At 47.2% G+C, this 288,358-nt stretch overlaps 1 protein-coding gene across 1 annotated transcript; it reads right to left on the bottom strand.

Annotated features, from left to right (window-relative positions):
• Nucleotides 1-76,924: 76,924 nt before the first annotated feature.
• On the bottom strand, nucleotides 76,925-273,606 carry LOC138292317 (thiol S-methyltransferase TMT1A-like). Its single transcript, XM_069230862.1, has 3 exons — nucleotides 273,469-273,606; nucleotides 179,202-179,878; nucleotides 76,925-77,762 (listed from the first exon to the last, which is right to left on the bottom strand). The coding sequence occupies exons 2-3, from the start codon at nucleotides 179,697-179,699 to the stop codon at nucleotides 77,526-77,528; spliced, it is 735 nt and encodes a 244-aa protein (XP_069086963.1). The 5' UTR covers nucleotides 179,700-179,878; nucleotides 273,469-273,606; the 3' UTR covers nucleotides 76,925-77,525.
• Between the last annotated feature and the right edge of the window lie 14,752 nt (nucleotides 273,607-288,358).

The following is a 288,358-nucleotide window of genomic DNA, read 5'->3' as shown; positions in this document are numbered from 1 at the left end:
TACTGATACACTTCAATCTCGTTCCTTTCAGGACTCACCGAAAAAACTGGCTGGCTGTACTGAAGAACAGGAAGTAGGCATTGGCTGCTAGACAGTGCTGCAGAGGTTACAATAGTTTGCCAGGATCTTCAAGAGCATCTGGAGGTGACAGCAACTGAGGACTTCTTACAAGTTGAGACTGCGGACATGTGTGTCTCCACACCCAACAGGGTGTATAAAGTAACTATACAGTTGGAGGGAGACATTGAATGCACAGTAGATGCTATCTTTTGGGACTGTGTCGTCACCATTTATGACATTTTACTGGCCGAAAAAGACTGGCCACCAGAATTTGTCTGTGATCTCCCATATGGGGAAGAGGTTATTAAAAAAACAAAACCTTCTTGCCCCTTGTTCCCAGAAAGCACGTAAAAATACACGCCATTGATTGAGCAGTGGGTTATATTGCAACCACGTAGGGTGGGATAAAGATCCCCCTATTATGTAATACCAATTAAATCCCAACCTCATCCACAACCGCCATACCCAATAAAACATGAAGCTAAAGTACCCGTGAGGGAAATCCTCAATTAGAATACCAAGGCGTAACTGAATCCTGTGTTCCACCAATGAACAGTCCATTGTTTCCTGTTGCTAAACCCGACCATTCATATAGAATAGTCTTAGACCGTCATACACTCACATTTGCTATACAAAATGCACACAGCACTTATGAACAATATAGTGCGCAAAAAATATAAAACGACCTCGGATATCTCCAACGCGTTCTTCTGCCAAAACATAGTGCCTGAAAGTAGGGACTTAACAAGTTTCAGTGCTTTAGGCTCTCAGATAAAATCCTGCTGACTCCCACAAGGATACAAGAACAGTCCAGGACTGTTCTCAGCTCATGTTACATCTATTTTACACGACATTGACCCTGAGGCGTTGCAATACATGGATGATATCTACCTTACAGATGTTGACCTGATGCAACATATAAGACGGGTAGCCCGCATTGTTGTAGGATTTGCCGAATTTGGTAACAAATTTAATAAAAAAAATAAAAAAATAGCCTTCCTTAGCGTCCTGTTCTTTGGATATGAACTGTCAGATGAAGGCAAGAACTTTGTGCCCCAATTTTTTGAAAAATGTACACAATTACAACCTCCAAACACAACACAAAAACTCAGTCTTTATTGGGCTTTTAAAATTTTGGCAGAACATACATTCCAGACTATGCACAACGCATTAAACCATTATATGACTTAAAACGTCCAAACTTTACCAGTAAATACTGGACGGTGGAACACACAAACATTCTTAGAGCATCACAAAAAGATATGCTTAAAGCAAAACACCTACATACAAGGGACAACAACAAACATCTGGTCATCAGAATAATTGCTGGTGCCATTGGTTTCACCTATGTAACATTCAGTGAGGGTGAGACCGCCCCAGTTACATACAAATCACATCTTTACAGCTGAACAACGCTTTGTTCCCACTGAGAAAATTCTCACTACTGTTCAGATGTCTGTCATTAAAGAGAGACCTCAGGCCCAGGGGAAACGTATCATTGTCGTATCCCCCATCCCAACCCTTGAGGCTATTACCAAAGCTAGCGTTCCTAAAGCTAAAGCTTTATATTCATGTTGGATCCAATAGGCAACCTCTCTGATGGCCACTGATGTAAACTAAGACCTTCATTACTACTTTGGCGGTCTATTCCAAAGACTGATGTGGTGATGGCCGCTAAAAGACCGTCGGGGTGGCGGTAATCCGGCTACTGTATTATGAGTTACTAAAACAAAACTCCCAGAAAGCAGCCACATATTTAACACCGCCAGATCCAACGATGGCGGGAGAGAGGTGGTCCCACCACCCTTACCACCACGGCAACAACAAACCGCCCTCCAAATAACGACCCACGAATCACAGCAGCGGTCCATCAACCGCAGTAATCCATTGGGGGTGCGTACCTCTGCGGACGATTTTGCCACTCCACAACAACAGAAACCAGCATAGGCCAGATTGAAAAACCCACATCTGATACACATACACACACCGTACACACCCACCAACAGCACTATAAAACACCCCCCACACAACCCACAATTCCTTGAAAAATCACAAATTCTGCTACACTTTGCCAGCCAACATATCCCTAGAACTGCTTATACAAACCACTTATACACTCTTCATGCATCACACGCCACACATCATACTTGTACACCAAACACACACAACACCACTGCACTCAGTTACTACTTCACAGCATCCCACATAGTCACACACCCTGCACTCCCACCAAACAGCCCACCCTCTGCAGAACATACCGACTACACCCACTACACAATCGGCATGTCCCGTCAAAAGCACCCCCTTTTCACTAATGAGGAGCTACAGGTCATGACATAGATATGATGATAGATGGCATCGCCAGGGTAGAGCCACAGCTGTTCGGTGCACAGATCCAGCAGATATCCATTGCTAGGTAGATGGAGATATGGCAGAGAATCGTAGACAAGGTGAACTCTGTGGGAACCTATCCATGCACAAGGGACGACATAAGGAAGAGGTGGGATGACCTATGGGGTCACATTGCCATCATGAAGACCAGCAGTGGACCCCCACGACCTCCCCCACTGTTGACAACATGGGAGGAGATGGTCTTGGCTATCCTGCATCCTGAGGGCCTCACTGGAATAACTGGAGGCCTGGACACTGATAAGTCACACATACCTCTCTACCACCATGTACACCTGCATGGCATGTCTCCCCATCACCCTATCTCCCTTCAGCCCACTCCATCACAAACTCATACCCACCCCCATAACCACCCTTATCAATTTTCCCTTGCATGCCCATCCCACTAAAATTACGCCTCTCCAACGTCATCATTCACACACATAAGTAATGTATGGTTAGCATGAAGTACTACCAATCCCACAATGCATCACTATACACAAACCAAATGTTGAAACACAACACCCATCCCATAGAGAAACCCATCAATGATGAACATGTATAGACCTAGAAGAACACCTGAGGTGGCAATAGCAAATCAGGATATGGCATTGACATTTACTGCAAAATACATATTTACAACATCACCTTTGTAAGAAAAACATTCATATGAAAATGCATTCAGCAATACAGTAAAAAATCTTCGGCAACTGCCAATGCCATACCTGGGGAGCAAGCACCCTTCACTAATTCCCTACCTTAGCCATATTAAAATCTGAGGATAACATGAACAACTATCATTCATGTCCACAGATACCCCAGCTAATGTCAGCCAGCAGCAGGTGCCACGTCTACCCAGTCCTCCACCAGAAGAAGGCCCCAGTGATAACAGCTATTCTGATGGATACAACTACCTGTGGATTCCTCACCTAATGAATACTCCCATGGCACCAGCATTCGACGGAAATCTTCTTCCTAGCCTCTGCACGTCAACGAGGACGTCACATTAGCCCACGCAACGCCGTCTGACGTCATACAGGCAATAAGAGGTCCTCGCCGACGTGCCGACGTCAGTTCCCTTTTTTCCGTGCATTCGAAACGGTTATCTTCGAGGGAGCTACTGTTACTTGCATAGTTACAGTGTATTTTCTGCTGCGTGGATTTTCTCTGCGGTAATAATGTCTCAGAGGAAGTCGGGTTTCAAGCCCTGTCGAGAGTGTGGCGGCAAGATGTCCGTTACTGATCCTCACTCCGACTGTCTATGGTGTTTAAGCTCCGACCACGACGTCGCAACATGTGATTCATGTCAGCACATAAATCCGAAGGCCCTGAAAGAACTTGAGGCTAAACTATTCATGGCGAAGTCGAAGAGAAAGGAGAAGAAACATCATAAGAAGTCTTCTTCGCCAAGGTCTCATCGGCGTCATCAAGACTCCCGGCGCCGTAGGGATTCACGGCGTCATTCCAGCAAGGAGTCTCGTTCGAGGTCGCCTTCGGCTCGGCGTCGGAAGACTTGGGAGGTCAGTCCCACGGTCACGCCACATCCATCGACGCCGTTGCCCTCTCCGACGTCACCGACTTCACCTGGACAGGCGTCTGTGGTTGAGGTGATGCAGCCTATTGTGATGTCTCCGGCGTCGCGGACGTTGAGGCTGGCGTCGGGGTCGCCTTCGATCCAGGCACCCCAGTATCCAGCTTTTCCCGCCCCTGGAGCCGATAATACCGCATTTCTGTATGCGATGTATACCATCTTTCAACAGATGGCTCCAGGAGGTGCTCCGGCTGGTCCTTCGGGGCCCTTGGCCTTTTCATTGGGTGATCCTGCGCCTCTACGGCCGGCACCCTTTATGCCCTTTCTCCCTTTAGGGAATGTGGGCTCAGCGCCGGTGTCGGCGCCGGTGGCCGCTCCGGTGGATCCAGAGGTTTTGGCCCCGGAGGTTTCCATCCCGTCGACGTCAGGATTTCATCCTGTGACTCCGGCGGGTCCATCGGAGACTCCAAGATTTCTTCGTCCGGCTCCTTCCTCGGCGCAGAAGCTGCCTGTGGCGCCGGACGCGGCGTTGGATGGTTCTGGAGATCGGCGCCGATCTTCGACTTCGGCGGAGGCCATGTCGACTCCGCGTATCGAGGAAAGACTGCATTTGAGGAGGCGTGCTCTCCGTCTTTTGGAAGAGCAGGAATACCAGCGAGTCTTGGAGGAAGGAGAGGTTGAGGACTCTGGTGATGGACTGCATGGTCTGGATACAGCCAGTGGGCTGGACACTTCCCCTGAGTGGGACCTTTCATCTCCAGGGGAATATACGGAGGAGGCTGCTACCTTTCACGCTGTGGTGAGGAAGGCGGCTAACTTTCTGGACCTGCCTTTGCCGGTGGCAGAGGCGAAGCAGAATTTACTGACTGAGGTACTGCATCCGGCCTCTGCTGCAGCGGAGCCTCTCTTGCCATTTAATGAGGCTTTGCTTGATCCGGTGTTAGAGGTGTGGAAGAAGCCAGCATCTTCCTCGGCTGTTCATAGGGCTGTGGCCAGGAGATATCGAGCTGCACCATCTGACCCTGGCTTTCTGTCTAGACACCCTACGCCGGAGAGCTTGGTGGTGCAAGCCTCCTGTTCCTCTAAGTCAGCGCCTGGATCTTTCCCGAAGGTACCAGGAGATAGAGACTCTAAAAAGCTGGATGCACAATCCAAGAAGATATTTTCCTCTTGTAGTTTGGCATTGAAGGCCACCAACGCGACTTGCATTCTGGGGAGATACATCCATGCTCTCATGGACGATATTTCATCTTCATTTACGGAGCTTCCCCAGGGACTCTTGAATGTTGTCTCGGATGCCCAGGCTGCCGCAACCCAGATTATCCAGTCTGGGCTGGACACGACCGACTCGGTGGCTAGGGCAATGGGCACGGCTGTGGTGGCAAGGAGGCAGGCCTGGCTCCGTAACTCAGGGTTTTCTGCGGACGTGCAGTTGACCCTGTTGGACCTCCCGTTTGATGGGGACAAACTATTTGGAGCCAAAGCAGATTCGGCCTTGGAGAGATTTAAAGAAAGCAGGGCCACAGCCAAATCATTAGGACTGAAAGCCCCTTCTTCTTCTGCCTCCTCCAGATTTTTCAGGAGGTTTCGTGGATTTGGGCGTGGCTCTTCCTCCTCTTCCTTTCGGGGGATATTCCAGCAACCCACCTCTTCCCTCCCCTATAGATCATTTAGAGGGAGGGGTAGGGCCCGCACCAGAGGAGCCTCTCAGCAGCACTCTTCCTCGTCCTCTGGAGGGGTGCAGCAGGGAAAGCAGCCTTAGGCTTCCACCATTTCCCACTCACTCCTCTCCTGTAGGGGGGAGGTTACGGCATTTTCTCCACAAGTGGGAGACTATTACATCGGACACTTGGGTTATCAGTATTGTGGGAAAAGGCTACACCCTTCCCTTTCGGGAGTTTCCGCCCCCCATCCCGCCCCGCCCATCTTATTGTTCAGAAGAACACCTCCTGTTGTTAGAACAGGAGGTTCAAGTCCTCCTTTCAAAGGGCGCGGTGGAGTTGGTCCCAGAGCAGGAAAGGGGTCGAGGTTGTTACTCAAGGTACTTCCTGATTCCCAAGAAGGATGGTCGGATGAGACCAATCCTGGATCTGAGGATCTTGAATTGGTTCCTCAAACATGAAAAGTTGAAGATGCTGACCCTAGCTCAGGTGCTTTTGGCGTTGAACAAAGAAGATTGGATGGTGTCTGTCGACTTGCAGGATGCTTATTTTCATATCCCGATACTCAAGTCGCACAGGAAGTATCTCCGGTTTGTGGTAGGGTCGCGGCACTATCAGTTTGCGGTCCTCCCGTTTGGTCTTACTTCAGCACCTCAAGTCTTCACGAAAGTGATGTCAGTGGTTGCGGCAGAGCTCAGAAGGAAGGGGATAGCAGTATTCCCTTACTTGGACGACTGGTTGATCAAAGCCAAGTCTCCGGAGCTTGTGTCGCATCATCTGCAGTCAACAATCCAGTTGTTGTTCGACCTGGGCTTTTCGGTGAACGTGCCCAAATCTCACCTGGAGCCCTCTCAGCGCCTCCTGTTCATAGGGGCAGTACTGGATACAACATTGAATCGAGCCTTTCCTCCGCCTCAGCGGATTCAAGATATTCAGGAGTTGGTTCCAATGTTTCGAAATGGAGCGGTAGTTCCAGTCCTCAAGGTCCTTCGTCTGCTCGGTCTGTTTGCCTCCTGCATACTGTTGGTCACGCATGCTCGCTGGCATATGAGGGCTCTTCAGTGGTGCCTCCGAAGGCAGTGGTCTCAACACAAAGGAGATCTAGAAGGTGCTGTCAGGATCTCCAGAGATGCTGCTGTGGACTTGAAGTGGTGGATTGCGGGCAACAATCTTTCACAAGGAAAGCCGTTCGCACAGTCACCACCAGTGACCACGGTCATAACGGATGCTTCCACTCTAGGGTGGGGAGCTCATCTGGGGGATCTGGAGATCAAAGGGCTTTGGTCTCCAGAGGAACAGATTTTTCATATCAATCTGTTGGAGTTGCGGGCTGTACGTCTGGCTCGCAAGGCCTTCCTCCCTTCCCTTCGTGGTCAGTCGGTACAGGTCCTGACAGACAATACTACTGCGATGTGGTACATAAACAAACAGGGAGGAGTAGGGTCGTATCTTCTCTGCAGAGAAGCTCTTCGACTATGGTCCTGGGCAAAGGACCATCAGATTTGCTTGGTAGCAAATCATCTGGCCGGGGTCTTGAATGTACGTGCGGACAGTCTCAGTCGCCATTTCTCGGCCGACCACGAGTGGCGTCTCCATCCAGATCAAGTCCGTTTAATCTTCCAGAACTGTTTGCCACTCAGGAGAACCCGCACTGTCCGTTATACTGCAGCCTCCAGTATCCGATGCAGGGAGCGTTGGGGGACGCGTTTCAGATAACCTGGTGCGACCAGTTGCTTTACGCGTTTCCCCCCATACCCTTGATTCCTCGAGTATTGAGGAAGATTCGCCAAGACCGGGCCCAAGTCATCTTAATAGCTCCGGATTGGCCAAGGAGGGTGTGGTACTCCGACCTTCTCCAACTCTCGCTGTGCCCTCCGCTCCGTCTCCCTCTCAGGGCAAACCTCCTCTCGCAGTCGCAGGGGCAGGTTTTACACCCCAACCTCCTGAGTCTGCACCTACATGCCTGGAGATTGAACGGGGCAACCTGAGTTCCTTCTCTCTCCCGCCTGATGTAGTGGATGTTATATTAGCGGCCAGGCGACACTCCACTAAATCTATCTACGCTAATAGGTGGTCTAAATTTGTTATGTGGTGTGGAGAGAGACAGATTGATCCCTTACATGCTCATCTGTCAGATGTTTTGTCTTTTGCTCTGTCTCTAGCGCAGAAAGGTTGTGCAGTGTCTACCATTAAAGGCTACTTGTCTGCCTTGTCAGCCTTCATTTGTCTACCAGACCAACCTTCGCTGTTTAAGTCTCCTATTGTTCTTAGATTCTTAAAGGGTCTTCGAAATAAATATCCTCCAAAACCATTAGTTATGCCACAATGGGATTTGTCCTTGGTACTGACTTTCCTTATGGGGTCCCCTTTTGAGCCTATGCATTCCTGCCCCTTAAGATATTTAGTTATTAAAACAGTTTTCCTGGTGGCCATAACGTCTGCAAGAAGAGTGAGTGAGTTGCAGGCTTTATCAGTAAAACCCCCTTATACAACTTTTTACGGGGATAAGGTGGTGTTGAGGACCAAGGCTGCTTTCCTCCCGAAGGTTGTTTCACCCTTCCATTTGGCCCAGACGATTACTTTGTCCACGTTCTATCCTCCGCCTCATCCTTCAAAGGAGGAAGAGAGACTACATCGCTTGGATCCAAAGAGGGCGTTAAGCTTCTTCATTGATAGAACAAAGTATTTCAGGCTGGAGGATCAGCTGTTCATCGGATACGTGGGCAAGAGGAGAGGAAAGGCAGTCCACAAGAGAACACTCTCCAGGTGGGTTGTTCTTTGCATTAAAATCTGTTACTCTTTAGCAAAGAAGGATCCTCCTGATGGTATTAGAGCTCATTCCACCAGAGCTAAGTCGGCCACTTCGGCCTTGGCCAGAGGTGTTCCTGTGGTCGACATCTGCAAGGCCGCAACTTGGTCGTCCCTTCACACTTTTGCGAAGCATTACTTTTTGGACTCTGAGGTCAGAAGGGACGGCCATTTTGCACGGTCAGTGCTGCAGGATTTCTTGGTTTGACCATTTAGGCACCCACCACCGGGCGTGGTACTGCTTTGGGACTCTATTCATTAGGTGAGGAATCCACAGGTAGTTGTATCCATCAGAAGAACGAGTTACTTACCTTCGGTAACGACTTTTCTGGTGGATACATTAGCTACCTGTGGATTCTTCACGGTCCCACCCGCCTCCCCGTTGCCTTTGTGGTCTTACCAAGTAATCCTTGAGTGTGCTCCTATTGGTCTTCAAGACTGCAATAGATTTTGTATATATGGATATTTGTGTATATATATATATATATATATCTATATATCTTTGTGTATATACATAATTAGTATATATTTGTAAAAATAAAAATAAAAAATAAATGGGGTTATATTAAATCTATAGCCATTTTATTGCAATATTGTGTGATTTACAATGTTATGGGATGTTGCCTTGCTCTTTCATTGCATTGGGTTATTGTTCTCATGCACGTAAAAAATTTTGGTACTGACGTCGGCACGTCGGCGAGGACCTCTTATTGCCTGTATGACGTCAGACGGCGTCGCGTGGGCTAATGTGACGTCCTCGTCGACGTGCAGAGGCTAGGAAGAAGATTTCCGTCGAATGCTGGCGCCATGGGAGTATTCATTAGGTGAGGAATCCACAGGTAGCTAATGTATCCACCAGAAAAGTCGTTACCGAAGGTAAGTAACTCGTTCTTCTGGATGTCTGGATCTGGAAGATCTCCCTGGCCCATCTAGTACCACTGGTCAGTCAGACACCACAAGCACACCCAGCCCACCCCAGAGCACCCCACATTGCACTCCACTACAACATCAGCCACCCAACGTCTCCAAACCTCTGTCCCCAGGACACATCAATCTACAGTGTGCCCACCTGTACATGGACCAGAGTCAACACCTCCCAGGCAAGACGAAGAAGGTCCTGGTGTAAGTGGGAGTGGGCACACAGCTCAGGATACACAGGCACAGTATCTGTGCACCAAGGGGTGGACAGGGATCCGACTGCCCAGGGCGCACTGTCACAAGTCCTGGGAGGATACCAGAAATCCCAGGACAGGATGGTCCAGGTACTCATCACCTTGCAGGAGAACCAGAGGCTGTAGAGGGAACACCACCAGGAGGTTATGCAGCAGATGCAGGAGTTCTCAACACTCCAGCGGGCCCCTTCCATTAGCCGGAGTACTGACCAGCCATCTATATCTGCTGCAGCTAGTGGACTGGAGCCCCTGCCTCAGGACTCACAGACCACCAGCACCCTTCCCTCTGTAGCAGAGGAACCACCCTGCAAACATTCCCTGCAAGCCAGACATCCTACAGAGACTGTAGCCAAGACCAAAACCACTGCCAGGAAGTGAGCCTCTCCTACATGTCTCCCTTGTGTGCCCCTGAGACACCTTTTTCACTTTGGACTGTCATTGCTCCTTTTTCCTATGGCCCCATGTATACCGGACCTGTACTACAAACTAACTGGCCCACTACACTGAAGATTTCGTCCACCATCACCCCACTCTATAGCACTATCCCTTCCTTTTTGTAATTTAAATAAGCCAACTTAAACACAACAGAAGGATTTGTGCATTTGTTACATGTATATGCAATGTCTTGGCCTTTTTTCCCTGTGGAAATGTTATGTAAAGTGCGAATCCATCCAATGGATACAGTCAGCTTGGGGTACACATTATCAGTGTAAGTGCTTGCCACAAGTCACCATCCACCAAACTGTGTGAAAGCAGCCTGTAGGCATTCCATGAGTACACAGTAGTGACCACACCAACATCTGAAAAAAGGGAAAGCTTTAGTGACAGTCACATTAGAAGTAAAGGGAGGTAGAGCAACATGAGCCACTGTAACATAACAGCCTACATTCATCTGGTCACATAAACTTAATATTTTGCACTGCAACTAACCCCAAACACTAATAATGACAAGACACAACTTTTGTAAATGACTTAGACTAGATACCACGGTTTTAGCGATGTCATTTTCTCAGTAAGCCAATCCCACCTCTACAACACCTAGTCCAGGCCAAACTGTCAGGGACAATGAAACCACAGAGTGGTTGGGTAAGCACATTGAAACTCACATTACATTCCCAGCAACAAATGCTAAGTACTGAATGAAATGAGGATACAGTTTGACGTGGGCATGTATCTGAAAATGCAAAACAGCTGTTACATAGCATAGGCAGGATAAGCTTTTTTTTCAATAATCATAACACTGGCAACACTAACCACTGATGGAACAGTGTTAGGTTTCAGTATGTACACATTAGAGCTTGGTAAAGCATAGATGCCACACAGCTCTTCATTTAAATGGCGGTATTAACAGAACTACAGTCTTACCTGACTGTCATTGGAAGTACTGGTGTATCAGAGTTGCCCTGTTGTCCACATCATCCTCCTCCCCATCTTCATCACTCTCCTCAGTTTCCTCTGCTGGCACAGGTGCATTGTTTCCCCCCTCCTCCTGCACTAATGGCACATGCCTTCTGAGGGCCAAATTTTGAAGCATGCAGCAGGCCACGACTATCTGGCAGACCTTTACAGGGGAGTAGAGTAGGGATCCACCAGAAATATGTAGGCACCTGAACCTGGCTTTCAGTATGCCAAATGTTCTTTCTATCACTCTTCTGGTCTGTCCATGTGCCTCATTGTAGCGATTCTATGCCTGTGTTTCTCAGATTCCTCACTGGTATCAACAGCCAGGATAGGTTTGGGTAGCCAGAGTCACATGGAAATAGTGAAAATCTCACATTACATGTGTAAAATACTACAGAGGACAACTTCAGATAAAATACTGTGACATACATTAAATGAAAACACCACACTCACCAATGAGCCTGACTCTCTCTCCCTGTAGCTGTGCCATCATCTGTGGGACACTGCTGTTCCTCATTATGTAGGCATCATGTACAGATCCTGGAAACTTGGCAGTAACGTGAGAAATATCCTGATCAGCAAGGCACTCCATCTCCAAATTTATGGAATGGTAATTCTTCCTATTTCTGAACACCTGCTCATTTATCCTGGGAGGAACCCAGGCTATAAGGGTCACATCAATGACCCCAATCACATGTGGAATATGTCCCATTGTATAGTAAGCAGCCTTAACAGTGGGCACATCATCACTTTAGGGGTGTGTGACGTAGCTGCACATGTGTCTCAGCTAGGCATTCAGAACTCTTTAGCACTTTAGTAAACATTGCCCGAGACATACCTGCAGCCAGGCCCACTGTCACCTGAAATGATCCACTGGCCAGGAAGTGGAGCACTGACAGCACCTGTACTGTAGGAGGTATTGCAGTAAGCCTATGAAGAGCAGGAATAAGATGTTGCTCCAGTTGTGCACACAGTTCAGTGATTGTCGTACGGTTCAGACAATAAGTGAGAATTGTATGGTGTCCTCCATGTAGCCAAGTCAACTAGGGTTCTTTACACGGGTGCATTCCTCCTCCTCTGCAGTGGTTAGTATCTAAACAGACCAAACATCACAAATGTGAGAAAGCATGAAGGATTGATACACACAAAATTACAGTGAATCGAGCTTTCTAATACATTTCAGACAACCAATGTTTGAAATCTGCTCCGGTTGCCTCAACATGCGAACAGATTCTGATACTATACAATATCATTATATGCTCATACTGCTTCACAGTTGTAGTCTAAGTGGCAAGACGTTATTTGTATCATTACATTTTCAATGTTTGATAACTACTCTTATTCAAGCAGTAAACTGGTATGAGCACTAATTTGTAAGGCAGATATCTGCCACCAAACGTACAGAGTAGACGTGTAGGAATTGCCTTGGTGTGTACCATAAGTACCTATGACGCACATATCATTGAATACAATGATAACAATCGTCAGAAAATGGCATCTGCCTGTCCTGCATGCAGAGGACAGATGGAAGTGACCTCATTCTGCTGGCGTTAATCATCATGGCTGAGGGCGGTCAGAACCGCAGTGCAACTGCTCATTGGTCAACATTGATTTCTATGGAGAACAGGGGTCAATGATGATCACCGACGGCGGAGACAGTAATTACCGGCGCAGATGTGAGTACCATTTTCAGAAGCACACTTCACTTGACTCCTGACTCTCACCCTATCAAGACCTCCACTGCGTGAGCTGCTGTATCCTGTGTCTGGAAGCCACAATGGCCTGTGATACAGGGGATAGGGCCCCAACCTTCATATCCGAAGAACTTGAGAAGCGTGTGGCTGGGATCGTACCCTTGTATGGACAGGATATGGGGCTCCAGATCAACAGGTGAGCAACATTTTGGTATTTTAGATGCAACATAGCTGTATGTTGATGACAGTGTGGGCATGCAGTGTGTCCTTTAGGTAGTATTGTCTGCTGCATTCAAAATGTGAACAGAGGTATGAGTGATGTATGATGATTGTGAGCTCTATGCAGTATGTAGTCCATTACTGTAACTGACTGAAGTGTGTAGTTAATGGTGTTCTTCTCTCTGTGTCTCCTATGCAGGTCAGCACTCATCAGAAGAAAGGGTTATGGCGTGCCATTGCCAAGGACGGGTGGACCCTTGGGGTCCATAGCCGGCAGAGCACCCACTACAGAAAGAGGTGGGAGGACCTGTGATGCTGGGCCCGGAACACCGCAGAGGCCCGGCTGGGGATGTCCTCCCAATGAGGGAGGGCTGCCCATCGGACCCTGTCCCCCCTAATGACCCGCATACTGGCAGTGGCCAACCCAGAGTTAGATGGGCGTTTGAGGACAGTACAGCAGCCACAAGGGGGTGAGTACTCACAGTGTACTTTTGTTTCCTTATGACTGGCATGGCCTTTGGATACCAAGGTAATCAGTGTATGCCTCAGCATGCCATTGTTGGTAATGTTGTATAGTTCTGCATTGCTATGGTGAGTGGTATGGACAATAGGTATTAGGTATTTGCTGGGATTTCTGCATAAGTCAGGGCCTACATCCTGACTCACCAGTGTAGGAGTGATACTCTGATGTCCACTGTCTAAGTGGTATGTCCTGGCAATTGCAAGTTGTGCACACACTGTAACAGAGTAAGTGAAGTTGTACCTTTGTCAACAGGCAGACATGGATTAGTGAGTCTTAATAGGCGTGCAGATGGTAGTGTCTTTAGATTTCATTTTCAGCTGTTGTTCCCAAGCAATGGTGCGGTATTGTGGTTGTCGCTGCATAGTGTATATTACCAGTGATACATTGTGATGTGTATACCATATGTGCTGTTCTTGATGTCATTGACCCTGTGCTCCCTTTCTTTCTACCACACCCTCCCTCCTTTTCTTCTTCTGCCCGACGTGTGCATTAGCATCATCTGGCGAAAGAGCGGGGCACCAGCGAGTGGGGGAGCTGCAGTCCACAGGACCCAGGAGGCAGTGTCGACTGACGTTGAGGGGACCAGTGGGTTGGAGAAATAGGGGAGCACCACAGGGGAGACAGGAGCTGCTACAACTGACTCAGATTCCTCCTCCGATGGGAGCTCTCTGGTGGTGGCAGACCCCTCTGGGAGCACACCAGCAACATCATCATCTCCCACCCCCATTCCAGCACTGCTCTCCCAGTAGGTCCCCACCCAGTTACCCGTGCCCGCTCACCCAGGAGGGTCCCTGCGTAGGGGAGTCAATTAGGCTGTCAGGAGTCAAGCTGGTCCTATTTTGTTGCCCTGTGAGTTGAAATGGACAATAGGACTGCCCAATGGGCCTTTGTTTATTGTTTTTTGTTTTATTTTCCGGCGCTGTTCCCACCAAAATACAGTGGTTGAATCACAGGTATTTGTCCTGCCCTTCTTTTCTTATGGCTTATGTAATTGTTGTATATTACAGCGGAATGTTCTCCATGTGTGTGATAATGTGTGTAAGGTGTATGTGCGTGTGGATGTGTCACTCTCCCCTCCCTCCCTTGTGTGCTAGGCAGATGTACTCACAGTTGTCGTCTTCGTTGACGTTGCTGCTCCTGGACTTCCATCACTTGGTTCAGCATCAGTAAAACTTCCAGGTCGGGATCCATGGCGGAAGCGGACTCCCCTGTGTCCCTGGAGGTGAATGTCTCCTTTTCTAGTGCTCATTTACACCAGGCTTTTTGCGGCGGTTCCACCCTGGAAATCCTGGTGGTCTGCTACGTCGTAATATGGTGGGCGGTGAATGGTCTTCTGCCGGCCTTAAGATGGCCACTGCCGTAGTTGGAGGCCGGACCTCACTGGCATTAGCTGTATGTGGGAGGGATCACCGGCGTGGTCATCGTATGGCGGTCTTTACCACCAGCCTGCCGGCGGTACTACTGCCACTGCCGGTGTGGTGGTCAGCTGACCGCCAAATTCGTAATGAGGGCCTATGCCTTTGACTCAAAATTACAAACCCAAGAGTTTTTGCAATATGAACTGGAATGTCCAGTTCCAGCAGAAACATTGCCTATTGAACCATATAAGACAATTTTTTTACACCTTTGGTTCAGACCAACCCGCTATAGGCACTAAACATCAATATTCCACCGCTTGCGTAGTCGTGAGCGGATACATGAAAGATGGCAATTTCTGATGGATACAACTACCTGTGGATTCCTCACCTGATGAATACTCCCATGGCGCCAGCATTCGACGGAAATCTTCTTACTAGTCTCTGCACGTCGACGAGGACGTCACTCTAGCCCACGCGACGCCGTCTGACGTCATACAGGCAATAAGAGGTCCTCGCCGACGTGCCGATGACAGTTCCCTTTTTTCCGTGCATTTGAAACGGTTATCTTCGAAGGAGCTACTGTTACCTTCGTGGTTACAGTGTATTGTCTGCTGCGTAGTCTTCTCTGCGGTAATAATGTCTCAGAGGAAGTCGGGTTTCAAGCCCTGTCGAGAGTGTGGGGGCAAGATGTCAGTTACAGATCCTCACTCCGACTGTCTATGGTGTTTGAGCTCCGACCACGACGTCTCGACTTGCGATCCATGTCAACACATGAATCCGAAGGCCCTCAAAGAGCGTGAGGCCAAGTTATTCATGGCAAAGTCAAAGAAGAAGGAGAAACATCATAAGAAGTCTTCTTCGCCAAGGTCTCACCGGCGTCATCGAGACTCCCGGCGCCGTAGAGACTCACGACGTCATTCCAGCAAGGAGTCTCGTTCGAGGTCACCTTCGGCTCGGCGTCGGAGGACTTGGGAGGTCAGCCCCACGGTCACGCCGCATCCATCGACGCCGTTGCCCTCTCCGGCGTCACCGACTTCGCCTGGTCAGGCGTCGGTGATTGAGGTGGTGCAGCCTCTTGTGTTTTCTCCGGCGTCGCAGACGTCGAGGCCGGCGTCAGGGTCGCCCTCGATCCAGGCACCCCAGTATCCGGCTTTTCCCACTCCTGGAGCCGATAGTACCGCGTTTCTTAATGCGATGTATACCATCTTTCAGCAGATGGCTCCAGGAGCTGCTCCGGCTGGTCCTTCGGGGCCATTGGCCTTTTCGTTGGGTGATCCTGCGCCTCTTCGGCCGGCACCCTTCATGCCCCTTCTCCCTTTTGGGAATGTGGGCTCGGCGCCGGTGCCGGCGTCGGTGGCCGCTCCGGTGGCTTCGGATGTTTCGGCCCCGGAGGTTGCCCTTCCGTCGAAGTCAGGATTTTGCCCTGTGACTCCGGTTGGTCCATCGGCTCCAAGACCTCGTCCTACGGCTCCTGCCTCGGCGCCGAAGCTGCCTGTGGCGCCGGACGCGGCGTCAGATGCTTCTGGAGATCGGCGCCGTTCTTCGACGTCGGCGGAGGCCATGTCGACTCCGCGTATCGAGGAGAGACTTCATTCGAGGAGGCGTGCTCTCCGTCTTTTAGAAGAGCAGGAGTACCAGCGAGTCTTAGAGGAGGGAGAGATTGAGGACTCTGGAGACGGACTACATGGTCTGGATACAGCCAGTGGGCTGGACACTTCCCCTGAGTGGGACCTTTCATCTCCAGGGGAATATACGGAGGAGGCTGCTTCCTTTCATGCTGTGGTGAGGAAGGCAGCGAGCTTTTTGGACCTGCCTTTGCCGGTGGCAGAGGCGAAGCAGAATTTGCTGACAGAGGTATTGCATCCGGCCTCTGCTGCAGCTGAGCCTCTCTTGCCATTTAATGAGGCTTTGCTGGATCCGGTGTTGGAGGTGTGGAAGAAGCCGGTGTCTTCCTCGGCCGTTCATAGGGCTGTGGCCAGGAGGTATCGAGCTGCACCATCTGACCCTGGCTTTCTCTCTAGACACCCTACGCCGGAGAGCTTGGTGGTGCAAGCCTCCTGTTCCTCAAAGTCAGCGCCTGGTTCCTTCCCGACGGTGCCTGGAGACAGAGACTCCAAGAAACTGGATGCGCAGTCCAAGAAAATATTTTCGTCATGCAGTTTGGCGTTGAAGGCCACCAACGCAACGTGCATTCTGGGGAGGTACATCCATGCTCTGATGGATGATATTTCGTCTTCATTTACGGAGCTCCCCCAGGGTCTCTTGGATGTGGTCTCGGACGCCCAGGCTGCCGCGACCCAGATTATCCAGTCTGGGCTGGACACGACCGACTCGGTGGCCAGGGCGATGGGCACGGCTGTGGTGGCAAGAAGACAGGCCTGGCTCCGAAACTCGGGGTTTTCTGCGGATGTGCAGTCGACCCTGCTGGACCTCCCGTTTGATGGGGACAGACTGTTTGGAGCCAAGGCAGATTCGGCCTTGGAACGATTTAAGGAGAGCAGAGCCACAGCCAAATCGTTAGGACTGCAAGCTCCTTCTTCCTCTGCCTCTTCTAGATTTTTCAGGAGGTTTCGGGGATTTGGGCGTGGCTCTTCTTCCTCTTCCTTTCGGGGGAGGTTCCAGCAACCCGCCTCTTCCCTCCCCTATAGGTCATTTAGAGGGAGGGGGAGGGGTGGGGCCCGTACCAGAGGAGCCTCTCAACAGCACTCTGCCTCTTCCTCGTCCTCTGGAGGGGTGCAGCAGGGGAAGCAGCCTTAGGCTTCCACCGTTTCCCACTCACTCCTCTCCTGTAGGGGGAAGATTACAGCATTTTCTCCACAAGTGGAAGTCTATCACAACGGACACTTGGGTTCTCGGCATTGTGGGGAAAGGCTACGCCCTTCCCTTTCGGGAGTTCCCGCCCCTCATCCCGCCCCGCCCATCTTATTGTTCAGAAGAACACCTCCTGTTGCTAGAACAGGAGGTTCAAGTCCTCCTTTCAAAGGGCGCGGTAGAGTTGGTCCCAGAGCAGGAAAAGGGTCAAGGTTGTTACTCAAGATACTTCCTGATTCCCAAAAAGGATGGTCAGTTGAGACCAATCCTGGATCTGAGGATCTTGAATTGGTTCCTCAAACAGGAAAAGTTCAAGATGCTGAGCCTAGCACAGGTGCTTTTGGCGTTGAACAAGGAAGATTGGATGGTGTCTGTCGACTTGCAGGATGCTTACTTTCATATCCCGATACTTAAGTCGCACAGGAAGTATCTCCGGTTTGTGGTAGGGTCGCAGCACTATCAGTTTGCGGTCCTCCCGTTTGGTCTTACTTCAGCACCTCGAGTCTTCACAAAGGTGATGTCAGTGGTTGCGGCGGAGCTCAGAAGGAAGGGGATAGCAGTATTCCCTTACTTGGACGACTGGTTGATCAAAGCCAAGTCCCCGGAGCTTGTGTCACATCATCTGCAGTCAACAACCCAGTTGTTGTTCGACCTGGGCTTTTCGGTGAACGTGCCCAAATCTCACCTGGAGCCCTCTCAGCGCCTCCTGTTCATAGGGGCAGTACTGGATACAACATTGAGTCGAGCCTTTCCTCCGCCTCAGCGGATTCAAGATATTCAGGAATTGGTTCCAATGTTTCGAAATGGAGCGGTAGTTCCAGTCCTCAAGGTCCTTCGTCTGCTCGGTCTGTTCGCCTCCTGCATTCTGTTGGTCACGCATGCTCGCTGGCACATGAGGGCTCTTCAGTGGTGCCTCCGAAGGCAGTGGTCTCAACACAAGGGAGATTTAGAAGGTACTGTCAAGATCTCCAGAGATGCTGCTGTGGAATTGAAGTGGTGGATTGCGGGCAACAATCTTTCACAGGGGAAGCCGTTCGCGCAGTCGCCACCAGTGGCCACGGTCATAACGGATGCTTCCACCCTAGGATGGGGAGCTCATCTGGGGGATCTGGAGATCAAAGGGCTTTGGTCTCCAGAGGAACAGGTGTTTCATATCAATCTGTTGGAGTTACGGGCTGTACGTCTGGCTCTCAAGGCCTTCCTCCCATCCCTTCGTGGTCAGTCGGTACAGGTCCTGACGGACAATACTACCACGATGTGGTACATAAACAAACAGGGAGGATTAGGGTCGTACCTTCTCTGCAGAGAAGCTCTTCGGCTATGGTCCTGGGCAAAGGACCATCAGATTTGCTTGGTGGCAAATCATCTGGCCGGGGTCTTGAATGTACGTGCGGACAGTCTCAGTCGCCAATTCTCGGCAGACCACGAGTGGCGTCTCCATCCAGATCAAGTCTGTTTAATCTTCCAGATGTGGGGGTTTCCTCGGATAGATCTGTTTGCCACTCGGGAGAACGCGCATTGCCCGTTATTCTGCAGACTCCAGTATCCGATGCAGGGAGCGTTGGGGGACGCGTTTCAGATAACCTGGTGCGACCAGTTGCTTTACGCGTTTCCCCCCATACCCTTGATTCCTCGAGTGTTGAGGAAAATTCGCCAAGACCGGGCCCAAGTCATCTTAATAGCTCCGGATTGGCCAAGGAGGGTATGGTACTCCGACCTTCTCCAACTCTCACTGTGCCCTCCGCTCCGTCTCCCTCTCAGGGCAGACCTCCTCTCGCAGTCGCAGGGGCAGGTTTTACACCCCAACCTCCAGAGTCTGCACCTACATGCTTGGAGATTGAACGGGGCAACCTGAGTTCCTTCTCTCTCCCGCCTGATGTAGTGGATGTTATCTTAGCGGCCAGGCGACACTCCACTAAATCTATCTACGCTAATAGGTGGTCTAAATTTGTTATGTGGTGTGGAGAGAGACAGATTGATCCCTTACATGCTCATCTGTCACATGTTTTGTCTTTTGCACTGTCTCTAGCGCAGAAAGGTTGTGCAGTGGCTACCATTAAGGGTTATTTGTCGGCCTTGTCAGCCTTCATTTGTCTTCCAGACCAACCATCGTTATTTAAATCCCCTATTGTTATTAGATTCTTGAAAGGTCTTCTAAATAAATATCCTCCAAAGCCATTCGTTATGCCGCAATGGGATTTGTCCTTGGTCCTGACTTTCCTTATGGGGTCCCCTTTTGAACCTATGCATTCTTGCCCCTTAAGGTATTTGGTTTTAAAAACAGTCTTCCTGATAGCTATAACATCAGCAAGGAGAGTAAGTGAGTTGCAGGCCTTATCAGTAAAGCCCCCTTATACAACTTTTTATGGGGATAAGGTGGTGTTGAGGACCAAGGCTGCTTTCCTCCCGAAGGTTGTTTCACCCTTCCATTTGGCTCAGGCAATTACTTTGTCCATGTTCTATCCTCCGCCTCATCCTTCCAAAGAGGAAGAAAGACTGCACCGTCTGGACCCAAAGAGAGCGTTGAGCTTCTTTATTGATAGAACAAAGGATTTCAGGCTGGAGGATCAGCTGTTTATTGGATACGTGGGCAAGAGGAGAGGAAAGGCAGTCCACAAGAGAACACTATCCAGGTGGGTTGTTCTTTGCATTAAAATCTGTTACTCTTTGGCAAAGAAGGATCCTCCTGAGGGCATTAGAGCTCATTCCACCAGAGCTAAGTCGGCCACTTCGGCCTTGGCCAGGGGTGTTCCTGTGGTCGACATCTGCAAGGCCGCAACTTGGTCGTCCCTTCACACTGTTTGGACTCTGAGGTCAGAAGGGACGGTCATTTTGCACGGTCAGTGCTGCAGGATTTCTTGGTTTGACCATTTAGGCACCCACCGCCGGGCGTGGTACTGCTTTGGGACTCTATTCATCAGGTGAGGAATCCACAGGTAGTTGTATCCATCAGAAGAACGAGTTACTTACCTTCGGTAACGACTTTTCTGGTGGATACATTAGCTACCTGTGGATTCCTCACGGTCCCACCCGCCTCCCCGTTGCCTTTTTGGTCTCTCCAAGCAATCCTTGAGTGTGCTCCTTTTGGTCTTCAAAGTTGCAATACATTTTGCATATATGATATTTGTATATATGTGTATATTTATATATAAATCTATATATATTGTGTATATACATGATTCGTATGTATAAATATATTTATTTGTAAAAAAAAAAAAAAAAAAAGAAGGTTATATTAAATCTACAGCTATTTTATTGCAATGTTGTGTGATTTACAATATTAAGAGATGTTGCTTTGCTCTTTCATTACATTGGGTTATTATTATTCTCATGCACGTAAAAAATGTTGGTACTGTCATCGGCACGTCGGCGAGGACCTCTTATTGCCTGTATGACGTCAGACGGCGTCGCGTGGGCTAGAGTGACGTCCTCGTCGACGTGCAGAGACTAGTAAGAAGATTTCCGTCGAATGCTGGCGCCATGGGAGTATTTATCAGGTGAGGAATCCACAGGTAGCTAATGTATCCACCAGAAAAGTCGTTACCGAAGGTAAGTAACTCGTTCTTCCATCCACTACATACTTACACACAGACCCTAGGGGACTGCACTTCACAACTTGTAGAGCTCAAGGCTCTGGTGATGGCACTGGGACATACGGATCCTGGGAAGATGACGCTAACTGTCTGTGATTCGTACTATTGTGTCCAGTCCTTCAATGAGAATCTGCATTATTGGTGCCAGAATGGGTTCAGAAATTCAAAAGGAAACACCATTAAACACAGACTTCTGTTGGGGAACGTAGCGGATCTGAAAGAAACATCCATGTTGTACATACACTAGGACATCAGCATGTTGGAATACACATTGCAGGCAATACCTTGGCTGATGAAGCAGTCAAATCAGCAGTAGCTACGGCTTCTGTTACTGCAGTAACTCATTCTAGAACGAAATTGGATAATGAAACACTGGTAGCTGTGAAAGCTTTGGCTGATGGCACACCCTTACCAACAGCATATCCTGCTAAATATTCCTACTGAATATCCTGCCCCAATACAGCCCTAGCAGTTATACCAGGGGTGGGAAATCGTGTGATTCCTAATAAAGACCTAAGACCAGAATGGATCAAAGCAGCGCATGAGGGAGTTGCTTCTCCCCATGGCGGTGTGGCGGCTATGATTTCACTGTTACAAGCACGTTATTGGTGGTCAGGTCTCTACAAACAGAACAAGCAGTATGTCCTTTGTTGTGACATTTACTAGCAAATAAAAGGATCTGACGTCAAAAGCCCACCGCAGACACCCCTTCTTATTTCCAACAAACCATTACAATGTGTGTACTTGGACCCTTGTGGTCCCCTGACACCTGAGAGTGTATACAGATACATCTTAGTCGCTGTTGACTCATGCTCTAGATTTCTATGGGTTTGGCCACAATGCTCAGCTCACGCTCGAGCTGTTATTAAAGATTTGCAAGTCGTAATCAGCACATATGCTGTTGTGGCTTTCCACTCAGACAAGGGTCCTGCTTTAGCCTCAGGGTCTTTCAGGGACTCCAGGGCTTCATTGGGGGTGCAACTGCATTCCTCTTCTCCATTTCATCCCGAGGGAAATAGTGTTGTGGTGCAATAAAACCAAGATGTAAAAAAATCCTTAACAGCCATAGTATCAGGCTTGGGCCATAGTTGGCTTACACACCTGTATGGAGTCCAGAGAGCACTCAATAATCTACCCAGAAGGTCCCTGGGGACGCACTTCATATGAATGTCTGTTTGGGACACAAATGTATGTTCCAGACCTTGATGGTTCTGGCGTGGAGACGGCAGAAACACCCTTTGACATAAATGAATGTGTCACTGTCTTGCAGGACTCACAACAGTTCTGTGATTACAACGCATCTGCCAGTGCTGCCTCCTTGGGAATAAGGGATGTACCAGTAACATCTACTGGCTGGATTCAAAAAGTTGGGGAACTAGTGGGTGAAAAAATTGCTGTGAAAAAGGAGTTTGGTCCTTCTTATCTTGCACCGGTTTCAGGCCTAGGAATGCACGGTACCAGAACTGTCATTTCACCATGGCTGCCTGGTTCTAAAGAAAATTGCTTTGTCTCCATCAACAATGTCAAACTACACCATAGGGCCGAGCCTGCACAGCAGACCTAGGGGACTCCTGGGTAGTACGCGAATCCCTCTCACTACAGACCAGGATGTTCCTCTGCAGGTTTTAAGCAGCAACGCTGATACCTCTCTAAACATTGGGGAGGGTGGAAATTTACCTTTCGTTGGTTCCACTAACTTCTACAACAAATAAAACCAATAATATTGATCATTTTTATTCAGATTCTACACAGATGGATGGCATGGTCTACTATGAACCTCTGAGGGAATCTTCTGCAAGTTCTCCTCTTCCAAACACGGCTCCAGTTTTTGCATGAACTGCTTCTGGATATTTTGCCGACATCCATGACACTTTCACTGACTCATCTGCCTCTACTGCAACAGAATTGTCAAGAGCACGTAAGCTGATAATTTAGCTCAAAATTAACTATTTAATTCTTCCATGGAACTATGTATGGGTCTTACTAACTGCACTCGTCTTTGTCCTTTGGATTGGGTTTGTCATTATTTTCTTCTTACTTATACATGGTTATGACCTTCCTGAACGCTCTACAGTTGAACCGGTGGATGAGGTCTTAAAACCACATTTTTCTTCACACAAAGTCCGCAGAGACTTGTTCCTAGTGAACATTTTTGCCATACCAATTCCTGATGGGATTGTTTAGGATAAAATCTTATTTATTATATATGGGGTGACGGAGGTCATTCAAATTTCATATGTATTTAAATTTTCTATGAATGATGTAATTACAGCAGGAGTGGTTTCTGATGATTGGGATGTCAAAACAGTTGATATTATGATGTCTGATTTGCAGTATTATACCATATTTGAAAATAAGGATGCGTATAAATGCAAAGAAAATTATGAAGATGTGTTCTAATTAATATGGACATCATTTAATTCACAGAGCAAGTATCCCAAAGACTATTTTTAATTACACTCAGTGGGAACACTGTCTGGCTCCTCCTGTCGGGAGTTCCAAAATGTATACTGAAAAATGTGCATATTTTTCTGGCCACAATGTTAAAAATGCTGAGTCATATTATTTTAAATTGCCAGTGATGGAAAGCCAACATATTTCTGATGGATACAACTACCTGTGGATTCCTCACCTTATGAATTCTCCCAATGAGCCAGCATTCAATGGAAATTGTCTTCCTAGCTCCCCACGTCGACGAGGACATCACAATTGCACGGCTCCGCACGCTACTCCGTCTGACATCATCGTGGCAATAAGAAGTCCTTGCCGGCGAGCTGACGTCAGTTCCCTTTTTTCTGTGCCTTCGACGATACTGTTTTTTTCCTGCCTCTCGAACAGTTACTGTTTCGAGGAGTTGTTGTTGAGCGTTACAATGTCTCCACCGAAAAAATTGGGATTTAACCCTTGATATGAGTGGGGGGGTCGTATGTCGGTGACAGATCCTCAAGAGAATTGCTTGCAGTGCCTGAGCTCAGAGGGATGCATGTCCTGCCAGCAGATAAACCGAAAGGCCTTGAAGGAGAGAGAGAGGCTAAGCTCTTCTTGGCGAAAGCTAAGAAGAAGACAAGGGGTCATCGAAGATCAAAGGCGAGGGATACTTCTTTGCATAAGTCCTCAAGGTCACATAAGAAGCGACACCAGCATGAATCTCTACGCCATTCTTCCAGGGATCGGTCTCGGGCTCCTCAGAGACGGCCCCATGCGGTGTAGGAGATCAGTCCTACGCTGACTCCTCAGAGTCCACAGGATTCTCCAGTGCCAACGTTGATAGAGATCTCCGAGTCCGCGGTGAACCCTACAGCTCAGATTTCTTCTGTGTCCACTCAGGGTCGGGTCTCTAGGCATCGGAGTCGGTTCAGACGCCTCAGGAGGAGCAGAGGTTTCCTGCCTTCCTGACTCCAGGAGCAGATCTATCAGCGTTCCTCAATGCTATGTTTAGCATTTTTAACAGAGCAATGGCCCCTGCTGGTGCGCCTGCTGGTCAAATGGGTCCATTAGCATTTACGCCGGGTTTTCCGGCGCCATACCAGCAGGCTCTGTTTGTACTCTTGTATCCAGGGTGAAGGTGCTGGTTCAGTGCCGATGACTTTGCCACCCCGGATGATGCTGCAGACGGCGCCGATGGAGTTGATGCCTGCGCCGGATGGATCTCATTCGACCCACAGTGTCTCTCCATCCTCTTCCCCGCCAGAGTGTCCATCTCCTTTGAAACTGCCGTCATTGACGTCGGTTAATTCTCTGTCGACACCGCATTTGGAGTCTAGACTGAGGTCGAGGAAAAGGGCTTATAGGCTCTTGCAGAAGCAGGAGTATCAGCAACAGTTGTTGGAAGAAGGAGAAATTCCGGAGTCTGTGGGTGAATTTCAAGGCTAAGACTCTACAAGTGGCTTGGATAGATCCCCTGAGTGGGATTTCTCATCCCCTGGAGAGCTCACAGCGGAGGCAGCTTCTTACCACAGTGAAATAAGAAAAAAGGCTGCTGGACCTTCCTTTGCCGGCATCAGAGACTAAGACAAACATTTTAACGGAGGTGTTACATCCATCGGCTACGTCTTCTGAGCCTCTCCTCCCTTTTAATGATGCCCTTACTGAGACCATTCTAGACATTTGGAGGAAGCCTGTCACACCTCCAGTGGTATCCAGGACTGTGGCTAGGAGGTACAGAATTGCTCTAGGAGATCCGCAGTTTCTTTCACAGCATCCAACGCCTGAGAGCTTGGTGGTGCAAGCCTCTTGTTCTGCGAGGTCTGCTCCTGGTTCCTTCCCTGTGTCTCATTCAGATGGGGAGTCTAAGCATATGGAGTAAACAGCTAAAAAGGTCTTCTCGTGCAGAATGGCCTTGAAGTCTCTCAATGCTACGTGTGTGCTGGGGATGTATATCCATGCCCTGATGGACTCGGCGAGAGCTGTTGTGCCAAGATTGCCTCAGTATGTGCAGGAACAGTTTGATGGACTCCTGTTGGACAGACAAGCAGCAGCCAAGCAGGTTATTGAATCTGGGTTGGACACAGCAGATTTGGTTGCCAGTGTAATGGGCACTTCAGTGGCAACCAGGATGCATGCCTGGCTCAGGGCTTCTGGTTCCTCCATGGATGTTCAGACCATTCTTATGGACCTTCCTTTTGATGGAGAGAAGTTGTTTGAGTCCAAAGCAGACTCTGCTTTAGAACGATTTAAAGACAGAGCTACTGCAAGGTCTTTGGGACTCAAAACTTCATTGTTTACACCCCCAGGTCTTTTCGAATGTTCAGGGGTTTTGGCCAGGAGTCCTCTTTCCGTGGAACTACACAATCCAGCGTTCAGCAGCCTGCCAACCAACTGTACAGATCTTACAGAGGTCAGGGAGGGTTAGGATGTGAGGAGCCACTCAGCAGCCTTCTGCTTCATCTGGGGGAGCCCATCAAGGAAAGCAGCCCTAGTTTTCTCTCCATTTTGCATCATGTTTCTCCCGTAGGGGGAAGGTTATCTCGTATTCTCCACAAGTGGGAGTTAATCACATCAGACTCTTGGGTGCTGAATATTGTGGGGAAAGGTTTTGCCCTTCCTTTTTGGGAGTTTCCCACTCCCATCCCTCCCGTCATTTGTTTTGCAGAGAAGATCATCTCCTGTTGCATCAACAGGAGGTGCAGGTCCTTTTGTTAAAAGGTGCAGTGGAGTTGGTTCCGGAGCAAGAGAAGGGTCAGGGATGTTATTCAAGGTATTTCCTGATTCCGAAGAAGGATGGTCAATTGAGGCCTGTCCTGGATCTTGAGGATTTTGAATTGGTTCCCCAAACAAGAGAAGTTCAAAATGCTGACACTAGCACAGGTGCTTCTTGCATTTAACAAGGAAGACTTGATGGTGTCTGTCGACTTTCAGGATGCTTATTTTCATATCCCCATTCTGAAGTCGCACAGGAAGTATCTCAGATTTGTGGTAGGGTCGCAACACTACCAGTTTGCGATCCTTCCTTTATGTCTTACTTCCGCACCTCAAGTCTTCATGAAGGTGATGGCAGTGGTTGCAGCGGACCTCAGAAGGAAGAGGGTATCTGTATTCCCTTACCTGGATGATTTGCTGATCAAACTCAGGTCCCCAGAGCTTGTGCTGCATCACTTGCAAGTGACAACCCAGTTGTTGTTCAACCTGGGCTTTACAATAAATGTGCCCAAATCTCACCTGGAGCCCACTCAACGCCGCCTGCTCATTTATTTTTTTCGAAAATCTGTTTATTATTATTTTTCAACCATGCTGTAACATTTTGACTTTCACATCAACACTAGTATAACAAATCTGTGCAATTACCAGTCGTACATATAATGAGCTCCGCCGGAACTTACATAGAGCAGGATTTATTGAAACATGAATGGAAAAGAAAATGTCCATGCATTGAAAGTTTTAGACTCATGGATAACCTGGAGGACGATAGATGCCCCAGTACCTCTCTAATCCGCACACAAAGATCAATGCATTCGTACAGAATTATGCTTGCAGATATTGATCCTAAGTCAAACAACAGATAACAATAAGACCAGTTTCAAACGTTGGAGTACTATTTCTTCAGGTAATAGACTTTGAATTGAGCGTCTCTTCGTGTGTGCGGAAACCCCCCTGCCGCACCCATTCGTACCAATATAGGATGGGAACACATCCAATGCAGACACCTGCTGCTTGTATAGGACCCAGCCGCACCCCTAAAACAGAGACTGAGCCAGCAACCCGTGCTCAGGCACACTCCGCCTCGCGCTCCCCGTCTGGATTGGGTGCACCCCCACCTCAGCTGCTAGACTAATTCCTCCACACCTGAGTCTGATCCTGAGCCCTGTAAGAACGCCATCATCGTCTCCCAGCTGTCTGATAACGGATACCTGCGCAACCCCAGTGCATCCTCCCGTCTTAATGCCACTCCCTCCGCACTTGCCCAAATCTCGAATGAGTACTTCCAGGCCCGCTCAGTTGGCGGATCCGCCGACTTCCACCTACGGGTGATCAGCCGCTTAGCTGTTATCAAGCCTAGATCCAGAAATCTCGCAGCAGCTCTGTTGCGTGCCCCTAGGGAAGAGACCCAGCACACAGACCTCCCACTCTAGGGTTGTGTGCGTGCGCAACGCATCAGTGAACCAACTAATCAGGTGCCGTCCCTGCCCCATCACTTGTATGTACTGTACCAGCAGATGTGTTCGGGGAGCAATTGACAGGTCACGCCACTTAGATGCTAAAGACCTGAACAGTGAATTATATAGTAGAAACTGTCTTGCAGGTAGGCGTGTCTCCTGAACCAGTTCGGGGAACAAGATCAGTTTACCATCATTATACAGGTACAGCGTATACAGGCGCAGCGTATACAGCTCTGCCGCATGCCACGCACGTAGTTCGGGACCTGACATAACTTTGGGGCCTCGAGGAGTACCCAACAGTGCCAAAGATGGGGCAAACGGGACAGTCCCCCCAGTAGAAACTGTCTTGCAGGTAGGCCTGTCTCCTGAACCAGTTCGGGGAACGAGATCAGTTTACCATCATTATACAGGTCGCCCAGCGTATACAGCTCTGCCGCATGCCACTCACGTAGTTCGGGTCGTGACGTAACTTTGGGGCCTTGAGGAGTACCCAACAGTGCCAAAGCTGGGGCAAACGGGACAGTCCCCCCGGTTAGGCGCAGGGACCTTCGGTAACAGCTGTAGGCCACCCTAAGGAAGATGTGCCCCGGCGAAGCTGCTTGTGTGAGCAGGTGAAATAAATGTGACACCTGCGTGAGGGACCAGGGGCCCTCAGTGGTCGCTGTGTCTGTAAGGTGAAGGCCTGCTAGCCATTTGGACACCCACTGGAGCTGAGAGGCCAAGTAGTAGTGCTCCAGATTAGGGGGCGACAGGCCACCCTTCTCCAACGGCATATACAATTTTCTCAGCGCAACTCTGCAGCGTCCCCCATTCCAAATAAATTCCCTCAGCGTGGGCTCCAGGCTCCTGAAGAAACTGGCCAGGATATAGTGCAGGAGGTTGGAAAAGTAATATAATAGGCGTGGTAAGACTATCATTTTTAGGAGTGCTATCCTGCCCGCCACCGACAGCGGCAGCGTCTGCCAGAAAGCCATCTGGGATTTGATGGAAGACACCGCTCTCTTAAGGTTCCCATCAATTAGGTCTCCCTCATGGTGGTATTACGGATGCCTAAGTATCTGAATGTTTGCGTTTGCCAAGGAACACTATTGCAAGAGAGACAAGGCTCTCGGTTCGAAAGTGCGGGGTCAAAAGGGAAGAGGCATGATTTAGACCAATTAACCTTGAGGCCAGACAGCAAGACAAACTGCTGCAGCAAGGGCCCAACCTCTGGGGGGGATTCGCGTGACATCCCTAAAATACAGCAAAAGGTCATTGGCATACAGCGATGCCACATGCAGGCCATCTCCTAGGGCAGTTCCCCAACCGGAGCCCCTGTCGTGCAGAACGGCCACCAACGGCTCCATGGCGAGGGAAAACAGCAGCGGGGAAAGGGGACAACCCGGCCTTGTACCTCTGCACACATTTACTGACTCTGATATAATGCCCCCCAGCTTGACCCGGACCTGAGGATTAGCGTATAGAAGCTTATCCATACAAATAAAAAGGGGCCCAATGCCGAACCGCTGTAAGACCCCAAAAAGGTAAGGCCACTCTAAGGAATCAAAATCCTTCTCCAGGTCGAGGACAAGACATCCTGCCAGTGGCCAGTCCCGCCTCACGTAGTGCATGACACGGAACAACCGCCTAATGTTGTGTGATGTATCTCTCGCAGGTACAAACCCGTTTTGATCCGGGTACACCAGGCCCGCCGTCATAGGCGCTAATAGCGTTGTTAGGGTTTTAGCCAGTATTTTATAATCTGTGTTGAGTGTTGCCAACGGTCGGTACGAGCCCAACTCTGCTGGATCTTTGCTGGGCTTGGGAAGGGACACAAGCATCGCCTCGTTCTGGGATGTCAACAAAAATCCCCTCTGCACTGCCTCCTCATAGACACGGAGTAGCCTGGGTTCAAGGATTGAAGCAAATGCCTTGTAGAAGTCGGCCGGCAGACCATCTGGGCCTGGTGTCTTGCCAGCCGACAGCTCACGGATACTGGCCTGAATCTCGGTGAGGTCGAGAGACTCCTCCAGCGCGTTCCTCTGGTCAGTCGTCAGACAAGTAAGCTCCACCCCAGAGAGAAACTCAGCGCAGGACCGTTCGGAGGAAGTCGCAGCTGAGACGTACAACTTCCTATAATGCTGCGTAAATGCAGAGTGTATTTCCACAGGTGTATGAAGCAAGCGACCAGACTCTGAGCGAATCTCAATAATTGGGCCTTGATCGCGATCGCTTCTGATCAGCCAGGCCGAAGGTCTGCCCGATTTATCTGCTGAGGTGTGCGTTCGTGCCGAGTGAGCAGCATAATTCAAGCGACACAGCCGCTAGAGTAGGGATAAGCGCTCGGCGCGAGCCTTGGACTATAAAGCCACTTCTGTGGGGCTTCGAACAGCCTCCCATTCAGGGTGCAGCAAGCCTCGCTCTATATGGGCAAGGTCATGCTCAATAGAGCAGCGCAGATTCCAGTGGGTCACCATACAGTGGCCTCTGATGAAGACCTTAAAGGCGTCCCATTCTAACAGGCCCGAGGAGGCAGTGCCGTCATTATGTTAAATAAATTCGGGGATCGACGAATCTAACAATGCTTTAAAGGCTGCTTCCTCCAGGAGTTCAGGTCTGAGTTTCCAAGTAGGGACAGCTGGAGAGGAAATATCCCAGCCCAAGCGCACAGTCTGTGGGTTGTGGTCGGAGTGCGTGCGTCCTAAATAGTCCGCGTCCACAATCGCAGAGGTCAAGTTTTGTGTGCAGGGAGTGCGGGGCAGAGTAGTACGAGTAGACTCTGTCTATGACATTCCGCTGCTGCCATATATCTATCAGGTGTCAGTTTTGGGTCCAGGTGGCCAGCCCACGCGCAGCTGCCACAGTAGGCGATGTAGGCAATGGGGGGAAGGAATGATCTAAGTCAATATCTAGCACACTGTTGAAATCCCCTCCCAGCAACCAAGGGTATTCACTGCAACCCAACAATTGATGAGACAACGTGTGCAGGAAGGAGGTCTGATCCACATTTGGGGCGTATATAGAGCCTAGCACTATGGCCCGGCCCGCAAGCCGCCCACATACCAGGCCGAATCTTCCCTGCGTATCTATGATTTGGTCTTCTGCTACTAAGGGGACACCCGGCTTGATCCAGACCAGGGCTCCCCCAGCATAGGTAGAGTGGCCTGTTGCATATAATTGCTCGAAGGAAATGGCTCCCTGTTGCAGTTACCCCCAACTTTTTGCCTGATACTGATGCTGACTTGACTGAGAAGTGTGCTGGGACCCTGCTGGTCAGGCCCCAGCACCAGTGTTCTTTCACCTAAAATGTACCATTGTTTCCACAATTGGCACACCCCTGGCACACAGATAAGTCCCTTGTAAAAGGTACCAGTGGTACCAAGGGCCCTGTGACCAGGGTAGTTCCCTAAGGGCTGCAGCATATGTTGTGCCACCCTAAGGGACCCCTCACCTAACACATGCACACTGCCATTGCAGATTGTGTGTGTTGGTGGGGAGAAAAAGGCAAAGTCGACATGGCATCCCCCTCAGGATGCCTTGCACATAAAAAACTGCCTGTGGCATAGGTAAGTCATCCCTCTAGCAGGCCTTACAGCTCTAAGGCAGGGTGCACTATACCACAGGTGAGGGCATAGCTGCATGAGCAATATGCCTCTACAGTGTCTAAGTCTATTCTTAGACGTTGTAAGTACAGTTGTGGCCATTTTAAGTTGATGGTCTGGGATTTTGTCACGAACGAACTCCACAGCTCCATAATGGCTGCACTGAATACTGGGACGTTTGGTATCTAACTTCTTAGAATAATAAACCAACACTGATGCCAGTGTTGGATTTATTAAAACATGCACACAGAGGGCATCTTAGAGATGCCCTTTGTATTTTACCCAATTGTGCAGTGCAGGACTGACTGGTCTGTACCAGTCTGCTGCTGAGAGACGAGTTTCTGACCCCATGTGGTGAGGTCCTTTGTGCTTTCTGAGGACAGAAACAAAAGCCTGCTATGGGTGGAGGTGCTTCACACCTCCCCCCTGCAGGAACTCTAACACCTAGCAGTGATCCTCAAAGGCTCAGGCTTCGTGTTACAATGCCCCAGGGCACTCCAGCTAGTGGAGATGCCCGCCCCCTGGACACAGCCCCCACTTTTGGCGGCAAGTCCATGGGAGCTAATGAGAAAAACAAGGAGGAGTCACCCACCAGTCAGGACAGCCCCTAAGGTGTCCTGAGCTGAGGTGACCCCTACCTTTAGAAATCCTCCATCTTGGTTTTGGAGGATTCCCCCAATAGGATTAGTGATGTGCCCCCCTCCCCACAGGGAGGAGGCACAAAGAGGGTGTAGCCACCCTCAGGGACAGTAGCCATTGGCTACTGCCCTCCCAGACCTAAACACACCCCCAAATTCAGTATTTAGGGGCTCCCAGAACCTAGGAAACTGGATTCCTGCAACCTAAAGAAGAAGAAGGACTGCTGACCTGAAGCCCTGCAGTGAAGACGGAGACGACAACTGATTTGACCCCATCCCCACCGGCCTGTCTCCCTACTTTGACGAAAACTGCAACAGCGACGCATCCAACAGGGACCAGCGACCTCTGAAGCCTCAGAGGACTGCCCTGCATCTAAAGGACCAAGAAGCTCCCAAGAACAGCGGCCCTGTTCAACAAACTGCAACTTTCTGCAACAAAGAAGCAACTTTAAAGACCCCACGTTTCCCGCCGGAAGTGTGAGACTTTCCACTCTGCACCCAACGCCCCCGGCTCGACCTGCAGAAAACAAACGCCTCAGGGAGGACTCCCCGGCGACTGCGAGCCTGTGAGTAGCCAGAGTTGACCCCCCTGAGCTCCCACAGCGACGCCTGCAGAGGAAATCCAGAGGCTCCCCCTGACCGCGACTGTCTGTAACAAGGGACCCGACGCCTGGAACCAACACTGCTCCTGCAGCCCCCAGGACCTGAAGGAACTGAACTCCAGTGCAGGAGTGACCCACAGGCGACCCTCTGCCTAGCCCAGGTGGTGGCTACCCCGAGGAGCCTCCCCCCCTCCGTGCCTTCCTGCATCGTTGAAGACACCCCCGGGTCTCCCCATTGCTTTCTACACAAAACCCGACACCTGTTTGCACTCTGCACCCGGCCGCCCCTGTGCCGCTGAGGGTGTACTTTCTCTGCCTGCTTGTGCCCCCACGTCCTACAAAACCCCCCTGGTCTGCCCTCCAAGGACGCGGGTATTACCTGCTGGCAGACTAGAACCGGGGCACCCCTGTTCTCCATTGAAGCCTATGTGTTTTGGGCACCTCTTTGACCTCTGCACCTGACCGGCCCTGAGCTGCTGGTGTGGTAACTTTGGGGTTGCCTTGAACCCCCAACGGTGGGCTACCTTGGACCCAACTTTGAACCCTGTAAGTGTTTTCCTTACCTGTGAACTTAAGATTTACTTACCTCCCCCAGGAATTGTTAATTTTTGCAGTGTCCACTTTTAAAATAAGTTATTGCCATTTTTGTCAAAACTGTACATGCTATTGTGATTATTCAAAGTTCCTAGAACACCTGAGAGAAATACCTTTCATTTGAAGTATTACTTGTAAATAATGAACCTGTGGTTCTTAAAATAAACTAAGAAAGGGTATTTTTTTATATAAAAACCTATTGGCCTGGAGTAAGTCTTCGAGTGTGTGTTCCTCATTTATTGCCTCTGTGTGTACAACAAATGCTTAACACTACCCTCTGATAAGCCTACACGACCACACTACCACAAAATAGAGCATTAGAATTATCTCTTTTTGCCACAATCGTACCTCTAAGGGGAACCCTTGGACTCTGTGCACACTATTTCTTACTTTGAAATAGTACATACAGAGCCAACTTCCTACAATTGCCCTCTACAGCGCTGCTGCAAGCGAGGAAGCTCCGAGAGCGCCAAATGGGTCTCCTGCAGAAAGGCAATGTGGACCGAGCGCCTTTTAAGATATGAATATATGGAGTACCTGCGATTAGGCGTGTGTATGCCGCGCACATTCCAAGTAATCGCAATATATGGGTTCATGGCGGCATCTGATCAGCATGCCTATGCATTGCTCGTCCTGCCCTTAAGTGTAAGACTGCGCATACAATGGCGGATTCCCAGCACCCAGTCAGACATCCTGTGTATAGCCTCCAATATAACAAAACCAATACCATCAGAGCAGATGAACAACCGGTTCCCGCCCAAACACAACAACTCTTACAGTCAACAAAATAATCACACATATTAATTCTCCGATAGTAGGAGAGTGGGGTAGGCCACGTCACAAAAAAATGAGCGCGCACTAAGCCAGTCACCCTGGCTAGAGTTGATAACAGAGTGGGAGGGCCGGCGGCGAGTTGCGCTCTTAAACAGTGATCTGAAACAATTTCGATACCAGCAAAAGCTGCACAGTCTACCCGCTTAGTATCCCGTGCTTTAGCAGTCGCGCCATCAGTCAGTATATATTGAATAGCATGTCACCTCCATAGACCAGGCGCACTGCTCATGCCAAGCGAAGAGTTGCATAATTTCTGATGGGTACAACTACCTGTGGATTCCTCACCTATTGAATACTCCCCTTGCGCCAGCATCCAACGGAAATCTTCTTCCTAGCTTCTGCACGTCGACGAGGACGTCGCAATTGCCCACGCGACGCCGTCTGACGTCATACAGGCAATAAGAGGTCTCGCCAATGTGCCGACGTCAGTTCCCTTTTTTTCCGTGCCATTCGAACAACGGTTATTCTTCGAGGGAGCTACTGTTACTACTCGATGTAGTTACAGTTATTTTTGCTGTTTTCTCTTTTAGAGAGGTTAAAATGTCACAAAGAAAATCTGGATTCAAGCCCTGCAATGAGTGCGGTGGCAAAATGTCGGTTACGGACCCACATTCTGACTGTTTGTGGTGTCTTAGTTCCGACCACGACGTTGACAAATGTGACTCTTGTCAACAAATGAATCCAAAGGCCTTAAAGGAGTGTGAGGCAAAGGTCTTTTTGGCAAAATCGAAGGAAAAAAAAAGAGAAAAGACATCATCGCAAGTCATCTTCACCGAAGTCGCATCGGCGTCATCGGGACTCCCGGCGCCGTCAAGAATCTCGACTCCGGTCGAGTAGGGAGAGATCGCGATCGAGGTCACCTTCGACTCGACGCCGGAAGACATGGGAAGTGAGTCCCACCATCTCTCCCCAACCGCAGACGCCGTTGGCATCTCCGACATCCCCGACTTCGCCGACGTCGCCTGTGAATCCTCCTTCTGTGTTCGAGGTTCCTCGGCATCAAGAGTTTTCTCCAGCTTTGCAGACGTCGGGACCGGCGTCGATGTCGCCTCCAACCCAGGCTCCTCAGTACCCGGCTTTCCCGGCCCCTGGAGCCGACAGTTCCGCATTCTTGAATGCGATGTTCTCCATCTTTCAGCAGATGGCTCCAGGTGGTGGACTGGCTGGTCCTTCGGGCCCTTTGGCCTTCAATATGGGTGCTCCGGCTCCGTTACGACCGGCACCTTTTATGCCCTTCCTTCCCATGGGAAATGTGGGCTCGGCGCCCATCTCCTCATTCGGCGCAGAAGAAATCCATGGTGCTGTTGGATCCGGTGTCTGATGGATCCGAGGAGCGGCGTCAGGCTTCGACGTCTGCTGAAGCCATGTTGACGCCGAGGATAGAGGAAAGATTACATTTGAGGAGGCTTGCTCTTCGCCTCCTTGAGGAGCAAGAATATCGGAGACAGGCATTAGAGGAAGGAGAGATTGAGGAATCTCAAGAAGATCTCCATGGGTTATACACGGCTAGTGGCCTGGACACCTCTCCAGAATGGGACTTGTCATCACCTGGAGAGTATACGGAGGAGGCTGCAACATTTCATTCAGTCATCCGGAAAGCAGCTGACTTTTTACACCTCCCTTTGCCGGTGTCTGAGCCCAAGCCGAACATTTTAACGGAGGTGTTGCATCCTGCCTCAACTACTGCAGAGCCACTTCTGCCTTTTAATGAGGCTCTGTTCAAACCGATCATGGAAATTTGGAAGAAGCCGGTGTCATCTTCGGCGGTGAACAGATCTGTGGCTCGAAGATATCGATTGGCTCCTGCTGACCCAGGCTTCCTCTCCAGGCACCCAACTCCTGAAAGCCTAGTGGTTCAGGCTTCATGTTCAGCCCGGTCTGCCCCAGGATCATTTCCAGCTGTGCCCTCGGATAGAGACTCTAAGAAAATGGACATTTCATCAAAAAAGGCTTTTTCGTCATGTAGCATGGCTTTAAAATCCACTAATGCTACCTGTATTTTAGGAAGATACATTTACGCCCTGATGGACGAAATAAAATCGTCTCATACTGAGGTGCCCCAAGAGGTTATGAGCCTAGTTTCTGATGCTCAAGCAGCGGCAACCCAAGTTATTCAATCTGGGCTACATACGACTGACTCTGTAGCCAGGGCTATGGGTACTGCTGTTGCAACAAGGAGGCAAGCCTGGGTTCGTAGCTCTGGTTTCTTATCCGATGTACAGTCAACCCTCTTGGACCTTCCTTTCGATGGCGATAAACTTTTCTGCTCCAAGGCCTCCTCCAGACTTTTTAGGAGGTTTCGGGGATTTGGTCGTGGTTCCTCTTCCTCCTTTCGAGGGAGATTCCAGCAACAACCCGCCTCTGCTCTCTCCTATAGATCTTACAGAGGGAGGGGTAGGGTCCGGACCAGAGGAGCCGCCCAGCAGCACTCTGCCTCTTCCTCTGGAGGGGTGCAGCATGGGAAGCAGCCTTAGCCTTCCACCAATTCCTTCTCACACCACTCCTGTAGGGGGGAGGTTATTGAACTTTCTCCACAAGTGGGAGGTTATAACATCAGACTCCTGGGTCACCAGCATTGTGGGGAAAGGCTATGCCCTTCCCTTTCGGGAGTTTCCTCCCCCCATCCCGCCCCGCCCATCCTACTGTTCAGAAGAGCATCTCCTGTTACTAGAACAGGAGGTTCAAGTCCTCCTTTCAAAAGGTGCAGTGGAGTTGGTTCCAGAGCAGGAGAGGGGTCAGGGTTGTTATTCAAGATACTTCCTGATCCCCAAGAAGGACGGTTGTTTGAGGCCAATCCTGGACCTAAGGATCTTGAATTGGTTCCTCAAACAGGAGAAGTTCAAGATGTTGACCCTAGCTCAGGTGCTTTTGGCGCTGAACGATGGAGACTGGATGGTGTCTGTCGACTTACAGGATGCTTACTTTCATATCCCGATACTCAAGTCGCATAGGAAGTATCTCCGGTTTGTAGTGGGGTCGCTGCACTATCAGTTTGCGGTCCTTCCATTTGGTCTTACTTCAGCAACCCGAGTCTTCACAAAGGTGTTGTCGGTGGTTGCGGCAGAGCTCAGGAGGAAGGGGATAGCAGTATTCCCTTACCTGGACGACTGGTTGATCAAAGCCAAGTCTCCGGAGCTCGTGTTGCATCACCTTCTGTCGACAACCCAGTTGTTGTTCGACCTGGGTTTTTCAGTGAATGTGCCCAAATCTCACCTAGAGCCCTCTCAGCGCCTCCTGTTCATAGGGGCAGTACTGGATACAACATTGAGTCGCGCCTTTCCTCCGCCTCAGCGGATTCAGGACATTCAGGGGTTGGTTCCAATGTTTCAAAGTGGAGCGGTCATTCCGGTCCTCAAGGTCCTACGCCTGCTCGGTCTGTTTGCTTTTTGCATTCTGCTGGTCACTCACGCTCGCTGGCACATGAGGGCTCTTCAGTGGTGCCTCCGAAAGCAGTGGTCTCAGCACAAAGGAGATCTCGAGGGTTTGGTGAAGATCTCCAGAGATGCTGCCACGGATTTAAAATGGTGGATTGCGGACGGCAATCTTTCCCGAGGAAGGCCGTTCTCGCAAGCTCCACCTGTGGCCACAGTAATAACGGATGCTTCCACTCTAAGGTGGGGAGCTCATCTGGGGGACCTGGAGATCAAAGGTCTTTGGTCTCCAGTAGAACAGATGTTTCATATAAATCTGTTGGAGTTGCGGGCTGTACGTCTTACACTCAAGGCCTTCCTCCCATTCCTTCGCGTCAGTCGGTTCAATACTACCGCGATGTGGTATATAAACAAACAGGGAGGTGTAGGGTAGCATCTTCCCGGCAGAGAAGATCTACGGCTTTGGTCCTGGGCAAAGGACCATCAGATTTGCTTGGTAGCAAATCATCTGGCCGGAGTCTTGAACGTGCGTGCGGACACTCTCAGTCGTCATTTCTCGACCGATCACGAGTGGCGTCTCCATCCGGATCAAGGGCCAGATGTAGGAAACTGTTTGCGACTCGCAAACGGCAAAATTTGCCGTTTGCGAGTCGCAAAACGCAGTTTCCTATGCAGAAATGCATTTTGCGAGTCGGAACCGACTCGCAAAATGCATTTCCGACTCGCAAATAGGAAGGGGTGTTCACTTCCTATTTGCGACTCGCAGTGGGATGCAATACCATTTGCGACCGCGTACGCGGTCGCAAATGGCATCGCAGTTACCATCCACTTCAAGTGGGACCCCTTCCAGTTTGTGACTGGACCCCAAAATATTTCCCTTGGACCACTCCCTGCCCTGAAAAAATACCGAAACTAAAGGTTTCGTTTTTTTTTTAAGTGCAGCTCGTTTTCCTGTAAGGAAAACGGGCTACACTTACAAAAAAAAAACACTGCTTTATTTAAAAGCAGTCACGAACATGGAGGTCTGCTGACGACAGCAGGCCTCCATGTTTGCGAGTGCCTATACTCGCTATGGGGCTGCAATTTGCGACCCACCTCATGAATATTCATGAGGTGGGTCATTGCGACCCCATAGCGAGTCGCAGTCGGTGTCTGAGACACCGTACTGCATACCAAATTGCGATGGATGGACTCGCAAATTGCAACTCGCAATTTGGTTTGTTGCTACATCTGGCCCTACGTCCGTCTAATCTTCCAGATGTGGGGGTTTCCTCGGATAGATCTGTTTGCCACTCAGGAGAACTCGCACTGCCCGTTATTCTGCAGCCTCCAGTATCCGGTACAAGGAGCGTTGGGGGACGCGTTTCAGATGACCTGGTGCGACCAGTTGCTTTATGCGTTTCCCACCATACCCTTGATTCCTCGAGTTTTGAGGAAAATTCGCCAAGACTGGGCCCAAGTCATCTTAATAGCTCCGGATTGGCCAAGGAGGGTATGGTATTCAGAACTTCTCCAACTCTCTCTGTGCCCTCCGCTCCGTCTCCCTCTCAGGGCAGACCTCCTCTCACAGTCGCAGGGGCAGGTTCTACACCCCCCCCTGCACCTTCATGCCTGGAGATTGAACGGGGCAACCTGAGTTCCTTTTCTCTCCCACCTGACGTAGTGGATGTTATTTTATCGGCAGGCGACACTCCACTAAATCTATCTACGCTAATAGGTGGGCTAAATTTGTGAATTGGTGTGGAGAGAAGCAAATTGATCCCTTACGTGCCCACTTATCAGATATCTTGTCTTTTGCATTGTCCCTGGCACAGAGGGGTTGTGCAGTGGCTACAGTCAAGGGATATTTATCTGCCCTGTCAGCCTTTCCATGTCTTCCGGACCAGCCTTCTCTATTTAAATCCCCTATAGTACTAAGATTTTTAAAAGGTCTCGTTAACAAATTTCCTCCCACTCCTTTCATTATGCCTCAGTGGGATCTAAACCTAGTCTTGACTTTTCTTATGGGTTCTCCGTTTTAAGGTTAATGGTTCTAAAGACTGTTTTCCTTGTTGCAATTACTTCCGCAAGGAGAGTGAGTGAGCTGCAGGCTCTATCTGTTAAACCCCCTTACACTTCTTTTTATGGGGATAAGGTGGTCTTGAGGACCAAGGCTGCTTTCCTACTGAAGGTTGTTTCACCCTTTCATATGGCCCAAACAATTACTCTTTCCTCATTTTATCCTCCGCCTCATCCTTCGAAAGAAGAAGAAAGACTACACCGCTTAGACCCGAGGAGAGCGTTGAGCTTCTATGTGAACAGAACAAAGGATTTCAGGTTGGAGGGTCAACTCTTCATCGGGTACGTGGGAAAGAGGAGAGGAAGGGCAGTCCACAAGAGAACACTCTCCAGGTGGGTCATTCTTTGCATTATACTGTGTTACTCTCTAGCAAAGAAGGAACCCCCTGATGGTATAAGAGCTCATTGCACCAGAGCTAAGTCGGCCTCTTCGGCCTTGGCTAGGGGTGTTCCTGTGGTCGACATCTGCAAGGCCGCAACTTGGTCATCCCTCCATACTTTTGCGAAGCATTACTGCTTGGATTCTGAGGTTAGGAGGGATGGCCATTTTGCACGGTCAGTGCTGCAGGATTTCTTGGTTTGACCATTCAGGCACCCTCCACCGAGTGCAGTACTGCTTTGGGACTCTATTCAATAGGTGAGAAATCCACAGGTAGTTGTATCCATCAGAAGAACGAGTTACTTACCTTCGGTAACGACTTTTCTGGTGGACACATTAGCTACCTGTGCACTGCCAGTGTGTAGTCCGGAAACAGCATTATTTGCGCATCATCCACTCAAGGCGGCGGGAGGATCTTACAGACTTGAGAATGATATCTCGGTCTGCATAGTGGAGCAAGCAAATTATAAAGGGACGAGGGCCGCTTCCTGGAGGCCTTGGTCGCGTAGGGATTTGATGATCCGCTCCTCCGAGAAGAATGGGGTCAGTGTACCTTCCGGCAGTAACCCCCGACGCCAGTTCTCGGAATAGGCCACCGCATCACGGCCCTCCGCACCTTCCGGTAATACAACCACCCGTAGGTTATTTCGTCTGGTGTGGCCTTCCGCGTCTTCAACACGGTGCTCCAATTCTCCTATGCTTGTCAGTGTGTCCCCCATTTTGGTCTCTAGGCGAGACGTCGCCGGAGTTAGCTCGTCCACTCGCGCCTCTATCATACCTGTCTTGCAGCCAAGTTGCGGTGGTCAGCAGGTAGCAGGACAAGGTCACTAGCCACATTGTCTATTTTGGTTTCCAGGGACGTGCTGCGGCCAGTACAGCATCCAGCTTCTGGCTGTCCTGCGCCGCAGCGTCTTGTGACCTCCCAGCTCCAGTGCCAGAGCGAAGGCGGCTCGCCCCCGCCATATCCAGAATCTGTGTGGACTCCAACTGGCACCACTCCACTAACCAGACACCACGCAACCAGCGCCGCTGCTCGAGGGCCCACCGGCGCACCCAACCAGATCAGGAGGACCAAGCCAGGAAAGCAGCTTAACAAATGTGGCAGTCGTGTGTCAGCCCTCGGCCCCTCTCATTCAGCCAAATCAATGGCCCAGTCTCACAACACCGTAGTCCGGTGGGGACTAGCTCCTCGCCACCAGCACCTAAACCAGCAACAAGTCTGCCCTCAGGTCACTCTGGGCGCCATCTGAGCCAATGCTCCATCAGCTCAATGAAGGCCAGGCCCGTCTGCTTGCGCCCCCAGGACGGCGCCGCGCAGCAGCACGAGCAGCCCAACCAACGATGGCCCTGCAAGCTGTCTCCTCTCGCCCACTTCCGGGCTGCAGGCCTCCAATATCAGGCCCTCAGGTGTCTCAGGTCGATTCACTGGCCTGAGGCAGCTGGAGCCGGTGCCCAAGATCACGGCGATTCGGGGCGCCACTGGCCCCAAAGCCACTGGATGCCGCCGGATGAACCGGGCAGGACGCGGAGCTCTCTCAGCTCGCGTCCACCACCATTGCCGGCTTGGCCACGCCCCCTCAGTGCCTCCTGTTCATAGGGGCAGTACTGGTCACAACATTAAATCGGGCCTACCCTCCTCCTCAGAGGATTCAGGACTTTCAGGAGTTGATTCCAATGTTTCAGAATGGAGCGGCTGTTCCAGTCCTCAAGGTCCTATGTCTGCTCGGTCTGTTCGCTTCTTGCATTCTGTTGGCCACTCATGCACGTTGGCACATGAGGAATCTCCAGTGGTGCCTCCGCAAGCAGTGGTTTCAACACAAAGGGGATCTCGAGGAGTCGATAACGATCTCCAGAGACGCTGCAGTGGATCTACGGTGGTGGGCTGTGGACTGCAACCTTTCCCAAGGAAGGCCGTTTTGTCTACCACCTCCGGTGGCCACGGTTATAACGGATGCTTCCACTCTAGGGTGGGGAGCTCATCTGGGGGACCTGGAGATCAAAGGTCATTGGTTTCCAGTGGAACAGATGTTTCACATCGATCTGTTAGAATTACGGGTAATACGTCTGACTCTCAAGGCCATCCTTCTGTTCCTTCGCAGTCAGTCAGTTGAAGTTGTGATGGACAACACTACCGCGATGTGGTACATCAACAAGCAGGGAGGAGTAGGGTCGTACTTTCTCTGCAGAGAAGCTCTGTGGCTCTGGTCCTAGGCACAGGACCATCGGATTTGGATAGTAGCAAACCATCTGGCCGGAGTTTACAAAGTATGTGCGGACAGACTCAGGCGGCATTTCTCGGCCGATCACTAGTGGCGTCTCCATCCAGACCTGGTTCTTCACATCTTCCGGATGTGGGGATTTCCACAGATAGACCTGTTTGCCACTCAGGAGAATGCACACTGCCCGTTATTCTGCAGCCTTCAGCATTCGGTGCAGGGGACATTGGAGGACACGTTTCAGATGTCTTGGTGTGACCAGTTGCTTTACGCATTTCCCCCACACCTTTGAGTCCTCGAGTTCTGAGGAAGATTCACCAAGATCGGGCTCAAGTCATTTTATTAGCCCCAGATTGGCCAAGAAGGGTGTGGTACACAGACCTTCTCCAACTCTCACTGTGCCTGCCGCTCCGTCTTCCTTACAGGGTATACCACCTCTCACAGTCGCATGGGCAGGTTCTACACCCCCACCTCTAGAGCCTGAACCTACATGCTTGGAGATAGAACGGGGCAATCTGAGTTCCTTTTCTCTTCCTCCAGAAGTGGTGGATCTTATGTTATTGGCCAGGCGACACTCCACCAAGTCTCTCTATGCCAATAGATTTGTTACAGGGTGTGGAGAGAGGCAAATTGATCCTTTAAAGCCCATTTGTCTGATGTTTTGCTTTTTGCCCTTTTCTTAGCGCAGAAAGGTTGTGCAGTTGCGACTGTGAAGGGCTATTTGTCAGCAGTGTTTGCCTTTCTTTGCCGTCCTGATCAGCCTTCCTTGTTTAAGTCCCCTATAGTTATTAGGTTCCTTAGAGGCTTGACTAACAAGTTTCCTCCCACTCCGTTGGTCAAGCCTCAGTGGGATTTGAATTTGGTTCTTACTTTTTTGATGGGTTCACCGTTTGAGCCTATGCATTCTTGCCTGTTGAGGCTTTTAGTTTTAAAAACAGTTTTCCTAACGGCTATCACGTCAGCTAGACGTGTGAGTGAGCTTCAGGCTCTTACTGTGAAACCTCCTTTTACAACCTTTCATGCTGACAAGGTGGAGCTGAGAACCAGGGCATTGTTCCTTCCTAAAGTGGTCACTCCCTTTCATATGGATCAGTCTATAACACTCTCGTCCTTTTACCCTCCTCCCCATACATTGAAGGAGGAGGAAAGACTTAGGGGGTCATTCCAACCCTGGCGGTTGGTGTTAAAGCGGCGGCCAACCCGCCAACAGGCTGGCGGTCCAAAAAATGGAATTCCGACCCTGGCGGGAACTGCCAACAGAGACCGCCACTTTAACACTCTGACCGCCACGGCGGTAGAAACAAACAGCGCGGCGGTCACCGCCAACAGACAGGCAGGAGACAATGTACCGCCCACACTATCACAACCCACCAATCCGCCACCTTTTCCGATAAAAGCACGGCGGAAACAGACTTTTCGAACGGAAAACGCTCACCTCTACACACTCCACGAGGAATCTGGACAGCATGGAACCGGAACTACACATCCTTCCAGCCATTGTCTTCCTGCTCCTCTACCAGGAGCACGAACGCCGGCGCAGACGACAACGGTGAGTACTGCACCTACGACACAGGGGAGGGGGGAGGCAAAAAATTACGGGGACACACATACGCCACACACCCACCCCCACCCTCACCCACCACAACACACACATCAATGCAGAGCAACAACTCAGATTGACACCCCCCAAACCCCCCGGAAGAATGCAAAGACAAAATAAAATGATCATTAAAATTTAAGTATATTATAGCATATTTGAAGTTAAGTGAAATATGAAATATATAAATAAAATATATTACATCATGAACAATATATACATAGGTCAAAAGTCCGGCCCACACACGAGACCCGATTCCATTGGAGAGAACACTGCAGGGGCATCAGATAGTATAACTACAGGCACCTCAGGGGGAAGTGAAGGGGGGGCACCTCAGCCAGTTGAGTCCACGACGCCAGATCCACGAGGGGCCTCCATGCCCATTGATGTATCCTGGGGAGTGCAAAGCCACAGTCTCTCAAGTCTCTACAGTGGGTGGATTGCCCACTGTTCCATCCTGGGGAGTGCAAAGCCACAGTCTCACAAGTCTCTACAGTGGGAGGATTGCCCACTGTACCATCCTGGGGAGTGCAAAGCCACAGTCTCTCAAGTCTCTACAGTGGGTGGGTTGCCCACTGTAACATCCTGGGGAGTGCAAAGCCACAGTCTCTCAAGTCTCTACAGTGGGTGGGTTGCCCACTGTACCATCCTGGGGACTGCAAAGCCACAGTCCATCAAGTGGATTACAGACTCCACTGGTTCTAGAGGAGGCATGGTGCGCAGAGTGCTTCGTGAAGCCCTGCCCGACACAGATCCGGCCCTGCCAATGGGCCAGCGGTGCTTGAGATGAAGGGCCCAGCGGAGCGGTGCTTGACAGGAAGGGCCCAGCGAGCGGTGCTTGACAGGAAGGGCCCAGCGGAGCAGTTCAGAGACGGCGGTGCCCAGCGGAGCGGTGCTTGAGAGGAAGGGCCCAGCGAGCGGTGCTTGACAGGAAGGGCCCAGCGGATCAGTTCAGAGACGGCGGTGCCCAGCGGAGCGGTGCTTGAGAGGAAGGGCCCAGCGGAGCGGTGCTTGAGAGGAAGGGCCCAGCGGAGCGGTGCTTGAGAGGAAGGGCCCAGCGGAGCGGTGCTTGACAGGAAGGGCCCAGCGGAGAGGTGCTTGACAGGAAGGGCCCAGCGGAGCGGTGCTTGAGAGGAAGGGCCCAGCGGAGCGGTGCTTGACAGGAAGGGCCCAGCGGAGCAGTTCAGAGACGGCGGTAACCATCGGAGTGGTGCTTGACAGGAAGGGCCCGGCGGAGCGGTGCTTGAGAGGAAGGGCCCAGCGGAGCGGTGCTTGACAGGAAGGGCCCAGCGGAGCGGTGCTTGACAGGAAGGGCCCAGCGGAGCAGTTCAGAAACGGCGGTGCCCAGCGGAGCGGTGCTTGAGAGGAAGGGCCCACCGGAGCGGTGCTTGACAGGAAGGGCCCAGCGGAGCAGTGCTTGACAGGAAGGGCCCAGCGGAGCAGTTCAGAGACGGCGGTGCCCAGTGGAGCGGTGCTTGAGAGGAAGGGCCCAGCGGAGCGGTGCTTGACAGGAAGGGCCCAGCGGAGTGGTGCTTGACAGGAAGGGCCCAGCGGAGCAGTTCAGAGACGGCGGTGCCCAGCGGAGCGGTGCTTGAGAGGAAGGGCCCAGCGGAGCGGTGCTTGACAGGAAGGGCCCAGCGGAGCGGTGCTTGACAGGAAGGGCCCAGCGGAGCAGTTCAGAGATGGCAGTGCCCAACGGAGCGGTGCTTGAGAGGAAGGGCCCAGCGGAGCGGTGCTTGAGAGGAAGGGCCCAGCGGAGCGGTGCTTGACAGGAAGGGCCCAGCGGAGCAGTGCTTGACAGGAAGGGCCCAGCGGAGCGGTGCTTGACAGGAAGGGCCCAGCAGAGCAGTGCTTGTCTTGAAGGGCCCTGTTCAGCGATGCTTGTCACGACGGGGCCCTGTTCAGCGGTGCTTGTCACGGCGGGCCCTGTTCAGCGGTGCTTGTCTTGAAGGGCCCTGTTCAGCGGTGCTTGTCACGGCGGGGCCCTGTTCAGCGGTGCTTGTCACGGCGGGGCCCTGTTCAGCGGTGCTTGTCACGGCGGGGCCCTGTTCAGCGGTGCTTGTCACGGCGGGGCCCTGTTCAGCGGTGCTTGACATGTGTTCCCAGGGAACACGATCGGGCCAATATTTACCGCTCAGTCGCCATCCAACCTTTCGCTTGCGGGGCCCTCCTGTGCTGGAGTCCTGGGCCCGTGGGTGTCCTCCTTCACACCCGAAATGGGGCTGGTGGGGCCCTCCTGGGCAGCTCGCCTGCTGCCGGACTTATCCGCCCTGCTGCCCTTGCCCTCCTTTGCCGATTCTCTGGGGCCCTTGCCTCCCTTTGTGGATGTGCCAGGTGACGGTGCCAGGGTAGTGCCTTTGGGGGCTGCCGTCTCTGGCCTCTCGCGCCGGCCCTTCCCTTTTTTAGTTTTCTTCCCAGGGGGTGGGCTGGCTGTCCCCTTGCTGCTGGCCGATGTTGCTGCCCTAGAAGCTGGTGGACTCCAATAGCCCTGGACTATGGTCCTTGTAGGTACAGGGCTTGTGGTGGCTGAGGTGCTGTTTGGACTCTTACGAGATGGAGGGGGTGGGTCAGGTGATGCAAAGAGGTTAATTTTGGAGAGGAAAAACTTTTTAGGAGCAGTGGGAAGGGTAGGTGCAGTGGGTATGGGAGTGGAGGAAGAGGATGTGGTTGTAGGAGAGTCAAGTGTGCTGTCTTTGGGTGCAGGTGCTTGTGACGGAGGCTGTCGTGAGGTGGATGGCTGTTGGGTGGGTGGCTGCCTGCGTTTGTATGGTTTGAAAGAGGGGGTGACAGACACAGTGGGAGAGGACACAGGGGACGTGTAAATGGCAGTGGGGGTGGTGTCTGCATGTGTGCGGAGTGTTCTGGTGGGTGTGCTGGTGATGGACGTACTGGCTGATGGTGGTGTGCATGCAGGTGTGAGTGGAGACGTCACATGGAGGGAGGAGGGAGACGAGGAGGAGGGGGACACAGAGGAGGCAGTGGCTGTTGGCATGTCTGCATGTGGATGTTGCATGTGTGAATGCTTGTGTGATCTGTGGTGCTTATGTCTGGATGAGCTGCCCTTGGGTGTTGATGTGTGTGCAGGCTGGTCTGTAGGTGTGGCTGGGATAGGCAGAGGAACAGGGGAGTGGGACTGGGATGAGGAAATTGGAGGGGGGAGGCAGGAGACAGGGACAATGACTGCCGTCAGTGCTGAGGCCAGAGCGTTGAACGATCGCTGATGGGCAGCCTGACCCGAATGAATGCCCTCCAGGTATGCATTGCTCCGGTGCACCTCCCTTTCTACACCCTGGATGGCATTCAAAAGGGTAGACTGCCCAACAATGAGCGTCTGGAGGAGGTCAATGATCTCCTCACTGAGGGCAGCAGGGGTAACTGGGGCAGGGCCTGAGGTGCCTGGGGCGAAGGAGATGCCCGCCTTCCTGGCCGAGCGGGCACGGGGCTAACGCTGAGGGGCTGCTGGGAGGGCGGAGCTGGTGCGCTGGGTGGCGGCTGTACCTGTTGTAGCGGTGGGCACGGATGTTGCCGCCACCACAAGGGAGCGCCCTTCCGAGGACGTGTCTGTGTCGCTGGCGTTTCCACGGGTCCCCGTTGTGGAGCTCCACTCGCCCTCCGTCTCACTGGTGAACTCGGAGTCGGTTGCATGGCCCTCCGGGGCCATGTGAGATGCAGCTCCCTCGTGCTCCGATGCCACTTCTCCTCTGCCTGATGATGCTAATGCACACATGAACAGGAAGACCAAAAAAAGGGGGGGGAAATAATGACATGTTGAGTGCATGCATTGGCGACACCGTTGGCGGAGAGGACAGACACAGAGGCCCCCTGCACTACGCCGCGCACTCGGTGTACACTACTCAATTATTGTGACTTGGCCTACAAGCCTATGGACGACAAATGCACACATAGGTGACCCAGGGCCATGGATAGCTGTACTTAGCACCCTACAGAGGTAGGGGGCGGGGGCACAGGGCCATGCCTTACGGAGGGGCCTAGCCTACAGAAATCGCCCTGGCCTAGAGATACCCACAGCCCTCCTCCCCCATCCAGACACCTCCACTGTGCGCTAATATAGCAGAATTTGCTGGTATTCACCCCCTTGTGTCTGCTGTGATGTCCTCACGTGCCCATCCAAATCGGGGTAGGCCACCGCCAGGATCCGGGACATCAGGGGGGTCAATTGCCGTGTGGCACCCCTCCTAGGTTGGGAGGCCATCCCCAGCAGAGCCTCCGCGGTCTTTCTGCTCCCGCGGCGGATGTCCTCCCACCTCTTTCGGCAGTGGGTGCCCCGTCTGTTGTGGACCCCCAGGGTCCGGACGTCCTTGGCGATGGCACGCCAAATGTCGATCTTCTGATGGGCGCTGACCTATGTGACATATACAGGGTGGGAAAATAAATATCATCACTTTTCTGCATGGTCGATGTGATTGTCCCCCCCTCCCCAACCTTGCCATATGGCACATGCTCTCATCTGTCGTGCGATGCATGCCTCATTCGCTCCCCTCCCCACCATCTTTCATCCACCCCACTCAACCCAGGCATTGGCCACAAAGCATGGTCTCAGTGTACTTACCTGTTGGTCTGGAGGACCGTAGAGTAGCGCATACTGGGGGAGGACCCCATCCACGAGTTTGTCCAATTCTTCAGAAGTGAAGGCAGGGGCCCTTTCCCCAGTCGCATCAGCCATTGTCTCTTCCAGTCCGAGGTCACAGCAGCACTTGCCGTATAGGTCCTCTCCTGTGGATGATCAGGTATCGAGTGATTAAGCAGATAGGAAATGGCGGTCACGCCCGCGGCGGTGCGTACCGCGGCGGTGCGTACCGCGACCGCCGGCGCACATAGTCATTGGCTCCTGAAACCCATAGGGTTCAATGTTAACCAATGCGGCTTTGCGCCGCGGTCTTCGACCGCCTACCGCCATGGTGTGCCACGCCAGCGCATTGACCTCACATCCCATTGTCACACTTCACAGGTCAGGCAGCCGCCATTTCAAGGGCCCACATGGCTTAAATTCTACTGCGTCACACAGGCCTAGGCCTTGCATTGCCACTCATAGAAGCCATTCAATGCATAGAGAATCGTGTACTGTGCAAGCTGTGTGAACGTACCTGTGGGTTGCTTGACTCTGTGCTCCATGTTGTCCTTCCTAGGCACCGTTCGCTGGGACTTGCGAGGAGATGGAGGAATCCTCCCGTGTACAGACCGCTGGTGGACCTGTCGACAATGGAAGAAAGACATGTCATACTGACATACAGACTTGACCGTGCCACTATACAGGAACTGTGTGCCCAGCTGGAGCCAGACCTGATGTCACCCATCCGCCAACCCACAGGGATCCCCCCTCTAGTGCAGGTTCTGTCAGTGCTCCATTTTTTGGCAAGTGGGTCATTTCAATCTACAGTGGCCATTTCATCAGGGATGTCCCAGCCTATGTTTTCAAAGGTGTTGTCCAGAGTGTTGTCTGCCATGATGAAATACATGTGGAGCTACATTGTTTTCCCTGAGGTGGGCGATTTGGCTACAGTGTAGGGTGATTTCTATGCCCTTGGACATATTCCCAACATCATTGGTGCCATTGATGGGACCCATGTGGCTTTGGTTCCCCCCAGAGAAAGTGAACAGGTGTACAGGAACCGAAAAAATTATCATTCGATGAATGTCCAGGTGGTCTGTTTGGCTGACCAGTACATCTCCCATGTAAATGCCAAGTTCCCTGGGTCAGTGCATGACGCCTACATCATGCGAAATAGCAGCATCCCTTATGTGATGGAACAGCTACAGAGACACCGTGTGTGGCTAATAGGTGACTCTGGTTACCCCAACCTGTCCTGGCTACTGACCCCAGTAAGGAATCCCAGGACCAGGGCAGAGGAACGGTACAATGAGGCCCATGGGTGTACTAGGAGGGTGATCGAGCGGACCTTCGGCCTCCTGAAGGCCAGGTTTAGGTGCCTGCATATGACAGGTGGATCCCTAATGTACTCACCAAAGAAGGTGAGGTAAGGTTTGTGATAAATAAGGATCAGTTTCAACTCAAGGTCCTACCTTTGAACTGAAATTGGCATCTCAAAGTTTCTCAGGTAGGGTAATTGTTGGAGTGCATATCAGGAGACAAAAGGTCTTTCAGTTTATTAGCAAGTCATTTAGATATGAGCAGAGTCTCAAGAGGACGTTCTAATGCATTTGTATCAAACTATAGCTGTTCTTTTCACCTGGGTCGACATGACACCAACATCACAAGAATGTATCCTTTGGATAGGATAACATCTGTCTATCTGAAGTCTGGCTGTTGGTTAAAAATGCTTCTCCCAACCTCATACCAGATATTGTTTCTGCAGTTGATGACTTTGTGCATCCTCACAGTTCTTCACGCCATGCTACACATGAGTCCACTGCAACAGTGAGAGGCGGCCCAGTGTAGTTAGTTATCTGTCAGCAGGGGGAACAAGCCAACTTTGCACAAGTCAGCAAATCAGTCACTTCTCTAGTGGTACTGGTCGAACCATCTGATGCAGGGTGATCCTTTTCATCTAGATATACCAACACAGATGATAGCCATGGATGTTCCCTTCAACATGAGGTGCACACATGGGTCATCTCCTTGTTCAAGGGACATGGTCAAAAAAACTGAAATCCTATTGCATTTCCTACTTTAACTAAGAGCTGTCAGTCAAGCTCTGAAATTGTTCCTTCATCTTTCAAGACTATGTACCTGCTTGTTTAGACAGACAGGTCAAGAACAGTGTATTGAATAAGCAAAGGGTGGGGTTCACACCTGGCTATTGTGTTGGGAAGCTCAACCGATTTAGAGATGGCTGATAACAAAAGGCTTGCACAGCATGGTGTTTCATTTGGCAGTGATGCAGTACACAGAGGTAGACTCACTCTGTTGATCATGCTAAGAAAACCACAAGTGGGTTTTCATTGACAAAGTGATGCAACATGTTCTCAACGGAAGGGGCTTTCCACAAATAGATTTGTTTGCAGACACATGAGATGCTCAGACATCACCTTGGTACTACCAGCCATGTTCGAGGGGTAATGCCTTACTGATGGACTGGTCAGGAAAGTTTCTGTATGCTTTTCACCCCATTCAGTTAATACTGAATGTGCTGAAATACATGTACAGCTGCAAGGCTAGGGTTGCCCAGATCACTGTAGAACAGCTCTGTAAAGTGGTAGTTCCTGGATCTCCTCATCTATCCGAGAAACCAAACTGGACGCTGCTGGGCAAACGTATAGAAGTTTGTAGGGCCATATTCTGCACCACAACATTCTGTTGTTGAATTTGGTGCTATTACTGTAAGAATTCAGAAGCCAGAAAGCTGAACCCTTCACAAAACTGTATGGACCCTTTAAAAGAGACGGTGTTTCTCCACCAGACCATCATGTACTTTCAAGTACAAGTTCTGCATTTGGTTTATCCAAAACAATTATGATTAGTCCAGATGTCAGGAAGAAGTAGTGATTCCTTCTTTATCTTCACCAGCAAGGTCTGGCTTACAGTTTTGATCACTTAACATACACTTTGTGGCAGTAGCAGCTATAGGAAATCTCTTTCACAAACATCTTTCTTTAGAGTGTCAGTGCTGAGACTTCTTGAAAAAATATTAGGACAGTGTTTCATTCCTATAGATCCCCATCTCCACTTTAGCAGCCAAGCATTGTCCTTTTCAAGTTAATGGGTCCACCTTTTGAGTCAAAATACATTGCCTTGTTACAGCAATTAACTTGGAAAACTCATGTTTGGTACCTATTACCACTGTTTTCAGAGTAATAGGGATTGAAGCATTGTGGCCACTGGAACTTTATTTAAAAAAATATTTCTTTATTAGTTGTAGCAATAGACATAACCTTTACAATATCTTGGCATTGTCATAAAAGTAAGAATTACATTAGTAAGCATTCTATTGATTGCTTGTGTTTCTCTAGTAGTAGTCATGAATAGTGCTGCCAACCGTGCAAGTATGTAAACTTAGACAGCTGTATTACAGTACTATCCAATTGCCTCACAGTGTTTGTTCCGTCCACTTAACCAATAAATGTAAAAAATAAAACTATAGCAGTAACTTGCACCATACTGTTTTCTGTTCGTGGGACGGGAGCATGTATGTAAGGAGGGAAGGTTGGGGAGACTGATCCTGATGTGGTGTGCCTGCCATATTATGAAGGGGTCGTCCCCTGGTGCCCTTATCGTGCAGATATACCAAGCCCAAGTCTGGGGCCCTCTGGAGGAGATTGTAGGATTGGTGTCGAGGGGTTGCACACCTCAATGAGGTCACAAACTGTTGGTGACATGTCAAAGGCATGTCAAGTATATGCCTATTGTTCCGGGGGTGGTGTACTGGTGATCATGGTGGTCTGATGTCTGACTTAGTGTCACACTTTTTGAAGTATGTCTGACAGTCTATAGACGTGGTCAGTTTATGGCCCCCTGAACTCACATTTCGCAGCATTTGCTGTTCTGCCAATCTACTGGTGCAAAGGTCTGATAACCTCTGCCTGATAGGAGAAGGGCAGCCAATGGCTATTCAGTGTTTCACAAAAATCAATGCTAAGAGTATAAATCTGTTGATGGGTCTGCAAACTACCATGTGAGTGGGTATTCCCAGAAAGCAATGAGTGCCCCCGCCCCACAACTGCACCTGTAACCTCCGATATAAATTCTGTAACTGCTTCCCAGTATGGGGTCAAGTTTGGACATTCCTAGATCATGTGGATAAATTCCGCAGTGTTGATGTGGCAGCGGGGCAAGTATCTGGCATGCCTAGGTACATGCGAGTTAGTCAATGTGGGTTGAGGTATGTGTGGTGCAGGTAATTAAATTGAGTGTATTTTAGCCTGGCATTAGTGGAGATAAGTTTTGTCACTTCCAGCCACTGTAGCTTTTGTTTATCCGTTAATGTTGTGAGTGTAGTGCCCCAGTAATTCCTGAGTTACAGCAGGGGAGGATGGGGCTCCCTGTCTGTGTGCATCAAAGTATACAAGTGTGTTACTGCCCAGCGGTCACCTCCGCATGTCAGTATGACTTGCAGTAATGGGAAGGTCTCAGTTTCATCATGCGTTTTATGCTATGTCTTATGTAAAAGGGTAGTGAGAGTGGTGTATACTAAGAAAGAGCCCTGTGGTATCCTGTAGTCGGCTGCCAGGCCTCAAATGTGCTGAGAATAAACAGATCGCCCCAGACGGAGGTCTGCTACCGTCATGCCTGTGTGTCAAGACGTGTTTTTGTTGTGTAGCAGGCAGGCATCGCCCAGTGTGGCTTCTCTGGTGTGTATGAGGCCACCATATGCACCCTGGCCACATATTTAGTCCAACAAGTTTTGGCTACCTTTGTGAGAGTATTTGCCCAGTTTTCCCGTAACTCCCCCCTTAGGTCCATTAACCACTGAAACACTCGCAGGGGTGTTAGACCTTCTGGTCCGCATCCCAACTCAGCCATGTGGTGGCCTGCAAGCCATTTCATGGGCCACTGCAGCTGAGCAGCCCTGTCATATGTTTTATTCAGGGCTCCTAGCCCTCCCCGCTCAAGTAGCTCATAGTTTGTTGAGTGCTTCCTTTCGTCTGCCCTTATCCCATATCAGTGCTGTAAGAAGTGTGTGCATGTCCTCGTGGAATTTGGTTGGTAATAACATCGGTAGGGGGGAGAAGAAGTATAACAAGCAGGGTAGGACGAGAATCTTGGCGATAGCTATCCTACCCATTGGTGAGAGTGGTAGGGAGGACCAGAACGGAAGGGACTTCCGTGCCTCTTTAAGGGTCTTACCTATGTTAGCATCAATCTGATCCCTAGTGGCGTGATATTCTAGAACCCCCAAGTATTTAATCGTTGCATAGGCACATGGTAGCGGGGTCTGTGGGAGAGCTCCCTCTGTTGGGAGTCTGATAAAGATGTTAGAGTACCTGTTCAAATAGCTGTAGGAGGTCCGTGAGGTTGTGTATCAACAACAGATTGTTTCTTGGATACACCAATGTGTTGTCTGCATAAAGCGAGACAATTTGCCATCTACTGCCCACCCTGATGCCCCACTCCGAGGTTTGTGCTTGTAGTGCACAGGCTGGCGAGTGCTGTGTTCGAATGTGAAATACGTCAGAAATTATCCTGCCTGTTTTCATTCGTGCCAATGGGAAATTATATAATAATATATATAGTAACACAGTCCATTTAAGGAATTTCTGTCCTATGCTCATCTTTTCTAGTACCGCTGTTAAGTAGACCCACCCAAGGGTGTCAAATGCCTTTTCAATATCTAATGAGACAAACCATGGGTTGATCCCCGAAGTTTGTGCCCAGTCTATCATCATGAAGAAGTGTCTTAAGTTCAGTAAGGTATTTCTTCATGGAATAAACCCGTTTTGGTGTGGCGCACAGTATGCTGGGCGATGGAGATCAGTCTATTAGCCAGCACCTTCCCTAGGATCTTGTGATCCGTATTAAGTAGGGAAAGGGGAGGCGATATGATCCCAGCAGTAGTGCATCCTGGTAAGGCTTGAGAAGAACAACAAGCTCGGCCTCCCTTAACGAGGCCGGGAGTATGCCTGTGTAAGCGCCGAATTAAACACGGTCAGTAAATGTGGAGCCAGTGTAGATCGAAACGCAGTATAGAATTCTACCCACCATCCATCCATCCCTGGCGTCTTGCCTCTCGCTATTGTTTTATTTTGTCATCAATCTCTGTGACGGACAGAGGGGCCTGGAAGGCTTCTCGGTGAGTTTCCTGAAGGTGGGGCAGCTGTATAGCACCTATGAATGCTTCTATAGTTGCTTCTTGTGTCGGGGTGAGGCTGAATAGAGCCCAGCGTAGTAAGCTCGGAAGGTAGCATTAATGGATTCCTGTGTGTTTAGTATAAGGCCTATTTTGTCTCAGACACACATAATTGGAGCCCGAGGTATTTCGGAGCAGAGCAGCTAAGCCAACAATTTGTAGTCTATTCTACTCAATTTCTCCAAGAGCTCCTTATGGTCCAGATGAGCACGCTCCAGTGAGGCGGCTACCGCCTGCTTTCCTGGAAGTCTCTGTTCATAGACTCTGATATCTGCTTCTAAGGTGTGTATTTCCCATCGTACTGCTATTTTGGAAACATAGACCGCTTTGATTTGCGTATTCCCATAAAACCACCTTGAAGGCATCCCATTCTATAATTGGGTCTGTGGCTGTGCCCTCGTTGTCAGTTAAATAAGTGGTGATGTGCATTATTTGAAGCCCCAAAAGGGTTAGTCTTTAAAGGCCTCTGTAGGGAGGCACCAGGTGGTTATGCAAGGTCGTCCACTCCCCTAAGTCAACTGCAATAGCAGTGGGCAGTGATCCGATGCAGTGCGATCCAGGTGTTCAGCGTGTGTGACCGACATAAGTGCCTCTGAACTACATTAAATAAAGTCTATCCTTGTTTGTAAGTCGTGTAGACCTGAATAATGTGTATTCCCTAAGAATGGGGTGTAAACTACGCCATCCATCTGTGAGCGTATCTCAGTGTGTGAGTTGCTGTGTGAGGGTGGTTTTCTGTGCTCGCTGCACTGGGGGGGCTAGATTGGTCCAAGGTTAAGTTGGGTACACAGTGATAATCCCCTCCCCGGAAATGAGGTTCCCCGGCGTTGAGGAGCAGGGCCGGGTTGAGGGAGCGTTTGGAAGTTTGCCTGATTAGTGTTGGGGGTGTACAGAGATATGAAGGCAATAGGGCTTGCATCTAAGATCCCCTCCAGTATTGCGTACCTCCCTTCAGGTTCCAGCCTTGTGTCTGCCACCTCTAATGGGGTCCCCCGGGCCACCCAGATAAGCGCGCCCCATGCATATCTGGAATAGGCAGTACCCACTAGCGTGCCCATCCATCGCCTGCGCATTCCTTCTAGATATGGTGCGTCTCCTCTAGAAGTGCCACCTGTTTGTGCCGCCAGCTTAGGTACTAGTACACCTGGTATCGTTGCACATAACTAACATGTCATCAGCGAATATTGTGCCCCTGTGCTAGTGGTTGATGAAGCCATGTAATTCGGCAGTGTTTGGTGTTGCACTTTTCGTGTCTCCCTTCCCCTGCTCTGTTCCCCTTCTTCCCGTTGTATCAGCAGTGCCCGCGCCATTACATGAATAATAAACATGAAATCATCATCTAATAGTGGGGTTAAGTGAATAGCAGTCTTCCAACATCCCATTCTTGGCCAGTTCACCAACGGGCATCCAGCCAACAGCACTAAAATGCTACCAAAGAGAAGAAAAAAAACCTGCACCCCATAAGTTTGAATCAATCAATAGCGATATCACCGCCCTTCGGGCAACACAGGTCGTAACTAAGTCTTGATTTAACATTGGTTGTAACAAGAAAAAAGGACCTACTTTCACATCACTTCTTCTGCTGTTTGGGGGGTGACGTCTTCATGGACGATGCCCATGTCTATTCGCAAGGTGTCGATCTTTGGTCCTAGTGTAGTCTTGACATCCGTTATCGCTGTCAAGATCTCGTTGAACCTCCTAAACTGGCCCCGTGGTCCCTCTGTTGCACATTGGTGGTCATTCATTTGCGCGTCTGGCAACGTCCCAGGTGCCGCCGATGCATTACAGTCTTGCTTCGTGTGAACCATGGCTTCCAGTTAGCTTCCCCGAGGTGATGGTTTTGGGGCAAATATTTGAGTGGCCCACTGGCTCTCTGAACCAAGGTTGGTGCAGGTTTGGACACATTTATGTGCACTTGTGGTGAGCCCCACTGGATGTGCAATGAGGATGTGCTTGGCTCCAGCACCATCCTGCCAGGCCTTATTGCAATCCATGCAGCAGCATCCCTTTTTCCTTGCTCGCAGGATCTGAAGTGCTAGGTCTCCCTTATTTGCAGGCAGTATTGTGGTGCATGTTCATTCAACTTCCCCTCCTCGAACTGTGTTCTGTGAAGCCAGTTACTGGGCCTCAGATCACTTTTACCTTCATTAGGCCTGTTACTCTTCCTGTGTCGGGGGGCAGGGGCCAAACCCCGGCAACAGGATGCAGTGCAACATCCCCAGAGGGCATCTCACTGTACCCTGGTGTGTCCCCCACTAGTGAGGTGAGCGTGGGGGGAAAAGCAGGTGAGCCCCCCTCCGTGGTTTGCAGCTTCATTGCTCATTTTTGTAGCCAATTTAGGGAGGAAGGGGGAAGTTGGCCTCCGTGTCACACGTTGCACCCAGCCCTCCCACCCCACGGAGCTCCGTGCAGATAGACTCTGCCCTGAGAGAAGGCACGCCCTGGGGGAAAGCATGATGTCAGTGGCCTCATCGGGCTGCTGCTGTTTCTCTGTTACACAGTTTTTGTAGGGGGGAGGGAGCGCCAGCTGCAGACCTACTTTTTACCACATCTCCAGCGGTGTCGGATGACCGCGTTGGATCACTGTGGTCAGGGGTGCTGGGTTTTCCGCTTTGCAGTATCAGGGGCCGCACTTCAACGCAGAGCTGGTGTTCTGCAAGGCGTTGCCTTTTGCACTGATGGACGGGCCGCTGATGTTAACAAGGTCGTGGCCCGGTTTTGCTTCCTAATTGCCCCCTGCTCCCAACCACCTCCTGCATAGGTCGAGTCCCCAGGGCTTCTGGATAGGAGTGCGATCCTCCATTGTTAATCTTGAAGGCAGAGGAAGGCCGTCTGTATCAAGTCAGGATAGTGTAGCAGAGGTCCACGAAGTAAAACTCACTTGGTCGCCATCTTGGCCACGCCCCCTGGTCCCAGGAACTTTACAATGTTTTTCATAGGAACAGGGGCGGGATAAGAACACATCTGGTTTCTTCTTAAGGTAATCTCAGATTTTCCTGTTAATCAGACATTTTCCTTGCCCACTTTCTTTCTAAACCCTTCTATTTCAGAAAGAGCTCTTCACATGTCAGATGTGAGCAGAGTTTTCAAAATCTGCCTTGACAAGACGAAAGTTAAAAGACAGTCTGACCATCTGTTTGTAAGGACCTGGCTTTTGTACAAGAAAGCAGTCCATTTTAAGATGAAAGGTATCTTGTATTTTATTATGTTACAAGTTGGCAAGGAACTAACTTCCAATTAGACCTAAGGCACATTTACCCAGAGGAAATAGTATGAGTTGTGTGGCTCGTATTATCCACACAGGCTACCAGCAGTAATGAAGTGGTAAGCGTTTTTTATATAATGCTGAAAAAATGACTAAGGGACTGATTATGAGTGCCCTAGAGGAGGAGCTGGAGTTTATCACACCTCATAAAATGTAATGCCCTTTGGTTTGGAATATATCAGGTGTGATGAATTACAACTATTTGAGTAAATGAGGGATAACATACAGATGTGGAGCTTACCGTTTTGAAATTTGCATCCACCATTAAATTCCAGCAGGTTTACCTGCCCAATTGTATCAGAGAATAAGAACTTTATTCCACCTTGTAATTACCAGATGTGATAAATTCTGCGCAACTTGGAATTCCAACCCTGTGCAAACAGGTTTACACAGAGGTTGGAGTTTTCTGACATACTTTTAACCATGCCTTAAATGTGTGTTATTTCGAACTTGGTGATTGCAGGACATATACTAAAAAATGTCAGCTGACCCCTCCGGCTTTTTAGAGCGTATCTATGTGTACACACTGCAGACAACCTCCAACGATGCCAGTGGGTCGGCTCCTGCAAGCTACACTCCATTTGGTACTCAAATTCATTCCATTGTACATACAACTCTTGGTCGACATTTGACCTCTTTGTGGTAAATGACATATATTGAAATAGACCATATCACCTTTAGATGCTTGCATTACAAAAGAGGCTTCTGGAGTCATTATTGTTGCATCCTACTCTGCATTGGTCCATCTTCGAGGGGGGAATCTGGTCTCTTTGGCACCTGGGAAGAGTGTATGGCTATGAAAACTTATCCCTACCCTGCATTTAACCCCCATTGCCTGGTGGTACTACATAATCCGAAATGAAACCAGAATTTGGTCCATAAATGTAAGAGTCACAGTAGAAGCAAAAGATATACTATCTTACTGGAACACCGTTACTGATGTCCACTTTACAATTTAAGAATTTGCAAATGAGTATGAAATTAGTGTGATTCCTAAATTCCTTCTGCTATCGTGGATGCTGCCAGGTAGGGCCTGGTGACTATTTCTTAAGGGTCATCCTGTCAACTCAAACCTTCGGGTGAATGGTGTTTGAAAAAGCCATACTTTGCTTTCTAAAACCATCTCACCTCATAGACATTGGTGCTATGTGTAGGTTGTATCTATTTGTAGAAAGGGCATATTTTGTACTTACTTTGAACCATAGATGAAGCACACAATGTACTGTTTTCTGTTTAGAAAGTAGTTGTGATGTCATGGAAACATTTAGGTAACCTTTTCTCCCAAATTAATATGTGTGAAAGAGCACTTGCTCAAATAGGGCCAACATTTACTTGCAGAAAAAATGTTGGGTTCTAAAAACAACGTTATGAAATTGTAGGGCATAATTATTCAGATTAATTGTATAACTGCCCCCTTACTAATCCTAGGCGCAGTGATATGCATTTTAGCTTGTGTTTAGTATGGAGACAATATTCCAACTGGTTTCACAGAAACTATCAGTAAATGACCTATAAACACCATACCTCAACAGGGGCTGATCACACTCAACCCTTCATTCATGGCACAGATACATATCTGGATATATTACTCTAGACATCTAGAGACGTTACTGGAGACATCACTTTATACTAAGTGATGTAGGTGTATTTGTTATAGTTCATAATGTATTATGCAGGGGAGGAGAGGAGTACTTTGGGTTAAAGTCCATTTGGTAGAAAGGAGTAGAAGGTCTAACGTTTTTTTCAAGGACATTGTCTTCTGCATTTGGATGACTTGTTTGCTATTTTCATTCTCATGCAATTTTACTTGAATGTACCCCACTTTGGTAAAAGTCTTTACTCCCCCAGAAAAGTGCATTCCCCTGAAAGCTGCTAACTGTGTGGATCATTTTGTATTCCATGATTTTGAACACACTCAGTTACAGTTTTTTTCTCTCTCTCTCTCTCTAGATGTAAACCAACTCAAACAGGCGCATAACGTCCCAATGGACATTGCAGCAGGTCAGGATGGGGGAAGCAACTCCCCTTCTATCAGTACAACTTTCTTCCGTTTGGCAATGACCAATACCGTGCTATACCAAGAAGAAACATTTGCAGTAACGTTTCTCTCAAGTGCAACTGTTATTTATTCCTCTATGGTGACAGATAACTAAACACGTTTCGGAGAACCCTGTCTCCTTGATCACCGGTAAAACTCTAACTTGTGTTTAAATACCCATAGTGCTTGTAAAAAAACAACACCAGCGGATACACACCATCTAATAGGGCAGGCGTGTACATTCCTCATAAGTGCACGCTGTGAATCTAAGAGCGCAAGCTCCATAGAAACAGGAGCTTGGCCTTAAAATATCGCTTAATAAACCATGGCAAAAAGACACTAAGCAGCAGAGAAGTGGTTTGTACGAGCTGATGCATGTGGAGCAGTCGATTCAGAACAAGGTGTGAGGGGACTGGAGAGTCAAAGTGTGAAAAAGAGACAACTTTGGAATGATCTAGGGAGAAAATCTAAAAGGGAACAGTGTTAATGGCGGGAAGCTACAATCCTCCAAAAATATGTAGACTGTGCCATAGTCCCCAGGGGATTAAGGATTTTTTATTTTACTCTTTATTTTGCATGCAACAAGGCAACTGTCATATACAGTCAGTTGCCTTGTTGCATGTAAAAAAATGATTCCTGTGATCAGTTCGCCGAGTGCAGTGGGCTTTGGGTTTTGGATGATTATATATACACACAGATGTAGAGTGAAGTCTTTATTTTATAGATGGCAAGAAGGACTAAGATAGTGTAGCATGTCTAACCGCATTCCTTTCTCTTCTAAGCACCCAAAGGGCTTTGTGAAGGGTTGAGTACAGGGAGGTTCCTTTTGTTGTACATGGTCACATAAAAGTACTGGAAGAGCATTTTGGTGTTGTGCTTGGGTCGTGAACAGTGTGCGTGCTTAAGCAAATAAGTGTATGTGTTGTATGCATGGAGCAGAATGTAAAGGATAGGTTTGTAGGCAACATATAAAAATCTTTATGACTTTATAGCCATTCATTTGAGCATTGAATGTGCGATCTGAGAAGTCTTAATTCCTATTCTGAAGTCCTAGTAGCTGCAGATGGCCCAATTATTTTTCTGAGTATGTCCAAAGGCATGCACCTCTGGACAGGGAAGTGGTTTTGGTGAGAGACTACTCAGGGGTGACTTAAGACCAACCCGTGCAGGCACAGTTGAGGGACAGGAAGTAGAGTATATGGATTCTGCCTAAAGAACATTAGCCCAACCCCATGAAGGACTGTTAAGACACAAGTAAAATGATGTATAGTCGACTCAAGAAATGACAAAGGGCCAACTCTTGGAGGTGCTTGTTAAACCTCCAGCAGTATCCTCTGTGGAGTTCACCCCAAAGTGAGAAAAGCCCAACCCCTATAGTTACCCGTAGCACTCCCTTCAGATGCTCTTACCAAGGAGAGTGACTGATGGTTTTGCCCTTGGGTTGCCTAAAAGCAGAGCAGAATCTTTATTGGTGGATTTGAAAGAAATTGAGAAATATAGATAGGAGACACTGAGGCTTAGATAAGGGTGGGAAGATAGCAAATGGGGAGCGGTTCTGGGCCCAAGGCTCTTTGCGGGAAGATGCTGTCTGTAGACACCTGTTTTTTTGTTTTGTTTTTTTTGCTCCTACATGGCAGCCTGGGCTAGATGCCTTTGGAAAAAGATGGAAAGGTAGCCAATGAGCCAGGTTATAAATGAGTTTCAAGGATGCAAAGATTGTGATGGTGCTTGCTAGAATACTGCCATATCACCCTTAAAATTGTTGGTGCCATTGATCTACAATGCATTGTTGAATATTTTATATTCAGTCTAGCTTTACGGACAATGAAGTTTCATGATGCCATCTAGCCTAAAAATAAAGCTATTATTTAGAGTCCTATTCAGAGTGGGTGGGGCCGAGCCAGCCAACACGGCGGACGTGCGGCGATTTAGCTTCTGCTTCCCCCTGCTAATTCCTGTACCATTCTGCTGCCAGGAGCCTTAACATTAGGCTTTGAGAAGAGGGGGATGATGAGAAAGAGCCCGGTTGGGCTCCAGAAGATGGTACTTTGGTGGCTGTGCTGACGGGCCGACATCTCGGGCTGATGTGGTGCCCGCAACCTCCAGCAGGTATGGGGAAGGAGCTGGTCGATCCTCAGTGCAACCAGTCATTGCATTGTGAGGTCAAGAGTTCCTGAGGATGGTGCTAGTCGGCGCTGAAGAGCGGCCTATCCAGGTGTAGGGCACGGCACCTTGGGCCACTGCTGTGCATAGGTCAAGCAGGAGACAATGGCTGCTTGGCTGCTCCCGGAAGGCCTCCGTTAGCCGAGTGGCGAGAGAGTGAGGGTATGGGCCCCTGAAACACAAGTTTGTGCGATCAGGCTAGCATTGTTTAGCTGGCTGAGCCCCCAGAGCAGGGCACAGAGCAGAAGAGAGGAGAGGAGTGCCCTGGCCCTTCTCGGGTGTGTGGCAGACTAAGCCTTACTCCCCCCAGGGGTCTCATAGATCATGGTCCCGGCAAGGGGGGGGTGACCTGGAGGAGACTGGAAGCAGCCGTGTTTACAGTGAAGTGATCCTAGGAAAGGAGCTCCTCCAGCAGATGGTGACTGGAGATCATGAGGGCGGGGGTGCAGCACTGTGACTGGACACCAGTGGGGGGCATCCTGCCGGAAAGTGACACTGTGGACTACTTAGGCTGCTTGTGCTGCCCGTCCTGTGAATTAGGGAAGGTGCAAGTGGGCTAGACCACACCAAACTGGGGCGGCCAGGCGTGGACTGGTCCGGAGCAGGTGAAGGAGCATGGTGTGTCTGGGCACCATCATGGAGGTTGCAGCAGGTGTAGAGGGCCTTGTAAAAGGGGGAAGCACAAGAATAAGTTCCCTTCAGCCCAAGCGAACATCGACAAATAAAGGAATCCCCAGGCAGGAATGAGTGGGCAGGGCACCCCGTATTGCCAGTGACTATTGATATAGCTATGACCCTCGAAGAAATCGGGGCCAGATGAGCTGCAGTGGAGAAGAAGATAGGGCAATTGGTGACAGATGTGACAAGGTTGTGCCAGGGCCCCAAAAAAGAGTTTCGGAACTGGAGAGGCATGTCTCCTTCCTGAAGGATGACCTGTCTGCCCTTATGATGACTGTAACCCAGCTCCGTGTGCCTACTAAGACCCTAGAACAATGAACGGAGGACACTGAAAACAGATCCAGACATAACATGTGGTTTCTTGGCCTTTCAGAGTTCAACAACTCCTTTGTATCTGGTAAATTCCTTGAAGACTGGATTGTTTCCTCAATGCCCACCAGCTTGTTGTCATATGGGCTTTGGATAGTGAGCGCCCACAGGGTGCCAATGCCTCTTTCTGGAGCGAGCCTGCACCCTTTGATCGCCCAAATATTACATTTCTGTGACAGGGATACAATGCTGAGGGAGATGTTCAAGAAAAGTGAACTGACATCAATCCTCACGAATACTGTTATTCGTAGACTACACAAGGCAAGTTGCAAATCAGTTGAAGCTGTGAACCTTCCCTGGATGATCCTCTTTCTAGCCAAACCTAAAGTCCTCCATGGGTCCAAAACCTTCTTTTGTCGATACCCCAGAGGCAGCCTGGAAATGGGCAGCAAAAAAGCAGGGAGCAGTAACGATGTGAGCCCCAGGAGAAACCCACTGGGGTCTCCTATATTGGCCCTCGAGGAGCAAAGGCGCTCTGCCATGGCAGATGTAGGACTCACTCCCTCATGATGCGGGTTCAGACCCAGTGGCTCCCAAGACTTGTCTGGATCGCATACTGGCTACCCTAGGGCATACAATGGAGAAACTGGGACTCTTTTGCCAGCTGGGGTGACCATTGAAGAAGCTAACAGGGTTGAGACACCTGGAGATGGGAAATCACCATGATGCTGTGGGAAGAGACCTGGCAGAGACAATGAGGGGAGATTGGACGATAAACAGGCTCGCTCCCACCGACTGGTAAATAGGCAGGTTGTCCTAGTGTAATTCATATCCTAGCACAGGAGGGGGTACGGGGATCTGCACTGTTGTGTGTTTGTCCATTTCAGGGAGGAGGTTAAACTAACATAACGCAGGTTGTGCGGTTAGTTTTAGTTAGGAGGGAGGGGAATAGGTGAGCGACAGGCCATTCCAATGTTGGGGGAAGTGGTAGTTTTGCACCTTCTAATAGGAAAAGTGGGGAGAAGGGTGAAGTTGGGGATGCTGTATTCAGTTTGTAGGCTAATAATTTACACATTTGCCAGTGTCAACCCTCATATATGTCCAAACAGGCTGAATTGAGATCCTGTAGCTTCCCAGGACAGGCACATACTCTACAACGCCTGACGTGAGAGTTTCTTCCAGCCCGAGAGTCTTCTGGAATGTCAATGGTATGGCCATCAGAATCAAGAGGGAGGTAGTGGCCCAGTACCTACGCATACCGGCACCCATCCTGGTCCTCCTGCAAGAAACACACTTGCTGGGTTTGCACTGTAGATGCCTCCAGCGGGTCCCTATGTCTCCCTGGTTCACGCAGGAGTTAGTACCAGCTCCAGGGGGGTGTTGAACCTGGATAAAAAATGAAACTCTGCTGTTTCAAGTAACCAAGAAAGGGGAAGACCTACAGGGTTGTAATGTGGGGCACCAGGGAACATTTATGCTCCCTTAAGGCTACAAGAAAGACTCCTTGAGGAATTAGACACTGGAATCCACTGCCTGAAGACACACAATAGGGGGCGACTTTAATGATGCTTTGGGCATAAGAGCAGTAGATCTACTCCTCCATTTGACATGCCACCTTCTCATGGCTGGGCTATGCCTTTGTCCTCATTGATGAGGCCCTCGCTATAAGCAAGGCAGAATATTTGGCCCAGGGTATCTCTGACGATTTCCGTCCTCAAAACTGTTCTGGGCTGCCCTCGAGGGAATATTTCAGGTCATCACCCAGTCTGGACTCCGCGCCTTGGAACTGCAAAATCCAGAGGTCGTAAAGGGCCTAAGGGAGGCATCCAAATCTTATTTTGTTGACAATTTTGGTTCAGTGGCCTCACCAATCACCCTCTCGGAGACCTAAAAGGCAGTTCCCAGAAACAGAGCACAGAACTTGGTGGCCCAAGGTAGGAGGTGCAGGAAACCAAGTGAGAGCCCTAGAACGTGTAATACTGGACAGGGAGACCTGCTAGCTGTCCACTGGAGATCTTGATGAACTGAGAATCCTCTGGGTTCAGAGAGGAATATTAGTAATGACAAACCAGGGCGCCAACAAATGCTTCCTGGTGTAACAGCATAGATTATACGATATTGGGGATAAATCAGGCCGCTTACTGACCTAGCTGAGTAGGAGAGAGTAGGCTATGAGATGGGGGAGAACTTCAGCGAGAGGGCGGACAGCTGATTGATGCAGACTGTAGGATTCCAGAGGAGTTTGCTAGATACTACCGGGAATTGTACTGTGGTAGACAAACAACAACCGCACACAACATAATTGAATTTCTTAACGAAATACCTGTATTGGTCCTTCCTGTTGATGACAGGAAAGCACTAGAAGAGGAATTCACCCTAGCGGAGCTTGCTGAAGTCCTGGTGGCATGCCCAGTGGAAAATCTCCAGGTCCCAACTGCTTTGAACTTGACGTTTACAAGCATCTTTACTTGATTTTGTCCCCACATATTTAGCATGTTTTAAGGGGCTTATGGGAAAGAGGCACTACTCCCGGCCTGTGGCATGCCACTACATTAGTTATACCAACACCCAACAAACCAAGATATACCAATAGCCCCCACAGGCCAATTTCCCTCCTCAGAATAAAAGTTAAGCTCCTGCCAAAAATGCAGACGGATCACCTAGTGAGTGTAACTGACACCTTGATCCACAAACAAACCAAACAGACGTCGTGCCTCAAAGGGTGACGAGACAGATTTTGAGGAGGATGAACAACTGTCTTGACATGATGGGCCTTACACCACCACCATGAGTGATATTATCCTTAAATACTGAAAAAGTGTTTGATCCCATAAACTGGACACACCTACATCAGATGTTGCAAGCATTTGGATCACATTTTTGCCAATAAGTGGCTCTGCTTAACCAACAGCAGCGGTTAGGGTTAACTGAGTGGGGTCAGAAAGGTTCCCTTTGTAATGCGGCACACAGCATTGAACCACTGGTGTGCTGGATATGAGTGCAAGCAGACATAATTGGATTTCTGAAGGTGATGGCGCAACCAGAAAAAAAAATTGTTATATGCAAATGATATCCTTCTTTACCTCTCCAAACTTGAGGTAGCCATCCCAATGGGCCTGTCGGTTTTCCAGTCCTTCAAAAAACACTCGGGATACAGGATAAACTGGGAGAAATAGACAATGTTCGCACTAGATAAGTGGAAGTTTCTGGGAGACTCACTAGGGTCTATGGGTGGAGCGGGACAGATTACGCTACCTGGGGATCTAGGTAAGCCTAGAGAAGCCGAGGTTCCTAAATACCAACTTTGATAAGGTCCTACAGAAGTATCAAGGAGACATGGAGCATTTAAGCCAGTTGCCACTGTCCCTGATGGCGAGTGTGGCAGTCTTCAAGATGATCACACTCCCCAAACTGCTCTAATGCTACTATCCAGTGCCTTCTCTGGGACGGGTGAACACCCCGGATAGCGTTGTAGACCCTGCAGTGGTCGACCTCCAACGGGGGTATTACATTGCCAGATGCCCAGGCATATACCTGGGCCACGCAACAGATGAATGTCAATAAATGGGCTTTGCCATATTCTGACCCAGCACTGAGACTGGAAAAGGTGGGAATAAAGGATCTTACATATGTGCACTTCCTACACAGCAAGGAGTAGGAGACACCACCTAGACAACTTTGGATACATGGGACAAGACTAACCGGCACCTAGAATGCTTGGTAGGGTGACCAAGTCGACACCTCTTTGGAAAGGGCACATGTTGAGGGAAAGTGACTGGGCTTCGCTGCTGGGATGACATTGGTACATCCACTGTAGGAGACGTAGCAAATGCAGGAGGGGTGAAATTGTTCAAAACCCTCCAGTCTTAATTTGACCTAAGCACCACTCAGGAATTTGGGTTCCTACAAATAGGCCATGTGTTACAAGCAGAAAACAGAGTTAAAAATGGTCCTCTACTGTAGCCCGCTAGAAAGTAGGCTACGGAATGAGGAGATCGTTCATAAAGTAGCTTCACTCACATTCCTCATCAAAATTAAAAACAATCCTGATACGCTCACGAAAGCCAGAAAAGCCTGAGAGAGAGAGAGACTTGGGCCCCATAGATGATGGAGACAGGGAGGGGGCCTTGATGCACCCTAGGGAGGTAGCCATCAAATCAAAATTGAGATTGAAATACTTAAAAATCCTTCATAAAGTCTACTATCTGAGAAGCAGACTGTATTGGATTGGCTGAGCTCAAGATCCTTACTGTTTGAGTTGTAGGATGAGCGAGGGTACTTCCCTACGTACACTCTGGAAGTTCACCAGTATCATTGGGTACTGGGAGGACATCATGGAGGAACTTGAGGCCTCTGTAGACAACCCAGCACTGCCTCAATTTATTGTGCCAGGAATATCATTCAATGTAGATATTCCACAAATTCACCGTCTGTACTTTCATCTGGGCTTCATGTTGGCAAAAAGAGATACTGCCATGTTTTGGTGCTGAACTAAATTGCCAAACAAGCGTCAATGTATTTTGGGCATAGATACCTTTACGGAGACAGAGGGAGAGGCTTATGTTAGTAGAGGGTGGTAAAGTGTGAGGCAAATGGAGAGAACATCATAGTTTACAATAAAGGAGGTGAGGTGTGGTGTGTCTCCCTCAATCCTCTACAAGGTTGATGTTGAAAGGGCATGGTTATTGGCTACTGCAGGAGCCTGGGTACCGAGATGGCGAAGACAACCGGGTGGGTTGGTCTGGGTAGTCTATTTCCTGGTGATTGAAAGATATTGATCGTTATATTTATTTAATTAACTGTGAAGACAGTGAGTTGTATATAATCTGATTGCAGAAATGGTTTGCTTTGTTTTGCAAAACTAAAATAAAAACAATTGAAAAAAAAGGAGTCAATCAGTCAGTTGATTTAGTTGACTATTTTGTTAGATTGTTAACTCTGTCTTTTCAGGGAAACCCTTTTATTGTGCTCCTTGATAGTTAATTCAAAATTTTCCCTGGCATTTGGGACTACTTTGAAAAGGTTTCAATAGCCACAGAAATTACAATAGAGGGGGTAATGAGCACCCTTCTGGGAAAAGTTGTCTCAAATCAGCCAATCAGAGTGCAGTTGAATGAACTTCTGCACTTAAGCTGTTTGGAACTGAATGGCTTTGAATGGATAGTAACATTTCCTACTATGAAACTCAAGAATGTTCTGAGAAATTTCTCTTTGCTGTATAGCAATAACAGCTAATAAGATCGATTGCACTTACTCAGTTTCTCAGACGAATTGGAGCATGTATTTCGGGTAAAGCCAATATTCCTAATTTCTCTTTTCTGAAACATTTATCAGCCAGGATCTGTGTTCTTCTGTGAGACGTTTCTCTCAAGCTGGAAAGTACTTTGAGTAGAGCACATTACCTTGCCCCTTTGGGTGGAAGATAGTGGGGATTTTTCTTTTTTTAGAGGATTTGCTAATTTCTTCACAGGGAAGGTCTAACCATTTTGCACAATATTAACATTCTTTGAGATAATGTGTGCTCCTTCTCTCCACTGGAACAGTGTATAGTGGCGGAAAGTAGTGCCTTTTTATAGCGGGGCGTTCTTGCAGACACAGATGGTTGACAATTTCCTAAGCCATTGGACAGTCTTCTTTGCCAATAAAAGTGGCATTGGTGCTATTGCTGATGCTACTGTTACCAGTAAGGAGTTTTGATCCTCTGTTGTTGATAATTGTCCATTGATTTATAACATGACTCTAGACTTCTTTCCCACCAAACCCAGTACCTTTATGATCTCAGCCTTCATTATGTTCTTGCCATCACTCATGAGCAGTTAAGAGTGTAGCAGCAGTAAAAAAATTAGGTTTCCTGTCTTTTGTCCTACATCTAGATTGGTTGGATCCAACCAAGAAGATGGTGGATGAAAAGCCTTGCCACTTCCACTCCAGCCTAAAACACATTCAGAAAATTATTCTTAGGTTTTGTTATGTGTGTGGCCTATCACAGAAAACAGTTACCTAATTCTAGATATGTCTATGTTTTTATGAGAGGAAATGAAATACTATTGGTTTTGTTGAGCTCACAGATTGGAAGGCATGTATATTAAATCTCTCCAACTCTACTATATTCAACTGAGATAAACATGAATGACAATTGATAGTTAATCCTAACAAATAAGTTGGTGCCATTAGATCACAAGTTTAATTCTGCCAAATGCCCTTTTAAACTTTTAAAAGACATAACACTTTAACACGTGGTTTAATAACCAAAATAACATTTATTTTATTTACGTAATTAAAATTCAGAATTGATCTTCATGTCCAAATAAAACATGCTATAATAACTGTTACTAGGAGCCAAATCAGTTTTACTTGGTCCGTCGGTTTTACCAGTTTAGTGCAGCAGCCTTTAAAAGTGTGTACTCTCTTTGACATGATTCACAAATCTGCTGCTTGTAAATTAGGCTTGTATAATGTAGGTCCATACGCATGCCTGATTTTCAGTTTTTCACATATAATGCATCTACAAACTAAGGGTCCTCATCACAAACTTCATTTTGCAGTATTTTAGTAGTAGTGTTGTACTATTACTAAAGTACTACAAAATGCTATCAACTTACAAGTGTAAATCGCCACCACATCCTCTCCTATGTTTTCTATAGGAAGATCCTCCCACATCGAAGTTTACTATTGAGTAGTAATTGTTGGAGGGACTGGAGGAGAGGTTGATAAATGGGGCATACTTACTAAAAAAAAAACAGGTGGGGTTTAAGGGATGTGTAAGGAAGAATTAAAGGAGAATTGAAGTTAAGGAGGTACTATGGGAAGGACATACACTCACCAAGAAAAAGTAAGCCATTTATATTCACAAACTGCTCTTAAGTTACTAGCGCCAAAAGAATCCAAACAATAGTACGTATTCTCCAGCTCAGAGCAAGAGTAGACAAGCACCACACATGGCCACCGCTTTTACTGCAATACATTCCCATAGAAAATACTAGAGGGAGGGAATTAAAATAAAACCTAATATCAAATAATGTTAAACGTTATTATTGAAAATAGTTTAAACTATCAAAAGAATGTGGTTTGTTAGAAAAAAGCATGGTTTTAACTTATTTTACTAGCCTTTTTTTAATTTAAAAATATATAATTAATTATGTTTATTTGGTTTTATCCTGCTAATAATGAATACATAGTAATATATATTATAAAATCAAATATAGAATAACATTAATTCAATTATTAATAACATGAAAGTACATTAATTTTTACATTTAAAAGAGGTTATCAAAATATGCTCAATGTTTTATTTTTTAGATAATTTGTAAACATTGAATGTATGTATAGTTTTAACTATTTTAAATAATTTGTAGTTATTTCTTATGAGGTTCCATTATAATCCATGGGAGGGCGTTGTTGTATCAGTGGTTAGCCATGTGTGGACTTACTACTGCTCCTTTTTGACAGAAGTAACTATATACTAGTAAGTTTGTCTCCACCCTGTTTCAGGAGTGGTCATATAACTCTACAATTGGGAGCAATTATACACTCAGATTTTGTGAATAGCCCAAAGTAATAGTTACTCAAAATTTACTAGCATTAAACCTACACATGTAGATTTAACGTTTTGGATAGCCCCCAATGACTGTATAATACAAATAGTCACAGTGAATCCTATAGGAAGTTGCAGAAGGAATGACACTGGTGCTTAAAAAAAATTAAACACCACTTGGGGTGAAGTAAGGAGCGTGTCGGTTGAGTTAGCCCATCAGAAACAAGCATTTGCAATGCAATAGGTCTCACATTTGCTTGAGTTAGAGCTATTGGCGTTGTAAATTCATAAATGGACTTTTCCTGCCACATAAATTGGTCACCTCTGCCTCACAATTTTTTTTTTCCTGCCACATAATTCCAGTTACCCTGCATATAACTAAAGCACTTCCATTTACCTTCTTCCTCTATGTGCAGCAAAAAATGAAAATGTTGCTATTCAGCATTCTAATTTAAATCTGCCATGCTAATTTCAACAGAATACCACTTTCACCACCCCACCATCAGAGGGACCGAGAGTGAATTCAGGGAAATGGATGGTGAATGAAGGTTGGGTACAATTGAAATGACTGAGTGACAAGAGGAGGAGAAAGGACTGGGGATGTATGGTGAGTAAAAGAGTGAAAGATCCAGTGGGAGTGGGGAGATATAATGAAGTAGGGAGAGGAAGAGAGTGAGAAAGTGAAGGAAGGTGCGATGAAGGGTGCTTCAGACAGTGAAGTGAAAATGAAACAAATGGAATGGCGGAGAATGGTAGGAGAGACGAAATGGCAAAGGAAAGAAGAATAGGGAGCTGTTGTAAGGCTTGAGAATTGAGTGGATAAGGAAGGGGCGAGTCAAAAGAAGAAAGCATTGTGAGATAGATAATGATAGATTCTGCAATTCAAAAAGATCCTCATCTTTTAGAGAAAGAAATGCATTGGCAAAGATGGCAGCTGTGTAAGGTTGTGACAAACAAGAGGCTTAAACACTTGTGTGTGTTTGGAGTGGGAACAACACCCAGGAATGTCTTAGGCTGTGCCAGCACTTGAATGCCCCTACGTCCTGCCAAAAAGAGGATTAGTGTAATTTGGTGCTCTTGTAAAGCAATTTAGTGCCCATCGCCCAAGTTCGCTCTATATAACAAAAACTGCAAATATAAACAATTTTTTAAAAATACGATGATCAGGAGGACGGGGCATAAGATGAGGAGACATCCTCATGGTGATCATAAAGAAGATCGAAATGTCAGCATCTTCTGCCTTCAGTAGTCCACTTTCACCCTGAGCCCTTGTTTATCGGCATCACTAAGGTGTCACCGTTAAAAGTGGGCGTGTACGCTGCTGTCCAAGACGATTCGCGCACTTCAATGGAAGGCCATGCTAGGTGTGTAGAAACGCCGTAAATTCAGCAGTACGCACACCACGATCTTTATAGATGAATGGGTTCAGACACAGGTTTTGTAAATGTTCTCTTCAGATGCCCCAGGGGACAGACAGTAAACTCGACTCAGTAGCGTTCTAGGGTATATAAATGAAAAGATATGAGCAAAGCATGAACGCTTCTGCAGTCTACACTGTAACTGGCCATGTGGACTACCGGGTTGGAAAGACAAACAGTACGAAGATTAGCATTCTAAGCACACCAGAAACACAACCCTCTTTCAAGAAATGCCCAAAACAGAATGAAAGCTAGCAGAGTTCTAAATACCACCAAATTCCAAAGAAAATAATGGCACGCACATAGCCACAACGGTGAGGAGAGAAGACAATGACCTGAAGCGAGACGTCCCTGATGCGCGTGCCATGCTAACTGAGTACAAGCATTTTCAATGCAACGGGTCTCGCATTTGCTTGAGTTAGAGCTATTACCGTTGTAAAGAAAAAACAAGCATTTGGCATGCAATAGTCTCGTGTTTGCTCGAGTTAGAGCTCATAGCATTGTAAATTACTGACTGGACTTTTATTGCCACACAGACTGAAAATAACAAAAGGAAGAGAGCAAGAGCGCTGGCCCTGGAAAAGCCCCCCTCTGATGCTGGTTTACGTTTACAGAGGAAGCTGGTGGGGAGGAGGGACTGAACACACACCCACAGTGCAAGGCAAACAGGCCAATACTGAAAGAAAAAGTCCCCTTCAGAAGAGATAAATAGGACATAGCGTAATTACACAGTACTTTGTGCTGCTCTCAAAGTGAAAAAAGGCAGGACAAAGAGGCAGAACTGACCACTAGCAAGCAAGGATTTTTGAAGGACACTGCAGCTAACAAATCAAAACGCTGGAACTCACTCTATTGTATACTTTAGTATACAGCAGGCCGAACGCTAACGCTCGACCTAAAAACACATTTATTTCCCCACAAATATTTGAGCTATCTACTCACCCATCGACAATCTCAGCTTCATTATCAAAACTACATTCCAACATCCCTTTCTAATTATCAGGCAATAAACAAACCTTGTACTTCTAATTTTTTTTCTCTGTTCCATTTCCCTTTCATTTTGCCTGCCCTTCTCCCCACTGTAATAGGCTCAATGGCTAATTTTAGATGTGTCTTTATCTGCTCCAGTGCAGATGGTGAACTGCACTGGAGCTGGAACACATCTCAGAATGGGGTGCTGGCCTGTGACATGCAATCACTAAAATAACAAGACTGCTAAAAATAAACTTGGTGTTGATGCCAGAGTGTTTAGCAAATTTGAAAAGTTCCTTCTGCAGCAGAGTATGGGCAAAGGCTTCATGTCCATTTTTGTGTTAAAACGATGTAAGGAAATGGCTCCCTGTTGCAGTTACCCCCCATGTTTTGCCTTATACTGATGCTGACTTGGCTGCGAAGTGTGCTGGGACCCTGCTAACCAGGCCCCAGCATCAGTGTTCTTTCACCTAAAATGTACCATTGTTTCCACAATAGGCACACCCTGGCACACAGATAAGTCCCTTGTAAAAGGTACCAGTGGTACTTAGGGCCCTGTGACCAGGGAAGGTCCCTAAGGGCTGCAGCATATGTTGTGCCACCCTAAGGGACCCCTCACCTAACACATGCACACTGCCATTGCAGATTGTGTGTGTTGGTGGAGAGAAAAAGGCAAAGTCGACATGGACAAAATGCTGCCTGTGGCAAAGGTAAGTCACCCCTCTAGCAGGCCTTACAGCCCTAAGGCAGGGTGCATTATACCACAGAGGAGGGCATAGCTGCATGAGCAATATGCCCCTACAGTGTCTAAGTCTATTCTTAGACATGGTAAGTACAGTTGTGACCATATTAAGTATATGGTCTGGGAGTTTGTCAAAAATGAACTCCACAGCTCCATAATGGCTACACTGAATACTGGGAATTTTGGTATCAAACTTCTCAGAATAATAAACCCACACTGATGCCAGTGTTGGATTTATTAAAAAATGCACACAGAGGGCATCTTAGAGATGCCCCCTGTATTTTACCTAATTTTTCAGTGCAGGACTGAATGGTCTGTGCCAGCCTGCTGCTGAGAGACGAGTTTCTAACCCCATGTGGTGAGGGCCTTTGTGCCCTCTGAGGCCAGAAACACAGTCTGCTCTGGGTGGAGGTGCTTCACACCTCCCCTCTGCAGAAACTGTAACACCTAGCAGTGAGCCTCAAAGGCTCAGGCTTTGTGTTACAATGCCCTAGGGCACTCCAGCTAGCGGAGATGCCTGCCCCCTGGACACAGCCCCCACTTTTGGCGGCAAGTCCAGGGGAGCTAATGAGAAAAACAAGGAGGAGTCACCCACCAGTCAGGACAGCCCCTAAGGTGTCCTGAGCTGAGGTGACCCCTGCCTTTTGAAATCCTCCATCTTGATTTTGGAGGATTCCCCCAATAGGAATAGGGATGTGCCCCCCTCCCCTCAGGGAGGAGGCACAAAGACGGTGTAGCCACCCTCAAGGACAGTAGTCATTGGCTACTGCCCTCCCAGACCTAAACACACCCCTAAATTCAGTATTTAGGAGCACCCCGGATCCCAGGAAATCAGATTCCTGCAACCTAAAGAAGAAGAATGACTGCTGACCTGAAGCCCTGCAGTGAAGACGGAGACGACAACTGATTTGGCCCCAGCCCCACCGGCCTGTCTCCCTACTTCGAAGCAACCTGCAACAGCGACGCATCCAACAGGGTCCAGCGACCTCTGAAGCCTCAGAGGACTACCCTGCATCTAAAGGACCAAGAAGCTCCCGAGAACAGCGGCCCTGTTCAAGAAACTGCAACTTTCTGCAACAAAGAAGCAACTTTTAAAGACCACAGTTTTCCCGCCGGAAGCATGATACTTTCCACTCTGCACCCGACACCCCCGTCTTGACCTGCGGAAAACCAACACTACAGGGAGGACTACACTGTGAGCCCTTGAGTATCCGGAGTTGACCCCCCCCTGAGGCCCCACAGCGACGCCTGCAGAGGAAACCCAGTGGCTCCCCCTGACCGCGACTGCCTGCTTCAAGGAATCCGACGCCTGGAAACCACACTGCACCTGCAGCCTCCAGGACCTGAAGGAACCGAACTCCAGTGCAAGAGCTACCCCCAGGTGACCCTCTGCCTAGCCCAGGCGGTGGCTACCCAGAGGAGCCCCCATGCCGGCCTGCATTGTTGAAGAGACCCCCCATTGATTCCTATTAGCAACCCAACACCTGTTTGCGCTCTGCACCCGGCCGTCCCTGTGCCGCTGAGGGTGTACTTTCTGTGCCTGCTTGTGTCCCACCCTGTGCCCTACAAAACCCCCCTGCTCTGCGCTCCGAAGACACGTGTACTTACCTGCTGGCAGACAGGAACCGGGGCACCCCTATTTCCATTGAAGCCTATGTGTTTTGGGCACCACTTTGACTTCTGCACCTGACTGGCCCTGAGCTGCTGGTGTGGTAACTTTGGGGTTGCCTGGAACCCCCAACGGTGGGCTACCTTGGACCCAACTTTGAATCCTGTAAGTGTTTTACTTACCTGTGAACTTAACATTTACTTACCTCCCCCAGGAACTGTTGATTTTTGCACTGTGCCCACTTTTAAAATAGCTTATTGCCATTTTTGTCAAAACTGTACACGCTTTTGTGATTATTCAAAGTTCCTAGAATACCTGGGTGAAATACCTTTCATTTAAAGTACTGTTTGTAAATCTTGAACCTGTGGTTCTTAAAATAAACTAAGAAAATATATTTTTCTATATAAAAACCTATTGGCCTGGAATCAATCTTTGAGTGTGTGTTCCTCATTTATTGCCTGTGCGTGTACAACAAATGCTTAATACTACCCTCTGATAAGCCTACTGCTCGACCACACTACCACAAAATAGAGCATTAGAATTATCTCTTTTTGCCACTATCTTACCTCTAAGGGGAACACTGGGACTCTGTGCACACTATTTCTTACTTTGAAATAGTATATACAGAGCCAACTTCCTGCAAACGAGGTCTAGTTGTGCATTTTGGGCTCCAAAACACTGTCCAATGCATTGGATCGCTTTACATGAGCACAGCATTACATTACATGAGGTCAGATTGATTTTACTTTAACCACAGGAGATTAAATGATTCACCAAGGGCCAACACCAGGATTCCATTCTGGTTTCCCAGATCCAAAGTTGGCAGCTCTGGCCATTAGGCCGCATCTATATTTCTCAATTTATATGTAAAAGTTGTACACAATTTGGATGACTGTATATGCTCATGTATAATGAACACAATCTCTGTTGAAGTGGCTTTGAGAAGTCAAAACAAATAGCAGCAAATACTACTTGTAGGTTCGCCCAGAACCTTGCTTGGAAATACTTGCAAGGGTTTATTGTAAAAATGGACTTAAGAGTGCTGTTCAGCACCTTTGTATCTGTGGTGCTGGAACAATTTTCAGAGTAGGTGTGCGGACATCAATGTAAGATCACTGAAGAAATGGGGCTGGTGAAAAATCCTGTCTTCACACAAAATGTAACAAATGTATTCAGCAGGAGAGTGTTAAGGGTGTAGTGTTTACCTGATTGTGCACTTTGGAGCACACATTTTCAAGTATATTACTAACACATCATGCAGTAGAGCCCTGTTGTTTACAGGTGCCACTAAATTCGCAGAGCAACACAGTTTTACACACAATACTATATAACACACAAATGATGTGTGGAAATTGGGTTTCAGTGAAAATGTTATCAATTGCGTTATCACCAAGTAAAAGTGTCTTTTTGTTTTGATCCTATCAACATTTCTGTTTCCCACTTCATCACCCTTTATAATAACAAAAAAGTGCTTCATGATTGTTTTCCTAACTGTTGATCTGTTCTGAAACGTGTACAATTCATCTACCTTTTGTTGTGTTACAAAAATGACATCCTAAAACCTTTCCACGCTCACTCCCTATAAGATTTCACATAGTTCACTTTTAAAGCTTCTCTCACTTCTCAGTCATAGAAAGAAAAGTAAACACTAATCCCCCTTGTTAAAAGAATAAGCAGCAATATGACATAGCCTGACATTTGACCTCTGTCTTTGTCTTTAGAGCTCAACAAACAAGACAACGCAAATACAGAATGTAAAGGCACCTTTATTTATTGCTTTTTCATTACCCACTAGAAATCACCTGGCCACCCACCAGCGAACTGCGACCCACAGTTTGAAAAACTCTGAATGAGGAGTTATGTACCTTTGGAAATCAGACAATGCTTACAAAGTGAGATTACTCAACTACATTTTAAAGCTGCTTCCTCGTCCAAAAGCCATTTTTGATTGAAAACGCAGCCCAAATAGTAGGGGTATGTACATATTTTTCAAATATATATATATATATGAACAATATGAAGTCATACTACCGCACCCTTATCTGTCTAAAACGTTTCTTGAGGTGGTAAATAGTGTTAGCATTATTCACAAAGTGCCATAGTGTATTTGGAAATACCCAGCAAATAGTTCTACACAATATAGTGAATTGTAGTTCTTGTCAGGCAGATCTTCAGATAATCATTAGATATATCAAGATAATTTCGCACACTTTTGCAACAGTAATGACAAAAGAAATAGGAAGTTCAATTCATTTGAAAAAAAAACGATGATTCTTTTAAAAACGCAGATGAATATGATTGTTACGAAGAGGACTGCAAACGGCCATAAGAACCCTTCTAGTTCTTAGGTTACTTAACAGCGTAACCGATAATATGGGATCGAATAATGCTATATTTGAAAGGACCTTGTATGTGCCGAAGTTTCAGTTCCGTAAATGGTGCATTCTCTATATCCTTCCAGGTTTCTCTCGTCAACTGGCAGCCATCTCCTATATGTACCCAGGTAGGTTGTAAGATCTGCTGAATAAAGTGAAGCCAGCTATGTTGATCATCCGCAACATGTTCCAAGAAGAAGTAAGCTCCTCCCTAAAAAATAAAATTTACAGAATGTAAATTTGTGAGTGAACATACAAAAAGGTATGTTAGATGGTAATTTAGTCACATGTATTTTACCAAATCAAATGATTAATACGCCGATGCCTAATTTTATTTACTTATTTTTTTATTTCATTTTCTCAGTCCGTGTCTTTTGCAAGTACCTATGACATTACAGCTTTCAGCAGAGTTTGCTGTTGCATATGGGTGGCTGACAGCTGGAATATGGAACGAGAAGCTTATTTCAGTCAGGTAAGAACAAAGTCGCACCGAAGAGTGCCGTTAATGGTCATACACGTGCTTCTATCTATAGTCAAGATTCAAAAGTGCATATGGAAAAATAAAGAGAATATAAAATTTGAGTTTAATAATTTTGAAAACTGTAAATCTGAATAACATGCACTTGTAGTTATGTGAATAAGACACTTGCAAAGACAATGTTGCCTACAGTGTTTCAGCTTCATAGAGATATGGACTAAGCAGAAAGTCACAGATTGTCCCATTACGATTTGTGCAGGGAAGAATTTCCCTATGCTCGATTCTGAGTTGTAATACGCGCAGATACGCACTTTCTCAAACCAATTGCTTGCCACACATATTTTACTCCTGTTGAAAGCAGGAGGATAAGGTGAGCTTAAGCGAGTCCAGAATGGTATTTTTTGTGGGGGTTAGGGGTTGCAGATTGACCTAGCTCCCTCCCCCCAGATCTTCAGGCTGGTGGTAGGGTCCAAGGGTGAAGGGCAGCCCTGGTTGTTTGGGTGTGCATGTGCTGGGTTATTCAGGTAGCTTTAGAGCCATGCAGACAGTTGCCAAGTGCCATTTTAGTTAATGATGCACCCTAGCTAACAGGAACCGTTTTTGAGGTTTTCCCAGAATTGTTTTGCCATGTTTGGTGGCTTGGTGTAAGAACTTTTGGTGGTTAACATGGTGACAGACATTAATGAATAAGTCCGCCAGTGTTGCTGACCATTTGGGGGCTGGAGGGTGAGTAATACATTTAAATTTATTAAAATGAAATAAAAAAAAATAGTACCCTCTCCGCTGCACGCAACTCCTCTCTTCTACATCGTCGCAGCACGCAGGCACAGGTTCCCAGCCTGCTCTGCCACCAATCCTAACGCTGCTCAAAGCAGGCAGAATGGGGAGCCTCTGTAGGGGCTCTAGGGAGAGACCCTGTGCACATGTGTGTTTGGCCAGCCCGAGACAGCTGGCCAAACATACATGCGCAGTGAGGGGAGTGCACAGCACTCCTCCTCATTGCACGTCACCCCGTGCCCCCCCTTTTCAAAGAAAAGGATAATAAACAGTTTATTATCCTTTTCTTTGAAAGGTTTTGTAGCTGCTGGCAGGGTGGGGGGGGGGGGCGATGCTCCTCCATCCTTATGGAGGAGCTACCCCTGCTGCTGACCCTTCGTGAAGCGCGAAGGGCTGACCTTTTAGCGGCTGTGGCCCTGGTTGGTGTATAGCCTGTGGCGCAGCCAGGAGATCTGCCATTATGGCCTGCTGCTCCCCTCACAAGAAAGTAAGGAGGGGAGCATTAGGCTTGAGGAGGAGTGTGCCGGGCAGCACGGCAGGCTGGCTGTCCTGGGCCGACATGCCGAGGTGCGCAGGTGGGTGTTAAAAGGTGCCCCCAGCACTTTTGATGCCTTGAGGGTTGTTGAAAAAGGAGAGTCTGTAAGTGCGGCCCCTGCACATGGTGCAGTGATCTGTGCAGCGGCTGGTGGCGGTTTGCAGCGTAGGGGCAGGGGGCGTGCTCAGGACCAGGTGACGCATCCTCAGCCAACCATCTTACCTGATTCTGGGGTGGTCTGGGAGCTGGAAGAGCATGCTTCTTTTCCGGCTCGCACACCAAGCATTGGGTGCATCGGGCCGGCCATCGTGCAGCTGGAGAGTGCAGTGACACCTCTCTACCACACAAGGAAGGGCCTCCACCAGACCAAATGGGTGGGGCTTATGAAGCTCCGGGCCTTCCATTGGATCTATCCAGCCAGCACAGGCAGGCCCTGTCGCAAGCAACCAGCAGGAATCAAAGCATTGCAGGGATGGTGTTGGTAAATGGGGGAGCCCTAAACTTTAGCAGCCAGGATAAATGGAGAACTGCTGGGCCATGTTTGTAGGCAGGCAGCAGTTGGGGGTCCCCAGTTGGAAGAGGGGGCTTTGTAGGGAGTGACCTCTCGGGCAGGGTGGCTGCTCATACGGGCCAAGGAGCCAGATTGACCCAGAGGTTTGCTGTTTCTGGTGGTGGGCAAGGGAGGGGGGCTGTAAAGAGGTGTAGTTGGTGCCTAGGGTGCGTTCTGTGGCTTGGGTGGATGGGGAGATTTTTTCAAGATGGGGGATCTTGGAGGTGGGTTTGGCGCCATGACCACCCTCCTTTAGTTTCTCGGGCCAGCCATGTCAGGGTCAGTTAGCGGTCAGTCAGGTACTTCAGCATGGGCGTCGGCAGAGGTGACAACTGGTCAGCCGGGAGGGTCTAGTGCGGTCTAGCGACCTCAGCCTAAAGTTAGAGCTCCCGTCTGGTCCGCCGTTGTCCCAGAGCCGGCTGTACAATCAGCAGAGGGGCAAGTTTGAGGTTCTGTGTCCACTTTGCAGGATTTCAGCCATTCTCTGGATCTTTATGATGTGCAGTTTGGTGATGGCGGAGTGGGCGATGGAGGAGTGCCAGGCATGAGTGTAGACTGTGGAGGGGTGTGTAGGTGATAATAAATGGGAATTGGATTATGGTGAGGATGAGGAGGAAGGAGGAGAGATTGTGGAAGATGAGGTACGGGAGAGTGCATAGTGAGCAGCACCTCGGGAAGTGTTGCGGGGGTGAGGGGAAGTTAACCGCAGGAGGAGTGTTGGCGATTTGCAGCCTGTTATGGCTCTGGCAGCAGCGAAGACAGTGTCCAGCCAGAAAGAACAGAGGATGAACGGCTTTAGTGTGGGCCCCGATTTTGAGGCCAGATAAGACAGGTTTCGCGGGGGACACTATTGCAGAGGTTTGGAAGTTGGAGTGCAGGTGGTGGGGGTTAACAAGAAAGTGTGGGGGGAAGCAAGTTTGCATTTGTTAAGAGAAAAGAATGTGCAGGATCAAGGCACAGGTATGGACTTGGGATTGGAAGGGGAAGGAGGGGCTGAGTGTCAAATCGCAGGGTGCAGTGACACATGTTGAAGATGGGGTAGACAAGGGCAAAGGGGACAAGAAAGAAGGTATGTAAGGTGTAACAAGCTACCTTACATGAAGATTATGAAGCCCTTAGGAGCATAAATTATGTTAGCAGCTAAGGAATGCAAATAGAAGGGAGAGTATGTTGAAAACTTTAAGCTCCTGCTTCTGATGGATACAACTACCTGTGGATTCCTCACCTAATGAATTCTCCCCATGCGTAGCATTCGACGGAAACTCCGCCTGACGTCATTGTGGCAATAAGAGGCCCTCGCCGCCGTCCTGATGTCAGTTCCCTTTTTTCCGTGCCTTCGATAAAAGTTACTTTTCTGGCTACCTGTATCGTTTGCTCTTCGGAAGGGATACTTTGTGTTTTTTGTCGACATGTCGGCCCTGAAGAAGTCCGGTTTCAAGCCCTGCAGAGAATGCGGAGGTCGGATGTCGGTGACTGACCCCCACAACGACTGTCTTTGGTGCCTGAGTTCAGACCACGACGTTCAGGAATGTGGATCATGCAAAAAAATGAACCGGAAGGCCTTGAAGGAACGTGAGGCTAAGTTGTTCTTAGCCAAGGCTAAGAAGGAGAGAAAACGGCACCACAGATCATCGTTGAGGAAGTCAAGTCACAAGAAGTGGCGTCATCGTGATTCCAGGCGTCGAGCCAGAAGCTGGTCGGAGTCGAGGTCTCCGTCAACTCGACGCCGTAAGTCCTGGGAGGTCAGCCCGACGTTGTCTCCTCAACCAGTGACTCCAAAGACGTCCCTGGCGCCGTCGGTCTTTGAGGTTGTGGAGCCTCAAAGTCAACAAGCTTCTCCAGCGCATCCAGGCGAGCAGGAGTCGAGTCCAGCGCCGGCTCCGGCTCCTCAGGACTATCCTGCGTTCCCAGCGGCATTTCTAAATGCCATGTTTGCTATTTTCCAGAACATGGCTCCGGGAGGTGGTGCGCCGGCTGGCCGCACTGGTCCCCTGGCATTCAACTTAGGCGTTCCGGCTCCGTACAGGCCGACGCCGTTTATACCGTTCTGTCTGGCAGGAGACACTAGCCAGGCGCCGGAGCCAGCGGCGCAGCTGTCGACGTCGAGGGAGAGACCTTCGACGTTGTTGTCTGTTGAGACGGAGCCTCGAAGCCGGATGGCGTCGATGGGTGCAGGGCGTTTATCCACGGCGCCGATGGATCCATCTACGGCGTCGGGAGGATCCGGAGATCCTGTAATGACGCCTTCTCGGCACCATTCGCAGACGTCGTTGCACTCCATGTCAACGCCGGGGTTGGAGGCCAAATTGCGGTCCAGAAGGAAGGCCCTCAGGTTGCTGGAGGAGAGGGATTACCAGCAGCCGATCCTTGAGGAAGGGGAGATTGCTGATCCCCAGAGTGAGTTTCAAGGGTTAGATACAGCAAGTGGGCCAGATACTTCCCCGGAATGGGATCTGGCCTCCCCAGGGGAGTATACAGAGGAAGTAGCCACCTTTCATTCCGTCATCAGGAAGGCTGCGGATTTCTGGGAACTTCCCCTGCCTACGGTGCAGGTTAAAACCAACCTCCTGACAGAAGTACTTCTTACTGCCGCGGCCATTGCAGATCCTCTGTTGCCATTCAATGAGGCTGTCATGGAGCCAATAGAAGAGGTGTGGAAGAAACCTGTCACTTAGTCGGCTGTGAGCAGGTCGGTGGCCAGAGGGTATAGGTCTGCACCTGGAAACCCCGAATTTCTATCTAAGCATCCGTCTCCAGAGAGTCTGGTCGTACATGCATCCTGTTTCTCCCAGTCTGCTTCTGGCTCCTTTCCGGGAGTACCATCTGACCGGGATTCCAAGCGTATGGAACAGTCGGCCAAGAAAGTTTTCTCCTCGTGTAGCATGGCACTGAAATCTGCTAATGCTACCTGCATCCTTGGCAGGTATATACACGCAATAATGGATGCAGCGAAGACAGCGTTACCAGACATGCTCCAAGACATGCATGGCCTACTTTCGGATGCCCAGGCAGTGGCTACGCAAGTCATTCAGTCAGGGCTGGATACCGCAGACTCTGTTGCTAGAGCCATGGGGACCTCTGTTGCCACCAGGCACCATGCTTGGTTGCGCACATCTGGATTTTCATCAGACGTTCAGGCCACGCTCTTGGAGTTGCCTTTTGGTGGGGCTAAATTGTTTGGATCTAAAGCGGACTCTGCGCTAGAGCGCTTTAAGGAGTGTATGGCCACTGGTAAGTCCTTGGGCCTGCAGGCTGTTTCGACCCCATTTAGATCTTTTAGGCGGCTGCAAGTTTTTGGACGAGGGGCTTCCTTTAGTAGGAGATCGCAGCAGGCAGGACAGCAGTCTTCGAGCCTCCCTTATCAATCATTTAGGGGACGGGGTAGGGTCCGCACTAGAGGGGCCACCCAGCAACAGCACCCTTCCCCTTCCTCAGGAGGGATGCAGCAAGGAAAGCAGCCGTAGTCGTCCCGCCATTGCGTCCCATGCCTCTCCGGTAGGGGGAAGGCTATCTCTTTTTCTTCCCATGTGGGAGTCCATAACATCCGATTCCTGGGTCATCAGTGTGGTGAGAAAAGGCTATGCCCTTCCGTTTTGAGAGATTCCTCCTCCCTTCCCTCCCAGTCCTTCCTTTTATTCAGAAGATCATCTCCTGTTGCTAGAACAGGAGGTTCTGTCCCTATTGTCGAAAGGTGCGGTGGAGTTGGTTCCCGAGCAGGAGAGGGGTCAGGGATGTTGTTTGAGGTACTTTCTGATCCCCAAAAAGGATGGTCGTCTGAGGCCTATCTTGGACCTGAGGATTTTGAATTGGTTCCTCAAGCAGGAGAAATTAAAAATGCTGACTCAAGCACAGGTACTTATGGCGCTGAACAAGAAGGATTGGATGGTGTCGGTCGACTTGCAGGATGCTTATTTCCATATTCCCATTCTCAAGTCACACAGGAAGTATCTCCGGTTTGTGGTGAGGTCGCAACACTACCAGTTTGAGGTCCTTCCTTTTGGTCTTACTTCCGCACCTCGGGTCTTCACGAAGGTGATGGCGGTTGTTGCAGCAGACCTTAGAAGGAAAGGGATAGCAGTATTCCCTTACCTGGATGATTGGTTGATCAAAGCCAAGTCTCCGGGGCTTGTGTTGCATCATCTGCAGCTGGCAACCCAGTTATTGTTCAGTCTGGGCTTTTCAATAAATGTGCCCAAGTCTCACCTAGAGCCCTATCAACGCCTCCTGTTCATAGGGGCAGTACTGGACACTACGTTGAATCAGGCCTTTCCTCCGCCACAGCGGATCCGGGGCCGCCACAGCGGATCCAGAACATTCAGGCGTTGATTCCAATGTTTCAAGAAGGAGCAGTTGTTCCAGTCCTCAAGGTCCTCGTTTGCTTGGTTTGTTCGCTTCTTGCATTCTGTTGGTCACTCATGGACGCTGGCAGATGAGGGCTCTTCAAGTGGTGCTTCCGCAGGCAGTGGTTTCAACACAAAGGGGATCTCGAGGAGTCGATAAAGATCTCCAGAGACACTGCAGCGGATCTCCAATGGTGGCGGGCGGCAACCTGTCTCAAGGAAAGCCGTTTTGACTGCCCCCTTCGGTGACCACAGTGATAACGGATGCCTCCACTGTGGGGTGGGGAGCTCATCTGGGGGACCTGGAGATCAAGGGTCGTTGGTCTCCAGTAGAGCATATGTTTCATATCAATCTGCTGGAACTGCAGGCGATTCGTTTGGCCCTCAAGGCCTTCCTCCCTTCCCTTCGCGGTCAGTCGGTTCAAGTCCTAACAGACAACACGACCGCAATGTGGTACATCAACAAGCAGGGAGGAGTGGGGTCGTACCTTCTCTGCAGAGAGGCTCTGCAGCTCTAGTCCTGGGCTTAGGACCATCGGTTTTGCGTAATAGCAAACCATCTGGCCGGGGTTCAAAACGTGCGTGCGGACAGTCTCAGTCTGCTCTTCTCAGACGATCACGAGTGGTGTCTTCATCCGCATCTGGTTCTTTACCTCTTTCGGATGTGGGGTTTTCCCCGGATAGACCTATTTGCCACTCGGGAGAACGCGCAATTCCTGTCGTTTTGCAGCCTTCAGTATCCGGTGCAAGGAGCGTTGGGGGCCGCGTTTCAGATGTCCTGGTGCGGCCAGTTGCTTTACGCGTTTCCCCCCATACCCTTGATTCCTCGGGTTCTGAGGAAGATTCACCAAGACCGGGCCCAAGTCATTCTAATAGCTCCGGATTGGCCATGAAGGGTGTGGTACGCAGACCTACTCCAACTCTCACTGTGCCCTCCGCTCCGTCTCCCTCTCAGGGCAGACCTCCTCTCGCAGTCACAGGGGCATGTTCTACACCCCCACCTTCAGAGCCTGCACCTTCATGCCTGGAGATTGAACAGGGCAATCTGAGTTATTTTATCGACCAGGCGACACTCCACCAAATCTGTCTACGCGAGCAGGTGGGCTAAATTTGTTCATTGGTGTGGAGAGCAACAAATTAATCCCTTAAGTGCCCATCTGTCAGATATATTGCTGTTTGCTTTGTCGTTAACGCATCGAGGTTGTGCTGTGGCCACTGTCAAAGGCTATCTTTCGGCCTTCTTATTTCTTCCTGATCAACCATCTTGTTCAAATCCCCTTAAACCCGTAAGGTTTTTGAAGGGACTTACCAATAGGTTTCCTCCCACTCTGTTTATCATGCCCCAATGGGATTTAAATCTGGTGTTAACTTTTTTGATGGGCTCTCATTTGAGCCACTTAATTCTTGCCCTTTAAGGTTTTTGGTTTTAAAAACTGTGTTTCTAACAGCCATCAAGTCGACTATACGTGTGGGTGAGCTTCAGGCGCTTTCTGTTCATCCACCTTTTACAACCTTTCATAAACAAAAGGGGGTTTTGAGGACCAGGGCAGCTTTCCTCCCCAACGTAGTGTCTCCGTTTCATTTGGGACAATCCATCACTCTCTCGACATTCTACCCTCCTCTGCATCCATCTAAGGAGGGGGAAAGACTCCATCGTCTGGACCCCAGGAGGGCTCTCAGTTTTTACATAGACAGGACGAGAGAGTTCCGCTTGGATGACCAACTCTTTATTGGATACGTGGGGAAGAGGAAGGGGAAGGCCGTCCACAAACGAACGCCATCCAGGTGGGTCATTCTTTGTATTAAGATATGTTATTCATTGGCGAAGAAGGATCCTCCTGAGGGGATCAGAGCCCATTCCACCAGGGCCAAGTCGACCACATCGGCCCTGGTCAGAGGTGTTCCAGTGGCGGACATTTGTAAGGCCGCAACTTGGTCTTCCCTCCACACCTTTGTAAAGCATTATAGCCTGGATTTGGAGGTGAGGAGGGATGGCCATTTTGCGCGGTCTGTGCTGCAGGAGTTCTTGGTATGACCAGACGGACTCCCTCCTCCGAGGTGGTACTGCTTTGGGACTCTATTTATTAGGTGAGGAATCCACAGGTAGTTGTATCCATCAGAAGATCAAGTTACTTACCTTCAGTAACGCTTTTTCTGGTGGATACACTAGCTACCTGTGTATTCCTCACGGTCCCTCCTGCCTCCCCGTTGTCTGTCTGGTCATGCCGTGATCTCTTTGGGTGTGCATTTGTATATTTTATTTATGTATATAAATATATATATATATAGTTGTATTTCTGTTTATTTTGTAAGTTCTGAATTTTGATCATAATGGTGTAGAACGTTTAGGAAGGTGCATTGGTATTGTTTCTATTATTGGCGATTGCTTTTTCCATAAAGGTTTATTGGATACAGTTATGAAGTGTTTGGATTATCAACGTTTATCTATTTGTTTCAAAGGCATGTAAAAAATGGCGGAAACTGACATCAGCATGCCGGCGAGGGCCTCTTATTGCCACGATGACGTCAGGTGGAGCCGCGTGGAGTCAGGCAATTGTGACGTCCTCGCCGCCGTGCAGAGCTGGAGAGAAGTTTCCGTCGAATGCTACGCATGGGGAGAATTCATTAGGTGAAGAATCCACAGGTAGCTAGTGTATCCACCAGAAAAAGCGTTACCGAAGGTAAGTAACTTGCTCATTGGGTGATAAGGGCGAAGGAGGACTTCAAGTAAGAGGAGTATGAGCTGTCACACAGGCCAAAGGTGTCTGTTAATATTGAGAACTAGAATGCGGCATTTCTCATATATACGAGCATGCATTGTGAGAAATATCCAGAGAGGTGTTTAGCTTTGTTTAATACCTCAATGTAGTGCTTAAGGCGCAGGTTACTTTCGGAGGACAGGCTTGGGTATGAGATGACGAAGAGTTTCAGGTGCAGCTGGGGGCAGCTTGACAATGAGCTGTTCCTCCAAACGATGGGAGTTCCATCTGATTTATAACCTCTCATTGCTGGAGGGCTTGTCGGTCAAAGATTTAATTCCTGAGGTGTGCAGCAGGGTACATTGTGCATTTGTCGACACAGCTGTTCAGTTGGTGAATGCCGTGGCACGTTAATTGCGAAATGTGATGTAAAATCGGCTATTTGGCTAATGCTGGTTCACCCTGTAGACTACAAGTTGTTAGGCATTCAATTTGGAGGGCGATTTTTTTTATGGACAAGTCTTTGCTTATGGGCTGTTCAGTTTTATGTTCCTTGTTCGAGGCTTTCAGTTTGGTTTTGCAAAAAGAGTTTACACATTGTAAGTGTAGGAAGTTGGCTCTGTATGTGCTATTTCAAAGTAAGGAATAGCATGCACAGAGTCCAAGGGTTCCCCTTAGAGGTAAAATAGTGGTAAAAAGAGATAATACTAATGCTCTATTTTGTGGTAGTGTGGTCGAGCAGTAGGCTTATCCAAGGAGTAGTGTTAAGCATTTGTTGTACATACACATAGACAATAAATGAGGTACACACACTCAGAGACAAATCCAGCCAATAGGTTTTTATATAGAAAAATATCTTTTCTTAGTTTATTTTAAGAACCACAGGTTCAAATTCTACATGTAATATCTCATTCGAAAGGTATTGCAGGTAAGTACTTTAGGAACTTCAAATCATCAAAATTGCATGTATACTTTTCAAGTTATTCACAAATAGCTGTTTTAAAAGTGGACACAGTGCAATTTTCACAGTTCCTAGGGGAGGTAAGTATTTGTTAGGTTAACCAGGTAAGTAAGACACTTACAGGGCTTAGTTCTTGGTCCAAGGTAGCCCACCGTTGGGGGTTCAGAGCAACCCCAAAGTCACCACACCAGCAGCTCAGGGCCGGTCAGGTGCAGAGTTCAAAGTGGTGCCCAAAACACATAGGCTAGAATGGAGAGAAGGGGGTGCCCCGGTTCCGGTCTGCTTGCAGGTAAGTACCCGCGTCTTCGGAGGGCAGACCAGGGGGGTTTTGTAGGGCACCGGGGGGGACACAAGCCCACACAGAAATTTCACCCTCAGCGGCGCGGGGGCGGCCGGGTGCAGTGTAGAAACAAGCGTCGGGTTCGCAGTGTTAGTCTATGAGAGATCTCGGGATCTCTTCAGCGCTGCAGGCAGGCAAGGGGGGGGTTCCTCGGGGAAACCTCCACTTGATCAAGGGAGAGGGACTCCTGGGGGTCACTCCTCCAGTGAAAGTCCGGTCCTTCAGGTCCTGGGGGCTGCGGGTGCAGGGTCTCTCCCAGGTGTCGGGACTTTGGATTCAAAGAGTCGCGGTCAGGGGAAGCCTCGGGATTCCCTCTGCAGGCGGCGCTGTGGGGGCTCAGGGGGGACAGGTTTTTGTACTCACAGTCTTAGAGTAGTCCTGGGGTCCCTCCTGAGGTGTTGGATCGCCACCAGCCGAGTCGGGGTCGCCGGGTGCAGTGTTGCAAGTCTCACGCTTCTTGCGGGGAGCTTGCAGGGATCTTTAAAGCTGCTGGAAACAAAGTTGCAGCTTTTCTTGGAGCAGGTCCGCTGTCCTCTGGAGTTTCTTGTCTTTTCGAAGCAGGGGCAGTCCTCAGAGGATGTCGAGGTCGCTGGTCCCTTTGGAAGGCGTCGCTGGAGCAGGATCTTTGGAAGGCAGGAGACAGGCCGGTGAGTTTCTGGAGCCAAGGCAGTTGTCGTCTTCTGGTCTTCCGCTGCAGGGGTTTTCAGCTAGGCAGTCCTTCTTCTTGTAGTTGCAGGAATCTAATTTTCTAGGGTTCAGGGTAGCCCTTAAATACTAAATTTAAGGGCGTGTTTAGGTCTGGGGGGTTAGTAGCCAATGGCTACTAGCCCTGAGGGTGGGTACACCCTCTTTGTGCCTCCTCCCAAGGGGAGGGGGTCACAATCCTAACCCTATTGGGGGAATCCTCCATCTGCAAGATGGAGGATTTCTAAAAGTTAGAGTCACTTCAGCTCAGGACACCTTAGGGGCTGTCCTGACTGGTCAGTGACTCCTCCTTGTTTTTCTCATTATCTTCTCCGGCCTTGCCGCCAAACGTGGGGCCTGGCCGGAGGGGGCGGGCAACTCCACTAGCTGGAGTGTCCTGCTGGGTTGGCACAAAGGAGGTGAGCCTTTGAGGCTCACCGCCAGGTGTGACAATTCCTGCCTGGGGGAGGTGTTAGCATCTCCACCCAGTGCAGGCTTTGTTACTGGCCTCAGAGTGACAAAGGCACTCTCCCCATGGGGCCAGCAACATGTCTCAGTTTGTGGCAGGCTGCTAAAACTAGTCAGCCTACACAGATAGTCGGTTAAGTTTCAGGGGGCACCTCTAAGGTGCCCTCTGTGGTGTATTTTACAATAAAATGTACACTGGCATCAGTGTGCATTTATTGTGCTGAGAAGTTTGATACCAAACTTCCCAGTTTTCAGTGTAGCCATTATGGTGCTGTGGAGTTCGTGTTTGACAAACTCCCAGACCATATACTCTTATGGCTACCCTGCACTTACAATGTCTAAGGTTTTGTTTAGACACTGTAGGGGTACCATGCTCATGCACTGGTACCCTCACCTATGGTATAGTGCACCCTGCCTTAGGGCTGTAAGGCCTGCTAGAGGGGTGTCTTACCTATACTGCATAGGCAGTGAGAGGCTGGCATGGCACCCTGAGGGGAGTGCCATGTCGACTTACTCGTTTTGTCCTCACTAGCACACACAAGCTGGCAAGCAGTGTGTCTGTGCTGAGTGAGAGGTCTCCAGGGTGGCATAAGACATGCTGCAGCCCTTAGAGACCTTCCTTGGCATCAGGGCCCTTGGTACTAGAAGTACCAGTTACAAGGGACTTATCTGGATGCCAGGGTCTGCCAATTGTGGATACAAACGTACAGGTTAGGGAAAGAACACTGGTGCTGGGGCCTGGTTAGCAGGCCTCAGCACACTTTCAATTGTAAACATAGCATCAGCAAAGGCAAAAGGTCAGGGGGCAACCATGCCAAGGAGGCATTTCCTTACACAACCCCCCCCCCCAAACGAAAGAGGATGAGACTAACCTTTCCCAAGAGAGTCTTCATTTTCTAAGTGGAAGAACCTGGAAAGGCCATCTGCATTGGCATGGGCAGTCCCAGGTCTGTGTTCCACTATAAAGTCCATTCCCTGTAGGGAGATGGACCACCTCAACAGTTTAGGATTTTCACCTTTCATTTGCATCAGCCATTTGAGAGGTCTGTGGTCAGTTTGAACTAGGAAGTGAGTCCCAAAGAGGTATGGTCTCAGCTTCTTCAGGGACCAAACCACAGCAAAGGCCTCCCTCTCAATGGCACTCCAACGCTGCTCCCTGGGGAGTAACCTCCTGCTAATGAAAGCAACAGGCTGGTCAAGGCCATCATCATTTGTTTGGGACAAAACTGCCCCTATCCCATGTTCAGAGGCATCAGTCTGCACAATGAACTGCTTAGAATAATCTGGAGCTTTGAGAACTGGTGCTGAGCACATTGCTTGTTTCAGGGTGTCAAAGGCCTGTTGGCATTCCACAGTCCAGTTCACTTTCTTGGGCATTTTCTTGGAGGTGAGTTCAGTGAGGGCTGTCACAATGGATCCATATCCCTTCACAAACCTCCTGTAATACCCAGTCAAGCCAAGGAATGCCCTGACTTGAGTCTGGGTTTTTGGAGCTACCCAGTCCAGAATAGTCTGGATCTTGGGTTGGAGTGGCTGAACTTGGCCTCCACCTACAAGGTGTCCCAAGTAAACCACAGTTCCCTGCCCTATCTGGCATTTGGATGCCTTGATAGAGAGGCCTGCAGATTGCAGAGCCTTCAAAACCTTCTTCAGGTGGACCAGGTGATCCTGCCAGGTGGAGCTAAAGACAGCAATATCATCAAGATAAGCTGTGCTAAAGGACTCCAAGCCAGCAAGGACTTGATTCACCAACCTTTGGAAGGTGGCAGGGGCATTCTTTAAACCAAAGGGCATAACAGTAAACTGATAATGCCCATCAGGTGTGGAGAATGCTGTTTTCTCTTTTGCTCCAGGTGCCATTTTTATTTGCCAGTACCCTGCTGTCAAGTCAAAGGTACTGAGGAATTTGGCAGCACCTAATTTATCTATGAGCTCATCAGCTCTTGGAATTGGATGAGCATCTGTCTTGGTGACAGAATTGAGCCCTCTGTAGTCCACACAAAACCTCATCTCTTTCTTTCCATCTTTGGTGTGAGGTTTGGGGACTAAGACCACTGGGCTAGCCCAGGGGCTGTCAGAGCGCTCAATTACTCCCAATTCCAGCATCTTGTGGACTTCCACCTTGATGCTTTCCTTAACATGGTCAGACTGTCTAAAGATTTTGTTCTTGACAGGCATGCTGTCTCCTGTGTCCACATCATGGGTACACAGGTGTGTCTGACCAGGGGTTAAGGAGAAGAGTTCAGGAAACTGTTGTAGGACTCTCCTACAATCAGCTTGCTGTTGGCCAGAGAGGGTGTCTGAGTAGATCACTCCATCTACTGTGCCATCTTTTGGGTCTGATGACAGAAGATCAGGGAGAGGTTCACTCTCTGCCTCCTGATCCTCATCTGTTACCATCAACAGATTCACATCAGCCCTGTCGTGGAAGAGCTTAAGGCGGTTCACATGGATCACCCTCTTGGGGCTCCTGCTTGTGCCCAGGTCCACCAGGTAGGTGACCTGACTCTTCCTTTCTAGTACTGGGTAAGGGCCACTCCATTTGTCCTGGAGTGCCCTGGGAGCCACAGGCTCCAGAACCCAGACTTTCTGCCCTGGTTGGAACTCAACCAGTGCAGCCTTTTGGTCATACCAAAACTTCTGGAGCTGTTGGCTGGCCTCAAGGTTTTTGGTTGCCTTTTCCATGTACTCTGCCATTCTAGAGCGAAGGCCAAGTACATAGTCCACTATGTCCTGTTTAGGCTCATGGAGAGGTCTCTCCCAGCCTTCTTTAACAAGGGCAAGTGGTCCCCTTACAGGATGACCAAACAGAAGTTCAAAGGGTGAGAATCCTACTCCCTTCTGTGGCACCTCTCTGTAAGCGAAAAGCAGACATGGCAAGAGGACATCCCATCTCCTTTTGAGCTTTTCTGGGAGCCCCATGATCATGCCTTTTAATGTCTTGTTGAATCTCTCAACCAAGCCATTAGTTTGTGGATGGTATGGTGTAGTGAATTTATAAGTCACTCCACACTCATTCCACATGTGCTTTAGGTATGCTGACATGAAGTTGGTACCTCTGTCAGACACCACCTCCTTAGGGAAACCCACTCTGGTAAAGATACCAATGAGGGCCTTGGCTACTGCAGGGGCAGTAGTCGACCTAAGGGGAATAGCTTCAGGATACCTGGTAGCATGATCCACTACTACCAGGATATACATATTTCCTGAGGCTGTGGGAGGTTCTAGTGGACCAACTATGTCCACACCCACTCTTTCAAAGGGAACCCCCACCACTGGAAGTGGAATGAGGGGGGCCTTTGGATGCCCACCTGTCTTACCACTGGCTTGACAGGTGGGGCAGGAGAGGCAAAACTCCTTAACCATGTTGGACATATTGGGCCAGTAGAAGTGGTTGACTAACCTCTCCCACGTCTTGGTTTGTCCCAAATGTCCAGCAAGGGGAATGTCATGGGCCAATGTTAGGATGAACTTCCTGAACAGCTGAGGCACTACCACTCTCCTAGTGGCACCAGGTTTGGGGTCTCTGGCCTCAGTGTACAGGAGTCCATCTTCCCAATAGACCCTATGTGTTCCATTTTTCTTGCCTTTGGACTCTTCAGCAGCTTGCTGCCTAAGGCCTTCAAGAGAGGGACAGGTTTCTTGTCCCTTACACAGCTCCTCCCTTGAGGGTCCCCCTGGGCCTAAGAGCTCAACCTGATAAGGTTCAAGCTCCAAAGGCTCAGTTCCCTCAGAGGGCAGAACTTCTTCCTGAGAAGAGAGGTTCCCTTTCTTTTGCTGTGTTGCAGTTGGTTTCCCAACTGACTTTCCTGTTCTCTTGGTAGGCTGGGCCATTCTTCCAGACTCCAGCTCTACTTGTTCACCCTGTGCCTTGCACTGTGCTCTTGTTTTCACACACACCAGTTCAGGGATACCCAGCATTGCTGCGTGGGTTTTTAGTTCTACCTCAGCCCATGCTGAGGACTCCAGGTCATTTCCAAGCAGACAGTCCACTGGGATATTTGAGGAGACCACCACCTGTTTCAGGCCATTGACCCTTCCCCATTCTAAAGTAACCATTGCCATGGGATGTACTTTTCTCTGATTGTCAGCGTTGGTGACTGTGTACGTTTTTCCAGTCAGGTATTGGCCAGGGGAAACCAGTTTCTCTGTCACCATGGTGACACTGGCACCTGTATCCCTCAGGCCCTCTATTCTAGTCCCATTAATTAAGAGTTGCTGTCTGTATTTTTGCATGTTAGGCGGCCAGACAGCTAGTGTGGCTAAATCCACCCCACCCTCAGAAACTAGAGTAGCTTCAGTGTGGACCCTGATTTGCTCTGGGCACACTGTTGATCCCACTTGGAGACTAGCCATACCAGTGTTACCTGGATGGGAGTTTGGAGTGGAACCTTTCTTGGGACAGGCCTTGTCTCCAGTTTGGTGTCCATGCTGTTTACAGCTATGACACCAGGCCTTTTTGGGATCAAAGTTTTTACCCTTGTACCCATTGTTTTGTGAAGAGGCTCTGGGCCCACCCTCCTGTGCAGGTTTTTGGGGGCCTGTAGAAGACTCTTTACTATTTTTAGTTTTGGTTGTCTCATCACCCTTCCCCTGGGGAGTCTTTGTGACCCCTTTCTTTTGGTCAGCCCCTGTTGAAGTCTTGGACACCCTTGTCTTGACCCAATGGTCCGCCTTCTTTCCCAATTCTTGGGGAGAAATTGGTCCTAGGTCTACCAGATGCTGATGCAGTTTATCATTGAAACAATTACTTAACAGGTGTTCTTTCACAAATAAATTGTACAGCCCATCATAATTACTTACACCACTGCCTTGAATCCAACCATCTAGTGTTTTCACTGAGTAGTCAACAAAGTCAACCCAGGTCTGGCTCGAGGATTTTTGAGCCCCCCTGAACCTAATCCTGTACTCCTCAGTGGAGAATCCAAAGCCCTCAATCAGGGTACCCTTCATGAGGTCATAAGATTCTGCATCTTTTCCAGAGAGTGTGAGGAGTCTATCCCTACACTTTCCAGTGAACATTTCCCAAAGGAGAGCACCCCAGTGAGATCTGTTCACTTTTCTGGTTACACAAGCCCTCTCAAAAGCTGTGAACCACTTGGTGATGTCATCACCATCTTCAAATTTTGTCACAATCCCTTTGGGGATTTTTAACATGTCAGGAGAATCTCTGACCCTATTTATATTGCTGCCACCATTGATGGGTCCTAGGCCCATCTCTTGTCTTTCCCTTTCTATGGCTAGGAGCTGTCTCTCTAAAGCCAATCTTTTGGCCATCCTGGCTAACAGGAGGTCATCTTCACTGAGAGCATCCTCAGTGATTTCAGAAATGTGGGACCCTCCTGTGAGGGACTCACTATTTCTGACTAACACAGTTGGAGACAGGACTTGAGGGGTCCTGTTCTCCCTATTTAGGACTGGAGGAGGGACATTGGCCTCCAAGTCACTAATTTCTTCCTCTGTGATGTCATCATCAGAGGGGTTGGCTTTTTCAAACTCTGCCAACAGCTCCTGGAGCTGAATTTTGGTAGGTCTGGAGCCAATGGTTATTTTCTTTATATTACAGAGAGACCTTAGCTCCCTCATCTTAAGATGGAGGTAAGGTGTGGTGTCGAGTTCCACCACCTGCATCTCTGTATCAGACATTATTCTGCTAAGAGTTGGAATACTTTTTTAAGAATCTAAAACTGTTTCTAGAATCTAATTCAAACTTTTAACAAACTTTTAAACTCTAAAAAGACAATGCTAAACAGGGACTTAACACACAAGGCCCTAGCAGGACTTTTAAGAATTTAGAAAACTTTCAAATTGCAAAAATGGATTTCTAATGACAATTTTGGAATTTGTCGTGTGATCAGGTATTGGCTGAGTAGTCCAGCAAATGCAAAGTCTTGTACCCCACCGCTGATCCACCAATGTAGGAAGTTGGCTCTGTATGTGCTATTTCAAAGTAAGGAATAGCATGCACAGAGTCCAAGGGTTCCCCTTAGAGGTAAAATAGTGGTAAAAAGAGATAATACTAATGCTCTATTTTGTGGTAGTGTGGTCGAGCAGTAGGCTTATCCAAGGAGTAGTGTTAAGCATTTGTTGTACATACACATAGACAATAAATGAGGTACACACACTCAGAGACAAATCCAGCCAATAGGTTTTTATATAGAAAAATATCTTTTCTTAGTTTATTTTAAGAACCACAGGTTCAAATTCTACATGTAATATCTCATTCGAAAGGTATTGCAGGTAAGTACTTTAGGAACTTCAAATCATCAAAATTGCATGTATACTTTTCAAGTTATTCACAAATAGCTGTTTTAAAAGTGGACACTTAGTGCAATTTTCACAGTTCCTAGGGGAGGTAAGTATTTGTTAGGTTAACCAGGTAAGTAAGACACTTACAGGGCTTAGTTCTTGGTCCAAGGTAGCCCACCGTTGGGGGTTCAGAGCAACCCCAAAGTCACCACACCAGCAGCTCAGGGCCGGTCAGGTGCAGAGTTCAAAGTGGTGCCCAAAACACATAGGCTAGAATGGAGAGAAGGGGGTGCCCCGGTTCCGGTCTGCTTGCAGGTAAGTACCCGCGTCTTCGGAGGGCAGACCAGGGGGGTTTTGTAGGGCACCGGGGGGGACACAAGCCCACACAGAAATTTCACCCTCAGCGGCGCGGGGGCGGCCGGGTGCAGTGTAGAAACAAGCGTCGGGTTCGCAGTGTTAGTCTATGAGAGATCTCGGGATCTCTTCAGCGCTGCAGGCAGGCAAGGGGGGGGTTCCTCGGGGAAACCTCCACTTGATCAAGGGAGAGGGACTCCTGGGGGTCACTCCTCCAGTGAAAGTCCGGTCCTTCAGGTCCTGGGGGCTGCGGGTGCAGGGTCTCTCCCAGGTGTCGGGACTTTGGATTCAAAGAGTCGCGGTCAGGGGAAGCCTCGGGATTCCCTCTGCAGGCGGCGCTGTGGGGGCTCAGGGGGGACAGGTTTTTGTACTCACAGTCTTAGAGTAGTCCTGGGGTCCCTCCTGAGGTGTTGGATCGCCACCAGCCGAGTCGGGGTCGCCGGGTGCAGTGTTGCAAGTCTCACGCTTCTTGCGGGGAGCTTGCAGGGATCTTTAAAGCTGCTGGAAACAAAGTTGCAGCTTTTCTTGGAGCAGGTCCGCTGTCCTCGGGAGTTTCTTGTCTTTTCGAAGCAGGGGCAGTCCTCAGAGGATGTCGAGGTCGCTGGTCCCTTTGGAAGGTGTCGCTGGAGCAGGATCTTTGGAAGGCAGGAGACAGGCCGGTGAGTTTCTGGAGCCAAGGCAGTTGTCGTCTTCTGGTCTTCCGCTGCAGGGGTTTTCAGCTAGGCAGTCCTTCTTCTTGTAGTTGCAGGAATCTAATTTTCTAGGGTTCAGGGTAGCCCTTAAATACTAAATTTAAGGGTGTGTTTAGGTCTGGGGGGATAGTAGCCAATGGCTACTAGCCCTGAGGGTGGGTACACCCTCTTTGTGCCTCCTCCCAAGGGGAGGGGGTCACAATCCTAACCCTATTGGGGGAATCCTCCATCTGCAAGATGGAGGATTTCTAAAAGTTAGAGTCACTTCAGCTCAGGACACCTTAGGGGCTGTCCTGACTGGTCAGTGACTCCTCCTTGTTTTTCTCATTATCTTCTCCGGCCTTGCCGCCAAAAGTGGGGCCTGGCCGGAGGGGGCGGGCAACTCCACTAGCTGGAGTGTCCTGCTGGGTTGGCACAAAGGAGGTGAGCCTTTGAGGCTCACCGCCAGGTGTGACAATTCCTGCCTGGGGGAGGTGTTAGCATCTCCACCCAGTGCAGGCTTTGTTACTGGCCTCAGAGTGACAAAGGCACTCTCCCCATGGGGCCAGCAACATGTCTCAGTTTGTGGCAGGCTGCTAAAACTAGTCAGCCTACACAGATAGTCGGTTAAGTTTCAGGGGGCACCTCTAAGGTGCCCTCTGTGGTGTATTTTACAATAAAATGTACACTGGCATCAGTGTGCATTTATTGTGCTGAGAAGTTTGATACCAAACTTCCCAGTTTTCAGTGTAGCCATTATGGTGCTGTGGAGTTCGTGTTTGACAAACTCCCAGACCATATACTCTTATGGCTACCCTGCACTTACAATGTCTAAGGTTTTGTTTAGACACTGTAGGGGTACCATGCTCATGCACTGGTACCCTCACCTATGGTATAGTGCACCCTGCCTTAGGGCTGTAAGGCCTGCTAGAGGGGTGTCTTACCTATACTGCATAGGCAGTGAGAGGCTGGCATGGCACCCTGAGGGGAGTGCCATGTCGACTTACTCGTTTTGTCCTCACTAGCACACACAAGCTGGCAAGCAGTGTGTCTGTGCTGAGTGAGAGGTCTCCAGGGTGGCATAAGACATGCTGCAGCCCTTAGAGACCTTCCTTGGCATCAGGGCCCTTGGTACTAGAAGTACCAGTTACAAGGGACTTATCTGGATGCCAGGGTCTGCCAATTGTGGATACAAACGTACAGGTTAGGGAAAGAACACTGGTGCTGGGGCCTGGTTAGCAGGCCTCAGCACACTTTCAATTGTAAACATAGCATCAGCAAAGGCAAAAAGTCAGGGGGCAACCATGCCAAGGAGGCATTTCCTTACACAACCCCCCCCCCCAAACGAAAGAGGATGAGACTAACCTTTCCCAAGAGAGTCTTCATTTTCTAAGTGGAAGAACCTGGAAAGGCCATCTGCATTGGCATGGGCAGTCCCAGGTCTGTGTTCCACTATAAAGTCCATTCCCTGTAGGGAGATGGACCACCTCAACAGTTTAGGATTTTCACCTTTCATTTGCATCAGCCATTTGAGAGGTCTGTGGTCAGTTTGAACTAGGAAGTGAGTCCCAAAGAGGTATGGTCTCAGCTTCTTCAGGGACCAAACCACAGCAAAGGCCTCCCTCTCAATGGCACTCCAACGCTGCTCCCTGGGGAGTAACCTCCTGCTAATGAAAGCAACAGGCTGGTCAAGGCCATCATCATTTGTTTGGGACAAAACTGCCCCTATCCCATGTTCAGAGGCATCAGTCTGCACAATGAACTGCTTAGAATAATCTGGAGCTTTGAGAACTGGTGCTGAGCACATTGCTTGTTTCAGGGTGTCAAAGGCCTGTTGGCATTCCACAGTCCAGTTCACTTTCTTGGGCATTTTCTTGGAGGTGAGTTCAGTGAGGGCTGTCACAATGGATCCATATCCCTTCACAAACCTCCTGTAATACCCAGTCAAGCCAAGGAATGCCCTGACTTGAGTCTGGGTTTTTGGAGCTACCCAGTCCAGAATAGTCTGGATCTTGGGTTGGAGTGGCTGAACTTGGCCTCCACCTACAAGGTGTCCCAAGTAAACCACAGTTCCCTGCCCTATCTGGCATTTGGATGCCTTGATAGAGAGGCCTGCAGATTGCAGAGCCTTCAAAACCTTCTTCAGGTGGACCAGGTGATCCTGCCAGGTGGAGCTAAAGACAGCAATATCATCAAGATAAGCTGTGCTAAAGGACTCCAAGCCAGCAAGGACTTGATTCACCAACCTTTGGAAGGTGGCAGGGGCATTCTTTAAACCAAAGGGCATAACAGTAAACTGATAATGCCCATCAGGTGTGGAGAATGCTGTTTTCTCTTTTGCTCCAGGTGCCATTTTTATTTGCCAGTACCCTGCTGTCAAGTCAAAGGTACTGAGGAATTTGGCAGCACCTAATTTATCTATGAGCTCATCAGCTCTTGGAATTGGATGAGCATCTGTCTTGGTGACAGAATTGAGCCCTCTGTAGTCCACACAAAACCTCATCTCTTTCTTTCCATCTTTGGTGTGAGGTTTGGGGACTAAGACCACTGGGCTAGCCCAGGGGCTGTCAGAGCGCTCAATTACTCCCAATTCCAGCATCTTGTGGACTTCCACCTTGATGCTTTCCTTAACATGGTCAGACTGTCTAAAGATTTTGTTCTTGACAGGCATGCTGTCTCCTGTGTCCACATCATGGGTACACAGGTGTGTCTGACCAGGGGTTAAGGAGAAGAGTTCAGGAAACTGTTGTAGGACTCTCCTACAATCAGCTTGCTGTTGGCCAGAGAGGGTGTCTGAGTAGATCACTCCATCTACTGTGCCATCTTTTGGGTCTGATGACAGAAGATCAGGGAGAGGTTCACTCTCTGCCTCCTGATCCTCATCTGTTACCATCAACAGATTCACATCAGCCCTGTCGTGGAAGAGCTTAAGGCGGTTCACATGGATCACCCTCTTGGGGCTCCTGCTTGTGCCCAGGTCCACCAGGTAGGTGACCTGACTCTTCCTTTCTAGTACTGGGTAAGGGCCACTCCATTTGTCCTGGAGTGCCCTGGGAGCCACAGGCTCCAGAACCCAGACTTTCTGCCCTGGTTGGAACTCAACCAGTGCAGCCTTTTGGTCATACCAAAACTTCTGGAGCTGTTGGCTGGCCTCAAGGTTTTTGGTTGCCTTTTCCATGTACTCTGCCATTCTAGAGCGAAGGCCAAGTACATAGTCCACTATGTCCTGTTTAGGCTCATGGAGAGGTCTCTCCCAGCCTTCTTTAACAAGGGCAAGTGGTCCCCTTACAGGATGACCAAACAGAAGTTCAAAGGGTGAGAATCCTACTCCCTTCTGTGGCACCTCTCTGTAAGCGAAAAGCAGACATGGCAAGAGGACATCCCATCTCCTTTTGAGCTTTTCTGGGAGCCCCATGATCATGCCTTTTAATGTCTTGTTGAATCTCTCAACCAAGCCATTAGTTTGTGGATGGTATGGTGTAGTGAATTTATAAGTCACTCCACACTCATTCCACATGTGCTTTAGGTATGCTGACATGAAGTTGGCACCTCTGTCAGACACCACCTCCTTAGGGAAACCCACTCTGGTAAAGATACCAATGAGGGCCTTGGCTACTGCAGGGGCAGTAGTCGACCTAAGGGGAATAGCTTCAGGATACCTGGTAGCATGATCCACTACTACCAGGATATACATATTTCCTGAGGCTGTGGGAGGTTCTAGTGGACCAACTATGTCCACACCCACTCTTTCAAAGGGAACCCCCACCACTGGAAGTGGAATGAGGGGGGCCTTTGGATGCCCACCTGTCTTACCACTGGCTTGACAGGTGGGGCAGGAGAGGCAAAACTCCTTAACCATGTTGGACATATTGGGCCAGTAGAAGTGGTTGACTAACCTCTCCCACGTCTTGGTTTGTCCCAAATGTTCAGCAAGGGGAATGTCATGGGCCAATGTTAGGATGAACTTCCTGAACAGCTGAGGCACTACCACTCTCCTAGTGGCACCAGGTTTGGGGTCTCTGGCCTCAGTGTACAGGAGTCCATCTTCCCAATAGACCCTATGTGTTCCATTTTTCTTGCCTTTGGACTCTTCAGCAGCTTGCTGCCTAAGGCCTTCAAGAGAGGGACAGGTTTCTTGTCCCTTACACAGCTCCTCCCTTGAGGGTCCCCCTGGGCCTAAGAGCTCAACCTGATAAGGTTCAAGCTCCAAAGGCTCAGTTCCCTCAGAGGGCAGAACTTCTTCCTGAGAAGAGAGGTTCCCTTTCTTTTGCTGTGTTGCAGTTGGTTTCCCAACTGACTTTCCTGTTCTCTTGGTAGGCTGGGCCATTCTTCCAGACTCCAGATCTACTTGTTCACCCTGTGCCTTGCACTGTGCTCTTGTTTTCACACACACCAGTTCAGGGATACCCAGCATTGCTGCGTGGGTTTTTAGTTCTACCTCAGCCCATGCTGAGGACTCCAGGTCATTTCCAAGCAGACAGTCCACTGGGATATTTGAGGAGACCACCACCTGTTTCAGGCCATTGACCCTTCCCCATTCTAAAGTAACCATTGCCATGGGATGTACTTTTCTCTGATTGTCAGCGTTGGTGACTGTGTACGTTTTTCCAGTCAGGTATTGGCCAGGGGAAACCAGTTTCTCTGTCACCATGGTGACACTGGCACCTGTATCCCTCAGGCCCTCTATTCTAGTCCCATTAATTAAGAGTTGCTGTCTGTATTTTTGCATGTTAGGCGGCCAGACAGCTAGTGTGGCTAAATCCACCCCACCCTCAGAAACTAGAGTAGCTTCAGTGTGGACCCTGATTTGCTCTGGGCACACTGTTGATCCCACTTGGAGACTAGCCATACCAGTGTTACCTGGATGGGAGTTTGGAGTGGAACCTTTCTTGGGACAGGCCTTGTCTCCAGTTTGGTGTCCATGCTGTTTACAGCTATGACACCAGGCCTTTTTGGGATCAAAGTTTTTACCCTTGTACCCATTGTTTTGTGAAGAGGCTCTGGGCCCACCCTCCTGTGCAGGTTTTTGGGGGCCTGTAGAAGACTCTTTACTATTTTTAGTTTTGGTTGTCTCATCACCCTTCCCCTGGGGAGTCTTTGTGACCCCTTTCTTTTGGTCACCCCCTGTTGAAGTCTTGGACACCCTTGTCTTGACCCAATGGTCCGCCTTCTTTCCCAATTCTTGGGGAGAAATTGGTCCTAGGTCTACCAGATGCTGATGCAGTTTATCATTGAAACAATTACTTAACAGGTGTTCTTTCACAAATAAATTGTACAGCCCATCATAATTACTTACACCACTGCCTTGAATCCAACCATCTAGTGTTTTCACTGAGTAGTCAACAAAGTCAACCCAGGTCTGGCTCGAGGATTTTTGAGCCCCCCTGAACCTAATCCTGTACTCCTCAGTGGAGAATCCAAAGCCCTCAATCAGGGTACCCTTCATGAGGTCATAAGATTCTGCATCTTTTCCAGAGAGTGTGAGGAGTCTATCCCTACACTTTCCAGTGAACATTTCCCAAAGGAGAGCACCCCAGTGAGATCTGTTCACTTTTCTGGTTACACAAGCCCTCTCAAAAGCTGTGAACCACTTGGTGATGTCATCACCATCTTCAAATTTTGTCACAATCCCTTTGGGGATTTTTAACATGTCAGGAGAATCTCTGACCCTATTTATATTGCTGCCACCATTGATGGGTCCTAGGCCCATCTCTTGTCTTTCCCTTTCTATGGCTAGGAGCTGTCTCTCTAAAGCCAATCTTTTGGCCATCCTGGCTAACAGGAGGTCATCTTCACTGAGAGCATCCTCAGTGATTTCAGAAATGTGGGACCCTCCTGTGAGGGACTCACTATTTCTGACTAACACAGTTGGAGACAGGACTTGAGGGGTCCTGTTCTCCCTATTTAGGACTGGAGGAGGGACATTGGCCTCCAAGTCACTAATTTCTTCCTCTGTGATGTCATCATCAGAGGGGTTGGCTTTTTCAAACTCTGCCAACAGCTCCTGGAGCTGAATTTTGGTAGGTCTGGAGCCAATGGTTATTTTCTTTATATTACAGAGAGACCTTAGCTCCCTCATCTTAAGATGGAGGTAAGGTGTGGTGTCGAGTTCCACCACCTGCATCTCTGTATCAGACATTATTCTGCTAAGAGTTGGAATACTTTTTTAAGAATCTAAAACTGTTTCTAGAATCTAATTCAAACTTTTAACAAACTTTTAAACTCTAAAAAGACAATGCTAAACAGGGACTTAACACACAAGGCCCTAGCAGGACTTTTAAGAATTTAGAAAACTTTCAAATTGCAAAAATGGATTTCTAATGACAATTTTGGAATTTGTCGTGTGATCAGGTATTGGCTGAGTAGTCCAGCAAATGCAAAGTCTTGTACCCCACCGCTGATCCACCAATGTAGGAAGTTGGCTCTGTATGTGCTATTTCAAAGTAAGGAATAGCATGCACAGAGTCCAAGGGTTCCCCTTAGAGGTAAAATAGTGGTAAAAAGAGATAATACTAATGCTCTATTTTGTGGTAGTGTGGTCGAGCAGTAGGCTTATCCAAGGAGTAGTGTTAAGCATTTGTTGTACATACACATAGACAATAAATGAGGTACACACACTCAGAGACAAATCCAGCCAATAGGTTTTTATATAGAAAAATATCTTTTCTTAGTTTATTTTAAGAACCACAGGTTCAAATTCTACATGTAATATCTCATTCGAAAGGTATTGCAGGTAAGTACTTTAGGAACTTCAAATCATCAAAATTGCATGTATACTTTTCAAGTTATTCACAAATAGCTGTTTTAAAAGTGGACACTTAGTGCAATTTTCACAGTTCCTAGGGGAGGTAAGTATTTGTTAGGTTAACCAGGTAAGTAAGACACTTACAGGGCTTAGTTCTTGGTCCAAGGTAGCCCACCGTTGGGGGTTCAGAGCAACCCCAAAGTCACCACACCAGCAGCTCAGGGCCGGTCAGGTGCAGAGTTCAAAGTGGTGCCCAAAACACATAGGCTAGAATGGAGAGAAGGGGGTGCCCCGGTTCCGGTCTGCTTGCAGGTAAGTACCCGCGTCTTCGGAGGGCAGACCAGGGGGGTTTTGTAGGGCACCGGGGGGGACACAAGCCCACACAGAAATTTCACCCTCAGCGGCGCGGGGGCGGCCGGGTGCAGTGTAGAAACAAGCGTCGGGTTCGCAGTGTTAGTCTATGAGAGATCTCGGGATCTCTTCAGCGCTGCAGGCAGGCAAGGGGGGGGTTCCTCGGGGAAACCTCCACTTGATCAAGGGAGAGGGACTCCTGGGGGTCACTCCTCCAGTGAAAGTCCGGTCCTTCAGGTCCTGGGGGCTGCGGGTGCAGGGTCTCTCCCAGGTGTCGGGACTTTGGATTCAAAGAGTCGCGGTCAGGGGAAGCCTCGGGATTCCCTCTGCAGGCGGCGCTGTGGGGGCTCAGGGGGGACAGGTTTTTGTACTCACAGTCTTAGAGTAGTCCTGGGGTCCCTCCTGAGGTGTTGGATCGCCACCAGCCGAGTCGGGGTCGCCGGGTGCAGTGTTGCAAGTCTCACGCTTCTTGCGGGGAGCTTGCAGGGATCTTTAAAGCTGCTGGAAACAAAGTTGCAGCTTTTCTTGGAGCAGGTCCGCTGTCCTCGGGAGTTTCTTGTCTTTTCGAAGCAGGGGCAGTCCTCAGAGGATGTCGAGGTCGCTGGTCCCTTTGGAAGGTGTCGCTGGAGCAGGATCTTTGGAAGGCAGGAGACAGGCCGGTGAGTTTCTGGAGCCAAGGCAGTTGTCGTCTTCTGGTCTTCCGCTGCAGGGGTTTTCAGCTAGGCAGTCCTTCTTCTTGTAGTTGCAGGAATCTAATTTTCTAGGGTTCAGGGTAGCCCTTAAATACTAAATTTAAGGGTGTGTTTAGGTCTGGGGGGATAGTAGCCAATGGCTACTAGCCCTGAGGGTGGGTACACCCTCTTTGTGCCTCCTCCCAAGGGGAGGGGGTCACAATCCTAACCCTATTGGGGGAATCCTCCATCTGCAAGATGGAGGATTTCTAAAAGTTAGAGTCACTTCAGCTCAGGACACCTTAGGGGCTGTCCTGACTGGTCAGTGACTCCTCCTTGTTTTTCTCATTATCTTCTCCGGCCTTGCCGCCAAAAGTGGGGCCTGGCCGGAGGGGGCGGGCAACTCCACTAGCTGGAGTGTCCTGCTGGGTTGGCACAAAGGAGGTGAGCCTTTGAGGCTCACCGCCAGGTGTGACAATTCCTGCCTGGGGGAGGTGTTAGCATCTCCACCCAGTGCAGGCTTTGTTACTGGCCTCAGAGTGACAAAGGCACTCTCCCCATGGGGCCAGCAACATGTCTCAGTTTGTGGCAGGCTGCTAAAACTAGTCAGCCTACACAGATAGTCGGTTAAGTTTCAGGGGGCACCTCTAAGGTGCCCTCTGTGGTGTATTTTACAATAAAATGTACACTGGCATCAGTGTGCATTTATTGTGCTGAGAAGTTTGATACCAAACTTCCCAGTTTTCAGTGTAGCCATTATGGTGCTGTGGAGTTCGTGTTTGACAAACTCCCAGACCATATACTCTTATGGCTACCCTGCACTTACAATGTCTAAGGTTTTGTTTAGACACTGTAGGGGTACCATGCTCATGCACTGGTACCCTCACCTATGGTATAGTGCACCCTGCCTTAGGGCTGTAAGGCCTGCTAGAGGGGTGTCTTACCTATACTGCATAGGCAGTGAGAGGCTGGCATGGCACCCTGAGGGGAGTGCCATGTCGACTTACTCGTTTTGTCCTCACTAGCACACACAAGCTGGCAAGCAGTGTGTCTGTGCTGAGTGAGAGGTCTCCAGGGTGGCATAAGACATGCTGCAGCCCTTAGAGACCTTCCTTGGCATCAGGGCCCTTGGTACTAGAAGTACCAGTTACAAGGGACTTATCTGGATGCCAGGGTCTGCCAATTGTGGATACAAACGTACAGGTTAGGGAAAGAACACTGGTGCTGGGGCCTGGTTAGCAGGCCTCAGCACACTTTCAATTGTAAACATAGCATCAGCAAAGGCAAAAAGTCAGGGGGCAACCATGCCAAGGAGGCATTTCCTTACACAACCCCCCCCCCCAAACGAAAGAGGATGAGACTAACCTTTCCCAAGAGAGTCTTCATTTTCTAAGTGGAAGAACCTGGAAAGGCCATCTGCATTGGCATGGGCAGTCCCAGGTCTGTGTTCCACTATAAAGTCCATTCCCTGTAGGGAGATGGACCACCTCAACAGTTTAGGATTTTCACCTTTCATTTGCATCAGCCATTTGAGAGGTCTGTGGTCAGTTTGAACTAGGAAGTGAGTCCCAAAGAGGTATGGTCTCAGCTTCTTCAGGGACCAAACCACAGCAAAGGCCTCCCTCTCAATGGCACTCCAACGCTGCTCCCTGGGGAGTAACCTCCTGCTAATGAAAGCAACAGGCTGGTCAAGGCCATCATCATTTGTTTGGGACAAAACTGCCCCTATCCCATGTTCAGAGGCATCAGTCTGCACAATGAACTGCTTAGAATAATCTGGAGCTTTGAGAACTGGTGCTGAGCACATTGCTTGTTTCAGGGTGTCAAAGGCCTGTTGGCATTCCACAGTCCAGTTCACTTTCTTGGGCATTTTCTTGGAGGTGAGTTCAGTGAGGGCTGTCACAATGGATCCATATCCCTTCACAAACCTCCTGTAATACCCAGTCAAGCCAAGGAATGCCCTGACTTGAGTCTGGGTTTTTGGAGCTACCCAGTCCAGAATAGTCTGGATCTTGGGTTGGAGTGGCTGAACTTGGCCTCCACCTACAAGGTGTCCCAAGTAAACCACAGTTCCCTGCCCTATCTGGCATTTGGATGCCTTGATAGAGAGGCCTGCAGATTGCAGAGCCTTCAAAACCTTCTTCAGGTGGACCAGGTGATCCTGCCAGGTGGAGCTAAAGACAGCAATATCATCAAGATAAGCTGTGCTAAAGGACTCCAAGCCAGCAAGGACTTGATTCACCAACCTTTGGAAGGTGGCAGGGGCATTCTTTAAACCAAAGGGCATAACAGTAAACTGATAATGCCCATCAGGTGTGGAGAATGCTGTTTTCTCTTTTGCTCCAGGTGCCATTTTTATTTGCCAGTACCCTGCTGTCAAGTCAAAGGTACTGAGGAATTTGGCAGCACCTAATTTATCTATGAGCTCATCAGCTCTTGGAATTGGATGAGCATCTGTCTTGGTGACAGAATTGAGCCCTCTGTAGTCCACACAAAACCTCATCTCTTTCTTTCCATCTTTGGTGTGAGGTTTGGGGACTAAGACCACTGGGCTAGCCCAGGGGCTGTCAGAGCGCTCAATTACTCCCAATTCCAGCATCTTGTGGACTTCCACCTTGATGCTTTCCTTAACATGGTCAGACTGTCTAAAGATTTTGTTCTTGACAGGCATGCTGTCTCCTGTGTCCACATCATGGGTACACAGGTGTGTCTGACCAGGGGTTAAGGAGAAGAGTTCAGGAAACTGTTGTAGGACTCTCCTACAATCAGCTTGCTGTTGGCCAGAGAGGGTGTCTGAGTAGATCACTCCATCTACTGTGCCATCTTTTGGGTCTGATGACAGAAGATCAGGGAGAGGTTCACTCTCTGCCTCCTGATCCTCATCTGTTACCATCAACAGATTCACATCAGCCCTGTCGTGGAAGAGCTTAAGGCGGTTCACATGGATCACCCTCTTGGGGCTCCTGCTTGTGCCCAGGTCCACCAGGTAGGTGACCTGACTCTTCCTTTCTAGTACTGGGTAAGGGCCACTCCATTTGTCCTGGAGTGCCCTGGGAGCCACAGGCTCCAGAACCCAGACTTTCTGCCCTGGTTGGAACTCAACCAGTGCAGCCTTTTGGTCATACCAAAACTTCTGGAGCTGTTGGCTGGCCTCAAGGTTTTTGGTTGCCTTTTCCATGTACTCTGCCATTCTAGAGCGAAGGCCAAGTACATAGTCCACTATGTCCTGTTTAGGCTCATGGAGAGGTCTCTCCCAGCCTTCTTTAACAAGGGCAAGTGGTCCCCTTACAGGATGACCAAACAGAAGTTCAAAGGGTGAGAATCCTACTCCCTTCTGTGGCACCTCTCTGTAAGCGAAAAGCAGACATGGCAAGAGGACATCCCATCTCCTTTTGAGCTTTTCTGGGAGCCCCATGATCATGCCTTTTAATGTCTTGTTGAATCTCTCAACCAAGCCATTAGTTTGTGGATGGTATGGTGTAGTGAATTTATAAGTCACTCCACACTCATTCCACATGTGCTTTAGGTATGCTGACATGAAGTTGGCACCTCTGTCAGACACCACCTCCTTAGGGAAACCCACTCTGGTAAAGATACCAATGAGGGCCTTGGCTACTGCAGGGGCAGTAGTCGACCTAAGGGGAATAGCTTCAGGATACCTGGTAGCATGATCCACTACTACCAGGATATACATATTTCCTGAGGCTGTGGGAGGTTCTAGTGGACCAACTATGTCCACACCCACTCTTTCAAAGGGAACCCCCACCACTGGAAGTGGAATGAGGGGGGCCTTTGGATGCCCACCTGTCTTACCACTGGCTTGACAGGTGGGGCAGGAGAGGCAAAACTCCTTAACCATGTTGGACATATTGGGCCAGTAGAAGTGGTTGACTAACCTCTCCCACGTCTTGGTTTGTCCCAAATGTTCAGCAAGGGGAATGTCATGGGCCAATGTTAGGATGAACTTCCTGAACAGCTGAGGCACTACCACTCTCCTAGTGGCACCAGGTTTGGGGTCTCTGGCCTCAGTGTACAGGAGTCCATCTTCCCAATAGACCCTATGTGTTCCATTTTTCTTGCCTTTGGACTCTTCAGCAGCTTGCTGCCTAAGGCCTTCAAGAGAGGGACAGGTTTCTTGTCCCTTACACAGCTCCTCCCTTGAGGGTCCCCCTGGGCCTAAGAGCTCAACCTGATAAGGTTCAAGCTCCAAAGGCTCAGTTCCCTCAGAGGGCAGAACTTCTTCCTGAGAAGAGAGGTTCCCTTTCTTTTGCTGTGTTGCAGTTGGTTTCCCAACTGACTTTCCTGTTCTCTTGGTAGGCTGGGCCATTCTTCCAGACTCCAGATCTACTTGTTCACCCTGTGCCTTGCACTGTGCTCTTGTTTTCACACACACCAGTTCAGGGATACCCAGCATTGCTGCGTGGGTTTTTAGTTCTACCTCAGCCCATGCTGAGGACTCCAGGTCATTTCCAAGCAGACAGTCCACTGGGATATTTGAGGAGACCACCACCTGTTTCAGGCCATTGACCCTTCCCCATTCTAAAGTAACCATTGCCATGGGATGTACTTTTCTCTGATTGTCAGCGTTGGTGACTGTGTACGTTTTTCCAGTCAGGTATTGGCCAGGGGAAACCAGTTTCTCTGTCACCATGGTGACACTGGCACCTGTATCCCTCAGGCCCTCTATTCTAGTCCCATTAATTAAGAGTTGCTGTCTGTATTTTTGCATGTTAGGCGGCCAGACAGCTAGTGTGGCTAAATCCACCCCACCCTCAGAAACTAGAGTAGCTTCAGTGTGGACCCTGATTTGCTCTGGGCACACTGTTGATCCCACTTGGAGACTAGCCATACCAGTGTTACCTGGATGGGAGTTTGGAGTGGAACCTTTCTTGGGACAGGCCTTGTCTCCAGTTTGGTGTCCATGCTGTTTACAGCTATGACACCAGGCCTTTTTGGGATCAAAGTTTTTACCCTTGTACCCATTGTTTTGTGAAGAGGCTCTGGGCCCACCCTCCTGTGCAGGTTTTTGGGGGCCTGTAGAAGACTCTTTACTATTTTTAGTTTTGGTTGTCTCATCACCCTTCCCCTGGGGAGTCTTTGTGACCCCTTTCTTTTGGTCACCCCCTGTTGAAGTCTTGGACACCCTTGTCTTGACCCAATGGTCCGCCTTCTTTCCCAATTCTTGGGGAGAAATTGGTCCTAGGTCTACCAGATGCTGATGCAGTTTATCATTGAAACAATTACTTAACAGGTGTTCTTTCACAAATAAATTGTACAGCCCATCATAATTACTTACACCACTGCCTTGAATCCAACCATCTAGTGTTTTCACTGAGTAGTCAACAAAGTCAACCCAGGTCTGGCTCGAGGATTTTTGAGCCCCCCTGAACCTAATCCTGTACTCCTCAGTGGAGAATCCAAAGCCCTCAATCAGGGTACCCTTCATGAGGTCATAAGATTCTGCATCTTTTCCAGAGAGTGTGAGGAGTCTATCCCTACACTTTCCAGTGAACATTTCCCAAAGGAGAGCACCCCAGTGAGATCTGTTCACTTTTCTGGTTACACAAGCCCTCTCAAAAGCTGTGAACCACTTGGTGATGTCATCACCATCTTCAAATTTTGTCACAATCCCTTTGGGGATTTTTAACATGTCAGGAGAATCTCTGACCCTATTTATATTGCTGCCACCATTGATGGGTCCTAGGCCCATCTCTTGTCTTTCCCTTTCTATGGCTAGGAGCTGTCTCTCTAAAGCCAATCTTTTGGCCATCCTGGCTAACAGGAGGTCATCTTCACTGAGAGCATCCTCAGTGATTTCAGAAATGTGGGACCCTCCTGTGAGGGACTCACTATTTCTGACTAACACAGTTGGAGACAGGACTTGAGGGGTCCTGTTCTCCCTATTTAGGACTGGAGGAGGGACATTGGCCTCCAAGTCACTAATTTCTTCCTCTGTGATGTCATCATCAGAGGGGTTGGCTTTTTCAAACTCTGCCAACAGCTCCTGGAGCTGAATTTTGGTAGGTCTGGAGCCAATGGTTATTTTCTTTATATTACAGAGAGACCTTAGCTCCCTCATCTTAAGATGGAGGTAAGGTGTGGTGTCGAGTTCCACCACCTGCATCTCTGTATCAGACATTATTCTGCTAAGAGTTGGAATACTTTTTTAAGAATCTAAAACTGTTTCTAGAATCTAATTCAAACTTTTAACAAACTTTTAAACTCTAAAAAGACAATGCTAAACAGGGACTTAACACACAAGGCCCTAGCAGGACTTTTAAGAATTTAGAAAACTTTCAAATTGCAAAAATGGATTTCTAATGACAATTTTGGAATTTGTCGTGTGATCAGGTATTGGCTGAGTAGTCCAGCAAATGCAAAGTCTTGTACCCCACCGCTGATCCACCAATGTAGGAAGTTGGCTCTGTATGTGCTATTTCAAAGTAAGGAATAGCATGCACAGAGTCCAAGGGTTCCCCTTAGAGGTAAAATAGTGGTAAAAAGAGATAATACTAATGCTCTATTTTGTGGTAGTGTGGTCGAGCAGTAGGCTTATCCAAGGAGTAGTGTTAAGCATTTGTTGTACATACACATAGACAATAAATGAGGTACACACACTCAGAGACAAATCCAGCCAATAGGTTTTTATATAGAAAAATATCTTTTCTTAGTTTATTTTAAGAACCACAGGTTCAAATTCTACATGTAATATCTCATTCGAAAGGTATTGCAGGTAAGTACTTTAGGAACTTCAAATCATCAAAATTGCATGTATACTTTTCAAGTTATTCACAAATAGCTGTTTTAAAAGTGGACACTTAGTGCAATTTTCACAGTTCCTAGGGGAGGTAAGTATTTGTTAGGTTAACCAGGTAAGTAAGACACTTACAGGGCTTAGTTCTTGGTCCAAGGTAGCCCACCGTTGGGGGTTCAGAGCAACCCCAAAGTCACCACACCAGCAGCTCAGGGCCGGTCAGGTGCAGAGTTCAAAGTGGTGCCCAAAACACATAGGCTAGAATGGAGAGAAGGGGGTGCCCCGGTTCCGGTCTGCTTGCAGGTAAGTACCCGCGTCTTCGGAGGGCAGACCAGGGGGGTTTTGTAGGGCACCGGGGGGGACACAAGCCCACACAGAAATTTCACCCTCAGCGGTGCGGGGGCGGCCGGGTGCAGTGTAGAAACAAGCGTCGGGTTCGCAGTGTTAGTCTATGAGAGATCTCGGGATCTCTTCAGCGCTGCAGGCAGGCAAGGGGGGGGTTCCTCGGGGAAACCTCCACTTGATCAAGGGAGAGGGACTCCTGGGGGTCACTCCTCCAGTGAAAGTCCGGTCCTTCAGGTCCTGGGGGCTGCGGGTGCAGGGTCTCTCCCAGGTGTCGGGACTTTGGATTCAAAGAGTCGCGGTCAGGGGAAGCCTCGGGATTCCCTCTGCAGGCGGCGCTGTGGGGGCTCAGGGGGGACAGGTTTTTGTACTCACAGTCTTAGAGTAGTCCTGGGGTCCCTCCTGAGGTGTTGGATCGCCACCAGCCGAGTCGGGGTCGCCGGGTGCAGTGTTGCAAGTCTCACGCTTCTTGCGGGGAGCTTGCAGGGATCTTTAAAGCTGCTGGAAACAAAGTTGCAGCTTTTCTTGGAGCAGGTCCGCTGTCCTCGGGAGTTTCTTGTCTTTTCGAAGCAGGGGCAGTCCTCAGAGGATGTCGAGGTCGCTGGTCCCTTTGGAAGGCGTCGCTGGAGCAGGATCTTTGGAAGGCAGGAGACAGGCCGGTGAGTTTCTGGAGCCAAGGCAGTTGTCGTCTTCTGGTCTTCCGCTGCAGGGGTTTTCAGCTAGGCAGTCCTTCTTCTTGTAGTTGCAGGAATCTAATTTTCTAGGGTTCAGGGTAGCCCTTAAATACTAAATTTAAGGGCGTGTTTAGGTCTGGGGGGTTAGTAGCCAATGGCTACTAGCCCTGAGGGTGGGTACACCCTCTTTGTGCCTCCTCCCAAGGGGAGGGGGTCACAATCCTAACCCTATTGGGGGAATCCTCCATCTGCAAGATGGAGGATTTCTAAAAGTTAGAGTCACTTCAGCTCAGGACACCTTAGGGGCTGTCCTGACTGGTCAGTGACTCCTCCTTGTTTTTCTCATTATCTTCTCCGGCCTTGCCGACAAAAGTGGGGCCTGGCCGGAGGGGGCGGGCAACTCCACTAGCTGGAGTGTCCTGCTGGGTTGGCACAAAGGAGGTGAGCCTTTGAGGCTCACCGCCAGGTGTGACAATTCCTGCCTGGGGGAGGTGTTAGCATCTCCACCCAGTGCAGGCTTTGTTACTGGCCTCAGAGTGACAAAGGCACTCTCCCCATGGGGCCAGCAACATGTCTCAGTTTGTGGCAGGCTGCTAAAACTAGTCAGCCTACACAGATAGTCGGTTAAGTTTCAGGGGGCACCTCTAAGGTGCCCTCTGTGGTGTATTTTACAATAAAATGTACACTGGCATCAGTGTGCATTTATTGTGCTGAGAAGTTTGATACCAAACTTCCCAGTTTTCAGTGTAGCCATTATGGTGCTGTGGAGTTCGTGTTTGACAAACTCCCAGACCATATACTCTTATGGCTACCCTGCACTTACAATGTCTAAGGTTTTGTTTAGACACTGTAGGGGTACCATGCTCATGCACTGGTACCCTCACCTATGGTATAGTGCACCCTGCCTTAGGGCTGTAAGGCCTGCTAGAGGGGTGTCTTACCTATACTGCATAGGCAGTGAGAGGCTGGCATGGCACCCTGAGGGGAGTGCCATGTCGACTTACTCGTTTTGTCCTCACTAGCACACACAAGCTGGCAAGCAGTGTGTCTGTGCTGAGTGAGAGGTCTCCAGGGTGGCATAAGACATGCTGCAGCCCTTAGAGACCTTCCTTGGCATCAGGGCCCTTGGTACTAGAAGTACCAGTTACAAGGGACTTATCTGGATGCCAGGGTCTGCCAATTGTGGATACAAACGTACAGGTTAGGGAAAGAACACTGGTGCTGGGGCCTGGTTAGCAGGCCTCAGCACACTTTCAATTGTAAACATAGCATCAGCAAAGGCAAAAAGTCAGGGGGCAACCATGCCAAGGAGGCATTTCCTTACAGTAAGGAAATGCCTTCTTGGCATGGTTACCCCCTGACTTTTTGCCTTTGCTGATGCCAAGTTATGATTTGAAAGTGTGCTGAGGCCGCCTAATCAGGCCCCAGCACCAGTGTTCTTTCCCTAAAACTGTACCTTTGTCTCCACAATTGGCACACCCTGGCATCCAGGCAAGTCCCTTGTAACTGGTACCCTGGGTACCACAGGCCCTGATGCCAGGGAAGGTCTCTAAGGGCTGCATCATGTCTTATGCCACCCTGGGGAGCCCCCACTCAGCACGTGCACACTGCTTGGCAGCTTGTGTGTGCTGGTGGGGAGAAAATGACTAAGTCGACATGGCACTCCCCTCAGAGTGCCATGCCAACCTCACACTGCCTATGGCATAGGTAAGTCACCCCTCTAGCAGGCATTACAGCCCTAAGGCAGGGTGCACTATACCACAGGTGAGGGCATAGGTGTATGAGCACTATGCCCCTACAGTGTCTAAGCAAAACCTTAGACATTGTAAGTGCAGGGTAGCCATAAGAGTATATGGTCTGGGAGTCTGTCATACACGAACTCCACAGCCCCATAATGGCTACACTGAAAACTGGGAAGTTTGGTATCAAACTTCTCAGCACAATAAATGCACACTGATGCCAGTGTCCATTTTATTGTGAAATACACCCAGAAGGCATCTTAGAGATGCCCCCTGAAGACATACCTGACTTCCAGTGTGGGCTCACAAGTTTTTGCCAGCCTGCCACACACCAGACATGTTGCTGGCCACATAGGGAGAGTGCCTTTGTCACTCTGTGGCCAGGAACAAAGCCTGTACTGGGTGGAGGTGCTTCTCACCTCCCCCTGCAGGAACTGTAACACCTGGCGGTGAGCCTCAAAGGCTCACCCCCTTTGTTACAGCGCCACAGGACATCCCAGCTAGTGGAGATGCCCGCCCCTCCGGCCACTGCCCCCACTTTTGGCGGCAAGGCTGGAGGAGATAATGAGAAAAACAAGGAGGAGTCACTGGCCAGTCAGTTCAACTCCTAAGGTGTCCTGAGCTGAGGTGACTCTGACTTTTAGAAATAGGATTAGGGATGTGCCCCCTTCCCCACAGGGAGGAGGCACAAAGAGGGTGTAGCCATCCTCAGGGCTAGCAGCCATTGGCTAATAATCCCCCAGACCTCAACACACCCCTAAATTGAGTATCTAGGGGCCCCCAGAACCTAGGAAGATAGATTCCTGCAACCTGAAGACGAAGGACAGCTGACCTGAAGCCCTGTAGAGAAGACGGAGACACCAACTGCTTTGGTCCCAGCTCTACCGGCCTGTCTCCCCACTTCGAGAAAAACTGCAACAGTGACGCGTCCCCCCAGGGTCCAGCGACCTTTGAAGCCTCAGAGGACTACCCTGCATCTAAAAGGACCAAGAAACTCCCGAGGACAGTGGCCCTGTTCCACAAAGACTGCAACTTTGCAACAAAGAAGCAACTTTTAAAGACCACACGTTTCCCGGCGGAAGTGTGAGACTTTCCACTCTGCACCCGACGCCCCCGGCTCGACATGCGAAAAACTAACACTACAGGGAGGACTCACCGGCGACTGCGACCCCGTGAGTAGCCAGAGTTGAACCCCCTGAGCCCCCACAGCAACGCCTGCAGAGGGAATCCAGAGGCTCCCCCTGACCACGACTGCCTGCTTCAAGGAACCTGACGCCTGGTAAAGGCACTACACCCATAGCCCCCAGGACCTGAAGGAACCAAACTCCTGTGCAGGAGCGACCCCCAGGTGACCATCTTCCTAGCCCAGGTGGTGGCTACCCCGAGGAGCCCCCCCCCTTGCCTGCCTGCATCGCTGAAGAGACCCCTGGGTCTCCCATTGAAACCTATTGCGAACCCGACGCTTGTTTGCACTCTGCACCCGGCCGCCCCTGTGCCGCTGAGGGTGTACTTTCTGTGCCTGCTTGTGTCCCCCCCGGTGCCCTACAAAACACCCCTGGTCTGCCCTCCGAAGTGGCGGTGCTTACCTGCTGGCAGACTGGAACCGGGGCACCCCTATTTCCATTGAAGCCTATGGGAGTCATTCCGACCCCGGCGGTCAAGGACCGCCGGGGCCGGGTTGGCGGGAGCACCGCCAACAGGCTGGCGGTGCCCCGCAGGGCATTCTGACCGCGGCGGTTTGGCCGCGGTCAGAACAGGAAAACCGGCGGTGTCCCGCCGGTTTTCCGATGCCCTGAGGAATCCCCCATGGCGGCGTAGCTTGCTGCGCCGCCATGGGGGATTCCGACCCCCTCACCGCCATCCTGTTCCTGGCGGTTCCGACCGCCAGGAACAGGATGGCGGTGAGGGGTGTCGTGGGGCCCCCGTAAGCGGGCCCCACATAGAATTTCAGTGTCTGCATTGCAGACACTGAAATTCGCGACGGGTGCAACCTCGTGGGAAGGGGTTTCCCGCTGGGCTGGCGGGCGGCCTTCTGGCGGTCGCCCTCCAGCCCAGCGGGAAACACAGAATGCCCGTCGCGGTCTTTTGACCGCCGCCCGCCGGGGTCTGAATGACCCCCTATGTGTTTCGGGCACCTCTTTGACCTCTGCAACTGCCTGGCCCTGAGCTGCTGGGGTGCTAACTTTGGGGTTGCCTTGAACCCCCAGCGGTGGGCTACCTTGGACCCAACTTTGAACCACCCTGTAAGTGCTTTACTTACCTGTGAACCTAACAAATACTTACCTCCCCCAGGAACTGTTGATTTTTGCACTGTCTACTTTTAAAATAGCTTATTGCAATTTTTGCCAAAACAGTACATGCTATTGTGATGACTCAAAGTTCCTAAGATACCTGAGTGAAATACCTTTCATTTAAAGTATTGTTTGTAAATCTTGAACCTGTGGTTCTTAAAAGTAACTAAGAAAATATATTTTTCTATATAAAAACCTATTGGCCTGGAATTGTCTTTGAGTGTGTGTTCCTCATTTATTGCCTGTGTGTGTGTACAACAAATGCTTAACAGTACCCTCTGATAAGCCTACTGCTCACCCACACTACCACAAAATAGAGCATTAGAATTATCTCTTTATGCCACTATCTTACCTCTAAGGGGAACCCTTGGACTCTGTGCATGCTATTTCTTACTTTGAAATAGTACATACAGAGCCAACTTCCTACACACATGTAACAGGGAAAGACATTATGGCACACTATTTAGATGATTTTGTCTTGGTTGGTGCACCAAATTCACAGGAATGTCAGGAGAGTTTGCTCTTGCCAGAAAATACAGTGGGGCCAGTAAAGGTGATTACCTTTTTGGGGGTGGAGTTGGACTCCATCAGGATGGAAATCAGATTACCAGAGGAGAAGAAGCAGTGCTGCTTAGAGCTTCTGAACATGATTTTGGATAAGGACAAGGTGCAGGTGAAGGACATACAGGTTCTGCTGGGCCATTTGAATTTTGCCTTTAGGGTGGTTCTGGCAGGCAGGACTTTTGGTTTGCTGGTAGTCATGGTTTTGGCCTTTTTTTGGCAGAGTTGATCGTGTGGAGAGGCATAGAAGCAGGGTAGGGGGAACTCTGCACCTCAGAGAGAATGACTCAGTCCAATTGAAGGGTTTTCTTTTGGTAAAAAATTTGAAAAATGACTTGTTGGAGATAAAAGCCTCATGTTCTGGCACCACTATGGTTTTGAATGAATTTATGCCTAGAAGATTTTGGCGAGGGGCTACAAAACCGGTGGCTACTGACAGAGTACCAAGGAAGGGGAATACAGAGTTACAGGAGTTCTGCAAGACAGAGGGTTTTCTTTTCATGGAACACTGTGACATAAAGTATTAAATGGTGGAGGTCTTTCAGGGGGATGACGTACACCTGTCTATCGTGGGATGGAACTGTATCTAATGCAGGTTCGGAATGTTCTGGCTGAATTGCTACATTTGTCAGTAGGGATGCAAGATCTGATTTCTGGGCGGAGAGGGGAGGACAGAAAAACTTGATGGTTTTACTGGTGGCGAGTGTAGATAAGTATAAAAGTTATTACAACAAAACGTTGTTCAGGTTGAGACCTTGTTGAGATTTTGGGTGGGAGGGGGGTAGTTGCAGGAATGGATTTTGCTTGGTTCGGTTTGTTTAGGGGATGGGGAGGTAGGTTTTGGATAGTTACAAGATGTAGAATGAGGACAGATTGATTTTAGTATGCAAAACGTTAGATTCAGAAAGCTTATATCAAAACTTGGCTCAGTTTAATTAAAGCGGCCTTTTACACACTATCAATTAGTCAGTCGTTCTTGTAAGCGCCATCCCTCCTGATGGGGGTTTTGGTGGGGATGGACAGAATATTCTAACCCCCGGGATCTTCGGGCTGGTGGTAGGGTCCATGGGTGAGGGGCAGTCCTAATTGGATTTGGGGGATGGGCAGGGGGGGCATATGGCCTGGGTTATTAAAGTAGTTTAGGTCCATGCAGACAGTCGCCGGGTGCCATTTTAATTTGTGGCGATCCCTGTCTGACAGGCGTTTTTTGAGGTTTTTACCATCCTACCTCTTGTTTTTTAGTTTAATGAGGCAGGCGCGCAAGGACAAGTGTTTTTATTGTTGGTTGTCGCTATTGATAAGCATGCGCCTTGGCGGGTGTAACTAAGTTTAAAAGTTATTCCAGCAAACCGTTGGTCCGGTTGAGACCCAGTTGAGATTTCAGGTGGTAGCAGAGGAGGGCAGTTGGAGGAATGGAACAAGATGACAACAGTGGTGTACGCACAAGGTTGGGATTTGATTTTGGTTGGTTTGGTTTGTGAAGGGTTGCTTAGGAGAGGGGGCAGGTAGGTTTCAGATAGTTACAAGATGTATAGTAGGACAAATTGATTTTAGTATGTAAGGCGTTAGAGCCGAGGTTTGTTACGAGCTTTGTTCACCTGTTTCACTAAAGCGGCCTTTTGCACCCTAACAAGTATTCAGTCGCTCATGGATAGGCCGTCATGCTCAATAGTCATATGTGATTGTGTAATTCTTGGTCATGCATGTGTATTGGCCATTCAAGGTCCATAAATTCATGATGGTTCTGAACTGAACCGGAAGCTCCATGCCCCCCACCCACCCACTGAATTACCAGCCATCTTGCAATGAAACCATTACATTTATATTCATATTTTTCTGGACATATAGTGGTCCTAGTAGTAGCTGTGTTAAGCCATGTTTTCGCATTAGGCAGTTTAAAATCTGTAATGACCAGAGCAAGTCCCTTAATCACATATTGTAAATTCTGAATCTTTGTCAGTTCAGTTTCCTTTCTTTACGCTCCCCTTCTTAGAATTGCCTGTCCTGTATGACTCTGGTTTTGTATGTACAGATGAGAAACTTCTCTTTTGCGCTATCTTCACCCCTTTATCAAATATTTTCATTCACAAGTTGGTTTGAGCACAGCACATGGTTGTGCAGCTAGGCATACACTTTTTTGAGTACATCAGATGCATACTACACATGTAAAAGTTGCATGTTTCTCTACTTGTAATTCCATTTTCTGTTGTGGACTGGGCCCAACATAGGTGGTAATTTCGGCACATTAAAACACCTGTCACAGATGCGAAACGTCTGTGTAAGCTCGCCATATAGAGTGTTGACCATTGAATGTGACAACAGACATTTAAAATCTATCTAAGAATTACCCAGGTTTATCATAGTCACAAAACAAACCAGTGAGATTTTGCCAATCACACTACTACTCCAGATCTGAAAGAACTTTACTGCAGTGGCGGCTGGTGACATTTAAAAGTGGTGGAGAGTAAAACTTGGGTATGCCTTATATATTGCAAGTGAGGTTAATGGACAAACATTGGGTTCCGGAGGTCCTCCTGTGGCTCTGTCTCTCGCATCCCGCCCGACACCCAAACACTTACAAGGAGGGACATGCTACTGGATGCCAGTAAGGAGTGTGGGTTATGCACAGATGTGTCCCAGCGTTGTATGCTTACTCCTACCTCTTAGTGGCTGACTCATCAGTGCATCTGTGCCCCAGTCTTCGTCATGGGGAAGAACATTGTATGGGGGATGCCATCAGCACCTCTTATTTCCTCAGGTTTTCTTCTTCCTAGAATTCCTAAGCAGTGGTTCTGGGTAGTCGTTAGCCGAGCTCATGGAATTCCGCGGAGTGGCCCAAAAAGTCTCAGATTCCACAGACAGATGGAGCTCCTTGACGCACCTGTTTGCACTACATTTTTGGCGTTTAGTAGCATGATGTGCATTCTCCCAATGGAAACCGTGCGAACAGCACCATGCTGTTCACATGGGTGCTGCCATTTTGTTTCCTGGTCTGTGCATGGTGCTGGGGCCTGTTTTTCAATCCACTCAATCTTTTTAATCCTCCCCCTATCGGACTTATTCACCCCCCATTTTTCTTTATTGTATCACTATGGGTTTTTGTGTTTGTGTATTTTATGTTTGTCTTTTTTGTGACTTCTTTGTACTTTTTTTGTTTTTTCCCTCTACTTCTTTAGTTTTTCCTTCCTTTACTTATTTCTTTGGTAGAGCAGGGTGAGAGGGGGAGCAGTAGCACCAGTTTGGCTGCTAGGCACACACCTTGCAGTCGTCAGGGGTGCCTCCCCACGCTATTTTATTCAGAAGTAACAGCACTAGTTTTTTATGTGCAGCGCCACCTCCCCTCCACGCAGGTGGCAGTCATGGGAGCAGCTGGCCCCTGCATGAGCATCCACTGCTGTTGGGAAGGGTGCACAGGTGTGTGTGTGTGGGAGCTTGGTGAGTAATTATAGATTTTTTGTGTTCTAGAATGCAATTTTTATCAAATACGATGCCGCTCACACTGAGAAGTAAGTTAAGTTTAAGTTACGAATATTATGTGATCCAGTTATTAGCCAGGTGCTTGGTGCTACCTAATTGTTACCATTGGCTTGCTTGGGTTGATTTTGTAAGAATCCTCACAAACTCCTCTGTCCTGGCACTAAGATAGTGATAGCAATGAGTTAGTGTTCTCTGTGCCTTTTGTTATATAACTCGTACAGGCTCAAGCAGTCTCCCAGTGATGTGCAGTATGCAGCTATGAGAATGAAAGATCTGTTGCTGTGCATTGGTCCCAAATGTAGTTTAGGAAATATGGAATAGGGCTTCCGACGATTAGGATGGTCAGCTCAATAGGTACTAGTTCTACAGGTGATCTGATTTATAAAAGTACAATGTTACTGCGTTTGCTTGTCAAAATATTTTTGGGGAGACTAACTGTACCACTAATCTATTTTTTGTATCTTCATTTCTTACATCAGCACTTAAGGGTAAGAAGAGGGATAGTTCTGTGGAGAGTCTGGGAGGCCACCACCAGCGTAGCAGCTGATTTGTTTGCTGATCTGAGTATGTCTTGTTATTATGGTTATTTCCCTAACTTTTACCTCTACCTATTATTAGAATAATTTTAATTGTGTCTTGCTATTTTTTTGTAGTCTCCTTTTTTCATCTCATCTATCATGTTTGTTAAATTCTTGTTATGCCTGCATTATCCTTTTTGTTAGTTTCACGTTTTTGTAGCTGCCTTCCTCCTGTCTGTACTAGTCTGTAGTTTTCTTCTGCTGTGTTAGTAAGCTTATCCTCTCCCATGTATACCTTGTGGTATTGTAAGACTAAGAGAACAGAATTTTGGTACTCTCCAATCTACTGTGAAGATTGCAGGCCCAAGTAAGCTAGCATTATTCGCCATGCACGTTTGTTGAGAAGGTTTTATTTTTTTTTCTGATGCGCAAACAGTTAAAATGAAACAGAGGCCTATGGTTGTGGTACACCACCACCACCATGCTGTGCTATAAATTATTCATTTATACAGTATACCAGCAGTTGCCATGACCGTGCAGCTTTCCCGTAAGTATGAGGTTCCACTGAATTTGCCGACCAACACCATATGTCCTTCATTGAAAAATAAACCACCGATTCATTGTGCTTCAATCATCATAGCTCTGCTCTTCCATTACAAAAGGGTTTTGGTTTGCTTGACAAGCTGGCTTATCTAACATTGTCAACCAACAAAATGCCCAAAGTAATATTTTTGATAGAAGATACTGCTAACAGTGCTGTAGTGTTGTATTGCGGTTGTATTTTGTGGCAAAAAAAATAAGGAGGTGACGTATCTTTAATCTAAAAATGTGTAATGTTTATTCTGGCCGCACAGACCACCAGTGCTGGGGCCAGCACCAGTTCTGCAGGCGCGGAAGCTGTTAGAGGGGGAGAGACCGTGGCTGTAAGGACGGGTGATGGTAAGTCACATTGCTCGCTTATTGACAATTACTGTTTTACTCACTGCAAGGGCGTCGTGATTCATGAACCCCCCGCTTTAGCAGCTACAGCAGTGGTTAAGTTCTTATGGCCTCTTCTTCTGTCTGCAACTTAGCAGATAAAAACTCATATTGAACATTAAAAATGATGGGTTGATGGAAAAGAAGGATGGAAGGTTGAGTGAAATGATATATGAGCAAAAGGATGTGTAGGTGGATGAAAGTATCCATGGGTGGGTAAATGTGGATGGATGGGTGAAAGGACAGTTGAAAGGGTGGATACTGAATAGATGGATTGGAAGTTTTGGTGAAAGACTGGATGAGAAAAAAGTAAAGCTTAAATGGTGGGCATCAAAAGGATGACTAGAACAATGAATAGATAATTGCTTAGATGAAGATGATTATTTTTTGCCATTTCCATCTGCATTTATCCATACTTGTTTTATTCATGTTGATGAAAGCATACGCTGTAACTGGTATTTTTCCAATGGAAAATATATGCATAAAGTATATAATTAAGACACATTGAGGCTTGATTGCAAACTTACCACATTTTAGCAATATAATTCTCACCCTTGCAGAGAACATGTATGACTACTACCACATTGCAGCAAGTCAATTGTGGCATTGTGGCTCTCCAAGTGTTCATATAGTCCATCAAAAAATGCCCAAGGGTAAATTTTTCACTAGTGGCAGGAAAGATGTTAAACATTATTTTTGAATATAAAAGGCTTCTAAGCATGAGAACCATCAGGTCTCAGTGTGTCAAGGACATATCCAGTGCCATAAAAGGTCAGACTTAACTTTAGTCACCAAAGGACAGTGGAATACAGAGATAATAATTAAGACTGGTGAAGGCCTGATGGCTCTTTTGCAGAGAAGCTTTTTCCATTCACATCATTTCTTCCACAAGTTAAGACGTTTTTCACTTTTTTTTTTTTTTTAAAGAGATATTTGGAGAGTCAGAGGAGCAGAGATACAATGTCACTATATGTTTGCTGGAGTTAATTTAATGTTAAATACTCGATGTAACATGAAAGAAAAATACCTTTGACCTGCTACAAACACATATTTGCAGCAGGTGGGCTATCCAGCAAAGCTGTTTTACTTGCATTGTAACCATTTACCTGGCAGTTACATACGAGTCATTACAGCAATTTGTTTTTTAAAATGAAGCCTATAACAGGCTTTTGACTCCACTGACACATTGATGTATGTGTGTTCAAAGAAAAGAGCTTAAGGAATGGATAGCTTGAAGAATGTTGTTTAAAGATCAAAATGTCATCCTCCCACTGGCACAACCCTCCCAAAAATCTTCACCTCTCCAACAAACTGCCACTGTTGCATGCTGATGAACACCCTTAAAAGTATCTTCAGCACTGAGATATGTAGGTAGCTGTTGCCTAACCCTCACAAAAGAGATCCAGTGTGCAATAATACACATGTTATCAGTTAGTTGACAACTAGTCCACAAGTCTATTGTCAGGTGGATAGTGTGACCAGCACGTTGCTGCAAAGCTTGTCCATCCATTTGAAGCACATCATGATGGAGTGCTGGAACAACAACTCTGGCAAAATAGGTCCTACTTGGAAAATTCCATTTTGAGTAGATGGCTGCCACAAATTCAAAAAATCCCAGGTCCAGTGCGAACATTTTAGCCAGCTTCTCATTGTACAAATGTGCCATTAGGTGGTTGCGGTCGTAAAGCCCCTCCAGCCTAAACACCCCTGTAATAGTTAACTGGGTTTTCTTCTTTTCTGGGGTCACTGACGGAGCCGACTTCCAAGAATTAGGAGGTGGTAGACGCAGTGTGCATCTTGGGGCAGTCACTGTGTGCCGTAGTGTCTCCATCTGACTCTTGTGCCTTTTTGAGGTCACTGAGGTGGATAATACTGGTGCAATGCCGGGCACAGGGCTGTTTTGTGTTAAGATTTCACCCTCTTCTTCCTCATCACCACCCACTGTGATTGGAGGTGATGATTCTCTGCACCTTCACCACCACTTTGTAGTTTCCTGTGTATCTTCATCTGTCATGTCTCCTGGGCTGAATATTCTGGTTCATGTCCAAATTCCTGAATCTTTTCTCGCCCTTAGTTTATGTAAAGTTGTCAGAGAACAGAAAGGCAAATCTGGAGCACGTCAATCTGGTGTCTGTTATAGGAAGCTGGCTCTTTATAGGATATATCAAAATTAGGTATATAGTGCAGAGTTAAGGGGTTCCCTTACCGGTGGACAGGGCTGGCTATGCAATCCCAAAGTGCTCTAGGAGGTAGTATGGGCAAGCAGCCTTAGGTTTAACAGAGAGGAATGTGTGACACTTGCAAATACACACAGTCAATAAGGAGACACACGACTTAGGGAGATCCACACCAATTTATAAAAATAACAAGTATCTTTTTATATATTTTAGTACTGTAATCAGTTTGTTCAGGTAAGTGCGTTTTGTAGGAAGAAATCTTTACAGTTTTGAAAAGTCGACAGTGCAATTTCTGAAAGTTGCAATACAATTCTATGGAGGACATCAAAGATGGCAAATCAGGTACAGTACGGTGACCTACAAGGCCAATCTCCTGGACTTTATGTAAGTACTGGACAAGGGTTAGGACCACACCAATTGGTCACACTGGGAGACACGGGTGGCTGGGTGCAGAGGTGTAGTATGGGGTCAGGTGCCCGGTGTTACTCTATGGGGATCGATCCAGACGAAAAGATGCTGCAGGTGAGGACTGGGATGTCCAGTCGGGGGGAACCACTGAGTGGGTTCCAATCTTGGGATGTCTGAGGATGTGGCCATACCTTCAGAATGCTTCTCCACGAGTCAGGGGCGATGGGTGCAAAGGTGTCCTGAGGTGTCGGGTTTTCTCCACTGGGGCACTCGTTGAAGGGGCTGCGTGCAGAGGCTGCAAGCTTCTTCCGAGGGTCTTCAGTGGTCAAGTCTGGGATGGACTTTGTCTCTGGAGGGCTGGGGAACCACGCTGGCACTGTTGGCCTATTTCTACTCGACCACTGCGGCACGGGTGCAGTGGTGCTTCCAGGCATCAGGTTTTTGGTGGTCTGGAGTCCTCACAGGTTGTCTTGGGGTGCCTGCAGATGCAGGGAAGCAGCTCCGCTGTTCCACTGGAGTTCGTGTGTCTTTTTTTTTTTTTTTTTAGAAGGCAGGCAGAACTCCCCGGCTTGGGCCACAGTACAAGATGACTTGGGTGCAATTCGGCAAGAGCAGCAGACAGGCCAGCAGGGCTAGGTCCAGGTCGGGTGCTTCTTCCTTTGCTTTTGCGGCTGTTCATTGACATCCTTTCTAGGGCATTTCGGATAGCGTGGGGTAGTAGCCAATGGGCTACTTACCCCTGGGGTCACTACTTGCTCTATATGATCCCTTCCTGTGGGAAGTGGGCATAGCCTTGTCCCTGAATCTGCCAACACCAAGATGGCAGATTTTTAAAGGTTGTGCCTACTTCAGGCAGAGCACCATAGGGGTGGGACTGACCTGAGGGATAGAAACACCTCCATGAATACTAGAATTCCCACCTGTCTAGGTGCCAAATGGTCCATGGGGGGTTGGCATCTCCCTTATGATGGAAGACAGATCTGCATTCCAAGGGGAGCGGGCCTCTTTAAAGCCCCTGCCTTGAAATGCCGATGTGCAGGCCATCCTGTTAGGTGAGGAGTATAGCACCTCTCCTAGAGCAGGCTTTATGGTCAGCCATCTGAGACCAAAGGCCCTCACTCTAGGGGGTCATGCTGTTGTCTGGTGGTGGCAGACTGGCTCAAACTAATCAGTCCGCACATGGATAGTTGGTACAGTGTCAGCGGGTACCTCGAAAGTGACCTCTGAGTGCATGTATTAATAAGCCTGTCACTGGTATCAGTGAGGACTTAATAATACGAGATGTTTGATACCAAACATCCCTAGTTTCAATTAAGCCATCATGTAGCTTAAGAACGCGTAATGACCAGTGTCCAGCACATACTTAAAGTGGCTTCCCTGTTCTCTCACTATGTCTAAGAATGTACTAAGAGATAGCAGGGACATATCTACTCGTGTAGATATACCCTCACATGCAATATAATGCACCATGCCTTTGGGCTGGAAGGCCTACTGTAGGGATGACTTAAATATGATGCACACACGCATTGTTAGGGGACATGGTACACAGGCTGTGTTCTATGTCGTGTTTTCACTTTTAGCTGCACCAAGACACACAGCTTGCAATGGCAGTCTGGATGTGTTAGGTGAAGGATCCCTGAGGGTGGCACAGTACATGCCACACCTCATGGGGACTCTTTGGTACCCATGCCCTAGGTTCCAGGGGTACCATTTACTAGGGAATTACAGAGGGGCCAAAGATCTTGCCAATAGGGGAAAAATTGAGCACTTTCTGATGGATACAACTACCTGGGGATTCCTCACATCATGAATTTTCCTCCATGCGCCAGTATTCAACGGAAATTTTCTTCTAGCTCTGCACATCGATGGGGACGTCACAATTTCCCGACTCCCACGTGACGCCGTCTGACGTCATCCAGGCAATAAGAGGTCCTCTCCGGTGTGCTGACGTCAGTTCCCTTTTTTCCGTGCCTTTGAGTGACGGTTATTTCTTCGAGGCTCCAGGGAGCAACTGTATCTCTGTGTAGCGATACTTAGTTAATAATGTCTCAGACACGAAAATCTGGGTTTAAACCTTGCACGTAGTGTGGTGGCCGTATGTTGGTTACGGATCCACATAACGATTGCTTGTGGTGTCTCAGTTCCGATCATGATGTCGAGGAGTTCGGTTCATGTCAGCGGATGAACCCCAAAGCACTCAAAGAGCGGGAAGCTAAGTTATTCTTGGTGAAGTCGAAGAAGAAGGAGAAACATCATCATCGAAGATCTTCTTCTAAGTCTTTGAAGTCTCATAAGAGGCGTCGTCATGACTGCCGGCGCGGGCATGGTTCACAACGTCAGTCGAGTAAGGACCGGTCCTGCTCAAAGTCTCCGTCGGCTCGGCGCCGTACGGGTTGGGAAGTTAGCCCGACTTTGACACCTTAGCTCTCGATACCTCCAGCTTCTCAGGTGCCATCTGTTTATGAGGTCGGACCTCATCAGAGTCCTGAGGTCTCACTGGCGCATTCGGAGGTACCGGACCCGACGCCTGCTCCACCTCAAGCACCGGCGCCGCAGGAGTACCCGGCGTTCCCGGCGCCAGGTACGGATCCAGCTGCATTTTTAAATGCAATGTTTAATATCTTTGCCCACGTGGCCCCGGGCGGTGGATCTGCTGGACCTTCGGGTCCTATGGCATTTGACTTGGGTGTTCTGGCTCCGTGTAGACTGATGCCCTTCATGCCTTTCTGGCCTTTCTGGTTCGGTGCCAGTACCGGTGTTGTCGCCTAGAAGGCCTGTGACGCCTTCTGCTGCCCCCTCGCTGATGTTTTCGCCTAAGCTTCAGTTGACGCCGGAGAGGGTGGTCCATCAACCCACGGCACCGATGGATCCGGCGTCGGATGGATCCGATGATCGACGCCAACCAAGGTCTTCGGTGTCGATAAACGCTTTGTCAACTCCAAGAATTGAGGCCAGACTGCGCTCCAGGAGAAAAGCTCTCCGTCTGCTTGAAGAGCAGGATTATAGGTGTAGGAAGTTGGCCCTGTATATACTATTTCAAAGTGAGAGTAGGGCACCAGAAGGACACAAGCAGGCACAGAAAGTACACCCTCAGCGGCACAGGGGCGGCCGGGTGCAGAGTGCAAACAGGCATCGGGTTTTCAATAAGAATCAATGGGGAGACCCGGGGGTCTCTTCAACGATGCAGGCAGGCACAGGGGGGGCTCCTCGGGGTAGTCACCACCTGGGCTAGGCAGAGGGTCGCCTGGGGGTCACTCCTGCACTGGAGTTCGATTCCTTCAGGTCCTGGGGGCTGCGGGTGCAGTGTGTTTCCCAGGCGTTGGGTTCCTTGAAGCAGGCAGTCGCAGTCAGGGGCAGCCTATGGATTTCCTCTGCAGACATCGCTGTGGGGGCTCAGGGGGGTCAACTTTGGCTACTCACAGGCTCGCAGTCGCCGGGGAGTCCTCCCTGTAGTGTTAGTTTTCCGCAGGTCGAGCCGGGGGCGTCGGGTGCAGAGTGGAAAGTCTCACGCTTCCGGCGGGAAACGTGTGGTCTTTTAAAGTTGCTTCTTTGTTTCCAAAAGTTGCAGTTTCTTGAACAGGGCTGCTGTTCTCGGGAGCTTCTTGGTCATTTAGATGCAGGGTAGTCATCTGAGGCTTCAGAGGTCGCTGGACTCTGTTGGGTGCGTCGCTGTTGCAGTTTTCTTCGAAGTAGGGAGACAGGCCGGTGGGGCTGGGGCCAAATCAGTTGTCGTCTCTGTCTTCACTGCAGGGCTTCAGGTCAGCAGTCCTTCTTCTTCTTTAGGTTGCTGGAATCTATCTTCTTTGGTTCTGGGAGCCCCTAAATACTCAATTTAGGGGTGGTTTTAGGACTGGGAGGGCAGTAGCCAATGGCTACTGGCCCTGAGGGTGGCTACACCCTCTTTGTGCCTCCTCCCTGTGGGGAGGAGGGGCACATCCCTAATCCTATTGGGGGAATCCTCCATCTGCAAGATAGAGGATTTCTAAAAGTAAGAGTCACCTCAGCTCAGGACACCTTAGGGGCTGTCCTGACTGGGGAGTGACTCCTCCTTGTTTTCCTCATTATCTCCTCCATCCTTGCGGGCATCTCCACTAGCTGGGATGCCCTGTGGCGCTGTAACAAAGGGGGTGAGCCTTTGAGGCTCACCGCCAGGTGTTACAGTTCCTGCAGGGGGAGGTGAGAAGCACCTCCACCCAGTACAGGCTTTGTTCCTGGCCACTGAGTGACAAAGGCACTCTCCCCCTGTGACCAGCAACATGTCTGGTGTGTGGCAGGCTGGCAAAAACTAGTCAGCCCACACTGGAAGTCGGGTATGTTTTCAGGGGGCATCTCTAAAATGCCCCCTGGGTGTATTTTTACAATAAAGTGCACACTGGCATCAGTGTGCATTTTTTGTACTGCGAAGTTTGATACCAAACTTCCCAGTTTTCAGTGTAGCCATTATGGTGCTGTGGAGTTCGTGTTTGACAGACTCCCAGACCATATCCTCTTATGGCTACCCTGCACTTACAATATCTAAGATTTTGCTTAGATACTGTAGGGGCATAGTGCTCATGCACTTATGCCCTCACCTGTGGTATACTGCACCCTGCCCAAGGGCTGTAAGGCCTGCTAGAGGGGTGGGTTACCTATGCCACAGGCAGTGTGAGGTTGGCATGGCACTCTGAGGGGAGTGCCATGTCGACTTAGGGGGTCATTCTGACCCCGGCGGTCATGGACCGCCGGGGCCAGGGTTGGCGGGAGCACCGCCAACAGGCTGGCGGTGCCCCGCAGGGCATTCTGACCGCGGCGGTTTGGCCGCGGTCATAAGTGGAAAACCGGCGGTCTCCCGCCGGTTTTCCGCTGCCCAAAAGAATCCTCCATGGCGGCGCAGCTCGCTGCGCCGCCATGGGGATTCTGACACCCCATACCGCGCCAGGAACAGGATGGCGGTATGGGGTGTCGTGGGGCCCCTGGGGGCCCCTGCAGTGCCCATGCCAATGGCATGGGCACTGCAGGGGCCCCCGTAAGAGGGCCCCACTTTGAATTTCACTGTCTGCATTGCAGACAGTGAAATTTGCGACGGGTGCAACTGCACCCGTCGCACCTTCCCACTCCGCCGGCTCCATTCAGAGCCGGCGTCCTCGTGGGAAGGTTGTTTTCCACTGGGCTGGCGGGCGGCCTTTTGGCGGTCGCCCGCCAGCCCAGTGGAAAACCCAGAATCACCGCAGCGGTCTGACGACCGCGGTGCGGTGTTCTGGCGGGGGTACTTTGGCGGGCGGCCTCCGCCGCCCGCCAAGGTAAGAATCACCCCCTTAGTCTTTTTCTCCCCACCAGCATACACAAGCTGGCAAGCAATATGTATGTGCTGAGTGAGGGGTCCCCAGGGTGGCATAAGACATGCTGCAGCCCTTAAAGACCTTCCCTGGCATCAGGGCCCTTGGTACCAGGGGTACCAGTTACAAGGGGCTGACCTGGATGCCAGGGTTGTGCCAATTGTGGAGATAAAGGTAGTTTAGGGAAAGAACACTGGTGCTGGGGCCTGGTTAGTAGGGTCCCAGCACACTTTCAAATCATAACTTGACATCAGCAAAGGCAAAAAGTCAGGGGGTAACCATGCCAAGGAGGCATTTCCTTACAATAGGAGACAGCTTCTGGAAGAGGGTGAGATCGGAGAGCCCCTGGGGGACTTGGAGGGCTTGGAATCCGCTAGTGGTCTGGACACTTCCCCAGAATGGGACTTGGCTTCTCCGGGGGAGTACACAGAAGAGGCGGCATCATTTCACTCAGTGGTGAGGAAAGCGGTGGACTTCCCGCTGCTGAAGTTAAGACTAACTTCCTTACTGAGGTATTGCACCCTGCTTCAGCTGTTGCGGAACCGCTTCTCCCCTTTAATAAGGCGCTCATGGATCCAATCTTGGAGGTGTGGAAAAAGCCTGTGTCTTCTGCAGCAGTGAATAGATCTGTAGCAAGAAGGGACCGAGTGGCTCCTGGGGACCCAGGACTTCTTTCAAAACACCCGACTCCGGATAGTTTGGTGGTGCAAGCCTCATGTTCTTCACGTACAGCTCCTGGGTCCTTTCCTGGGGCCCCTCAGACTGGGAATCCAAGAAAATGGAACAGTCCGCGAAGAAAACTTTCTCTTTTTCTCTTCATGTAGTATGGCCCTAAAGTCGACAAATGCAACCTGTGTCTTGGGCAGATACATCTATACCCTAATGGAGGAGGCCAAGACTGCTCAGACTGGATTGTCACAGGAGGTTCTGAGCCTTTTGGCTGATGCACAGGTGGCAGCAACTCAAGTCATCCAGTCAGGGCTAGACACATCTGATTCAGTGGCCAGGGCAATGGGCACATCCATAGTGACCAGAAGAGAGGCCTGGTTAAGGTCGTTGGGAATCTCTTCCGATGTATAATCTACCCTTCTAGACTTACCTTTTGATGGGGACAAACTTATTGGAACAAAAGCTGACACTGCCTTAGAACGGTTCAAGGAGAGTAGGGCAACCACAAGATCCTTGGGCTTGCAGTCTACTCCTTTCAGATAATTTAGGAGGTTCAGGGGGTTTGGACGTGGCTCTTCTTTTCGGGGAGATTCCAGTCAGCAGGACAGCAACCTAATGCTGCTCACCCCTATAGATCATATAGGGGGTGGGGTAGGGTTTGTATGAGAGGGTCCACCCAGCAGCACACTGCCTCTTCCTCCGGGGGGGTGGTGCAGCAGGGAAAGCAGCCTTAGTCCTCCATCAATCCCTTTACATGCATCTCCTGTAGGGGGGAGGTTATTGTGTTTTCTCCATATGGGGGGAGCCAATAATATCGTACTACTGGGTCATCGATGTTGTGGGGAAAGGCTATGCCCTTCTCTTATGGGAGTTTCCTCCTCCCATCCCTCCCCGCCCATCCTTCTGTACAGAAGACCATCTCCTGTTGCTACAACAGGAGGTTCTAGTCCTTTTGTCAAAAGGTGCAGTGGAGTTGGTCCCAGAGCAGGAGAGGGGTCAGGGTTGTTATTCCATATATTTCCTGATCCCCAAGAAGGATGGTCGTTTGAGACCAATCCTGAACCTAAGGATTTTGAATTGGTTCCTCAAACAGGAGAAATTCAAAATGCTGACCCTGGCGCAGGTACTTTTGGCGTTGAACGAAGGAGATTGGATGGTGTCGGTCGACTTGCAGGATGCTTACTTTCATATCCGTATACTCACGTCGCACAGGAAGTATCTCCGGTTTATGGTGGGTTTGCAACACTATCAGTTTGGAGTCTTTCCATTTGGTCTTACTGCAGCACCTAGAGTCTTCACAAAGGTGATGGCAGTGGTTGCAGCAGAGCTCAGGAGGAGGGGGATAGCGGTATTCGCTTACCTGGACGATTGGTTGCTCAAAGCCAAGTCTCCAGAGATTGTGCTGCACCATCTGCAGATCACAACCCAGTTGTTGTTCGATCTGGGCTTTTCTGTGAACGTGCCCAAATCTCACCCAGAGCCCCTTCAACACCTCCTGTTCATAGAGGCAGTACTGGACACAACATTGAGTCGAGCCTTTCCTCCGCCTCAGCGGATTCAGGACATTCAGCCGTTGATTCCAATGTTTCAGAATGGAGCGGTTGTTCCAGTCCTCAAGGTCCTTCGTCTGCTCGGTCTGTTCGCTTCTTGCATTCTGTTGGTCACTCATGCACGCCCGCACATGAGGGCTCTTCAGTGGTGCCTCCGCAGGCAGTGGTTTCAACACAGAGGGGATCTCGAGGAATCGATAAAGATCACCAGGGACGCTGCAGCGGTTCTACGATGGTGGGCAGCGAGCGGCAACCTTTCCCAAGGCCGGCCGTTTTTGCTACCTCCTCCAGTGGCCACGGTTATAACGGAGGCCTCCACTCTAGGGTGGGGAGCTCATCTGGGGGACCTGGAGATCAAAGGTCATTGGTCTCTAGTGGAACAGATGTTTCACATCAGTCTGTTGGAATTGCGGGTGATACGTCTGGCACTCAAGGCCTTCCTTCCTTCCCTTCGCGGTTGGTCTGTCCAGGTCCTGACGAACAACACTACAGCGATGTGGTATATAAACAAACAGGGAGGAGTGGGGTCGTACCTTCTCTGCAGAGAAGCTCTGCGGCTCTGGTCCTGGACACAGGACCATCGGATTTGCTTAGTGGCAAACCATTTGGCCGGGGTTTTGAACGTGCGTGCGGACAGTCTCATTCGGCTCATCTCGACCGATCAGGAGTGGCGTCTTCATCCAGTCCTGGTCCTTTGCATCTTCCGGGTATGGGGGTATCCACAGATAGACCTGTTTGCCACTCGAGAGAACGAGCACTGTCCGTCGTTCTGCAGCCTCCAGTATCCGGTGAAAGGAGTGCTGGGAGATGCGTTTCAGACGTCCTGGTCCCGCCAGTTGCTTTACGTATTTCTCCCCATACCCTTGATCCCTCGGGTACTGAGGAAGATTCACCAAGACCGGGCCCAAGTTATCTTGATAGCTCCGGATTGGCCAAGAAGGGTATGGTACTCAGATCTCCTCCAACTCTCTCTGTGCCCTCCGGTCTGTCTCCCTTACAGGGCAGACCTCCTCTCGCAGTCGCAGGGGCAGGTTCTACACCCCCACCACCTCCAGAGCCTGCACCTTCATGCCTGGAGATTGAACGGGGCAATCTCTCCCTCCAGAAGTGGTGGACGTTATTTTATCGGCCAGGTGACACTCCACCAAATCTATCTATGCTAGCAGGTGGGCTAAATTTGTGACTTGGTGTGGAGAGAAGCAAATTGATCCCTTACGTGCCCACTTATTGGACATTTTGTCATTTGCGCTATCCTTGGCACAGAGGGGTTGTGCAGTCGCGACTGTTAAGGGATATTTGTCGGCGCTGTCAGCCTTTCTGTGTCTACCTGACCAACCTTCCTTGTTTAAGTCCCCATTAGTTTTGAGATTCATTAAGGGTCTAACTAACAGATTCCCTCCCACTCCATTTATTATGCCTGAGTGGGACTTAAACTTAGTACTGAAATTTCTGGTGGGTTCACCGTTCGAACCAATGCATTCATGTCCCTTAAGGTTATTAGTTTTAAAAACAGTTTTTCTAGTTGCAGTTACATCTGCTAGGAGGGTGAGTGAGCACCAGGCACTTAGCGTGAAGCCCACGTACTCTTCCTTTTATGAGGGCAAGGTGGTGTTGAGGAACAAGGCGGTTTTCTCACCGAAGGTTGTTACACCCTTTCATGTAGGACAGTCCATTACACTTTCCTCCTTCTATCTTCCGCCTCATCGGTCAAAGGAGGAGAGACTACACTGACTAGATCCGAGGAGAGAAGTGAGTTTCTTCGTCGACAGGACGAGAAAGTTCAGACTGGAAGATCAACTCTTCGTCGGTTATGTGAGGAAGAGGAAAAGCAAGGCGGTCCACAAGAGAACAATATCCAGGTGGGTTATTCTTTGCATTAAATTGTGTTATTCTCTGGTGAAGAAGGAACCTCCTGTTGGGATAAAAGCCCATTCCACCAGGGGTTAGTCAGCTTCTTCAGCCTTGGCTAGAGGTGTTCCTGTGGTTGACATCTGTAAGGCCACAACTTGGGCATCCCTCCACACTTTTGCTAAGCATTATTGTTTGGATTCTGAAGTCAGGAGGGATGGCCATTTTGCAGGGTCCGTGCTGCAGGATTTCTTGGTTTGACCATTCAGGCACCCACCTCCGAGTGTGGTACTGCTTTGGGACTCTATTCATGATGTGAGGAATCCACAGGTAGTTGTATCCATCAGAAGAACAAGTTACTTACCTTCGTTAATGCCTTTTGTGGTGGATACACTGGCTACCTGTGGATTCCTCACGGTCCCACCTGCCTCCCCGTTGCCTGGATGGTCTTAGCAACTTTTCCTTGGGTGTGTATCTGTATATTATTGATATGTATATACTGTTGCCATTTATATATATGATATATGTATGTATATATATATATATGTGTGTGTATATATATATATATATATAACTAAATATATATATGGTATTATGGAGTTCTTTTCAATTATGTATTGTTGGTATTCACCGGTTTGCCTCAAAGTCATGTAAAAGAATTGTGAAAACTGACGTCAGCACGCTGACGAGGACCTCTTATTGCCTGGATGACGTCAGACGGCATCACGTGGGAGTCGGGCAATTGTGACGTCCTCGTCGACGTGCAGAGCTTGAAGGAAATTTACGTCGGATGCTGGCGCATGGGGAAAAATTCATGATGTGAGGAATCCACAGGTAGCTAGTGTATCCACCAGAAAAGGCGTTACCGAAGGTAAGTAACTTGTTCTTTAGGGAAAGAGATCTGGTACTAGGGACCAGGTTAGCAGGAAACCAGTTCACTTTCAGTCGAAACTTCATCATGTATCAGGCAAAATTTGGGGTGACCATATCAAAAAGAGGCACTTTCCTACATCTGTTTTGTTCTTGCCCCCGAGACAGCAGTATATAGCTATGATCAGCATGGGATGAACCTCAAGCTTCTTATACACGGAGCACATACATGTTAAGCTGTTGTCTGAAATGCGTTGTACTTAATTGTTACTCTGTGGAATCAGTACACCCCAACCTTCTTGCCATTTTTTGCAGATGCTTGGCCAGATATTATAGTTCCTTATCAGGAGCACTAAGGCCCCCTTCTGTGGTCGGATGTTCTATCTTACGCAGCAATGTTTTATGTCTTATACCCTTGGCCACTGGTTTCTCTAAAGCTCATAGGCAAGCACAAGGAAATGGCTGCAAAGTGATACAGTAGTTGTGGTAATACTACCATTTTTGTGAGTGCTGTTCTACCAATCGCCAACTTTAGCAGGCATTTCCACATGAATAATGATGCACATGTACTGGACAAATAGAAAGACAGCTTGCCTACCATAAGATCGGTATCTGCATGTGAGCTGAATTGTGGATGCCTAAATAATGAAGCAAAGTGCGCTCCTAATTCAAGGGTAGCTAAGTAGGTTTCTTTTACAAGGGGAAAAGGCAGGACTTTGCTTTGTTGACTATCGAGCCTGACAACTTGTCATTTTAATCCAGCTCTTGTAACACCAGCACTTGCCCTGCAATATTTAGATATAGCAAAATAGCTTCTATGCACACAGATATTTTTATGTGTATCTAGTTTGTCTTACCATCGCTGGATGATATTAGCATAGAGGGGGCAGAACAATTATTCATGTAGTGGGATAGTGCTGAAGTGCTATGGCAATATGATGTTGAATATTTCTGTGTTCTGATTTGCTAATGAATGATATATTTGCTTGCACAACAATGATTCTGCCGTTCTGTTAATTTCATGTGCCAAAATAATGTATAAAACCCTTGATTTGGGGGGTGAGCCAGAGACTCTCCTCTTATACTAGAGATGCTGTTGCATTTCCGCTGATTTTACTGCCTATTTGGGACTTGGACTGACTTTTTACTTTGCATTTCTCTGTATTGCCCTGTTTACTGAGAGCCTTAAAGGGCGAAAGCACTGGCTATGTATCGCCTTATTTCTGAATTTTGTTATAAACTCCTTTATTCTGCTGATTTGGAGCTCAGCTATAGAGCGGGCCCTTTACTTAATTTACCTTTTCATATTTTGTATGTGTGGAGAGGTGCCTAACCTCTGAGACAAATTGGCTTATAAAATTGTGGTTTAAAACTGTTTTTGATTCATCAAAACTGTGGCTGTAAATTTTGTGGTGTCAAAACCACGAACCCACAACATTTTAGTAGCAGATGATAGTTGTGAGTTAAGAGCATCTCCATTCTTCTTTTAAATTTATCTTTGTGCCTAGTCTTAATATTAGTGGAGCTTCCATGTGGATTGTGTAGAGAACCTGACTTGCAGTGCTATTCCTGAATGATTTGGATTGTAAGTATGAGTATGAGAGAATGATTTCTAGTTATTCAGAGTGCTTCTGGAGTGTCTCTGTGGTGTTGAAATATGTGCTGCATAATGGATGTTTATGCTGTATGTGAGTCTTTTGGTTATGTGAAGTTGATTCTGGGTTCAGTTGATTACTACGATATTGATGTAGTATTCTGATTTGTGTTGAGAGGGTTTAGGTTATTAGTGATTCATCTGCTTGCCAGATCTGTTGAAATCCAAGATTTTGTTGCTTAACTTATCTGCAGAAAGGTAGTTTGTTTTGCAGGGCACCGCATGCCACAGATGGAGTTTCTAAATTAGCAAGCTTTCATTTCTAGGAGTTTGTGTGAATAACCTAGATTAGTGTCCTTTTGTTCCTTGGAACACAGAGTAAATGCATTAGTCGAAGGTAGACTGCTACCGGGCGTGAGTTTGCTTGGTGTGAATTAAGGTTGACAAGTACCATTAAGGTGCTAGTCTTGTTTTCTGTTGTTTGCAAAAGGTGTTTTATTGTAACCTGCTGATTTTCTTTTGTTTAGGTTGAGCAGACCATTTATTTAGGTTTATTTACTCTGTCTATTGAGAAAGGCTGTGCAGTTGTTTTCTGATCACAAAATTGCACTGTTACTGGTTGGTTCATGTCAAAGCTGCACTATGATTGGCTGACATTTATCATAGCCACTCTGGGATTGGTTGTTGTTTGCTACTTTATTTTGTATGTTTTCAGATTATATTAAGAGAAAACAATGGATGCTGTGCTGAAAAACTCTAAAACTCCTAGCGTACCTTCTACGGAGGGGCAGACATTACTTGTATAGGGTACGCCTGCATGTAAGATGATGACAGACATTGATTATTATACGTATATGGCTTTCTGAATGGCACAAATGTAACTCTTCTGACAAATACTTGCAGTTTGATTTGGAGGGTTCCTCTAAAATTAGAAACCTGGATTTCTAAAGGCAAAGTATGAATGACAGAAAGCCATTAGCTAGACATACAGAATTTGAGGAATTAAACAACTAGGATTCATTGGCTACAGAGAAGGAGAGAAAGAAAATTCAAAAGGTGAAATGTTCATTTAGACGATGGCTGGGAAGCATTAGGATGGATAAGAGATATGCTGGAGGGAAAATATAATGGAGGGAATGAGGGTTTCCCTGCAATAGTCGAGGAGAAGACAGACAAAACTAAAACAGATGAGGGAGAAATACTGAACCAAGAAGAAGACTCCGATGAGGAGGATAACTTTTTAAATGATTTTTTCAATTCAAAACATCTTCCATATACTTATGGAATTCAGAAATGGGGCGCGGGTTCTATAGTACCTGGTACAGTTGCAGTATGGATGTACAGTTACAGGGATTGACTGCACTTAAATTTGTGAGCGCATCAACGATTGCCCTTCCTGATAATACATTGCCAGTTTTACCAAGTACTAGTAGTGATACGACAGTTGTCTCTCCCATTTCAAATTACATACCTACTGCTGTTATTGAAGCTTCTCCCACAGAAAGGGAGACCTCATCCATATATTGAGGGAAATCAGGGAGTTCTATAGTACCTGATACAGGTACAGCAGGAGATAGTTTGGGAGTACAATTACAGGGATCGATGGCACAATTGTGAGTGCATCAGCAGATGTGGATGGGATGAGATACCTAACCAAAGAAGCGTCAAGATGTGCTAATGAGGCACGATATTCGTTGGGAATTGGCTGATGAATACTAGGCTGACATCAATAAAATTATAAAATGTGAAGAGAAATTACAAACTGGATTTGCCTAGTGATGAAATAAAAGAATTGCAGGGAAAGTTGGAAGAAAGGCTTTACTAACAAAAAGAAGGCTTCAGAGCCAGGGAAGAAAGTAAAGGACCGTGCAAATGATTCCAAGTTGTAGCCAGTTTCAGAATTAGAGGTTAAACGTGAAAGGAACTATGTGCATGTACAGTGGACGAGAGGTAATCTTTATGCTTTTATGACTAATTTTCCAAAACTGCTAAAGGAAATGAGGAAGTGGTAGAAAGAAGTTTATAGATTGACAATAATTTCACAAATGCTTTGGACTGATTTGAATGCACTGTTTGAGATTGCTGTTCCAAGTGATTTGTGGTCTAAGTGTAAGGTTGCTGTTGCTTGGCCCACTGAAGAACCAGCTAGGGTTGCACCTAATAATGCTCCTTCTGAAGTGGTTGCCGACAAACACAGAGAGCGATAAAGCATTTACAAAAGAAGGTGCCAGAGAAGGAAATTAATTAATCAAAGATTTGGATATCCACACCAGCTGAAAGAGTCAGTAGATATGACTTATGAGAGGCTCATGTAGATGTTCAAGAAACACAGTGGATTTGTTAAGGGATTTGCATCATGAGCTCAGTTCACATATTCAATAGAGTGTGATGTGATGGCAAACTAAGGGAATAGATAAAATCATAAATTATGCTAAAAACAGCAGTGATTGGTTTGATGTGTGGCAGAAAAAGATCATGCAGAAGCTGATGGCTGCCCAGATACAAACGTTTCAGAGAAATGGCAGGAACCAGTTGATGAGTTCTGATTTGGGTTTTGTACTGTGATGATGCTAGAATGAATGTGATATCTACAATGCAAGGTGTGAAGATGGGGAATGAAATGGAACAGATGCAAGGGCGAGGAAGAGGGGTTGTGAAGAATTCTGGAATTAATGCAAATATCTATATGCTGAAGAAAAGCACTGCTTATAATTTTTGTGGAAAAATAGGGCACTGGAAAAAAGAATGTAGACAAAATCCAGACCAAAACCAGACCGATTTTGTTCCCCAGATGCAGCAGAATGTGAATCTGGTGTAGACAGTCATTAGCCTCAGCCAAATCAGCCCCTGTGCAGAATATGCAAAATCAAAGGCAGTTTTGTATGAATGTGCATTTATCCCCAGAGTTGCAGCAAAATTTGAAAAAATAAATGGCATATAATTCAGGATACCAACAGAGTCCATTGATTCTGATCAAAGATTTTCCGTAGTTTTCTCCAGAAAATAATTCGTAGTGACTGTACCTGGGAGTGATTGCATACTTGGCGTAGTTTTGGAGGTAGTCCAAAGATGCCCATATTTTGACAGCAAACTCGGACGCCACCCCAATTCTTTCTTGATTGATACCCGCTCTACCGTTTGTTCTGTTGAGGTTCCAAATTTACCCCACTCTACAGTTTGCTCTTAGGAGGTTCCACACCTACCCCTCCACGAAGGGAAGTCCAAGATGTACGTCTCATTAGTAATACGATTATTAACCAGGTTACAGCAGATGTCGTTGTTCAAATAGGGTCAACAGAGAATAATCTTCAGTTCATATTGTGTGAATTAAGTCCTGTCAGTTTGTTGGGGAGGTACTTGCTTTGCAAAATTAACTGTGTGATGGTGTTGCAGCTGAAACTGAAGATTAAGATTCTGTATTTAAAATTAAATCTTATGATCAAGAGTTCATCTGTTCCTAAGTCCTAACTAAAGATGATTTGCGTCTGTACAAATTCTGTCAAAGAAGGGTTACGGGATTTCACTGGGAAGGAGTTAGAATTGATTAAAAGTGCAAAACCTGTCAGCATAAATGTTAAGCCAAATGCAGTCTTCTCTAGAATTTAAATAGTTAGAACTTTAAAAAAAAAAAAGCAGAAGCAATGAAATCCGTCATTGAAAAAATGATTGAAAAGGGAATACTTCTGAAATGCATGGTTGTCCTAACAATTCTCCAGTGATGGGAATTATTAAAATAAAAGTGTGATAATGGCACACTACCTGTAAAAAAACATTATTGCAGGCTGTACAGTTTTACTGAATGCAGCAGTCGTTTTTTTCCAGATTCCAACAAATGCAAAATGATACATGTTCACTGACCTATTCCAAGTGTTTTGCATGAAAACACCCAGTTGCATTCCAAATCTAAAATAAGGTTCTGGTTTGGTGTCAAAATCCACAGGGCTATACTGAAAGTCCTTTAATTTTTATTTAGTTTGGGGTGAAGGGGCAGGGGTGGGTGGCCATTGTTTGGAGTCTTGCGAAAGTGGCAACACATGCTTTGGTTGGGATGGTTGGAGAGGAGTCCAAGGTCAGGTATTGGGGAATGGCTAAAGACCTTAAGTGTGTGTGATCCGACCAGAGAATGGGATGAACTGTCAGATATGAACAGAGGCATATGAGGATGTGCCTGCTGGTATAGACGAGGGCCAAACCACCAGCCCCAGAATTCTATTCTGCACAGGGGCAGAGTCTCTTATCTTTTCACCACCTGGCACTTAAAAGAAGCCCCGAAACCCGTGACGTGGGATGTACCTGGGCTCGCCCAGAGGAGGCTGAGCTGGGCCCACCCTGTTAGTCTGCACTTCATCCATTTATATTTTTTGTTTCTCCTTACACCCCTGGTAAAAAAGTGTCAGCTATTGTGTAGGAAGTTAGCTCTGTATGTACTATTTCAAAGTAAGAAATAGCATGCACAGAGTCCAAGGGTTCCCCTTCAAGGTAAGATAGTGGCAAAAAGAGATAATTCTAATGCTCTATTTTGTGGTAGTAAGGTCTAGCAGTAGGGTTATCAGAGGGTAGTTTGTTGTACACACACAGGCAATAAATGAGGAAGACACACTCAAAGACAATTCCAGGCCAATAGGTTTTTATATAGAAAAATATATTTTCTTAGTTTATTTTAAGAACCACAGGTTCAAGATTTACAAACAATACTTTAAATGAAAGGTATTTCACTCAGGTATCTTAGGAACTTTGAATTATCACAATAGCATGTACAGTTTTGGCAGAAATGCCAATAAGCTATTTTAAAAGTGGACACACTGCAAAAATCAACAGTTCCTTGGGGAGTTAAGTAAATGTTAAGTTCACAGGTAAGTAAAACACTTACAGGGTTCAAAGTTGGGTCCAAGGTAGCCCACCTCTGGGGGTTCAAGGCAACCCCAAAGTTATCACACCAGCAGCTCGGGTTTTCAATAGGAATCAATGGGGAGACCCGGGGGTCTCTTCAATGATGCAGACAGGCACAGGGGGGGGGTTCCTCAGGGTAACCACCACCTGGTCTAGGTAGAGGGTCACCTGGGGGTTGCTCCTGCACTGGAGTTCGGTTCCTTCCGGTCCTGGGGGCTGCGGGTGCAGTGTGTTTTCCAGGCGTCTGGTTCCTTGAAGCAGGCAGTTGCGGTCACGGGGAGCCTCTGGATTTCCTCTGCAGGCGTCGCTGTGGGGGCTCAGGGGGGTGAACTCTGGCTACTCACGGGCTCGCAGTCGCCGGGGAGTCCTCCCTGTAGTGTTAGTTTTCCGCAGGTCGAGCCGGGGGCGTCGGGTGCAGAGTGGAAAGTCTCACGCTTCCGGCGGGAAACGTGTGGTCTTTAAAAGTTGCTTCTTTGTTGCAAAGTGTTGCAGTTTCTTGAACAGGGCCGCTGTTCCCGGGAGCTTCTTGGTCCTTTAGATGCAGGGTAGTTCTTTGAGGCTTCAGAGGTCGCTGGACCCTGTTGGATGCGTCGCTTTTGCAGTTTTTCTTCAAGTGGGGAGACAGGCCGGTATGGCTGGGGCCAAAGCAGTTCTTGTCTCCGTCTTCTCTGCAGGGCTTCAGGTCAGCAGTCCTTCTTCGTCTTCGGGTTGCAGGAATCTATCTTCCTCGGTCCTGGGAGCCCCTAAATACTCAATTTAGGGGTGTGTTTAGGTCTGGGAAGGCATTAGCCAATGGCTACTAGCCCTGAGGGTGGCTACACCCTCTTTGTGCCTCCTCCATGTGAGGAGGGGGCCACATCCCTAATCCTATTGGGGGAATCCTCCATCTGCAAGATGGAGGATTCCTAAAAGTCTGAGTCACCTCAGCTCAGGACACCTTAGGGGCTGTCCTGACTGGGGAGTGACTTCTCCTTTTTTTTTTTCTCATTATCTCCTCCAGCCTTGCCTCCAAAAGTGGGGGCAGTGGCCGGAGGGGCGGGCATCTCCACTAGCTGGGATGCCCTATGGCGCTGTAACAAAGGGGGTGAGCCTTTGAGGCTCACCGCCAGGTGTTACAGTTCCTGCAGGGGGAGGTGAGAAGCACCTCCACCCAGTACAGGCTTTGTTCCTGGCCACAGAGTGACAAAGGCACTCTCCCCATGTGGCCAGCAACATGTCTGGTGTGTGGCAGGCTGGCAAAAACTAGTCAGCCCACACTGGAGGTCGGGTATGTTTTCAGGGGGCATCTCTAAGATGCCCTCTGGGTGTATTTTTACAATAAAGTGCACACTGGCATCAGTGTGCATTTATTGTGCTGAGAAGTTTGATACCAAACTTCACAGTTTTCAGTGTAGCCATTATGGTGCTGTGGAGTTCGTGTTTGACAGACTCCCTGACCATATACTCTTATGGCTACCCTGCACTTACAATGTCTAAGGTTTCGCTTATACACTGTAGGGGCATAGTGCTCATGAACCTGTGCCCTCACCTATGGTATAGTGCACCCTGCCTTAAGGCTGTAAGGCCTGCAAGAAGGGTCACTTATCTATGCCATAGGCAGTGTGAGGTTGGCATGGAACCCTGAGGGGAGTGCCATGTCGACTTAGTCATTTTCTCCCCACCAGCACACACAAGCTGCCAAGCAGTGTGCACGTGCTGAGTGGGGGCTCCCCAGGGTGGCATAAGACATGATGCAGCCCTTAGAGACCTTCCCTGGCATCAGGGCCCTTGGTACCAGGGGTACCAGTTACAAGGGACTTACCTGGATGCCAGGGTGTGCCAATTGTGGAAACAAAGGTACAGTTTTAGGGAAAGAACACTGGTGTTGGGGCCTGGTTAGCAGGCCTCAGCACACTTTCAAATCATAACTTGGCATCAGCTAAGGCAAAAAGTCAGGGGGTAACCATGCCAAGGAGGCATTTCATTACAGCAAGTTCTTAGATTTGTTTATGATGGTGTACATCTTCTGCGAAGGTCTATTGGTATTGTTTCTGTTATTGACGTTTGCATTTTCTATAAAGATTTTTTGGTTATGATCTTGAAGAGTTTGGATTATTGATGTTTATCTATTCGTCTCAAAGGCACATAAAAAATGGCATAAACTGACGTCGGCATGCCGGTGAGGGCCTCTTATTGCCACGATGACCGCGTGGAGTTGGGCAATTGTGACGTCCTCGCCGACGTGCAGAGCTAGAGAGAAGTTTCCGTCGAATGCTACGCATGGGGAGAATTCATTAGGTGAGGAATCCACAGGTAGCCAGTGTATCCACCAGAAAAAGCTTTGTTACCGAAGGTAAGTAACTTGCTCTTATCGACCATACTTCTCCTGAAGGGCCAAGATTACGCCTTTTTCTCTACGAGTCGGAGTTAGTTACATCAGACTCATGGGTTGTAAATATTGTGAGAAAAGGATATGCTCTCCCTTTTCAGGAGTTTCCTCCTCCCATCCCTCCCTGCCCCTCGTTCTGTTCAGAAGACCATCTCCTGTTGTTATAGCAGGAGGTTTAGACCCTATTGTCAAAAGGTGCGGTGGAGTTGATTCCAGAGCAGGAAAGGGGTCGTCAGGGTTGTTATTCAAGATACTTCCTGATCCCCAAGAAGGACGTTCGTTTGATATCAATCCTAGACCTGAGGATTTTGAATTGGTTCCTTAAACAGGAGAATTTCAAGATGCTGACTCTAGCGCAGGCACTTCTGTCGTTGAACAAAGAGGATTGGATGGTGTCTGTCGACTTGCAGGATGCGTACTTTCATATTCCTATACTCAAGTCGCACAGGAAGTATCTGTGGTTTGTGGTGGGGTCGCAACACTGCCAGTTTGCGGTCCTTACGTTTGGTCTTACTGCCCGTCATTCTGCAGCCTCCAGTATCCGGTGCAGGGAGCTTTCGGGGACGCGTTTCAGATCTCTTGGTGCAACCAGTTGCTTTACGCATTTCCCCCCATACCCTTGATTCCTCTGGTTCTGAGGAAGATTCGCCAAGATTGCGCTCAGGTTATTTTATTAGCCCTGGAATGGCCAAGAAGGGTGTGACACACGGACCTTCTCCAGCTATCACTGTGCCCTCCGCTCTGTCTCCTTCTCAGGGCAGACCTCCTCTCGCAGACGCAGGGGCAGGTTCTACATCCCCCCTCCAGAGCTTGCACCTCCATGCCTGGAGATTGAACGCAGCAACCTGAGTTCTTTCTCTTTCCCACCATATGTAGTGGATGTTATTTTATCGCCCAGGCTACACTCCACTAAGTCCGTTTATGCCGACAGGTGGGCAAAATTTGTGGCTTGGTGTGGAGAAAAGCAAATTGATCCTTTGAAGGCCCACCTTTCTGATATTTTATTAATTGCTTTGGACTTAGCAAAGAAGGGTTGTGCAGTGGCTACGGTTAAGGGTTATTTAGCTGCTCTGTCAGCCTTTCTTTGCCTCTCGGATCAGCTCTCATTGTTTAAATCACCTATTGTGGTTAGGTTTCTTAAGGGTTTACTTAATAAGTTTCCTCCCACTCTTTTTCATGTGCCTCAGTGGGACCTAAATCTTGTTTTAAACTTTTTAATGGGGTCACCATTTGAGCCCATGCACTCTTGCCCGTTAAGGTTTATAGTGCTTAAAACTGTTTTTCTTGTTGCCATAACCTCGGCTAGGCAGGCTAGTGAGATTCTAGCTCTTTCTGTTTAACCCCCCCTTTACCTTATTTTTCCCAGGTAAGGTGGTGTTGAAACCAGGGCGGCTTTCCTGCCAAAAGTTGTCACTTCTTTTCATATAGGGCAAGCTATTACCCTTATATCTTTCTACCCTCCTCCTCACCCCTCGAAGGAGGAAGAAAGGCTTCACCGCTTGGACCCTAAAAGGGCGTTTAGTTTTTATATTGAAAGGACGAAGGACTTTCGCCTGGAAGATCAGCTGTTCGTGGGGTATTGGACAGAGGAAGGGCAGAGCAGTCCATAAAAGAACAATCTCCAGGTGGGTTATCCTTTGTATCAAGATCTGCTACTCATTGGCGAAAAAGGTTCCCTCTGAGGGTATCAGAGCCCATTCCACCAGGGCTAAGTCCGCTACTTCAGCCCTGGCAAGGGCCGAACCTGTGGTTGGAAATTGGCAAGGAAGCAACTTGGGCATCCCTCCACACCTTCGCAGATCATTATTGCTTGGACTCTGAGGTTCGGAGGGACGGCCATTTTGCACAATCTGTGTTGCATGATTTCTTGGTGAAATCAGGCAGGCACCCACCTCTGAGTGCGGTACTGCTTTGGGACTCTATTCATAAGGTGAGGAATCCACAGGTAGTTGTATCCATCAGAAGAACAAGTTACTGACATTCGGTAACGCTTTTTTCTGGTGGATACAGTAGCTACCTGTGGATTCCTCACAGTCCCATCCGCCTCCCCATTGCCTGTCTGATTGCACTAGCATATGTGGTTGTATAGAGATATGTGTATATTGATATTTTTCCAGTATACATAAATGATGGTTTTGATTATGTTGCATCATGAAGGTTTTGTGTATATATGTGTATTTATTGGAGTCATTTTGCAGTCGGTTTTCACCTGTTCGCCTCAAAGGCACGTAATAAATGGGTGAAACTGATGTCAGCACGCTGGCAAGGACCTCTTATTGGCACGGTGACGTCAGACGGAGTCGAGTGGAGCCGTGCAATTGTGACATCCTCGTCGACATGGAGAGCTGGGAAGGTTTTCCGTCGGATGCTGGTGCAAGGGTAAATTCATAAGGTGAGGAATCCACAGGTAGCTATTGTATCCACCAGAAAAAGCGTTAACGAAGGTAAGTAGCTTGTTCTTTAATTCAGCAAGCTGAAAATAGGTGATTAAAAAGATGCTTGCAGTTCCCCACAGTAGCTATATTTTAATTGTCATGCAGAGTTAGCCGTTCCTTTTATTGAAGTCAAAATTCATGTAGCCCTCCTCCAGCTGTGTAGAGCTGTATGAATTAAAGAGGCAGCATCATTGAATAGGAAGGTTATAAGTGGTTGGATAGCTTTAGTTGAAGGCACAGCAAATCCACACAATCTCATGATTTAATTCAACCAGAAAGAGTATTGGTATTCCTAGCTTGTTTGAGTATCCTGAATCTATGAGGGGAATAACTAACAAGCACTGGCAAAGCCAAAAGATCTTACATTGCAAGATATTGTTGCTTTGTCAACGTTTTGTTTGCCTTAAAAATAAAAGCGCTGTGCAAATAAAATACAGGAGCTATGATGTGGTTCGTGTTGATTGTCATAGCGCTTTTCATTTCTTACTTTTAGCCTTGTAGCACAGCAGCCACACTGCCGTGCAACTTAGCTGAAAAACATTGTCAAAGCCAAAAGATCTTGCATAGGCATGACCTATTAGCTTTTGCAGTGCTTGTTTATGTAGTGCGAACTTGACCCAAAAGGTTTCGGAACACTTTACAGGCGTACCAGTTACATTACAAAAGGACATTTTACTTTAATTCATTTGAGAATTATTTTAGTACCCAGCGGGTCGTGCGGCTCAGTCCTGCCTGTTTACATTTTATGTGTTTTGTTTTGTTGTAAGGTGTTGTGTGTCAGCATGCCTTTCCTTGCGAGAAAAGCAGCGAGCAGGAGAAGCAGTATTGGCGCCACTCAGACATGTCAGCAGCAAATAGCCGGATTAGCTGCAGTTGAGTAAATGGAGCATTGGAGGGGCACCAGTGGGCTCTATGCAGAAGCTAATCTGCATTCCTCTTTCCTACAAGCGTTCTCACTTTGAAGTCAGCCAAAAACATGAGCTCTGGAAGACACAGCTTGACATTTGACCTCCATCTTTGAATGCACAGCAAATGTGACAAGATCAGAACAAGATTTACAGGCCTTTTTACAGAAATGATGCTTTTGGAAGGATACTGGTAAATAAGGCCTTGGCATGGAGGGAGAAAATGACCCAAAGCAAGAAAATGGGAGTTACAAACCACAAAGCCAATGGCAAGCAACGGGCACAATGTATTGCCAGGTCAAATTTCTGAAACTCCACAAGATATCTTTCGCATAACAGACAGCTTCACTGTCTGGTAGGCTGCAACCTAAAAAGGACCTCACTACTATGACCGACAAAGTCAGAACAGAAGATAGGGAATCAAGAGAATTACAATAGGCTTCTGTGGTGGCTCTTGGTCCTCTAATAACAGTCCTTGGGCTACAGCCCTAACTTAATGTGGTTCAGAATGTTCATCCTGGGTTTTTATTGACTACATGTTGGTTGAACACTATTCATTACTTATACACTTTTAACAATGATAATAATTATGGGCAACTATCTACCTGCCCATGTGATAACTTTCAGAGCAGTGTACACTTAATTTATTTTTCACTGTGCCTAGGAAAATATATATTTTACTATTGTCACAACCTTTACATTTTGTAGAATGTAGGTTGGCTTTGATGATTTTACAAAAACTGAATTCTTGCTCACTTGTTTCTTTATTGTGAAATGTTTACTGCAAGTCAAGAAAACATGGAAGGACAGTATTGCATTGTAAGGCGGATTCCTATTGTTTCCTTTTTATGCCTTTAGTGTGATGCTGTTGTTATTAGGAGATAGGAGTAATTATTGCAGTTGTTAGTACTATAAAAATGAAGCTTATATGATGTGTGACACAGGGGAGTCAACATTTTCGCCCTCAATATGATATTGCAAAACGATTTATGCACTTTTAAATTTTTTATTTTAATTATGTATGAAATGTGATACCAATGTCTTTTATGACTTAGTAATTCACATAATGTATTTGATTTGATTTTATAGATTCTGAAGAAAGATTTGGAAAATTAGCAGTTGCCCTTGAACTCAGTCTTGGTACTATATATAGATGACCTGTTGGTGGCATCTATGACAAAATAATATTGTAAAACTTAATACGACTGCACTGTTGAATCATTTAGCTGACCATCATAACAAGGTTTGCCACACAAAGATGCAGTACTGTAGTAAAGAAGTGAATTATCTTGTTCATCACATTAAAAAAGGAGCAAGGAAAGTCTTCAAAGAACGTGTTTCTCCTATTGTGTAAATGGGTCCTTCACCACTCATAGGGAGGGGAGGATGTTTATGGGATTTGTTGGCTACTGTTGTCAGTGGGTTTCCTTGATTGCAAAGCCTTTACTAAGGCTAATCCAAAGTGATATCAAAGATTCTGTACTATATGATGACAAATTTTCAGAGGCCCTTGGATGTTGAAGGAACATTAGTATAATGCACTCCCCCTTGGAATGCCTGACTATAACTGGATTTTTCTTTACTGCCATGAGTAAAGCTGGTGTGTACTCTATGAGAACAAGTAAGAGTCATGAGGCCAGTGTCTTATTTTTGTGCTGTGTTGGATCCAGTAGCTGCATGTCTTACTGGTTGTCTGAAAACATTTGTCACTGTTGGCATTACAATTGAGCAAAGTAAGGGAATTGTGATGGGGCATACATTAATCGTATTTGTTTCGCATTCTGTTGAGATTTGGCTGACCTGTACACAGACTCAGCAGATGACAAACAGTGGTCTGATTAATTATGATCAAGTCATACTGGCAGCTAAGAATATCTTAATCAAAGGATGTACTTTCTTAAATCACGCAATGTGGCTTCCTCTTCCAGATAATGAAGAGAAAAACAGGAGTGCTGATGATGATGACCCTGAACACAAGTGCATCAAGCCAATATCGTACATTTTAAAAATTCTGCTTGAAACTGCTGATCTGTTTGTTTGCTGATGGTTCATGTTTAAATGACCATCGTGGAGTACTGAAAGCTGCCTATGCAGTACGTTTTATTTCTGAAATTCTTGAAGCATCATGTCTGTTGAATGTAACTTCAGCAGAAGTGGCAGACTGGATCGCACACAAAAGCTTTTGCCTGTCAGAAAATTTGAATGTGACTATTTTATACAGACAGCCAACATAGTTTAGGAGTGGTCCATGACTTTTGACAATTGAGGTTACAAACAGATTTTATGAAATCCTTTGGCTATCCCATCAGGGACACTACATATACAGTTAATTTGTTAAAACCAATACAGCATCCAAAATAAATTGCTGTAGTGAAGTGTGCTTCCCATAAGGCTGGAAAGGATATGGCCATTTTGGAAACAGATATGCAAACCAAATGGCCAGATATTGTGCACATGAAATGAAACGTTTTGAGATCAAATGAAAGTATCACAATTCAAGAAATTGAATACATTGAGTCAAATTAATTTTTTAATGGAAGGTACAGAAAATTTACATTGTATCCTGTTGAATTCAGTTCAGACTGCTTTGGGTTAATTAAGGGACCTCCAGGGGCTGAGAAGAGAAAGTGGTAAATGTTGGGTTACAGAAAGCATTTTCAGGGTATTTACGTCACTACTGAGCATAAGTAAGGTTTGCCTGACAGTGCTGAATTGCATAGCTAGGTATTTACAATCCACATGAAGGGAGACATGCTATGACACGTTTCTTAAATATTGGTCAATTCCAATGTTCCAATTCAAAAGTGCTGCACACGATTTGTGCCAGTGATGCTTAATTTGTCAGAGAAATAATCAAGGTAAAAGGACTACTGATCTCAAGTAATCATGTTGATAAATCAGAAGGCCTAGTTACAAGACTTGAAGCAGATTTCGAGATGCCAGTTTACAATGGTTTTAAGTAAATTTTTGTGGTTGGCTGCCTAGTATCTAAAGGGGTCGAGGCTTAGCCCACCCCGAGATCTGACAGCTTGACAGTTGCCAAATGTGTTAAGGGAATCAATGCCTCGTTGTGGCTCCTATTAAAAAACAAATTATTTGAAATTGATTTGTACAGCTCTCCAGAGTGATCAAAGTTTCCATTCTAGTTATCGTCCTCAATCGTCTGACATACTTGAGAAGATGAATCTGCCCATTAAAAAAAAAAAAAAACGCTGGCCAAAGTATGTGCATCTACCACACCAAAGTGGCCTGATGCTCTTCCTCTTGCCCTAATGAGTATCAGAAGTACCCCAGACAAAACAACTGGTCGCTCACTCCATGAAGTGCTAATGGGCAGAGCAATGAGATTCACCTATACTCCTTCAGCTACACTCGTTTCATTAACTGATGACATAGTTCTTGATTATGAAAAACTATGGCTGATATGATGAAATCAGTTTCTCATCAGGTGAATTTGGCAACAGCACCAACAAAAGAAATTTAGTGCCAGTAACTGAATCCTGAAACAAGTCCTCAAAAATAGTTTAGAATAAGACTGGTGAGTCCTATTTCAAGACATGTTTGTGACTGACACTGCTCTGAAGTGTGCTAGATTTCCACAGTGGATCTACCTTGCTCACATGAAAATAGTGAAGGCAGCAGATGACGAAGTGTTGACAACCGCTGATTCACCGAGTCAAGCTAAAGTTTGCAGCGTATGTCTAGAGGGGATTGAAAATTTGAATTTGTAAATGAAACCAATGAAGATGATGAAATTATAGAAGTTCCTGCTGGGAAGAGTGAAGATCCTGGTGAAGGTACCAGCAGCAGTGCCCAGTTTCAAGTCCAGGGTCAGAATGAAGAGCTGTTAAAAAGTCATGAGTGGCACCAAGAAGTAGTAGTTTCCGAGCCAAGCAGTGAATAACTCCAGCTGAAAATTCAAGAGTAAGAAAACAGTTCACAGTATATAGTTACTGATTTTTTTTTAAACACACTTTATTGAATTTCAGTACTCCCTTCACAGGCATCACTCATCGTTATGACATAAATAGATTGTTGAAGAACATCCCAATATTCCGGCATGACAAATGTGAGCCCTTGGAAATAGTAACAAATCAAACTGTCCCATGCCCCCTTCGACTCCGCAAGTTGCATGCCATCTTAATTATATGGTCAGGTCTGAGTGTGTACCTATGGAGTGTGTCCCTATGGCATAATAGATTATCTGTAGAGATCCCCTAGTTCTCCACAAATGTGAGTTGTCAGAGTGGAGAAGAATGTGTGCCCTCAACATTTAGGCACGGCGTCCTAAAGTATAGTCCAGTCAGATGCTCCCCCTGGCGATCCACTTGTGAAGTCGGGTTCCAGGTCTTGAGGCTATCCACAAGTGTTTCCCAGGCATATGCCATGTCCATTGTTCCAGTGCCAAGTTTGGACTCTCTCACTAGTACTCTTCCCTCACTGGCTGCCCAGTTTCCCAACTCCCTGCACCAGACAGATAGTCGGGCCCACCAGGGATTTCCAAATTTTGAGTAATCTCTCTTTTTACCAAAATGAAAGCCATATCTGGAACTGGCTTGCTGCCTTAATTTTGGATGTGTGGGGGATCCAGTTCAGGAGACATTGGCCCAGGGTACAGGGGATCTCCTTTTCTATGACTGCCTCAAGTGTACAGCTGACCTCTTTCCAATAGCTTTGAAGTGATGGACAGGACCAAAGCATGTTCTCTGCTCATTCCACATCTTGGGCAGGTTGCATCCTCCACCTGGAAATATCTGCCATTACGGTCCGGGTTAGGTAAGCCCGATGTAGGATATAAATGTTAATTCATTTAAAGTGGGCATTACAGGAGACAGGAGACTCTAGAGATCCTATCGAGGATTGTGACCCATTCTTTGTATGGCAATGGAACCCCCAGGTTCTCCTCCCAGGGGTCTCTCAACCACTCCAAGTGGTGAGGTAAGTCCCCTCCTATGGCCCGAAATAAGCAAGGGACAGCTTTAACTGTTCCTGAGGAGAGGACCATGTAGCTGCAAATCTGATGTGTGTGTGGTTCAGTCATGCCCACCGCCACAGTGCTTGCGGAGCTCTGTCGTAATTGCTCTGTGAAGCAAAAAATGCCACTGTGGGAGGCTGAATTTCACCCTGAATTCCTCCAACGGCATGAGTTTCACTGTCTAATAGAGGTCTCCAATCTTGTTCGCTCCTGCAATCACCCAACTCTCTATCCCCCCTCAGTGGCCTCAATGCGGTAATTCCGTCAACATGGCAATAGGTATATCTGGAGTGTAGGGGATTTTGTTGTTTGTTTTAGTAGGCACTGGTGCCAGAACTTGGAAATCACTGGGGATTCTTGTGTGTCCTTGATCGAGGAGCACTGTATGCGTAATAGGGTTTTAATGAGTTCAGGGACGAAGGGCCCAAAGGTTTTGCCTGGAGTGGACGTACTCGTCAGCCACTGCACAAACCACTGAAGTTGGGCAGCAAGGAAAAGTCTCAAAGTCGGGAACCACTAGAACCCCGACTCCCATGTGTCACTTTACCGTGAACAAGGCTAATCTCCTACGACCGGGCCCCATATAAATGCTGTAGTTAGGGAGTCAAGGAGTGCTTGTGGAACCCAAATAGGAAGTGTCCCATAAAAATATAATAACTTAGTGAGTGCAGTCATTTTTAACAGTGCTATCCACCCCATCATCGATATCTGTAGTGTTTTTCAGATATCCATGTCGGATCACAGTGCTCGGACTGCCTGTCCCACGTTCCCCTCTAGAATGTCAGCTTGATCGTGGTAGACCTTGACTCCTAGATAGGGCAGGTACCTGGGTTCCCATTGTAGGATGGCCCACCCCTCTAGGGGCTGGCTATCAACGGAGGTCTGAATTTCTGCCAGTTTGCTCGCAGACTCGACATAGAGCTAAAATAAACCAGCATATGTGTGGTTCCAGCTAAACCCTAACATGTATTTTATAGGAAGACCAACAAGTTGCCCACATATAAGTCTATTCTATGCTACTGTCCACCAAGGTGGAAGCCCCAGTAGTCTCCCCCAGTTCTTGAGTGGGTGGCCAGTAGCTCCATGGACAGTGCAAATAGTAGAGGCAACAGGGGGACAACCCTGACGCGTCTCCCCAGCCCACTGCATAAGGGTCAGAGATGGTTCTGCCCATTCGGACCTGAACTGTCAGGTCAGTATAGAGCAATCTAGTCCATGCCACAAAGCCCCCTCTGAGCTGCATATGTAACAGTACATCATATAAGTATTCCCACTCTAGGGTATTGAGTGTTTCATTGCGAAAACTGCTCCACCTTTCAGTCTCATCTCTGGCCTCTTGTAGGGATAGTAACCATATAATGTTAAGTCGGCCAGGTATAAAGCCCAACTGATCGGGGTGGATTAATTTAGTCATATGCGGAAGTAGCTGTGTCACCAATATCCTGTTCAGGATATTGTAATCGACATTTAAAATCGAAAGTAGTCTATACGCCCTGTGATCGTGATCAGGTTTACCGGGCTTCAGAAAGGAGATCACCAGGACCTCTCTGGAGGTTATTGGCAAGCCCCCGGAATCATGTGCCACCTCGTATAGATCTACTAACTGAGGGTTAATTCATCCGCATAGGTGATGTAAAATGTGCCTGGAAACCTGTCAGACCCTTGCATCTTACCTTGCACAAGTTTCTGCATGGCAGCCGGCACTTCCTGCAAGGTAATATCACCACTGAGCACCTCCGCCTCCTCAGTGGAGGCTAGGGAAGGGCACAGACACTAAATAGTGCCTGTTCCCATCTCAGTCATAATGAGTGACACTTTTGTAAATGTTAAAATAGTACTGGTAGAAATGTGTTAATGCTTTCTTGACTGAATATTCGATCCCCCTCACCCATGTGTAGCTCTATTATGTGCGACCCTCACTTTGTCGGACTGGCCAACCATGCCAAAAACGCCCTTGAGTGATTTCCCCCTTGGAGTGGGTGTGATCTATATGAAATTGAAGCAGCACAGCCTCTCCTTGTGTGTGGGCACTTCTCCTTCCTATCCAGTATGACTTGTTGAAGTTCTGGATGGACAGGTCTCTGAGTTGACATTTCGGAGTTCGATTTCCACACTCCCCACCTCCAGCAGTAAGGTGCTCCTAATACCCGTTGAGATTTGGAGCAGTTTGTGGAGCCTGATCCGTAACCGGAAGCAGAGTCGCAAGCTGCCTGAGCTGCCTATGCCACCCACACCGCTCGAGTCACCTGAGCTTTCCAGCCTCTCCAGCCTCTCTCAGCCTCTCTCTGCCCCCTTCAGCCCCGGGGCACGCAATGCGAAGTGACAATAGGAGAAGCAGGGCGGCAGTACCAGCGGGCCAACGCTAAACCTATCCAGCCCCTCAGCCTGGGTGCCAGTGACACGCGCGACGCGGGCTTGAGCTCTCTGCTCCTTGCTCCTGAAACGTGGGTCGCAATCCTGAACTCAATGCAAGCAACAGTTATGGCACTGCAGTTTCATTCAAATAAAATGGAAATTCAGGTAGATTTACTAAATACACTGGCTCTGGAATAGATGGCAAGCTGGAAGAATGAAATGCCTTGATAACAAGGGCTCAAGCTAAACAAACCAATGATTTTACCATCTGCTCCTGCACAGAGGTGGTAGACAAACTATCCCAACTGCTGCTGATCTCGGAAGGAATATTAAAAGAAGTTTGTACCGCCAGAAATGATGAACGCACACGTTAGGTCTCTTGCCACTATGTTAACATCTGCCTCCTCGGTGCAGAAACTGGAGGATAGGCTTTGCTCACCCCAAGTGGTTTCATCCCCAACCACAGCAAATAAAAGGGACCTGGCGGAAAGCAATAACACAGCAAGCCTTACTGTGGAAGGCATGGAAACTCCACCCCACTCACAAGCGGCCAATAATTTCATGAATGGTGAGAAACCCATAACTCTGTTTTTTTATCAAAGAGAGAACAGAAACGTGCAAGGAAAGGAAGGAAGCCAGCATGGTCCTACCATCTAACCACTGTAAGGGCCACAGAAATTACCCCCGTAGAATCAAGCAAGGAGGGTATGGCCTTAAGTGGAAGGCTAAACATGGACACTATTGCCTATGTTAACGCAAGTATCAACTCAAATGTTGATGCAAAGAACCCCCCTGATCAAGTAGTTGCTACTCTGTCAACAAGGCCCCATCCAGGGCATCGGTTGCCCATAGTAGCTGGCAACCACATGGATGAAAGAGAAAGCCCCTCAAGGGGCCAGCGAAGCCAAAGAATAATATGCCAGGAGACCCTAGCCAACTATCACAGCCCAACGTAAACAGTAAGAGAAATAAACAAAGCATTAGACAGAGAGCCTAGCCATGCAGAACAAAACTGGCATGTGGAGCAAAACTGGTCCACTCAAACAGGCAGGAATTGCCATGAACTGAATCATCAGCTGCTTTGGATTCCGGAATTTATCTCAAGATCCCCTACAGATGCTCTCAACCACTCCACTATCTTTAAACTTATAAATGCCCTTCCGGATGTTCAACATGTGTCTACGGATGGCATTTCTGCTATAAAATTCATTCAAGCAAGAGGCAACCAGCTCACGGACCCAACGGTCAATATTTTCTCAATGCCGGACCTTATCAAACAGATTATGGAGAGGAAGGATCTTCTGAAAGCCTGGTGAATTGAGGTTGTCCTCTATAAAGGTGAACTATACCCATTCCCCTATTAGATCTACAACATGCAGAAATGCCTAAGGGCGCTTGGTCAGTCCTACAAGGAGCACAGGCTGCCACCCATCCTAGTAGAGTCACTGAAGAAATGACTAGCGAAACAAGAGCACTCCAGTCCCCTTTGAGAGTTCAAATATGGAAGGAAGAGATTAGTTTTAAGTCTGAGACCTCAGCCTGACTGGAAACGGTTACTGCTGGCATTGTCCACAGGAGAGACTGGCAAAAACTGAATAGCTAAGGAACAATCCCCACAAGGAGTATTAAACATCTGCTTGTGGATCATAGGTGGCCTACTGACAAAGTTGGAGGACCCAGCAGTAATCCAATTCTGTAGCTCATTCAACATTATACTCCTACAGGAATCCTGGGCTAAGGAATCTATACCGTTAATAGGATTCACGGAATACTTCAGCCCAGCTACGAAAACTAATAGATCTGGCAGGGCGAAGGGAGGCCTATCAATTTATGTCAGCACGAGCATTCTCACGAATATCACAGAGCATAAGGAGGAAGATCTACCATTTCAACTAGTAAGGCTTGATGGCTGGGGAAAGAGATACAGGTACCATTGATCTTAATCAATATATACATCAATCCAAAAAAGAAAACAGTTGAAGCTAACAATGTATTAAACCAATTGGTAAAGACAAAAAGTACATTACACTCGGCATACTGGCTAATTTTGTGTGATTTTAATCTTGATCTATTCCATAACCCTGCTGAAGACCATATTCAAACAGTAGCAATTGTGCCCAGCCAAACTCTCCCAATAAAAAGTAAGAAAGATAAGTTGAGGGAGAAGTTCATATGCATCTGTGAATCTGTAGGCCTTACCATGCAAAATGGACGGAAGCCGGCCGACATCCCGCCTGCATGGACAAGATTCTCCAGAAAAACGGTTTCTCAACTTGACTACACACTGATAAATTCTGCTCTGCATACATTAGTGAGTGACTTTAGAATTATGGACTGTGTGGAAGGTGACCACAAGCCACAGACAATCAGGATTTGATCCTCACCACAAAAGCCAGACTAAGTGGTTTTCCTGAATGGGGTGATTGGTACTGAAAACCTGAAGCGACTGAAATGTTCATCCAATACCATCAAAAGTCAAGCATAAGAGGCTCTACTAAGGGTAGAACTCATGGCTATGGGCCTGGCAAATTTGACAACGGTGTGGGAGAACTTTGCTAATGATCTTATAAATCAAGATCCCTCAGGAAATGCAAGAAAGGGACCGCATTTGAATTATCATAAACGCTTACACATACTGCAGCAAGATTGTAGGAAGAAAGCAGTAGTAGGTAGACTGCTAAGGCAACTTCGCAAATTCTCAGAAAATGGATCACTACTGTCCGCCCTGCGAGAGGAAGGGAAACTGCTCAAAAGGGAACTATGGTCCTTTGAAAGAACATCAGCAGGAGTTGCTCTGGGCCAATGTACACTATGCGTCTAAATCATCTGACTCTAAAAGATTCTGGAAACTTATTAACTCCATTGACAAGGGTCCTAAGGCAGCTAACAACACCAATATAACAGAGAAAGCTTGAGTGTGCTACTTAAAGTCATATCTAAGGGAGATGCCCACTAGAGAAGAGGTGCCAGTTCAGGGGCTCCCCAATAATTGGGAATTCAACACCTCTAATACCTTGATGATCATGGCAGCAGAATTAACAAAAATCATCGGGAAATAGCGAACTGACTGCGCATCTTGCCCAAACGGTTTACCGCAAACGCTGTTTAAACAAGCAACAGAAAGATGGGCAGACTTCCTGGCCGCAATGTTTATTCACATGCTTGCAACAGGAACTGTTCCGGCAACCTGGAGAGGCTCAGTAATCCATCCCATATATAAGGGAGGAAATGCAGCTTCGTCAGGTAATTTTTGATTAATTGCCCTCTTAGACGTTGATCTCAAGTACTTTTCAACCTGCCTGTTACAACATTTAGAGACATGGATTGCTGATAACAACATATTAGAGACATGGATTGCAGATAACAACATACTGCCCTTAAATCAGAGCGGCTTTACCAAGTATCAAGGAACATTAACGAATCTTATGGCACTGGGACTGATTATCAACAGAGCAAAAGCAACTCTGTGCTTTGTTGATTTTAAAACTGCTTTTGCTTGTGTCCCCCGTTTCAAACTATGGGCCAGACTACAGCAATGGGGGTTACCGGCAACCATTTTAAATGCCATTAAATTGATTTACTCGAAAACAATGGGTGAAGGTTAAACTGGGGGAGGCTCACATCTGTCTAGGGCAGTTAAAACAAGAGTTGGTGTATAACAAGGTTATGTATTGGCACCAACACAAGCAGATTTTCTACCAAGTTAAACAATGAATCAGCCCACTCCCCCTCTCTTGGTGGCCAACAACTATCTAACATGCTATATGCAGATGATCTACTATTGCTTAGCAAAACCAGAATTGGCATGCAAAAACTGCTAAATAACTTAGAGATTTACGAAAGAACAAATAAATTAGAAATTCACCACAGCAAATCTAAAATGATTGCTCTCAATCGTAGACCCACTAGTCAACGTAAATGGTATCTGAACGGGAAGACCCCAGAGGAAGTAAGCTCGTACAGATACTTAGGAGTCATGAAAGATGCGAGAGGCAATTATGCGCTTCATAAAGAAGTGATAAAAAATAAGGCACACGCACTTGTTCACGCTTTTAGCACCTTGCAAATTCAATCTTTGGCCATGCTCTGAATCTATTGACAGCCATAATGAGAGCAAAACTACCCTCACCTATGGGGCTGAAATAATGAGGGGGATGGAGGAAGCTCTCTTGGATAAAATTCTGGTAAAGGCATACTAGCGTGTCTTCCGGTTACCAAGACATTCTTCCCCAGCCCAGGTCAGACTGGAATTTATGTTGGTTAAGCAGACGCTGGCCCGACCTGTGGCATACATCAAATGTTACAAACTGAGCCGCACTCCAAAAGGGACGCTGGCCAATCTAGTTTGGCAGGAAATTTATCTAGAAAGAGGTAATAGCACATGGAAAAAAGCATAACTCTTTTTAACTTAGGCTGATGGGATCAGTCGCTTCCTACCCCGGCTTTCAACAAAGTAGTGAATAAATCAAGCAAATTATACAGCTGGTTGGAAGACACAGAAGTTGGGCCTAAAAGGTTGCATGGTTGGTTGATTCTCAACTCTTATAAAACTCTCAAAGAATCACCACTTATGGCTGCCCCGTATTCACTGAAAATCAAACAATGCTTTCTAAAGCTAAGGCTAGGTGAAGTCCCAATGCTAGACCATGCCAAAATGGAAGGGGCCGCTAGACACCCACAAGTGCCGCCTATGTCATCTGGTGGTAGAAAACCTAGTACATGTGGTCTGCATTTGCCCAGCTTTGGCAGCTGAAAGAAGATGTTTATTGAAAAAATAATTAAACGTATTAGGGATCAGATCATGCAGACAAGCTTTAACTGAAGCATTTAATCCACAAGACACCATACTGAACATTAGGCTTGTTCAATTTCTGTCATTTTTTACCTCCAGAATTTCATGTGTCAAAAGAAATTAGTGTTAGGAATTGCGCCAGTGGAAACAAAATCCACCAACCATGAACAAACAGGTTGAAAAAAGGAAAGGCTCTTAGATAACATTGTGTGCTTCTAGCCAACACTGTAATTAAGCTATGTACCAGTAACTGGAGTTAAGAGGGGGCAAATTTGTAGTATGTATTAAATTATTTTATATCATAATTTAATTGCACTATTAGTGTTTTATTGCACCTATCTTGTTCTGCTTAATTTTATGTTAGAGTATTTGTTATGGCTTTAATTAACTTATAAAATAAACATTCATTCATACACTGCCCCCTCATCGCTGCTTAAAAAGCATCCCACTCCAGTTTTGTAGAGGAACCCGATCCTTTGTTTACCGCAAAGTATTGCCTTATTTTAGTCCTGATGTCTTCCCTGAATGCTTGGACTCAGGCTTCAACTTCCATCTGGGGATACATGCTCTGGGACGCACCCAGTTCAGTCTGAGAAGAAAAGGATTATGGTCAGAGACAGTTCTAGCAAGGTATTCTGTATCATGGACCATAGCATGCACCTCAGAGGTGCAGAGAAACTAGAGAAAAAGGAGTAGTTGTGAGTTTGTGCGTGTTCTGTCGCCAGGAGTCAACCAGTCCCCAATATTTCTGCCAATCTGCAAATGTGTGGGCCACCCTCACTGTCTCTAAGTCAGGTAAAGGGGGGTTCAAACTATCCATCTTGGGGTCGGCCACACAATTAAAATCTCCTCCCAAAATGGTGGGGTAAGTGAGAAAAGGGGCCAAAAGGTCCCAACATGCCTGTTATGAACGTGTCCTGATCTGTATTGGGGGTGTAAAAATTTACTATGACAATGTCTCAGCCTTCCAAATAGCCAAATACTACCTACCACAAAGCATCCCTTCAGATCAATTAGGTCACTTGTGTGTTGGAATGGTAACCCCACCCAAATCCAGCACAAGTACACTCAGAGTCTCTCTGTCAACCACCCCCAGAAGTTCAAACAGCAGCTGCGCAAACATTGATGTCTCACATAATTTCATCCGAGGTTCCAGGAGTGACATTCGGCAATACAATACTGGGAGGTTTTTGCTCAAGCCACTCCGGTAGTTCCTCCAGAGGCTGAAATAATCTAGTTCCATCTAGGTCACCACCTAGAACCTCAAAGGGAAGACCATTCCATAGCGGATCCCCAATTGCCAGAGCTTCTGTTTAGCCTCTTGAAACTGGGTACGGCAGCGCAGAACCTCTAAAGAGAAGTCTGGAAAGATTTGACCTTTTCTGTTTTCCACTAGCATATCACCTCTTTTTCACGCCTAGACAAAGATGTGGTCTCAGTCATTGTAATATAATAATTAGGCCACTATCGGTCATGGTGAAGCCCCTGGCAGAGGTGGCATTGCAGGTACTCTATGTGCCCTCTCTAGGACGAAGAACATGAACAGTCCCTCTTGTGCAATCTCTTCTTGCAGCCATCCCTTGTATTGATGAACTATCCTCCTATCAGGCTCCAAGCAGTACGGAAGAGTCCAGTCCTCCTCCCCGGTAGTTCACCAGCAAGGGCGCCCTGGTTCTATTGCCACAACAACAATCAGAACAGCTGGGGATAAGGTCTTGGGTCAAGAGGGGTGGCAGACCCCAGTCAAGTATTCTCCAAGGGCCCTCTCTCCTGGAAGGCCCACCGCCAATGGACGAGTAGGAGTTCTAGTTGGCATCTCCAAGTGGCTGTGTAATGCAGGAGGGACAGGGTGGTTCTATTATGGCATGGGCCTTTCCTCGTCCCCTCCTGCCTTGCAAAGTGTCCCCTTCATGGTCCCAGGAGCCACGCCCGCGGAAACTGACTTAATAAGGCTAAAGTTACAATAGGTAAGTCTTCAGAAGTTTTCTGAAGGAGATTTCTGGCTGTGTATCTCTTAATTTGACAGAAAACATGTTCAGTCAGAAAGGCAAAGGAGCAAAAACCACCCATGACTCTCTTGACTTCAAGGATAGTCAATAAAAAGGAATTCTCAGAGTGTAATGATCTTCTAGGCACATATGGACAGGACAATCTTCAAATCAGAAATCAGAAGAGGAGCTTTACCCTGCATAGCTCTGTGAGCCATGCATAGGACCTTAAACTGGATCAATTTTTAGGTCGAGCATTGGAGGCCTCTTGTATATACTTTAGTATATATTTCTATACTTCTTTGTGGGGTCTCTGCTTTTTCACTGGTTTGTTTCAGTGTCCTTAAAAAATCCTTGCTTGCTAGTGGTCAATCCTTGCTCTTTGTCCCACCTTTTCCACAGTTGTACACTCCCCTGGAGCATGGCCCTAGTACTTGTACCCTTCCACTTGTGCCTATGAAGCATGTGCTTAGGGATTACTTTGTTCAAAGGCTAATAGCATTTGACCAGAGCGATGGATGCTTCAGTGGCCCCAGTCTGTTTCTGTTAACAGGGCTCTAGTCTATTACTTACTTTTCATCTGCAGTGATGTGTGACTTTGTTTATTCCATTCATTACTCTCACTCGCACATATTCTGTTCTTGCATTAAAAATTATTGTTCTTTTTGTCTGTCTCTGCGAGCTCAGCAGCGCTTTGAACCGACTGCTTATGTCAACTGTTTTACTTTTTATTTTCAGTTTGTGGCAAGAAAACGCTAATAGCTGAAACTCGAGTGAACACGAGAGCTATTGCAGTTCAAATGTTTGTTTTGTTTTCAGTCTGTGTGGAAATAAAAGTCCAGTCAGTAATTTACAACGCTATGAGCTCTAACTCGAGCAAACGCAAGACTATTGCATTCCAAATGCTTATTATATTTGCAGTCAATGAAGAGTGAACGAGCTGCAGCATTTTGAGTGACCTGTAACACCATATTGAAGGCTTCTCAGAAACGAAGCGTTACAATAGTCAAGCTGGGAATTGATTGGTCTCTGTCTGACCTTTTATATGCAGGGGGTTAGTCACTGCATGGTTTCCCTTATTGTGCGTAATAGTCCAAAGCAAGATGCGGACAGTATTTTTGCCAGAGTTTCAATGGTGAGTTAACTATTGAGCCAGCAACTCTGGCAGCTCTCTAAGGCATTGAGGCCAGAGCACTGCTCTCGAACCAGAAGTATTATTGCCCACCACCAACACATCTGTCTCCCCCTCCCTTTGATTTTTAAATTACTAGGTGACATCCATTCAGTGACATCTTTAAGGCAGGCATTTAGTTGATAGGATGCCTGCTGTGAATCTGGGGTGAGAGTCAAGATCAGCTGAGTATCCTCAGCATTGGAAACAAGATCTAGGCCATGTGACTGCACAATTCTTGCCAGCGGAAGGACATAAACATTAAATAGAGTTGGACTTAAAGAAGAGCCCTGTAGAACACCCCATTCAGCAGGGTGAATAGCTGAGAAAAAGGTTCTTCATGAACCCAAAAACGTCTGTTGTTAAGAAATGCCTTGATCTGTTTAAGAGCAGAGTCTATAATTCCAGCTATTTCCAGCCTTTGAAACAGAGTGGCATGAGAAACCAGTGTCAAAAGCAGCGGTGAGATCCAGCATAATCATAACTGCTGAGCCCCCTCGGTCAAGGTTGGTGCAGAGCTCCTCAGTGGCAACTAACTTCCATGCTGTTTCCAGGCTTAAATCCTGTTTGAGTAGGACGAAGAATGAAATGATTCTCTAAAAAGTTGAAAGATGTATGTTAACATGCTTCTCTAAAATGTTACTGGCAGTTGGAAGCAATGAGATTGGTCTATAGTTTACAGCCATCAGGGGGTCTGCATCTGGTTTCTTCAGCAAAGGTTTAACTATAATGTGCTTCCATGCAGAAGGAACACTACTGGATGCCAAAGACCTATTTAGACTCTCCTTCAAAATAAGTAATATAATTTCACTGGCTTTTAATAGGATATCCAGGTTGGCTGGGTCTAGTGGTGCGCCTGATTTTATGGACTTTAACATTTGTTTTGATACCCTCTGTCTTCAGGGGCGGGAAAGATGACAGTTGAGCTGTCGTTAGTGGTTCCTCAGAGGAAATTGGACCGGGTGATGTACTGATATTTTTTACTTTATTTATAAAAGCAGTAGCACACATCATGTTACATCGTTTAGCAGAAGGCAATGGGATTCCTATTTGAGTGGGTACCATGATAAAATTAACTATTCTGTAGAGCTCCCTAGAGGAGTTACTGCCAGTTTTGATTTTATTGCTAAAGTAAGACATTCTGGTCAACCTTACAGCCTATTGATAATTTTTACTGCTTGTCTATAGATTATTTTATTGCTCTGATTGTTCCCCTTCCTCCCAAGTGTTTTCTTAGACTCTTTTTGAGCTCTGTCAGTTCTACGGTGTACCATGGAGCTCGGCTACCACTCTGTCTTGAAGGCAACGTTTTGTGAGGAATGCGGGAGTCAAATGATTCTATTAGCCATTTCTAAAGACTACTATACATATTAGATGTCTCATCCTCTCCCATAGGTATGGATTCCTTGAGCACAATATGCCATTTACTTGTGTTGATTTTTTTCCGTGGCCTCCTAGTTTAGACAGGAAGGACTTCTTTCAGACCTCTTGCCGGGAGGTTAAACCTAAAAGGTACAATAAATTGATGTGACCAAAGAACAGGAAGAGCATATTCCCTCTATCTTAGTGGGTGATGTTAGAAAAAATGGGGTCAAGTAAGTGGCTCTTGCTGTGTGTTGCAGATCTGTTGGTTCATTTTAGCTGCATTGCTGCTAGATCTCCTATGAGTCTGGGTGCAGCATACCGCTGCACCCATTGTCATCTTCAAAGGAAAGATTACCATCTCCTAATAATGTGAAATTTGCCTTGCCTAGACTGCTTTTGGCCCCAATTTCAGGCAGTGCTAGTGCAAATTGTGTTGCAGGTCCAGGGGAGTTGGTTGATAAGCATCCTAGAAAATGTGAAAGTGGGTGATAGTTCAGGGACGAACAGAAGGCATTCACTATCTTTATTGTCAACAGGTGTGTCAGTACATTTATATCTGATTTTAAAGATAATAGCTTCTCCGCCACCTCTTATCTTTCCAGTCGAACCTAGTAATCGAGCATTGTAAGGAAATGCCTCCTTGGCATGGTTACCCCTTGACTTTTTGCCTTTGCTGATGCCAAGTTATGATTTGAAAGTGTGCTGAGGCCTGCTAACCTGGCCCCAGCACCAGTGTTCTTTCCCTAACCTGTACCTTTGTCTCCACAATTGGCACACCCTGGCATCCAGGTAAGTCACTTGTAACTGGTACCGCTGGTACCAAGGGCCCTGATGCCAGGGAAGGTCTCTAAGGGCTGCAGCATGTCCTATGCCACCCTGGGGACCCCTCACTCAGCACAGACACACTGCTTGCCAGCTTGTGTGTGCTGGTGGGGAGAAAATGACTAAGTGGACATGGCACTCCCCTCAGGGTGCCATGCCAACCTCACACTGCCCATGGCATAGATAAGTCACCCCTCTAGCAGGCCTTACAGCCCTAAGGCAGGGTGCACTATACCATAGGTGAGGGCATAGGTGCATGAGCACTATGCCCCTACAGTGTCTAAGCAAAACCTTAGACATTGTAAGTGCAGGGTAGCCATAAGAGTATATGGTCTGGGAGTCTGTTAAACACGAACTCCACAGCACCATAATGGCTACACTGAAAACTGGGAAGTTTGGTATCTAACTTCTCAGCACAATAAATGTACACTAATGACAGTGTACATTTTATTGTGAAATACACCCAGAGGGCATCTTAGAGATGCCCCCTGAAAACATACCCGACTTCCGGTGTGGGCTGACTAGTTTTACCAGCCTGCCACACACCAGACATGTTGCTGGCCACATGGGGGGAGTGCCTTTGTCACTCTGTGGCCAGGAACAAAGCCTGTACTCGGTGGAGGTGCTTCTCACCTCCCCTGCAGGAACTGTAACACCTGGCGGTGAGCCTCAAAGGCTCACCCCCTTTGTTACAGCGCCACAGGGCATCCCAGCTAGTGGAGATGCCCGCCCCCTCCGGCCACGGCCCCACTTTTGGCGGCAAGGCCGGAGGAGATAATGAGAAAAACAAGGAGGAGTCACTGGCCAGTCAGGACAACCCCTAAGGTGTCCTGAGCTGAGGTGACTCTGACTTTTAGAAATCCTCCATCTTGCAGATGGAGGATTCCCCCAATAAGATTAGGGATGTGCCCCCCCTCCCCTCAGGGAGGAGGCACAAAAAGGGTGTAGCCACCCTCAGGGCTAGTAGCCATTGGCTACTAACACCCAGACCTAAACACACCCCTAAATTGAGTATTTAGGGGCCCCCAGAACCAAGCAGGATAGATTCCTGCAACCTGGAGACGAAGAAGGACTTCTGACCTGAAGCCCTGCAGAGAAGACGGAGACACCAACTGCTTTGGCCCTAGCCCTACCGGCCTGTCTCCCAACTTCAAGAAAAACTGCAACAGTGACGCATCCCCCAGGGTCCAGCGACCTCTGAAGCCTCAGAGGACTACCCTGCATCTAAAAGGACCAAGAACTCCCGAGGACAGCGGCCCTGTTCCAAAGAAACTGCGACTTTGCAACAAAGAAGCAACTTTTAAAGACCACACGTTTCCCGCCGGAAGTGTGTGACTTTCCACTGTGCACCCGACGCCCCCGGCTCAACCTGCGGAAAACCAACACTACAGCGAGGACTCCCCGGCGACTGCGAGCCCGTGAGTAGCCAGAGTGACCCCCCCAGAGCCCCCACAGCAACGCCTGCAGAGGGAATCCCGAGGCCCCCCTGACCGCGACTACCTGCTTCAAAGAATCCGACGCCCCGGTAAACGTACTGCACCCACAGCCCCCAGGACCTGAAGCATCCGACCTCCAGTGCAGGAGTGACCCCCAGGTGGCCCTCTCCCTTGCCCAGGTGGTAGCTACCCCGAGGAGCCCCCCCTTGCCTGCATCGCTGAAGAGACCCCTGGGTCTCCCATTGAAACCTATTGCAAACCTGACGCCTGTTTGCACTCTGCACCCGGCCGCCCCTGTGCCGCTAAGGGTGTACTTTTTGTGCTGACTTGTGTCTCCCCCGGTGCCCTACAAAACCCCCCTGGTCTGCCCTCCGAAGTCACGGGTACTTACCTGCTGGCAGAATGGAACCGAGGCACCCCCTTCTCCATTGAAGCCTATGTGTTTTGGGCACCACTTTGATCTCTGCACCTGACCGGCCCTGAGCTGCTGGTGTGGTAACTTTGGGGTTGCCCTGAACCCCCAACGGTTGGCTACCTTAGACCCAACTTTGAACACTGTAGGTGCTTTACTTACCTGCAAAACTAACTTTGCTGTGGAACACGTGGAGTGGGGCTCAACCACATGGTAGGAAGGTCTCAGACCCTGTTTGTTTGGAGACTGAAGGTTCTCTCCCTAACTCTGCTTGTTTAGCTGAAGGTGAAAGGCCTCAGGTCTTGGGGATGAAGTCAGTATCACCCGGGTAGGGGGCCAGACCTTAAAAAAATGGTCTGGAGGTCTTTTGCGGCAAAAAAAATAACAGCGTTGCCCCTAAAATCACCCCTTCTGTGAGATCCTTCTTTAAACTTAGGCCTTTGATAGGGGGAACTGGAGGTACTTAATATTCATCCTGAGATCAGCTGGTTTAGGAGAAAACTTGTGTGGAGCTATAGATTTAATATACAGAGATCCCATTGCTAGACTTTTAGTAAACAGTAATCTTATTGAGCCTCTGAAGCTCCCGAGGGGCACTAGGCAGGGTTGTCCTCTCTCCCCGTTGTTGTTTTATTTGTATATAGAGCCACTAGCCAGGAAAATAAGAGGCAATTCGGTTATTACTCCCTTTAAGTGCAATGATTGGGTGAAAAAAGGTGGCTCTGTATGCTGACAACCTTATAATTTATACGGCTGACATGGTATCTGCCCTGCCTATGCTTTTGTCCTTAGCTGAAGATTTTGGTAAAGTTTCAGGATTTCGGGTAAATACAGAGAAAACAGAGGCTATGGCTTAGAATCATTTGTCAGTGGGACAGATACAACTGAGGAGAGAAATTAGATACTTAGGGATTCTCTATACTAGGATATTCATCTACTTGCAATGACGATTCTAAAACCAGTGATAGAGGAAGGGTGCAGATCCCTTCAGAGATGGATGTACCTTCCCCTGACATTGGTAGGGAGGGTTAATTTGGAGAACATGATTCTGCCTAAACTAAAATTTTGTATAGCTCTATACCTTTATTAATACATAAGCAGCATTTGTTAAAGTTTCAACAGGCTATTACCTCTTTTATTTGGGCATCAAAAGGATCTAGGATTTCATGGAAAAAACTGAGGAGAAAGAGGGGAAAAAGGGGGGCTAGCGCTCCCGGATTTGAACTATTATGCCTGGGCATTTCAACTGAATTCTCTAAAAATACTGTTTTCCACTCCTGACGCCTCGGCGGTCGGTGTAATGTTTAAAGCTATGTTAAGCACGGTCAAAGGAGCCGTTAAGGGATATCCTTTTAAGTTTGGCGATCCAAAATTCTTTAAAAAAATAAAATTTAAAATCCTCTGCGATCTTGCGACAAGTTGGTACCATTTAAGGCTGGCGGCAGGAGTCAGTTACTACAGTCCATATGCTCCAATTTGTGACTCTCCTGGTACCCCTGACTGTTTTAAGGACCGTTTAGCATTACCATTGAAGAAGGCAGGGATAGTGTCTTTGGGGGATTTGTTTAGCGAAGGAGCACTAATTTCTCTGGAAGATCTTGAGGTGAAGCTGGGGTGTACCTTCTCTATATTGAAGTATGCTCAAATAAAAGGCTGGCTACGGGAATCACGAGTGATATGTGGGGCTGCCGGCTTTTTGGAAGAATTTGTGTTATCTGAGTCCCCCAGACTTAAGCGAGTCTCAAGTTGGTATTGGGAGGTACTAGAAGGTCTGGATAGGGAATTTACACTGCCCACTTTCCTATGGGGAAAGATTATGCCACAGGGAAAAGTGGTGCAGTGGTGGGAATCCTCTATGTCAACTCTGTTTAAGATTGCCAAGCCGGCATCTCTTTGGAGGAATCATTTGTTTACAATTCATAGAGCATAGCTATCCCCAGGGAGACTCTCTCGATTAGGCAGTAACAAGGCAATTAAGGTGGTCATTACGACCCTGGCGGATTACTTCAGCCAGGGCTGCGGGACGCGGTGGCACCGCCGACAGGCCGGCGGTGCCCCGCGGGGCATTCTGACCGCGGCGGCTTAGCCGCGGTCAGAGAAGGGAAACCGGCGGTCTCCCGCCGGTTTCCCGCTGCCCCCATGGAATCCTCCAAGCCGGCGCAGCTTGCTGCGCCGGCTTGGGGATTCCGACTCCCCCTCCCGCCATCCAGTTCCTGGCGGTTCTCCCGCCGGGAACCAGATGGCGGGAGGGGGAGTCGCAGGGCCCCTGCGGGCCCCTGCAGTGCCCATGCCAACGGCATGGGCACTGCAGGGGCCCCCGTAAGAGGGCCCCAAAATGTATTTCACTGTCTGCCTTGCAGACAGTGAAATACGCGACGGGTGCAACAGCACCCGTCACACCTTCACACTCCGCCGGCTCTATTACGAGCCGGCATCCTCGTGGGAAGGGAGTTTTTCCCTGGGCTGGCGGGCGGTCTTTTGGAGACCGCCCGCCAGCCCAGGGAAAAACTCATAATACCCTCCGCGGTCTTCTGACCGCGGAGCGGTATTATGGAGGGTGGAATTCTGGCGGGCGGCCTCCGCCGCCCGCCGGAATCGTAATCAGGCCCTAAGTGTCCCAAATGTGACTTACAGCTTGCTTCTGATCTTCATATGTTTTATGAGTGTCCAGGGGTGGAGCTTTTTTGGAAAGATCTTTGTAAATATCTCTCTCATGTGTTGGGATGGGAGGTTTTGGTAACTCTCCCTTTGATTATTTATGGCCAGACGCAAGGGGCAGCTGGAGAAAGGTACAATGTCAGTAAAGCACACAAGGACTTAATTTTTTACTCCATCTTGGTGACCAGGAGGGAACTTTGTCGAAAATGGACGGTGAATACGCCTCCCTTGTTCAAAGATTGGCTGCAAGCCCTTCTCTCTTTTGCAAAAATGGACTTGGCGGTGGAAGGCTCATGCAAGAGGAAAGAGGAAATGTGGGCCCCTCTGCTTGGTTGGCAATGAAGATGAATATGCTTATAGTCTAATAGGGAGCGTATAAAAGAGGTTTGGTTTGTTAATGTCCAATGATTATTTTTCCTCCTCCCCATCTCTCGTTAGACTGGGTGGCACATGTATACCATTTACCACGCAACGTCTATATGAAAGAAAATGGGGGCTCCTAGGCATGATCAGCTCCTCTCGGGAAATGGTGCCAGGATTAACCACGGGGCTAATATAGGAGTTTCTGTGAGGAGTAGGAGGACAAAAAAAAATTAAAAAAACAAAGTATCTGGAGACTTATCTTCAAGGAGGGTGAAATTCTCCATGCCATGTTTTGGGGGAGATCTACAATTCAGCAGTATCATATTTATCAAGTCAAGGAGTAGGTGGCATGGATTTCTTGCTACCACCATCTAGGTCACAGCATCTTAGGGGAGATTTGTAAAGTATACATGTAGTGGGGAGTATCAGTGGTGCCATAGAATGAAGTTGGTTGCAGGCACTTTATTAAGAAGCTTTAACACGCTAGTAGAATATACAAGCCTTATGGTGGAAAAAAATGATGCTGTTAGTATGAAGAGAATGTAACATGGCTTTGGACAGATACTATTAGATATATTAGGAGCTCTCGACCTATCTATAGGTGTGGTAATGAATGATGTAAGACTAGACTTTTTTTCTGCGCTTGTGGATCTGCTTACATCTAACATGCCCAGCACTTTAACACTGATTCATTCGGAGTTACTTGCTATGTGTGTGCAATGATAATTCAGAACCGCTTTGCGCTAGTTATCCTTTATGTGTAGGAAGTCTGTGTTTGCAAGGAACTGAAGGCTAGGGAGTGCTGCACATTCATATGTGATAATAGTAGTGTTATTAATGCATATGTGAATAATATCGTAAAAATTTGTCATGAAGTCCAAGCCTTAGAAGAGCATAGCTCGTGAGAGGTCGTATGTTCTTGGATTAGTGATAAAAAGAGTTTTAGCAACATTGGCGGGGATGGTTTAATAGTCGGGGAAGGGGGTATGTTTAGATTAGAATTGGCTTGTTTCTGCTGTTCACATTTTCTAAGTATTGGTTTTTAAAATGTGGGAGTAAGAGCAAAGGAAAATTGTTAAAGAGAGAGAAGAATTTGAGATGGAAGATGTCAAGGATCGTACTCAACCAGCTAAAATTGACGGAAACAATACGCAGGAAGTAAAAAGTGATGCAGCCTGTTATAACTGTTGTCTAATTTGAGTAGCTATGTACCTAGTGATTAGTGTGCTTAGAACAAACAGAGGAAGGGAGGTTGTTATGGATTGTTGTGCTCCTATATTTTTGTGCTTCATTAAGGTACAGAATACATTTAAACACTTGATTCAACATCTACACATAACTAGAACTATTGTTTTGAAACAACTTTCTTATGAAGTGTAAAGGCCGGTTTTCTGACTCTGGTCAACTAGGTCACCATGATATTTTAAATGGATGGCGCTCTTTCCTCCCCCTGCACATCTCACTGTCTGTCGTTTCTGCAGCAGGAAGTCAAGTAGAATATTATTAGTTTATTTGCACTGTCATTATTCCTGCTGGCTCCCATAAACTTTCCCTGGCTCAGTCACAAAACTGCAACTATTTCTTCATGATCTTTCTGCTAGGTCACTGTGTCCTGTTTATTCATATAACAAATTGTTGTATTCGTATCTAGTTTGTTCTGTTATCTCCAGATGACATTAGCATAGAGGGTGAAGAATAATTATTCAGGTAGTGGCAAGGCAATATGATGTTAAAAATTCCTGTGTTCTGATTTGTTAATGATTCATTTCCTCACACTACAGTGACAGCCTCAATAGGATGACTATCCATCTGAATTGGTAGCATACAACTGTATTTGTTTTATTATTTCAGTGTTATAACACAACACACATGTAGATGTTTGTATTCATATGCATTGACTAAATTGCCTTATTTCTGAATTTTGTAATAAAACCGTTTAACTGCTCCGCTTTTTTAGAACTCGGTTATTGGAGTAGCACTTTACTTAATTGACTGTATTTTCTTATTATTGATGTGTGGAGGTGCCCTACCTTGGGACACGTTGCCTCATTCAATTGAGATTTAACACAGTCTCAAAAGCTTCGAAAGTGTGAACTTCCAGTTGAGGTATATTTTGGGATGTTAAAACTGTTGTTAATCGATTGTGTTTACACTGCATGGTCTCCTCTGGAGACATGCTTAGAGCAAAAGAATTAAAAAAGTAAATATTTAAAATAATATGACCTACTGAGAAAAAACAATGTTTCCTTGGGGCTTGCTGTGCGTGGCATGGGTTTCAGGTAGCAGCAGGTGACATGCAGTAAACCTAGTGGTGAGAGCTTAGTGCTTGGCTGTAGAATGTGAGTTGCAGGGAGAAATCAGATGTTCAGAACAGAAGGTTCGAGAGTGTGGGTGTCTGGCTACAAAGCTGTTATTAACCACTCTACACAAATTTGCTATCTGTAGTTCGCAGCAGACAGATCAGCTTTTTTTCTTGTGATAAAAGAATTGCGGTGGCAAAATATAGTCTCTTTTTTGGGTCTCGCCTGAGACAGTGCATGCCTTGTCACGCACAAGAAATTGTGTTTATATACAGGGGGCTTAGAGCCTGTCCATTGCTTATCATTGGTTGGCTTCCTCTTCAGTCCTCCCCTGGAGAAAACCAAAGTACTCGTGTCCTTTCGCTGCTTGCCCCCTTCAGAGCTACTTGGTTTTTTTTAGCACTCAGACTGCGCATTTTGCAGCTTCTTTCCATGTGTATTACTCCTTTGTTCGTCTGCTTCCTGTCATCCTCTCGCCTGTTGTCTGTGCTTCTTTGGTGCCTCTCATCATCTCTCCTGTTGTGAGTGTTACCCCCCCCCCTACCCACTAAAAGAAAATCACTATGGAGCGGGCACTGCTGGCTGTATCATAGCACTTTTTTCCCTTCTCCCCACCCGCCCTTCCTCCTTTATCATCAGTGTTGCCCTGCTCTTTTTGTTGAAGTATTCTACAGAGTGCGTCTTTTGCAGCTGGCACACTCTTGTACTTTTCCCTTGTCCTGCTTCGTATTTCCTTGTTTGCATGCTCCCTCCCATTGTCTTTGTTTGTTCCTTTTTACGCACCCTCCCGCGGTCAGTTTTTTTTTATCCCCACCTGCCATGATAAAAAAGTACTATGAAGCAGACACCACAGGCTGTCAAGCTCAAAGCGCTCTGTCCCCGCTGTAATCTCTTTGTGACCTTTTAACCACACCCATCAGGTTGGTTTGTGGCTTGCCTTTTAAAATTCGCTTCATTTAATTAGTGAAAGGCATGCATATGTCACGCCTTTTCCAGTGTTTAGCCCGCCTCGGGCGCACCGGCCAATTACTGAAAACATATGAGGCTCCATTTTTTACATATGGTTTCTGGGCTACTTTGTCTTTTTAATTCGCAGGCACCACGATCTCGCTGGGCAGTAGTCTGGCGCTTTGCATGACACCGACCCTGTTACATGGATAGTTGCACTTTTGCCGGTTACATGGATAGTTGCACCTTTGTGGATACGTTTCACTTTGAGCGAACTTCTGTTTCCTTTTGTGTATGTGTGTGTGTGATTTGCACTCATGACAGGCGTCGGCTCGCTTATGTGAAACTGTTTTACTTTTCATTTTCAGTTTATGTGGCAAGAAAAGTCCAGTTAGGAGTTTACAATGCTAAACTAGAGGAAACGCTAGACCCATTGCATTGCAAATGCTTGTTACCCTTCTCTCCGCCGATCCGCCCTCTTTTCATTTCCACGTTGCCCCACCTCGCCCACACAGCCTCAGTTATCCTTGTTGTATAACAAAAAAAGCACTTTGACAGGTCGTAGTGATTTAACAATAAAATAGGTAATGAACCCTAGCCCTGGGTAAAAGGATTTGCAGACTGAAGAAGCTCTTTTGCTTTGCCTTGATGACCTTGTTAAATGTGGGCACGTTTCCATTGATAATATCATCAGTCACAGTGTTTATTAATTATTATTACAGAGTCGCTGCTGAAGCCTGCACGTTTAACTTGTCAAATTACATTGATTGGGAGATGAAGCTTTTCATTGTAATCCTTTTATTTGCCCTTCCTTAACACCAAATTTAGTTTTTGTGTGTTATTTTTTTTAGCCTTGTTTTCATGCAAGGAGTTAGAAACCTTGATGCTTGTTTCTGGTGGTCTTGTTGCTCCACGCCCAATGAAGGATTAAAATTGCTCTGAATCAGATGTTTTGGGGGTCATTATAACCCCGGCGGCTGTCGGTCCGCCACCGCTGTGGCGGTCAGACACCCACATTATTTCCGTGGCTGAGCTGCCACGGTCCAACCACAGCGCTGCCCTGGGGATTAAGAGTCCTCATCCGCCAGCCTGTCCATGGTGGTAAACACCACCATGGAAAGGTTGGCAGAATGGTGGACTCGTGGGAGAAGGGGGGTGCCTGCACTGCCCATGTACTTGGCATGGGCAGTGCAAGGGGCCCCCATGCACAGCCCCATCACGCATTCCACTGTCCAAATTGCATGGCGGGTGCTGCTGCACCTCCACATTGCAGCCGGCTGCAATGTTAAGGCCCTGTTTCCTGCTGGGCTGGCGGTTGGAAACACCATTTCCGCCTGCTGGCCCAGTGGGGAAACCATAATAAGGCCGGTGGGGTTCAGGCCGCACAGGCGGCCTGATGGCAGTATGGCATTGGCGGGCAGCAAAGTGTCATACTGAGAGCCTTAATCTTTTATGCATTGACCAGGCATGCTTTCGGCATAACCCATGAGATCTTCCTGTAACTTGACAAGCACTCTCATGGGCAGACATGTAACATGCCAGGTTTGCATACTGGTAAGAGGAAGGAACTGGGAATAGCAATGATTTGTTTTATGTACAGCATAAACTCCAGTGAGGAAGCACTTTAATAACAGATATTAGTGTTACCTACACAATGATATGAATGTTACTGACATCTGAAGGGTCAAACGCTGAATGAGCCCATTGGGAAGTTGCCTGTGACCTACATGTTATATACCGAACACTGTAGGTGGCGTAATATGAAAAGTGTGTGGGGGGGAGGAGGTTAAGGAGAAAATAATATGGGCAAGGGATAAAGATACGTTGGCGAGTTCTGAGATGGATGGCTGAATTAAAAGTTCGTATGAGACAGGCAAATCTTTTGCAGACATACATTTGTGGGGATAAATAAATGATTGCAGTGCTTTTACAGTCCAATAGGATGAATATTCATCTGAATCGATAGCATTCAACTGTATTTGTTTTAATTATTTAAGTTTTATAACACACCAGACATGTAGATTGTTTGAGCCCTTTGTGATGAGCACATGCCTGCAAGCATACAGTGGGCTAGTGACTTTGCATGCAAGGCAAGTGAAACCCTCGCTGAATTCCCCACACAGCAGCAACGGTTCAGGGTCACAACCTCAGGCATAGCTATGTACCATGATTGGAGGTGATTGAGTTGAGGAGAAGTTGATTCTCGGTTTATAGTAGAAGCCTAGAAACAAGCATTGGCAAACCTAATAGGTTGCGCCTATGTGAGAGGTATTGACTGTAACTATGTTTTTTTGTTTTTTTTAGCCATATGTTAAGCAGAGTGGCTGCTGTGCAGCATGGCTAAAGGTTAGGTGGGAAACTACGACAAGGCTAGCTATGGTGCCTCATAGCGTTTTCTTTCATAACCTTAAGCCATGCTGCTGTACCATGTGGCTAAAAGACATTGTTGCATAGACAAAACCTATTGGCTTTACCAATGCTTGTTTACATCCTGCTTACCAGGCAGGTTTAGTGATTTAGTAGCGAAATATCCACTGTGGCCATACCAAAAACGTAAGGTTGGCTTATAGCTTGGTCATTGTTTGGCTTTATTGTCACTCTTATTTTCTTGCTTCTCATTTATGGTGTGCTTGCCTTTCCCATAGACAATATCCCCTTTACTACAACTTTTATCCTTCCACTGCTCTTATTTTGAGAACAACTTTTTTTGTTTTAGCACTACATGAGATTGTAGCCCTAGCCCTTCTGTGTTGCTCCCACCTACAAAAACACCCCTACATGTGTGGTCCCTCATTCCTCCACCTAAGCTCGTCCAGTGCTTTCCTCACCAGACTTTTTTTTTTTTTTTTTAAAGTTCCCCCTCAGCTTGGGCTGTTTTCATTGCACCCATGCTACTCCTTGTTGCTGCTCTTCCCACTTGTTCCACCATTGCTCTCCCAACTCATTGCAGTGCTTTATTTATTTTTTTAATTGTAAGATTTTTGGAGCCCTGGCAGATGTCATTTGCTGCTGGCCAGCTCCAAAATGTGCTGTTGCTCAAGTAAACTTCAATTTGTTTACTTGCCAGTTTATCTTGGATTGGTAAATAAAAAAACAAAAGAAAATGGTGCCCATCTCATTCTGTAGGTATGTGCACATGTTGTGACACGTAAGTGCATCTGTCTTCATACATGTGTGCCCACAGAATGACGCAGCATCTAGTTGCGGCTGCACCATTATCTTTTTTGTCTGAGGTCAAGGCTAAAATGTTAATGGTAAAAAGTTTTCTCACGTTATTGAATAAGGCTGAAATTAAACAAAACTGGCCATCTTATTTTGCCACTTAATGTCAAGGGGGTGCCAAAGCAAACTGATATCAATAACAAGTTCAAAAGTCGGATGGTAGTTTTTCTTAAAATTGCATGTTTATTCTTCAAGTTCCCAGAAGGATTCTTGTAAGCATGACAGTATGCTCACAGAACAGCAGCCAACACATGTTTTTCCCTTGGACTCTCAAGGCTGAAAACTTTAGTATATTTCTGATGTACAAGTAAAGTTGACAAATCCACAAATTTGTAGCTAAGTCTCAAGCAAATAGATTGAACCCAGTCGATTCTGCAGTGCAATTCTATGATAAACGGCTGGCCATGATAAGCCCTGAACATAGATGCTGTGCTGTAAGCACCTCGACCCAAGTTTGTAAAAACTAAAAACTACCATCTGACTTTTCTACTTGTTATTGATAGTCCGAGTGCTTTGGTCCCTCCTGCGCTAACCTTCCGTTCTGGGTTTGATTCCAGGCTGGGCATCTTTCACCAATGGTGGGAGGGTGAATTCTACCAGGCGAGCACCTCTCTAATCAATTCTGATGAAAATTAAATGAGTCCCGTTTCTTAATACCTAACCCCTTTACATTTGGCCAACTTCGGTTATGCAGATGTTAAAGCATTGTGACCAATTTCTTTCTTTATTTTGCTACTTAGTAGCACTGTGAGCGCAGATATTCTGACATAAATAATTATCTTATATGTTTTTATAATGATGTATTAATATGAGAAATGCTTTAAATGAAAAAATAGATGTTAACATGAAAATTGTGCCTTACTTAGTGGCCTCCATAAAGTGAAAGGCCTGCATATGTTTTATAAAATGTATTAACTTAGTGATGAGAAAAATATTCTGTCTCTTTAAGAACATGTTCTCTGCAAAAATAAATGCTGAAATAATACAAGTATTTCTTGGGTTCCTGCTGTGCCGCTAGCAGAGCAAGGCCACAGCTAATGTTGAAGGTCTGCCAAAGCACTGAAAACTGCAACGTTGGTAGAATGATTTCATGTCCGCTGTATAACACGAACTTTGTTTGAATCTCAAACTGGTTTAAAAACTTTGGCCCGTATTTATACTTTTTGACGCTAAACTGCACTAACGCAGTTTAGCGTCAAAAAGTTTAGCACCGGCTAACGCCATTCTGAAGCGCCATGCGGGCGCCGTATTTATTGAATGGCGTTAGCCGGCGCTAGCAGACCGGCGCTGCCTGGTGTGCGTGGAAAAAAACCACGTACACCAGGCAGCGCCGGCGTTGGGGAAAATGGCGTTAGGGCGTCTTAAAAATGGTGCAAGTCAGGTTGACGCTAAAAAATCGCCTCCACCCGATTTGCGCCATTTTTAACGACGCCCAGACGCCATTTACATGACTCCTGTCTTAGTAAAGACAGGAGTCATGCCCCCTTGCTCAATGGCCATGCCCAGGGGACTTATGTCCCCTGGGCATGGTCATTGGGCATTGAGGCATGTAGGGGGGCACAAATCAGGCCCCCCTATGCCAAAAAAAAAAAAAAATTATACTTACCTGAACTTACCTGAATGTCCCTGGGATGGGTCCCTCCATCCTTGGGTGTCCTCCTGGGGTGGGCAAGGGTGGCAGGGGGGGTCCCTGGGGGCATGGGAAGGCAGCTGTGGGCTCATTTTGAGCCCACAGGTCCCTTAACGCCTGCCCTGACCCAGGCGTTAAAAAGAGGCGCAAATGCGGGGTTTTTTGCCCCCCTACTCCCGGGCGTGATTTTTGCCCGGGAGTATAAATACGACGCATTTGTGTCGCAGTCATTTTTTGGGACGGGAACGCCTACCTTGCATCTCATTAACGCAAGGAAGGCGTTCACGCAAAAAAATGACGCTCTTTCCTCATACTTTGGCGCTAGACGCGTCTAGCGCCAAAGTATAAATATGGCGTTGGTTTTGCGCCGAATTTGCGTCGAAAAAAACGACGCTAATTCGGCGCAAACGGAGTATAAATATGCCCCTTTATTAATTAAATGTATTTCTTTTGAAGTGAGTATTTCTTGTTCTCTGCTGTGTCTGTAGTTGAGCAAGGCCACAGTGTGTAGTTATCTGTCTGCCAGGCTTAGAAAGTATCAACTGCATGAGATTATCTCCGTAGAATTACAAGCTTCTTTTGTTTGAATCAGTGTTTATTCGGTCTTTGTACTAATGGAATGTGTTTCTCTCGAGGGAAAAAATTGATTTGAAAATGTTTCTACTTCTTTGTAACTATCATCCGGCAGCAGTGTGTTTTGGAGTGGCTGAACAAAGGCCTCTACTGAACCGTTCAAGTATGCAACAATTAATATAATTTGGGCTTACATAAAAAGAAAAAGCAGCAAAACACAAAGCATTTAAGTTAATAATATGATATTTTAAATGTAATTCTGATGAGTTGATGTTTTATGATTGGATGATCCCTTTCCATATGAAGTTTTTACCCATTGGGAAAAGTTTAGCAAGTTTATTTAATGTTTGAGAATCAGACATTTGGGGTTCATTGCTTCCTGGCTTCCAGAGACTTCACTTCTCATTTTTATGTTCTGTCACTTTGACATTTCTTGCTTTGCCAGTCAGTCTACTGACATTTTGGTACTGTATTATTTTGAGTTATTTCCCATGCTCCATGCAGTGATGCTGGTGCTTAATTTAGCACTCAATGCTTAGAGCCTGTAGCGCTTTGCTGCCTGCTTTAGATAATTTGATGGTTCAGAGAACTTGTAGTCCAAATTCTGAACTGTCACCTCTTTTCCCTGCACCGATGCTGATGTTGCTGACCCTCTGGTGAAGCTGTGCTGTTTTGCTGATTTCCTTAGGATTGATAATTATACTGCTCTGTGCAATGTTATTGGTCTTTTATTTTCCAGGTACCATCTGCTACTGCTTTTATACTGCTGCTAATTGTTTTTGATAGCGCCATAGCTAGCTGTTTTTATTTTTTTTATTTTTGTTACTAAAACTTTTTGCATGAAGCCCAACATGCTAATGCTAATTTGAGGTTAGTGAGGTGTTTTTCTCTATGCCTATTATCATTTTATTTCTAAATCAAATGTATCTTCTCTCTTACACAGATATTCATGTTATTGATTTGTGTTGAAACTATCGAGTTTGTTATATTTGCTTTGTTTAAACTAAGATTCCTCAGGCCAATTCGTCAGCCTGTGATGCTTCTTTATTTGTACCATTTGGTGTTGACAATAATTTTTGTGACCTTAGCACTGTCAATATAGGGAAATAAATATTTAATTGATACTAAAAGGTGTGGTCATCCGTGTCCAAATTGGTCATGGTGTGTTCTTTGCTGACTCTTTGGTGATTGTTATTATTTAATGATGTTGTATTACATGACATACAATCTATATATAATTTAAACAACTCAAAAGATTTATCCACCTTAAGGCAGTGTCCAGCCACTTACTATTATGAAATAGATAAGCCAATGGCGCGCTAACTGCACCTATGTTAACTGTAACCATCCATTTCTTCTCCCAGCTGCAACGCCCTGCAGTGCATTGCATTACTGTGTACTCACAGGCCTGAGGACTCGGATTACTTCTTTTAGGAACACCTCCACACTTTTCACGGAGCACAGCACCAGGGTACACACAACCACGTCGACGGAGCCACTCGCCACTTGAGACATATGTTCCCCAGAAGCTATCAGGAAGCGCTCAAAATGCACGTGCTCATTTTCTGCAACGTTCTTGCTTAGATACTTCTGAAAATTAGGGTTTGGATCGACACAGACGACTTTGCAACCTCGCGGGTAAAACTGGAAATTTGCGCCACTGCCACAGCCAACCTCTAGGACCCTTAGCTCTCCTGAACTGCCAGCGAACTCAGATAGGTTGCTGAAAAGATCTTTTTTGTGTTCGCCCATCTTTCGATTGTATGATACGGATAACCTTTGCATTAAGTAAGGGAAAATCTTCTGAACCACTGGCTTCCACAGTCCTAGGAAAGCCAGCACATGAATAGGAAGTGCAAGGATCGACACGCAGACTTGCAAAATGCTTACGGTTATCGCCATTGCACCAATGGCAATTGGATTTAATATGAAGAGCTTTGTCCTTGAATTGTACTTGTAAGAAAAAGATCGGCCAACTAGGTCACGTGCTTGACAATACACAAGCTCTTGTATCCAAGTAATGGTGTAACGGTATCACGTGGCAAATGATGACACGTAGCTTCCAGAAAAGTATAAGGGCTCTGAAAAGAAAGACAGCATCAATATTATTATGTAATCTGTCAAGACGTTCAAAAGACCACATACATTTAGTTAATGAAACTTTCCAATAAAAGCATTCCTCCACTTCTGCTTTGAAAAAAATCGTACTGCCCTGAACTTTCAATTCAGTTACATTTTTAGAAAAAACGAAGGGTCTGGTGTCCTACAGATGAAGGCAAAGAAGACACCCACTAAATCCTCCTGCTGCCCCCCCCCCGCAGATCTGGCCAATTACTTGGTACTGTCGGCATCATTAAGAAAGGCCACGGCTGTTCACATCATTATACACCCAAAGGGTTTTCAGTTTACATATGACACGAAAATAAAGCACCGAACACCCAAGTTTTGTAATTCTACGCCAGACCATTCACAGCCAAAAGTTTTAATTTCTCATATAACACAAAATAAACCTCTGAGCACCAGAACAGTTTGTCGAAGCTATTAAGAAGGGCTCAAGACAGGCCGAGATGGGAAGAGAGAGAAATGGCCAGAGAAAGACATGGAGGGAGTAAGTGAAACACAGAGGGAGAGAAACAGAGAGAAAAACGTGGACAGATACAGAAAGGGAAAGACAGGAAAACAGAGAGTGACGGATAAATACAGCAACACAAAGAAAAGACCAATATACGGAGTCGGACATAGAAAGGGAGAGAAAACCGGGGACAAACACTGAGAGAAAAGAGAAAGACGAGACAGACTAAGAGATATGGAGAAAAGAGAAAGACAGAAATCAAAGACAAAGCGATACACAGCGAGAGACAAGTATAGACAACAGAGAAAACTACTGAACAGACCCCTCACAACGTGGACAATTTACTGTGGTGGCAGACACCACTAACATTTAATACCAGCTTTAACTCTTTACCTAAATGTGCTGGAATTCACAGTGCAGAATACTGGGCGCACCGTACTGTGACATTTTCCTGAAAAAGATAGTCCCTTGGTTTCCATCAGAAGGAGTGCCACCCCAGTTGTTGGCTAGAGTACTAGTTGGAAACTGTGGTAGCATGAAACATGGCTTTAATCCATTTTTAACTCATTCCTCTGTCTCCATTTTTTGTTCAAGATTTGTAGTATTTTGAATTAGTCTAAAGGGTACTAGTAGACTTGTGGTTAAAAAAAAAAAACTGGATATGACTGCGGCGTGCGCCATCTCATTATCTATTCACCAAAAATGTAATATGGTGTTAAATTATATATAGGCTTTGTAAAAACAAAGTACTTAATTACACTATCTGGTTTCCAACTTTCCCAAACTGTTTGATGCTGGGCACCTTGTGCCTCTGTCGTCTAATCTGACAACAGGTGTGCAATTTGATAAAAAGGCTTACTGAAAGAAACACATATCAAATGGATATTCCTAAACAGGCAACCCTCCGGGGTGGTTTCTAAAAACATATTTACGTTTTTTTAATTGTATTTTCTAAAATAAGGTCAGGAATGAGGAAAATCAAAACAGAAATGCAATACAATCAAGCCTCAATCGAAAGGACAGTAAAAACATTACCACATTACCTTTTGTCAAATGAAAGGCATTATAGTTGCAGTCATAGGGCAATTTCACACAGAGGCATTAAGACATAATAGCAAAGCAAGTCCTCTAAAAATAAACATTTAGACGCGTCATAACATTCTATAATGCTAAATCAGAGACTAGTGCACAGTTGGTTCATCCCATTCGAGCAGCATCTAGCATATACAACAGCTGGCCATTTGAAAAACATTATTTTAAATTCATACTTATCAATATAGGCTTCAGTTACGTTTCTTCACATCAGGCTGTTTCATTCAATCCAGAAATTGGCATAACGAGCCACAAATATCAATTGGTTTGTTATGGGCGTGTTGAAGAACAGCATTCAGCCGGGTCATTTTAATGAGCAGAATCTTGTAAGTACTCATCTGTTTTAGTTGGGGGAAGGGGACGGGGGATAGTCCCCTTAAATATGCTATTGCAACTCCACGCTTGGCCAGCAACAGCTGGTGAATGAGATGTTCGCCACATAGCCGAGTTTGCAAGTTACGGGGATAGAATCACTGAATACTCTATGATGTTTGTTTTCCTTTATGTTTTTTGTTTGTTTTTATAACAAGGAAAACCGACAAGATCTCATGCAGCAGTTGAGTTACATAGGTTGTTGTATCGTCTCTATTCTGCATGTCATACCTTCGTTCTCCTCCCAACAGCAACATATGCCATCTAAACTCCGACATGTCTAACATATAGTCAGATCACGGTTAATGACGTCTGTACCCCATCCCAGCCGTTTCCGAAGCGTCGTTGGTGTTTAAAACTAGTGCAGTATAACAACATACACACGAAGTATCAAAGAGCGCATTGCTGGACACTCTGCACCCCTTTACAAGCTCTCACCCACTCCGTCTGTGACATCGTCATTCAAATGGGTCCAAATCCGCCAACTCAAGCTGGGGCGACCTCTCTCACGGCTGTTAGATGAGCATCACCTTGTAAATACCAGGTAGCTTACAAAAGGGGTTCAAATAAAGCCTTCTCCTCCTATTCTTCAGGCAAGACAGCCATTCAAGATTGGGTTACTAATTTATTAGTGCTGAGATTGCTCAATAGGTGTTGGAGGGTGGATATTTATTGCATACTCTTCTCAGATCAGGTGTTTTTGTTTCTAGAAATAGTGGTTTCCTTGACTTATATAAACTGGAGATTTTCCTCACTTGCTCTGCATAAAAGAGTATTGAATGTGTAACTATAGAGTTTGATTACAGAATTCTTCAACAATACCCTAGGCTCAGTTAAATTGTATTTTGCAGTTTTGGAGGCCTTTAAGTCTACTTATTCGGTGTGGCAATTGCAGAAACTGCAGATCTTAGAAGATTTTCGTCACATACAAGTGGAAAAAATTGCTGTACTGAAACAACTGCTGATAGATAATTACAGTTTTCCTATGCTTGGAATGTAAACGAGTGGCTTATGGAGCATATACATATGGACAAAGTGGAAGACAGTGTGACAAGAGAGCTCAGAGATATTATAGTACCCTTAGAGCTCAGCCAATCTATATTGAAACCTACACATCAGGCTGGACACATTATAGAACAAGTGTTCTCCAACAAATCACTGTTAGTGGAAGATCCTATACCTATGGGCGGTACTGATCATTAGTTGATCAAATTTGTATGGCAGGTTTTAACAAAAACTGCAGGCTCCGATGCTGTGTGTGTAGAAACATATCGAGCATCTCAAAAAATTCAACCGCCTTTTAAGCTAGCTTGCCTTCTTTGTTAGGTGAGCTACAGAAGGATGTAGAGCTGCTGGACAACTGGATTAAGTATGCCATTGATACTGCATCCCTTCCTTTCCCCTGCAGAACCAGCAGAAGTAGGCCATACTGCCCCTGGTTTTCAGATAATCTTAAAACAGAGAAAAAAGTTGTACAGTTCTAGAAAGGCAGTGGAGGAGAGAGTAGAATATTGATGCCAAGGAAAGATATAAATTAGCTCGTAAGAAAAACCATGTGGATGGTTATCCGAACTGCCAAATACAGCCTTCTAGGAAAATAAAACTGAGAATTCAAAGAATAATTCTAAAGAACTTTTTTGCTATTGTCAAACATTTTACACCTTTATCAGCAAGTGTTAGGACTCACCATGCATCTCCAGTGTGGTGTGAACAACTAGTAACTTATTTCCAGACAAAAATTCTGAATAATCAAACCAGTCTGTCAATGGATCAAAGCCAGGTGCAGAACTAGTTGACAAATTGCAGGCTGAATGTATAAACCCAGTCTCGGCTACCCTCCTTTTGAGCCAATAACTTTGGAGAGCTCACTGCAAGCGATACGTACCTTAAAATCCGGGCTCACCCGCAGATCATGGTTTTAAATTATTAGCGGCGGGGGCGTCCATCATCAATCCTCTAATTAATATGGGTAACTCAACATGTCTTTAACAACTCCAATAGTACCCTGTTCCTGGAAACAAGTTAAGATCTTGCCCCTACTAAAAAACCTTCAGCTGATCCTTGCAGCACCTCCAAATACAGGCCTAATTCTCTTCTTGCTTTCTTCAAGATCTTGGAAAAACAAGTGAACCATCAGCTATCAGCCTACTTGGATGGCAATAATCTACTTCACCCTAGCCAATCAGGCTTTAGGCCTGGGTTTAGCACAGGGACTGCGCTAGTGGAGGTGGCAGAAGACTTTAAAAGCACTCTTGATTAGGGGGCGGGATCAAGGCTATGCTGATAATGTTAGATTTGTCGGCTGCCTTTGATATTGTCCCCCACTCAAAACTCCTAGTGCCTCTCCATGCTACTAGGGTGTCAGGATTAGCCTACGACTGGTTCGCCTCCTTTTTGGCTGGTCGGAGTCAACAAATTTGCATGCCACCTCACTCGTCAAAACCATGTGAACTAACAGCTGGATTTACCAGGGCTCTGCCTTAAGTCCCACCTTGTTCAATTTGTTTCCAACTCCTTTGGCCTGGATTGCTGAAGCCCTTTGGCAAAAATTATATCCTATGCTGACGGTACTCAACTGTTATTCTTTTGCGGTAAGGGTGAAGACCTATCAGGGGCGCTGATTAATTTCTGTCTGTCTATTGTTTTCTAGTGGCTGACTAGCCTCCAGCTTAAGTGCAATGCTAATAAAACTGATTTTGTTTCTTGTAATATTGTGCCAGAATTCTGGCAAAACTTTAGGCTAGATGATGTGCCTCCCCCCCTCCCCCCCCCAGCTGCCAAGAAGGTTCAGTAAAGAACATATGGTTCAAATTTGATGACAGTCTCTCTTAAATTAGTTCTAAAGCCGGTAGGTGTGTTGGGGTAATGTGCTCCTTGTGGAAATTCCTACACATTTTGTCGGTTTCTGCAAAAAAAGTTGGTGATTCAGGCCTTGATTACCTCAAGATTGGACTATGGTAATGCCTTGTATTTTGGACTACCAGAACAACAACTAAATAGACTCCAAGTAGTTCAAAACACCGCAGCCCGCATACTGTTGAACTTGCCAATCAGAACACAGCTATCCCCCCAATTGCGAGCTCTGCACTGGCTCTCTGTCAAAAAAGAATTCTGTTCAAAGCTCTGGTATTGGTACACAGTGCCTTTGCCTCTGGTGCTGGTTACCTTAGAGCTCGGTTTAGATTTTATAACTCTCAGAAAAATTTGAGATCGGCAAACAAATTGTCTGCTATCATTCTCCATATTCATCGCGCCAGGATGGGGGGTAGATTGCTGGCTTATCAAGGGGCTCTGGCATGGAATAAGCGCCCACTAGAACTTCGAGCTCTCAGCAACGCTGCAATGTTTAAAAAGAAGCTTAAGACCTGGCTTTTTGTACAAATCTAGGGCCTTCTATGTGCATTGATTAGACCTGTAGGAACTCGCTAGGACACACTTAGATGTAGCTGTGTGCTCTATAAGTTGCCTCATCATCATCAGCAGCACCAAGACTGTCCAGAAACGGAGGTAATAGTTCTCTGTAAATATGCTGTAGCCCACTGGTATGGTGACAGGGAGTGCCTTGGGTAATTACTTGGGCTGCATCCTAGTCCATTGTTATTTTGCACACTGTGCCACATCAGTTTGGACCCTGCCATATGCAAATCAGTCTTGACCCTACTCGAATGGGAACAGTCGAGTCCGAACTGCCAGGCCAGGCCCTCCTTGAACTGGAACACAAGCAACCCAAGGCAAACAATCCAATCCTTAGACTGCAGAGTTTTATAATAATATTATCATTATCCTAGCTCAACATTTAATTAAAGTATGTAATGAGGCACTACAGAGGGGCCAATTGCCAGCATCATTGAGGGCAGCTCTAAACTCCATAATTAAACCAGATGGGGCTGACACGAAATTCCAATCTTTCTATTTGCTATCACTGCTCAACATGGAAAACGAGAGCCTAGCAAAATTCATTGCTGCTAGGTTATGCCCTTCTATCAATAAACTGGTCCCCCATGAACAATCTGGGTTCATACCTGGGTGCACATTCCCATACTTTTTACACGCATGTTGCAGTAAATAAAATAAAAAATCCATTCTGGGATCGAGGCTGTCTGCATTTTTGGAAATGGAGCATGCCTTTGACTCTCTCTAGTGGTCATTCCTTACGACTGTGCTGAAGCATTTTGGCTAGGTTGTGGAGGGGCTTATTGGCCGTCTGCTACAAGATTTAAGGGGCAAGGTGTGGTGAATAATACTCGTTTGCAGTATATTCTAGAGTCTCTATTTACTGGTATAAGGCTGAGATATTCTGTCTCACTTGCAGCACAGTTTGTCCTGATATAGACTATCCTTGAGATGGTGTCTCTTCTCTGTGACGTTTTTCAGGATAAGACTACTACATGATGTAGAATTTTTGGTCAGCGAAAAAACTTTAACCTCAGGGATTTACAGGCTGATATCTCAAGTAGCGGCTTGGATTTGACTGCCACTATCCATGGCTGGATGGACCGCTATTAAAATAAGCAAAGCCAATAGTTCTCACTGAACAGCCTAGCTGAATTGGTAGCCTGGCAGTCTGACACCACATATGTGTGACAGTAACCGAGCTTGCAGACACAAGGTTGGCGTAAGGACCAATAGCAAATAACAGCATCGCATGGTCTGGGGTTGCGATATTAAATGCATTGGGGGTTGGAGGGGGTATGGAGCTTTGTAGAAAGACATCACCTGTGTTGCCAGAACAGAGTTTTCATAACCTCCTAAAGACTAACTAGTGGGGTATTCAAGCTAGCACATGAATTACCCTGGGATGTCAAGCCATGGTAACACCAGTTACATATAGGCATAAGAGCAGAATTAAGTACATATAAAAATAATTTAATAATATTCTCGTACCAAAACAAAAAAAAACAATTAACGCAACCTTGTGTAATGTAACTAGTGCTCATGTAAAAGCACTCGGGTCATGTTTCAGCTTCATAAAACTGCAAAAGATGGACATAGGAAGTGGATGAAAGCAATGTAGCATTGGTCTGGTGTGAGCAAGAGGGAAAGGGCAGCAGGGGGCGGTAGAGAGGCTCACAAGACAGTGGAGAAAGAAAGAAGCACAGGGGTGAGGAAAAAATACCTGGACTTCTGCAACTACATTGAACAAGAAGTATAAGAGGACACTGTTCTCGTTCTTCATGGCACTGACCCCAACATGTGTTGGTCTGTGCGATGTGACGACGTTGCATGTGACTGTTTGGGAATGTTTCTGACATTTTTAGGTCGGCCACGCAAGCGCTCTGGCCTGATGTAATCTATCTCTGGGCTTTTAACCATGCCCACCACACGTCCATCACTGTCACTAGTTCATGGGCTTGCCTTTCAAAAATCCTTTGTTACCATCGGTAACTGCTGTACGTTTTGTCCCTCCTTGGGGCAATTTTGTTACCGCCTTGGCCATCAACGCTCATACATGGATAACTGCACAATTGCTGATACATTTGACTGCGAGTGAACTTCTTTTTCCTTTTGTATCACTCCTTTGCGCTCATGACAGCCGTTGTGCTTTGAATCGGCTTGCTTATGTCAACTTTTTTACTTTTCATTTACAATTTATGTGGCAAGCACCAAGTCATGTTAGGAATTTACAACACTAATAGCTCTAACTCCAGTGAAGCGAGGCCCATTCTGGCTGGCTGCGATACAGCCATAAATGAACGTAAAAGGAGAGGCAGAGAATAAGGCTTGGAGCGAGGCAGTGTAAGAGAGAGAAAGAGGGGCGAAGCAGAAAAAAGACAAGCAGAGACTGGCATAGTGAAAAAGACAGTCACTGGGTGCACACTAAGTGAGGCGGAGAGAGAAAAGAACGATTAAAAAAAGAACAGACACGCCAGAAAGAGAGGGGTCTGGTCTTGTGAATATGCACCCCAGTGACACGGTGGGAGGGGTGAGAGGATGGGGGCCAGCAACATGGAGACAGTGATGTAGTAAGATAACAGTAGAGATAAGAAGCATGCACAGTAAGCGAAGCAGAGTCAGAAAAAACAAGAAAAAAGTGCAAGCGCTATGGAGGAAGCAGCAGGATGGTGGGAAGAAATAGTACCTTAGTCACATTGGGAGCAGCAGACCGGTACAGATTAACCTGAATCTATCTGTGCTTGGTCCCTGTTCCATAGCAATGACTGAAAGTGGAATTTGGCCTGCACTGGCCAATTAAAAAGGCTTTAAAGAAGAGTGACGTGAAGCCAACAAATGGTAAACAATGGGCGAGTTCCAAGCCCTTTTTTTTGTATACAATACTATCTCACAAGCGAGACAAATTGCCCTAGCGCATGCACTTGCAGGCTCGACCCTAAAAATGGAGATTCTCCCCAGATTTCTGTACCTCTTTAAATATACCAGAACTGTTGAACTCTGTCACACTCCTACCCTCCTTCTTACCAGACTGATATTGGCAGGCAAGCTGCCACGTATATGAAGGCTTAGGTACTCCAGACTTTCAAAGCTACCACTGGGTGGCCCAAGCCAACTAATATAGCCTTAAAACCCACCGTAGTGGTCTCTACTGGCCATTAAAGGCCCGTTCCCGCCTTAAACAAGGGAAAGGGCCTTTAACGGTCGGTAGAGCCCGCTACTGTGGATTCTAAGGCTATTAGAACATTCTGCCACTAGAGGGCAGAATGTTCTATCAAATAAAACAAATTCCTCACAAAGCCCGAGGGGATTAAAATCCCCTCAGGCTCCGTGAGGCTTTGTTCACAGTTGTGAACAAAGAGGACGTTGGAATGCTGACGCTCTGGGCTTTTACCAGCGAGTAAAAGCCCAGAGCACTCCATTGTCTGCAATGGAACCCCCAACATTCCAATGTTCTAATGCTATATAGTATAGGGCCCGTGTCTCTTTCCCCCATAAAGTATACTAACAAGTGATATGGGGACCTCTGGATTCTTAAAACCATATTAAGCATCAGACAACCTAGACACGCCTCTGAAATTCATATGCTGGGATGCATGTGTGGGTTGGGTAGAAGCTTGCTAGAAGGGCGGAGCAAGAGATGTTGTACCCTGCCGTGCCCTAACGAGAAATACCTTTGACGTCCAGTATTCAAGCCCTTGGTGATAACTTCATTTTTATGGAGAGATCACTCAGCTTGGGCAGCTGTTCCCACAGGCCAGTTGCTGTTGCTAGAGACTATAAATCGAGAGTTGGCACCAATGTGTTAAATGTTTACATTTACTTTCAAATGAGTTAGTCAACCAGGGCAGTGATTCCCGCTTTGCCTCTAGCACAGCCTGAATTAATTGTTTTGACTCAGAAATTGAGGGCAGAGGATCTTGGTGATACCAAAGTTGATAAGGCTTGGATATATGGCTGCTCCCAAGTGAAGCTGATTCCCATGAACTACAGATAGAAATTTATCACATTTTTTTTTTTTACATAGAATGTATTACACCCGTTTGGTTCCATAATTGTATCAGTCAATGAGTAACAAATGTCATAGATGTGCTGTGGATGGTGCGGTCTTACTTCACCTGGCTTGGCAATGCCTTGCTAAACTCTCTTACTGGTCAGTCTCAATGAAATATTGATTAACATTATAGGCTATTAGTATAATGTGGCTTATAAGTAAGGGGTGCAACCAATTTCAATGACAGAAGCTAAAATAGTTCTCATTCCCAAGCCTGGTAGGGGCCCAACCCATGTCTCATCTTATCGTCCACTCTTCATGTTAAATGTGGAAGTTAAAATACAAAGCAAAGACCTTGCTAATCACCTCCTAGAAGCCGTCTCGGGTGGATGCTTGAGGACGTATGTGGTTTTATACCACAGAGAAGCACTCTTCACAGTATACGCCGGCGGACACACATGTAGGCTGGTTACAAAACTACAGTGCCCCCATCAGAGACAATCTCAACAACAGAAACATCCCTTAACATTAACATGCAGCATGGGTACATGATCATTGAAAACCTTACTTTATTTTTTATATACAAGAAATAAAATCTAGATTTACATAAAAATTCAATCCAAGGCATCCCCTATCGACCCACCACAAAACTGAAGGACAAAGAAAAGTGCAAAAATCCAGTGCTCATGATCAGAAAAGAAGGAGATAGTAAATCTCACACGAATCTATTTACAATTAACTAAAAAACAGTCTGTTGGTTAATCATTTTCTGCATTGAACTAATCTTGAATTCAAAACAGCATTAAATTCCCATTTTAGTCATTCATTAGCACTACAAACAATAACCAAATCGAGGCTGAAGCATCATCGCCGACGTTTCGACCCCCTCACGCTCTTGGGCCAATTCCAAGCTCCACAACGGGTCTTCTTCAGGACTAATTGATAGGGAACCCCTAAAATAATCCATAAGACTCAATCAACCCATCTACGAATCATACCACTATGCTGCAACCAATCACCATACATACTTACCCTTATTTCAAACCATCTCATAAGGCAACAATCTTTTTAAAAGTCACTTGAAACCGACCCAAATCTAACAATCCAATCAAAAACCAACTCAATTAGTCACCTCTTCAGACCCCTTACACAAATTGACCTAAGAAATGCTCCCCACACACTCTTACCCAACATATATAACGTTTCCTTTTTCCTCCTTAGATGGTAATCACATCCCATATATTACTTCTTCAACATTAGTTTTCTCCTTCAAAAAAATTAAACATTTCCTTCATGTATCCATGCATAATCTATCGCCAGTCAGTAACATAACACTATGCATTTTACTTATTGACTATACCATGCTTTTCACCTGATCAGGTCCCCTCTATCTCAATAATATAAAAAATACAACCAAAATCTTGTGCGTCCCAAAAGGCCCTCACACAAATTTCCAATACCATTTCCTGCCCATTTACCAGTGCATAGCCTTAAAAAAAGGTACATTTCCCACTCAAAATATCAACATTACCTTGGGACCGCTAATGTCCTATTCGTATGTCTTTTCGAAGCCGCTTTCACCAAACAAAAGGCGCGGCGTGTGAAGGACCGTACTTTTGTATTCTTCATCAGCGTGTCCAATTTCCGGTGTCTCCAGGCATGTTTGGAATGCCAAACATGCTTCCTTCGTCAGTTTCTCCTGCCCCGAGTGCCCGTCAAAGAGACTGGCAAAAGAAGGGAATCACTCCACCTACCGGCACATTTAGTAAATAACACAGATGTGCTGTACTGATTCGAATTCAAGACTGGAATTCAATTGTTTAATCAATCCTGATACACATTCAGTCCGGAATATTGATGCTAAATTCATCATATAATTCTTATAGTTATCAGAGAATAACTTTCCCACCTCAACTAAACATTAAGGAGTCCTTCATCTCCAAATGACAAACCTAATATCTCCACGTCCAAAATCGAATTATCATCCCGCGGGACTATAGAGGCAACTAGAACTGTTGCGTGGGTTCTATGGATCTAATTTTAAATTCCTCTGTTAGTCTTATTACCACCCATCTATCTAACAAATTATTATATTTGTAAACTCAACACCATATTTCTTATGGGAACACACCTATTCTCAATTAACCATTGACCAAACTATCTGTCTGCCTAGCTATTTCCTCATATTCATTAAGGCCCTGACTAACCGAGTCCAAAAGGTGAATCCACTTACATTCTCTTACATTCAAAACATTCGCCACATTCCCCCCTCGTTGATTAGGAGCGATCTTATAAATCACCAACCATCTTAAAGAGTCCACTGGATGGTTCAATGCAGTAAAATGATCCACCAAAGGTGCACCTTGTATTTTGCATCTGATACAGCTACAATGCTGTAAAATCTGTACCTTCATTTTCTGTTTAGTCTGACCAACATATATCAAATCACATAGATCACATTCATACTGTTACAGTTCGTAGGTTCTTTAAATGTCACAGAAACATGTTTGTACTTAAATATTTTAATCTCCAAACATTGTGTGCAGGGAGGCTGGTCAGATCAGGGTTGCAGCCTGGCCCTGCTTGATATTGAACTGGCCTTGGACTCTGTCTGTTGGACATATCTATGGAAGAGCTACATGGCATGATCTATACTGAATGGATTAAGGTATTCTACACCCAGCTACTAGCCCAGGACGAACCAGCACCATAGTCTGTGAGTAATTTAGGATGGGGTGTAGGACAAAAAGGTCTGCTCTCTGTCGCCCTTGCTCTTGCGATGGAACCGCTGGCCTGCAGGCTATGAAGTCTGCTTAACCTTTGGGAAATAAAGGTGGTGGATACCATCCATTCAGTGTCCATGTATACCATTACCAATCTGGTGTACCTGCAGCATCCAATGTACTTGGTTATGATCCTGTGTCAGGACCTCACAGAATTCTAGGAGATCTTGGGTCTCCATACTAACCAATACAAATCCAAATTTTACCTTAAGGTGGGACTGCGAGGCCTAAATAGTGATGACCTCCCTTGGTTGGGGATTCCCTGTGAAACATTTTTTTTATTTTTTATATCTAGACATACAAATAACATTGGATGAGGACAGCAGCCATACGTTAAATATGGGGTGCGTGGTGAATGGCCTATAGTCATCCATTACGTTTTGGAAAACAATCCCACTATTGGCCATGGGACGAGAAGCAGTAGCAAAAATGGTTTTCTTACCCAGATGTCATTACGTGTTGCAGGAGGCCATCTATTTGATCCCTCGCCAAACATATGTAGCCCTCACCCTCAACCAACTGATGGGTATTCTGATATGGGCAGGCAAAAGGAGCAGTTAAACCTGACACTAGAACCTCCAGCCCTCCCTGCTCACATACCAATTTCAGACATCAAACTCTAATTTGGTGGCCCAGTTACAGCACACTGTCCACTGGCTGAACGATGAGGACAACTGAGAGAAATGCCTCCTCAGAAGCTTGAATAATGATGAGCCACGCCCCTCTGCACTAATGAGGGTCAGATGGGTCCCAGATCATCTCCCTTACGTGATCAACATGGCTGTTATGTCTGTAACAGAGTGTCACAATAATTATAAGACTGCCCTTGGCAGCTCACATGGCCCTGTGGCATATCACCTCATTACCCCTACATCCCTTGTCCTCATCCCAGTCATTACGACATGAGGTGATGTCACCTCGCAACAGGGAACAAAGAACAGGAGGATCCTAGAACACCAGCCCCACTCACCCAACCTGGGTGCCATAAAGGGGTCTGGCACTCTCTCTTTTTGTTTCCTGCAACACGGATGGGGAAGAGGGGTCCCTGCTGGGCTGAGACCGTGCATGCTGTGTGGCCCACTTACATTTCCTTCTGGGCTCAAAGGACGGCGGGCCTCTGGAGGATATGGACCCTGCGTTACCAGATAATGTCCATGTACATTCTGTGGTGGCCAGCCTGGTGGGTCAGCCTTCTATGGCAGAGGATAACATTCTGAGAGACCGTGTGGGCAAGAAGGTAGATTCTGCTTTGCAGTAGGTATTCTGTGGGTCTCATGCGGCTATGAGGGGTGGAATTTATGGGCATGTACTGCGCAGTCCCTGATCACCAACTACAAAATCCTGTTTTTTGCCATTCAGCAATGTGATTATTGCCTCCTGTTGTTGAAAGGCCTGGAAGGGCAAGTTGAATTCCTTTCTGACATTTCCTTTGATGCGAGATCGGCGGCATCAGCAGAGGGTGCCTCAATTGCTGCACAGCGGAACCTCTATCTAAGGGCTGGAACACTGACGCCGCACAGTGTGCAGTGGCCCTTAAGATGCAATTTGAAGTTCTTGTCTCTTTGGTGTTGGCCTAGAGGCTAACTTGCATCGCATCTTCAAGGAAAGAAAGCACTCCTCTTCTTTCCAATGGCATTCTTCCAAAGGTGAGTCTTCTTCAAGGTTCAAATCTTCCTTTCGGCAACCTTCACGTCATTGGCAGAATTCCGATCAATCAGCCAGGTGTCAACCCCGGTCTTCCTTCTGATCCTTTAAGAAACGTAAACCTGACCCAACCCTAAGGAGTAGCACCCCTGAGTAAGCAGAGAAAGAGCCCTCTGTGTTACAGGTCGGTGGCAGGATTTGAAGATTTGCTTCTCGGTGGTGCCTACTGACCTCGGATCAATGTGTTCTACAGGTGATATCCAAAGTTTATCTGATAGACTTCCAGTCTCCACCAGTGACTATGGGGACCATTCCTACTCAGTTGCCTAGAAACCCTGTCAAGTGGAAGGCATTGTTGGAGGGGATTTCATTACTTCAGGAGAGGGGTGCTAATGTTCCTGTCCCAAAAGGAGAGTGGGGTCAAGGCATCTATTCCATTGTCTTCCTGGTTCCTAAGCAGTCTGGGGATTTGCGCTTGGTCATTGATCTGAAGTACCTCAACTATTTCATTCTAGATATAAAATTCAAGATGGAAACCCTTCAAAGGATTATCCTTCTGATTCCGCACAACCGCTTTCTGATGACCTTGGTCCTTATGGATGCTTACTTCCACATTCATATTGCCACCCTACATCCCTAATTCCTGAGGTTTGCACTGGGGGAGCGCTACTGGCAGGTCATACCTCCCTTTAGGCTTGAAATCAGCTCCGAGGGTCTTCACCAAAATTATGGCTCCAGTGGTTGTACCCCTACAACTTCTGGGAATCCCCATTTTTTCCCTACCTAGACGACTGGCTCCTACATGCTCAAGTATAGACCTGCTCTGTCACTTCTGGGATCAAACATGGATGTTTCTCTCCAGTTTGGGCCTGCTCCTAAATCTTCAGAAATGCCATTTGCCCCCCTGGAAGGATTTCATCTTCATCGGGGCGCGTTCCAGGACAGATTTGGGGAGGGTTTTCCTGCCCGAGAAGAGGATCCTCCGTGTGCAGTGTTAGACTTTTCATCCTTGGCGTGGTCTCCCTTAACTTTTTGCCTCTGTTTCCCAGGTTGTTGATGTGTGCTGGACTCTGATTTTGCTGTTTTTGTTACTCTGGGCACTTTACCACTGCTAACCAGTGCTAAAGTGCAAGTGCTCCTTTACAAAATGTGTATGTAATCAGCTTTTCCATGACTGGCATATTTGATTCACTAGTAAGTCCCTAGTAAAGTGCACAAGAGGTGCCAGGGCCTGTAAATCAAATGCTACTAGTGGGCCTGCAGCACTGGTTGTGCCCCCCACATCAGTAGCTCTGTAGTCATGTCTCAGACCTGCCATTGCAGTGTCTGTGTGTGCAGTTTTAACTGTAAATTCGACTTAGCAAGTGTACACACTTGCCAGGCCTAAACCTTCCCTTTTCTTACATGTCAGACACCCCTTAGGTAGGCCCTAGTTAGCCCCAAGGGCAGGGTGCAGTGTATGGTTAAGGTAGAACATATAGTACTGTGTTTTATATGTCCTGACAGTGAAATATTGCTAAATTCGTTTTTCACTGTTGCAAGGCCTGTCCCTCTCATAGCTTAACATGGGGGCTACCTTTAAATCTGATTAAAGTATAGATTCCCTTTGGGAGCGGATGGACATGTGGAGTTTGGGGTCTCTGAGCTGACAACTTAAAAATACATCTTTTAGTAAAGTTGATTTTGAGATTGTGTGTTTGAAAATGCCACTTTTATAAAGTGGGCATTTTCTTGCTTATACCATTTCTGTGACTCTGCCTGTTTGTGGATTCCCCGTCTGGGTCAGTTTGACAGTTGGGCTGGTTGCACCTCACACTAGACAGTGACACAAAGGGAGCTGGGGTGTAGTCTGCATTTCCTGATGAGCCATCTGTGCTAGGAGGGAGGGGAGGAGTGGTCACTCCCACCTGAAAGGGCTGTGCCTGCCCTCACACAATGCAGTCTCCAACCCCCTGGTGAGTGTCTGGGGCCTGGCCTGGGCAAGGCAGGATTTAACATTCAAGAGAGGCTTTGCTTTAAATTAGGCCTACTTCAAAGGAGAAATTGGGTATAAGAAGGACACCCAAAACCACAGACTTTAGATCACTACTGGACATCAAGAGGAACCTCTGCCTGGAGAAGAGCTGAGGAGAAGTGCTGCTCTGCCTGTGAGTGTGCTTTGTGGGGCTGTACTGCAGTTGCTGCTTCTGCCTGTGCAAGGGGACAAAGACTGGACCTTGTGGTATATTCCTGCTTGAGAAGGACTCTCCAAGGGCTTGGACTGAGCTTGCCCCCTGTTCTGAAGTCTCAGGGCAATCAAAGACTTCCCTTACCAGCACCTGGACTCTCTGCTGAGACTCCTGCCCTGACAAGTGGTGCCCTATCCAGCCCCTGGGCCCTTGAAAGGAAAAGCTGGTGAAGATTCAAGGAAATCGACTTTGGACTACTCCGGACCGACGCCGCTGTTGAATCCGGTGACACCGCCTGCAACCGACTCTGTGATCTTCGCTGGAGCGCGACGACCTTTGCAGGCCCGACACTGCTGCAGCCCACCGAAGTCCGTGACTCCGTGGAAGTCGCCGCACCACGTCGTGACCGACGCCGCTCGAAGTGAGTGGATTCAATGTTTCGCACAGACGCCGCAATCCTAGACTTTGTGCATCGGCTTGTTTTTACTCTTCCCCAAGGGACTGTACCTGGGGGTCTGCGTGACTCCGCTGCTGGCGCCGCTGGTGTCGGAGTGTTGGGAACGACTCCGTCACGACGCCGTGTGAACACCTCATCGAAGCATTTTGTGTTTCTAAGCGCTTTTTAAAAATTTAATCTTTAAAAATTCATAACTTGACTTGCGTATGTCGGATTTTTGTCATTTTGGCCTTGTTTTGTTTAGACATATTTCCCTATTTTTCTAAACCTGTGTTGTGTCATTTTGTAGTGTTTTCATTAAGTTACTGTGTGTGTTGGTACAAATACTTTACACCTAGCACTCTGAAGTTAAGCGTACTGCTCTGTCAAGCTACCAAGGGGGTAAGCAGGGGTTAGCTGAGGGTGATTCTCTTTTACCCTGACTAGAGTGAGGGTCCTTGCTTGAACAGGGGGTAACCTGAGGGTCAACCAATGACCCCTCTACCGCTTTGAGTAGATGGATTAAGGAACATACTTTTGTTAAGCATTATCGCCCGAATATTGTTTCGGTTACAGCTGAGATTGGTTGAAGGAGTTTTAAACTCTGAACTTTGATTGCTTCTTTCTATATTGTGTGTTTTTCTGGTTGTTGCATTTATAAAAACTATGATGTTGCATTAGAGGTGAGAATAAATTTCCCCTGCTGAGGAACAGACACCCAATGCCAGTAGAAATTACTGTGAAAACCGTTGGGAAAAAGACAAGGGAAACAAAGATACCAGCAATAAAACCAGAGGAAATGGATAATAATGGAAATAGAAATGGAGGGTGACAGCAACAATAAAGAAATTAATAAGTGTGATCCATCCCAAAATAACTCACTAGCAAAACAGATACGACAAGAGATGCAGGCCACACGATACCCAGGAAAAATTAAAACATCAACAAAATGAGAGAGGGCCTGCAGCTAACTTGGTAAACGTGTGGGAAGTGATCTTTAAAACATCACAAATGACTCTCGTGCACTGACATATCAATCAAATAAAATGGATGCCCAGATAGATCTATTGAATATAACGACAACCTCGATATTAGGTATTGATCAAAAACTGGCGGACCTAAATAATCTGATTACTCGAGCACAAACCCTGGCAGAAACAGCAAATATAGAATGTGCATGCGCTTCAGTAGTAGACAAACTGAAACAAATGCCTGAAGTGTTAAGTTCTATTACAGAGGATTTAAAAAATAATAATCCTGTAGTGCACGGGGAAATAGAGAAGGAATGGAATAAGTGCTGTAAGCAGATGAGGGGAGATGATGAAACAAAAATGAAAGATAACGAATTAACAAGAGACGACAAAGAAGATGTTTCCAAAAACCTAAATATAGGAACCAACCATAACGATATTGGAATCAGCGAGACCAATACCTGTAACGTCGAATTAGAAAATTAGGATAAACCTAAGGTACAGAAGAGTCAAGAAAAAACCAGGGGACCAAAACTGGGAATGACAATAAAAACAGAGGAAACAAATGCATAAAGCGAGGAAAAAACAATGAATAACCTCAAAGTTAGAACTCCTAAATGGGAGGCAAAAGACAGAAAAAAATGGTAAGATGACTCCAGGAAAGATCTTACCCGAGATCGAACAAATAAAATTCTTTCAAATCTTTCAAAGACAAGAGAGGAGCAGAGAGGATAATGCGGGGAAGACCGAAGATGTAAAATTAACTAAGGGAACTAGTTTTGCTAAAAAAGCAGTGAAGGCAGATCAGTCTCCTATTACAATCCCCCCCAAGCGATGGAGACAACATAGTCTGTAAACAGAGTCCCCAATGCCAAAGACAGCAGTAAGTAGAAGCTGCTCAGAGTGTGGGAGCCACAGGAATTCAAGGACCCAATTATCAACATCAGCAGATAAACAATGAGATGCAACTCCTGGATACAATTGACTACCTACCACAAGTACAGAGTGCAATTGGAAAAGATATGAAGTGCCAAGTACTGGACTACGATGATGAAGGAAACAGGGAAAAGATAAAAAGAACTGGGAGGCGCGGTCAAGTGCAAAAATCAACAAAAAGGGAAGACAGGAACTTTTTCGCCGTAAGGCCAAATGTATCAAATAAGACTTTTTACACCCATATATAAATCTAGAGGCTCACATGACATTTTGAACAGGGGTAATATATTAAATATATTGTATGCAATCCCATCACTGTCAAAATTGACATTGAATTATATACTTTCAGTCGAGTTTCTGGCCCATACCGAGGGGAGGGTGCAGGAAGCCACCATGACTTATTTTCAAAATACCTCACTGGCCCAATCAGTAATGAGAAAAAAAGCTACTTTGGCAGCTTGAGGTGGAGGGGGGCGGGGGCGGGGAGATACAATTATGGTTACCCCCCAAGACATGTACCCAGAACCATTTGTGCTAGTAAAACCCCAAAATTGCAGGGGGGGGTTGGGGGGGTGGGGCGTTCAATTATACTCAGTTCTTAGAACTGCTAGAGGAAGGACAGAAAAGCCTGAGGAGATTTATCAACCCCAAAGCCGAGAGGAAAAGGAAATGGCTTTAACAGTAAATGTAGGTTGTATAACTGAGTCACTCCACACAGGAAATGTAGGCCATGACCTAATGGGTATAATGTGGCAAATAGACAATATGACATTCTATCCATTAGTTCATGGAACATCAACGGAGCACAAACCAAAACACAGAAGAAAGATTTAGCCTTTCTATTAAAAGGAAGTCAAATAATATGCCTCCAGGAAACATGGGCGATTGAAGCTTTTGATATAGTAGGGTATGCAGGCCACTACAGACCGACAGTTAAAACAAAAAACCAGGGCCGACCAAAAGGAGGTTTAGCAATTTTCATCGAAATAGCACTAAAAATGGAAGCAGTTCAGGTACCCATAGAAAATAATAACACTCTTGTACTAAAACTGAATAATTGGAGAGATGATATAAACACTCAATTGTATATAATGAATGTGTAGTACTTGAGCTATGTGATGTGATAATGGGTGTGTTACAGGAACCAAATCTTCCAGACATAAGAGGAGATTTTAATATGGATTATAGGTGAGAAGAACAGGCAATCCAGCAAGATAACATATGGTCAACTCCCCCCAAAGAAACAGGGTCGCCCAGAGAAGAACACACGATAAAAGGGCAAACTCCTTAATAAAGAATTTTGAGTCACTAGGTATGAGAATCTTAAATGGGAGGTTTCAATCAGAGAGCCCACCGGAGTGGACTTATTACTCTGCTACGGCATGCTCCACAATAGATTACACAATGGTAAAGCTAACCCTCTGGGATAGGATAAAATCCTTCAGTATAAATAAGACAGCAAGTAGCGATCATGGACAACAAAGAATTGTGCTTTCAGCACAAGTACAGTACCACCAACAGGTACCCGTATGGGTCGGGAAGATTCCACAATAAACTATTGAAGGCTAATATGGTCTAGTAAAGTGAATGCCCAAATAAAGGAGTTAGCTAAAAGTTCAGTAAAAGAAACTGTAGTAGGTGGATTCAGTAATAAAGTCAAACAGTGGGAGAATTTTCCTAACAGAATAATAGAAAAAGGAAACGCAAAGAGGCCCCATAAATACCCTCAAGAAAGGCTAATGGAGGGAAACAGATAGAATGAAACTATCCAACCGGATTTACACAGGGAGTAGGAACAGAAACCAATATATTAGCAATATAATTGTTAATGGACAAACAAACCCTTAAGAAGGTACCAATGTAACTTTGCTTTGTCGATTTCAAATCCGCTTTCGACTCAATGAATCGGAACTTACTGTGGAGGAAATTCACAGCATTGGGCATTCCATCCAGCCTTCTCAAGGCTATTCTGCTCTAGTATACTGACACCTGGCTGAGGATACGGATAGGGGATGGGTCAGTGTCTTGTCAAGAAAAATACATACCTTCCAAGGACTAAAACAAAGCTGTGTCCTGGCACCCTATCTCTTTAATCTGTTCCTAGCAGTCTTAACACATGAACTAAAGATAGTAAACTCACACGCACCAAGACGAGGACCGATGCCTATATCTAATCTGCTTTATGCAGATGATTTTGTTCTCATAAGCCAAACACAGATCGGGCTACAAAGATTAGTGGGAAGGTTATCAAACTATTCAAAAGAAAAGGGCCTTACATTAAATTTAGAAAAGACCAAGGTAATGGAATGCAGCCAGAGGATAAATAAAAAGCATAGATGGTTCATGAATGGAGAACAAGTGGAGTTAGTTCAATCCTTTTGCTATCTGGGAGTACGGTTTGATGTACAGGAATGCTTTACCCAACATAGGGAGGATTTAAAAAAGAAAGGTTTAATACTGTGCGTACCCCTTTCAACCCTAAAAAGAACCTTGAATGGCCCCAGCATTCTACCATTACTAAGGGTGATATCAGCCAAATTGGCACCCAGCCTAACGTATGGCAGCGTTGCACTGCAGGGGCACGATGCAGCGCGGCTAAATACAAGTATAATAAGAACATATAGACAGCTATTTGGCTTATCACCAAAAGCATCGCCAGCACAAATACGCTTGGAGTTCGGGCTAATAAACCAGACATTCACCAAAAAAGGGGTCTACACGAAAACCTGATTCAAAATAAAAAGGATTTAAGAGAACAATATGTGCCAGGTTTTGTGGCAAGAATTTCAAAGAACTAGTGAGCATCCCACTGCGCTCTACCTGGATGTAGCAATAAAGGATTTAGGGTTGCAAGAAAGTTGGGAAAGTAACCTATCTGTAGAATGTTTCAAAAGACGAGTGAACAGCCATATGAAGAGGCTATCTTTAGTGAAAGATAAAGAAATACTATCAAAAAGATCACATACATGGGGAGTATTAAATGATTATAAGTCCCTGCGACATCAGCTCTATTTTGAAGTAGGCTGGTCCCCTGTCCAAAAAATTGGGTTTTTGTATTTTTGACAAGGGAAGTTGCCAGGTGATAATAAAGATTACACAAGGGAGAGGGTGAGCACAAATGAGTTATAGGCTATGCAGTAATGGGAAGAGGAATTTGATACATCTCTTATATCTGTGCCCAGCCTTAGTGCAAGAAAGAAAATGCTTGTTAAAATCGCTCTTTAATCGCTCTTTAATCAATGCGGTATAAGAACTTGCAGACAAACAGTAACAGCATGCCTAAAACCAGGCGACCTAATCATGAACTCCCTTATGGTGAAATGTTTAAAGAGGACACAGAAGAAAATTCTAGGAAATGAGCAAACAGAATTATGTAGCAGGAAGGGGATAACACCACATAGTGAAATATGAATTAATCACTGCATGGGTACAAATAAAGACTGAGATCATGGGTAAAATCTGCCTTTTAAACTGTACTTTCTTTTAAGAGTTGTAATATTTATGTACTTTAAATGGTAATATTGTGATTTTATTTGGTAACATATGGCACATTTTTTGTAATGGTGTTTAACAACTGTACAATAAAGACTTATTCATTTCACCCTGCCTCCAATTAGTCCTTTGAGATGGGCTTGGATATATACAGGAGGAGCCATGAGTGCCAGCCCCATTTAAGGCAACCAGGTTTGGTCGGTAGGGCTGGCATTCTAAGATCCTCCTGTTTTTTGTTCCTTGTTGCGAGGTGACGTCACCTCATGTCGTAATGACTGTGATGAGAACGAGATAAACTAAGTACGTAACTGGGGCAATCTTACAGATGGCGTTCACCATGTCTATGGAAATGTGAAAAAGGGGTGGCTTCCTAGCCTTATTCGATCTGTATCCCAAAAACAGATTTATGTCATCGTGAAAACAGGCAGACTTTGGGATTAGCTCAAGTCAGTCGCTACAATATGCAAAACTAGCCCACACGACCAAGGGTGTGTGGGCGTTCTTCCCGGAGGTACCATCTCAGTCGCAGGCTCTGGCGTTGCTGCCGGCCCTGCCCCGCTGTAGGCACATTGTTTCCCACATTTACCGCTCAATATGAGCAGACAAACCGGCACAGACATTACAGGTGCTGGATAAATAGCAAAACTATTCTAAGTAATGAGGGATCAATAGCCAGATTAAAGTCTCCTACAGTGCACCTTGGAATCCTCATGTTTTTGCAACAAAATATCAGTGTTCGAAAAAACTGCGGTGTCTCAACATTAGAAGAATACACATTAATAGTGCTACAGAGTTGTTCACAAAGTTGACCACCGACCATAAGAATTCTGCCTTCGGGATCGAAGAAGAGGCATTTAATGAAGAGTCTTTCTAATTAAGAGAAAGACACTTCTTGCATGTGAACTAAAAGGAAACAAAGTAGCGAAATGGACCCCACATCGCCGAGAAAAGAGGGCACACTTTCACGAAGACATGATTACTGTAGAAGGGCAACATCTATTTTAAGCCTGTCTACAGGAGTCAGTACCAACCACACCTTCTTAAGGTTATTCAGTCCTATAACTTTCCAAAAGACGCATTTAATTGTGTGTGGTTGTAGTCTGGCTTTATGTCTCATACGTAGATTCAGACCATGGTAATAAAGGGGATTTTCGAGCTTGTACTGTAATCGGCTACCGTCCACTTAATTGCAAAACAATAACACAACAATCCCATTCCGTACCTCTCCCCAGTCCCCACCAACTCACGATGTATTCCCCAACTTACAGTGTAGATACTCCAAACAAATGGAACTGAGCAACTATCTCTACTTGTGCCTAAGTCGAATACTCTAAGAGGTGTATGCCGCCGCCACCGCTGGCATAGATCTGCAGATATTCAAGACAACGGAGGGAGCATTGAAGATTGATATCGAAAAATTTCGAATGCCAAGTGAGCCTCGTATGGTGAGGCATACGTATCAAAGCCACTGAATTAAAAGCATATGTGTCATGCCGTCTCAGATACCCAGATCACCCACCTTATTATAAAATTACACTTTTTGAGACTAAAAAATTCACTTTGGATCACTTGAGTGCCCAAGAGGTATGTGGGGATCCCCAGGTGGTCCCCCCTTTAGAGAGGAATTTGCAAAATGTATGCACTTCGTCCCATTTTGTAAAGAAAAATGTACACTTTTCAGATACCACTCCCAGCTTGGATGGGTATAATGTGGAGTAGGATAAGGTAGCCTAAAGCAGTGTCTTTTTGGCACCCATAAATACAATACAATAGCATTTATAAAGCATGCAGCTGCTTCCGAAGAAACGTCCCACACTCAAAGCATGTCGCCAGTACTAAAACTAAGCAGGAAGCCAAACCCAAGATCAGAAACCACCCACACAGGAATTAAAAAGAAAAGTCTTAAAGTGTTTCCTAAAAATACTTTCAGAAGGAACAAGACGACGACTATGAGGAAGTCACAGAGCCACCTTTCCTAACTTTGCAAAGATGGGTAAACTGAAGTAGTTTTAGATTTTTAGATCTCAAGGATCTCGCCTGATAAGCTTTGAATCTCCTACTTAAATATAGAGGTTCTATTTGTTCAAATGCTCTATTGCAAAGGTGAGAGCCTTAAATTTAATCTGTTTCGTTACAGGCAACCCATGTAGTTGTTGTAAATAAGGAGTCACTGATAGGCTAGCAGGAATTTTCAAAAAGACAGAGAGCTGCTTTTTGAATAATCTGAATGCACTGAATCAAGTATGCATGCAAGTCCAGGTATAGGCTATTTGTGTATTCCAATTTAGAGGTTACCAAAGAGTGAACATTCTTATGGGTGTCCTCGGGCACTCAATGTAGCAACCTCTTTAAAGATATGAGAGTACCAAAACGAATGGCAGAAATTGACTTAACTTGGGGTTCAAAAGAGATTATAATCAAATTTTATACCCAAATTTCTTGCTGTCAGAGTGGGCATATGAGGGAACCCAAGAACGGGCAGCCACATTTTGCAAGAATCAGAGGAGACCTTAGTTCCCCCCAAAAAAAAAAAAATCATCTTTTAATCGGATTTGAGCTTGAGACAATTACTGTTCATCCACTCTGCGACTGACTTTGACACTGTTTAAATGAGCTCACACAGATAAATGATTGTCCAGCCGCCTGTACTTTTTGTTTTGAAAAAGAGTTTTATGCCCTGTTACTCCAGTATGGTCCGTTCCCTGCATGTGTCAAAGCAAGGTTCTGGTCTCTAAAATTCAGGAGGTGGCTCTGACAGGACATGCTGTGACCCTGGGAGGTGGCTTGCGGGACAGGGGCTGTCAGCCTCCTTCACCATAAAGCACTGCATAAACGTTTCCATTCCAAAAGACCCCTCAGTGTTTCCACGAACTGCTCAGTTTTTTGTTAATGCAGTCAGTTCAGCCTGCCCCAGAATGTGAATGTTACTCCCGGAGTGTGCCTCTAAATCTTCACATTCTGCCTTGGAAGTGGCATTGGATCAGTCAATGTGAGAAAGTCTATCATTAGATGCTTTGGCGCCATCTTCAAGGTCAGTTGTGTGCCGCTAAACCTCATCTAGCCAGGTGAACTACCTGTGCAGTCACTCTTTCATTTGTGCGAGGCAGTTTCACAGTGGCCAGTGTTCTGGCCATCCGCTCTTTGGTTAGTCTTAATTTCTACGAGAATGTGCTTCATATCATACATTGAAGTGGACATAGATTTAGTTTGTGTGGAGACTGAACTGAATATGTCCGAGATATCAAAGGCATTAGAGGAATTTCTGCCCTCAAACGTGAGCTTAGTCTGCTTGGCCTCACATTTCCTCATGATTTGAATTGCAAATCGATTAAGGTATTCCCTGAATGTCAACAATCACAGTGAACAACAATCGGTGGCAGAATATCTGCACAAGTAGGCATTGCTGCAAGGCCACGCCTGAAGTTTCTTATAAGGCAACCTCCTTACACAGACTGCCCGATGGGAGACTTCTCTTTCGGGCAGGCCAGCTCGTATGACCCAGTTCCCACAGGTCCCAACAAAGCCCAGGCTGAGCGCTACTTCCAACCGCTAGTACGACACAGCAAACCACTCCTGCAGATGCTAACCAAGAGGCCCCATCACAGCTCGGACCACCTCTCAACTCTGGCAGCGGATGCCAGCACTTGCGCACCACAAATCCAGCAAAATTGCAGCATGACTCAGGGGAGCATTTCTAAAACTTTATAGGATGAGTCTGTGCCTTGACAGCTCTTCGCATCGTTGATGTCAGACCGGATCATCTAGTGCAGGCGGGAGCTTGAGGCTATTTTGACAGGTGGCTGGTCCTGCCCCACATTCTGGGGTACTTACTGCAGGAATCAATATTACCTCAACATCTGTACAGGTGACAGTGTCCCTGAAGCTGCATTGTGCAGAAACCCCCATGCATCTCCCTTTCGTACTTTAGCCTCCCAGCCACTGATAGACACCCCCTTTAAAGATGTCTGAAACAGCATGTAGTGGCCACCCTGCAAGGTCTCTTGAAGTGTCCTATCAGGCTAGGATATTTGGCATCCCACTTCAGCATTATGCTGCCAATGGGACAGACCATTCAAATACTAGACAAACCTTCCAAAACGGGATAGTTGGCGACCCTAGTCTCAATTCATGGCCATGGCCATGTACTCTTTTATATGTAAAAGGGTTTTGTGTTGGAGAAGTCTCTCATCTCTGCAGTCGGGCATCATTTGAAGTACATCGTGATTTAAAAGCACAAATACACGGCTGTGCTTTAGAGGCTAAAGACAAAGTGCAATTTACAATGCGGCTTCCGTATAAAAGAGACCCTGGCAGAACTTGTGGCGGTGTCTGCAGCCCCCAGGAGTCTGTAAAACAGAGACAACGGTTTGGTCTCTGTACTCCTGCCTTCTACCACGGGCAACAATGGTGGCATTCGCAAGGTACTCCCTGCCAAGGCTGGCTTTTATAAAAGCATTAACGACGTGTGCCCAGACCCTGGGCACAGACCTTTATAGGTGCACATAAGCTGCCTGCAGCACTCTTATTAATTTAAAAACTGTTTAAAGAGGCTGCTGTTACCCAAGTCTGCATTTTCTTTGTTTTCTTCTCATAGCCCTTCTTTCTCTTGCCCCCCCCCCCTTGCGTTCCCCCTGCCTCTCCCATTAGCTTTAACACCCAAACAGTTGAAGAGGTTAAATGAGCGAGGGCCACAAATCTGGGATTGTCCAAGGCACTCTACGCGAGTGCAATATATGTTGCAGGGGGCAGAGCTGGCCTTTGATCAAAGCAGTCCGCCTAACCAAGGTGTTGCCGGTGCACTATGCGCAGCCACTGACTTTAGGCGGAGGCTGGACGCTAGAAAAGTAGCAACAGCACATTGTGTATTAGTCCTTTTTTCGTGTCTCTGTTCAGACATGTTAAGTTGCTGGTGCCATGCTGTTATCAGGTTATTCTGGAAAGTCTACGACCAGTTTAGATTCCCATTGCTTTGTTCACTAAGGTACTTTGAGCATGTTCTTTGTTTAAGAACAGTGTTTGCCCATGAGCTGTGGCTGCTCGCATCTGCATACAAAAGTCCATCTGTGCATGCCCCTGACCCTTACCCACTGTTTAGTTTGACTGAGTCAATAAAAACAATACTTAAAATTACAAACTGAATTCAGTTTTACTTTTTCTGATGTCTGCTAAGTGGCTGAATGACGTACCATTAGCTAGTCCTGTCATTATTGCCTCAAAATCCAACATGCATAGCACAGCTATCCCGTAGTCGGGCCTACACACTAATTTAGACTGAACAAATTCATGGAAAAGAGAAGTCCACAAGTAAATGACTGAGACCACACAAGTTTGTTTGGAGAAAGTTATGTTGCAGGTTTATTTGGTACAGTAATGGGTTAATTTACGAGCAATCCAAGGACAGCCAGTGGTAACATGACCCAAGCTGGCTAACCACCTGATGTTCTAATGTAGAACAAGAATACACACCTGGTGTTAAACCTTGGGGGGGTTCACCCCATATCTGGACCCCATAGTTCAGGGAAAAGAGCTCACACCCAGAGGCGGAGCATTACCAGGAAAGCCCCCAATTACTCAGGCTTACAACTGCCTGTGGGAATAACAGGGTGCCTTCGCTTCCATCCCAGGGCCCTTCTGTAAGGGCTCCCTGGGTATTGGCCTGAACACCCTCTGGGCTCTTTCTTGTGGTTGCTTTTTGCACCAAAGTCCTTTGGATCACCCTGTAACTCCCCCAAGCCTCAGGGGTGGCAACAGTCATCCATGACCCCCCCCACACACCATTACCTGTCACCTTTATCAAGCCCTCTTGCTATCACCATCGGCTCAGTGGACTGTTATTGTGTACATTGAGCATAACTCATGGTGCCTTGGCAAATGTGATTTAAAGGTGCTGTGGCTGGTATGTCTGTACCTCCAGACTGGGTATACACATTAATAGAGCCTGGGACTAGTCACCCATGTCACTGATCTTAAGGGGACCCAAATCATACTCACCCAGGAGATGCTTCTTAGCAGCATGTTGATGTGCCTGTGCCGGCAGCCTGGAACACACCCACAGGAGCTTGTTTAATTCCTGCAAACCAACTCAAACTCTTGCATAGTTGAAATGTCTGGCATAACCAAGAGATTATGGGGGTCATTATGATCCCGGTGGACGGCAGTAAAATGGAGAAACGTACTGCCAACAGGCTGGCGGTACTTTTCCCTATATTAAGACATTGGCGGTTTGGCTCAAGCCAAACCGCCAATGTACCACACCGTCTGCCATGGCAGTAACGGCCGCCGGGCTGGAGACTGAAGGGGGTCATTATGGCCTCGGCAGATGGCGGTAAAATGGAGAAAAGTACTGCCAATAGGCTGGCAGTACTTTTCCCCATATTAAGACATTGGCAGTTTGGCTAAAGCCAAACCGCCAATGTACCACACCGTCCGCCATGGTGGAAACGGCCGCCGGGCTGGAGACTGAAGTCTCCAGCCCAGCGGCCGTCACTAGCCCGCCTGCGGGATTATGACCCCGCCTACCGCCATGGTTCTCATGGCCTTCTTACTGCCACGAAAACCATGGCGATAGGCACTATTAGTGGCAAGGAATTACTTCCCTGTCACTGATAGGGGTCTTCCCTGCCCCCTCCCCCGGTTTCCCTCCTACCTCCCCAGACCCCCCCTTCATTCATGCAACTTCATTCACACACTCATTCTCACATCCATCCACGAATATAGACATCCATTCACACACACATCCACACACACTTACATACATACATACAGGCACACGCATACATACAACACAACATACACGCACTCACACATCCATACATACACACACACACAACACGCAACACACCTGCATTCATGCACAGACATACACACACCCCCCCACACAACACCTCCCACCCCACTCCCCTGTCGGAGCACCCGACTTACCAGATGGGACTCAGGCTTCAATATACATCACAGGGTCTTAAGTTGAAAACTCCCATCACATAATGTGTGCGGGGGAGGGGGCACTGACCGTTCTGTAGTCATGCCATATGTGACCAAGCACTGAGAGGGATCCTTCCCAAGCCAGATGGCAAATAATCTTTTGTGCTAGATAATATCAGTACACTGCCACAGCAGGGGGAAAGAAGCACTCCCCTCACAAACACAGGCAATTTGAATGCAGAACTTGTATCCAAATAAATCTGTGTAATGATCCCACATGGCTAGTTGTGGTGCCTTTACTTCCCTGGGTGAAGCTGAAAATGAGCCTGGCCCAAGGTTGCCATAAAGGTACCCATGGTACTCTGCTAAATTTCCTGACCATATAAACTTGAAACCCATCACCCATCCTAACACTATAGAGGTTATGTTGTAGTGCTGAGTAGTCAGGTGCAACATTCACATCAAACAGGGTACTGCCAAAATGTGGCAAATGAGGTAGCTTAATGATAGTTGCAACCTGGCATAAAGGTGTGTGCGCAATTGTTCCTGTGATTTCTTACATTTCTGCACAAACAGAATGTTTCCTAATAAGTTGCATCAGCATTTTTCCTCTTAGTCAGGACTTGAAAGAGAAACAAATATGTGCTACTAAAGCAGTACCTCCCTGACCCTGCAGGAGTTTCTGGCCAATTGCAGAAAATTCAAATATGTTTACCAAATGCAAGATGGGAGCCCTTGCCACAGTAAGTTTACCCTATTTGTCTGCACGGAGCTCCATTAATAAGACATGCCTTTGGCATCTTACCTGAGTCTTAAGCCAGCGGACATGAGAAAATGCGTTGCCCTGCAATAACCATTGTTTGTCCTGTACCTCTGGAACTATACCATGTTCCACTTGCTCGTGCCAACAATCCCTTTTCTTTATTTTTTTTAAACCATACTACTCATTTCCCCCAGTTGACATGTCCTATGTCCATTGCTAAAGAGGGACTCGAGTATTAACAGCACTTCCTAAAACATGATTAATGGGCTGTTGTTAAGCGTGTTATTGTGTTCTGGGTTTCCAAACCTTAATTTTTCCGTCCAGGTAACACTTTAGAATTGAATGTTGAAGAAACACCTGGTTATGAATTTTGGGTGGTTAAGCCTAATGGACACCCAACCAGGGATTCCTATTGCAACTAACTCTCCATCTCTGTTAAGGATGGAGAGGCTCGTCCCCGACTGCAAGTGTAAACTACTCTTTTCTACCCAGATTACTATGTTCCAAATCGATGATGTGGTGCAGTGAGTTTCCCCAATGCATTACTTTGTCTTGAGGCCTGAATCCCATTCAAATTTGCACACTGTAAGGAAGCTACTGGGAGTAAGCAGAGCCCATGTAATAGTGCAGCAGAAGTAGGCAAAATTGTTAACAAATGGACAGTGGGCATTGGGTGCACCTCATTAGTACCAGTTTAAGAGTATGTAAGTATGTATATGTCTGCATATACATACGTAAACATATACATATACACATACACACATATATATATATATAGCAATAAGCAACAGAAGATGACCCGTCACCCTTTGAAAAATGGGGCCTTTCACTGTGTTGCCATCCACATGTTGCTGTAAGGAATTGCCCTACTTCATGCAAATCCGAACTCACGGTGCCCAGCAAAATTAAACAGGCCTGAGACCAATGTAGTGACACTCAATTCTATGGCCCTCATTACAACCCTTGCGGTCGGTGTTAAAGCAGCGGTAATACCAGCAACAGGCCAGTGGGAAAAAAAAATGGGATTACGACCACGGCGGAAACTGCCAACATAGACAGCCACTTTAACACTCCGACCGCCACGGCGGTACAGACAAACAGCATGGCGGTCACCGGCAACAGCCAGGCGGAAGACAATGTACCACCCATGCTATTATGACAGGCCAATCCGCCACTTTTTCTGGGGCGAATTCAGTGCAAACAAAAACACGCCGGAAACAGGACTTGGAAGGGGAAACACTCACCTCTACACAAACCACGAGGAACCAGGACGCCATGGAGCCTGAATTCCAAATACTCCCTGCGATTGTCTTCCTGCTCCTCTACCAGGAGCACGACCGACGGCGGCGACGACCACAGTGAGTACTGCACCTACAACACAGGGGAGGGGGAGGGAAAAGAGAGTGACACACACCCCCAACACGCAACACCCCCACCCTCACCCACAACAACACACACACACCAATACATGCTGAAACATTACATTTACACCCCCCAACCGCCAATGGAAGAACGCAATGACAAAAGGAAATGAGTTGAACAATTGTAATCATGTAAAATCCATTAGTCAGAATTTTATATACACTATAAACAAATATGTACACCAAGAATTTAAGTCCAGGTACTGCACCAATATAGTCCGTGGACCACTGGGCCCAAAATGCATGGGCGAGGCCCACACAAGATACCCGATCGAAACGGAGAGAACACTGCAGGGGCATCAGATGGAAAAAAACAGGCACCTCAGGGGGAAGAGAAGGAGGGGCACCTCAGCCGGATGAGTGCACGACACACGCTGCACGAGGGGGCTCCATGCCCATTGATGTATCCTGGGGAGTGCAAAGCCACAGTCTCTCCAGTGGGTGGTTTGTCCACTGCTTTATCCTGGGGAGTGCAAAGACACAGTCTCTCAAGTCTCTCCAGTGGGTGGTCTGCCCACTGCTCTATCCTGGGGAGTTCAAAGCCATAGTCTCTCAAGTCTCTCCACCACTTTATCCTGGGGAGTGCAAAGCCACAGTCTCTCAAATCTCTCCAGTGGGTGGTTTGCCCACTGCTTTATCCTGGGGAGTGCAAAGCCACAGTCTCTCAAGTCTCTCCAGTGGGTGGGTTGCCCACTGCTTTATCCTGGGGAGTGCAAAGCCACAGTCTCTCAAGTGGATAACAGTTTCCACTGGTTCTGGAGGGGGCTTTGTGCCCAGAGAGCTTCATCCTGCCAAGGACAGAGGTAGTGGATGCTTTTCTCCACTGGTTCTGGAGGGGGCTTTGTGCCCAGAGTGCTTCATCCTGCCAAGGACTGAGGTAGTGGATGTGACAGTCCACTGACGGTGGGGCAACATGGAAGCTGCCCAAGCCCCTGGAACTGACCACCAGCCTCGTACGAATGACCACTGGGGATGGCAGCCATGTCTGCGGTGGTGCCACTGGCTCAGGATGTGGCGTGGCCGCTGGCAGTACTTGCGGCGGGCTCGGTAGTGGCAGTACTTGCGGCGGTCATTGGGCAGCTGTGCTGGTGGCGGGATCACTGACCTCGGTGCTGGCGGCGGTGGCATGAGCGGCGGTGCTGGTGGGGGGCTCACTGACCTTGGTGCTGGCGGCTGTGTCATGAGCGGCGGTGCTGGTGGCGGGCTCATTGACCTCGGTGCTGCTGAAGGGCACAGTGCCTGCGGTGCTGGTGAAGGGCACAGTATCTTGGGTACTGGCGGCGGTGCATGTGGCGGTGCCGGTCTTGTCCGCCGTGCAGGTTGGCGGCGACGTTGACTTGCCTTTCTTTTTTAGGCCCTTCCCCACCTTGGATGGTGGCACAGCTGTCTTGCCACTCCCAACTTTTGTCTTGGCTGAGCCCTTGGTGGCAGGTGTTTTGGCCTTCTCCCTCCGGGATGTGGGCAACTTCTTCTGTTTTGGAGGTGGGGGAATGTCCTTGGACTCGCTCCTTGGGACACTGGCAGCCCTGTTGCTTGCTGCACTCTAGAATCCGGATATTTCTTGCACCACTGTGCCCGGTGATGTGGTGGCTGAGGTGCTGGGTTGGGACCTGGAAAGGCGGGCCCTAGGGGACAGACGTGGGGGAGGTGTAGGGAAGAGGTCAACATTTGAGAGGAAAAGTTTTTTGACACACTGGGATGGGTAGATGGAGGGGGTTTGGGAGTGGAGTACGAGGTAGTGGTTGTAGGTGGTGTTCGTATGTTGACTTTGGGTGAAGGTGCATGGGCTGGAGGCTGTCGTGAGGTGGATGGCTGTTGGGTGGGTGTGTGGCTGCGTTTGTGTAGTTTGGGAGGAGGGCTCACAGACACACTGGGAGAGGACACAGGATGTGTGAATGGTAGTGGGGGTGGTGACTGCACGTAAGCGGTGTGTGGTGATGGGTGTGCTGGTGATGGAGATAGTGGCTGAAGATGTAGTGCATGCAGTTGTGAGTGGAGATGTGACAGGGAGGGAGGAGGGAGACGTGGAGGAGGGGGGCACAGTGGAGGCAGTGGATGTTGGCATGTCTGCATGGGTATGATGCTTGTGGGATGTGTGGTGCTTATGTTTGCCAGAGCCACCCTTGTGTGCTGAGGTGTGTGCATGCTGGTCTGATGGTGTGCTTGGGATAGGCTGAGGTACTGGGGATTGGGTCTGGGTGGAGGAAGTTGGAGGGGGGAGGCTGGACACAGGGACAATGGCTGCCATCAGTGCAGAGCCTGAAATGCTCTCTGTTGGGCTGCCTGGACAGAATGAATGCCCTCCAGGTATGCATTTGTCTGTTGCAACTGCCTCTCTACACGCTGGATGGCATTCAGAATGGTAGACTGCCCAACAGTGAGGGATCTCAGGAGGTCAATAGCCTCCTCACTGAGGGCAGCAGGGCTGACTGGGGCAGGGCCTGAGGTGCCTGGGGTGAAGGAGATGCCCACCCTCCTGGGTGAGCGGGCACGGGACACACGCTGAGGGGCTGCTGGGAGGGCGGTGCTGGTAGTGGGGGTGGCGGCTGTACCTGTTGATGCGGTGGGCACAGAGGGGCCCACCACCGCAAGGGAGCTCCCAGAGGAGGAGGCGGTGTCGCTGGTTTCTGCTCCTGTCTCCGCCATGGAGCTCCCCTCGCCCTCCGTCCCACTGGTGACTTCTGACTCCATTGTCTTGGCCTCCAGGGCCATGTGGGATGCAGCTCCCTCCTGCTCCGGTGGCACAGCTCCTCCGCCTGATGATGCTAATACACACAAGAACAGGGAGACCACAAAAAGGCGGGGGGAAGAAAGAAGAAAAACATGTTCAGTGCATGTAATACCGCTACCGTTGGCGGACACTACAAACACAGCAGCCCTCTACACTACACCATGCACTTAGAGTTCCCTAATTAATCACAGGGACATGGGGTACATGGCCTATACCCGATTGCTGCACACCCTGAAGTCACAGGAGCCTGACTAGGTGTTGATGGCTCTTACCACTGGTGGGGTTTGGGTGCCACTTAGCCTGCCTCACAAAGGGTCCTTGCCTACAAAGCTCGCCCAAGTCTAGGGGAACCCACTGCCCAGCTCCCCCACCCAGACACCTCCAATGCGCGCAGAGTCAGATGGATGTGATGGTACTCACCCCCTTGTGACTGCTGTGATGCCCTCAAGCGCCCATCCAACTCCGGATACGCCACGCCAGGATCCGGAACATTAGGGTGGGCCATGGTGCGACGGGCACCCCTCCCACGTTGGGAGGCCATCCCCAGCTGGGCCTCCGCCGTCTTCTTGCTCCAGTGGTGAATGCCCCCACATCTTTTCTGGCAGTGGGTGCTCCGTCTGTGGTGGACCCCCAGGGTCCGGACGTCCTTGGCGATGGCACGCCTAATATCCTTCTTCTGGTGGGCGCTGACCTAGAGGAATAGTACAGGGCAAAAGGATAAACTGTAACCGTCCGGCCCATCACAGTCATTGGCCCACGTTCCCACCCTTGCACAGACACACATACACTCACCATCCGATCATGCAGGCCTCATTTCCCCCCCTCTCCCCTACCCCTGTATCTTCCATCCACACCACTCCAAACAGGCATTGCCCATACAGCATGCTCACAGTGTACTCACCTGTTTGTCTGGAGGACCGTAGAGTAGCGCGTACTGTGGGAGGACCCCATCCACTAGTTTGTCCAACTCCTCCGATGTGAAGGCAGGGGCCCTTTCCCCAGACACATGAGCCATCGTCGGTTCCAGACTGAGGTCACAGCAGCACTTGCAGTGTAGGTCCTCTCCTGTCGAAGATCAGGTATCAAGTGATTGAACAGACAGAAAATGGCGGTCACGTCCGCGGTGGTGCGTACCGTCACCGCCGGCGTACATCGCCATTGGCTCCTGGGACCCATAGGGTACAATGTTAAACAATGCAGGATTGCAACGCGGTCTTCGACCACCTACCGCAACGCCAGCGCAGTTACCTCATATCCCCTGGTCCCACATTACAGGTCAGGCAGCTGCCATTTCAGGGGGCCACATGGCATTAATTTTAAATGCGTCACACATATCTAGGCCTTGCGTACACACGGAGACAGGCAAAAAGCGGATTGACAAATGTGTGCAATAAAATTTTATTTTTCCTACCTCAGTGTTGGCTGACTCTGTGCTCGCTGTTCTCGTCCATAGGGCACGTCCGCTGGGCAGGTGATGAGATGGCAGCATCCTCCTGTGTACAGACCGCTGGTGGACTTGTCGACAATGGAAGGACCTGTCGACAATGGAAGAGAGACATGTAATAGTCACCTACAGACTTGATCGTGCCACAATCCATGAACTGTGTGTCCAGTTGGAGCCAGACCTGATGTCAGCTATCCGCCAACCCACAGGAATTCCCCCTCTAGTGCAGGTCCTGTCAGTACTCCATTTCCTGGCAAGTGGGTCTTTTCAAACTACTGTGGCCATTGCATCAGGAATGTCTCAGCCAATGTTCTTGAACGTGTTGTCCTGAGTGTTGTCTGCCCTGCTGAAACACATGCGCAGCTACAATGTGTTCCCTCAGGTGGAGGATTTGCCTACAGTGAAAGGTGACTTCTGTGCCCTGGAACATATCCCCAACATCATAGGTGCCATTGATGGGACACATGTGGCCTTGGCCCCCCCCGCAAGAGTAAACAGGTGTACAGAAACCGGAAGTACTACCATTCTATGAATGTGCAGATGGTGTGTTTGGCAGACCAGTACATCTCCCATGTGAACGCTAAGTTTCCTGGCTCAGTGCATGACGCTTACATTCTGAGGAATAGCAGCATCCCTTATGTGATGGGGCAACTCCAGAGGCACTGTGTGTGGCTAATAGGTAAGGACAAGGACCCTATACCGTGTGAATAGTTGTCTGGGGTTGTCCCTAAGGGTTAGTGTGTGTCTAACAGTTGTCCCTCGACATTTGAAGGTGACTCTGGGTACCCGAACCTATTTAGGCTACTGAGCCCAGTGAGAAATCCCAGGACAAGGGCAGAGGAACGCTACAATGAGGCACATGGGCGAACTAGGAGAGTCATAGAGAGGACCTTCGGCCTCCTGAAGGCCAGGTTCTGGTGCCTCCATATGACAGGTGGTTCCCTCTACTACTCACCAAAGAAGGTGTGCCAGATCATCGTGGCCTGCTGTATGCTGCACAACTTGGCTTTGCGACAACAGGTGCCTTTTCTGCAGGCGGATGGTCCAGGAGGGGGTCTTGTCGCAGCTGTGGAGCCTGTGGACAGTGAAGAAGAGGAGGCAGAAGAGGAGGACATAGACAACAGAAACAATGTGATCCAGCAATACTTCCAGTGAGACACAGGTAAGAAGACATCACCGCCTCCTACATCTGATAAAATTGTAAGACCTATCATCTGTCTGTCACTTTCACCCAGTGTATGGGCCCTGACTTGTCACTTTGCCTTTCCATTTCACTGATGTGGGTCCCACTGTGTGACCTCTGGTATGTTACCTCATGGACTAGAGCTGTGTGACATAGGTATGTTGACAAATTGAATGGACATTGGTATTTTCCTCAGTTATTGCAAATACACATTTGTGAAAGCGCAGACTGACTCCAGATTGTTTTGTGATTCAAGGGTGTTTATTTAAGTGCAAAATGGTGGAGGTGGTATAAAAGTGGTCAGGGGTGATGGTGGAGGGATGTCCATGGCAGAGTCCAGTCTATTTGTCTCACTGGTACATTGTCCAATGGGGCATAGGAAGTGGAGCTAGGGCAGTTTAAGGATGGACAGGGTGACAAAGTGGGATAGAAGGATGACAATCAGGGTGGTCTTATTTCTTGGCGGGGGTCTTGGCATTGTTCTCTGTCTGTGTCCTGGATCTCAGGGACCGCTTGCGGGGTGGTTCTCCATCTGCAGGGGGTGGGGTGCTGGGGTCGTGGTCCTGTGGCGGTGCCTCCTGTCCACTAGCGCCGGCGGAGGTGGTGGGCAGTTCATCGTCCAGGCTAGTGTCACGGGCCCCTTGTTGTGCCACAGTGTCCCTCATGGTGTTCACAAGGTCCTTCAGCACCCCTACGATGGTGCCCAGAGTGGTATTGATGGATTTTAGTTCCTCCCTGAACCCCAAATACTGTTCCTCCTGCAGCCGCTGGGTCTCCTGAAATTTGGCCATGACCGTTGCCATCGTCTCCTGGGAATGATGGTACGCTCCCATGATGTTGGAGAGGGCCTTGTGGAGAGTGGGTTCCCTGGGCCTGTCCTCCCCATGTTGCACAGCAGACCCCCCAGTTCCCTGGTTTTCCTGGGCCTCTGTCCCCTGAACCGTGTGCCCACTGACACTGCCCCCAGGTCCCTGCTGTTCTTGGGGTGGTGTGTTTGCCTGGGTTCCCTGTAATCGTGGACACACTGCTGCTTGACGTGTCCTTTGGACAGAGGTATGGGCCTGCTGGGTGGGTGCTGTGCTGGTGTTTCCTGAGGGGGGAGGCTCTGTGGTGGCCTGTGACTGTGTCAGGGGGACCCACTGTCCCGAGGTCCCAGATGGGCTGGGCTGGTCATCTAGATCCAGTTGGACAGAGCTGCTGTCATCACTGTGTGCCTCTTCTGTGGAGGGAGTTGACATGTCTGGAACCTCCTGTCCGGTGACGCTGGGTAAGGGTCCTGCAGGGGTGTAAAGGCATGATTATTGCATCTGTGTGTGCCATGGTGTGCAATGGGTGGGTGACCCTGTACCCCAGTGCTTACATTCTTGTGTAGGACATTGTGTGATATTTGGTTTGGGGATCTGTGTGGGTATGTGTAGTGGACATGCATTGGTGATGGGTGTCCATGCTCTGTTGTTGCATGCAGGGCTTGGTGGTGGGATGGGTGGTTTGTGATAGTGGGACATATGTGAGGTGTTTGAGTGATGGGGGTGAGGGTGAGGGTATGTGATAGCATGCAGGTAGGGTGGGGGATATGGTAGTTAAAGATTTGACTTACCAGAGTCCATTCCTCCAGCTACTCCTGCAAGGCCCTCAGGATGCAGTATAGCCAAGACCTGCTCCTCCCATGTTGTTAGTTGTGGGGGAGGAGACGGGGTCTGCCGGCAGTCCTCTGTACTACAATGTGGTGTCCTGAGACCACGGAACGCACCTTCCCCCTTAGGTCGTTCCACCTCTTCCTGATGTCATCCCGTGTTCTTGGGTGCTGTCCCACTACGATGACCCTGCCCACGATTCTGCGCCATAGCTCCATCTTCCTAGCTATGGAGGTGTGCTGCACCTGTGATCCGAATAGCTGTGGCTCTACCCGGATGATTTCCTTCACCATGACCCTGAGCTCCTCCTCAGAAAACCTGGGGTGTCTTTGCGGTGCCATGGGGTGGTGTGTGTTGTGATGTGTAGGGTGATGTTTAGGGGTGTGTGGTTTTTGTGCGTGGATGTGTATGAGTATTGGTGTTGTGTGCCTCCGTCTGCTGGTGTGGTCTTTGCTTTTCTGTCTCTCTGCTTCTTCCAAATTTTTGGTTGTAAGGGTTTGTGGGTAATGTGGGTGTGTGTTTTATATTGTATTGGGTGTGTGGGAGTGGTGTGTGTATGTGTATCAGGTGTGTGTATTTCTATTTGTCCAATGTGGTAGTGTTTTGTAAATGTGTATGTATTATGAGCGCTGCGGTGTGTACCGCCAATGGAATACCGCAGTTGAAAGACCGCTGCGTGGATTCGTGGGTCATGATAGTGTGGGCATATTCCTGTTGGCGTGAGGGTGGAGATTTTGTTATTGCCAATTTATCACTGACCTTTGGTGTGGCGGACTTGTGTGGGTGTCTAGATTTTGGCAGATTCCGAGCTGTGGGTCATAATAGCTGTGGCGGAATTCCACAGCTGCGGCGATGTGTTGGCGGTCTTCTGCACAGCGGTAAGAGGGATTTACCGCCAATGTTGTAATGAGGGCCTATGTTTTTTGGTTTAATTAATAATTTACTTAATTGCAAAAAAACACAAAACAAAAAAATACTGATGTTGGTGCCATGCAGCCCGGGCCGAACCCCAAAGAAAGTGGTATAGTACTATAGAATATCATGCCCCCTTGGTTGTGGGGTGCAGAACTTCTAATAATGAGTAATGAATGGCTGTTGGACACTACTGATCAGGGCCTGAGGAGCAGTGGCCTGTCACCCTAAATATGCAGGGCTGCATGAAATCACTAATGCCAGTCCATCTAAAATGGAACATTTGTAGTGTCATTTGTGCCCTCCGGTCAGAAGTGATCTAAATAGGCATCCATAAGAAAGCTCTCGCGATCATTCACATGAACAGTTTCTCTGCCAGGTGGACATAACTATGACATCAACCCTGTTCCAGCAAAGGCCAAGGATTTGTTAAACCAAGCGCCTAATTCTGGGTTAAAATAATACACTGTTGGAAATAGGTCAGACGTTAATTAGAGTCAGGGAGCTGAACAGGTAAATCCAGGGTGAGAATGACCTGATCGTCCATGGTGCCGTGTTAAGTCTAACTAAGACGCAAAGCCGTCTTGCCCCAAGATAAAGACCTCTGGGGCAGAGGGACATATAAAGATGGACCCAGCCCCGAAAGTGACTTCACTCAGGGTGTGGGCCCACCGTCCCATGTACAATCACTCGACCCATGATCACCAAGCCCTGATGGGGCAGAAACAGGTAGGAGGGGTGTTCTGGTTGGCAGGGGAATGCCGTGCTAAAGTGCTGCCTGACAAATTTGTCAACCTCCGTGCGATGCAGGCAGCGTCAAATTAATGTTCTCTAGAAAAGCAAAGGTTGGTTGATGTGTCACACATGAATGACATCGACCCCTTGCTAGCCATGTTTTAAAATTTTACCAAGTCCATTTGGAAAACCTGGTTTATCTCACATTTCACATTATTTCAGATTGAAGCATAACCATTGGTCACATATTTTGTGAAGAAGGCTCGTTCTTTCATTCACGTCATGAATTAAAACGAACTTTCACAATGCTTACCGTTTTATTATTGTTTCACAGTGAGAATTGTTATACAAAGGTTCGATATCATACAATGTAGGCACAACACGGGAAGCAGCAGTGCAAACCGTCGGAACACTCATAACAGGAATGGGACAAGTGTCGGCATCAGCGGAAGCAGCATAAGGTTCTGCAGCAAACAGAACAGGTAGAACACAGAAGCAACAGTTTACTTTCCTTCCTCACAGAGATGGCACATCTCAAGTATCAACACGGTAAGCATCTTTTCCCGACTGTAGTGTATTGGTATTTATATTCTGCATTCCCCATCACTTGTGAGGCCTACAGTGTTTCCAGAGGTAACAGTAGGTGGAAACGCCTCTTCTGCATAGAACATGTAAAGTAAAACAGCAAAGCGCAAGCATCCTTCTGACAGTACAGGAGCAACCTGGGCATCAACAGTACAAGCTTTTTCTCCCTCTTACAATGTACATACTGAGCAGAAGCAGCAGTGCAGGCTTCACTTCCCCACAGAATAGGTACCGCTCGTAAAAAGAAAATAGCATTTCCTTTTTTCACAGAAGGCAGTTGCAGGTTAAGATTCCCTGCCAAGCAAACGGAGGCAGCAGTAGTGTAAGCACACTTTGTCAGTTTCTTTCATGCTTCCATTTTTTACTCACAATGCTGCCACTGATCTTTCTGCCATCTTCTGAAAGTCCAACTGCGTTCACTATAAGTCCTGCTGTCAGTCAGTCAATTGCACTTTATTCTGTTACCATAACCATCAAAGCAAACAATAACAATAATACTACATAATCGCAATAACAAAACATAGACACACTACGTACATATATATATATATTTCTGATGGATACAACTACCTGTGGATTCCTCACCTAATGAATTCTCCCCATGCGTAGCATTCAACGGAAACTTCTCTCTAGCTCTGCACGTCGGCGAGGACGTCACAATTGCCAGACTCCACTCGGCTCCACCTGACGTCCTCGTGGCAATAAGAGGCCCTCGCCGGCGTGCCGACGCCAGTTCCCTTTTTCCGTGCCTTTGATAACGGTTACTTTTCCAGTTACCTGTATTGTTTGCTCTTCGGAAAGGATACTTTGTGTTTTTTCTCAACATGTCGTCTCCGAAGAAGTCAGGTTTTAAACCCTGCAGAGAGTGCGGAGGTCGGATGTCGGTGACTGACCCCCACAACGATTGTTTTTGGTGCCTGAGTTCGGACCACGACGTCCAAGAATGTGGTTCATGCCAAAAAAATGAACCTGAAGGCCTTGAAGCAACGTGAGGCTAAGTTGTTCTTAGCCAAGGCTAAGAAGGAGAGAAAAAGGCACAATGAATCATCGTCGGGGAAGTCAAGTCACAAGAAGCGGCATCATCGTGACTCCAGGCGTCGTTCCAGAAGCCGGTCGGAGTCGAGGTCTCCGTCGACTCGACGCCGTAAGTTTTGGGAAGTCAGCCCGACGGTGTCTCCACAACCAGTGACTCCGCAGACGTCCCCGGCGCCGTAGGTCTTTGAGGTTGTGGAGCCTCAAAGTCAACAGGCTTCTCCAGTGCATCCAGGCGTGCAGGAGTCAAGTCCGGCACCGGCTCCTCAGGACTATCCTGCGTTTCTGGCTCCGAGTACGGATCCAGTGGCATTTCTAAATGCCATGTTTGCCATATTCCAGAACATGGCTCCTGGAGGTGGTGCGTCGGCTGGCCCCACTGGTCCCCTGGCATTCAACCTAGGCGTTCTGGCTCTGTACAGGCCGACGCCGTTTATGCCGTTCTGTCCGGCAGGAGACTCTAACCAGGTGCCGGTGGCGCAGCCGTCGATGTCGAGACAGAGACCTTCGATGCCGTTGTCTGTTGAGTTGGATCCTCGAAGCCGGATGGCGTTGACGGGTGCAGGGCCTTTATCCATGGCGCCAATGGATCCATCTAAGGCACCAGGAGGATCTGGAGATCCTGTAATGATGCCTTCTCGGCGCCATTCACCGACGTCGTTGCACTCCATGTCAACGCCGGGGATGGAAGCCAAATTGAGATCCAGAAGGAAGGCCCTCAGGTTGCTGGAGGAGAGGGAGTACCAGCAGCAGATCCTTAAGGAAGGGGAGATTGCTGATCCCCAGAATGAGTTTCTAGGATTGGATACGGCCAGTGGAGTAGATACTTCCCTGGAATGTGATCTGCCCCCCCAGGGGAGTATACAGAGGAGGCAGCCACCTTTCATTCCGTCATCAGGAAGGCTGCGAATTTCCTGGACCTTCCCCTGCCTACGGCGCAGGTTAAGACCAACCTTCTGACAGAAGTTCTTCACCCTACCACAGCCATTACGGTTCCTCTGTTGCCATTCAATGAGGCTCTCATGGAGCCAATAGAAGAGGTGTGGAAGAAGCCTGTCACCTCGTCGGCTGAGAGCAGGTCGGTCGCCAGACGATATAGGTCTGCACCTGGAGACCCGGAATTTCTGTATGAGCATCCGTCTCCAGAGAGTCTGGTCGTACAGGCATCCTGTTCCTCACGGTCTGCTCCTGGCTCCTTTCCGGGAGTACCATCTGACCGGGAGTCCAAGCGTATGGAACAGTCGGCCAAGAAAATTTTCTCATCGTGTAGCATGGTGTTGAAATCTGCAAATGCTACCTGCATCCTTGGAAGGTACATGCACGCCATAATGGATGCAGCGAAGACAGAGTTACCAGACATGCCCCAGGACTTGCATGGCCTACTTTCGAATGCCCAGGCAGCGGCTACGCAAGTCATTCAGTCAGGGCTTGATACCACGGACTCTGTTGCAAGAGCCATGGGGACCTCTGTTGCCACCAGACGTCATGCTTGGTTGCGCACATCTGGATTTTCTTCAGACGTTCAGGCCACGCTCTTGGACTTGCCTTTTGATGGGGCTAAATTGTTTGGATCTAAAGCGGACTCTGCGCTAGAGCACTTTAAGGCGTGTAGGGCCACTGCTAAGTCCTTAGGCCTGCAGGCTGTTTCAACCCCATTTAGATCTTTTAGGCAGCTGCAAGTTTTTGGACGAGGTGCTTCCTTTCGCGGGAGATCGCAGCAGCCGGGACAGCAGTCTTCGAGCCTCCCTTATCAATCATTTAGCGGGCGGGGTAGGGTCCGTACTAGAGGGGCCACCCAGCAGCAGCACCCTTCCTCCGGAGGGATGCAACAAGGAAAGCAGCCCTAGTCCTCTCGTCATCGCGTCCCATGCCTCTCCGGTAGGGGGGAGGCTATCTCTTTTTCTTTCCATGTGGGAATAACATCTGATTCCCGAGTCATCAGCGTGGTGAGATAAGGCTATGCCCTTCCCTTCCGGGAGATTCCCCCTCCCCTCCCTTCCCTCCCTGTCCTTCCTTTTGTTCAGAAGATCATCTCCTGTTGCTAGAACAGAAGGTTCTGTCCCTATTGTTGAAAGGTGCAGTGGAGTTGGTTCCCAAGCAGGAGAGGGGTCAGGGATTTTATTCAAGGTACTTTCTGATCCCCAAAAAGGATGGTCGCCTAAGGCCTATCTTGGACCGGAGGATTTTGAACTGGTTCCTCAAGCAGGAGAAATTAAAAATGCTGACTCTAGCACAGGTACTTATGGCGTTGAACAAGGAGGAGTGGATGGTGTCAGTCCACTTGCAGGAATGCTTATTTCCATATTCCTATTCTCAAGTCACACAGGAAGTATCTCCGGTTTGTGGTGGGGTCGCAACACTACCAGTTTGCGGTCCTTCCTTTTGGTCTTACTTCCGCACCTCGGGTCTTCACGAAAGTGATGGCGGTTGTTTCAGCAGACCTCAGAAGGAAGGGAATAGCAGTACTCCCTTACCTGGACGATTGGTTGATCAAAGCCAAGTCTCCGGAGCTTGTGTTGCATCATCTGCAGCTGGCAACCCAGTTGTTGTTCAGTCTGGGCTTTTCAATAAATGTGCCCAAGTCTCACCCAGAGCCCTCTCAACGCCTCCTGTTTTTAGGGGCTGTACTGGACACTACATTGAATAAGGCCTTTCCTCCGCCACAGCGGATCCAGGACATTCAGGCGTTGATTCCAATGTTTCAAGAAGGAGCGGTTGTTCCAGTCCTCAAGGTCCTTTGTTTGCTCGGTTTGTTCGCTTCTTGCATTCTGTTGGTCACTCATGGACGCTGGCACATGAGGGCTCTTCAGTGGTGCCTCCGCAGGCAGTGGTTTCAACACAAAGGGGATCTTGAGGAGTCGGTAAAGATCTACAGGGACACTGCAGCGGATCTCCAATGGTGGGCTGCGGACGGCAATCTGTCTCAAGGAAAGCCATTTTCACTGCCTCCTCCAGTGACCATAGTGATGATGGATGCCTCCACCTTGGGGTGGGGAGCGCATCTGGGGGACCTGGAGATCAAGGGTCGTTGGTCTCCAGTTTCATATCAATCTGCTGGAACTGCAGGCGATTCGTTTGGCCCTCAAGGCCTTCCTCCCTTCCCTTCGCGGTCAGTCGATTCAATTTCTAACGGACAACACGACCGCGATGTGGTACATCAACAAGCAGGGAGGAGTGGGGTCATACCTTCTCTGCAGAGAGGCTCTACCGCTCTGGTCCTAGGCTCAGGACCATCAGTTTTGTGTAATAGCAAACCATCTGGCCGGGGTTCAAAATGTGCGTGCGGACAGTCTCAGTCGGCTCTTCTCAGACGATCACGAGTGGCGTCTCCGTCCGGATCTGGTTCTTTACATCTTTCGGATGTGGGTTTTTCCCCAGATAGACCTTTTTGCCACTCGGGAGAACACACACTGTCGGTCGTTCTGCAGCCTTCAGTATCCGATGCAAGGAGCATTGGGGGACGCGTTTCAGATGTCCTGGTACGGCCAGTTGCTTTATGCATTTCCACCCATACCCTTGATTCCTCGGGTTTTGAGGAAGATTCACCAAGACCGGGCCCAAGTCATTCTAATAGCTCCGGATTGGCCTCTAAGGGTGTGGTACGCAGACCTACTCCAACTCTCGCTCTGCCCTCCGCTCTGTCTCCCTCTCAGGGCACACCTCCTCTCGCAGTCGCAGGGGCGGGTTCTACACCCCCACCTCCAGAGCCTGCACCTTCATGCCTGGAGATTGAACGGGGCAACCTGAGTGCTTTTTCTCTCCTGCCAGAGGTGGTGGATGTTCTTTTATCGGCCAGGCGACACTCCACCAAATCTGTCTATGCCAGCAGGTGGGCTAAATTCGTTCATTGGTGTGGCGAGCAACAAATTAATCCCTTAAGTGTCCATCTCTCAGATATATTGCTGTTTGCTTTGTCGTTGGCGCGGCGAGGTTCCGCTGTGGCCACTGTCAAAGGCTATCTTTCGGCCCTTTCGGCCTTCTTATGTCTTCCTGATCAACCCTCTCTTTTCAAATCCCCTTTAGTATTAAGGTTTGTGAAGGGGTTTACCAACAGGTTTCCTCCCACTCCGTTTATCATGCCCCAGTGGGATTTAAATCTGGTGTTCACTTTTTTGATGGGCTCTCCCTTTGAGCCACTTTATTCTTGTCCTTTAAGGTATTTGTTTTTAAAGACTGTGTTTCTAACAGCCATCACGTCGGCTAGACGTGCGAGTGAGCTTCAAGCGCTTTCTGTTCATCCACCTTTTACAACCTTTCATAAAGACAAAGTGGTTTTGAGGACCAGGGCGGCTTTCCTCCCCAAGATAGTATCTCCGTTTCATTTGGGACAATCCATCACTCTCTCGACATTCTACCCTCCTCCGCATCCATCTAAGGAGGAGGAAGGACTCCATCGTCTGGACCCCAGGAGGGCTCTCAGTTTTTCCATTGACAGGACGAGAGAGTTCCGCTTAGATGACCAACTTTTTATTGGATACATGGGGAAGAGAAAGGGGAAGGCCGTCCACAAACTAACGCTATCCAGGTGGGTCGTTCTTTGTATTAAAATATGTTATTCATTGGCGACGAAGGATCCTCCTGATGGGATCAGAGCCCATTCCACCAGTGCCAAGTCATCGGCCCTGGCCAGAGGTGTTCCAGTGGCAGACATTTGTAAGGCCGCGACTTGGTCTTCCCTCCACACCTTTGTAAAGCATTATTGCCTGGATTCGGAGGTGAGGAGGGATGGCCATTTTGTGCGGTCTGTGCTGCAGGAGTTCTTGGTGTGACCAGACGGATACCCTCCTCCAAGGTGGTACTGCTTTGGGACTCTATTCATTAGGTGAGGAATCCACAGGTAGTTGTATCCATCAGAAGAGCAAGTTACTTACCTTCGGTAACGCTTTTTCTGGTGGATACACTAGCTACCTGTGGATTCCTCACGGTCCCTCCTGCCTCCCCGTTGTCTGTCTGGTCATACCGAGATCTCCTTGGGTGTGCATTTGTATATTTTATTTATGTATATTTGTGTGTATATATATATATATATATATATATATGTTCAATGGCATGTGTAGCTGCAGATACCCATGCTGTGCTCTGTTCCTGCCATCTAGTGTTGGGCTCAGAGTGTTACAAGTTGTTGTTCTTCGAAGAAGTCTTTTTGAGTCACGGGACCAAGTGACTCCTTCCTTTCGGCTCCATTGCGCGTGGGCATCGACTCCATCTTAGATTGTTTTCTTTCTGCCATCGGGTTCGGACGTGTTCCTCTTCGCTCCGTAATTTGAATCGGAAACTTAGAAAATCTTTGAAATTCGTTGGTATTGTTTACGTTCGGGAACAATTTAGTATCATCACATCGGCACCTACAACAAGACCACTTCGGGCTTCCACTCTTAACCAAGGCCTGGTCGGCTTGACCACACCCATCGACAAAGATTTATGGACCGGACCCCTTTCCGTTTCTGTCCGAAGTGTCACGCCAAGTATCCTTATACAGACCAGCATCTGGTCTGTAACCTGTGTTTATCGCCCGAACACAGAGAGGATACTTGTGAGGCCTGTCGAGCGTTTCGATCCAAGAAGACCTTAAGGGATCGACGCGCAAGACGGTTACAGATGGCGTTGAAACCAACACAACATCTCGACGTCAAGGAAGAAGAGATGCGGATATCCATTCAGGGCTCGGACTCGGATGAATCCGACGGAGATCGACCACCAACGGTGGCGCAAAAAGTGAGTACACCTGCCCTGTCCCACACCCAAGGTCAGATAAAAAAACAAAAGGCCTCGGGGACGCCACTGCCGGAAGGCCATGGCTCGACCCACAGAAAAGAGGGTGACCAAGTAACATCGGCACCGAAAAAGGCCAAAACATTGCCGAAGACTTCCGACTCCAGTCGAGAAACCGGCATCGAGTTATCGAGTCGCGCAAACCTCGAAAGAGCCTATCAGAACCCAAAAAGACAATTTCCATCAGGGTTTCGGTACCGAAAAAACCGGCTTCGGAGCCAATAAAGACTTCCTACACGGAAGAGCAAGGGCTCTCTCTACAGCTCAAAGAAAGGCACAGATTTGAGCAAGAACTGGATTTGGAAGAGCTTGACCAAACTCAGCAAAGGCTACAAATCCAGAAAGCCACAGGGAAGTTACAAACCATTCCTCCACTCAAGTTCAAGAGAAAACTGCCTTTTCAGGACACTGAACAACCAAAAGCCAAGGTGGTTAGAGAAAAGTCACCACCACCACCACATTTCTCACCACTCCAGTCACCGCAGTTGTCACCAGTGGGTACACCAATGGCACAATCACCCACACATACTGGAATGACACAAGATGATGCAGATCCCTGGGATCTATACGACCCCCCATTTTCGGACAATAGTCCAGAGTGTTATCCAACAAAACCTTCACCTCCAGAGGACAGCAGTCCTACATGCAGGCACTGGCCAGAGCAGCAACATTTCACAATGTAACAATGCACCCTGAACCAGTGGAGGATGACTTTCTGTTTAACACTCTATCATCCACGCATGCATCATACCAAAGCCTGCCAATGTTACCGGGCATGCTTAAACATGCGCAACAGGTTTTCCAGGAACCAGTAAAAGGGAGAGCCATCACGCCAAGGGTCGAGAAAAAATATAAACTGCCCCCGTCAGACCCTGTGTTTATTACACAACAGCTCCCGCCGGACTCAGTGGTAGTGGGGGCTGTGAGAAAACGGGCAAATTCAGGCATCTGGGGATGCACCACCCCCTGACAAGAAAAGCCATAAGTTCGATGCGGCAGGGAAAAGAGTGGCATCGCAAGCGCCCAATCAATGGTGTATTGCCAACTCACAGGCCCTCCTTGCCCGCTACGACAGAGCACATTGGGACGAGATGCAAGACATCATCCAACATCTGCCCAGAGAACATCAAAAACGTGCCCAACAAGTGGTGGAAAAAGGGCAGGCCATATCAAACAACAAGATCCGTTCTGCACTAGAGTCTGCTGATACAGCGGCACGGACTGTCAAAACAGCAGTCACAATAAGAAGGCATGCATTGCTGCGAAGTTCTGGCTTTAAACCAGAGATACAGCAGGCGGTATTGAACATGCTGTTCAATCAACATCAACTATTCGGGCCGAAGTTGGACACCGCAATAGAAAAAATGAAAAAGGATACGGACACGGCCAAAGCCATGGGCGCGCTCTATTCCTCGCAATACAGGGGGAAATTTAGGAAACCACAGTTTAGGGGAGGGTTTAGACACCAACCCTCAGAACCATCCACTTCCCAAACCAAACCCACTTACCAGGGCCAGTACCAGAGAGGGGGGTTCTGTGCTTCCTACAGAGGACAGTTCCCAAGAGGAAGAGGGAAATTCCAGCTTGCAAAACAAACTCATAGCAGCAAGCAGTGACTTCAATGTCACACTTCCCCAACACATTTCACCGGTGGGGGGGGGAGATTAACAAAATACCACCACAAATGGACACACATTACCACGGACACATGGGTTCTATCAATTATCCAACATGGTTACTGCATAGAGTTCACAGAATTCCCTCCAGATGTTCCCCCAAGAACGCACAAAATGTCAATACAACACTTAGACCTATTACAAATAGAGGTCCAAGCACTACTAGCAAAACAAGCCGTAGAACTGGTACCTTATCACCAGAAAGGAACAGGGGTTTACTCCCTGTATTTCCTTATTCCAAAGAAAGACAAAACGTTAAGGCCTATTCTAGATCTCAGAATGTTAAATCTCTTCATCAAATCAGATCATTTCCACATGGTAACACTACAGGACGTGGTTCCCCTACTAAAACAAAAACAATAGATGGCAACTCTGGATCTAAAAGATGTGTATTTTCACATACCCATTCATCCATCTCACAGGAAATACCTCAGATTTGTAATACAAGGCAAACATTTCCAATTCAAAGTGTTGCCATTCGGAATAACAGCAGCACCCAGGGTATTTACAAAATGCCTAGCTGTAGTAGCAGCTCATATAAGGAGACATCACATGCACGTATTCCCGTACCTAGACGATTGGCTAATAAAAGCCAACACTCAACAACGTCAAATTTACACGCAATTTGTAATAGATACTCTACACAAACTAGGGTTTTCTATAAATTACCAAAAATCGCATTTACAACCATCCCAAATACAGCAATTCTTGGGAGCAACACTCAACACACAAAAAGCAATCGCAACTCCAAGTCCACAAAGAGTTCAATCGTTTCAAAATATAAGATCAAGCATACAGCCAAACCAGCATTACATGATCAGGTTTGTAATGAAACTACTAGGCATGATGTCCTCATGCATAGCTATTGTCCCAAACGCAAGAATACATCTGCAGCCCTTACAACAGTGCTTAGCAACACAATGGACGCAGGCACAGGGTCAACTCCAAGAATCTAGTGTTGATAGACCGCCGAACACACTCTTCGCTTCAATGGTGGAACCCTATAAATTTAAACAAAGGGCATCCTTTTCAAGACCCAGTGCCTCACGCCATTATCACAACAGACGCCTCCATGATTGGATGGGGAGCTCACCTCAACAATCACAGCATACAAGGCCAATGGGACAGTCAACAAAAACAACTTCACATAAATCACTTAGAACTGCTAGCAGTCTTTCTAGCACTGAAAGCCTTTCAGCCCCTTCTAGTCCACAAACACATTCTTGTCAAGACAGACAATATGACAACAATGTATTTTCTAAACAAACAAGGGGGGTCACATTCGTCACAACTGTGTCTCCTAGCACAAAATATTTGGCATTGGCCAATTCACAACAACATTAGCCTGATAGCACAATATATATCAGGTATTCAAAATCAGTTAGCCGACAATCTCAGTCGAGATCACCAGCAAACTCACGAGTGGGAAATACATCCCCAGATACTACAAGATTACTTCTACCACTGGCGGACACCAAACATAGATCTGTTTGCAACATAACAAAACGCAAAATGCCAAACCTCTGCATCCAGGTACCCACACCCTCAGTCCAAGGGCAATGCTCTATGGATCAGCTGGTCAGGGATATTTGCTTATGCTTTTCCCCCCTCTCCCGCTCATTCCTTTCCTGGTCAACAAACTGAGTCAAAACAAACTCAAACTAATACTCACAGCACCAACGTGGGGTCGCCAACCGTGGAACACCACACTGTTGGTCTTCTCGGTAGCACATCAAACTACCAAACAGACCAGATCTGTTAACACAACACAAACAACAGATCAGACACCCAAATCCAGCATCGCTCAACCTAGCAATCTGGCTCCTGAAGTCTTGGAATTTGGATATCTAAACCTTCCAAATTAGTGTATGGAGGTCATTAAACAAGCAAGAAAACAGACAAAAAGGCATTGTTATGCTAATAAATGGAAAAAATTTGTTTTCTACTGCCAGGCAAATCAAATTACACCACTAGACGCCTCCATACAAGACACTAAGTTATTTACTACACTTACAAAAATCAAATTTGGCTTTTTCTTCCATAAAAATCCATCTCACTGCGATATCTGCTTATCTGCAAAATAAACATACAAAATCGCTTTTTTAGAATCCCAGTTATTAAAGCAATGATGGAGGGACTAAAAAGAATCATACCTCCAAGGACACCACTGAGTACCCTCGTGAAATCTTAATATTGTACTTACACGACTCATGGGGCAACCATTTGAACCCATGCATTCTTGTCAAATCCAATTCTTGACTTGGAAAGTAGCTTTTCTAATAGCTATCACTTCACTACGAAGAGTTAGCGAAATACAGGTGTTTACTATTCAAGAACCCTTTATACAAATACACAAACAAAGTGGTTCTCTGTACAAATCCAACATTTGAACTCCCAGTCTTCTTTCCACAACCAGACTCAGTAGCTGAAAGAGCATTGCATGCATTAGACATAAAAAGAGCAATAATGTATTACATAGACAGAACAAAAGCATTTCGTAAAACAAAACAAGTGTTAGTAGCTTTCCAAAAATCCCATGCAGGTAACCTTCTATCCAAACAAGGCATAGCCAGATGGATAGTCAAATACATTCAGACTTGTTACCTTAAAGCTAAAAGAGAATTACCCATTACACCAAGGGCACACTCCACTAGAAAGAAAGGTGCCACAATGGCTTTTTTTAGGTAATATACCAATGACAGAGATTTGTAAGGCAGCCACCTGGTCTTCACCTCACACATTTACTGAGCATTACTGTATAGATGTGTTAGCAACACAACAAGCCACAGTAGGTCAGGCTGTATTCAGAACATTATTTCAGACAACTTCAACTCCTACAGGCTGACCACCGCTTTTGGGAGGATTACTGCTTTGTAGTCTATGCACAGCATGTGTATCGGCAGCTACACATGCCATCGAACGGAAAATGTCACTTACCCAGTGTACATCTGTTCGTGGCATGTTGCGCTGCAGATTCACATGCGCCCTCCCACCTCCCCCGGAGCCTGTAGCCGTTTTAGTTGCATGTAAATTGTATATATGTAAATAATATTCCTTTACTACACACTATGTAGATACAGATCTACTCCATTGCATGGGCATCTTTAATATATTTACTTTATCAACTCCTACCTCACCCTATGTCGGGAAAACAATCTAAGATGGAGTCGATGCCCATGTGCAATGGAGCTGAAAGGGAGGAGTCACTCGGTCCCGTGACTCAAAAAGACTTCTTCAAAGAAAAATAACTTGTAACACTCTGAGACCAACACTAGATGGCAGGAACAGAGCACAGCATGTGAATCTGCAGCGCAACATGCCACGAACAGATGTACACTGGTAAGTGACATTTTCCATATATATATATAGTTGCATTTCTGTTTATTTGCAAGTTCTAGACTTTGTTCATATTGGTGTAGAACTTTTAAGAAGGTGCATTGGTATTGTTTCTATTATTGGCGATTACTTTTTCCATAAAGGTTTATTGCATATAGTTATGAAATGTTTGGATTATCAAAAATTTCGTAAACTGACGTCAGCACGCCGGCAAGGGCCTCTTATTGCCACGATGACGTCAGGTGGAGCCGCTTGGAGTCGGGCAGTTGTGACGTCCTCACCGACGTGCAGAGCTAGAGAGAAGTTTCCGTCAAATGCTATGCATGGGGAGAATTCATTAGGTGAGGAATCCACAGGTAGCTAGCGTATCCACCAGAAAAAGCGTTACCGAAGGTAAGTAACTTGCTCATATATATATATGTACACACACACATACATAGACACACACAACTGACAAGTAATTATACAGCCCAATGGCTTTATATAAAGACAAACATTAAAAGATCCAACGAAGCAAAGGCCAGACTGAACATAAAAAAACATCTCTTACAGATGGCAGAGACATTCTCCAATATCTGGATGATGACAGACACTATCTCGTCATATGTGCAACTCAACTGTAGCGGCTAAAACACTGTAAAATGTATCATCCCAGTATTAAAAAGTACAAATTTTTCAGATTAATCATCTGAACCATAAAAGACACCAGCTTAAAACTAGATAAAGTGCAAAATCATGGAAGTGTAAATAATGTATCCTTTAACTAGATGGTTCGATATAGTAATACAGTTCTGCTAAGTGCACAAGCTTTGAAACGTGCGAGGCGTTATATCTGTTCCAGGAACAGAACCTGTCCCTGGGCAAGTGCTAGGGTAGTTCTATTTACATCAGCATTCACTGTCAGATATACTAACTATAGCAGGAACTTGTTTTGCTTGTGCCAGACATTTAATAGAAAGCAACTTACAGCAAATGCAATTGGGCCTGAGGTGTCTGTTTTCAAAATTCACTGGGGGCTAAGTAACGGGGGATCCCCAGAATCAGGCACACTGGACGTACCAACTTGCAGCGGAAACCTTGATATGTCGGACAGAAGAACAGAATACGTTCCTCTGACTCACCAATCCGTAAGCTGGGCACGAACCAGAGGACTAACCTTCACTCCACCTGCTTGTGAGTGTTTTCAGGGATAAGTTACCCAGTCCGAAGCGGGCATACAGGCTCTTGGCTAATGACGGTGGAATAGTATTTGAAAATAGTTCAAAATGTTAGTTGATCTTTGTAAGGAAATGCCTCCTTGGCATGGTTACCCACTGACTTTTTGCCTTTGCTGATGCCAAGTTATGATTTGAAAGTGTGCTGAGGCCTGCTAACCAGGCCCCAGCACCAGTGTTGTTTCCCTAAACTGTACCTTTGTCTCCACAATTGGCACATCCAGGTACGTCCCTTGTAACTGGTACCCCTGGTACCAAGGGCCCTGACGCCAGGGAAGGTCTCTAAGGGCTGCAGCATGTCTTATGCCACCCTGGGGACCCCTCACTCAGCACATGCACACTGCTTGCCAGCTTGTGTGTGCTGGTGGGGAGAAAATAACCAAGTCGACATGGCACTCCCCTCAGAATGCCATGCCAACCTCACACTGCCTATGGCATAGATAAGTCACCCCTCTAGCAGGCCTTACAACCCTAAAGCAGGGTGCACTATACCATAGGTGAGGGCATAGGTGCATGAGCACTATGCCCCTACAGTGTCTAAACAAAACCTTAGACGTTTAAGTGCAGGGTAGCCATAAGAGTATATGGTCTGGGAGTTTGTCATACACGAACTCCACAGCACCATAATGGCTACACTGAAAACTGGGAAGTTTGGTATCAAACCTCTCAGCACAATAAATGCACACTGATGCCAGTGTACATTTTATTGTGAAATACACCCAGAGGGCATCTTAGAGATGCCCCCTGAAAACATACCCGACTTCCAGTGTGGGCTGACTAGTTTTTGCCAGCCTGCCACACACCAGACATGTTGCTGGCCACATGGGGAGAGTGCCTTTTTCACTCTGTGGCCAGGAACAAAGCCTGTACTGGGTGGAGGTGCTTCTCACCTCCCCCTGCAGGAAATGTAACACCTGGCGGTGAGCCTCAAGTGCTCACCCACTTTGTTACAGCGCCACAGGGCATCCCAGCTAGTGGAGATGCCCGCCCCTCCGGCCACTGCCCCCACTTTAGGCGGCAAGGCTGGAGCAGATAATGAGAAAAACAAGGAGTCGTCACTGCCCAGTGAGGACAACCCCTAAGGTGTCATGAGCTGAAGTGACTCTGACTTTTAGAAATCCTCCATCTTGCAGGATCTTGCAACTCTTTGCAACAATGAAGCAACTTTTAAAGACCACACGTTTCCAGCCTGAAGCGTGAGACTTTCCACTCTGCACCCGACGCCCCCGGCTCGACCTGCGGAAAACGAACTCTACAGGGAGGACTCCCCGGCGACTGCGAGCCCGTGAGTAGCCAGAGTTGACCCCCTGAGCCCCCACAGCGACACCTGCAGAGGGAATCCAGAGGCTCCCCCTGACCACGACTGCCTGCTTCAAAGAACCCGACGCCTGGAAGACACACTGCACCCGCAGCCCCCAGGACCTGAAGGAACCGAACTCCAGTGCAGGAGCGACCCCCAGGCGTCTCTCTTCCTAGCCCAGGTGGTGGCTACCCCGGGGAGCCCCCCCCTTTGCCTGCATCGCTGAAGAGACCCCCGGGTCTCCCATTGAACCCTATTGCAAACCCGACACCTGTTTCCACTATGCACCCGGCCGCCCCTGTGCCGCTGAGGGTGTACCTTCTGTGCCCAATTGTGTCCCCCCTGGTGCCCTACAAAACCCCCCTGGTCTGCCCTCCGAAGTCACGGGTACTTACCTGCTGGCAGACTGGAACCGGCGCACCCCTATTTCCATTGAAGCCTATGTGTTTTAGGCACCACTTTGACCTCTGCACCTGACCAGCCCTGAGCTGCTGGTGTGGTAACTTTGGGGTTGCCTTGAACCCCCAACGGTGGGCTACCTTGGACCCAACTTTGAACCCTGTAAGTGCTTTACTTACCTGTGAACCTAACAAATACTTACCTCCCCCAGGAACTGTTGATTTTGCAGTGTCCATTTTTAAAATAGCTTATTGCCCTTTTTGCCAAAACTGTACATGCTATTGTGATGATTCAAAGTTCCTAAGATACCTGAGTGTAATACCATTCATTTTAAGTATTGTTTGTAAATCTTGAACCTGTGGTTCTTAAAATAAACTAAGAAAATATATTTTTCTATATAAAAACCTATTGGCCTGGAATTGTCTTTGAGTGTGTGTTCCTCATTTATTGCCTGCGTGTGTACAACAAATGCTCAACACTACCCTCTGATAAGCCTACTGCTCAACCACACTACCACAAAATAGAGCATTAGAATTATCTCTTTTTGCAATTATCTTACCTCTAAGGGGAACCCTTGGACTCTGTGCACACTATTTCTTACTTTGAAATCGTATATACAGAGCCAACTTCCTACAATCTTGAACTCCTAGAACTGGTTTTGGTAGATGCACGTTTTTCACAATTTCAGCATATTCTTCTCCGACAGATGCCCAATATGGGGGTTTTTAATCGGGAACCTCAGCCGTGCAGATGCTTCCTGGGTTATCCCATAACATTAAGCCTAGCTTTTTTAACCGCTTCTGTGCCTTGGACGAGGTGACCTCGTCCAAGGCTACAGTTCCCCTGTGGGGGGGCAGAAACCTCTAGGCGCCAGGGCATTTTTTTTTTTTGTTTGTTTTTTTAGAGATGGGGAGCGACCCATCAGGCAAGGGTCGCTCCCCTGGGGGGGGCAAATTGTATTTAGACCATTTCTGCCCCCCTTGGGGGCAGATTGGTTGATTGTAGGTCAATCTGCCCCCAAGGGGGCAAGAACCACTAGGCACCAGGGATTTGTTTTTTGGCGCCAATGTCACGCAGGGGGAGTGACCCCGTAGGCAAGGGTCGCTCCCGGGGGTGGGGGTTGGGGGGGAAGAGGGTTGGGGGGGCAAATTTATTTTAGGCCATTTCTGCCCCCCCTGGGCGGCCTATTATTAGGCCGATCTGCACCCAGGGGGGGCAGACACCTCTAGGCGCCAGGGATTTTTTTTTTTTTTGTGTTTATTTTTTTTTTTTTTTTAGAGATGGGGAGCGACCCATCAGGCAAGGGTCGCTCCCCTGGGGGGCACATTGTATTTAGACCATTTATGCCCCCCTTGGGGGCAGATTGGTCGATTTTAGGTCAATCTGCCCCCAAGGGGGCAGAAACCACTAGGCACCGGGGATTTGTTTTTTGGCGCCAATGTCACGCAGGGGGAGCGACCCCGTAGGCAAGGGTCACTCCCGGGCAGGGGGGGTTTGGGGGGGGTGGGGAGGGCCAAATTTATTTTAGGGCATTTCTGCCCCCCCCCCCCCCCCCCCCCAGGGCCGGCTGAGCTAGAGGCCAAACTCCACAGGTAGGCACTTTGCAAAAAACACCTCTGTTTTCTGTGAAAAGATATGTTGTGTCCACGTTGTGTTTTGGGCCATTTCCTTTCGTGGGCGCTAGGCCTACCCACAGAAGTGAGGTACCATTTTTATCGAGAGACTTAGGGGGAACGCTGGGTGGAAGGAAATTTGTGGCTCCTCTCAGATTCCAGAACTTTCTGCCACAGAAATGTGAGGAACATGTGTTTTTTTAGCCACATTTTGAGGTTTGCAAAGGATTCTGGGTAACAGAACCTGGTCAGAGCCCCACAAGTCACCCCATCTTGGATTCCCCTAGGTCTCTAGTTTTCAGAAATGCACAGGTTTGGTAGGTTTGCCTAGGTGCCGGCTGAGCTAGAGGCCAAAATCTACAGGTAGGCACTTTGCAAAAAACACCCCTGTTTTCTTTCAAAAAATTGTATGTGTCCACGTTGCGCTTTGGGGCGTTTCCTGTCGCGGGCGCTAGACCTACCCACACAAGTGAGGTATCATTTTTATCGGGAGACTTGGGGGAACATAGATTAGCAAAACATGTGTTATTGCCCCTTGTCTTTCTCTACATTTTTTCCTTCCAAATATAGGAGAGTGTGTAAAAAAGACATCTATTTGAGAAATGCCCTGTGATTCACATGCTAGTATGGTCACCCCAGAATTCAGAGATGTGCAAATAACCACTGCTCCTCAACACCTTATCTTGTGCCCTTTTTGGAAAAACAAAGGTTTTCTTGATAGCTATTTTTTACTCTTTATATTTCAGCAAATGAATTGCTGTATACCCGGTATAGAATGAAAACGCACTGCAGGGTGCAGCTCATTTATTGGCTCTGGGTTCCTCGGGTTCTTGATGAACCTACAAGCCCTATATATCCCCGCAACCAAAGGAGTCCAGCAGACGTAACAGTATATTGGTTTTGATAATCTGACATTGCAGGGAAAAGTTACAGAGTAAAACGTAGAGAAAAATTAATATTTTTTTCACCTCAATTTCAATATTTTTCTTTTTCAGTTGTTATTTTCTGTAGGAAACCCTTGTAGGATGTACACAAATGACCCCTAGCTGAATTCAGAATTTTGTCTACTTTTCAGAAATGTTTAGGTTTCTGGGATCCACCATTGGTTTCATGCCCATTTCTGTCACTGACTGGAAGGAGGCTGAAAGCACAAAAAATTGCAAAAATGGGGTATGTCCCAGTAAAATGCCACAATTGTGTTGAAAAATTGGGTTTTCTGATTCAAGTCTGCCTGTTCCTGAAAGCTGGGAAGCTGCTGAGTTTAGCACCGCAAACCCTTTGTTGATGCCATTTTCAGGGGGAAAACCACAAGCCTTCTTCTGCAGCCATTTTTTCCAATTTGTTTGAAAAAAACGAAATTTTCACTGTATTTTGGCTAATTTCTTGGCCTCCTTCAGGGGAACCCACAAAGTCTGGGTACCTCTAGAATCCCTAGGATGTTGGGAAAAAAGGACGTAAATTTGGCTTGGTTAGCTTATGTGGACAAAAAGTTATGAGGGCCTAAGCGCGAACTGCCCCAAATAGGCAAAAAAAGGACTGGCACAGGAGGGGGAAAAGGCCTGGCAGCGAAGGGGTTAATCCAACTTGATACAAACGTGAGCCAGTGTACTATCAAAGCATTATTTATGTTCACCAATTCCCAAAGAGAATCCGTGTAGTCAGTTAGCTCTGGCGTGGACCACAGGCATAGCCAATAAGTTAGGGGCTTCAATTGCTCCAGGTCATATAATATATTGATTCCTGTGTTCAAAAACAGAGGAATGAGGGGAGTGCTAGCTGCTATAGATAACTCTGGTCGGTCAGAATAGCCCCAAATTTCAGCTACAAAAATAACACGGCTTTGTGCCTTGGCACAGTAGACTTCGAGATAGAGGGAAATTGAGCGAGAACACGTTCTATGGTGCAGTAGTAGAATTAATTTGGATCTATGCTGTGCTAATAGTGAACTCTTTTTAAGATGAGGTTCCCACCTAAAGGTATCAGATAATTTGACCCCCAGATAATCAAAGCATTGAATCCTTTCCAGGACTTACATTTCCAGCCCTCACGGCACAAATTCTAGCTGTACCAGTCCCACACACCATGTATTTTGTTTTTGACACACCGAGCGCAAGGCCCCCTTTGCAAAACCCAACAAACATCAATTACATTCTGAAGGCCTACAGGGGTCTTAAAGATAAGAAGTGGGTCCTACTGTCAGTTTTGTAACTTCTGTGGTTTGTCATATTTAGCAGTCAGTGTTGCTGCTGTAGCTTCCTGTAGTTCTTACTTCTGCTCTTGCATGCTGGTACTTAGATCTACCAATGCTGCTACCATTTCATTCAACCTTTTCTGCTATCACTTTTCTGCCATCATTGCTGCAGTCACTTCTTGCAGTTTCCACTGCTCCTATTCGTATGCACACTTGGCAATGAACTTAAGATCTCACACGGTGGGGCTCTTGATACACCTATACAGAGGTCTTCCTTAATCCTAGTATGAAATGGACCATTGCAAGAAGCGTCTGTAAAAGCGCAGTAAGGCCATCTAAAGACACAGGGAAACAATCCACCTAAGGCTGCCTTCAAGTTCTCCCATGCTTTGCCTTCTGGTCTCTATATTCCCTCTATAAGAGATTTCCTCATCTATTTTGTCCTCACTCTCTTTTTTCTCTCTCCTACTTGTTTACACTGCTTCGCTGTTCCCTCATCCCGCCTACCTTGTTTCACCATAATTTCTCTTTTAACCATTTTCTCTTTCTCTCCCATCCTTCACATTCTTTGTTCATTCCTGCCTCCCTTTAGCAGTCTTCTTTCCCACCCATTCTCTTTACACACACTAACATTCAGTCACTCTTATTACCTCATGTTTTATTAGGTCTGGTGTTAGCCAAGACCTCTTGACTTTACAAAAATAATATGTATAATATACTTAAAAGGGCTTTCAGCCACCTGTCTTCAGTCATGGTCTGCTATTGTGTTATTCTTATTTTGCTTATGCCCATTACAGCTAACAGCATGGGGCAATGGGTCAGCTGACTTAAGACTCTGGTTAACATCAATTTGAGTGCCTCTATTTTGTTCTTTCACAAGGTGCACACCTGTGTTCCCTTTAGTGCCAGAGTTGCCAGATATTACAGTAGGACACATTTGAAGTATGCACAGGGCACATTACAGTTTTATCAGTTCCTGTCTTCTTCCAATGCTGTAGTAAATTCCTTTTGAAGTGGACTGCTGCTATTCCACAGCATTCCACATTATGTTCCTGGTCCCGGTTTCACCAGTGGTTGTTTGATAAACTTTGCCCCAAAGAAAACCAAACATTATGGTGTTTAATTTGCAGCACACTTGTGTCAGTAAAGTAAAAGAAATCCTAGGTTATGTGAGCTAGACCTCCTGGTTATGTGGGCTAGATTCTTGTGATGCACGCAGCAAACCTTACTCTACTTATTCAAATAAAAGAGGTTTTTGTGTACTGCAGAAATGCTGAGCTCACATATTTGAAGGTGCAATCATATGTGAAAACTAAGAGAAAGGCAACTCTGTAGACTATTTGCCTAGGATCACATAGTTTGAGGCCCGTTTACGGTTAAGTCAAATAGATTATTTAAGTTATTCGACCTGCAGGTCTAGTAAAAAAAATATGTTTTTTCGAGCCTGTAAGTGCTTGTGCGCTCTCTTTTAAACATGTAGAAATTGGCTTACACCCAATCGGCACATTTAATGTACTTGTAAGTGTAAGTCTCAAGGAACGTGGTACCACATACATGCAGGGCCTGTAAGTTAAATGCTACAGTAGGCCTGCAGCACTGATTGTTCCCAGATTGTATCCAGCTGAGCAGCCTTTTAAACATGCCTTTAAACATGCCTCACGCTAGCCATTGCAGCCTGTGTGTGTAGGTTTAAACTGCCATTTCGACCTGGCAAAATAAACCTTTTTTCCAAGCCTAAACCATTAGTTTTTTTTTCCATAAACAAATTTACTGAGTTTAGTACAATAGAAACACTCAGGGGGTCATTCTGACCCTGGCGGTCATCGACCGCCAGGGCCAACGACCACGGAAGCACCGCCAACAGGCTGGCGGTGCTTCCTGGCCAATTCTGACCGCGGCGGTAAAGCCGCGGTCAGAAAAGGGAAACCGGCGGTTTCCCGCCGGTTTTCCCCTGGCCAAAGGAATCCTCCATGGCGGCGCTGCAAGCAGCGCCGCCATGGGGATTCCGACCCCCTTCCCGCCAGCCTGTTCCTGGCGGTTTACACCGCCAGGAAGAGGCTGGCGGGAACGGGTGTCGTGGGGCCCCTGGGGGCCCCTGCACTGCCCATGCCACTGGCATGGGCAGTGCAGGGGCCCCCTAACAGGGCCCCATAAAGATTTTCAGTGTCTGCTTGGCAGACACTGAAAATCGCGACCGCAGCAAATCCGCCGGCTCCATTCGGAGCCAGCTTCATCTTTGCTGGGGCTTTCCCGCTGGGCCGGCGGGCGATCTTTTGCAGATCGCCCGCTGGCCCAGCGGGAAAGTCGGAATGCCCCCCGCAGTCATCTGACCGCGGGGCGGTGTTGGGGCGGTTTACGCCCGGCGGGCGGTGCCCGCCGCCCGCCGGGATCGGAATGACCCCCTCAGTGTTGTCACATTGGTGGTAATAAACAAAATGCAACACTGGTCAGCTTTGTAAGGTACATTAAGGTGACTGCATGAGTAGGAGATCTAATAAGATACATTACATCAGAAGATTCTACTCCAGTCATCCCCACCATTTTCCCCATATTTGTTTGCGTTTCAAGGGACACCCTCTGGCTTCAAACACTGGTTTCAATTGCTGTGCGCACCAGTCCACCCCACGCCACCAACGCAAAGTCATAGAAGGAACAGGGCTTTTCAGTCGGTCCGCAATATCCATTTAGCTACCATGTTAGCCATCACCCAAAATGCTCAATCTTCCCTCGATCCCCTGAAGCCCTCCAGGACCCCCAGCAATAGCATTGATGGTGAGCGGTGCACCTCCCAGCCCAACACTTCCATTAGTTCTTCCACCACGGCAACCCAGAAGCTCTAAATCATCAGGCACAGCCATACCATATACCATAAGATAAAAGTCAGCAGGGGCGTACAGACATCGGGGACAGGCAGGATCAGGAAGAAGGTCTGCTTGGTGTAACCAGTCCGGAGTGAGGTATGCGCAGTAGAGGTAGTAGGTCTGGACCCGAGGCAACCTGGAATAAATTGTTATGACTCGAGACGCCATCAGAGCATCATGCCAGGCCTCATCATCTAGGGGACCCAACCACACCTCCCAGCGTGTCCTGAGGTGATTCAGTATGCCTGAGGTGTTGATGATGAGGATACGATAAATCTGGAAATGCTTCCCTTTCCCAGTGTGCCATAAGGATTTTAGCCTCCAGAGGGCTGAATTTCAGGGGAGTCTTGTGTAATGTGAGTGTAAAGCATGTGCCAAAATGCTGATACTTGTAAAATAGTGAGGAGAGTGTATAGGTATCTTGAAGCTCTTGAAAGGAGCATGTGTGCCCCAGACCAGGCATCACCAAGTTTCGGTATACAAATGATGTCCCTTCCCACAAAGCCCTCCAGTACCTCCACCTCATGTAGCCATGTGCCGTGGGGGAGTCCGTAGCATGGGTTTGGCATCCCAATAAATATGGCAGAGCACAGCTCTCCAGGCAAGGAAAACTGCTTGGGCAACCCAAGGGATGGTGGAAGAGACTGGAGAGTCATAACATATCCATAATCAGGGGCAACCCCCAGGAGGCCAGCTCCACCTGGCAGACAGGGTCAGACCATCCCCCAATGAGCCAGTAGTTGACCACCAAAAGCTGTGAAGCTAGGTAGTATAGGTATAGATTAGCTATCCCCAAGCCCCCTCTGTCATAAGGTGATTGCTTACAGGGGTTAAGCACCGGGAGTTGTGCCAGAGAAACAATGTCGCTAGCGTGTCCAGTTTCCAGAACCATTGGTGAGGCAGAAATAGCTGAAGAATTTGGAAGACATAGCAGAAGCTCAGCGGCACCACTATTTTGTAGAGGGCGATCCTACCCATCACATTAAGTGGGATGGATTACCATTTCTTGGGGTCCTCTTTGGCTCTCCACGTCAGAGGGTCGAGGCTGAAGGGCCAAGTGAGTTCAGGATGGAGCACGACCCATATATCCATAAAATGAAAGCTCAGTTGGCGCACAGGTATGGCAGTCTGGCAGGCCACACAGTCCTGAGTCGAGGCCAGGACCAATAAGACTGATTTAGCCGAGTTGTGATGTAGGCCCAAGGCTTCCCTTAAGAGTTGAAGGATCCAAAGGCATCAGGGTCCACTTACCTCAGGGTCTGCCAGGAAGAGAAGGATATCACCCCCGTATAGTGCAATGCGGTTTTCATGCCCATCAGCCCATCATCCCACCTCCATCCTTGGGGAGCGTCACATCAAAGGAGGCGTGCAAGTGCCTCAATCGCTAACATAAAAAGGAGGTGAGACAGGAGGCAGCCCTGTCGGCTTTCCCGCCATATGGGGAAGACATCAGAGATCACACCATTGATCTGGGCATGCGTGGTGGTGTTGGACTAGAGTATAAGGACAAAGCCTCGCAATTGGGGCCCAAAGTCAGGGCTCATCAGCACAGTGTCCAGGTATCCCCAGTCCACTGTGTCGAATGTCTTCTCAAAATCAATGAGAAGCAGGGCTTGATAGGGTGGAAGCAAGTGACAATAAGCAAGGACAACATGGAGCCAGCTGAGTCAGTGCCTCGTTGTCCTGGCCGGCATAAAACCGCTCTGATCTGGATGTACGAGTGTGTGAAGAACCAGATTGAGTAGAGTGGCCTAGATTTTTACAAAAGTCTTGACCTTCCCATTAAGGAAGATCGGACGGTAATCTGAACAGGAGGCAGACGGGCATTGTGTCATTTGGATAACCATGATAGTGGCTGTATCAACCTCAGGTGGAAAGGAACCAATCTCCAATGCCTACTTGTAGAGAGCAAGCAGTCGGGAGTAAGAATTTCTCTGAATGTCATATAACATTCCAAGGGGAACCCATCAGGTCCGGGGGTCTTCCCAGAGGCCATGGCTGAAATAGCTGCCCCCACCTCTTCAGCTGATAAGGGCTGATATCCAGCATTTGGACCTCAGAGAGCAATAACAAGGGGAGGGGCACTCCGTCTAACAAATGAAGATCATCCTTGGCCTCTACCCTAGGAGCAGCAGTATAATTGTGACTATAGTAATCAGTAAACATCTGGGCAATGCCACAGAGGGTGCAGTGGATACAGCAGTGCTCATCAGTGCCTGACCCCTTGGGCCGGTCACAGCTTCCCCAACCGCCCTATGCCCTCCAGCCTGCCACTGATAGCTCTGCCCAATTCCTGGGCTTGACTGCATCTGCTGATGCTTCTACTGATGCATCCTTTGCACGTGCTGTTCCTGCCATCTAACCTCCCACGACATATAATAGAGGCCGCAGCGCAGTCTTGGAGAGAAGTGCCTGACCGCTTGGGCCGGCCACAGTTCCCCAGCTGCTCCACAGCCCTCCTGCCTGCCGCTGACAGCTCCCCCCGCATTCTTGGGCCCGAATGTGTCTGCTGCTGCCTCCTTCATGCCACTGCCACTCCCTCCTTCAAGCTATCCCATCTCCCAGGACATATACTCGAGGCAACAGCGGGGCCGCCAAAGGCAAGCTCGTCTGTGCCTGGACTGCACCCACTGCCAGGAGCGCTGGTCCTCCCGCCCCCCACCGCTACACCACCAAGGAGCTCCAGGCCCTAAACATCTGACACCTCATCAATAGCTGCTTCACAGCCTCCCTATGCTCAACCGAAGGACCCTTCACCAGCTGACACTGCTGTTTCTCCTACAACGTGGGCCGACCTGCCCACATTGACACCGGCACTGCACCCACACAGAATACTACGAACAACCAAGAACCCCTCCATTGGATCCTGCTATACGCTCACTCCTTATACAAACACACCATGGAAGTCTGGCACACCATCAACACCCATGACCCAGATGTCGCCTTCATCACTGAAACATGGCGAAGGCCCTCCTCAAACCCGGACATCGCCACGGCCACCTCTGATGGCTACAAGATGGTACACCGAGACCGCTCCAACAAACACAGCGGGGGCACTGCCATCATCTTCAATGAAACAACCCAATGAACCATCACCAACGAAACCCAACGCCCCTCACGGAGCACCTCAAATTCTTACTCCAGACCGATGGCAAAGCCATGATGCAAGGCACCCTTGCATAAACCCCCAGCCCCCCTCCCCCTAGGACCACATCCAGCCTTCTGGGACACCATCGCCAAGCTCATCGCCCCCCTCACCAATGACTTCCTCCACTGCGTCCTACTGAGTTATCTCAATTTCCATCTTAACGCCACCAACTCCACTTCCCTCATGGAGAACCTCAGCAACATCGGCCTCACCACTGGTCACCAAACCCACACTGAACAACCCGAACACACATTGGACGCCATCTTCACTTCTAGTGACAGAATCAATTTCACCCACATGACTGAACTCACCTGGACTGACCACAACATCTTCCACTTTACTGTATCCGATTCCCAGCACACTACCTCAGAGTACCACAGCACCCCCCACCGAAGCTGGGGCAAGGTAACCGAGATCCTATGGGCACAAGCCCTGGGCACCGCACAACCTGAGCCCACGGCAGATCTCAATCAGGCCGTCTAAAAATTCATCACCTGGATCACCAAATCCGCCGACAGTTGCCCCGCTGAAACCAGCTAAAACAAACAACATCTCCATGCCAGTGAGATGTTATAGCTCCAAATGTGACTGCCACTGATTCGAGAAACAATGGCACATGACCAATGACTCCTCCAACAGACGCCTACAAGGCAGCCCTCAACAACTACGAACACCTCATCAAGGCATTGACACTGCAGCCACCCACACAAAAGAATTCTTCAAAATCTTCAAGGAATTCTACAACCAGATAGTCACAGAGACCACCATCCACCCATCCAGGGAACTCTGTGACACCCTCTCAGACTACTTCCACAGCAAGATCACCAGCATATACAACAATTTCAACCCCCAACCCTCCACTTACAGCCTAGACAACATCTCTCAAACAGCGAACACCAGCCACACAATAACCTCCTGGTTCCCGATCACCACACAGACCACCGTAGCCATCATGTCATCCATCCACTCCGGGGCACCCACCGACCCCTGCCCCCACTGGCTTTTCAACCTCAGAGCCAACACTATTAGCACAGAACTATCCCGATCCTCAACACCTCCATCTCCACAGCAACCTTCCCAGACTAATGGAACCAGGTCAGACCCCTCCTAAAGAAATCCTCCACCGACCCCGCAACCTCAAAAACTACAGACCGATCACCCTGCTCCCCTTCCCTGCCAAAGTGCTTCAGAAAGCTATCAACCAACAGCTCACTGACTACCTCGAACAAAACCACCTTTTCGACACCTCACAATCCCGGGTCAACCACAGTTCAGAGACTGCACTGGTCACTGCCACGGACAACATCAGGACCCTCCTCATCTGAGGGGAAATCGGCAGCTCTGAACCTTCTGGACCTCTCTGCACCATTCAATACAGTCTTCCACCACACTCCCCTCAACAGACTTCACAACCTAGGCATTCAACAAAAGGCCCTCTTTCCTCTCGGGCCGTATGCAGAGCATCTGCCGTTCTCCCTTTACTTCTGCATTCAAGAACATCACCGGCGACGTACCTCAAGGATCTTCCCTCAGCTCCACCCTGTTCGACATCTACATGATCCCCCCCTCGCAGACATCGTTGAATCCTATGGACTCAATATAGTCTCTTGTGTCAACGACAGTAAGCTACTCCTGTCGCTCACTGAAGACCCACACAACAACAAAGCCAACTTCCGCAATGCCATGACCAACGTAGCAACATGGATGCAAAACAGCTGCCTCAAACTAAATGGACAAAACGGAAGTCCTGATCTTTGGGAAGAACACTTTCATATGGGACCACAGCTGGTGGCCCACAGAACTTGAACCAACACCCTCTCCATCAGGCCACCCACCAAACCTCGGCATCTTCTGCGACTGCCAGCTATCCATGAAACGACAAGTAAACTCAGTTGCCTTCTCCTGCTTCTATATCTTGTGTATCCTCTGCTGAATCTTCAGATGGAGGTCCCTACTGACACCAGAGAGACCATTGTGCACGCCCTGGTCACCATCTGCCTCGACTATGGCAACACTCTCTTTGCCGGAGTGTCCTCCCAGCTACTCAAAATACTCCAGACTCTACAGAACACTACAGCCAGACTCATCCTCAACCTCCCCAATCATTCAAGCATCACCGCACGTCTCAGGAACCTCCATTGGCTCCATGTCCAGAAGAGATGCCAATTCAAAATCCTCACGCTCGCATACAAGGCTCTCCACAACCTAGGGATGTCCTACATCAACCATCGACTGAGCTTCTACAGCCCAGCAAGACAACTACGCTCCACCTTGTTCAGCCTCGCACACACACCTTTCACAGACGCAGCAAAGTCCTGGAACAGCCTGACCCCCCCCACCACCCCCACCCTCTCTGATGGGGGGGGGGATTCACCAATCACGGTTAGACATCAGAAAGGCCTCCCTCGGTTGACTTACCAAAGGGTTTGATCCTTCATTTGTGCTCCAGACAAGCTGGGTCCTGGGCAGGGAGGCAGGAAATTCCAAAAAACGACTCCAGAACCTTTGCCTACTTCAAAGCTAGCACCAGGTATAAATACTAGACCCACAGACCCAACTCTTCAGTACACTTCTAGACCTGTGAGAGACTGAGTGACTGCTGTGCTGCTCTCCTGCAAGAAGGACTGCTACTCTGCTGCCCTGCTGTCTAAGTGAAAAGGGCGGGACCTGCATCTTGAACCCAGGACCATCAGAGAGACTCTAAGGGCTAGTTGGCTGGCCTTCTGATCAGAGTCCCAGTGACTGAAAAGGCTCTAACCACCTTAAACCCAGCACGTGGACTCTATCTTCTGTGAGCCATCGTCCCAAGTGGTGCCACGCAAGTCCAGGACCGTTGGAAGTGGGCCTGAAGATGCTCTGCCAGTCCAGCTGTGGTCCAAGCAGAACTAACGTAGCATGACTCGTCACCTTGCAGTTCCAGCCAGAATCATTGGTGTGCGATGCATCCTCAACACAGAACCTCGCATTGCAGCCTATTAGGACTGCTGCTGCTTGACGCATCCTCCAATCACGCAATGCTCCGCAACCAGGATATAAGGTACTTTGATCAGCAGGCCAAGCTTGGTCCCTGTACCTAACTCATTCGCCATCGCGGTCGGCCTGAACTCATGACTTTGTCCCATCCTGGAGCAAGCAGATTACCACAGTTGGCACTTTGTGCTTTTGGGCACTACTTTCACTTAAATGTTTAAAACTGCATATCTCCGGTTCTACTGATTGGATTTGTGTCGTCTTGGTCTCAAATAATTTATTAAATTCTACTCTATTTGTTTTAAATTGGTGTGAGATTTTTTAGACACTGCCTCTAAGTTAAACCTCACTGCTTTTGTGTCAGAGTATCAGAGGGTTAAGCATTGGTTATTTTGGGACTTGCTTGTGTTTCACCATGATAAGAATTGCTGTTTCTGCTTGAGTAGGGTTTCACCCCCTCAACAAGTAATCTAATTTCCTACCGCCTCACCCCTTCTCCTTATACAGGACACTTTTGTACCATTTTTTCCATAGGTGCCTGGTGCACTTTCTTCAACGGGGTGGCAGATAAGGAGTAAACTCACCCAGAGCATTCACTTGGTTTTCCCACTTTAGTTATCAGTGTCCCGTTGTGGGTGTAACTGCCCAAATCCAGAAAAGTAGTATATACTCTGAAAAGGTATGGGACTGAGACGGGAGGAATTGTTTATAAAAGTTACCTGTCAGTCCATCTGTGCCGGAGCTTTATTAATAGGTGCTTATTCACCTTTCTCACCCGCTCCATCTTCAACCTCCACCACAAGAGATGAGGGTCTCTATGTCCTCTCTTGGTTGCCTTTTTAATACCAGGTTTGTGATTGTCTATAATAATGTATTCAATCTGTGAGTGCCACTGAACCCCCTATGCATTGATTAATGGCCCAAAAGGCTCAGTGTTTACCCTTTCTTAGTTCAATATTTGGGATTTGAGTCTTAAACACTGGGGATTCTAGATTTTATTTTATTAGTCTTGAGGAGGAGCCAGTAACCTGTCTTTCTTTATCAGTCTTCTCTTATAACTTTGTTTTCATTTGCTTTCTTCATAAGAATATGGTTACGTTGCATTGTAGGAGTAGTGCCTTCCATCACGGATTATCCGTTTATTGCTTGTTCAAGTCTTGTTATAGTTTTTCTATACAGGCTATACACCTTGCCCTAATTACAGCTTTAAATGTGTCTCTTACTGTCGCCAAGAGTAGTCCACCATATCAATAAGCAAAAACTGCTCCTGAATTTGTTCTTTGGAGAGGATGTGTGTAACAGCCAGAGCTGACGACTTTGGAACTGGGGAACCAGGCTTGAGTCTCAGCGATGGCTCAATATCCTTTGATTATGGGCACATCACTTAATCTCCCTGTCCCTACAAAAATGTATGTGTCCTTGTGTAATGGAACTGATCTTCATGTAAAGCGCGCCAATAGCTTTGGAGGACGTTTGTGCTATATGAAAATGCAAAAAAAAAGTCCTGTATGTGTAGTCTATCCTTCAATACTTTGGTGTCAAATTGCCACATATCTCTCCATCCGCAGTGTACAGTCAAACAAAAATCCCACACTAATGGGGAATAATGAGATAATACTATAGTACCAATGTAGATCTTCTACATGGGTCTCAGTAAAGTATCCGCTCCCCATTTTAGACTGATTCTACAATAAGACCATCTACGGATGGGTGAGAAGAATATGTATACCTTATCTGAGAGATGGATCTTTCGCCTTGTGTCAGAAATTTCTAGATCTGCAGTAGCATTAGCGGTCTCACTCAATATTTCCCCAGTCATGTACCTATCCAGAGAATGGCATTCAATACTGGGGTTACTCCCCACATTAAAGTCTCTAGACTAGATAAGCTTACTCCTCGAAGTCATTTGTAACAGCTGTGTGAGGGAGGCCAAGAATCTCTTCTGATTTGTGTTGGGGAGTAGATGACCAATGTGACCCCTGTGCTTTCCTTACGTCCTGTCAAAATGATCTATCTTGCTTAGCTTCTTTTGTAACTTCCCTCAAGATGTCTATGGATTGTTAATAATGGCTTTGGGGTGACACTAGCATAAAAGTGAGTATAGTACTGTTTATGAATCATCCATTTCATATGTTTGAATATGCATTTTACTTGCAAGCAGGTTAGGTGCTTTCAATTAATGACATTCATATCTCATGTTGTTAGATTGGAGAATGCAGTCTCTTTACTTTGCAACCAATTAATTGGATCATCTAGTTACTTTTCATTGCATTTACCATTTATTCAGTAGAAATGTTTGTTGGCGACTGCATTACAAATGCTACTTATATCTCAACATATGTTCAGTTTTTGTACAAAGATGTGCAACATCAGAGATGCAATACAACCATTATAATCAAGAGAGCGCAAACAATGTGGATACTAAATTAGGCTGTTAGCCACAATAACAGGATATTAGCAGGCAAGGGGAGACTGCAGCGCGTGGTGGGAGACGAAGGGGAACAATGTATGGCACTATCAGAGTGTGTGACTGATGGGTACATGAGCTGTTTGGTACGTTCATGAGGGGAGGGTTGGGATAGAGGATTATTGGGAGTGGCTTGTACTAGTATCAGGTGACATGTGAACAAGTAGTCTGGTGATGTAGGTGGGACATGAGATGTGCCACCATGCCGCACTGATGCCTGAAAAGTCTCCAGGGTAGGGTCCCAACTGCCTGCAAGCAGGTACTTACGAAGACTGTGTGTATCCTCTCTAAGTAAAGACAGGCGCGGCTCCTTCGCAATGGTGAAGGATTGTCCCTCCCTCACCCCAAGAGCCAGCAGCTGAAAAATAAAACAATATTTTGTGATCTTTTTATTTTTCAGCTGCTGGCTCAGAAGAGGTGCAGGGAGGGGCGGGGCTGGTCCATGTGAAGGGGGATGAAGGGGAATGGAGTCAGTGCACTAAGTGCCATACACTGTTCCCTTAGGTTTCTCCAACCCGGCTGTGTTGCACAGCTGGGTTGGAGAAACTGCACAGACTCCTATGCAGTGTCTGAGCGGCAGAACAAGCCACTCGGACGAACCCTGGTGCCCCTCTCATGCTAGGTATAGCATGAGAGCAGCACCAGGATTGCACTGGGGAGCCTGTACTGGTGTCCTAGGGACTGCTGGGACACCAACACCATCAAAAGAGGAGCGCGGTGGCGGCAGGAAAAGGTAATTTAATTTTTTTGTAATTCTTTTTATTTCCTCTGTCCCTCCTCCCTGCCCCTCCCCTTGAGATTAGCGGTGGCTGCCGCTGCATAAATACACCCCTTCAGCACGGGCCATGACATCTCCCAGGCAGAGACCATTGGTGATGTTGGCGATCTCCAACCACATGTGATTAGACATTTGGCAAGAATCAGGCTATCTATAAACCTTGTGGTGGCCCTATTTTTTTTTTATCCCTACAAATTAGACCCAGCAGACAGGCCACCCAGGTGTGGGGCACCAGAGTGTGCTAGGCAAGATGTCACACCCAGACAGTATTGGTGAAGCGAGGGGCAGTCCCATAACATATCTACCAGGGCAGCGTCTTGTTGGGTGCAGCTGGGGCAGGCAGCACCTGTCCATTGATAGAAACAATTTATTTTCGCAGGTGTAAGGCAAGCTATAGGAATTATATATAAGGGAAAAGCAGCCATTTCGAGAAATAAGGGCAGGATACTCAGTCATAGTCGTCCATGTGCAAGGATGGCCTAAACTGTTTTCCTAACAAGCGCGCAATGGGGACAAAGAGACCCCAACATGCGTGTGCAGTGACTCAGCAAACCAGTGTGACAAATGGCAACCCATTTCCTTGTCATGGAGGTACTGGCTAGTAAGATGCATCGGACATTCCCGCTACATACTTCCCCAAGTGGTATTAAGGGTGCCCATTAACGAGTTAAAAAGGAGGAAGTGACCAGGTGCCCTCGTGTGCTAGCAAAGTATAGAATGACATGAGAGTGCCACTGCTGTAGAGGTTCCCCACTTAGTGTAAACCTTCTTCATGTCAGGCGGCAAGTTCTCTTGTTGCAGTGAACTGTCTTCTCTTAGGGTGCCCAATAAGGAGAGTGCAGGGGCCTATGGTTGTGTGGTTTTAGTTATAAAGAGGCAGCGTTTAAAGCAACAATATGCTATCTGCAACAGCATAGGCGTTGGGTTGTGGTGTCTAGAACAGGCTCAAAGTATTCAAGAGATCCCAGGGTGGGGTGGTAGTGGTGGTGTCAGAACGCTGGAGCCCCGACATCCACTTGGCCACACATTGTAGCTGAGAGGCCAGGTGATAGTGTTCACAATTAGGGACTGCTAAAGGTTCTCTCGAAGTTGGTAGTTGGAGTTTATGTAGTGCCACTCTGCACCTTGTGTTGAGCCAGATTAGAGCTAGTGTAAGTCTGTCCAATGTATGGAAGACATTTTTGGGGAGGCATAGAGGGAGGTTGGCAAAGTGATATAATAGTTGAGGAAGCACAACCATTTTAACAACTGCCACCCTTCCAGCTACAGAGGGGGGAAAGGGTCTTCAGAATGATAACTGCAAATGTAGTGAGGACACAGTGCAAGTAAAGTTATCATCGAATAGATCAGTGGGATCACGATAAATGCGGATGCCCAGGTATTTAAATGTGGTGAGTTGCTATGCGAGATGGGTACCTCTGAGATGGAAAGCATAGTCGAAGAGGTTAGCAGAAAAGGCTTAAACACAGGCTTTCTCCCAGTTGACTTTAAGCCCGGAGAGCACTGCAAACATCTGTAATATGGATGCCAAATTGGACAGACTCGTCATCATCACGCAGATAAAGTAACAGGTCATCGACGAACAATGACACAGAGAATAGGCCATCTCCCAAGAGAATACCCTAGGCACACCCGTGTGTGTGAGGAGCTATGGCTATGATCTCTAGCACGGAAGTAGAGAGGACATCCTTGGCAGGTTCCTTTCTGAATCATGATGGGGTGCCTTTCTGAAGCATGATGGGGTCAAAAATCAAGGCCCCAATTTTTACTCTAACCACAGGTTGTGTATATAGTAACTTCACCAGTCTGATAAACCTGGGGCCCAATCCATAGCGAGGTAAAACTGCAAACAGAAAGTCCCACACCAATGAGTTGAATGCTTTTTCCAACTCGAGGCCCAGACAACTGGATCAGGGCCAAGACCTGGGGGTGTTTTCCCTGTCTCCAAGGACTTCATGTATATTCAGTGACAAACCCATTCTTATCCGGGTGTATGAGAGTGGGTACCAGAGGGGCCATTCGGTCTGCCAATATTTTGGCAAGTACATTATAATCAGTAATAAGAAGTGTGAGCAGGCAGTATGAACCAAGAACTGTGGGGTCGCGGTCCTGTTTGGGCGAGGAGATAAGTACAGACTCCCAAAGTGAGGGTGGTAAACAGGCCGCTTAGAGGGCATTGTCATAAAGTGTCTGAAGGCAGGGGGCCCGGAGAGTGACATAGATTTTACAAAAGTTGGTCAGGAGACCATCTGGTCCTGGGGTCTTCCCCATGGCCAGGGCACCCATACCCTCCTGTATCTCAAATAAGGAAATTACATTATTTAGCTCTTTTCTCTGGTCGGGAGTGATGGTGGGTAGGGGCATGTTGGAAAGAAAGGAGTTTATGGCACGAAGATCAGAGTTCAAGTCTTGCATATACATTTCTGTGTCATGTCTCGTCCTCTCAGCAGGTTTCATTGTTTGGTGTGCAGAAGGGTACCCTCAGACGAGCGAAGTGTTAGTATCGGCTGTCTAAGATATTCTTGACGAATAAGCCATGCCAAAAGGGAATCTGCTTTGTCTGCAGATGTGTGCATTTTAGCTGTACACGCATTGTAATTAATTCAGAGGACGTGTTCCAGAAACGCAGCATGTTTGCGTTGTTGAGAGAAGGTTGCGGTAACGTTCGGGGTCCAACACTGCACGCAATTCAAGAGTGAGAAGGTCATGCTGAATGCTAGTGATATGTCTCTGCCCAGTGTCCGCCTCATGTTCTATGTACTTCCAATGCAATGGCCCCGATAACGATTTGAAGGCATCCTATTCAACCGAGTGAGAGGAGGAGGTATTGGTGTTAAGTTCAAAATGTTTGCCTAGGGCTGACGCAAGGGAGGCCCGAAAGTTAGTGAGTGTGTGTGTGTTGGGGGGGGGGGGGGGGGGGGGGGGGGTGGAGGGACCATCTATAGCGCCTGGATGTAGTTGCCATGTAGGTTTTTTTTTGGGGGGGGGGGGGGCAGTTCAACCAGAGGTGTTGGGGATTGTGATATGAGTGGGTGCGACCTAAATAATTGATGTGTGTTATGGGGGGGCAGAATGTCCTGTGAGACCACGAGGCTGTCTATGCAGGCTGGAAGTGAGGAAATTAACTCTGGATTGTGGACTACAAGTTCTCCAGATATCCGACAACCACCAGTGTGTGAGTCAGATAATCAATGAATGTGCATTAGTGGCAGCAACTGTGTGAGGAAGATGAGAAAAAGAGTGGGCCAGCTATGTGTTAAGCACACTGTTAAAATATCCGCCAATGAGTTATGGAATCCCATTCCATTGCAAAACCAACCCCAAAATATGGCTGAGAAAGCGATAGTGATCAGAGTTGGATGCATAAATGAAGCCAAGGAGTATGGGATGTCCTTCAAGATACCCCTCAACTAACGTGCAAGGGCCTTCTGGGTCCGCAGTGGATTTTATCATAACAAAGCGAGTGTTGGCCCTGACCCATATCAAGGTTCCTCTACCGTACATAGAGAAATTTGTTGGGAATGCTTGTCCGTACCATCGCTGCTGCAAACACACAGCCTCCACGAGTGTCAGGTGGGATTCCTGTAGAAAAGCTATGTGCCCTAAGTGGGGTTGGAGGTAGGCGTAAATGGCGTAGCGACGTGATGGAGTGTGTATACCCCATACATTCCATGTTATTATGTACACATTAACCTTGATTCTAGTAGCCATGTGTGTGTGTGTGGGGGGCGGGGGGGGAGGGGGGGGGAGCAAAGGCTTGCGGGGGGTAGGGGTTGTCACCACAATGTTGAGTGACAGCAGGTGCAGACCGCAAGAAAGGGTTAAACGAGAACGAGAAAAACAACGAAAAGTTTACAATTACATAGGAGTGGAGGAACAACATCCACACAAGCATATTGCGAGTATGCACACAGCCACCCAGTGGGGGGGGGCGTGCAATGCCTGCCAAGGCATGGAACTTTTAGTGCCCCCCTTGTAAATTAAACATCCGTAACCTTCTTCATGCCCTCATTATAAAGATTCCAACGGATATACAAGCTGGTCATGGTGGTACAACACTTATCTAAGCCTGCCTCGGTGTCAAAAAAAAAAAAAAAAAAAAAAGGTCACCACATTTTACAATCCGACTTTTAGCTGAGGTCATCAGCAGTCTGCAGGGTAATTGGGATGTTAGGGCAAGGTCCATGTAGAGCTCTCGTCACTGGATGATTTAGATGGCAACTCATCTATGTCCGACAGATGAGGACTCACGGAGCGTGTCAGCAGCCTGCAAAGCCTTCCTACCTTAATTTATCATCTGCTCCAGGTATAGAGTGCCACACAGATGCAGTGAAGTGTCCTAGAGTCCACGCATGCAGCAGCTCCTATCTTTCATGCTGGGGGCAAGTGCACCTCTCTGGTCAGCTGGGCCAAGGGTAGCTAGGCCCGATGAGTCAACCTAGTCCCAGACATCTTTAGGGTCCATGAAAAATCTTGACCTGCCATCATATATCACCCGAAGTTTTGCAAGGAACGGGAGTGAATATTTCATTCACACTTCAGTCAGGTGGCGTTTCACAGCAAGGTGGGAATTTGTCTTTGCACCAGGAGAGTATAGTCTGGGAATATCATGATGCGTGCCTTGTTTACTGACAGATACGGTATTTTAAGAGTTTCCCGTAGAATGGTGTCTCAGTCATGATAGTGTAGCAGACAAACCACCATGGAGTGGGAGTTCGAGTTCGAGCCTGGGGGAGGCAGACAGGTGGGTACCCTGTGAGCCCTCTGAATTGCAAAAAAAGAAGAAAATGTAGATGTGGATAATGTGGTGCACAGCCAGTTTTTTGACATAGGAGACAGGGTCCAAGTCTTCAGGTAAGCCTACAATATGAATATTATTCCAACGAGGCCCTCTTCATCCTAGTCCCTCTCCTCTAATATGCAAATCTGTTCCTGTAGGGTTTATTTTTCGGTGTCACAAATTTGGGGCGTGACAATAGTTTGTTCAGTGGTTTGGACATTATCTGTCACACTTCAACGGTTTGCACGTAACACTAACACTTTGGGCTCTGCGGCCACAGTGTTAGTACGTTGTTCCAAGGAGGTTTGATAACTTTCAATGGGTGCCAAAATGGCTACTAATTTGCTGTCCATGGAAGTGGTACTGGATTCCCTATCAAGTTGTGTGAGGTCCAGAGTAGGTGAAAAGGCAGATCCTTTGGATAGCACAGGTGGGTTTTGGGTTCCCGACCACAGAAGGCTCATGATGAAAGGTGAACTAAGAAGGACTCAGTTGACAATGCCCATGGCGATGTGGTCCCGTTTGCGAGTGCTAAATGAGCATGGCAGCACTGAGCAGCACAAGAAGTCCAGGCTGCAGTTCAGGAGCTTCAGGGCCCTCATGCAATATTGTTAATCAGCTAGTGTGCAGCACGAGCAGCCCTTTGGAGCAAGGTGTAGCCTCTGAAGTGGTTGGGCAATCCAGCAGGGTTTGCAGTGAACAGAGGCAATGTTTATGGGTGGGGGGATCTTCAATGTCGCAACAGTGAGTTATATCACATAAATACAGTAAGTACCTGCGCTGGCCAGTGTTGTGGCATAGTCAGTTCTCAGTTTTATTTATCTGGTGGCTGATATCCAAGCTATGGAGTGCTGCCAAGGCCACATATGAACAATTGAGGCAGTTTATGGGGACTGTAGAGCACCAGGCACGATGGACTCTGCAGGGTGGCAATGCACGCCACACAATGTACCCTCACTGGTCAGCAGTTGAGGGTCAAAGACTGTGAGGAACTTGAGGCCGCAGACCACTAATTGAGAAGTTGGTGGGCAAGCCTCCGCCTAATTGAACTTTGTGTGGCAGCCTCTTATGGTAGGACCTCACAGCTTGTTGCAGTTACATAAAACTGGTATGCAGACAACAGCTCAACATGAGCAGTCAATGCTGGGGCAAGTTCCCAACCAACTACTACGTGGTGGCAGTGGCCACAAAAAAATTTTGTTTTGGAGAGTCAAGGCCTTAGAGGTGGACCGGCACATATCACCTCATATTTCTGAGTCTCACTCTGACTCTGCCAATATGTTTATCAAAAAAAGACAAATTGTGATCATAGAAAGTGATTGTTTTTAAACATTCCTTATTCAAACGATTTATAAAAAAATATTTCTTATCCATAAAGATCACCCAAACACAAGAAAACTTTAGTGTGTTTCACAACTTTCTTTTTCCTTATATCACTTCATAAGGAGTTGCGTCAATTTCTTCAAGTGTACTTTAACATCCTGTAGGAAGTTGGCTCTGTATATACTATTTCAAAATAAGAAATAGTGTGCACAGAGTCCAAGGGTTCCCCTTAGAGGTAAGATAGTGGCAAAATTAGATAACTCTAATGCTCTATTTTGTGGTAGTGTGGTCGAGCAGTAGGCTTATCAGAGGGTAGTGTTAAGCATTTGTTGTACACACAGAGGCAATAAATGAGAAACACACACTCAAAGACTAACTCCAGGCCAATAGGTTTTTATATAGAAAAATATATTTTCTTAGTTTATTTTAAGAACCACAAGTTCAAGATTTGAAGTAAATACATAAAATGCAAGGTACTCCACACAGGAAGTTAGGAATGTTGAATTAGAGCAATAACATATACAGATTTTGTTAAAATGGCAATAAGCTATTTTAAAAGTGGGCAGTGCAACAATCAACAGTTCCTGGGGGAGGTAAGTATTGGTTAGATTGTGAGGTAAGTAAGACACTTACAAGTCTCAGTTCCTGGGCATAGGCAGCCCATCGTTGGGGGTTCAAGGCAACCCCAAAGTTATCACACCAGCAGCTCAGGGCTGGCCAGATGTAGAGATCAAAGAGGTGGCAAAAACACATAGGCGCCAATTGAGAACAGGGGTGCTTCGATTCCAGTCTGCCAACAGGTAAGTACCCGCGTCCTCAAGGGGACACAAGTAGGCACACAAAACACATCCTCAGCAGCACTGGGGCGGCCGGGTGCAGTGTGCAAAGCATGTGTCGGGTTTTGAATAGATTTCAATGGAGGGACCCAGGGGTCACTCTAGCGGTGCAGGCAGGCAAAGGGGGGGTTTCTCGGGCCAGCCACCACCTGGGCTAGGCAGAGGGTCGCCTCTGGGTCACTCCTGCACTGAGGTTTGGTTCCTTCGGGTCCTGGGGGCTGCGGGTGCAGTGCTTAGTCCAGGCGTCTGGTCCCTTGTTACAGGCAGTCGCGGTCAGGGGGAGCCTCTGGATTCTCTCTGCAGGCATCGCTGTGGGGATCCAGGGGGGGTCGTCTCGGGCTACCCACGGGGTCGCAGTCGCCGGGGAGTCTTCCCTGTGGTGTTAGTTCTCTGGATCTCGAGCCGGGGGCATCGGGTACAGAGTGTAAAGTCTCACGCTTCCGGCGGGAAGAGTGAGGTTTTTGAAGTTGTAGAAAAGTTGCAAGTTTGTTGCTTGTTGTTGAGCGGAGCCGCTGCTCATGGGAGTTTCTTGGTCCTGGGATTCAGGGCATTCCTCCGAGGCTTCAGAGGTCACTCGTCCCTTTTGGACGCGTCGCTGGTTGCAGGTTTTTCGAGTCAGGAGACAGGGCGGTAGGGCTGGGGCCAAAGCAGGTGTTGTCGTTCGTCGTCTCTGCAGGCTTGTAGGTCAGCAGTCCTTCTTCTTTAGTTCAGGTTGCAGGAATCTGATTTCCTGGGTTCTGGGGTGCCCCTAAATACTAAATTTAGGGGTGTGTTTAGGTCTGGGGGCAGTAGCCAATGGCTATGGCTACACCCTCTTTGTGCCTCCTCCCTGAGGGGAGGGGGGCACATCCATATTCCTATTGGGGGAATCCTCCAAAACCAAGATGGAGGATTTCTAAAGGCAGGGGTCACCTCAGCTCAGGGCACCTTAGGGGCTGTCCTGACTGGTAGGTGACTCCTCCTTGTTTTTCTCATTATGTGCTCTGGACTTGCCGCCAAAATTTCAGAGAGGATGTTCAGATGGCGGGCATCTCCACTAGCTGTGCACTGAGGCATTGTAACACGAAGCCTGAGCCTTTGAGGCTCACTGCTAGGTGTTACAGTTCTGCAGGGGGGAGGTGTTAAGCACCTCCACCCAGTGCAGGCTTTGTTTCTGTCCTCAGAAAGCACAAAGGCTCTCACCCCATGGGGGCAGAAACTCGTCTCAGTGGCAGGCTGGCACTGACCAGTCAGTCCTGCACTGAAGGATTGGGTAAATTACAGGGGGCATCTTCTAAGATGCCCTCTGTGTGCATTTTGTAATAAATCCAACACTGGCATCAGTGTGGGTTTATTATTCTGAGAAGTTTGATACCAAACATCCCAGTATTCAGTGTAGCCATTATGGAGCTGTGGAGTTAGTTTTTGACAAACTCCCAACGATATACTTATAATGGCCACACTGTACTTACAATGTTTAAGAATGGACTTAAACACTGTAGGGGCATATTGCTCATGCAGCTATGCCCTCACCTGTGGTATAGTGCACCCTGCCTTAGGGCTGTAAGGCCTGCTAGAGGGGTGACTTACCTATGCCACAGGCAGTATTTTGTGTGCATGGCATCCTGAGGGGGATGACATGTCGACTTTGCCTTTTTCTCCCTACCAACACACACAATCTGCAATGGCAGTGTGCCTGTGCTAGGTGAGGGGTCCCTTAGGGTGGCACAACACATGCAGCAGCCCTTAGGGACCTTACTTGGTCACAGAGCCCTTGGTACCACTGGTACCTTTTACAAGGGACTTACCCATCTGTGTGCCAGGGATGTGCCAATTGTGGAACAATGGTACATTCTTTAGTGAAAGAACACTGGTGCTGGGGCCTGGTTAGCAGGGTCCCAGCACACTTCTCAGTCAAGTCAGCATCAATATCAGGCAAAAAGTGGGGGGTAACTGCAACAGGGAGCCATTTTCCTACACATCCATTGACTGAAGTCTCAATATTTAAATTGTAATGTGTCCCAACAAGTTAAAGATTATTTTACATACCAACATATAGTAGCAAGAAAATAAAAGAGGACAAAAAAACTGAAAAAAAAAACATAAAAACAGAGCAAAAGTCAATTATTAGTTACACCATTAAATACAATAAGAGTTCAACCATCAAATGTACTTTGGGACAGATACATGGATCACAAATGGGGTAATTGTAACTGTTGTCCTTTGGTAAAGGATACACTGAGTACTTTTCAGGATTCTAAAGGAAACAAAATGTACAAGATTGATGATGTTTTAAGTTAAACCATAGCTTTTTGTGTATATGTAATTTATTGTGCATGTAGCACAATGTATGTGGATTCAACCATGAGGCCTATAAAGAAGAGGTGGAAAGGGCATTGAAGTGCTTTCAAGAGATTGGATGTCAAAGACATGTAAACAAAGAATTAATAAAATCAGATTAATTTATTTCTGTAAGATTACAACAGATGGAGAAATGGAAAGCAGATGTGAAGAAAACGTTTTTGGATCTGTAAACTGGGCACTCCAAGAAATGCTTTTAATTCAGATAATGAAACACACAGTTTTTTACGAGTTGTCTTGTGTCTTTCTCAAATTATCCCAAGTATGTTTTGAGATGAAGCTAAATGGAATACAAAGATTATTTTAGAAGTAAACTGTTTTCTGCAGTAGGTCAAACAGGACAAAAAGATAATGAAGGTTTAATGTCATGAGATTGGTATTTTTTAATTAGCAATATAGGAGAAAGGTAACTTACATCCCCAATAGTTTGACAAACTAGCCATTCTCTGTTATATTAGTCTTTAAAATTGTGGTTGTAATTAATGTCACAACTTCAGGCGATCTGTAGTGCAGGAAAAAATGAGAAGCTGAATGAATTATGCTTTTAGCAAATTGCATTTCAGGTGATGTTTAGATTAGACTGGTAAAGCTTCAAATTATACTTATAGCCATTATTCTGAAGAAGGCAGTCAGCAAATTAATGATGCAAACTTCAGAGGCGTCTCCACCATAGCTCAATGTATGAATGTAATAGTGGGCAACTCCAGAAATGTATAGTTTGGCTCTCAACTGACGCAATATATTTTTTTATTTTGTTATTGACTAACATTAAAAATTATCAAAGGATTTTTATTAAATGTATCAGTATGTCATACTAAGATTGAACAGAATAGCTTTTAAGGTCACACCTGGATATGTTTAGATGTATAAATATAGTTGTACTATTAACTCTGTCCCTCAAATATTGGGTTTTTGTTCATTTTTCATATTAGTTAAAAAATATATACTTTTAAATGAGTTTATAATGCTCACTCTAACAAGGGATTAATTTCAGTAGGACATTTTGCAGATAGTTATCAGATCTTAGATACTTTTGTGTAGGAAAGAGCCGATCCCGTGGCTGACTTGCATGTGCAGAAACAAGATGGCACCTACTGTAAAAGGGATGCTGCAATCAATAGGCAATCTTTCATCCCAGACAACAAGATTTGACGTGGCCAGTCTGGTATTGTGCCGAAATTGTATGTTTCACTGGCCTGCATAAGCAGGCTACTGCTCAGTGGTAACCTTCAGTAGACACAATATATATTTGCCCATACTTTTAAAAAAATTGTTAGTAGTTCAGTTTGAACAATATTGAGAACAGTTACAAAACAGCACACTTATCGTTGCTACACCAAAAATGTTGCCAATAATTGAAAAAGCAAAAAATTGGTTAAACGGTAATAAAAAAGTTTTTGCAATGTTTGTAATATTTGAGGAGAATTTTTAGAAGTAATTTCCTCTTGAGAATTGTAGATTGCTTTTATTACTGGCCGATAATATGCAATGAAGAATGCGATATTAGTGTTTTGAGATACATTTTATGTGCTCTTTAATATTAATCATATTACACCAGAAATTTGTTGGGGGGGGGGTCATTATTAATGAATGATAATTTGGAAATCAACCCTAAAGGGGTAGTGAGGGGGGTTTACAAATATATGCACTTCTGTGTAAACAGTGGTGAATTTGCATACATTTAGGAATTGTGTATGCTGAAAATCTGCCTGATTCAAACTTGTTATCATATTCATTTACACAAATCTTCAAAATAAGGAGTCTATGATCTTGATTATTGCAATTTGGTTGTTATTTAATTTGGGTATACTAATGAGATTTAACTAATTTTGGTCTTTTTCTGCCTTTCTGTGTGTTTTCTCTGCTGTGTTCAATGTTCTTAATACCATTTGTGGGTATGTAAAATAATATTTCAATTGCTGGGATAATCAACAATTCAATTATTCGTCTTTAATTAAGGGATGTTAAAGTACATTTTTAGAAATCGATGAAATCCCCAGTGAAGCGACACATAAGAAAAAAGGTCATAAAATATGTGTTGGCTTTTTGTGTGTTTTGGAGATCTAGATGGATATGAAATCATTCTTAACTTTTTTTTTTAATTGAATAAAGACCAGGAAAAACATTTTTTCAATTATGTTAATTTATCTTTTTTTGACAAACATAAAACATATTTTAAAAAGGTACAGAGACAGAATAAATGTAGAACTTCACCAACAGCACCCTTTCTTCCGAAGACCACATACTGGCAAGCCAAGTTGAAACCATAGAATATCCTTTTAGCCACATCAAACACATTAGAGAGATTTGCTGCAGTTGTTTAAAAACATCAGCAGTACATGGAGGCACATTTTGTGGAAATATTTGTGCAAGAGGCAGAGGACCCCTGGAGAGAGGAGAAAGGACTATTCTCCTGATCACACTACACCTGCCATGGGAAGTCCTGGTATTCAAACAAAAATTGAGTCAACCTATGATCAGAGGGCTCTAGCCACTGTCCAAATTGTTACAAAACTAATACAGAAACGTTACTGTTCCAGGGGATGATATAAAAAGTACCGGCTGCAGAAAGGGGTCAAAGACTGTACTCCGAGAGCTATCTTATCCCAAAAAAGTATGGGGAAATACAGCCAGCACAGGACTTAAGACTACTTAATCAATGTGTGACTAAAGTTCATTTAAAATAACAAGCCTTAAATACGTCATCATGTTACTGCAAAAGGGAGACTACTTGGCCAGCTTTGATCTCAGGTATTCTTACTTCCATATTCCCATTGTGCCAGCTCAATGCAAGTATCTGTGCACTGTTGTTAGTAGACAACGTTGTCAGTTGTAGGATCTACAGTTCGGTGTCACAACACCATTTGTCAAACCATTCAATGTCTTTGCAATTTGGGAGTCCACAAACAATGTTAATAATCTCATTTACATTCCATGCAAATTTATACCTTTCAGGGAGCAGCACTAAATACAGTGGCAGTGAAACATACTCAATACTGGGAAAAGCTACTGCTCTTTTTATGGCTTGATTTGCCTAAACAGGACATTTCATCATCTAGCATTAAAAAAGATAATGGAATTGTTGAGGAAAATGGCTTTATGCATCTGTCTTAGCTCCCTATGGAAATCTTCACATGTGCTGGTTGCTGAAATGTCTAGCAGGGTAATGATCACAGGTGAGCGGGAGAAGGATGATTTAATGTTGGTAAAGTAGAACGTAGAGCACAACCTGAAGTAGTAGAACAAGATAATTTGTTGTTGGGCTGACTGCATGTCATCTCTCAGTCGCTGATGACCATCAACACAGAAGATCAGCAACAGAGTTGAGAGCACATATGCCAGCCATGACAATATTAAGGCAATGTTGCTTTCAGGAAGGCCAATGCCACTGCAGTCTACTAGAGTTTCAGGTAGTTCAGTTAGTGTTGATAGTTTTTCAGGGCATCTGTACAACAAGTGGAGTTTATTCTCACACATAATACTACCAGCCTGTATTACATCAAAAAGTGCTACTCACTCGCCTAAATTGTTGATGGTGCATGTCTTTTGGCATGGGCCCGTCATCTTCAGTTGCACCTGTTAGCAGACCATGTTTGAGGGAGACACAACAACTTTGTGAATCTTCTGAGGAGAAACTATCAGGAGATCATGATTGCGAGATCAACACTTGCGTTCTTCACTAGTATGCTGATGTATGGTTGTACCCAGTTGGCAATCTGTTTGCCACAAAAAAGAAGAAAAAACATGACAAAACTGTGTCTCGGGGTTTCAATAGTTCCAGCACACTAGGAAATGCCCAGAGGCTCAGTTGGTCAAGAATCAGGAACAAGCTTATTACCACTCCTGATGCTATTATACACGATACGCAATATAATACAGACCCCAGTGATGATTATCCTCATTGGTTCTGCTCCGGCACAAGAACTATTTATCCTTTTCAGAGGCTACCCCACTGACTAACTAGTCTTAGAGGTTTGGGATGTATTGAGGAAGAGGAATGTTCAGTTTCTACAATCAGATTCCAAGTCTCTCAACTTGGTGATTTAGTCCCTGAAATCCTAACATTCTACTACTTTCAGGGTCCTGAATATTATACAGCTTTTCTCAATGAAGCCAGATACCCAACCAAACTAATAGAGCATGGTGTAAAATAAAATGCAAGAGCTTTGCACTCGGGCACAGGCCTTAAATGATATCCACATAAAACTATATCCACTGAATGTTTCAGTCCAACTTACTTTGTGCTATCCTGCCCTCAATACCACAAACATTTAGCATTCACCTTAATAAGCGTACACAAAGCTGAAACTTTATGGGGCATATTTCAGAGGAGGCCGACAGCCAGGTGTAATCCTCGGTTACTCCTTTGGCCTGTGTTGTGGGTCAGTCAGAATTGGTGCCACTCCTGCTGTGGCAAACTGTCCCACTGACAAAGGGCTGTGCACAACAAAGGGCACTATAAAGGTCCTGACACACCCAATTTCAAATGCCAGAAGTTAATCACATACAAGTCTGGATTTAGACTATGAAGATGGGACCCTGTGCTGCATACTCTGTTGAACAGCAATGTCTCTTCAGAAAAGGGAAGACAATCAAGATTTCTTTGCTGCTGAAACCAGGAAGCCCAGTCCTAACATGGCTGCCAACACTTCCTTGCTGAAGTGTTGGCAGCCAATCAGATCTCAGCACGAGATTGGGAGGGTTCGCGGAGCATTTGTGTCCCTATATATACAAGTTTATTTTTTCTTTAATTACTAAAAAAAAAAAAATACTGAACGGATTTACACCAAATGACAAAAAGGTCACTTTCTGGATCAAGAGCCAGCTTTCTTCCAAATTTGGTGTAATTCAGTCCAGTGGTTCTGGCGCTATTCCTGTTCAAAATCTCTATGGAAAAATGCACGGGGAAAAATTGTTTTGGGACCCTGGCCCCCACTTGACAGATCACCCTGGAACTTTCCTATAGATGCTGAAGTGAGCGTCATATTTTTGGGGATCATTTTGTAAAGATTCATGTAACAGCGCCAAACTTATTAGCTAAACAAAAAAAGCTTTTTCTATAGAAACTAGGTCCTAACTATAACTACCTAGTGGCGACCGCCACTAGTTAAGACATATATATGGACTGTTTCAGCTCATTCTTAAAAACCTGATTCGAAATGCTTTTTATGGAAAGGCTAAAGAATTTCATTTTAACAAGTATCCCTCCCCTCTATTGGGATCTAAATGTTTTTGTTAGACTGATGGGCTAGCCTTTCGAGTTACCCTATTCATGTTCCCCCGGATATCTCACATAGAAGGGAATATTCCAAATAACAGATAAGAAAACGACATCAGGTAAGTGAAATTTAACAGCTGTCCATTGAGGAACTATTCTTAGAGGTCCATAAGACTACACAGTGGTATACACTCAACCAGACTTTTTCCAGAAGGTAAGCTCACCATTGCATATCAATCAGCCCATTGAATTTCCAACTTTCTTTGCAAACCCAGAAAATTAGCTGTCACAAGCTAGATGTCAGGCAAGCGCTTACGTTCTGTGTTGAGCTTTATAAAACTAATTTGTTTATTGTTGTCTCCAAATCATATTTAGGGAATCTTTTCTCCAAAGAAGGGCTCACAAAATGGACTGTAAAATACATTCAAAAATGTTTGTCAAGGCTAAAGGTGCACTGCAGGAAACCTAGGAGCTCACTCCAGTATTGTGCAATTTAATAAAATATCTGCTTGTCCATGGGAGAGGTTGCTTCATAAATCTACATGTCCTGTAAAAAACTACTTGTCCCTTTGGTACCCTGTAGTGCGGTGACAAATTATTGCAGCAAACTCATTATATAAGAGCTCTGATAATAGCCTCTCTGGGCTAATACTTTGGTAGGGCTTAAACGCCAGCAATTTCCTTATTTTACCACCTTTCCGCAGACCTACATATTGGTGCCGGAGGAAGCAGTAAGCAATAGTTCCAGGGTTGGAATGCCTTTGAGTATGTGCAAACCTACTAACTTGCATGTTTTAAGGATTCTCACCAGCTCTTCAATCTTTTCCCATACTGAGAAAGGTTGGAAATTTACTCCTGACAAGTGCATAAGTGGAAGTTCTTGCAGGGTTCAGAAAAAAGTGGTTAGAGGGAAAGTGAACTTGTAAACTCTTGATGGATTTTCGCATGAGCAAATCTACACATGCATATTTGCTCATGCTAAAATACATTTCACAAGTATTTTCTAGGAGTACAATTTCCAGATCTACTTCTGTAAATTCTTGTGAAGTAATGAAAGCCATAATTCTGCACTAATGCAAAGACAAGTGCCATGGGTGCACTTTTGTGACTTTCTTTAAGAATTGGGCCCCTAATTAGGTACGGTGTTAACCAAGACCTTCTGTTTTAATAAAAATTAAATTTATTTGCCAATCCATCTATTGGTTGGCTTTACTCTGAGTGACAGCATGCCTCTCTTCCACAAGGAGCATATTGTCAAACAAAGTGGTTTTGTTCAGCGTCAGGAACTACTGTGGCACGAGACCGTTTTTTTTCTTGCTTTTGACAATATTTGTTACAATGGTGAGGGCCTGGCAGATCCCACAACAATAAAGTTTTACAAAAGCCATGTCAAAACAGGACACGCATTGACAAAACCAAAAGAGTGACCACCAATGTTGATCAGTTGGCTTTGCCAATGCTGGTTTCTTTTCATGTTTCCAATAATCTTGTTGAAACAAGTTACACTGATTTTCTATTATTAAATTTTTTTGCACTACTAGGATGCGTCAACACATTTCCCTAAATGATCCTGTAAAGAAATAGTACATAAAATGTCACTGTAATTTTTGCAAAATGTTTTTTTCCTATTCACATTTTGTTCTGAACATCTTATTTTGAAAGCAAAGTATCATGAGTCTTGCTTACAAGCTTCTGCAAAGATTTGCATCTAATCAGAGTATTCTGGGAACGTTATAAATATTCTCATATTCTTAAACTTCTCCAATGTGTGTGTACACATTTTCTTTAACTGGAACCACTGTGAGTAGTGCTGTGAGCTTACAACATTTATTTAGAGCACTCACCCTAATCATAATGGCTTTGCAATAATGAACCATAAATACAAGTTCACACAGGGGTAACATACGGACACAAGTATTACCTCAACTGCAGACAGTTCCCGTCCTTGTAAACTAGCAGCCAAAGGGTTTATACTGCAGGTTGGATCTACTTGTCCCATGGACAAGATAAACATGAAAACTTGTTGTCCTTGATCCCAAACAGCATGTCCTGGGCGTTGGGCTATCGGAATACGACATCCCTGTCACTCCACTTGTAATAAGGTTAACGATACAATGCAGGGAACCCTAAGAGTTCGCTCCACATGTGCAGTGGGTGCTACTGCTGCTATTTTGGGCAATATACCACTGGTAGACATTTGCATAGATGCCATATAATTGTTTCCTCACCTTCACAGAACACTACTGTGTAGACTTTCAATCCAGATAAGGGGCTCAGGTGCCACCAAACTCTATGTAGCACAAACTCGATCAGAGGAGAGCTTTACATGACTACGTGAAGTTTCATATAGCACCACCTCGATCACTTTACGCTTTACATGAGGACCACTTTACAAGTTTAGCAGTTGAGAAATATACAAACTGAAACATTTACTAAAGAAATAAAAACTGAAATCCACAATACAGCTCTCCTGGCACGGCGGGAGAGCTGATACTACCATATTCCCTGCACTTGTGAAACTCCCCATAATACTTTGTGGGGCATTTCTTTTTCAAAACATTTTTGCCCATAACTCATCCTGTGGCGGTCCTACGGCAATGGGAGCACCACCAACCCATTCAGCATGACATGCTCTTTCTATGTCATCTCTGTAACCCCAAAATAGTAATCTCTTCCACCAATCAGTGTATTTTTATGCTCTCGCTTGGCTGGAACTTTTGTTTTACAGCCAAGTGTAGTTTGTGTTTTAAGGGCCTTGTTTGTAATACTATTGCAGTAGGCCTGAAAATGTGTAAGGCACTACACCCTCTAGGGACCACATATTTGGTTACACTGCATTACTTTCTGCCATTCTGTTTTCATTTCATTATGCCCTCTAGGGGCTAACTACATGGTTAAATGGCCATGTTTCTGACAAATGCTATTTTTATTATGGTGTCCTCTAGGGGCTGTTCCGAGCATTACAATCAAGATACTACAATATTCGCTACACTTGGAAAATCGCCCTAAAATGCTTTGTGGGGCATTCCCTTTACAAAACATGTTTGCCCATAACTCACCGTGTGATGGCCCTAGGACAATGGGACCACCCTCAAAATGTTTAGTAAGAAACACTATTTCTGTCTAGAGCATCTCTAGGTCCCCACACTAATTTGGGGGACCACAAAATAGAAACCTCTCCCACCATTCAATGTCTTTTTAAGCTCCCTCATGACTGGAACTTTTGTTTTACAGCTAGGAGTAGTTTTTGTTTTAAGGGTCTTGTTTGTAATAGTATTGCAGTAGGCCTGCTAGATCTGAAAATGTGTAAGACACTATGGGGGTTATTCTAACTTTGGAGGAGTGTTAATCCGTCCCAAAAGTGACGGTAAAGTGACGGATATACCACCAGCCGTATTACGAGTTCCATAGGATATAATGGACTCGTAATACGGCTGGTGGTAAATCCGTCACTTTTGGGACGGATTAACACCTCCTCCAAAGTTAGAATAACCCCCTATGCCCTTTAGGGGCTACATATATGGTTACACTGCATTATTTTCTGCCATTCTTCTTTCATTTTGTTATGCCCTTTAAGGGCTGACTTTATGGTTACATGACCATGTTTCTTACAAATGTTTTTATAATGGTGCTCTCCAGGGGCTGTTCTGAGCATTACAGTCAAGATACTACACTATTTGCTGCACTAGGTTTGCGGGGCATTCCTCTTACAAAACATTTTTGCCTATAACTCACTACACGATCTGCTCTTTCTGTCTAGGTCATCTCCGAGTCCGTACACTATCTTGAGGGCGATCCCAAAATAATATATAAAAGATAATATAAATGAAGGCAATATTTTCATTGTTTGCTTCAGATAGAGGAAAACGGTAAATGGAAGTGATTTAGTTATATGAAGGGCCACTAGAATTATGTGACAGAGAGGCCCAAGTTATGCGGCATTGTTGACCAATTTATGTGGCAAAAAGGTCCAGTTATGCATTTACAACACCAATAGCTCTAACAATGCGAGACCTATGGCATTGCAAATGCTTCTTTTTCATTGGTGCTGTAAACTTTGATTATGCCACCTTCCCTGGTTGATGGCACCTCAGTGGCTACCTATTGAAGGCAGTTCCTGGCAAATTTGATTATGCACCTCCCCAGACAGATCAACTTTACTGCCTGTAGTTTTGTCCACTGCTCAGCCCTAATCAGATTGCTTTAAACATTTGGGAAAAGGTATCAGAAATCAAAGATCCAAATGGGCATCACATGGGGTCCCATTGACCTTGATATGTTCAGTTCCTGTTGGGGCCACTAAACCCAGCCACACAAGTGGCACAGCGTGTTTATCAATACAAATAAGGTAACACTGGATGGTAGGAATTTTGTGGATTGCTGCAGCTTCCAGTAGTTTCCATCACAGAAATGTAAGGAAAGTGTGTGATTTCAGGCAAAGTGTGATGTTTGCAGGGCATTATGGGTGAGAAAACTTTATGGTATCCACACAAGGCACACCATCTTGGATTCCCTAGGTGTCTAGTTTTCAGAAAATGTAAAGGTATGCTAGGTTTTCCTAGGTGCCAGCTGAGCTAGAGCCCAAAACCCACAGCTACCCCTCTTACAACAAAAGGGTCAACTTTGAGTGGAAAAATTTAATGTATCAATTTTGCATTTTGGTTGTTTCCTGCCGCATTTTAGTTTTTTAAGTGAAAGTTTGAGGTTTGCAAGGAATTCTGGGTACCAAAACCGTGTACGAGCCACACAAGTCACCTACCCTTGATTCTCCTAGGTGTCTACTTGTCAAGAATCTACAGGTTTGTTAGGTTTCCCTAGGTGCCATTGGAAATAAGGTCATTTTGGAGTGGAAAAATGTGATTTGTCCATGTTGTGTTTTGGCCCAATTCCCATTGTGAGCACTAGACTTATTGCCACAAGTGAGGTACCATTTTTATTGGAAGACATGTGGGAGCATAGAATAGTAGACCGTTTGTTATTACCAATTGCATTTGTGCCTTCAAATATAAGCAAGTGTGTAAGAAAGAAGTCATTTTGAGAAATATCTTCTCAAACTTATGCTAGTACAGGTACCCACAAATTCAGAGATGTTCACATACCTACTGCTGCTAAACTCCACATCTTATGCCCATTTTAGAAATATATAGGTTTCCTTGATACAAGTTTTTCACCATTTGAAGTGGTTTATAATCAGTACACAATGAGAAATCCTTATATAGTGCAGCTCAGTTGTTAGCTTTGGGTACCCTGGGTTCTAGGAAAACATACAAACCCTATACATCCCCACAACCAGTAGGATCTAGCAGACGTAACTGTGTAGCGCTTTTGTGACAAAAAGTTGTCACAAAAAGTTATCAATACACAACGAGAGAGTGTGTGGGAGAAGGGGGGGGGGAGAACATAACCGTACTCAGCTCCCAAAATAACTGCAAACACACAAAAAGGAGTACGGGGTTGGGGATCCAAATGGTCCAGGGAGAGGACGGTTTAGGCGCACAGTGAGCGTCTCCTTTGATGCATGTCTGACTATAAGGGGACACTCCCTCTCCTGGACACCAGAGGCCAGTAGCCTCTAGGGACAGGCCCCCCTCCAGGTAGTTTTTACTCACCGTACCGTGTTTTTCACATACTCCTAGCGTGAGTAGTAGGGATCCTTCACCCTGATGAATGCCCCGAGACTTTCCAGAGCTCACTACTGAGGGCAGAAACATGTTGGCTTCTATTTCCTAAATAGGTGACCCTGTGAGTCCTTGTTCTCACAGAGGTGTCCCAATCTCTATTTTTAACCACACCAAACAGAACCCTTTATTAAATACTTATACAGGTATCTGTTTAGGTGTTTTTATTCCTTAGATTAGCTGGATCCCTTCATTTCCAGACCCAGATTTTTTTTACGCACCCCCTCCTGTTCCATTAACAGTGAGGTTGAGTCCGCCCAGGTGGCACTGTCCTACCTGGGTGGGGCTAGGTTGTCATATGATGAAGCATGACACTATATAGTGTGTGAGACCACCTAGTCCGTAAAGGACCCCCCCCCCGTTCTCCAGACCCTGTGCAGCTCCACATCACATTGATACCCCGCCTACAATAGAGGACCACGAGGACTCTGATGGCACAACTGGTGCACCATAGATCTGCCCCTCGTTGTAATAAAAGAACCCCGTACTCCTTTTCGTGGATTTGCAGTCACAAAAAGTTACACATGAAAATGTCACAAATGGCCATTTTTCCTACTCTTTTTCAGTGTTTCAACACTTGTTCCTTTGGGGAACTCTTAAGAGAGCTACACATATGATCCCTTGCTTAATTTGGAATTTAGTCTGCTTTTCAGAAATATATACACCTTTCTTGGATCATGTATTGATTTCAGGCTAGTTTCCACCACAAACTGGAGTAGGTTGAAAGCACAAAAAAAAGGAAAAATGGGCTACCGCTTTGAAAAATGCCAAAACTTTGGTTAAAAAAGGTTTTTATTTTTTTATTTTATTCAGCTCTGATTGTTACTGAAAGTTGGGAAGATGGTCACTGTAGAACACCAATCTGTCCGTTGATGCCATTTTTAGGGAAAAAGATTCTATTATCTAAAACACTTTTTTCCCACAAAAAACACAAAATGTAGGTATGTTTTGCCTATTTCTCAGTCTCCTCCAGGGCGCTCCAGAAACCCTGGGTCCATTTTCCCCCCAAGGATGTTGGGGACAAATAGGACCCAAATTTGGCATGGATATCTTAGATGGAAAAAAGTTATAGAGCCCCAAGCACAAACTGCCTTAAATAGCCAAAAAAGGCACCTGCACTAAGGAAAGAGGGAAGGGGAAGCAATGAAAGGGTTAAAATATATAATCTTTAGGGAATAGCCTCAAAACCTGGTACGGTAATGGACTTCTTCACTCTAAGTCAGGGCTTTAAGTGGGCCGGGTCCTGCCGGTGTAAGCACCGGCAGTTCTAAAAGGCAGGTGCTGAGATGGGTACCCAGTGGGCTCTCCATTTTTACCCTCAGGGCGAGGAAAACAATCTTAAATTCAGCAGTACCACTCTGTGCTGCCATTAAAGTAACATCAAAGAGACTCATTATAGTTATTTCACAGACTCATCGTTTCAGAACTGAAGCATGTTCAATATTTTACAACACAAAGCCGTTTCTGTAGCTTATTTATATTATTCAGCTTACAACCATTGACAAAGATAATAGTCCTGGCTTGTTTTAGGTGTAGTGTCAGTTTCTGTATTATATATAAATGGATGGAATGACACAACGCAGCAGCAAATATCAGTTGGGTGGCACACTATAGTAAGTACAGATGTATGCTTACCTGTTTAAGTCATGCCCTTAATTATACAGGGCACGCCCCTTTGAGAGACCCACCAGTTGTTTCATACCACTAAACGCCCGGCTCTAAGTTGTACACTAGTGCATTAGAGGCTTCAGGTTTGGCTTCTACAAAGATAAGGTGACCAGACATTCCGGATTTCCCAGGACAGTCGTGGTTTTTAGAGGCCTGTCCCGGTGCACCGACACTTTTGTTCATTTTAAATAAATGTCCCGGTCTTTGGGACAAAGGTCCAGTCAACCTGCGAGTCTGAAGTGAAAGGTATGCACTTCTTTTACATGCAGCTCTTGAGTCTTAAATAATTGAAGAAGTAATTTATGGGTTTTTGCCCGTCTGCTGCTGCCTAGGCGCGTCTCACGCTTATTTACAGGAAAGGCAAGATATAAAAGTCAGACTAAAGGCTTTAGTCTTACGTTTATGTCTGACCTGTCTCGTTTTTTTCTTTAAAAAAAAATGGTCGCCCACTGTATACAAAGAGCAAGTAGCCCAGCTAACAAGAGTGGGTGCACTACAGAAGAGTTTTAATATTCTTGGTCGATTTTAGAATATACCGCAACATTGGCAAGTTAGGTGATTAACATTAAGAAATAATGAGATATAGCAGATCGCGTGTAACAGGACTGAAAATTCCAGAATACCACGCCGCCGTGCTTGCGTTGTTCTGCAGTACCACTGCTTTAATTTGCCTTCTCGGTTGGTCATATATATTTTTCTTCCAGTTTTCATCTGCAACACTGGTTAAAGCTTTGCCGAAACGTCGCAGGTGATACCTCAGTACCATTGTCTACTTTACTTTTGCAGAACGTGAAGTGTGCTTGCACTTAAGCAGTCGAAAAGTAACATCTCTCCTAAATAAAGAACAAATGGCTCGCCACTGTATAACTGACATGACCACACATAGTCTTACCATAAGTTAATTTGGGATCGTCGGTGGTGTTTCTGAAAAAAACCTACGTCTTTAAATTCCACGATGGACATTCATAGCCTGCCTTTAGAAAGAAACCAGGAAGTGACCTTCTGCTTATCATACGTTTTTTTCATGTTAGGGAAGTAAAAAAAAAACATGTCCGATCAGGGGGTGGGAAATTCAAGAACTGCAACTAATATTTCAAATGTATATCGCAGTCTGCATTTTGCCACTTGTATCACCGATTGTGATACTGGCCAGTTTTTGCTGGCTACAACGTGGTGAGTGCTGTCTTTTTCATTGATGTCACGTTTTTACCACGGTCATTTTCAAAAGTACTCCCTCCACGTACGTGATAATGGACTGTTCCAGACCTTTAAACTCTCCATATTGCAACTAAGGAACCCGCTACTTTTGCAGACCTTAAAGACGACCTCCCCATAATAGTACGGTACATCCGAATAATAAACGCCTTTAAGATTTGAAACCGAACATGTCATAAACACTTTTTTTGGTAGAGTCCGCGTCTGCTGAATTGCGATTCACAGATGGCATGTGATTGGCCGTTCCTGCGAGCTTTCTTCACCCGCTAATGATCCGTATAGTCAGCTGTTAAAGTCCATTTGAAAAAAGTATGTGAACCGTGATGCATGCATTAGGGACGGGTCAATGCTCGTGCAGGCGGGGCCAAAGGAGTGGCCAAAAAATGAAAATATTCCGTATGTTTTTTGTCTGTCTCCGTCAGGTAAAGCTACACATGAAACCGAGAGGGCTACAGTAGCAAGAATAATACCGCACCCCTCCTAACCCAAATAGGATAAGTATGAAAAATATGAGGCTTAAATTAGCTTCTTGTTCGGCCAGCATCCTATATACAGCCTGAAGGTTGCATCTTATTCAACCAGCATCTTATTCTCAGACTGAAGTTAGCATCTTATTCGGCCAGTAAAACACACTACATCTCCCTACAAGCTCCATAAGGGCTTACATTGAGCCAAGCAATGTTCCCAACAGTGCCCACTGTGCCACTTTCAAGCCATTGCATTCCAATGGACTTATAGATGAATAAGTAATCATTCTTTCTCCCATCAAGATCAACTTGGCTCAACAATTTTCATTTTGATCCTAACAAAGAGCTCACCCCTCTACACTCCCTATATGCAAATTACCTGAGCTGAACACAATTTGTCAGAACAGGTGACATCAAACTAGGAGCCCTCGCCTCAATGCATTCTCACAGAGTTACAACAGAAGAAGTAATTGTGATTCTCATATAGGAAAAACACATTAGCTCACAAATATAGATTCTATTTTTCACAAACACTACATTCCCCTACAAGGATCATAAGGTGCTAGCCAGAGACGAGCATTGTTTCCACCAAAACATGCACACTGTGCCACCCACCATCCAATAAATTTCTAAGGACCTATAGGCGAATAAGAAACCATCTTATCGCCCATGAAGATCAACTTGGCTCACCAATTTTCGTATTGATCCTAATAAAGGGAGCACCCCTTTATAGTACTTGTATGTAAATTGTCTCAGCCAAGTTATATTTGCCACAACAGGTGGCACCAAATTGGTTGCCCTCACGTCAATGCATTCCTATAGAATTACTTCTGAACAAGTAGTTGCGGTGCCCTTAAAGGAAAAATACATTGGCTCACAAGGATGTATTTTGTTTTTCAAACACACTACATCCCCCTAAAAGGTCCATAAGGATTTTAGGCTGAGCTAAGCAACATTTCCAGATGGGCCCAATGTCCCACCCAACAGTCAATACATTCCTATGGAGCTGAAGGCAAAAAAGAAACCATCCTTTCTTCCATGAAGGTCAATTTGGCTCACCAATTTTCATATAGATCCTAACAAAGGGAGGTCCGGTCAGCACTACCTGTATGTAAATTGCCTAAGCCGACCAAAATTTGTCACAATAGGTGGCACCAAACCAGTTGCTCTCACCTCATTGCATTCATAGAGCGTTACATTCGAATAAGTAATTGTGGTGATCTTGTTGGAAAAACACATTGGCTCATAAATATGTATTTTGTTTTTCAGACACTCAACATACCCCTACAAGGTCCATAAGAATTTAGCCTGAGCCAAGCAATGTTTCCACCAAAACATGGGCCCACTATGCCACCCAACAGTCAATACATTCATATAGAACTATAGGTGAATAAGAATCCATCCTATCTCCCATGAAGATCAACTTGGCTCACCAGTTTTCATATTGATCTGAATAAAGGATGCACACCTCTACACTACTTGCATGTAAATTGCCTGAGCCAAGCAAACTTTGTCACAACAGGTGGCACCAAATTGGTTGCCCTCACCTAAATGCATTCCTATAGAATTACTTTGGAATAAGTAATTGCGGTTCTTTTATAGGGAAAACACATTGGCTCACATATATGTATTTGGTTTTTCAAACACACAACATCCCACTACAAAATACATAAAATCTTAAGCTGCTCATATCTAAAATCCCACATAATCAATCATCATTAGTCCTTGTTTACAAAAAGCTAGAAGATGTGGAGTTAAGAATAGTAAATCTATACTTACCTATTTGCACTTACTTTCTTGATATTTTGATCCTCGATATTTTTGACATAGAAATCTGTCCACACAATAATTTTGTTTCTGATACTCTCAGTGATCACAAAACAAAGATTAGTTGTAAAGAGGACTCTAAATGAAAAAAGTGATTAGGGTACCCAAGAAATAAACGAAAGAAGTGTGTAGAATAAAAAGAAAAGCAAAATAAATAAATAAAAGGATACATAATATGCCTTTGAAAAGATGATATCACATAACAGCCATAGTTTAATCACTACATTAGCTCCTAGTGGGACAAAGGATGACACAGAAAATGTTATTTACCAATGTACAAAGCATTGAAGGCAAGTGACATAGCTGGACAGAGAAACTGCCTATGTTACATCCCCACCAAACAGCTAAGGTATCCTCAAACACCTTGAGCACAACTGCTCAGCTGAAATATGGGCCAGGCCCCACTACATAGTTGCTTTTGACACCAACAAGATTTGTAATTCTGCTTTTCTCACCAATATGTTTTCCCTACTCCCTGCTTCATTGAAGGTGTCCGATTTGGTAAACACCATACATTTCTTGAGTGCCTTATTGTCAGTGGTCTAGAAGCAATCTTGTGGTACCTACACCAACTATGCTCTATTGTTGAAATATCAGGCTTAAGTGCCCATGAGACCACATGCTTTAGGTGTTGGGTAATCACATATGAAATGTTATTGAAATAATTATAACTTACATGATGCTAAAGTGTATTTTGATTTGAAAGAAAACTGTACAATAAATTATTGAGATCAATGCAGTAGTGGCAGAGGTCAGTGTTCATCAAAGAATTACCATGCTTAGGTCCAGTTATTGAACAAAGTAATGACCATAGCTGAATTTTATAATGACAATTTTAAAATCAATCTGTACATCTGAGTTTGGAGCTTTGCTAGATAAGTCCTCAAAACTAGTGGAACTAGCATGTCTTAAATCTCATTATATCACATTTCTATATTACCTCTGTAGTATCAGATGGTGCTTTGTACAGACAAACCAAAACAATATGCCCCACTGTGTGTGATGATGTTATTTCTTGTTCCATAGCTTCAGTTGAGCCTGGATTGTACATTTCTTTCATTCCAAAGTAAGACACCCAGTAGTTATCATTATCCAGGCACTAAAAAGAAACCCAGGGGCAGATTTATGGAAAGTGGCTTAGCACCCCCATATCGCCACCATGTGTGCACCGTATTTAAAATACGGCACACCATGGTGCAAGGTAGGGGGCAATAGCATCATTTTTCATGACGCTATTGATGTACTCTGCAGGAGTAGTGCCTTCTAAAGAATAGAAGGCCCCTTTTAACACCTGCTCTTGAGCAGCCGTTAAAAGTGCAATAGAAAATGGCATAAGGAAATCTCATAGATTTCCTTATGCTATTTTTTCCGCTCCCCTAACGGGGGAACACCCCCTTTGCATACATTATGCCTAGCGCAGGCATTGTGTAGCGCAAAGGGTTACAGAGTGGCATATAAATGCATTGCGCCATCCTGTAAATAAGGCACTGGGATTTCGGCCTCATTGGGCCACATTAACATAAAAACAAAATGACGTTAATGTGGTGCTAGGGCACTATAAATATGCCCCCAAGTGTGCAGCAGCATGGTACATGATAGCCACTGGTTTATACCTAGTTTAGGTAAAAACAGGCTTGATATATGTTTTATGCAACATTTTTTTAAAATATGCATACATTTTGATAGAATGTATACCAATGGACAACCAGAGGAATTAAATAAGGCAATTGAGCTGTATATATACTCACTCTAACCCTGAAAGGGCCTTATTTTAACTTATACTGGGTGCTCCCCTTTGTCTGGACAAAGCTAAACCCCTCTGAAGAGCACTAATGAGAGCGAAACACGTGTCAGGGATTGTTTCACTCATTCCAGGTTGGCTTGGATGGTATTTGACCAGTACAAGCTGTAATACTGTGCCTGGAGTGGTAATTGGCTTTTGTCATTTTACAGCTCGGTGAGGATGACACTGTGTCAATCCTGTGCTTAAAGATTTTGTTGTACAAATGGCAAAAGGCTTTGGCCCTCATTATGAACTTGGCGGTAATCACTGCTGACCGCCATGTTGACGGTGAACAGAAGACCGACAGTGGCGGTGGACTGCACACTGCTGAATAATGATGCCAAAAAGACAAACCTCCAAAAATCTTGCAACCTCCACCCACTGCCAGGGCCAACGATGGCGAAAAGGCAGTACACCCCACCCCGTCACCGCAATGCAGACAAATCCTCCGCCCACCAACTAATGATGCACAAATCAGCTTGGCAGACAGTGAATGTCGAACGACCATTGGCGGTACAGACCACCACGACCAGCAATGGGACTCACCAACAACAAATCCACACATTGGCAAGTTTGAAACACACACACCTGACACACATCCACAACTATAGAAAACACTCACATACACACCCCAGAATCCTTTGCAATGTCAATAACTGATTTTGACAACACAACACGCATACACTGAACTCAACATCACACAAGTCACACACACAAATACACCCCCAAAACCTATACATACCCCAAACACCATCACAAGCCACACACCCAACCACACAACAGCATCCTCAACAATACACCTACAACACACCATGGCACCCCCCAAGTACCCCCCCTTCACAGACAGGGAGCTAAGGACTATGGTGGACGAAATACTCAGGGTCAAGCCACAACTGTTCGGGGCACAGGTGCAGCAGACACCCGAGGCCACGAAGATGGAGCTATGGCAGACACTAGTCAACAAGGTCAGCGCAGTAGGAAACCATCCATGCACAAGGGACGACATCCGGAAGAGATGGAACAACCTGCGCGGGAAGGTGCAGTCTATGGCATCCAGACACAACATCGCCATACAGAAGACTGGTGGTGGTCCCCCACCTACACCCCCAAATACACCGACTGGGAGGAGAAGGTCCTGGCTATCCTGCCTCCGGAGAGCCTCACTGGACTCACAGGAGGACTGGACTTGGGTAGGTCAACTCCAATTTCTTCATATCCACCACACCTGTAATGCATGTACCACCCCTTCCCCTCACTACCACCAGGACCCCATCCCCTACCCAGTCCACAACATCTGCATCCAAGTTCCCTGCATGCCCACAATCCCACAGACAAATCTCCATCCAGTCCCATGTTTACAGTCACCTACAGCTGCATGGAATCTCAGTGGCACTACAGCACCCACAATGCACATCCACCCCCCACATAAAATGCAACAAAATGTACACAAAGGGACCTTGCATGACACTACAGGGGAATATAAGTACCAAATAATGCAGACCAGTGCAGCAATTGCCGAAAAATACATGACACCCACATGTCTATTCTCCCACACACAGGCACCACCACCCATGCCACCAAGACGGAGAGATCAAGGAGTGCCAGCCCTCCACCTGAAGACGGATGCCCCACTCAGGAGAGTGCAGAGGGATGTCTGGACACAGAGGAACTCCCTGGCCCATCACACAGTCCTGTACTGTCACCCTCCAGAAGCCCCACTCAGGATACCACAGACACCCCTACTACTCACTCACCATCATCAGCTCTACCCAAACGCCCCCACACTAATGTCTCGCGGCCACAGACTGGCTGCCCACATGTACAGAGGCCAGAGTCTCCTCCCACCAACAGGCAGGATGATGAAGGGCCCAGTGCAAGTGGGGCTGTCAGACCTGTGCAGGGGACACAGGCACAGGGGGCTTAGGCCAGTGGGAGGGTATCAGTGGCCCAGGGGGGTGCCCAAGGAGGGATGCAGCAGCCCAGGAGGCGATATCTGAGGTCCTGGGAGCATATCAGCATACCCAGGACAGGATGGGCCAGATCCTGGCCACCCTGGAGCAGAATCAGAGGCTGCAAATAGCACACCACCAGGAGGCTATGAAGCAATAGAAACAGCTCAATGCCACCATGGCCTCCATTGCAGTGGTGCTGCATTACCAGTACCACAGACAGCCAGGGTCCTCCACCCACCTGCAAGCCCCTACCACTAGCCAGGACACTGCCTTGCTGTCTACCTCAGCAGCAACCACTGGACTGGTGGCACTGCCAGAGGACACACAGGAAACCATCACCCGTACCCCTGCAGCCCAGCTGCACCTTCCCAAATGTGCCCTTAGACCGAGATATGCCACTGAAATATCAAGCAAGACCAAGCCCAGCACCAGGAAGTGACTCTGCCCTGAACTGTCTCCCTTGTGTGCCACTGAGCTACCTTGTTGACATGCCACTGCCATCACACCATCTTCCAATGGCCACATGGACAAAAACCCAGTGCTACCAACAGCTGAGCATACGTACCTGAGTATGTTCATTCACAATGTGCCCACTCCGTTTCACTGTCCTAACACTTTTGTATATATTGCCATTGAATAAATACACCTATACACTCAAATCTTATGTCCCTCATCAATATGAGATATCAATTGTGATTGTGTATGGATTAGCCAGTTACTATCATAATTACACTTTTATTGCAGGAGGGGATCCAACACACTGTAGTGTCTGAAGTATGTCACACTGTACCTAATATTGGGTTCCCACGCACATGCCATTTCAGTCATCAGTTAGCATTGTCACTGACAAAATACACCACAGTACATATTACATGAGACAGACTGTAACTATGCAGTGAAGACTGCAGCATCATTGAACAGTACCTTAGAGTCACTGGAAGTATAGCCAGATTAGCTGGGTCCTGGAGTTGAGATCTTCCACCTCTTCTTTATCACCATCACTCTCATCCCCTCTCTGAGGGCTGGTTGTACAGCACCCTCCTCTTCCAGAAGGGGGATAGCTTTCCTCACAGCTAAGTTGTGCAGCATGCAGCAGGCCACCACTATCTTACACACCTTGTCAGGGACATAACACAGGGATCCCCCAGAGAGATGGAGACAACAAAATCTTGCCTTCAGGAGTCCTAAAGTGCACTCTATCACCCTCCTAGTCTGTCCAAGGGCCTCATTATAATTCCTCTCTGCATCTGTCCTGGGATTCCTCACAGGTGTCAGGGTCCATTGCAAGTTGGGATAGCCAGAATCACCTGCAAAAGTGGGCAAAAGAGGACTTGAACAAACTGCTTTTACTTGCACACAGCCTAGCTGTCAGCTATGTAACGGATCCAGTGTCATACACACTCACCTATGAGCCAACCTCAGTCCCCTTGTAGTTGTCCCATCATGTGTGGCACACTGCTGTTTCTCAAGACAAACAAATCATGGACTGATCCTGGGAACCTTGCATTCACATGTGAAATGTACTGATCAGCAGTACACAATTGTACATTCATGGAGTGATAGTTCTTACGATTTCTATACACCTGTTCATTCACCCTTAGGGGTATGAGAGTGTCGCATAGGTTCTCATTATCCTAATGAGACTACTGGATTTTGAGCGGCAAGATCGTTCACAGATTGGGGGACTGAGTCTGACCCACAGTGGATGACACTTGTCACTCTAAATCCGGGTTTTGCTCCGGCTAACTAGCAGTGCCTCATCTCTCCCAAATGGAAGAGACAATTGGGTAGCCAAGCGCATGACATCTTAGCACTTCCCAGGGAAGTTGTGGTCACTCAAGTCACAACCGGTTCTCTCATACACAGTACGGTCTCATATATAAATGACAAAGGCAGTTTAAGTTTTAAAGATTGGTTAAATAAAACAACTGCATTTTAGATAGCAAAGCGTGAGCTGCAATAACCAGAACTACACAACACAGTAAGATTAAAATAGTAACAATGAGAGTGAAGCACAAGAATATGGCTATCATAGTGCTGCTAGATTATTTTCTCTCTAAGTTATAGTTCGAGCACAGCATGTGGAGCTCTAAGCCTGCCTTTCAGGTTCCCCCGGGAGGATATCAACCCTCATACCTGAGCAAAGGCCTGTAATCTGCATCTGCAAAGGGGCATTCAGCATCTAGTTGTAGGTTCCTGTCTGGAATCTCGCTCTTGACGTATACTAGGACTAGGAAGTGTTTTTATAACTAACACACAGATGTTCTAAGAAAATGTCCCTACGTAAGGATGTGTATTTTCAATGAATACTGGAGACTAAACTTCTACCATGTTTACCGGCAATGTACCAGACTGTAGCCTTGACTGAAGCACAGGGCGATCAAGAATGCATTATTTGAGAACACAGTGCTGAACTAAGCTAAACAGTGTAATAGAAGAAATTAAAACAAGACCGTAAAACTGGTTATTGTAAAATAACAGTGTGAAGCTGAATAAAATATATCTAGGGCAAAGTGTACAGTGGCCTAGTATGTTAAACTAACGTGCATGAAGCTATATTAAAAATGGCTACACTACAATATCCTCAGACAAAGACGCACTCACATTCAGATACTCTCTTTAATTAAGGCTGCAGTAAATCCAGTATTCACATTAAATTCATTTTGTTGCCTTATGCATTTCAGACTCCCCCCCGGCCCTTGTTCACAGGCTGAATGAGTGGCTGTGCAAAAAACGTGACTCCGGAGTTGCATGCTAATTGAAGATATTGCCCTCCAGTGGGCCTCGCAGGTGAGTTTGCACACCAATCCGCCACCTTTTCCGGGGCGGATTCACAGTGGATAAAAACACGGCGGAAACAGCTTGTGCTATGAGAAAACGCTGACCTCAACACATCCCATGAGGAACGAGGACACCATGGAGCCGGAACTACAAATCTTACCTGCACTTGCATTCCTGCTCATCTACGACCAACAGCGACGTAGGCGCAGAACATACCGGTGAGTACAGCACCTACGACACGCGGGAGGGGGGAGGCAAAAGTTACGGGGACACCCACCAAACACCCCCACCCCCACCCTTGCATATTACAACATACACACCAATGCATTCACAAAAATCACAGTAACAACCCACAATCCCCCCGGAAGAATGCAAAGACAAAGCGAATAGCGGTCAAACTTTGTATTGTGCCAATATACTACTCATTAAAAAATATACGGATATATATATCACGAAATCTGTCAAAAATAAATGTACAATACAAGAAGTAGTGCAGAGATGTACACAACAATGCCCGTGCACCAACAGTCCAAAAATGCATGGGCGACGCCCACAATAGATACCTGACCAAAATCCGAGAGAACACTGCCGGGGCATCAGATAGAAACAATACAGGCACCTCAGGGGGAAGTGTAGGGGGGGCACCTCAGCCAGATGAATGCGAAGCCACATCCACGACGGGGCTCCCTGCCCATTGATGTATCCTGGGGAGTGCAAAGCCACAGTCTCTCAAGTCTCTACAGTGGGTGGGTTGCCCACTGTTCAATCCTGGGGAGTGCAAAGCCACAGTCTCTCAAGTCTCTACAGTGGGTGGTTTGCCCACTGTAACATCCTGGGGAGTGCAAAGCCACAGTATCTCAAGTCTCTACAGTGGGTGGCTTGCCCACTGCCTTATCCTGGGGAGTGCAAAGCCACAGTCTCTCAAGTCTCTCCAGTGGGTTGTTTGCCCACTGCTTTATCCTGGGAAGTGCAAAGCCACAGTCTCTTAAGTCACTTCCGTGGGTGGTTTGCCCACTGTGCCATCCTGGGGAGTGCAAAGCCACAGTCTCTCAAGTCTCTACAGTGGGTGGCTTGCCCACTGTTACATCCTGGGGAGTGCAAAGACACATCTTCGCAAGTAGATGCAGTTCTCTACTGGTACTGGGTGGGACTGGTGCCCAGACTGGATGAGTCTCCCCGTGAAAGTACATGTCCTGTCACAGTCCCAGCTGCACATGGGAGAACAATGCCTGATGTGCCGGACTATTCATACCCACACGGTCTTTGCCCTGTTCAGCGGTCTTCACCATGGCGGTCTTTGCCCTGTTCAGCAGTGCTTAGCCATGGCGGTCTTTGCCCTGTTCAGCGGTCTTCACCATGGCGGTCTTTGCCCTGTTCAGCGGTGCTTAGCCTTGGCGGTCTTTGCACTGTTCAGCGGTCTTCACCATGGAGGTCTTTGCCCTGTTCAGCGGTCTTCACCATGGCAGTCTTAGCCTTGTTCAGCGGTGCTTAGCCGTGGCGGTCTTTGCCCTGTTCAGCGGTCTTGACCATGGCGGTCTTTGCCCTGTTCAGCGGTCTTCACCATGGCAGTCTTGGACTTGTTCAGCGGTGCTTAGCCATGGCGGTCTTTGCCCTGTTCAGCGGTGCTTTGCCATGGCGGTTCTGGTACAGATATTGGTGTTTGGCATTACGATCTCCACACTGGACATTGGTGTGTGGCATGACGAACTCCACACTGGACATTGGTGTGTGGCATGACGAACTCCACACTGGACATTGGTGTGTGGCCTGACAAACTCCATACTGGACGTTGGTGTGTGGCTTGACGTTCCATCATTGCCCAGCGGGGCTGTGGGATTCTGGACCCTCATGGGCTGTGACTCCGGCGGTGGTCTCCTGACCAGCAACGATACTTGGGCCCTCCTGGGCTATGACTCTGGCGGTGGTCTCCTGACCAGTTACGATACTTGAGCCCTCCTGGGCTGTGACTCCGGCGGTGGCGGTGGTCTCCTGACCAGTAACGATACTTGGGCCCTCCTGGGCTATGACTCTGGCGGTGGTCTCCTGACCAGTTACGATACTTGAGCCCTCCTGGGCAGTGACTCCCGCGGTGGCGGTGGTCTCCTGACCAGTAACGATACTTGGGCCCTCCTGGGCTATGACTCTGGCGGTGGTCTCCTGACCAGTAACGATACTTGGGCCCTCCTGGGCTATGACTCTGGCGGTGGTCTCCTGACCAGTGACGATACTTGAGCCCTCCTGGGCTATGACTCTGGCGGTGGTCTCTGGACCAGTTACGATACTTGAGCCCTCCTGGGCTATTACTCTGGCAGTGGTCTCCTGACCAGTGACGATACTTGAGCCCTCCTGGGCTATGACTCTGGCAGTGGTCTCTGGACCAGTTACGATACTTGAGCCCTCCTGGGCTATGACTCTGGCGGTGGTCTCCTGACCAGTGACGATACTTGAGCCCTCCTGGGCTATGACTCTGGCAATGGTCTCTGGACCAGTTACGATACTTGAGCCCTCCTGGGCTATGACTCTGGCGGTGGTCTCTGGACCAGTTACGATACTTGAGCCCTCCTGGGCTATGACTCTGGCGGTGGTCTCCTGACCAGTGACGATACTTGAGTCCTCCTGGGCTATGACTCTGGCAGTGGTCTCCTGACCAGTGACGATACTTGAGCCCTCCTGGGCTATGACTCTGGCGGTGGTCTCTGGACCAGTTACGATACTTGAGTCCTCCTGGGCTATGACCCTGGCGGTGGTCTCCTGACCAGTAACGACGGTGCTGGCGGTTGTGTCTGGACCGCCGGAAATGATGGCACACTTCTCCGCCGTGACACTCACAACAGGTTGGGGAGACTTCTTCGGGACCTTCCCCACCTTCTTTTGAGTTACAGATGACTCACCAATCGCCTTGGATCCCATTTCACTGTTTGTCCCACCAGGAGACTTGACACGGTCCCGTCGTCCACTCTCCAATTTCAGAGCCTTTACAGGGGGTGGGCTGACAGTGCCTTGGCTCCGGGTCCTACTGCCTGCCTTGGTGGACGGGGCACTCCAAAAACCTGGTACACGCACCACTTGTACTGGAGGCTTTTTGGCTGAGGCGCTACGATGGGACTGATGAATTGGAGGGGGGGGCAAAAAGGTCAATTTGACATAGGGACAGTTTCTGACGTACACTGGGATGGGTAGCTGGAGGGGCTCTGGGAGTGGAGGAAGAGGAGGTGGTTGTAGGAGGTGTAACTTTAGCTGTTTTGGGTGCAGTTGCAGGTACTGGAGGCTGTCGTGAGGTGGATGGATGTTGGGTGAGTGATTGCCGGCGTTTGTGTACTTTGGGAGGGGGCGTCACAGACACACTGGGAGAGGACACAGGGGACGTGTAAATGGGAGTGGAGGTGGTGAGTGCAGGGGAGCGGCTTGTTGTGCTGGGTGTCCTGGTGCGAGTCCTAGTGCCTGTAGATGTGGTGCATGCAGGTGTGTGTGTAGACGAGACTGGGAGGGAGGAGGGAGAAGAGGAGGAGGGGGACACAGTGGAGACAGTGGATGTTGCTGTGTCTGTATGGGTCTGATGCTCGTGTGAGTGCCTGTGGTGTGTGTGGTGCCTATGTTTGCTTGAGCTACTTGTGTGTGTTGACTTGTGTGCATGCTGGTCTGTAGGTGTGCTTGGGATGGGCTGGGGCACAGGGGATTGGGTCTGGGTGGAGGAAGTTGGAGGGGGGAGGCTGGATACAGGGACAATGGCTGCCATCAGTGCTGAGGCCAGAGATTGCAGGGTTCGCTGAAGGACAGCCTGACCAGAATGAATGCCTTCCAGGAATGCATTACCGTGTTTCAACTCTCGTTCTACACCCTGGATGGCATTCACAATGGTAGACTGCCCAACAGTGAGTGACCTGAGGAGGTCAATGGCCTCCTCACTGAGGGCAGCTAGGGTGACTGGGGCAGGGCCTGAGGTGCCTGGGGCGAAGGTGATGCCCACCCTCCTGGGTGAGCGGGCACGGGGCTAACGCTGAGGGGCTGCTGGGAGGGCAGTGCTGGTAGGGGAGGTGGCGGCTGTACCTGTAGAGGTGGGGCGCACAGATGGTGCCGCTACCACAGGGGAGCTCCCATCGGCGGACGAGTCCGTGTCGCTGTTTGGTGATCCTGTGGCCGACGTGAAGCTCCCCTTGCCCTCCGTCCCACTGGTGAATTCAGAGTCTGTGGTGTGGCCCTCCATGACCATGTGGGATGCAGCTCCCTCGTGCTCCGGTGCCACTGTACCTCCGCCTGTTGATGCTGATCTACAGAAGGACAGGGAGAGCAGAAAAAGGGTGGAGACAGAAGAAAGAGAGTTTTAGTGCATGGCATACCGCTACCGTTGGCGGACAAGACAAACGCAGCCCCCTGCATTACGCCGTGCTCCTGCCCTCTGCACATGCAATTTCTGGGATATGGCCTACATGGCAATGGTAGAAATCTGCCCACATGGATGGCAAAGGGGCAACTATACATCAATTTGCCATTTTTTTGAGCTGGGGTAGAGTGCCACATGGACTACATAACTGAGGGGCCTTGCCTACCTAACTCGCTCTGGCCTAGGGACACCCACAGCCCACCACCCCCACCCAGACAGCTCCACTGCACGCAAAGTCCATAGGATGAGGCTGTACTCACCCCCTTGTGTCTGCTGTGATGTCCTTAAGCGCCCATCCAACTCCGGGTAGGCCACCGCCAGGATCCGGAACATCAGGGGGGTCATGGTGCGACGGGCACCCCTCCCACGTTGGGAGGCCATCCCCAGCTGAGCCTCCGCCGTCTTCTTGCTGCAGCGGCGAATGTCCTCCCATCTCTTCCGGCAGTGGGTGCCCCGTCTCTGGTGGGCCCCCAGGGTCCGGACTTCCTTGGCACACCAAATGTCCCTCTTCTGGTGGGCGCTGACCTACATGACATGCACAAGGAAAGAGGAACAGTCATTACCTACAGCACCGTCGTTGTAATTGGCCCCCTCCCAACTCTATCCCTGTGGCCCATTCATCCCCATGCATGACTGTTCTATGTACTCTGCCCCCTTCCCTCATCCACCCAGCCCTCTCCACCCAGGCCTAGCCCATACAACGTGCTCCCTGTGTACTAACCTGTTGGTCTGGAGGACCGTAGAGTAGCGTATACTGGGGGAGGACCCCATCCACAAGTTTCTCCAACTCCTGTGCAGTGAAGGCAGTGGCCCTTTCCCCAGACGCAGCAGCCATCGTCGCTTCCAGACCGAGGTCGCAGCAGCACTAGCAGTGTAGGTCCTCTCCTGTCGAAGGTCAGGTATCTAGTGATTGAACAGATAGAAAATGGTGGTGACGTCCGCGGCGGCGAGGTCCGCGGCGGGGCGCATCATCACCGCCAGTGCACCTGTTCATTGGCTCCTGGGACCCATAGGGTCCAATGTTAACCAATGCAGCATTGCGCCGCGCTCTACGACCGCCTACCGCGACGGTGTCCAACGCCAGCGCAGTTACCCCACAAATCCAATGTCCCAGTTTAGAGGTCAGGCAGCCGCCATTTCAGGGGCCCACATGGCTTCAATTACTACTGCGTCACACATATCGAGGCCTACACTCAAAACCTTTCCCGGATGGGTTAATTGTCTGGTGTAGTCTTGTGTGTGACTGTGGGTACATACCTGGAGGAATGCTGACAGTTTCTTCGCTGTTGTCCTTCTTAGGCACCGTCATTTGGGACATATTGGAAGATGGCGGAATCCGCCGGTGTACCGACCGCTGGTGGACCTGTTGACAATGG

The sequence above is a fragment of the Pleurodeles waltl genome, chromosome 4_2, assembly GCF_031143425.1.
Source record: "Pleurodeles waltl isolate 20211129_DDA chromosome 4_2, aPleWal1.hap1.20221129, whole genome shotgun sequence".
In the NCBI taxonomy this organism is placed as follows: domain Eukaryota; kingdom Metazoa; phylum Chordata; class Amphibia; order Caudata; family Salamandridae; genus Pleurodeles; species Pleurodeles waltl.
The sequence above is the reverse complement of the archived record's forward strand: the minus strand, read 5'-3'. Positions and strand labels throughout refer to the sequence as shown.

What these genes read in the sequence shown, in the direction of transcription:
- LOC138292317 (XM_069230862.1), bottom strand. Translation starts at nt 179,699, where the DNA reads ATGGCGATAACCGTAAGCATTTTGCAAGTCTGCGTGTCGATCCTTGCA. An exon ending in TAATCCGAGTCCTCAGGCCT is followed by an intron (nt 77,763 to 179,201) that starts GTGAGTACACAG and finishes TTTATTTTTTAG; the next exon opens with GGAGGAGCTTACTTCTTCTT.